The sequence below is a fragment of the Lepus europaeus genome, chromosome 1 (genome assembly GCF_033115175.1).
Source record: "Lepus europaeus isolate LE1 chromosome 1, mLepTim1.pri, whole genome shotgun sequence".
NCBI classification, from domain to species: domain Eukaryota; kingdom Metazoa; phylum Chordata; class Mammalia; order Lagomorpha; family Leporidae; genus Lepus; species Lepus europaeus.
Window position 1 is genome coordinate 18,847,722 of NC_084827.1, and position 237,279 is coordinate 19,085,000.

Genomic DNA, 237,279 nt, shown 5'->3' on the forward strand with positions numbered 1-237,279 from the left:
CACCTCCCAGGAAGAGAGTGACAGGTGCTCGGCTTGCTCCTGGGGAGGCGCCCTCTTGGGAGCCCCCCCCCCATGTCCCTGGTCGCCCCGAGCCCCACGGCGCCCCCAGCCCCAGGTGCGCTGGGAAATGTACTTTTCAGCAGAGCTCGTTGCCCCCTAAGTACCAGTGGGGCTCCTCCCACCCGAGGTGTGGATCCTGTGTTTTGGGAAACTGCTGCAACAAGTTAGCTCCTTAAGAAAACAACCTGCCTGCAATGCCAGTTCGAGTCCCGGCTGCTCCAGTTCCTGTTGAACACCCTGCTAACGCGCCTGGGGAACGCCGTGGAAGATGGCCCAAGTGCTTGGGCCCCTGCTACTCGCTTGAGAGACCCAGATGGAGTTCCTGGCTCCTGATCTCAGCCTGGCACAGCCCTGGCTCTTGCAGCCTTTTGGGGAGTAGACCAGTGGATACAAGATTCTCTCCCTCTCCCTCTGCCTTTCAGATAAAGTAGACATCTTAAAGAACAAAAAACACAAAACCACATTGAGGAACTGGGGAACTATGAGAATGTTAAGAAATTGTCACTGGGGATGGGTGTTGTGGCATGGCAGGTAAAGCCGCCGCCTGCAGTGCCGGCATCCCTTATGGGCATCAGTTCAAGTTCCAGCTGCTCTGCTTCTGATCCAGCTCTCTGCTGTGGCCTGGGAAAGCAGGGGAAGATGGCCCAAGTCCTTGGGCCCCTGCACCCACGTGGGAGACCCGGAAGAGGCTCCTGGCTCCGGGTCATCACAGCTCTGGTCATTGCAGCCATCTGGGGAGTGAACCAGCAGATGGACGATCTCCCTCACTCCCTCCCTCTCTATAACACTACTGCCTTTCACATAAATAAATCTTTTAAAAAATTGTCATTTTCATAATTATTATTTTATATATTGTACTGTGCACACATGTAAACGTGTACATATATGTATATGTATTTTTTCTAGAACTACCTGTGTAGATATATATATTCTTTGTCCAGAATGACCTGTAAGAAATCTGTAATGAGTTTACTGATGGGGGATACGATGCCTGGATTTGTTTCCAAATACGGCAGCGTACGCGGCAGCTACACTAGACGAAGAGGACCAGCTCAGAGCAGATGGCAGCTGGAGCTGTGTGATGGGCGTGGGGGCGCTTCACATCATCCCAGCTCATTTTGAGGGGGTTATAAATTATCAATAGTAGACCTTTAAAGAAACGCGTGAAGACTCGAAATCTCTGTTGGAAAACGTGCAGTCCTATGACCAGGGAAGGGAGAGGGGGCGGTCTCGGGCCAGACAAAGCCGCCTCTGTCAGCTGAGCTGGGTTCCTAACAGGCAGCCAGGAGCTGAATGGCCGGGGATCTGATGTCCTCCATTCAGCCCGGGCCCTGCCGCCTGTAGACTCCTGGACTGCCTGTGTGCGCCCAGATAGGCAGCCGCAGGCGGATGAGACCCCAGCCCTGGTCCCAAGCAGGTTGCCATGTATCGGGCACCCTGAGACAGGGCTAAGCAAGTGCTGGCTGCTCCATGTATGTTCTTTCAATGAGAAAGGTGGAGGCCAATGTGTGCTGCCTGGAGGAGGCGACAGGGCTGCCCCGGGCCTGGCTTTGCCTTGGGGAGGACCCCAGGGCCACCTGCAAGAGGCGCCGGAGGTCAGGAGTCTGCCCAGCACCCCCTGCAGGGCTCAGGGGCGCGGGACGCTGCTGCCGTGTCCGGCAATGGGGCGCCTGGTCTGGGGTGGAAAGGGCAGGCGGAAGAGTCCCCTGTTAATGCTGACAACAGGGACCCAGCTAAGGGCTTAGCTTGCATTGAGGGATGAGGCTGGTGCGGCCGCCCTGCAGTGGACACCTGTTGTGCAGCCCCGCCCAGCATCTGTTCCCTCTTCCAGTGTCAGCACCACAAGGCACTGGGGGCCGGCCCAGTTCAGAGAGGAGCCTTTCCCCTCTTGGGGTGCGAAGCTGCTGGGAGGGGAGCCTGGGGCCCTGGGAACCTGCCTGGGCTGCACTGCCTTTCTGTCATACGCCATCAGGAATCGTGTAAAGCTGCCGCCTGTGATGCTGGCAGCCCATAAGGGCACCTGTCGGAGTCCCGGCTGCCCCACTTCCTATCCAGCTCCCTGCTAATGCACCTGGGAAAACAGCAGAGGGTGGCCCAACTGCTTGGGTCCCTGCGCCCACATGGGAGCCCTGGAAGAAGCCCCTGGCTCCTGGCTTCAGTCTGGACAAGCCCTGGCTGTTGTCGCCATTTGGGGAGTGAACTAGTGGATAGAAGAGTCTCTTTCTTTCTTTTTCTGTCTCTCTCTCTGTCTCTCCCCTTCTCCCACTGTAACTCTGCGTTTCAAATGAATAAATATTTTTAAAATATTTATTTATTTGAAAGGCAGAGTTATAGAGAAGCAGAAAGAAAGAGAAGTTTTCCATCCGCTGGTTCATTCCCCAGATGACCACAACAGCAGAAGCTGCACTGATCAGGAGCCAGGAGCTTCTTCCAGGTCTCCCACGTGGATGCAGGGGCCCAAGGACTTGGGTCATCTTCTACTGCTTTCCCAGTCTATAGCAGAGAGCTGGATAGGAAGTGGAGCAGCCGGGAATCAAACCAGCATCCATATAGGACGCCAGCACTACAGGTGGTGGCTTTACCCACTATGCCACGATGCTGGCCCCAGTATTTTAAAAATTAATTTATTTGGAAGGCAGAGTGATAGAGGGGGAGAGACAGATCTTCCATCCACTGGTTCACTCCCCAAAAGGCCAAAACAACCAATTCGGAGCCAGGGTAAAGCCAGGAGCTAGGAACTCTACCCATCTCTCACACAGGTGGCAGGGGCCCAAGGACTTGTGGCACCATTTGCTACTATCTCAGGTGCATTAGGAGGAAGCTCTAGGGGAAGCGGAGCAGTTGGGACTCAGAGGGCACTCCGATATGGGGTGCAGGTGCTGCACATGGTGGCCTGACCACTGTGCCACAGCGCCAGCCCCTCCTTGGATACTAATGGAGCAAGGTCTGACTACGTGCCATCCACAAGTGATACCCTTCAGACTCAAAGATGCAAATAGGTTAAAAATAAAAGAACGGACAAAGCTATTTCATGCAAACAGAAGTCATAAGAAGACTACAGTGGCTCTACCAATGCCAGACAAAACAGGCTTTAAACCAAAGTTCCTGGAGACAATGGGAGACAGCCATGAAGGGTCACTCTGTTGGGAAAATGGAACAGTAGAAACATATTTGCACCTAACAAGAGACCCAGACAGAACTTAACAGAGAAAGAGACAATTCCACATTAAGAGATGAAGACTTCCAATAATGGACAGAACTACTAGACAGAGAGTGACAAGGAAAAGGAAGACTGAACAACACTGCAAGCCAACTAGACCTCAGAGAAATCTATAGAACATCCCACCCAACCACAGAACACACAGTCTTCCCAAAGGCACATGGACCATTCTCTAGGATAAACAGTGTGCCAGGCCCTAAGACCAGCCTCGATACATATTTTAAAAACTCAAGTCGTACACATTATCACAATGTAGAATTAGAGATTAATGCCAGAAAAGAGAAAAATCACAAATCTGTAGACATTAGGCATTATACTCCTCAAAATAACCAACGGGTCAAAGAAGAAGTCACAAGAGAAATCAGGAAATGCTGAGATGAATTAATGTAACGACAACATTGCCCATCTTCTGAGATATGGCAAACACAGCATTGAGAGAGAAAACAGTGAGGGCCCACGTCTACGTTAAGAAGGAAGAAGGGGCAGGCATGTGGGCCTCGTGTTTAAGGCACCACTTAGGATACCTGTGTCCCATACACACGGCCTGGGTGCTGCACTAGAGTGAGCTCCTGGCGCCAACGACCTGTGTGGCAGTGGTGATGGGTCGAGTGACGGGGTCCCAGCCACCACATGGGAAATGCGGATTGAGTTTCCAACTCTTGGCTTTGGCCCCCAGCTTAAAACCATTGCGGGCATTTGGGGAGTAAGCCAACAGATGGAGTGTGTGTGTGTGTGTGTGCGCGCGCGCACGCGTCTTTCTGTGTTTCTCAAATAAAAACAAGAGGATCATAAATCCATTAACTAAGCTTCCACATTAAACAGAACAGAAAAACACAGCAGAGTTCCAAGCACGCAGGAGGAGGGGAATAAGGACTAGAACAGAAATGATCGGAATAGAGTAGAACGAGAGAGAAAAATCGACCACACTCGGCTCTGTGAAAAGATCAACACTCCCAACTAGCTAGACCGACTGAGCCAAAAAGAACAGACCCTCAAGTTACTGAAATTGGGATTGGAGGAGGAGACCTTTCTGCTGACTTTACAGAAACAAAAATTAAGGGTAAGACCACGAACAGCTGCAAGCCAGCAAATTAGACGACATCCATAAAAATGACACATTCCCAGAAAGACGAACCATGGACTCGAGGGAGTAAAACCATGAATACACCTATGAGAAAGACCTTGAATTTGTAATTTCTTAAAGATTTATTTATTTGGGCCGGCGCCATGGCTAAATAGGCTAATCCTCCACCTTGCGGCGCCGACACACCGGGTTCTAGTCCCGGTCGGGACGCCGGATTCTGTCCCAGTTGCCCATCTTCCAGGCCAGCTCTCTGCTGTGGCCAGGGAGTGCAGTGGAGGATGGCCCACGTGCTTGGGCCCTGCACCCCATGGGAGACCAGGAGAAGCACCTGGCTCCTGCCATCGGATCAGCGCAGTGCGCCAGCCACAGCGTGCCAACCGCGGTGGCCATTGGAGGGTGAACCAACGGCAAAGGAAGACCTTTCTCTCTGTCTCTCTCACTGTCCACTCTGCCTGTCAAATAAATAAATAAATAAATAAAAATTTATTTATTTGGAAGGCAGAGTCACACATAGAAGATCTGTCTCTCCCTCTCTCTATCTGCTGGTTCACTCCCCAAATGGCCACAACAGCTGGGACTGGGCCAGGCTGAAGCCAGGAGCCATCCGGGTCTCCCACATGGGTGGCAGGGACCAAGCACTTGGGCCATCCTCCACTGCTTTCCCAGGCACATTAGCCACAATGCTGCATCAGAGGTAGAGCAGCTGGGACTCGAACCGGCACTCAAATGGAGTGCTGGTGTCGCAGCCAACAGCTTAACCTGCTGCACCATAACGCTGGCCCCTTGAGTTTGTAATTTTAACATTATCCACAAGGGTGGGCACTTGGCTTAACTATCCACCAGGGGTTCAAGAACTCCTGGGTCAGAGCCACAGACCCTGTGGGCTCCAAGCTGAAAAAGCCCTTCACTTGGCCCAGCTTCCAAAGTAACCACCGCTGTCAAGGGGACAGACTAGGGTCAGTAGTAGCATTGCAGGCAGAACTGTCAGCTTCCTTCTAGAGATGCCACCTGCCTTCTATTCAGGCCAGCTCACCTCCCAGGCCAGCTGGGTAATGGAAGTCAACAGGGTGCCTTCCCTAAGGAGGTGCACGCCTCCCTTATGCTGCCTCTTCCGGTACCCCGAGCGGAGAGACAGGTCTGGACCTCACATACACCTGGCCAGGCTCGGCCCACCTGATTGTTATCAGGCTCCTCTGTCAGCTTCTATTGTCCTCTGATAAGGACTCTGTCCTTTGTTTTAGAACCTGTGAGTTTAATCTGCTTGCTAGATCCATTTTTATTTTGTTTTGTTTTGTTTTTAACAGGCAGAGTGGACAGTGAGAGAGAGACAGAGAGAAAGGTCTTCCTTTACCGTTGGTTCACCCTCCAATGGCCGCTGCGGCCGGCACACCACGCTGATCTGAAGGCAGGAGCCAGGTGCTCCTCCTGGTCTGCCATGCAGGTGCAGGGCCCAAGCACTTGGGCCATCCTCCACTGCACTCCCTGGCCACAGCAGAGAGCTGGCCTGGAAGAGGGGCAACCGGGATAGAATCCGGCGCTCCAACCGGGACTAGAAGCCGGTGTGCTGGCGCCGCAGGATTAGCCTAGTGAGCCGCGGTGCCAGCCTAGATTCGTTTTGTCCAGACTTGAAACAGTGAATTTCTAGACGGCCATGCGCATGAAACCTTGGGCGGAAGCCGTTTCTGCACGCTGGCACTGTGTCTCCCTCGAGAAGCCACGTCCTGCTGGAACCCTGTCCCCACTGCCGGTCCCTGCACTGCCCCTACTCAGCATGAAGCAGCCACAGTTCCCCTAACAGAAGCTGGGGTCCACTCTCCTGGGGGAGGGAATGGGAGGAGTCAGAGGGGTTAATAGGCAGTCAGGGTGGTGTGGTCCCAGTGGAAATTTAGGGTGCAAAATGCTTGCTTCCCAAAAGTTGTCTTTAGCAAAATCAACAGTGCCTGCCCTACTTCCTTAGGAATCTCCAGTCTCATCGTGAGAACAGCCAGGGAGGGTGGCTCCACCCTTCTGAACACCCAGTTTACTGTAAAACAAGTTAGGTGTCCCACCCTTCCCACCCATGGCTCCTTTGTTTTATCCTGAGCAAGACAGGATAAAAGGATTAGAAATCAGGTCCTGTGATGGGTTTTGTCCCCACCTTGTAACCGAATGTCAAGCTGGTAAGTTTTTTTCTTCCCCCAAATTGTGCTTAAAAACCCCACTACCACCAGCCCCTTTGGGTTTTCCCTCTCTTGGAGCCTCCTTCATGCGGCTCTGGCTGGAGGTCTCGGACTATAATACATCTTGCTTTTAAATCTTAGGGGAAAAAAATCATTGTGATATGCCCTATTAATTGAACAATAGGACAAAAAGTGAAATTAACAAACACCACATGATTATCTCAACAGGAGCAAAAATAATCATTTGACAAAATGCTTTACCCCCTCACCATCAAAGTTCTCTAGGAACTAGGAGCAGCACAGACGCTCAGCCTGGTCAAGGGCGTCTGTGCAAACATCACACTTCCTGGTGAGAGAAGGAACGCTTGCCCCAAGACCGGGAATGATGGCTGCTAACACCGTCCTAGAGAGTCCAGCGCGTCCAGCCAGGGAGGCTGGGCAGGACAAGAAAGGAAATCTAAGTTGGAGAGGAAAAGGTAACATTTTCTCTATTTGCTACTAAGGAATCTATTTTAAAAAATAAAAACTATTAGAGGGGCCGGTGCTGTGGCATAGCAGGTAAAGCCACCACCTGAAGCGCCAGCATCCCATATGGGCGCCAGTTCAAGATCCAGCTGCTCCACCGCTGATCCAACTCTCTGTTATGGCCTGGGACAGCAGTGGAAGATGGTCAAAGTGCTTGGCCCCTGCACCCATGTGGGAGACCCAGAAGAAGCTCCTGGCTTTGGATCAGCGCAGCTCTGACCATTGCCAGCCATCTGGGGAGTGAACTAGCGGATGGAAGACCGCTCTCCTTCCCTCTCTGCCTCTCTGTAACTCTTGTTAGCAAAATGGCACAGTCTTATCTATGGCGCCATCTATGCTCAACTCACCATCTTAGGCCCTGGCCCCCATCTCCACATTGCACAGTAGACGTTGGTCCTAAGCCCCATGGCCCAACCACCAGTGTCAGCTCTACCCCCACCCTAATGGGATTCGCTGCTCCTACCTCCCTGCCTGTCCCCCGGCAGAGGTTTAACAGGACCTGTTCCAAACACCTGCTCTCTCTCCATCTCTCTCTTACCCTCTCCCCCTCTCCCCCAGCTTCCCCCTCCCAACAATAAACCTCTCTTCTAACTCCAGTATTTGGTGCAATTTGTGGCAGCCTTACAATTCTTCCTTTCAAATAAAGAAACAAATCTTTTTTAAAAAAATCTATTAGAAGAGTTAAAAAAGTTTAGCTAAGTTGCCAGATACAAGATCAATGTGGAAAAAAAACAACAACAATCACTCTTCACAACAGAAATAAAACAAACATGAAATCAGCAGCTTCCAAGGGACACCATTCAGTGAACAAGTATCTGAAGTCTGGGAATCCTTGGAGAAGAAAGAAGTAAAGGCATAGAAAACTGATTCGGTGGAGCCAGTGTTACGGCGTAGCAGGTAAAGCCAGTGTCCATGGTGCCGGCATCCCATATAGGCACCAATTTGAGCCCCGGCTGCTCCCCTTCTGATCCAGCTCCCTGCTAATGGCCAGGGCAAAGCACAGAAGATGGCACAAATGTTTGGGCCCCTGCACCCACCTGGGCGACCTGGATAAGGCTCCTGGCTCCTGGCTCCTGCCTGGCCCAGCACTGGCCATTGCGGCCATCTGGGGAGCAAGCCAGCAGATCGAAGATCTTTCTCTCTCTTTCTCTGGGCCTTTCAAATAAAATGAAAATAAATAAAACAAAAAGATCCTCACAATGACATTTTAGAGCAAAATTCTCAAAGGGAGAACATAGAATTCTGAAAGCTGCAAGCGAACGGTGCCAAGTCACACAAGCAGGCGCCCCCTAGACGGGCAGCAGCTGCACCGACACCCTCCGAGCTCTGGAAGAGTCTGGCAGCCACCAGCACCGCGCACAGCGGAGCTCCCCTCCAGGCAGGAAGGGCTAGCAGAGACTCCAAGACAAGCAGAACTGAGGGGGCGCCGCCCTGCCAAAGGCGCTTGCGGGAGCCCCCACGCTGACGCCAAAGAGGGCTAACGGCCCTCACCAGGTGTGTGCGAGCAGGATCCCCGCTGGGAGGGCGGACACGAGGGGCAGAGAGAAAAGGCAGCAAGCCTTAGCAAGGCCACCAGACCGCCAAGAGGACCAGTGGAAGAGGAAGAAGGGCACAGAGGGCATTTCAAACAGAAAAGAATTTTAGCTAAATCAGCACCTGCTGGGTCGGGGCCTGCACAGAGGGCTAAGCCGCTGCCTGCGACATTGGCATCCTGTATGAGTGCCAGGCCACGTCCAGCTGCTCCACTTCGGACCCAGCTTCCCGCTAACAGCCTGGGAAAGCTTGGTTGGCCCCAGTACTTGGGCTCCTGCCACTCATGTGGGAGACCCACAGAGATTTCCAGGATCCTGACTTTGGCCTGGCCCAGCCCTGTCTGTTGTGGTCACCTGAGATGGCAGATGGATGATTCTCTCTCTCTCTGATATCTCTCTCTCTCTCTCTCACTCTTTCAAATAAATAAATAAATAAGTCTTTTTAAAAGGGACATAAAGGCCAGTGCCATGGCTCAACAGGCTAATCCTCTGCCTAGCGGCGCCGGCACACTGGGTTCTAGTCCCGGTCGGGGCGCCAGATTCTGTCCCGGTTGCCCCTCTTCCAGGCCAGCTCTCTGCTGTGTCCCGGGAGTGCAGTGGAGGATGGCCCAAGTGCTTGGGCCCTGCGGCCCTACACCCACGTGGGAGACCTGGAAGAATCTCCTGCCTCCTAGCTTTGGCCTGGCCCAGACCTGGCTGAAGCAGACATTTGGGGAGTAACTAGCAGATGGAAGATCTCTCTTTCTCTCAGTCTGTCTCTCCCTCCCTCCAACTCTGCCTTTTGAATAAAACAAATCTTAAAAAAAAAAAAAACAAAAACAAAAACAAAAAAAACTTGCTGAATGGATTTTTTTAGAAAACAAGACCCACTGATATTCTGCCCACAGAAAGGCCCGTCACCAGTGAAGACACAGACAAGGGGAGAGGCTGGGGAAATTCTCAATAAAATTGAATCTGAAAACACATCAAAAAGATCACTCGTCAAGATCATGTGGGATTTAAGCCAGTGATGAATACAAATCAATAAATGGAATCTATCACATATCACATCAACACAAAAAAACCACATAATCATCTCAATAGACAAAGAAATGCAGTCAATAAAATTCAACATCCAATCTTGATAGAAACCCTGCATGGATCAGGCCCAGAAGGAATAGAGCAGAGCAAGCATTTGGCCCGGTGGATCAGGTCCCACGTGGGCTGCCCCCATCCCAAATCGCAGTACCTGATTTGAGCTTTGGCTCTGCTTCCAATCCAGCTTCCTGCAAATGCACACGCTGGGAGGCAGCAGATGAGGGCGTTGGCACTTGGTCTCTCTACCTTGCAAGGAAAAGAAAATAAACTTCTTTTTACAAGAGGAGGAACACACCTCAACATAGTAAATGATGTATATGACAAACCCACAGCCAACCTCATACTGAATGAGGAAATGGGAAGCAGTTCTTCCAAGATCTGGAGCCAGATACGGGCATCCACGCTCATTGCTTTTATTCAATATAGCACTGCAGCTTCAGCCACAGCCATTAATCAAGAGAAAGAAGCAAAAGCCTGGGGCCAGCACTGTGGTATAGTAGGTTAAGCCTCTGTCTATGGTGCCAGCATCCCATATGGGCGCCAGTTCAAGTCCTCTTCTAATCCAGTTCTCTGCTTATGACTTAGGAAAACAATAGAAGATGGCCCAAGTCCTTGAGCCCCTGCACCCACATGGGAGACCTGGAAGAAGCTCCTAGCTTCTAATTGGCCCAGCTCTGGCCCTTGCGGCCATTTGGGGAGTGAACCAACAAATGGAAGACCTCTCTGTCTCTCCCTCTGTCTATCTCTCAAATAAATAAAAATTTTAAAAAGAAGCAAAAGACATACACATAGAAAAGGAAGAAGTTGAATCATTCCTATTTGCAGATGATGTGATTCTATATATAGAAAAACTTAGATTCCAACAGGAGACTATTAGAATGGATAAACAGGGATGGGTGTAATGGCACAGCGGGTTAAGCTGCTGCATGAGATGTCTTGCATCCCATGTCACAGCACTTGGGGTCAAGTCCTGCACTTGATTCCGATCCAGTTTCCCACCAGTGCACCTGGGAGGTAGTGGAAACTGTTTCAAGTACATGGGCCCCTGCCACTCACATGGGAGACCTGAAATGAGTTCCTGGCTCCTGGCTTTAGCCTGGCCCAGCCCTGGCCATTCGGGGAATGAACTAACGGATGGGAGATCCCTCCCCTCCCCTCCTCCACCTCGTCACTGCCTCTCAAATAAAAAAAATTTTATTTATTGAATTTTTTTGGATTATTGAATTTTAAGATTATTGAATTGACATTTAAATTAAAAAGAGCTGATCAACAAAGTCAATAAGTTGCAAGTTACAAAATCACACACATTGTGCCAAGCAACCAACAGAGTGGAGACTCCCGACTCTGGTGGGGAGAACTAACAGGCAGCTAGGAGCTTGTGACTACATAATGCTCCTGTACTGGGACTGTGAAAAAAACTGAGGGTAGGTAGGAGGACTCTCGGTGTGGCTGGGACTTTGGGCAGTCACTGTGGGAGAGTCCACATGCTCAGAGCGTCCCAGTTACCTGGTGAGGGACATTGCTAGGGAACTTGAACTTTCAGTGGGGACTGCACAGATCCTTTCTGTGGTCCTTGGGACAGAGTGGATGAGTATTATACACACTGGGACAATGTTCAGGCATTGGTCTCATTTGAGGAGAGGAGCTCAGCTGAGCAGAATAAATTTACCTTCTGATTGAGAGAGAGAGAGAGAGAGAGAAAGAAGATTTACCGCACCAAACCTGGGTGTGTCACCTTAGGCAGGCCCTTAACCCTGGAGAACTGAGGAGCTCTCTGGCCACACCCACTATAAGCCTCTAGATAGTCACTGAAAGCCGACATTCCTCTTATCTACAGAGTCATAGCACAAAGATAAAAGCTGGCACAGAAGAAGAGGAAGAGAAGGAAGAGGAAGAAGAAGACGAAGAAGAGGAGGAAGAAGAGGAAGAGGAAGAAGAGGAGGAAGAAGAGGAAGAGGAAGAAGAGGAGGAAGAGGAAGAAGAAGAGGAAGAAGAGGAGGAAGAAGAGGAAGAAGAAGAGAAGGAGGAAGAGGAGGAAGAGGAGGAGGAGGAGGAAGAAGAGGAAGAAAAGGAGGAGGAAGAGAAGGAGGAGGAGGAGGAGGGGGAGGAGGAGGAGGAAGAGGAGGAGGAACAAACCAGTGAGTAACTCCACAAATGCCTAACAACAAACACACCAGTTCAAGAAACAAGAATAAGGAAGACAACATGACACTCCAAAAGAACACAACACTTCAAAACTAGATTGTGAAGATGATGAGATGGAAGAAATGAAAGAAATGGAATTCAAAAAATTGATCATAAGATTACATAGAAGTAATCAAAAGCAAATGCACAACTACTGAAATCTGTACAGGACATGAAAGAAAATTACTCCCATGAAATTGAGATCTTAAAGGGAAATAAAAATGAAATGAAGAATTCAATAGAATAAGTAAAAAATGCAGTGGAGAGCCTTACCAATAGAATCAGTGAATACTGGGCTTAGAAGACAAAGCACAGGAAAGTATACAGTCAAACCAAAGACAAGAAGAGGAAATTAGAAAACTAAAAAATACTGCTTGGAATCTATAGGATAATATCAAAAGACCCCAATATATGGGCTCTAGGAATTCCTAAAGGCATGGAAAGAGAGAAAGGATTAGAAGGCCTTTTTAGTGAAATAATAACAGAAAACTTCCCAGGTTTAGAGAAAGAAAGGGACATCCCAGTACAGGAAGCACTCAGAACTCCCAATAGACATGACCAGAGAAGATCCTCACCATGACACATTGTAATCAAACTCACCACAGTAAAACATAAACAGAAGATTCTAAAATGTGCACAAGAGAAACGCCAGATTAACTTCAGAGGATCTCCAATTAGAGTCACAGCAGACTTCTCATCAGAAACCCCACAGGCTAGGAGAGAATGGAGAGATGTAGACCAAAACTTAAGAGAAAAAAACTGCCATGTCAGAATATTATACTCTGCAAAGCTGTCATTTATGAATGAAAGTGAAATAAAGACCTTCCATAACAAACAGAAATTGAAAAACTTGTCACCATCCAACCAGCCCTACAAAAAATGCTTAAGGATGTGCACACAGAAACACAGAAATGTGGTTATCACTATGAAAGAGGGTAACGGAAGGAAATCTCTCAGTAAAAGTTCAAAGGGGGGGCCAGTGCTGTGGCATAGAAGGTAAATCTGCCACCTGCAGTGCCAACATCCCATATGGGTGCTGGTTTGAGTCCCAGCTGCTCCACTTCTGATACAGCTCTCTGCTATGGCCTGGGAAAGCAGTAGAAGATGACCCAAGTACTTGGGCCCCTGCACCCACATGGGAGACCCAGAAGAAGCTCCTGGCTTCTGGTCAGTGCAGCTTCAGCCATTACAGCCAATTGGGGAGTGAACCAGTGGATGGAAGACCTCTTTCTCTCTGCCTCTCCTTCTTTCTCTGTGCAATTCTGACTTTCAAGTAAATACGTAAATCTTGAAAAAAAAATTCAAAGGAAATTCAAAGTAAAAAAATAGGAATACTTTTGGAAAAATGGCAGGGCAAAATCATTACTTATCAATAGTCACCTTGAATGTAAATGGCCTCAACTCCTCAGTTAAAAGACACAGACTGGCTGAATGGATTAAAAAACAAAATCCATCTAGCTGCTGCCTAAAAGAAACACATCTCACCAACAAAAATGCATGCAGACCGAAAGTGAAAGGATTTAAAAAGATATTCCATGCCAACAGAAACCAAAAAAGAGCTGGTGGCCGGCGCCGTGGCTCAACAGGCTAAACCTCCGCCTTGCGGCGCCGGCACACCGGGTTCTAGTCCCGGTCGGGGCACCGATCCTGTCCCGGTTGCCCCTCTTCCAGGCCAGCTCTCTGCTGTGGCCAGGGAGTGCAGTGGAGGATGGCCCAAGTGTTTGGGCTCTGCACCCCATGGGAGACCAGGAGAAGCACCTGGCTCCTGCCATTGGATCAGTGCGGTGCGCCGGCCGCAGCGCGCTACCGCAGCGGCCATTGGAGGGTGAACCAACGGCAAAGGAAGACCTTTCTCTCTGTCTCTCTCTCTCTCTCACTGTCCACTCTGCCTGTCAAAAAAAAAAAAAAAAGAGCTGGTGTGACCACCTTAATATCAGACAAAATAGACTTTAACACAAAAGCTGTTCAAAGAGACAAAGAAGGACACTATATAATGATTAAGGGATAAATTCAACAGACCCATAACCAAGCTCAAAACTGAATCAGTAATAAAGGTCCTCCCAACAAAGAAAAGCCCAGGACCATCTGGCTTCACTGCTGAATTCTACCAGACATTTAAAGAAGAGCTAACTCCAATTCTTCTCAAGTTATTCAAAACAATTGAAAGGGAGTGAATCCTCCCAAATTCTTTCTACAAAGCTAGCATCACCTCAATTCCTAAACCTGAAAAAGATGCAACAGGGAAAGAGAATTACAGACCAATTTCCCTGATGAACATAGACCCAAAAGTCCTCAACAAAATTCTAGTCAATCAAGTCGGCGCCGCGGCTCACTAGGCTAATCCTCCGCCTTGCGGCGCCGGCACACCGGGTTCTAGTCCCGGTCGGGGCACCAGATTCTGTCCCGGTTATCCCTCTTCCAGGCCAGCTCTCTGCTGTGGCCAGGGAGTGCAGTGGAGGATGGCCCAAGTGCTTGGGCCCTGCACCCGCAAGGGAGACCAGGATAAGCACCTGGCTCCTGCCATCGGATCAGCACGGTGCACTGGTCGCAGCGCGCCAACCACGGCGGCCATTGGAGGGTGAACCAACGGAAAAGGAAGACCTTTCTCTCTGTCTCTCTCTCTCACTGTCTACTCTGCCTGTCAAAAAATAAATAAATAAATAAATAAAATTAAAAAAAAAATTCTAGCCAATCAAAGCCAACAACACTTCAGAAAGATCATTCCCGGAGACCAAGTGGGATTTATCCCTGGTATGCAGGGATGGTTCAACAATATCAAATAATGTGATACATAACATTATCAAACTGCAGAACAAAAACCATATGATTATCTCAATAGATGCAGAGAAAGCATTTGATAAAATACAACACCCTTTCATGATGAAAACTCTAAGCAAATTGGGTTTAAAAGGAATATTCCTCAACACAATCAAGGCAATTTATGACAAATCCATGGCCAGCATCATATTGAATGGGGGAAAGTTGGAAGCATTTCCACTAAGATCAGGTACCAGACAGGGATGCCCACTCTCATCATTGCTATTCAATATAGTCTTGGAAGTTTTAGCCAGAGCCATTAGGCAAGAAAAAGAAATCAAAGGGATAGAAATTGGGAAGGAGGAATTCAAACTATCCCTATTTGCAGATGACATGATTCTATATATAGGGGATCCAAAAAACTCCACTAAAAGACTATTGGAAGAGCATAGAAGAGCAGGTAAAGTAGCAGGATATAAAGTCAATACCCAAAAATCAACAGCCTTTGTATACACAGTTATGTGTATACATGGCCATGGTTGAGAAAGAACTTCTAAGATCAATCCCATTCACAATAGCCACAAAATAATCAAATACCTTGGAATAAATTTAACCAGCCGGCGCCACGGCTCACTAGGCTAATCCTCCGCCTTGCAGCGCCAGCACACCGGGTTCTAGTCCCGGTCGGGGCACCGATCCTGTCCCGGTTGCCCCTCTTCCAGGCCAGCTCTCTGCTGTGGCCAGGGAGTGCAGTGGAGGATGGCCCAAGTTCTTGGGCCCTACACCCCATGGGAGACCAGGATAAGCACCTGGCTCCTGCCATTGGAACAGCGCGGTGCGCCAGCCGCAGCACGCCTACCGCGGCGGCCATTGGAGGGTGAACCAACGGCAAAAGGAAGACCTTTCTCTCTGTCTCCCTCTACTGTCCACTCTGCCTGTCAAAAATTTAAAAAAAAAAAAAAAAGGAATAAATTTAACCAAAGATGTCAAAGACCTGTATGTTGAGTTACAAAACATTAAAGAAAGACGTAGAAGAGATACCAAAAAAATGGAAAAATCTTCCATGTTCATGGATTGGAATAATATCATCAAAATGTCCATTCTTCAGAAAGCAATTTACAGATTCAATGTGATATCAATCAAAATACCAGACATTCTTTTCAGATCTAGAAAAAATGATGCTGTAATTAATTTAAACACAGGAGACCTCAAATGGCTAAAGCAATCTTATACAACAAAAACAAAGCCAGAAGCATCATGATACCAGATTTCAAGACATACTACAAGGCAATTATAATCTGGTACTGGTACAAAAACAGAAGGATAGACCAATGGAACAGAATAGAAATACCAGAAATCAATCCAAACATCTACAACCAACTTTTATTTGATCAAGGAGCTAAAACCAGCCTCTGGAGCAAGGACAGTGTTTTCAACAAATGGTGCTGAGAAAACTGGATCTCCACATGCAGAAGTATGAAGCAAGACCCCTTCCTTACACCTTACCAAAAAAACCCACTCAGAATGGATCAGACACCCAAATCTATGACATGATGTCATCAAATTTTTAGAGAACACTGGGAAAACTCTCTAAGACATTGACATAGGCAGAGTTCTTGGAAAAGACCCCAGAGGCACAGGCAATGAAAGCCAAAATTGACTAATGGGATTACATCAAATTGAGAAGTTTCTGTATGACAAAAGAAACAAGAAAGTGAAGAGGCAACCAACAGAATGGGAGAAATTATTTGCAAACTATGCAACCGATAAAGGATTAATATAATCTACAGAATCTGCAAAAAGACCAAGAAACTCCACAACAACAAAACAACCCACCCAATTAAGAGATGGGCCAAGGACTTAAACAGACAAGTTTTCAAAAGAGGAAATCCAAAGGGCCAACAGACACATGAAAAAATGGTCAGGATCACTAGCCATCAGGGAAATGCAAATCAAAACCACAATGAGGTTTCACCTCACCCCAGTTAGAATGGTTCTCATACAGAAATCAACAAACAACAAATGCTGGTGAGGATATGGGTTAAAAAGTACGCTAATCTACTGTTGGTGGGAATGTGAACTGGTAAAACCACTACAGAAGACAGTTTAGAGATACCTCAGAAATCTGAATATAGTCCTATCATAGACCCAGCCATGCCACTCCTTGGAATTTACCCAAGGGAAGTGAAATCAGGAAATAAAAGAGTTATCTGCACCTCCATGTTTATTACAGCTCAATTCACAATAGCTAAGACACATACTCAACCTAAATGCCTGTTAACAGAAGACTGGATAAAGAAATTATGGAATATGTACTCTATGGAATACTACACAGTGGTAAAAAAATGAAATCTAGCCGGCGCCGCAGCTCAATAGGCTAATCCTCTGCCTTGCAGCGCCGGCACACCGGGTTCTAGTCCTGGTCGGGGCACCGGATTCTGTCCCGGTTGCCCCTCTTTCAGGCCAGCTCTCTGCTGTGGCCAGGGAGTGCAGTGGAGGATGGCCCAAGTGCTTGGGCCCTGCACCCCATGGGAGACCAGGAGAAACACCTGGCTCCTGCCATCGGATCAGCGCGGTGCGCTGGCCGCAGCGCGCCAGCCGCGGCGACCATTGGAGGGTGAACCAACGGCAAAGGAAGACCTTTCTCTCTGTCTCTCTCACTGTCCACTCTGTCAAAAAAAAAAATGAAATCTAGTTATTTGCAACAAATTAGATGACTGGAAAACATCATACTTAGTGAAATAAGCCAGTACAATTACCATATGTTCTCCCTGATCCGTGACAACTAGCAGAGCACCTAAAAGGAAACCCATGGAAGTGAAATTGACAGTATGAGAAGTAATGACTTGAACAGCCCTTATCTTGACTGTCAAAGAAGTTTTTTCTTTATTATTTTATTTTTCTACTTTTTTTTTTTTTTTTAGTATATGTGCTGCCAAAGCGAGCACTATTTTATTTTTCTACTGAATACCATTGGTCAAACTCTTTACCTAACATAGAATTATTCATAGGTCTAAAAACCCAATTGAAAATAGATCCCTGTATAAAATAAGAGTGAGAATAAGAGAAGGAGGAGCTGTACAGTTCAGCACACATTCTCACGGACTTACCCCTAAGGGTAAAGCTAAAAACTTGCCATGGGACTCCAAATCCCATCAAGCTGGGTGGTACTAATGCCATCTTACCTGTTAAAGTGATCATATTAAGTGTGTAATGCATTATATAGATAGGATTATGTGTCAAAGGGATCACATAAATAAGACCAAGTGTCTGGTAATAACAATATATAGGATTAAAAAAGGAGAACGTTCTAACATGGGAAATAGGTCACACAGCAAACTCATAGAATGACAAATGCCCTAAACAGCACTCTGGCCTCAGAATCAGCCCTTAAGGCATTCCAATCTGGCTGTAAAGCCCATGAGAGCATTTCAGGCATGGAAAGCCAAGACACTGTGGCAAAAAATGATCTACATGAAGGATCTCTGTGAGTGAGACCCCAGTGGAAAGAAGGGACCATCAGAGAAGGAGGTACCTTTCTCTGAAGGGAGGAGAGAACTTCTACTTTGATTATGGTCCTGTGTAAATACTGACGGGGTTTATGGACTCAAAAAGCTTCCATAGCCTTGGCAGATCATGTCAAGAGCCTCAGGTGATCACCAATGTCATAAATAAGTGTGCATTGTTAAATCATCAACAGGAATCACTGTGCACTTACTCCCCATGTAGGACCTCTGTCCTTAATGAGTTGTACTATGAGAATTAATGGTAAAACTTGTTTTCAAACAGTACTTTATATTTTATGTGTCTGTGTGGGTGCAAATTATGGAAATTTTTTTTTAACAGGCAGAGTGGACAGTGAGAGAGAGAGACAGAGAGAAAGGTCTTCCTTTTGCCGTTGGTTCACCCTCCAATGGCTGCCACAAACGGCGCGCCGCGGCTGGCGCACCGTGCCGATCCAAAGGCAGGAGCCAGGTGCTTCTCCTGGTCTCCCATGGGGTGCAGGGCCCAAGCACTTGGGCCATCCTCCACTGCACTCCCTGGCCACAGCAGAGAGCTGGCCTGGAAGAGGAGCAACCGGGACAGAATCCGGCACCCTGACCGGGACTAGAACCCGGTGTGCTGGCGCTACAAGGTGGAGGATTAGCCTAGTGAGCCGCGGCACAGGCCTATTATGGAAATCTTTAATACAGAGTTGGTCCTCTGTATATAAAGTTAATAAAAAATGAATCTTAAAGAAGAATGGATGGGAGAGAGGAGGAGGTGGGACGGGAGTGGGGGTGGGAGGGTGGGTATGGTGGGGGGGAAGAACCACTATATTCCTAAAGCTGTACCTATGAGATTGGTATACATTAAATAAAAGTTTTCTTTAAAAAAGATAAACACACAAAATCAGAAGCATGTTTACACAGCAGTAATGAATTTGCTGGTAAAGAAATTCTATGAGCGGCCGGCGCCGCGGCTCACTAGGCTAATCCTCTGCCTTGCGGCGCCGGCACACCGGGTTCTAGTCCCGGTCAGGGCACCGGATTCTGTCCTTGTTGCCCCTCTTCCAGGCCAGCTCTCTGCTGTGGCCCGGGAGTGCAGTGGAGGATGGCCCAAGTGCTTGGGCCCTGCACCCGCAAGGGAGACCAGGAGAAACACCTGGCTCCTGGCTTCGGATCAGCGCGGTGCGCCGGCCGCAGCGTGCCAGCCGCGGCAGCCATTGGAGGGTGAACCAACGGCAAAAAGGAAGACCTTTTTCTCTGTCTCTCTCTCACTGTCTACTCTGCCTGTCAAAAAAAAAAAAAAAAAAAGAGTACATTTTGGGCCGGCGCCGTGGCTCAACAGGCTAATCCTCTGCCTGCGGCGCCAGCACACCGGGTTCTAGTCCCGGTCGGGGCACCGGATTCTGTCCCGGTTGCTCCTCTTCCAGGCCAGCTCTCTGCTGTGGCCTGGGAAGGCAGTGGAGGATGGCCCAAGTGCTTGGGCCCTGCACTCCATGGGAGACCAGGAGAAGCACCTGGCTCTTGCCTTCAGATCAGCGCGATGCGCCGGCCGCGGCGGCCATTGGAGGGTGAACCAACGGCAAAAAGGAAGACCTTTCTCTCTCTCTCTCTCTCTCTCACTGTCCACTCTGCCTGTCCAAAAAAAAAAAAAAGAGTACATTTTATGGAATGTGAATTATGATAGCACTTCAAAAAGTTTGTGGAAAATGAACTTCAGTGGGGGGGGGGGGGCTAGAGCTGTGGGCACGGTGGGTTAAGCTGCCGCCTGCCACGCCAGCGTCCCGTATTGAAATGCTGCTTCAAGTCCGAGCCCCAGCTGCTCCACTTCCCGGCCAGCTCCCTGCACTGGGAGGGTGCAGAAGATGGCCCAAACGCTTGGGCTCCTGCCACTCACATGGGAAACCCAGATGCAGGTGCTGGCACCTGGCATCGGCCTGGCCCAGCCCTGGCTGTTGCAGCCATCTGGTGAATGAAGTAGCAGATGGAAGATCTCTCTCTCTCTGCCTTTCAAATAAATAAGTCTTTAAAACAAGAAGTTTGGGGGCAGCGCTGTGGCACAGCAGGTTAATGCCCTGGCCTGAAGCGCCGGCATCCCATATGGGCGCCGGTTCTAGTCCTGGCTGCTCCACTTCTGATCCAGCTCTCTGCTGTGGCCTGGGAAAGCAGTGGAAGATGGCCCAAGTCCTTGGGCCTCTGCACCCGCGTGGGAGACCCAGAGGAGCTCCTGGCTTCGGATCGGCGCAGCTCCAGCCGTTGCAGCAAACTGGGGAGTGAACCAGCAGATGGAAGACCTCTCTCTCTCTCTTCCTCTTCCTCTCCTCTCTCTGTGGAACTCTGACTTTCAAATAAATAAATATTTTTTTAAAACTAAAATAAAACAAGAAGTTTGGGGCCAGCCTTTGGCCTAGTAGTAACGATGTTGATGTCCTGTATCCAAGTACCTGGCTTCAATTCCCAGCTCCACGCCTGATCCAGCTTCCTGCCAATGCAGAGTCTAGGAGGCAGGGGTTATGGCTCCAATAACTGGGTCCCTACCACCCAGGCAGGAGACGTGGATCGAGTTCCCCTGGTGGGAATCTGCGGAGTGAACCAACAGATGAAAGCTGTCCGTCCATCTGTCCCTCTCTTTGCCTTTCAAAAAAAAATCAAAGTTTATTTTGATACAAAAAGCAATTTTAATTTATTAGTTGAGAAGTAGAGACAGAGAAGTCCAGTACAGTGGTTTGTTCCCCAAATGTCCACCACAGCTAGGACTGTGCCAGGCTGGGCTGAAGACCTCACAGGCCTCTCCTATGGGTGGCAGGGACCCAACCACCCGAGCCACCACTGCCTCCCAGGGCCTACGTTAGCAGGAAGCTGGACGTGGGACTCAGGCATTCAGGGGTGGGACATGCCCGGGTACAAAAACTACTACTAAAAAAAAAAAAGTATTTATTTATTTGAGAGGCGGAGAGGAGAGGAGAGACAAAGAGAGATCTTCTGTCCACTAGTTTACTCCGCAAATGGCCACAATGAACGGGGCTGGGCCAGGCCAAATGCAGGAGTCAGGAGCTTCATCTGAGTCTCCCATGTGGGTACAGGGGCCCAAGCCCTTGGGCCATCTTCTGCTGCTCTCCCAAGCATGTTAACAGGGAGCTGGATCAGAAGTGGAGCAGCCAGGACTCGAACCATCACCCATAAGGGATACCGGCTTTACCCGCTACGACACAATGCCAGCCCCACAAATAACTACATTTGTAAAAGTCAGTAGCAAAGTCTCTCTTAATGAGATGAATGGGCTGCTTATTTTTACACTTAATTTTTCTAACCATGGTTAATGGGATGGAGTTCAGGAATAATTTTAATTGTTAGAGGTGTGAGTTTGGAGAAACTTGGTACACATAAATAAGGATATGGGGGCCAGCGCCGCAGCTCACTTGGCTAATCCTCCGCCTGCGGTGCCGGCACCCCGGGTTCTAGTCCTGGTCGGGGCGCCAGATTCTGTCCAGGTTGCTCCTCTTCCAATCCAGCTCTCTGTTGTGGCCCGGGAAGGCAGTGGAGGATGGCCCAGGTCCTTGGGCCCTGCACCCGCATGGGAGACCAGGAGAAGCACCTGGCTCCTGGTTTTGGATCGGTGCAGCGCACCGGCCTTAGCGGCCATTTGGGGGTGAACCAGCGGAAGGAAGACCTTTCTCTCTCTGTCAAAAAAAAAAAAAAAAAAGGATATGGGAATGGGAATGGGGAGCATTCTGATCAGAAATTTCATCAATTCGGGGCTGGCACTGTGGCGCAGTAGGTTAACGCCCTGGCCTGAAGCGCCAGCATCCCATATGGGCACCGGTTCAAGACCTGGATGCTCCACTTCCTATCCAGCTCTCTGCCATGGCCTGGGGAAGCAGTAGAAGATGGCCCAAGTGCTTGGACCCCTGCACCCACGTGGGAGACCCAGAAGAAGCTCCTAGCTCCTGGCTTCAGATAGGCACAGCTCCAGCCAGCCGTTGCAGCCAAGTGGGGAGTGAACCAGCGGATAGAAGACCTGTATCTATCTCTCTGTCTCCTCTCTCTGTGTAACTCTGACTTTCAAATAAATAAATATTTGCTCCAAGTATAGATCTGGAAGTTGTCTGGCCAACGATTTCTGAAACGCAGTCGCTAGGGTTAACTCCCTTCACCAATACCTGGTGTTGATTACGCCTGCACGGCTGTTTTCACTTGTAAGACTCTTCCCATATCTAACACTGTCAGGAGTTACAAACTCCTAAACACATGGCTCATCTTAATCTGCTTTTTATCAACATAATTTTTTATAAAATGCAAGAGAACATGGGAGAGAGAAAGTGCTCCCCATCCACTGGTTCAGACCCCGTGTCCCTGGGCTGACCAGGGCAGGGCCAGTCCAAAGCCAGGCCCCAGGACCCCATTTGCCGCCCACGCAGAGGGCAGAGACACGAGGACTTCAGCCACGCCCTGCATTAGCAGCAAGCTGGGTTGGAAGTGGAACCGAGACTTGAACACCAGCTCTCTGGTAGAGGGCGTGGGAGGCCCAAGGGGCATCTGTGCTGGGACCTACCCCCAGGGTGTTCACACAGCGGACCACCCAGCTCCCCCTTAACAGACACACGGTTATGACAAGCAAAGACTCAGCGCCAGAAGGCAGGTGCATGAACGAGATCAAGCTTAGGGGAGGCTTTCCCCAGGCGGATTCTCACGTGGTGCCCGTGTGTGCATCCTGGAGGTGTTCCTATCTAGAGACAAGGCACGTGGACACTCCCACAGAGGGGGCCGGGCCTTTGGCAGGGTGGGTAAGCTGCCACGCTGCCAACTGGATCCTGCCTCCAGCTCTCTGTTTAAGATTTATTTTTAAAAAGATTTTATTTGAAAGACAGAGTTACAGAGAGGCAGAGAGAGAGAGAGGTCTCCCATCTGCTGGTTCACTCCCTAGATGGCCACAGCGGCCAGAGCTGTGCTGATCCAAAGACAGAAGATTCCTCCAGGCCTCCCACATGGGTGCAAGGGCCCAAGGACTTGGGCCATCCTCCACTGCTTTCCCAGGCTGTAGCAGAGAGCTGGACGGGAAGTGGAACAGCCAGGACATAGGGGATGCTGGCATTGCAGGCCGGAGCTTTAACTCACTGCACCACAGCGCCAGCCCCCAGATTTATTTATTTGAAGGAGTTTACAGAGAGAGGGTGAAATAGACAAAGAGAAATCTTCCACCCACTGGTTCATTCCCCACAAGGCCACAATGGCCATAGCTGGGCTGGGCTGAACTTGCAGGTGGCAACTTAACCTGCTGTGCCACAGTGCTGTCCCTGCCAGCTCCCTGTTCATGTGAGCCTCGGGAGGCAGCAGGGGATGATCAAGTACTTGGGTCCCCGACACCCACACAGGAGACCTGGCTGAAGCTCTGAGCTCCTGGCTTCAACTGGCCCCACCCTGGGTGTTGGGGCCATCTGGGGAGTACACCAGCCGATGGCAGGTCTCTGTCTTTCCAGATAGCTGGACAGAGATCTGCCTTCAAATACATCTAAAAACAGATTTTTTTTTTTTTTTTTAAAGAATCCCATCACTGGGAGCATGCAGGAAACACTTAATGCACAGCTCTAGCTGTTGTATGGCAGACAGACTGGGAAGGTGAGCACATTAGCAGGAAGCTGGAATCAGAAGCGGAGCTGGGGCCGGCGCCGTGGCTTAACAGGCTAATCCTCCGCCTTGTGGCGCCAGCACACTGGGTTCTAGTCCCAGTCGGGGCGCTGGATTCTATCCTGGTTGCCCCTCTTCCAGGCCAGCTCTCTGCTATGGCCAGGGAAGGCAGTGGAGGATGGCCCAGGTCCTTGGGCCCTGCACCCGCATGGGAGACCAGGAGAAGCACCTGGCTCCTGGCTTCGGATCAGCGTGATGCACCGGCCGCAGCGGCCATTGGAGGGTAAACCAACGGCAAAAAGGAAGACCTTTCTCTCTCTCTCTCTCTCTCTCTCTCACTATCCATTCTGCCTGTCCAAAAAAAAAAAAAAAAAAAAAAGAAGCGGAGCTGGGACTTGAGTGTAGGCTCTTTGATGTGGGGTGCAGACGGCCCCAGTGGCATCCTAACCACTATGTCAAATGCCTGCTCTGTGTAGTTTAAGTTATTTTTCTCTCACTATGAGGAGGATTGGATACCAGGAGATGTTTCTAATTCCTTTTCTAGAAATTGTTGCTTTGCCCATTTTCTTATATATTGTCATCAGCTCTTAACACATGGAGGAAAGTAAACCTTTGTTATAATGACCTTTTTTTTTAATTTATTTTGTTTTTTGACAGGCAGAGTAGACAGTGAGAGAGAAAGAGAGAGAGAAAGGTCTTCCTTTTTGCCGTTGGTTCACCCTCCAATGGCCGCTGTGGCTGGTGCACCGCGCTGATCCCAAGGCAGGAGCCAGGTGCTTCTCCTGGTCTCCCATGCGGGTGCAGGGCCCAAGCACTTGGGCCATCCTCCACTGCCTTCCCGGGCCATAGCAGAGAGCTGGCCTGGAAGAGGGGCAACCGGGACAGAATCCGGCGCCCAAACTGGGACTAGAACCCAGTGTGCTGGCGCCGCAAGGTGGAGGATTAGCCTGTTAAGCCACGGTGCCAGCCATAATGACCTTTAATTATTTGTCCTATTCATTTGAGGTTTTGGTTTTCTTAAAGATTTATTTATGTGAGAGGCAGAGTTACAGAAAGAGAGGGAAAGACAGAGAGAAAGGTTTTCTGCCCTCTGGTTCACTCCCCAAATGGCTGCAATGGCCAGAGCTGAGTAGATCCAAGGCCAGGAGCTACTTCTGGGTCTCCCACGTGGGTGCAGGGGCCCAAGGACTTGGGCCATCTTCTACTGCTTTCCCAGGCCATAGCAGAGAGCTGGATCGGAAGTGGAGTGGCAGCAACTTGAATCAGTGGCACCCATATGGGATACCAGCACTGCAGGCTAAGGCTCACCCCACCATGCCACAGCACCAGCACCCTTGATTTACATTTTTATATACTTAATTATTTTTCCTGCTACGAGACCGGGGTTTTGTTCCCTACTTATCAAAGCTTTTGCTCTCTGAAATTGTTAAAAGGCAAAACATCAAGCTTCCTCTACACCTTCTCCTATTAAGACTGTGGGTCCAGTTTTCACGTTTAAGTTGCCGAGGTGGGTGCTGGGGTCGGAATGCCCACGCCACGCTGCAATCCCGTCCCTCAAAAGCTCATCGCCTAGGTGATGGTAACAGGAGACCCGGCCTCTGCAAGGCGAGGAGGTCACGAGAGCGCCACCTTGTGCCTGGGATGGAGAGTGCGCCCCCGCCAGGTGAGCAGCCAGCAACAGGTACCACCTCGGAAGCAGACGCCAGGACTGTCCTGCCTTGGTCTTGGCACTTCTCAGCCTCCAAAACAGTAAGAGATAAAACTTCCATCATTTGTGAATTTGTTACGGCAGCAGGAGCGAGTTAGGACAGTGGAATGGGGCCGGCGTTGTGGCATAGTGAGCAAAGCCGCTGCCTGGGATGCCGACACCCCGTCGTGCCCCTGGCTGCTCCTCTTCTGATCCAGCTCCCTGCCTATGCGCCTGGGAAAGCAACAGAGGATGGCCCAAGTGCTCGGGCCCCTGCACCCATGTGGGAGACCAGGATAAAGCTCCTGGCTTCAGATCACCCCAGCCCCCACCGTTGTAGCCATTTGAGGAGTGAATCAGTGGATGGAAGTTCTTTCTCTAACTCTGCCTTTCAAATAAATAAAATAAACCTTCTAACAAATAAATAAGCAAAATATCTTAAGAAAAGAAGTAGGGATGCTAGGAAGAAACACCGAAGGCTCCCTCTCCAGGAAGGGCGAGTGGGGGTGACACCACGTGGGTGACCCCAAAAGGCTGAGAGCTCAAGTGGATGAAGGCCCCTGCAGGAGGTGCTCCCAGGATCCGGGAGAAGCAAGTCCGGCTCATCTCAGAGCCAAACAAGTCCGCTTATTCCAGGTGTGGGCCGTCAGTCGAGAAGCCTGGGTTCAAGTTCAGCTCCATGCTCAAGCCTAACTTGTCGCGATGTACAGGCTTGGGGTAGAGGTGATGCTTCGGTATTTGGGTCCCTGCCACCGTGTGGGAGACCCAGATGGAGCTCTAGGTTCCTGGGCGTTTGGGGAGTAGGGCAACAAATGGGAATTCTGTCTCTATTTCCGTGTCTGCATCTCAAATAAATTAAAACAAAAAACAACTTTATTTTGGTCCTCAGAGAACTTCTATACTAACATTCAAGTACCGTGACCAGAACAAATCCAAAGATAACCATGGACCTGAGAAGACAGGGAGACGGAAGTGAGACTCGCAGAAACAAGTAAGTAAACAGCAGTGTAAAACCAGTCCCAGACTTCAGATACGGGAATTATCAGATGCCATGTGTACAACAACCACACTGCATTTGTTTACAGAACTGAGAGACGAGCTAGAAAATGCCTGCACGGAACATTTTTTCCCTAAGATTTTTTTATACTTGAGAGTTACAGTTATAGACAGAAAGAGGGGAAGACAGAGAGAGGTCTCCATCCATTGGTTCACTCCCCAAATGATGGCATTGGTCAAAGCTGAGCCTATCAGGAGCAAGGAGCTTCTTCTGGGTCTCCCACGTGGGTGCAGGGCCCCAAAGAATTGGGCCATCTTCTACTGCTTTCCCAGGCCATAGCAGAGAGCTGGATTGGAAGAGGAGCAGCTGGGACTCGAACTGGCGCCCATATGGGATGCCAACGCCGTAGGTGGAAGCTTAGCCCACTATGCTACAGCACCAGTCCCCAGACATTATATTTCTTTAAAGTACGTAGTAGCTACGAGAAAGAACTGAAAACACAATAACCAAATTAAGAACTCAAAGGGTGGGTGTACTGGCAGATTAGACACAGCTAAAGAGAATTAGTGGACCAGTGGACCAGGGGGCAGCAGAGAGAGACAAAGAGAAAGCACGGAGAATGAGGCTAGAAAGGCAAGGAAAAATGGAGCCCAAGTCACGGCAGAAGCAATGCTGGCTGAAGGAGCTTCTGGGGGCTGGCACTGTGGCAAGCAGGTTAAGCCACCACCTGTGATGCCAGCATCACCGATTAAAGTCCTGGCTGCACCACTTCTGATCCACTCCCTGCTAATGCACCAGAGAAAGCAGCAGAAAGTGACCCAAGTGCTCGGATCCCCGCCACCCACGTGGGAGACCCAGATGGAGCTCCAGGCTCCTGGCTTTTGGTCCAGTCCCACCCTGGCTGTTGCGGACATTTGGGGAATGAAGCAGCAGATGGGTGATCTTTGTCTCTTTGTGTGCCTTTCTATGTCTCTCCCTCTAATTCTGCCTTTCAAATTAAAAAAAAAAACTTTAAAAAATGCTAAAATAATTTTCCAGGGGCTGGTGCTATGGCGCAGCGGGTTAACGCCTTGGCCTGAAGCACCAGCATCTCATATGGGCGCCGCTTCGAGACCCAGCTGCTCCACTTCCGATCCAGCTCTCTGCTATGGCCTGGGAAAGCAGTGGAAGATGGCCCAAGTCCTTGGACCCCTGCACCCACGTGGGAGACCCAGAGGAAGCTCCTGGCTTCAGATCGGCGCAGCTCCAGCTGTTGCGGCCACCTGGGGAATGAATTAGTGGATGGAAGACCTTTCTCTCTCTGTCTCTCTCTCTCTCTCTCTGTCTCTCTCTCTCTCTGCCTCTTCTCTCTCTGTGTAACTCTGACTTAGAAATAAATAAATAAATTTCCAGTGTGATGAAAGACACCAATATACAGACATAAGAAACAACAAATCCCACGCAGGGTAAACAAACAAATTCAGACTCAAATACTTCAGAGTGAAATTAGAGAAAACCAAAGGCAAAACCAAAGCATAGAAAGCAGCCAGAAAAAAAGATTCCCTCTGAGGGAGGGCGGGCTTGCTGACAACCGTGAAACCAGGAGAGACTGGAACCGCGTCTTCAAGGCTGAGGAATCCACTGCCACCCCGGCATCCTAAACCCAGCGAAAACGCCCTTCCGGATGAAGGCGCTCCCAAGACAAGGCAGAGTGCAAGAGATCGGAGCTCACTGTAGGAAATTCTAAAGGCAAGGCTCTGGGCTGAAAGGTAAATCCCAGATGGAGAAGGTCCGAGACTCGGAACAAACAGAAGACAACATAAGTCAAACACCAGGGCAAATCTTTAGGTGGACACGGGCATAGAAAACAACAACGCTTGGGGTGCGTTCTATAAATGCAGAATGAAAACGCATGGCTGCACCCTGAATTCACAGATTTAAGACAGTTGAAAGGGCAAATTGTTATATATGCTTTGTCACAATGAAAAATAAAACACAACAACAATGGTGTCTAAAGTCTGGATTGTCCAAGAGGGAAAAGGAAGAGCTCTCGATGGATGTCGTGGGTATCTCCTGTGAGGCCAGAGAAACCTCTATGTTTACAGAGAATAACTTCCAAGTGTGCAAAGGGGGAAAAAAATCAATCCACAAGGTGGCAGAAGCGAAAAACAAAGAGCAGATGAGGCTGGGGAGAAGCCCGGGACAGGGAAGCCACCAGCGCCTCCCCTGCCAGCTCCCGGCCACGTGCCCCTGGTGCCACCACAACACCTCAGCTCTGAGCCTGGTGCTGTGCTAGGCACAGGTGAATCAGATCGGATCTACACATGGCCACCAAGCACGTGGAAACCTGGCCAGCATCATAATCATTGGCAAAACGTGAATGGAAACCACAATGGGATACCACTCTATCCCCACTGGGATAAAGGAAAAGGATCGGGCACTCTTATCCCATGTCGGAGTGCCTGGGCCCAAGGCCCAGCCCTGCTCTGACCCAGCCTCCCACTAATGTGCACCTAGGAAGCAGCATCAGGTTGTTGGGTCTTTGCCGCCACATGCAGGAGACTCCAGATTGAATTCCCAGCCCCTGGCTTTGGCCTGACCCAGCCCCAGCTGTTGTGAGCACTGGGGATCCAATAAGTAGGTGGGATGGGACACTGGTTTGGCTCGTGTCTCAGCTGCTCCTCTTCTGATCCAGCTCCCTGCTAATGGACTGAGAAAGCAGTAGAAAATGGCCCAAGGGCTTGTGCCCCGTACCTACGTGAGAGACCTGGAAGAAGCTCCTGGCTTCAGATCATCCCAGCTCCAGGCATTTCAGCCATTGGGGAGCAAACCGGTGGATGGAAGACCTCTCTCTGCCTCTCCCTCTTTAACTCTACCTCTCAAATAATTTTTAAAAAATGGATGGAAAGGGGCTGGTGCTGTGGCACAGTGGGTTAACACCCTGGCCTGAAGCACCGGCATCCCTTATGGGCGCCAGTTCGAGATTAGGCTGCTCCACTTCTGATCCAGCTCTCTGCTATGGCCTGGGAAAGCAGTAGAAGATGGCCCAAGTCCTTGGGCCCCTGCACCTGCGTGGGAGACCCGGAGGAAGCTCCTGGTTCCTGGCTTTGGACTGGCGCAGCTCCGGCCATTGCGGCCAATTGGGGAGTGAACCAGCGGATGGAGGACCTCTCTCTCTGCCTCTGCCTCTCCTCTCTCTGTGTAACTCTGACTTTCAAATAAAATCTTTAAAAAAGAGAGTGGATGAGAGACGTCTCTGCCTTTCTTTGAAAAACAAAAAAAGATTTGAAAGGGGGGTGTGGAGGAGAGAATAACTTCCATCTGCTGTTTCAGTCCCCAGATGGCTGCAGCAGCCAGGGGTGGGCCAGGAGATCCACCCTCATCTCCCATGCAAGTGACAGGGGTCCAAGTGCCATCTTCTGCTGCCTCCAAGGCACATTAACAGGGAACTAGATCAGAAGCAGAGGAGCTGGGACTCCAATCGGCACTCCAGTTTGCGATGCCAGTGTTGCACATGGTGGCTTAACCGCCCTGTGGCACAGCACTAGCCCCTGTCTTTGCCTTTCCAACAGATTTTTAAAATTTCAAAAAAGGAAAATATGCATTGGTTTGAACACGAGCACACCAGAGCCCTCGGGCTTTGCAGGGCGAATGTGAATGGTGTAGCCACGGTGGGCACGTCTGGCAGTTCTTCACAACGCTGCACACAGAGTCTGCTATGACCCAGTGAGCCCACGCCAAGTGAACAGAGGGACTCAAATCAGTATCTGGATGTCAACGTCCATCCCAGCCTCACTACTCACGAAACCAGGAGATGGAAAAACCCAAGCACCCATCGAGAGCTGAATCAACAGAGAGATTTGATCATGCAATGTGACGTATAGTCTTACACACACAGTCACTGCTTAGCCTGAAAAAGAGAGGAGATGCTGGGGATCGGTGTGTGGCACAGCAGTTATGTCACCCACGTCCCGCATCAGAGTACCCAGGTTCAAGTCCCGCTACACTTCTGATTCCTGCTAACGTGTTCCCGAGAGGCAGCAGGTGGTGGCCCACGTACTTGGGGTCTCTGTCCTCCGTGTGGGAGACCCAGATTGGGTTCCAAGCTCCCAGCTTTGGCCTGGCCCAAACCTGGCTGTTGCAGCCATTTGGGGACTGAACCAGCAGATGGAAGATTTCTGTGTCTTCATCTCTCTGCCTTTCAAATAAATGAAAATTTAAAATTTTTAAAAAGCGATGAAATTCTGATACATGGATGAACCTTGAAATTATTATGTTACGTGAAAAAAGCCATGCACAGAAGGACAAATAAGATTCCACTATATGAGGTACCTAAAATAGGCAAGTTTATAGGGACAGGAAGTAGAATGAAGATTGTCAGTGATGGGGGTAGGGAGGAGGGCTTACTGCGCACAGAGCTTCTCTTTGGGGTAGAAAAAAATCCCAGCTGCTGCCTGCAGTGCTGACCCCCAAGTGGGTGCTGGTTCAAGTCCCAGCTACTCCACTTCTTTTTTTTTTTTTTTTTTTGACAGGCAGAGTGGACAGTGAGAGAGAATGGTCTTCCTTTACCATTGGTTCATACCACGCTGATCTGAAGCCAGGAGCCAGGTGCTTTTCCTGGTCTCCCATGCGGGTGCAGGGCCCAAGGACCTGGGCCATCTCCACTGTACTCCCAGGCCACAGCAGAGAGCTGGACTGGAAGAGGGGCAACCAGGACAGAATCCGGCACCCCGACTGGGACTAGAACCTGGTGTGCCGGCGCCGCAGGCGGAGGATTAGCCTAGTGAGCCGCGGCGCCAGCCTAGCTGCTCCACTTCTGATCCAGCTCCCTGCTAATGTGCCTGGGAAAGCAGCAGAAGATGGCCCCAGTCCTCGGGTCCCTGTACCCATGCGGGAGACTGGGAGGAAGCTCTTGGCTCCTGGCTTCAGATTGGCCCAGCTCCGGCTGTTGTGGCCATTTAGGAAGTGAACCAACAGATGGAAGACCTCTCTCTGCCTCTGCCTCATTGTAACTATGCCTTTCAAATAAATAATTTTTTTAAAAAAAAGAAGATAATGGTGATAGAAAAACATTGTTGGTGCACTGACTGCTACTAAATTTTACACTTAAACATAGTTAAAATGATACATTTAATGTTTATGCATTTTACCTCCAAAAAAAGTAAAAAAATTGATAAACCCATAATGAAAGAATAAATTGGAAAGTTAAAAAAAAATAGAAATTGGAAAGGCGCATATACTGGTTGGTAAGACAGACTCAGCACGGCTGCTTATGGAGAGAGGGAGGGGCTGGGGGGCACCAGGGTCTGGAGGTCCCTTGGACACCCCAGGCTGAGCACAAGACCTCAATGGAAGCAGAGCCCGGAACAGCACGGGCAGAGGGAACCGCACGCGATGGTTGTGGCTCCTGCAGCCCGAGGCTGTGAAAAGCGGGTGGTGGGAGGGACAGGCAGAGCAAGGACGGGAAACTGGGACTCAGTCCTGAGGTGAGGGAGCCACCCAGGGGCCTGCGGCAGGGAGTGAGGTGGCCGGCCGGGTCTTAAGTGCCCGTGTGCAGAGCACATGGGGGGCTCTTCTGCAGGCCGAGGGCTGTGGCACCATACGGGATGGAGTGCTGTTGGCTTGCACCAGGCAAGAAGCCAAACAGATGGAGCGGCCCCGTGGCTCAAAGGGCTTGCAGGTGGAGTGGGAAAGGCTTGGTGATGGGAGAAGGCAGAGAGGCACAGCTGCAGGGAGTTTGGGGCCGGGTGGAGCAGGTGTGGGCCCAGGGAGGCGGAGCCAGGGAGATGCGGCCCCGGGAAGGCTGGGGATCTATTTCACCGCCCAGGTGCAGGGCTCTGGGGCCGGCACTGGCCTCCCACGAGGAGGCAAGACACCCAGCCCTGTTGAATTATTCAGCTGTGACTGCTGTAGCGTGGCCAGCAGCAATGGAGATGCAGGCCGCTCTGGCCGACAGCCCAGGGGGTCACCCACGCCTGCCACCGGGCCGGAGCTGGGGCACGTTCCCCCCAATACCCTGCCCTCCTGCCCACTTCCAGGAGGCCCTGGCTGGGCTGAGTGGGAAGCTCCCAGAGCAGGTGGCATCCTCACAGTGGCCCAGGGTCTCAGCGTTCACCACCCATCTGCTTGTCACTCTGAAACCCACTTCTGGCTCCAGGGTCCCAAGCAGGGAGGAGGTGCTGGCAGGGCCTAAGGACCAGGCAAGGTCTGCAGGTGCCACTGGCATCCGGCCTCAGTTGAGTTGGTCCCATCTCCAGGCCCTCATGAGACCTCAGCCAGGAAAAACCACTCAGGTCACCCAGCCCCAAAGGCTCTGTCCCTACCCGGAGGCGGGCAGCCATGTCTTAGCCGGTCTCTGTGGCTGTAAGTGCACCACGCAGCCTGGGTGGCCTAGAAGAGTCTGCTTTAGCTCACGGTTCTGAAGGCTGAAGATCGAGCAGCTGCATCCGGTATGGGCCTCTGTTTCATGGCAGCTCGGTGGGGAAGGGGATAAGAGGGCAGGTGGCGGCTTCGCTTTGTACCCAGGTGCTCCAGGGGGCTGGCCGGAGCCAGGGAGGAGGGCTTTACCCCTTAAAGGCCCCACGTGCAACACTGCTGCCAGCAGCCTATGGTTTAAGATTGATTGATTGACTTGAAAGGCATAGACAGAGATCATCTATCTGCTGGTTCACTCCCCCAATGGGCCAGGCTGAAGCCAGGAGCCAGGAGCTTCATCCAGGTCTCCTAGGTGGGTAGCAGGGGCCAAGCACTAGCAGCCATCTTCTGCTTCCTTCCCAGGTGCATCAACAGGGAATTGGATCGTAAGTGGAGCAGCTGGGACTGGAACTGGCATTCAGAAGTGGGATGCTGGTGATGCAAGTCACGGCTTAACCTGCTGGGCCACGGCGCCTGCCCTGCCGACCCCCTATTCAACCACAGCTGCTCCTCCTGGGTGCGAGCATGGACGCCAGCCCCCACAGGGTGGGCAGCGCTGGTCACAGCAATGTTGGGGCACACACAGGACCACGGGCAGGTGCGTAGGGGACTGCTGAGCTGTCTCCCTGGCTGACGGTCGTGGTGGCCACGTGACCACTCCCACAGCAGAGCCCAGGCCGGTCCTGCCTACCCCTTTCACCTTAGTGCCCCCCACCTTCTCAGTGCCCTCGGGGTCCCTGTTTGTTGATGTTCCCAGGCTGACAGGTGCTCCTGAGAGACCTCACACCAGAGAGAATTCCAGGGCTCTTAGGAGAAGGGCATGGGGACAGCCGAACCTCCGCCACATGCTGAGACAGGTCGTGGCCGGGACAGAGCCTCCGTCCCCCAGGGCACCTCCCAGGGCTGCTGTGGGAGTGAAGGGACACCCAGGCGGGTCCAGGGAATGGAGGCCCAGCCAGGAAGGCCTCGCACCCGAGCAGGTGCAGGCTGTTTGTGGAGGCCGCGTATCAGGAAGTCCCTGTTCCAGGCGTCAGTGGGAAGCCCTGTGCAGAGGGGCGTGACTTGCGTACATTTCTCTTTCAATGCCAAGACTGAGGGCAAGGACCCGGGATAGTCCGATGGCCCCACCATGCAGGGTGGAGTCTGGTCTGGGGGGGCAGAGGGGCTCGGGTTACTGCCCCACTCTGGAAAGAGGGCGCACGGCCAGCAGGATCAGTGGTCATTACTAATGCATGGGCTGGCTGTGGCCAAGAGACCATCTCAAGCTCCCCAGCTGGGCCTCACCCCAGCCCTGGCCCCAGCAGGGGCTCTGAGAAATGTCAAGACCAACCTGGGGCCAACAGCCAGGCAGCCCCCAGGGACTGGGCAGCAAAAAGGAGGCTCTCGGGACACATCTGCGCCTGCCCGTGCCCCGCCGCCAGCTCGTATTTGAATTTGGTTTTTGCAAGGGAAATGGCCTGCCTCCCAGCCAGGGCCTCCACCCTGGTCGTGTCCCTGTCATCCCCGGAGGTCCAGCAGCTGAGGGCCCCCGCGCTCCGGTCCACCCCTGGGCAGCAGCTCGGGCTCCCTGGGGTCAGGATGGAGCTGCTCCCGCATCTTTGGGCACAGGGCTCCTACGGGCTGAGCCGGTTTCCGCACTGATGCCTTTGGTTGTACCGGGCAGACAGCATCTCAGGCACTGTGGGTGCCCCTAAGTACCCAGTAGGTGCTGTGCAGGCTACCTGTGCACTCACGTGTGCACAGACGGCGAGCGCCTTGCTCAAGGCCGAGCAGAACACACCAAGCTCACATGCCTACCTCCTTATCACCAGCCCGGGGTTCTTTCCAAGGGACTAGTATACCTCCCCATGAATAATTTGCGCCTGGCCAGCAGGGCCCACACGCACCACACCCCTCTTCTCATCTTTCTGGAACATCAATACCCATCTCTCTGCCCTCCCCTGGCCGCCTGTGAGCCGGAGAACCACGTGCTCAAAACTCCCAGTCTGCAGCCCCCTCTCCAGGAGAGAAGACCACCGACTAAGGCCCGGAGGCTGAGCTGACTAAGGCTCAGACAGGCACCGCCCCTCAGGCTGCCTTTGGTCCTGCTGATGAGAGTCCCATTTCTCAGATCGCTCACCCAGGTCAGGCCCGGGGCAAATATGAGACACACACACTCACCTACATTCACAGGGCAACAAAACATTTTTTAAAGAAAGGATTTCGGGGCCGGCGCTGTGGCTCAATAAGCTAATCCTCCGCCTTGTGGCGCCGGCACACCGGGTTCTAGTCCCGGTTGGGGCACCGGATTCTGTCCCGGTTGCCCCTCTTCCAGGCCAGCTCTCTGCTATGGCCCGGGAGTGCAGTGGAGGATGGCCCAAGTGCTTGGGCCCTGCACCCGCATGGGAGACCAGGAGAGGCACCTGGCTCCTGCCTTGGGATCAGTGCGGTGCACCAGCTGTGGCTGCCATTGGAGGGTGAACCAACAGCAAAGGAAGACCTTTCTCTCTGTCTCTCTCTCACTTCCACTCTGCCTGTCAAAAATTAAAAAAAATAAAAAAAAGGATTTCGGCCAGCGCCGCGGCTCAACAGGCTAATCTTCCGCCTGCAGCACCGGCACCCCGGGTTCTAGTCCCGGTCGGGGCGCCGGATTCTGTCCCGGTTGCTCCTCTTTCTGTCCAGCTCTCTGCTCACTCCCCGAATGGTCCCAACACCCAGATCTGGGCCAGGCTGATACCAGGAGCAGGAGCTTCATCCTGGTCTCCCCTATGGATGGGAGGGGCCCAAGCAATTGGGCCACCTTCTGCTGCCTTCCCAGGAGCATTAGCAGGGAGCTGGATTGGAAGTCACTCTGATACGGGGTACTGGTGTCCCAACAGCAGCTTAGCTCACTGCACCCCCAAGGCCTGGCCCCAAAGCTTTTTTTTTTTTTTTTAATATTTATTTATTTGAGAGGTAGAGTTACAGAGAGAGAGAGACAGAAAGGTCTTCCATCCTCTGGTTCATTCCACAAATAGCCACAACAGCCGAAGCTGAGCCAATCCAAAGCCAGAAGCCAAGAGCTTCTTCCAGGTCTCCCACACAGGTGCAGGGGCCCAAGCGGTCAGGCCATCTTCCGCTGCTTTCCCAGGAACATTAGCAGGGAGCTGGATCAGAAGAAGAGCAGCTGGGACACAAACCAGCACCCATCAGGGATGCTGTACCCACAGACAGAGGCCTAACCTACTATGTCACAGTGCCAACCCATTTTTTTGTTTTGTTTTGTTTTGATCCGAGGGACAAAGAGAAAGATGCAGATAGAGAGATAGAGAGCTCTCATCTCCTGGTTTACTTCCCACATGCCCGCAACAGCCAAGACCAGGGAAAAGCAACCCAGGTCTCCCGCGCAGGTGGCAGGAACCCAACACCTAAGCCGTCACTGCGGCTCCCTGAGTGCAAGCCTGCACAGGGGGACTGAACCCAGCACTGCGTCCGACGTGAGATGTGGGCATCGTGACCTCTAGGCCAAACGTCTGCCCCACAAACAGCTTCTATCACAACTTGACACTTGTGATAAGAGGGGCGGGAGGAGATGTACCTCTGCCCCTGTGGGGTGGGGGATGTGGGATTCGTAAGTAGGATGAGGGAGAAGATAAGCCTCATTTCATGTCTTTCCGGACTGATCTCCAGGTTGCCTTCCAGAGTAGGGCGGGGGTGGCCAAGAGCAGGAAGCTGTGGCCTCAGCTGAACCCGGGCTCCTGAGACCTCATAGGTGCAGAGCTCAGCACCTGGGATGCAGCCAGAGCGTGCGTGGCCGTCCCCTGCGCACACTGGAGGGAGCCAGACGTCTGGGGCTGGGACTCTGAGTGGACTCTGTCGCCATTCAATACACGCGTCTTTGCTCATGGAATGGATTATTCTCAGCATAAATCTAAAAAGGAAGCTGGGGTTAGAATGTGTGCATTTGGGGGCCAGCGTTGTAGTGCAGCGGGCTAAGCCCCTGCTTCCGACACTGGCATTCCACGCCAGATCATCAGTTCGAGCCCCGGCTGCTCCACATCCAGTCCAGCTCCCTGCTGATGCACCTGGGAAGGCAGTAGAAGATGGCCAAGTGCTTGGGACCCTGCACCATGTGGGAGACCTAGAGGAAGCTTGTGGCTCCTGGCTTTAGATTGGTGCAGCTCCAGCCATCGCGGCCATCTGGGGAGTGAAGCAGAGGATGGAAGACCTTTTTCTCTGTCTCTCCCTCTCTTTGTCTTTTACTCTACCTCTCAAATAAATAAATAAAATCTTAAAAAAAAAAAGAGTGTTCATTTTGGTACAACTTATACCAGCTGCCAATCTGCCCTCCATACTAACTGCACCTGTCTACAGAAGCCAGTACCACAGGTTGTACGTCTTTTTCATGTTTGCCAATGTAAGCATACAAGATGACTCACTGTTGTAATTCACACATCTTTTTTTTTTCTTTTTTTTTCAAGTCTCTTTATTTTTTTATTTTTTTGACAGGCAGAGTGGATAGTGAGAGAGAGAGAGACAGAGAGGAAGGTCTCCCTTTTTGCCGTTGGTTCACCCTCCAATGGCCGCTGCGGCCGGCACACCGCGCTGATCCGAAGGCAGGAGCCAGGTGCTTCTCCTGGTCTCCCTTGCGGGTGCAGGGCCCAAGCACTTGGGCCATCCTCCACTGCCTTCCCGGGCCATAGCAGAGAGCTGGCCTGGAAGAGGGGCAACCGGGACAGAATCCGGTGCCCCGACTGGGACTAGAACCCGGTGTGCTGGCGCCGCAAGGCGGAGGATTAGCCTGTTAAGCCACGGCGCCGGCCTATTCACACATCTTTAAAATGTTGTCTGTTAGGGGCCAGCAGTGTGGTGTGAGGAGTAAAGCCACCGCCTGTGACGCCAGCCTCCCATAGGCACACGTTGAAGTCCCGGCTGCTCCACTTCCAATCCAGCTCCCTGCTGATGCATCTGGGAAAGCAGCAGAGGACGGCCCAGGAAGCTCCTGGATGCTGGCTTCAGCCTGACCCAGCCCTGGCGGCTGGGGCCATTTGGGGAGTGAACCAACAGATGGAAGATGGATCTCTCTCTCTCTCTCTCTCTCCCCCCTCTCTCTTTCAAATACATAAATAAATCTTTAAAAGAAGACCAGCCAATGCCGGGGCTCATTTTGTTAATCCTCCACCTGCGGCACCAGCATCCCATATGGGCACCGGGTTCTAGTCCCGGTTGCTCCTCTTCTAGTCCAGCTCTCTGCTATGGCCTGGGAAGGCAGTGGAGGATGGCCCAAGTGCTTGGGCCCTGCACCCACATGGGAGACCAGGAGGAGGCACCTGGCTCCTGGCTTTGGATCGGTGCAGTGCTGGCCGTAGTGGCCATTTGGGGGGTGAACCAAAGGAAGGAAGACCTTTCTCTCTGTCTCTCTCTCACTGTCTAACTCTGCCTGTCAAATAAAAAAATAGAAGAAGAAGAAGAAGACCATAGCCAGTCATCTTACAGCAGCCTTCATGAGGCGGCCTGGGGCAGAGATGTGGACGTCAGAGTTGAGGCTGCGTGGAGAGACAGACTCTGTCCCTACGGCCAGTGGTGGCAGTGGAAGGTGGCACATCAGTGGGGTGCATCCTCCCTGGGCTGACCGTGATTCGTGGCCTCAGGCGGTCCTCAAACCTGAGGTCCGGACTCCAGGTTCCTGCTCAGCCTCCAGGGCCTGCCCGTGCCCACAGTAGTTGTAGCCCACCTTGTGACATGGGGGGTTCAGGCAGGGAGTTAGCGAGGGGTACATGAGCTGGAATTCCTGCCAGCCCTGCTTGGTAACGCTACCCCCTCACCTGCAGTCTGATAAGCCCTCCTTCCCATGATGCACCTGTGTCACATCCGGGACCAGGATGGCCACGTGGAGGTTAAACCATGTTGGGGTGCCGTGAAAATCCTGAAAGACCTCTTGCAGGCCGAACTTGACCCAGACCCGGTGCCATCCATGTTTTCAAGGAAGGCACCACTGCCTACACCACAGATGCTGCCTACGTGGGAGGAGCCTCTTTTTTAGTTTTGGCCGTGCTCTGGGTCCTGCTCTGGCCTCCTCCCCTCTCCCCTCTTGGGCAGCTCTCCAGCCCACTCAGGACGGGTATCCCTCCACTTGGGGCAGCCCACACCTACACGTGACTATACACTCACTCTCTCTTAAATAAATCCTGGTCTCTCACTTGTGCACCGTATTTCTGCCTCAGCTTTCAATTCTTATCTCTGTGGGGCAAGAACTTGGAATAAACATTAAGATGCTGGGGCCGGCGCTGTGGCACAGCAGGTAAAGCCACTGCCTGCAGCGCCTGCATCCCATATGGGCGCTGGCTTGAGTCCCAGCTACTCTACGCCCAATCCAGCTCCCTGCTAATGCATCTGGGGAAGCAGTGGAAGATGGCTCAAATCCTTGGGCCCCTGCACCCATGTGGGAGACCCAGAAGAAGCTCCTGGCTCCTGGGTTTGCATCAGCCCAGCTCTGGGCACTGAAGCCATTTGGGAAATGAACCAGAGGATGGAAAATCTCTCTCCCCCTCCCTCTCTCTCTGTAGCTCGATCAAATAAATAAATATTTTGTTTTAAAGAAAAAGATTAAGATATCTGGGCCCATACACTTGGATCCCCCCCAACCTCTACCCCTGCCATCTCAGTGCCCCCTGCCCTGCTGTGTCCGTCTCCTGTGAGTCTCTTGTAAGGATGCTTGTCATTGGACTTGGAACCCACCCAGATAATCCAGGATGATCTCCTCCCAATCCTTAACTTGATTACATCTGCAAAGACCCTTTTTCAAGATAAGGTCACATTCGCAGCCTCTGGGGACTAGGCCAGACCTTGGCGGCCCTCATTCAACCCACTATACCAGCCATTAAAAGTGGAAAGCCATAGCCGGCGCCGCGGCTCAATAGGCTAATCCTCTGCCTGCAGCACCAGCACACCAGGTTCTAGTCCTGGTCGGGGCGCCGGGGTCCCAGTTGCTCCTCTTCCTGTCCAGCTCTCTGCTATGGCCCAGGTCCTTGGGCTCTGCACCCACATGGGAGACCAAGCACCTGGCTCCTGCCTTGGGATCAGCGCGGTGCGCCGGCCGCAGCAGCCATTGGGGGGTGAACCAACGGAAAAGGAAGACCTTTCTCTCTGTCTCTCTCTCACTGTCCACTCTGTCTGCCAAAAAAAAAAAAAAAAAAGTGGAAAGCCATCAAGGACACTGGGAACATCCCCAAGGCCACAGGACTGCAAGGGGATGCATCAGTGGGACGAGAGAGGTGGCAGGAAAAGCCACTTCCTACAAGGCTGACATCCCTTGGGGTTGCCACTTCGAGTCCCAGTTCCCATCCAGTTCCCTGCAAATGCACCTGGGAGAGCAGCATAAGATGGCCTGAATGCTTGGGCCCCATCCACCCACATGGGAGACCTGGACAAAGCTCCTGGCTCCTGGCTTTGGCCTGGCCATTTGGGGAGTGAACCAGCGGATGGAAGGTCTCTCATTCTGTAACTCTGTGTTTCAAATTAATAAAATAAGAGAGGAACAGTCATTTTTGCTTGTTTTGACGGTGACGTGGGTGAGGCAGGACGCACAGAGAGCTGAAGTCTAGACCCTGCAAGTTCAGCGATTCTAGAAAGCCTGGACCAAGGCAGAGCGCCTTCCAGAATGGTCCTCAGAGTCTCGGCTGGCTCCCTCTGCCAGAAGACGGGGTCAGCGCCTGGAGGCGGGGGCAGGTGCGGTGCAGCCTCCGGGGTGCGGTCACCATGGCAGGGAGCGTACAGGCACCGCTTGGGCCATGGGCGTGGATGGATGTGGCCAGCAGGGAAAGCTGGGACCTCCAGGTGACAGGCGCAAGGACAGGCGCCCAGGGCGATGCTCCACCCCACTGGGAAAGCAGGTGGTGTGCAGGGTCTGCTAGGGGAGCTCCCTGCTCACCCCACACAAGGTCCTACAGATCAGTGCATGATGGCTCTGCCTCCCCGGGGCCTGACTGCTTTCCCAAAGCACCTTGGGAAGAGGCCTCACACCCTGCCTGGTGCTGGGAGATGCAGGTAGAGGGTCTTTTGGAAAAACAAAACAAAAAACACACCTAAGGATTGGAGACCCCAGCCCAGGCCCTGGGGACAGCTCCGTGCCCTGCGCTTTGGGGGACAAACAGGTGGGTGGGGAGACAGGCAGCTACACCTAAAGGAGACAGGAAGCTGCCTCGGCTCTCCGTTCCCAGCCTCGGTCAACGTCAAAAACAATTTCCTTTATTGCTGGCACCTGTGGCTGGAACACAGGCTAAGCGAAGTCACGTTGGGAGCAGGTGGGCACAGTTAATGCCTGCATACGGCACTGTGTTCAGTCAGTGGTAAACAAAGATAACCAGAACTCAAACACGCGGCTCCCGGCCACCCACACGCCTTGCCCTGGGCAGACCAGGCCTTCAGGGCCACGGCAAGCCGGGGACTCCAGGCAGCCTCCTCTTGCCACCATCCCACTGCCCCCTACCCCCGCCCCGGAAGTCCCGGTCACCACCATTTCCTCGTGACTCCCGGGGCCTGCAGGTGGCTGGCAGAGGGGGCATTGGCACCGGACACTGCAGTTCTCTGGCTGCCCCACGACCCCTGGGCTGGGGCTGCTCCTGCTTCCTGTGGTGCCCAAGACTGGAAGCCGGGACCCATGCCTCCTGGGCCAGCATATGGGCTCTTGGGGGTGCTGGGCAGGGAGGAGGTGCCTGGCCCTCTCCCGGCCCCCTCCCCCGCCAACACAACCTGCAGGCCCCATGAGTGCCTGGCGTAGACCCCTAGGGCATTTTGAACGGTTGCTCCCGATGCACTGAGGGTTTCACATACCTGGGCTCATGCTACGGCACCCATGGCAGCTGTGGGAGGCAGGCACCGCTACCCTGGCTCGCCTCCACGCAGAGACGGATGGCGTGGTCCTGCGCTGTCCTCTTGCTGCCTCCCCGGGCCCCTTGCCGGTCGCTGAGGCTGGTGCTCTCGGCGTGACCCCTGCCAAGGTCAGGAAATGGCAACTTCGCAACAGTGCCGGCTGCCCAGGCTGGGGGCTTACTGCCCTCACGGAACGGCGGCTGTGGACCCGAGGTGTTGGTCTGGTTCTCAGGCTGTGGGAGCACTGAGTGCTCGCTCAGCCCTGACCTGCAGTCAGCCCAGCAGAAGGTTCTGGAAGCTGCAGGCCCCTGCCCCCAAGCACACAGCCAGCACCCTGCCGGCCCACTCCCCAGTGCCACCCCTCCTTCCCCAGCCTCGGCTCCAGACCCCCAACACACAAGGCTGCTGCCAGGCCCCAGGCCCCAGGCCGGAGGTGTCCCCATTCTCTGGCGAGGGGTGGGCATCTTCCAAGGCGGGCTCTGAGGATGGGCCCCTGTGCCCGCTGGGGAGACCTGGAGGGAGTTCTAGGCTCTTGGCTTCAGCCTGTGAAGCCAGGAGCCAGGAACTTCTTCCGGGTCTCCCCAACAGGTGCAGGGGCCCAAGCACTCGAGCCATCTTCCACTGCTTTCCCAGGCACATTAGCAGGGAGCTGGATGGGAAGTGGAGCAGCTGGGACTCAAGCTGGTCTCTATATGGTATGCCAGCACTGCAGATGGCATCTTACCCGCCACACCACAATGCTGGCCCCAGTCATTTTTCAAAAATTATTTTATCTGGGTCAGCACTGTGGTGTAGTAGGTAAAAGCCGCCTCTTGCAGTGCCATCATCCCATATGGGCACCAGTTCAAGTCTCAGCTGCTCCGCTTCTGATCCGGCTCTCTGCTGTAGCCTGGGAAAGCAGTAGAGGATGGCCCAAGTCCTTGGACCCCTGCACCTGCGTGGGAGACCCGGAAGAAGCTCTGGCAGTTGTGACCATTTGTGGAATGAACCAGTGGATGGAAGCCTCTCTCTCTACCTCTGCCTCTCTGTAACTCTGCCTTTCAAATAAATAAATAAATAAAACTTTATAAAAATAATTGTTTTATCATCCAATCAGGAAGCCTTCTCTTAAATGACATCTTTCCTGGATGACTTAAAAGCGATGGATAAAAGTGGATTACATGATATCTTTCTTGGAACTACAGAAATTGATGGGGGTGGGGGCGCCCAGGGGGGGACTGGCTGCCAACCTCCTCTCACAGGTGCCCAGGGAGGCAGAGTTGAAGCCATGGATTTAGTGATGGGCCATGACAGCCAACTCTGCAGTCCAAGCGCTCCACCACAGACCCCGGCCCCACGCCAGCCCCTCTGTGGCTGCTTCAGAAGACAGACAAAGAGCTGCTTTCCTAGAGCGGAAAGAGAGGCTGGACGACCAGGTCCCTGGGCATCAGTGTTGAAGCGTCCACATTTCTGCCGTCCCTGGGCTCCTGTGAGCAGCGGGAACCCACAGGCCAGCGGCATGGACTCCAGCTCTGCTCCCATGGGAAACCCTCCAGGCTCCCTCAGCCCTGGATCAGCCCAGTTGCCTTACTTCCTGGGAGAGCAAGAGCCTCCACATTCAGGTCCCTGTACCAGCTGGCCTGGAGCTCCACCCAGGGCCAGGGCTGAGCGCCTACTGTATGCACACACACCGCGCTTGCTGGAATGTACGACAACGTGCAGCTCGTGAAATAGGAACCAATGGTGTTTTCGATTTGCACATTCTGACCTAAAGATGCCACTCAGAGGAATGTACCCTAAAGATATTTGCATTTGGTCACAGCAGGAAATTGGAAACTGCCCACCTGTCCTCAAGGTAGGCATGAGAAGTGTAGGGATGGCCCCAGGCTGGAAGCCGGGCAGCCGGCCACCGTGGGGAGGACAAGGTCTACACGAAGCGCCCGCAGTTTTGGTTGCAACAGCGCGCACGCCGGGAAGCAGAGACTGAAGGAGCAGGCGCCGAAGGCTGCCGCTGGGTCACCTGCATCCCAAGAGCCTGGGATTCGGTCCCAACACCGCTTCTGGTCCAGCGCCCTGTAACAGGCCTCAGGGGCACTGGAAGCAGGCCCAAGTCCTTGGGTCCCCGGCACCCAGGGGAGACCCAGATGGAGCTCCTGGCTCCTGGCTTTGGCTTGGCCCAGCCCTGGCTGTTACAGCCATCTGGGGAATGAGCCAGCCAATGGAAGTTCTCTCTCTCTCTCTCTCTCTCTCTGTCACTTGCCTTTCAATCAAACAAATACAACTTTGAAAAGGCTGGAAGCACGTGCAGCTCCTCTCTGGGGCACTCCTTTTTTTTTTTTTTTTTTTTTTTTTTTTTTTTGACAGGCAGAGTGGACAGTGAGAGAGAGAGAGACAGACAGAAAGGTGTTCCTTTTTGCCGTTGGTTCACCCTCCAATGGCCACCGCGGCCGGCGCGCTGCGGCCAGTGCACCGCGCTGATCCCATGGCAGGAGCCAGGTGCTTCTCCTAGAGCAGTTCTCACCTTGGCTGCTGCTACAGAGGCAGAGACACAGGGTGCGGCCCAGGGGAGGCCCCCAGCACCAGCGGAAATCGCAGCCCCCAGCACGCTCCAATGACGAAGCTGAATTTTTGTGTATTTGTGTACAAAGAGGTCTTGTTAGCTCCTGATTCTTGCTAGATGGAGTTCTGGGAGAGAACAGGGGCACCCCCAGGGAAGCCCCCACCTCGCCTTTGCAAGGGGAGCAGGGAGCCAGCGGTGGAGCCCCCTCCCCCCACTTCCCACTGCCTCCCCCGCCCCTCGCCCCAGTGGCCCTGTCCCCCTCACCCAAGAGGGTGAGCCAGCCATCATCCCGGGCTTGCAGGGGCCCCGGGAGATGCCCTTTTTTATTCCAAAGTGGATCAGAAGTCCCAGTGTACATGATCCGAGTAATTCTACCCGACACCACACAGCTCTGTTGGAAAGCAGCCACGGGCGGGCTCTCTGCCCCTCCCGTGTGGCCCCCACGCAGCGGGCTGGGAGGCAAGAGAGCAAGGTTCCTTCTGGTGCCCCAGAACACCCAGCTGGGTAACGGCCCCAGGGCTGCTCTATGCCCAAAGAGCCATGATGGCACAGACAACAGGGCCGCGGGCCGGACGGCCAGGGTTCCTGTGGCACACGCGGAGATTCCCGGATGCCAAACCACCTGCCACAGTGACCAGCATCTCCCCCACCCCAATCACACCGTGCATCTTCAGTGGGGCCTGCATCCTAGCTGGAGAGGCTCTGCGGATCCGGCTAGGGTGTGCGGGCTCTGTTTCCGGGGGCAGCTCCAGAGCAGGTGGCCTTGTATTGTCTGGAAGCAGGCCTCAGCTCATAGGCTGCCGGAGGGAGGCCTGAGCCAGCCGCGGCTGGAACAGCGGCCGCCACGCTGTCTGGCTTCAGGGCGGGAGGGTGAGCCGCCCCTGCCTTCTTGCTTTGGAGCAGGGGGAGGTTGTTGGAGCTGAGGCCAGGCCGAGCTGCAGACACAGCTTTAGGGATTTTAGAGACAAGCTGGAAAATCAGCTTTGCCAGCAGCTAGCTGGGGCCGCAGTGTGTCCAGAGCCCAGGATCTCCGGCTGCCTCCCTGCCCCTGCTGTGGAAGCCACAGGGCCCGCGCGGGCATTCCCACACTCTCTCTCTCCATGAACCACATGCAGAGTCAGCCTGGCACTGAGACAGGCTCTGTTTGAGTTCCTCCACCCCATCCTAGCTAAGTGAGCAAATCACTGAACCTCTGAAGCCTCGATGTCTTCATCCATAAAGTGGGCACATGAACACTAAGGTCACCCCGCCGTGGTGAGAAGCACAAGGCACCCACTCATAACCGTGGTTTCTGCCTCGTGAGTTTTTACATCACTAGGAGTCCAGAACGAGAAACCATATTCTGGGGCAGGTGTGGCATGGTGGGGGGAGCCGTCCCTTGTGTTTTTTTTTTTTTTCTTTTTTTTGACAGGCAGAGTGGACAGTGAGAGAGACAGAGTGAAAGGTCTTCCTTTTGCCGTTGGTTCACCCTCCAATGGCCGCCGCGGTAGGCGTGCTGCGGCCGGGCACCGCGCTGATCCGATGGCAGGAGCCAGGTGCTTCTCCTGGTCTCCCATGGGGTGCAGGGCCCAAGCACTTGGGCCATCCTCCACTGCACTCCCTGGCCACAGCAGAGAGCTGGCCTGGAAGAGGGGCAACCGGGACAGGATCGGTGCCCCAACCGGGACTAGAACCTGGTGTGCCAGCACTGCAAGGCAGAGGATTAGCCTAGTGAGCCGCGGCGCCGGCCAGGAGCCGTCCCTTGTAACACCGGCAGCTCACGTAGAAGTACCGACTAGAATACTGGCTGCTCCGCTTCCGGTCCAGTTTCCTGCTCACGGGCCTGGGAAGGCAGCAGAGGATGGGTCAGGCACTTGGGCTCCTGCGTATACACGGGGGACTCAACATGGAGCTCCTGGTTCCTGGCTTTGGGCTGGTCCGGACCTGGCTGTTGCAGCCATTTGGGGAATGAACCAGCAGATGGAAGATCTCTCTCTCTCTCTCTCTCTCTCTCTCTGTCACTCTGCCTTTCAAATGAATAAATAAATAAATATACTTATATTTTAAAGAAACTATGATCATCAACAAATGTCATCATTCACTCATTCAACAAACATGTAGCGAGTGCCCAGGTCGGCACTGTACACACCTGGCTCTCAGACTCTCAGAGGTCAGGGCTGAGTTCACAGGGAGAAAATGTACTTTGGGCAAGGTAGTAAGACTTTTACATCTGGATTTGCTTTTTATTTTAAATATTTACTTATTTATTTGAAAGGCAGAATGAGAGAGAGAGAAAGCGATTTTCCATCTGCTGGCTCACTCCCCCAGTGGCTGCAATGGTCGAGGCTGGGCCAGGCCAGAAGCAGAGCAACCGGGATTCGAACTGGCGCTGACATGGGACGCCTGCCTGTGTTGCAGATGGCAGCTTAACCCGCCGCGCCACAGTACCGGCCCCTACGTCTGGATTTTCACAACAAAAACACAACGTCCACAAACGAGAGAAGGGTCTTTGGAGGAATACCTTGGGTTTTCTCATCTTGAGACCAAGAGCAGCCCGAGGCCAGGCTCAATGGTACCAGGCGAACAGTTCTGGAAAAGCGGCTTGGTGAGTGCCTGGCCCAGGGCCTAGGACAAACGCCCCAGGGAAGCTGCTGTCGAGGTGGAGCCCAGCGGGAGAGGTGGAGGTCAGGGGAGCAGCCCCACGGCCCAGCGGTGGCGTCAGAGCCAGGACACTTGGCTTTGGGGCTGGAGCTGTGGCATGGTGAGCTGAGCTGCCACCTGCGGTGCCAGCTCCCCACATCAGAGCCCCAGTACAGACCCCGGCTGCTCCCCTTCCCATCCGGCTCCCGGCTAATGCTCCTGGGAAAGCAGCGGAGGATGGAGCTCCAGGCTTCTGGCCGTGGCCCGGCCCAGCTCTGGCCATTGCGGCTGCTCGGGGAGTGAGCCAGCAGATGAAAGATCTCTCTGTGTGTTTATCTGTGTGCGTGTGTGCCTATCTCTTGCTTTGTCACTCTCCCCTTCAAATACATGAACACATCTTTTTACAAAATTGAAACTGGGCCTCAATTCTGCACTCGGCCACGCACTGGTGTGACCTGAAGTCATTTACCTGGCCTCGGCTGTCCTGAGGCCTGATGAGGGGCTCTAAGGTAAAGAGGGGCAGCGTGATCAGGGCCAGGGGGTAAGAAACCCAGGGGCCAGCCAGGGGCCCTCCCGACCTGCGGACAACGGGAAAGGTGTTTGTTCCGATGCAACAGGACTTGGCTGAGGTTTAAAGGCTGATGGGTTTTTTATGATTCTGGTATCTGGGAGGGGGATCTGGTGGGAGGTCTTTAGGACATGGGACAGGCCCTCAGTAGTTCTCAGGAGAGGGGTTGGTGATTTTTTTTTTTTTTTGTAAGATTTATTTTGGACTGGCACTGTGGCATAGCGCATAAAACCGGCATCCTATGTGGGCACCGGTTCAAGTCCTGGCTGCTCCACTTCCAATCCAGCTCCTTGCTAATGGCCTGGGAAAGCTGTGGAAGATGGCCCAAGTGCATAAATCTATTTTAAAATTTATTTTTTATTTGTTATTTGAAGGGCAGAGTGACAGGGAGAAGGAAACAGGGAAACAGAGAGAGAGAGAGAATATTTCCTCTGCTGGTTTGCTCCCCCAGTGGCCATGACAGTTGGGGCTGGGCCAAGCCGAAGCTAGGAGTCTGGAATTTCATCTGGGTCTCCCATGTGGGCGGCAGGGACCCAAGCACGTGGGCCATCCCCTGCTGTCTTCCCAGGCATGTTGGAGGGAGCTGGGCTGGAAGTGGAGGTGGGACTTGGCCCAGCACCCTGACATGACCTGCAGGGGTCCACCCTGAGGACTGGTTCCTTAAGCCAAGTTCAGCCCAGCTTCCCTCTCTGCTCCCTGGCCTACCATGCTTGTTCCCCACACCTGCTCTGCCACGGCCACGCCTCCATCAGTGCCAGGCTAACGGAGCCACCACGCCAGGAGCCACAGTCAACCTTCTCCTGCCCAAGGAGCCCTCCCCCCGGGGATTGTACCTAAAGGGCCGAAAAGCTGACTCACACAGGGGGCAAGGAAGAATTCTGCACACCTCGGTGCCTCGGGCCTCTGTCCAGGCCACGTGCTTCCCCGGCCCACCCTGCCCCACCCCCATCTCCACGGTGGCACTGAGTGCCGGGAGCCCTGGAGGGCGGCGCCTCATTCTTTCCTCTTCATGCTCCGGAGCCGGGGCCTCCTTCCCACCCCCTCAAACTCATTCATCCAGGCACGCAAGCACACACAAAGAAGTTCAGCACCAGCAGCCACCAGGGAAATGCAAATGAAGCAGACATGAGACCTAGGACACAGGCACTGCATGCTGACATGAGACTGGCGTACCCAGTCTCGGCCGGGGTGCAGAACCACCAGGACGCTCATGCCCTCGTGAGCCACGGGAAGTGACAGCCACGTGTCACCTGAGAGCCTCCAGTGGCCATGGTGGGGATCAGAGACCCCACACACCACAAACCTGGGCTCCCATCTCCCACCCGAGGGTCGGCTGTTAAACAGTCACCCGATGTCCATACATGGACGCTCATGGTAACTTTAGTCACATTAGCTCCAAGCTGGAAGCTACGCAAACGTTAACCTCCTGAAGACAGCCTAAACAAATAGTGGTGTGGCCACACGATGGAATACTATGCAGCAGTGAAAAGGAACGAACCACTGATGCACACAACAACTTGGATGAATTTCAAAAGCAGTATGCCGAGTGAAAGCCAGACTCAGCGTCATGATGTCACGTAGACGGTTAAGCTGCCACTCAGGCTCCCCAGCATCGAGTCCCGCCTCCACATCCCATCCAGCTTCTTGTTTATGCACATCTGAGAGGCCGCAGATGACGGCTCAGGTTCGTAGGCTCCTGCCTCCTCCATCCACTGGGGAGCGAGCCAGTGGATGGAAGCTCTCTCTCCATCACTCTGCCTTTCAAATAAACAAATAAATAAGAAACTATTTTTTAATGTTTATTTTCATGTGTTTGAAAGACAAGCAATGGAGTGAGTGCTGGTTCATACCCCAAGTGCTCCTAATAGCTAGGGCTGGGCGAGGTCAAAGCTAGGAGCCAGGAACTCCCGCTGGGTTTTTGACATGGGTGGCGGGGGGCCCAAGCACTTGAATCATCACCTGCTGCCTCCCAGGATGTGTTAGCAGGAAGCTGGATCAGCGGTGGAGCAGCTGAGACTCGAACCAGCACCTCCATATGGGATGTGGGCACCCACATCCCATATGTCCACCAGCTGCCTGCAATGCATGCCCCAGATACACTCCAATGTCCAGGCCGTGGACTGCGTGTGCACGACATTCTAGAAAAGGCCAAGAAAACCACGTGATAGAAAGCAGGCCAGCCCCTGCCGGCGGCTGGGGCGGGGGTGAGGCTGGGAGGGCAGGGGAAGGGAGAGGCTGGAGGGAACTGTCCAGTATCTTGGTTGTGGTGGTGGCCACGTGGGTGTGAATATGGTCATAGCTCATCCAAGGGATGCTTAAACCGGCTGACTTCATTGTATGGAAATTACAGCTCAACAAAGCTGTGCGACAGAGGAAAAGCAGACCCTTCCCCAACCTGCGCCCCAGTCCTCTCTGCCCCTCCCTCGGCTAATCCGCGTAGGATCCTGGTGCATTCTCGCGGTGCACACGCAGGGACAGTCCTAGACAAAACTCCGCACTCAGCAGCCATGCCCGCACCCGAGGCCAATAGGGAAGCCGCCTTGAAGTGAAGAGCACTTTCTCCTCCTCCTCCCCCTCCCCCCTCCTTCTCCCCCCCCCCCCCCCCCCGTTACACCTCTCCCAGGGGAGACCAGGACCTGTGAGGGTCTAGGATGGCAAGACTGGGTAGAGGCCACTGCCCCATTCAGGGGTCACCCTTCTGCCTTCCTCCACGCCCAAGAAACCAGTAGCCTGTGGATGCTGATGGACAGAAGCCTTGTCATTCACCTGGAGGCTGGTGGGGCTGAGAGAAGCAGGGTCACCCAGGCCTGGAGGAACCATGGGGAGAGGGGCTCTGGGTGCCGGAGAGATGGCGACCGTGCCGCAGTCACCATGTGTGCCTCAGGAGGGCTGGCAGATGGCTGATCCCGACCAGCTGTTCTCTGTTGGTTCCAGATGGATTCAGAGAGAAGTGGGCTTCGTTGGTAGCAGGAAGGACTTAGGTGGGATAGGATGATGAACTTCCAGAGAGGATTCTTGGGAAACTGGACGTGTGCGCACAGCCACATGGGCCTGCAAGGGAACAGCACACTCGGTATAATTCCTTTCTCTCTCTGGAGCACTTTAGGAATCAGAGACAAAGCCCCCTCTGCAATGAGTGCGGTCCCTCTGGGCTGGAGACAGAGAGATGGACTCGAGCCCTTTCTCAGGTACCTCGGAGGGCAATTAGCTCCGCGGGCCATCAGTAAGACCCCCAAGCAGAGTGCGTGGAGCCAGATGGGCCGGTGCTCCCACAGCCTGCCCCCTCCCGGCCCACCCCCTGCACTCTCCTCCCATTAGGGCGGCTGGGCCATCCATCACCATCCGGGCTCACGCGCAGCGGCAGGCCTCTGGCTCAGCCCCTCCAAGGCGCTAAATCATTCATGGGCCAGGACCCCGGGGGGCAGGAGATTGACTGCTAGGAGACACTTCAGGGACTTGTGGAAATCAATTCCTCCAGGAGACCCCGCCCACCAGCATCGGCCCAGGGTGGAGGCTGGCGTGGTTGACTGGAACGCAAAGAGGGGCCTGGGGAGGCAGCCCCGCTACCCCAAAGCAAAGGGCAGGGGGGACCTCAGGGCCTGGGGCCCACGGGAGGCCTAAAGGGAGTCCCCCCACCGCCTCCTTTCATTCCTGGGGGGGTTTCTGTGCCCCTAGCGCTGGGGGCTCTGCAAGTGACTAAGAGGGAGGGAGGAGGGCTGTTCCCCGAGCCTGTGGACCCTTCAGGCTCAGTCTGGGCCCCCAGGGGGGTTCCAGACCCACTGTGGTTTCTGGGAAGTGGAAGCTGCAGCATATTACCCAGCAGGCGTCACATCGCTTTGTCTCCTGAAGGCCGGCACGGCCATTGGCTCATAGTCCCAGATTCCAGGACTTGGGGTCCCCTGTGCCAGCCAAAGGCAGCCGGGCCCGCTGCGGCCCCCCCCACCATGCAGCGCTCAGAGCCAGCGCAGCCGGGCTCTGGCCGCCTCCCTCTCACGGCCACAGCTCCCGTCCTTGGGGTGTCCTGGGAAAGCAGGTTGGAGCGGGAGGCGCAGGCCAGGGAGCGCGTTTCAGACCGGCGCTGGCAAAGCAGAGGCAACGCTGGGGCTTCCTTCTCGGTCCTGGTAGCCCGGAGGAAGTCTGGCCTCCCTGGACAGGGCCGGCTGGGTCAGGGCGGCCGTCAGGGTAGCGGCAGGAGGCTGAGACGCACGGCAGTGGCACCTGCTGGGATCCGGCCGCTGCTGAACTCTCACGGTGCTGCTGGTCTCACGCCGAGGCAGGGTCACTGGGCGCCTGCCCAGGCGGTCGGGGAGAACAGCAGTGGTCCTAGCCCTGCCGCGCTGGCATTCGCTCCAGGGCTGGGCCTAATTCCCCCACGTGCGCCCGGAGGCTGCGACCCAGCGTCCACAGGCTGCTCCCCGCAGGGCAGGGCTCCGGGCTGCGGCCAAGGTTACCTCCCTTTCCAAAGCCTTGGACCCGCCCTTCCTGGGCAGCCACCGCGCCAGTTCTGGTTCCTAGGGCGACCCCTTGGTGCCCCTCCCGCGCCTCCCACCGACCCTGCTGCGGGCCCTCCCCTCCCGCTCTCCACCTCTCTGCTACCATCGTCTCCCGGGCCCGCGATAACCTTTCCAGGTATCCGGGCACGTGCAGCGCACCCACCCCTCAGGAGCGACCTCAGGAAAACACCTGCGGCTCCTCCAACAAGGGCAGAGCGCGGCCCTCCCCAGGGGGGTCCCGGGCGGTTTTTAATCTTCCTCCCCCAAGCAGCGCAGGGGGACGGCTCCCGGCAGGCATCCGCAGAACTGGGATTGGGGCACGGCCGGGCTTCTGATCACGCGTCTTGGAGAGCTCGACGCGGGCCACAGCCTAAAGAGGAACGCGGGGCCCTGCGCCTCCGCCCTCGGAGAGACGGGGATTTTTTTTGGGGGGGGGGCACAACCCGGACGGCCCCCGAGGCAGACGACGGGCGAGAGCCCACGCGGCGCGCACGGCAGGCGCTGTCGACCCCGGGCCGGAGGGCAGCCTCCGAGCGGGTAACGACGCCGCATGGGGCGTCCTCACCCACGCAGGGCAGACACGCTCACCCCAACACGTGCGCGGCGCTGCACCTTCCAGGAATCCGCGCACGGCTGTCTACCAGGAGCTCGCAAAAAGCATTTCCTCCCTTCCGCGACTCGCCGCTGCAGCCCCCCGACCTGGGCACGCACCCAATTTGTAGAGGAAGAAACTGACGCCGAGGAAGGCCCCGCCGGGCGCCCAACACCCATGAAGTGATTCACAGGGCAGGTCATTCAGATTGGAGACCTTTCAGCCCGAACCCTCGGATGCATCACAAAGAGAAAAGCCTTTGTCTGGTGTGGGGGCTCGATTATTCGGCTAAATTCTGCTTTGGACGCCGGAAGTAAAACGTGGCCCTCGGCCAAACCGTATCTGGGTCATCGACCTTTGGATAATCGGCTGAGCGCTGCGGGGCCCTTCCCCCCCTACTCCCGCAGCCGCAGGCAGTCTGGCTAAAGCCTTGGGGTTCCCGAGCCCCGCAGCCACTCCTCGGTCTCGGAGCTGGGACCCGGGGCTCCACGCGCAGTGGGGGCCGCAGCGCGGAAAGCCAGGGTGTCCAGTGCTGGAGGACCCCCCCCTTCCCGTACTGAGCGTCTACAGTGGACGGCCGGGTCCCTCTCCAGCGCCCACGAGCCCTTCCCTCCCGTCCTCCAGAAAGAGGCGCGGGGGCGGTTTGCAGCTTCACTGGTAGAAGAGGAAACCTAGGCCGGACCCGGCCCTCCATCGCGGCCAGCCGCTTCCTCCGCCGGCTCGCGTCGGGGACACTCCCGGAGCGCGCGCTCACGCCCGGGCTGCGCTGGGGATCGAACGCCGCGACGGTGGCTGCGGCCAGGGGCGGGCGGGAACCCTCCTGCCGCCGCAGCGCCCGGCCGCGCCCGCCGTCTCCCTCTCCGGCCTGCGCTCGCTGCTCGGGCTCCGGAATCGCGCCGGCCTGGAGCCCAGGGCCCTGGGCGCCCGCCCCCACCGCCCCAGCCCCCTGCTCCCTGCAGCCGGCCCTCTCCGCTCGCTCGGCTCCGCCCGGCTTAGCATCCACAAACAGGGTCTTTTTTTTTTTTTTTTTAAATTTAAATCCCTGTGGCTTCCTTTTTAATCGAAAACTCAACACTAGCACATGGTAAACAGCGCTATGGCTTCGACCACTCCAGAGCACATCCGACAAAACAAGTGTCCACTCCTCTGGGCGGAGACCTTTTGCGATTTGCACACAAACAGGAGCCGGTGCGCCTTGGGCGCTTTTTTCAGCAAGCGCCCAGGATGTTTTCCAGGTCGGATCCTATAGGTTTTCCTCATTCCTTTTTAGAGCCGGGTCGATGCGAAAGGCAGGATCGCCTTTCAGCGGCCGCCCTGTGTCTCGCTCGTTCCGCATCTCCCACCGCATCCTCTGACCCCGCAGCCCGCTCAGACCCTCCCTGGCTGCAGCCCTCGGAGGAACCCGCGCGCACACACAGCTTTTTCGAAAACCGTCGCGAGTGTGGACGCACGCACGTGTAGATGCTAGAGCCGAGCCTAGAGGGCTGAGGCCATGTCAAGACTGAAAGTCCAGCGTTCTCGCGAGGGGACGAGGTCCGCAAGCCCCGGCACGGACCTGGGGAACCTGGCGCTGGGTGGACACCGCGTGGACGTCGCGCGCCCGCGCGAGGACACGAGTCCTCAACAGCGACCATGCGGGGCCTGCCACGTGCAGGACCTCCGGGTCACCAAGTACGCGCGCGTTCCCATCACACACGCATTCCCTTCATCCCCGAGGGTGGGAGTCAATCTGCACAAATGGGGAAACTGAGGCTCGGCGAGGCGTAGGGAGGACCCAAACTCGGGCTCCCCTTACTGGGGCGCCAAGATCCTGGCAGAAGGACCCCACCGAGAACACCCTTCCCCTCCCCGGTCCCAGGAGAAGGGAGGGAAGCATGAGGGTTCGCTTGTTCGCCCCAAATCTTCAGCACAACGAAGACTGTCACGGAGATGCGCGACGGGGGTTAGGGCAGCAGGATGGGGTAGGGACCAGGAGGCGACCAGCCAGAGGGACCCGTGGAGACACCAGGAGCGGGAACCAAGGGTCGCGGCTGAGGTCCGGTGCACCGCCCCTGGGGCGGCTCGGGGCAAGCGACTCCTGCCCGAGGCCGGGAACGCGTCCTGGGCAAACAAACATCGCGGGCTGCAGGGGCAGGGTGGGGTGCGTACGGTCCCAGGGTGCGCTGCTGCACAGCCCGGCGAATTGAGGACCCGAGCCACCTCTTCAAACGTGGGCCCTGAGCCGTAAGGGATCCGGAGGATCGGGTCTCCGGGGGCCGCCCCTTCACCGTCCGGGTCCAGCTCGGGTTACCGGCCGAACTTGCTCCCTAAAATATGTATGAGGCCCCTGCGGGTGCAGTTTCGCGGCCCCTCCCGGAGTGGGGCTTGGGGGCTCGGGGTGCTCGGGCAGCTGCGGGGGGAGGAAGTGGCGCTTGGCTCCCGGGCCGGGGCCGTCTCGACTTTCAGCCGGGAGTTTAAGAAAAGGGGGAAATCGGATCCGTGTGGGCTGCGCCCCCGCCCCGCCGGCCCCGATGGCCGCAGCGCGCGGCCCCGCGGCTAGCTTTCCGTGGTGCGGTGTCTGGTTCTCGACAGCAGGTGAATGCGCCGGGGAGGGGCGCTCGGGGCGCGGGGGCGGGGCGCGCGCTATAAAGGGGAGCCGGAGGCTGCGGGGCCACTCGCAGCCCGCGCGGTCTGCGTCCTCCGCCTTGCGGTCCCTGGCACACCGCGCTCGGGACCCCCAGCATCCCATGGGCCTGGCGACCAGGTAGGGCGCGGGTCGGGACGCGGCCGGGGAGGGCCAGGGCAACCTAGACGGGCGGGGGAGAGCGAGAGGGCCGGGGAGGGGTTAACGTGGAGCCACCCACCCCCCACCCTCCGCCCTGGGCCTGTTGGGCCCGGTGCCTTGCTTTGATCTCCGCGGTCTGGGTCCCCGCGCGTCGCGCCCCATCCCTGGTGGCGAGAGGAGAGGGACATCGAGGCTCAGAGGCTCGCCCGGCCGTTCCATCCGCGGTGAGGTTTTGCCCTCTAATGTCTCCGGCTGCACCGTCCGCGGCTGGAGCAGGCCCTGCCCAGGAGTCGGGCATATTGAGGGTTCGTATGCGCACCGTCACCGCCGGCCCCTCCCTGCCCGGCTGGGCGGGGGGACTCTCCGCCCTTCTCCACCGCCTTGGCCCCCTTCTCGTTCGACCCCATCAGAGGTGCTAACGGTCTTCCGCTTCAGCACAAGGGGCCGCTAGTTTTGGGGGGGGGCGGCTGCTAAGCCCCCTCCTCCCCCACCTCTATAGGGGCTTCTGCGCGGCCAGACTCGCAGAGGTAGAGGGGGAGAACCAGAAACTAAAGGGGAGGCGGGCGGATTAACGTTTTATTTTAATCTGGTTTTGAGCTGTGGTTGCCGTCTGGGGCAGCAGGCCGGGCGGGGCCGGGGCCGGGGCCGGGTAGGACGCCCAAAGAGGCAGGGAGGGAGGGGGCGCTCGGGGGCCCAGGATGCCGGGCAAGGAGGCCGAGGCCGTCCCAACACTGACAGCTTGGGGGTGCCCCTGCTTCCCCCGACCCCAGCGCTCCTGGTGGTATCCAGGCCGCGGACCGGAGGGTAGGATCTAATCCGCGCCCGCTCCTGCCCCGCCTCCGCCCGCTAGAGCCGCTGCCGCAGTGGGGGGAGAGGAGGGAGGATGGGAACGAGTCTGGGGGCGGCTCCCCTCCCCCTCCCCCTTCCGGGACAGGCAGCCTTTGTTCCCGGCGGCGGCGGCGGCGGCAGTGGCTACACCTGTGAGGCCGCCGAGCTGGGCAAGGGTGGTGGGGAGCCCCTGGTCCCCACTCTTGCCCTGTGTCCCTGAGTCTGGGTGCGCCCGCTGAATTGTATCCGCCTTTGCGCCCCTTGCCGCGGGTGTAGACTGCAGAGATCCGTCCAGGGGCCCCGCAGTGCGTCCTCGCTCCGAACGCACCTCCCCTCCCCCAGCCCAGGGTCAGATTTCCAAGCATGCTGGACTGCACACACCTCGGCTGCTCGGGGCTCGGGGGGCGGCGGCGGCGTGGCGGGGCGTCCGGGAGGACCGCAGGCCTGCAGCACCCAGGCCCGACGGCCGGAGGCGGGGACGGGAGGCGGGCCGCGGGGACCCCCTTGGGGCCAGACCCAGCCGGGTTGGGCGAGCAGGCGGCGCTCGCGGCGTCTCCGCAGTCCGGGTCGGGCGTGCCCTGCGCCGTGCACCAACCCGAGCCACATTCAAGGTGAATCATCCCCGGCCCGCCTCCTGCCCCTCCCCCGCCCCACAGCACCTGAGCCAATGGCGCGGCCCCGGAGGCGGGCGAGGCTCAGGGGGCGGTAAAACCCTCCCCGAGTCGTTATCTCCGCACTCGGTGGAGCCCCGGCGCCTGTGCGCCGCAGCCTCCCGGCGTCGCTCCGGCCGCGCCGTCCAGGGCTGCCGGCGTTCCTTGCTCCTTGGGCCTCCGGGCCGCGCTCCCCTCCAGCCCTCTCCCGCCGGCCGCACAGAGGCGGCTCCTCCTCAGGTGGCCCGGCCCGGGCCTTCCCCTGCAGACCTGTCACCCGACACCCAGGAAGCGCGCCACCCCATCCCGGTTCCTCTTTGTTCCCCCGCTGGGCTCTGCGCTCGGGCGCCGCCTCCTCCTGCGCGAAGCGGTGGAGATCGGGTCGTCGACCTCGGCCCACCCGGGCGCTCCATCCAGCCCACTCCCCACGAGGGCCCGTTTTGCCTTGTTCCTCTCGAGTGGACTCCGCGCGGAGCTGGGAGGCGGCGGTGCGCCCAGCCCGGAGAGCCGGCGCAGGTGAGTGTCCGGGGCGGGGCCGGGCGGAGCCAGGGTCGAGCCAGGTAGAGGAGGTGGAGGCGGGCGCCCCGGGGCCACACCGCCAGAACCTGGCTTGCAGGCGGGGGCAGAGCGGCCCGGCCCGCCTTCGGGGATGACGCGGCATCGTGGATCCTCGCCCTCTCGGGCCTTCCGCCGGAGGCATCCGGGGGGTCGCCCGGGGCCTGGGCGCCCAGGGGCGTCCGCCCCGAGCCGGTGTTCACCCGGCCAGGGGGTGGGAGGCGGCCTCTTAGTTTGAGTGCGGATGGTGCTTGGCGAGTTGCGTGTATAGGCGCGGGCCCAAGCGCCTCTTTCTCGAAGAATCCGGCGGGGTCGTGCCGGCCTTCCGGCGCCCTGGTGGTCCCAGGTGGAGTCGCAGGGCTGGGGCGGTGGGCGGCGAGCCGCCCGGCACCCGGGTGCGGAGAGAGCCCTTGGCGCCTGGAGCTACTTTCTCTCAGCGACTCCTCGAAGCTTAATCGCCGCGTCTGTGGCCCCCCGGTCGGCCCCGCCCAGTCCCTGGGGGAAAGCAGCGCTCAGACCCGAACCCCGGGCACCGCGGAGTACGCGGCCGAGACACCTCCCCTCCTGCGTCGGTCCCCGTTCCAGGGATCTCTGGCGAGGGCCAGGGCCCCTGAGCCCTGCCCCGGGGTTGGCGGCGGGATGGCGCGCCTTGAGCGCTTTGCGGGTCAGCGCACCCTGGGGGTGTGGGCATCGTGGGTGCCGCCCTGGAGCCAGCGGTGGGCGGGGGTCGGCTGGTTCTCTGGAGCCCTCCAGGCTAAGCCGTTCACCTACCCCCCGCTCCGACCCGGGCGTCCCGCGCACTAGGTGTGGAACACCTGCCGGGCGGGGCCTGGGGGCGCTAGTGCGGGCTCAGCCCGAGGGAGCCTGAGCGGGCGGCGCCCCAGTCAGCCGCCCCATCCCCACTGTCCCGCCCTCGGTGAAGTGCCGGCGGCCGAGCCCGCGAGCGCTGCTGCCGGCATCACAAAGCCTCCGAGGTCTGAAAGGCCGCTCTTCCTGCCGTCGGCCCGTGCCACACGTCGGTGCTGCGTCCCTCGTCCTCCCCGGGGTCTGATCGCCGCCCGGTGCCCGTCCCCCGAGGCCGAGCCCTCCAAGAAGGCCGTCCGGGTAGCCCCACGGTAGAGCGTGCCACCCTTGCCCCCGCAAGGAGCGTGGCCTAGCGCCCAGCTCTCAGCCTGGACGGGAGGGCGCCTCCCCTGGGAGGCTCTTGGTTCCAACCTGGGCTGCGGACTTGCAGCCTCCGATGCCGCTTATCCTTTCTTTATCTCTCATGGCCGCCCACCCCCAAGCCCCGGAGGGGGCGGGGCGGGGCCTCTGGGGTCCACCTTGCGCAAAGGAGGAAAAAATTCCGGGATGCCGGTCTCACTTGCAAGAATTTCGTTTGTCCAGTTTCCAACACCAGGCGAGTTGAAGGGGCCCAGTGGCTCCCGCGCTGGTGGTCCTGCACAGCTCCAGTGCCTGGATCGCTGCTGGGTGCCACCTGGGTTGTGCCAAAAGCGCTTGCCCTGCCTCTGCACCTCCTGGGGACACGGTGGTAGACACGGGATCAGTCCGAGGCCCCTTGGGCGCGGAAGCGCTCACGGCACCAGGACTGGGCTGGTTCTGGGTGATGAGGCTGGGATATGGGGGCTTATGATGCCTTGTAGATGTCCAGCAGAGAGCGGGGGCCTAAACCAGCGCAGGAGGGTGGGGCCAAGACCCCTTCACCCCCTCCCCCACCTCCGTACCCCACATCGGTCAGGTCTCCCTCTGGGGCACATCAGCACCCCTGTGGTTTTATTGCCAAGAGCTCACGCCCAGCCAGGGTGGGAGATCCAGGCTTCCTCCCACTGCCGGGAGTAGATATCTGTGCCTTGGATCTCAAGGTCAGGGTGGTGGCCTTCAGGGAGGGCACACGCTGCCACTCAGGACTCCCCAAACTACAGCTCTGTTTTCCCTTTGGGGCTTTTGGAGCTGCCTCCCTGGAGCTGGGCTGCTGACCCACAGCAGCCGAGGCCCAGGGCGACTGGGTGGTTCCCGGGCTCACCCGGGCGTGGCACCACCAGGGCACTGCGGCAGGCTGCTCCTGCGGCATTCTGCCTGGGAGGGGTGGGGAGGGGGGAGGAGCCTTCCCAGCTGGAGGGGCAGCCAGCTCCCCACGCTGGTCCCTGCGCTCCGGGTCAGCCTGAGAGAGGACAAGGGGCCTCTGCAGTTGATCCGAAGGCAGGCACGCGGCCTTGACCGAATCGCCGCCAGCTGCTCTCCGCCCATGTGCCATTCATTCCTTTTGATGGGCAGGATGCCCCATCCCCAGGCCTGCTCCTGCCCCTCGCTCGCCGCCGGCCCCCCTTCCCAACACATGGTTCTGCCCATTGTGGACTCCCCTTCAAAAAAGAAAAAGGAACGCAGGATTCTGTTTTCCTTAAAACCTGGGGAGAGACTTCTTAGGTGCTGTTGTCCAGGCATTTGAAATTTTTTACATTTTGCTTTCCTGGTCTTGAATTTGAAAGGCAGACAAATAGAGGTCGTGCATCCACCCGTAGCCTGGAACTCCACCCAGGTCTCCCTGTGAGTGGTGGGGACCCAAGTACTTGCTTCCAGGTGTGCATTAGCCGGAAGGTAGACCCAGAATCACAAAACCTAGACACCCTTTAGCAGCCTTCGGGCTGCGCCAAAGGCCCACTGTCCCACCCTGTCCCACCCTACCGTCTGGGTTCCCATTAACTTGCAGATTTCTAGGTGGGTCCATGAATCTACATGTCAATGGCCCCTGGTTGACTGGTAGTTCAAGGCTGCAGTGGCACACCCTTTACCTACACGCCCAGCCCCTGGGCTAGGAGGTCTAGCTGAGTTCTGAGACCACCCCACCACCAGATCAGGGGAGATGAGGCCACTGGAGGGTGGTGTGGGGGAGGGTTTGGCCCGGGGGCAGCAGGGCCCCTGGCAGCTCTGAGCTCATGGGGTGCTGTTCCTGGGGTCAGCATCTTCAAGAGGCTGCCTCATTCCTGGGTGGGAGAACTCGCTCTCTGACCTTCCGGGGTGTTCTGGTTACACGCTGGCTGTGGCAGCCTGTGGGTGCTGCTCTGCACCGCGCCCAGCCCTCCTGCCCTGGGCGCCAGACCTCAGGAGACCCTCCCAGCCTCTTTCCCTCCCTCTCCTTCCCCAGGGCTTGTGGCACCCGAGGCTGGCGCCTCCACAGGGACCTCTCTCCAGGCAGCCGCTCTGGCAACCACTGATGCAACCTCCCCGCCCCCGGCCGGCTTTCCTCCGAAGTCCCCTTGAGCCAGCCAGAAGCAGCTCCCCTCGCCGGAGGGCGGCTGTGCCTGCAGCTCCCTGCGAGCCACCTCCTTGACCTAAGGGGCTCCCTGGCCTTCTGCCGTGGCCCGGGCCTGGGCTGGCCTGCTTGAGCAGTTCACAGTCCAGTCTGGTCTGGGATGGAAGGGGTAGGCGGTAAGCAGCAGGCTTGGCTTCCCGAGGGGCTGGCTGGAGGTCGGTGGAGACCAAAGGGTCTTGCAGTGGAGCCTGCAGTGGGGGTGTCTGTGCTCAAAGGCCAGGAAGGGTGTCCCGCTCACTGCCCCCAGGGGACGAGGGGGCACCTGGAATGACAGAGAGGCGGCTCTGGCAGCTGCTGTTTGGGGAAGAACAGGACAGTCCTGATGCTCCTCCATCCCCAGCCTGCAGGACCTGGATGTGGCCTCGCTCCACCCTCTGCCAGGCTCAGAGGTCAGCCCTCCTCCCGCCCCGAGCCTGTCTCCTTGAAGGTCATTTTGAGCTGGTCAAATGGGTGGCGGTGGGGGGCCGGCTGGGGTTCCTGAGTGGGTGGGTTGCCTGGAGCAGGGAGCTGGCGTGGTGGGCAGCTGGTCTCTCTGCAGGGTCTGCGGGCGGGCCGGCTGGAGAGCGTGACTCCTGTTCTGTGTATGGCACTGGTAGAATTCACTGTGAACAGTCTCGGTCAGTGAATTACCGAAGGGCCATAAACAGAGCAGAGACAGATCCGCGAGGGCCTCGGATACACAGACCCCGTCCAGCGTGTGCCCGGGGGGCTGCCACCAAGTCCCATCTGCTTGGCCGATTTTGGCACTAGCACATTTTTGCTTGTGTCTCTCCGCTCTGAGCAATCATGTGCAGTGCCAATATGGGAAAAGCAGGCCGCTACAGCCGCCACTGCCTCCCGGAGTCGGCCCCGCCCGCCTCTCCTCGCCCATCTGCTCAGCTGCTGGTGAGGGCCCGGTCGGTTGGTGGGCAGTCAGATCGCCTTACACTGCCTGAGGCCGCCGCAGAGCTGGGAGTCTGGCAATCCGAGCTGGGCCAGCAGATGGGGCCGCCCAGGGCGGGGGTGGGAGGTCACCATCTGTAGGGCTGGCCTGAGTGATGCCAGGGGTTGGAGGGGCCCAGCTCAGCTCCCAGCATACCCTCAGGGTGGGACCTGGGCTGGCAGCACAGGGTCCGGCCTTCTGCTGTGGGTTCTGAGGCAGGCAGTGGGGAGGCCCTTGGGGTCAGTCTGGGTATTTCTCGGGGTGGGGGACACTGTCCTGCAGCTGGGGCCGTGGAGTGAGCCATCTCTGCATGCCACCAAAATGGTGAGAGTGCTTGGCGTGGCTTGCAGGTGGAGTGAGCGGACGCAGCCCTGCCCCCCAGGAGGCTCCGGGTTAGGTGCCACTGTGCCCCTTCCTGGAGGCAGGCTGTGACTTAGGGAGGGAGCGTGTGCTGGTGATCGGAGGGTCAGGTGACATCACCTGACCTCAGGCATCCCCACACAGCCTGGGGGTGTGTGATTCCAACCACCAGTCCTATGGACAGGCAGGCTGGGGCGGCAGAGCTGGACCATTGCCTTGGCAGGAGTAGAGTCGGCCTCCTTGGGGGAGTTTCATGATGTGGGCACCACCCCCCCCACCAACACCCTGTCCTTGGGGCCTTGCGGGTGCCTCAGGCCCAAACCCACAGGTGTGGGCATCCAAGGCTGCCATGATGGCAGATACCGAGGCTGGGATGCCTGGGTCTGGTCCATCAAAGAGCCAGGCTGGGCCCCGTGTGCAGCCCTGGTGAGCAGCGGTCAGCGAGAGGCCAGCCGGCTGTCCTGGGATGCAGGCCAGCCGGGAGCTGCTTGCTTTCTCACCGGGGAGCCTCCTGCGCGGGCTGGTCACTCAGGCTGGGTCAGTAGGTCCCTTTAGGTTGCTCAGCTCAGGAGGACCACAGGATCCAGTCCACTTCTCAGCAGGAGTTGGGCTGCGCTGCCCTTGCCACCTGTCTGGGTGCCCTGGGGGCTGCTGGGATGGGTCCAGCTGTTTGTCTGCCTATTTGGTACTGCCAGACAGGGAGGAGCCCTCCCCCCACAACAGGTTCTCTGCTGGGTGCCATGCTGGTCTCCCTGTGCGGAAACCCCCTGGGAAAAGGGCCGTTTGTGCCAGGCTACGAAGGCGGGCCTGCCTGGGCGCTTGCCCAGGGCTCCCTGCCACAGGGCAGAGGGGCCAGAGAGAGCACCCCCCCCCCCATGAGAACCACCTCTTGGGATGGGGTGGGGTGGGGCAGGGCAGGGCAGGGAGGTGTGGGTGTGGATGGAAGACTCCTGGCAGATGTTTCTAGAACATCTCTTGGACCCTCTGAATTGCCTGGCGGCATTTCTGCTCCTTCCTGCCTGGCAGAGCTTCCTAGAACTCCAGCTGGAAGCCGGCAGCTGCCCTCCGACCCTGGGTGGTCCCCATCTGGGCTCCGGGTCTTCCTGTGGCTCTGCCTCTGCTCCTCACACCTGCCCAGGTGGGTGCCTTGGGGGAGCTGTGGGTGGCAGGTGCTGGTGGGCGCTGCCTCCTGCACGCAGCGGGGTAGGGGGGCTGCTCCAGCACTCCCAGGGGTACCTCGGCCGGAACTAATTTCTAGTTCGCATAATTCAGCTAATTGCAGGCTCATGGATACCTCCACCTGTAACACCTGCCAGGCGACTGGAGGCCACTGCGGCCGGCTGCCTGCTGCAATGGTTTCTAGCAGGCATGCAGGTGGCAGGCCGGCTGGGGGTGGGGGGTTTCACTCTCCCTCCCCCCTCCCTGGCCTGCCTCCCCTGCTGAGATTCTTGCAAGGTGAAAGTCCCTGGCAGGCTGCCGCCCCTCCCCCACCACTCAATCCCCACCATTATCCTGGTTCCTGCGGGCAGCTCTGCAGCCTCAGGCTGGTGGAAATGAGATCCGGCTCCATTGATCGCCAGCGGGCGGGGCAGCCCCAGTGGTGCGGCTGGACCAGCCCTAGGGTGCAGTCCAAGATGGCGGGGCAGGTCCACTGAGGCCAGGGGAGGGGCCCCACCCACCTATGCACCCTGAGGGAGGTGGGAGGAACTTCCTGGTCTGGGGAAGGCATGGGACCAGGACCTCTGGCCTTGCCCTTGCTGGGCGACCCTGACCTTCCCGCCGCCGATGTGCAATGCAGAGGCTGCCTGTGGCTGGTTGCCCTCGGTGAGCCGGAGACCTGGGGTTGTCAGCCTGTGGGACAGTGCGGCGGCAGCAGCCCCCCAACCTGCGCATCTGTTTTGGGAAGAGCCCACTTCGGCTTTGGTAAGTTGCCAGGCCCTTGGGGCGGGGCCTGTGGGGAGTCCTACCCACCAGTCCCCTCCCAGGACCAGCAGAACTGAATGTGGGACTTGGCTGGGGTGGGGGAGGGGATAGGCCCCGGTTATAGTTTGGTCCTTGCCCACTGGGGAGGAGCGGCACTACCCATGCTCCTGTCTGGGTAGAAGGCCTTGACCTTGCTTTGGTCTTGGATCCATGTTCTTCCAGCCACAGCCAGTGCAGGGGTGGCCTCCTTGGGGCCTGCGAGAGAACAGGGGGTCCAGACATCCTTCCTTCTCCATGGGGGTGGGAGGGCTCTCTAGCCCAGGAGGCACTGTCCTCCAGGGGGGAGTGGCCCTATCCTTGGTGTCTCCTCTCGCCCTGCCCACAAGACAGAGCAGAAGGGACTGGGGCCAGGGGGTGGGAGGGCAACTGTCTAGATCAGACCCTCCTCCCTGGCCCTGCCCACCCCTGTAACCGTCCCTTGTCTCTTCCCCAGCACAGGCCACGCCTCCTCGCTCTGCTCTGGGGACTCTGCACCGCCTGCCTCCGCCCCCCGTTTTTGGCAATGGTAGAACTCACACTGGTGAGGTATGGGATCCGGTGGTTCTAGACTTGCCAACTACGGTGCGTGGCCTCAGCAGCCACGGCAGAGTCCGCCTGCGGCTCCACTGGCAAACACCACGGCGACTGTGGCCCCCAAGCGCCAGGCAGTGGCAGAGGGCAGGTGCAGCTGGAAGTGAAGCTGGTGTTTCCCTGCATCGCCCTGCGGTCACAGGTCTCCAAGCCGGCGGGAAGCCACCGTCCAGCCTGCGCCAGGGGCTGGGAGGGCGCTCACCTGGCTCTGCAACTGGGTAATGAACCTTCTCACGCCCTGCCCAGGAGGTACCACAGGGAGGGTTCTGAGGGAGGGCTTCTGGCTCAGAGGAGGAGGAGGGCAGAGAGAGGACGTGCCATGGAGGGACAGATGGTTGTGGGGGCCGGCTGTGCTCAGGAGTGTTACAGGGACCTGGATAAAGGTGGCCTGTGCGCTGGAGCCAGCCTGTGGCCGCATGGTAAGCCGCTGATGGTGCTCACAGCAGGGACTCTGGGGCTCAGCTGGGGGGGGGGGGGGATAGAGGACGCTGCATTGGGCAGAGCTGCTGGCTGGGGCGGGGTGAGCCCTGGAGTCTCCCCTGTGCCCACAGATGCTCTGGCCCATGGCGGGCAGCCCAGGGCCTCTGCTGTGCTCCCCGCCCCCACCCCATGCTGGGGGTGGTATGATATAGGGCCGCACCCTTACTCCTGGGAGCTACAGCACAGGTTGGGAGCAGCCAGGGCGGACTTGCCTGGGGCAATGGATGAGCTGCATCTGGAGCCAGAACTGGTCGCCCCACCCTGTGCCTCTGTTTCGGAATGAGCTGACCCCAGAGCCTTGGGCGCTGACGAAGTCTGGGGCTTTGGGCTGATTTCGTGGTAACAGCTGCGCAAATGGGACCAGGACCTTGGAGTGCCTTGGCGGGGGAAGCAGAGCCGCGGAGGCTACAGTCCCTGCTCTGCACAGCCCGGGGAGCTGGGGAGGCCCTGGCCCCTGCAGGGGCTTCTGCCCTCCGCTGGGAGCCATGCTAGCAGGGTGGTGGGAAAGCAGCAATGACAAACCGCGAGGACCCCATGGGGAGGAAGGCTTAGGCACCAGCCTCCCTGCCCTGCCCCTCAGCCTGTCCTCCAGGCTAATCTTACCATGCCCCTCCCTCCCCTGGCCCCCACCCAGGATCAGCCCAAGCGCCTTACCTGGGTTTATGAGGCCGGAGTGACCTGTCCTCTGCCCTCCCCGGAGGCATGGGGCCGAGGGGGTGCTGCCCCCAGCCGAGGGCTCACAGGGCGGCCTGGGGCCGGTCCCGACCTGGAGCACGATACCCCCAGAGCCCCCAGCTTCCCCACGCTCTGACCTTGGGCCCCAGGATCCTGGGTGACCCCCAGGTCTTCCATGGGAAGAGGCCAGTGATGCGGCTCCACGTCCACGAGGAATCTGGCCCAAGGGTGGGCAGCCCCGGCGGGCAGGCATCTGGGCACAAGTGTACGGCCCTATGTGTAGGTTAGAAGGGGCAGAAGGAAGGAGTTAGTGCAGTGAAGGAGAGGGGAAAGGTCGGGCGATTGTGGTGACAGTCACCCGGACACCACGGACGTCACAGCAGGCCGTAGGTGTGCCTCGGTCAGGTTCTGGCACCTGCTTTGGGAACCCAGTCCACTCCATCCTTGGAAACGGCTCCCCGGTCTTCAGGAGAGGGTGGGACTGCGGATTTTAGCTCAGAAAGCCTGGCGGCACTGGGATGGCTGTGTCCCAGCCTCTGAAGGCTCTGAGGCCGAGAGCAGAGGCGCCAGGTGGCTGCAGAGGCCCTGTCCTGTGTCTGTCCCAGCTCCCTGCCCTGGACGTGGCCAAGCCAAGGCGCTCTGTGCTGTGGCCGGGTGTCAGTGGCAGACAAGGGGTCCGGTGCCTTGTCCTGAGGACGGTTCCAACGGTCGCCTGTGTGTCCTCCCTGCCCCTGGGAAGGTGGCATGGGGCCAGGGTGAGGGAAGAGAAAGGACAGCTTCCGGCGGAGGTTGTCAGGGGAGCAGAGCAGGACAGGGGCCCACCCCCGCCGCGTTCCCAGGGCAGTGGGGGCCTCACCCTGCCATGAAGACATCTCTGCACGAGGTGGTTCTATCTCCCGCAGTCCCCGCCCTCTGCCCCAAGGCCGGTCTGGGTCCTTCCACCTGGGGGCTCTGCTCCCACACCTGGGGTCCCTGCATTCCGAGGGAAGGCAGCCCGGGGGCTGGGGCGTGTTGGGATCCTGCAGTGGAAGCCGCCAGCTAAGGAGATGTGAAGGCAGAACGCAGAGATGTCAGCCTTGTGACGCCTCCCAGGCTGGTGGCCCGGGCAAGAGGCTGTCGCCAGCCAGGATGGCCCAGCGCCCGCCGTGCACCCCATCCTGCCCCCTCCACCCTTCCCTAGGAGAATGTTCTGAATAAACACTCAGGACCATGTTATCCTGGCCACAGTACACTGCCTTGGAAAAAAAGATTTATTCATTTAAATGGCAGTTAGAGAGAGGAGAGACAGATCTTCCATCTGCTGCTTCATGCCCCAAAGGGCTCCAACAGCCAGGGCTGGGTCAGGCCGAAGCCAGGAGCCTGGAACTCCATCCGGGTCTCCCACGTGGGTAGAGGAGCCCAAGCCTTGGGCCATCCTTCGTTGTTTTCTTATTAGCAGAGAGCTGGATCAGAAACAGAGCAGTCAGGACTCGAACTGGTAGCCAATGCGATGCTGGTGTCACAGGAGGCAGCTTTACTCACCGCGATGCTGGCCCCTGCACAAACCTTGGTTTTCTGAAAGGAATCAGTGCTTTGCCCCTTTGAGGAACGGGCTCCTTGTTCATGTCCCAGTAGCAGGAGTCCCTGTGTGAAGACCGGAGCTGTACAGGAGAGCCTTCATTGTCTCACCAGTGTTGAAAGGCAGAGCCTCAGAGGAGGCGAGCGAGGGATCTTCCACCTGCTGGCTCACTCCCCAGGTGGTCACAACAGCCACAGCGGGGACAAGCTGAAGCCAGGAGCCGGGAACTCCGCTGGGGTCTTTCCCAAGTACTCCGAACGTCTCCTGCTGCCTTCCTAGGTGCCTCAGCCTGGAGCTGGACGGGAAGTGGAGTAGCCAGGATTCCAACTGGCATGGCGCGTGCATCGCAGGGGGTGGCTTAACCCACATCCCCCAACTTCTTTTTTAGAAAGGTTAAATATTTCTATTTGAAAGGCAGAGTGACAGAGAGGTAAAGATAGGGTTCATTCACTCAAAACTCCTAACAGCAGGTGCTAGGCCAGAACTCCACTCGGGTCTCCCACGGATTTGGTAACTTCCATGCTTCATTTCTGGGAGAATGTGAGGGGAGCAACCTGAAGATGTTCTAAAATTGGATTTACACTGTGCGATTCTGTGTGTATGCTAAAGCCCTTCAAGTTGCATCTCAATGGTACGATGGTGGGCATGGGGTTCCCCTAATGACCCCTAATTCCTGCTTCAGACCCTCTCAAACCCAGGTCTCTTGGCCATGCTGCAGGGGCACTGCCCGGCCTCTTCTCAGAGCTGCCTGCCTGACCTGTGGTTTGGGCCCGGTGGCTTTGATCTGCTGGCCCTCACTGATTGGCTCACAGGCAGCCACGTGGCCTCAGCTGACCTGGTGGACGCACCCCCCTTAGGCTGAGGCTCAGGCTGCCTCCTTTGAGTCCTAGGCAGCACCAGGTACTTCCAGGAGGAAACCAAGGCCAGGGACTCAATTGAGCCCCCGCATTTTGCTGCTTAGGGGCCCAGGACTTGTTTGTTATCCTGGTAGCTGGGCTGCTATTCTGCACTGATGAGCACCCTGAGGCCCACGGTAGAGAATCCCATTATATAAGATTTCTTTCTTTGAAAGGCAGAGCAACAGAGAGAGAGAGAGGGAGGTCGTCCATCCACTGGTTCACTCCCCTAGCTGGCCACAAGGGCCAGAACTGCGCCAATGCGAAGCCAGGAGTCTAACTGGTCTCCCATGCGGGTGCTGGCCTCTGGCCCCTGATAGATTCTTGTTTTCACTTGTGAATTAAAAAATTATATCTTGAGGCCTGCGCTGTGGCGTAGCAGGTAAAGCCGCCGCCTGCACTCTGGCATCTCATATGGGCACTGGTTCGAATCCCCGTTGCTCCACTTCCGATGCAGCTCTCTGCTATGGCCTGGGAAAGCAGTAGAAGATGGCCCAAGTCCTTGGGCCCCTGCACCAGCTTGGGAGACCTGGAAGAAGCTCCTGGCTCCTGACTTTGGATCAGCCTAGCTCCAGCCATTGTAGCCATCTGGGGAGTGAATCAGCGGATGGAAGACACCCCCCCACCTCCCCATCTCTGCCTTTCAAAAAAATAAGTAAATCTTCAAAAATATTTTTTTTTCTTTAAAAAAGATGGTCTCCTTATGGCTATTTTCTGAAGTCATTTTGGGAAGTTCTGGAAGATTCCAAATTACAGATTTTTTTCTTTTGGCTTAAACATTGATCTCTACAATGGCTGTTCTGAGGGAGAATATGTAAGGTATAGATTAAAATGCTCAGGTGTGAGCACCTAGAAAGTGCTGGGGCATCCAGGCTTCCACCACTCTTCCTCCACAGGACATCACGTGGACAGTTTTCTTCAACAGAAAATCAAGGTTTTTTTTGTGTGTGTGCAACAAATTAATGTGAACACTGGCGTTTTTTCTAATTTCAGTTTCAGTATTTTATATGCAAGTGCGTTAAGTTTGGAGAGACAGTTTCTAACGTTTTCTCCCAAATATGTTGGGCTACGGTGGGATGGTCTCATCACCTCTGCTCTCACATTTTGGGCCCGAGAAAAGCTGTGAAGTGCTATCTCCCAGCACGGACTCGTGGACCAGCCTGCCCCAGTCTATCTTGGCAGTGGGACTCTGGCCAAGCTGCCTAACTTAACCTCTTTGTCTCTATTTTAACTTGAAAGATGGAGGGACGGATTTTCCATCTGCTGTTCACTGCCCCCAAACGCTGCCAACAGCCGGGTCAAAGGCAGGAACCCAGAGCTGTCTGGGTCTCCCAAAGGACCCAAGTCCTGAAGCCGTCATACCTGCTGCCTCCTGGGTGTGCGTTAGCAGGAAGCTGGAGTGGGAAGTGGAGTAGCCAGGACTCAAACCCAGCACTCCGACACAGGATGTGACCATCCCCAGTGGCCTTTCAACCACAGTGCCTCAGGCTCCTCCCTCCTTAGCCTCTTACTGTTTGTTCATCTGTCAGTGAAGATGGTATTACCTTGTACAGATTAAGTAAGTCAATATATATAGGCAGGTCTCTTGGCACGGCACAGGCATACAAGTGTGATGGTGACTGCTGCTACCACGTTAATGCTCTAGTGGCAGACAAGCCATAGTTTGCATGAATGAGCACTAGGAAAGCCTTGGCCAGGGCTCCGGACCCAAGCCTGTCTGGCCCCCCAATCCCCTCCCGCCGCGACTGTAGGTTCTCAGGCTCTGCACCCGCAGATGATGGCTGTCCCTGTCGCTTTCTCCTTTGCCACTGGCAGAAGCACATTCTAGCCCGGTGGCTTCCAGGGGTGGGGAGAACCCCAAGGCAGCATGGGAAGGGGGCGTGGCGTGGTGGTGGACAGCTGTCCAGCCCCTGCAGTGCTCTGCTGTCTCCACCATCCGGAGGGGATCTCTGAGAGCTGCCCTCCTGGGTGACCTCCAGCTCTGGTCCTGGAGCACCTGTGTGCCCCGGGGCCTTGGGCTGCTGCTGAGATGGAGGAGAGAGGGGTTGGGCTCTACCCCGTCAGCCCACATAGCCTCTGCTCTGCGTGATTAAGCCCCACTGTCCTCCCTGATGCCTTCCACTACTGACAACCAAGGGGTCCTCCGTGCTGGCGGCCAAGGCTTCTGGGCATCCACGGAGGAGGGGGTGGGGACGGGGTGTGGGGAGCCTTGCTGGTGTCTGAAGCCTGGGCTGCCCTGGCAGCCTGGTGCAAGGGGCTACTCCACTGTGGACTTACAGCCAAGAATGCTTGGGCCAGAGCTTGGGTTCTGTGAGCGCCAGACCCTCGCTGCAGCCTGGATGATCCAGGACGGAACGCGGAGAGCCCTGGCTCGGCTGCAGCTCCCCGTGCAGAGGGGCCCACTGGCACTGGGCACAGGGGTCTGTGTCTGGCCTATGGGCCAAATAAGGCCATGGAATCATCTGGCCTGGCCCTGCCAAGGCAGCCATGGGCAGGAGAGGACTTGAAAGTCAGTAACTGTTACAGGCTCATTTTTAAGTTGATGATTCTGTATGGCCTGCGAATGATGTTATCAATGTCTGTGTGCCCTTGGTGGAAAAAAGCTCCCCCCTTCTCTGTTCCCCACGGCACCTCCTGTACTTCAAAGTTCAGCAAAACATCCTCATAATCCGGGGCAGCCGTGTCACAGCGGGTTAGGCCACCGCCTGCCCTGCTGAAGTGCTGGTTCCAGTTCCGGCTGCTCCACTTCCGATCCAGCTCTCTCCTATCACGCCTGGGAAAGCAGTGAAAGGTGGTCCAAGTACTTGGGCCCCTCTCACCCATGTGGAAGACCTGGATGGAGTTCCAGGCTCCTGGCTTCGGCCTGGCTCAACCCTGGCTGTGTGGCCATTTGGGGAGAGAGCCAGTGGATGGAAGTTTTCTTTCTGTCACTCTGCCTTTCAAATAAATAAAATACATCTTAAAACAAACTGATCTTCAAGCTCGGTCTAGTCTACAGATGGGTTTTATTCTGCCTGCAGTATACGTAAGGAATTTTGTATTTGATTGTTGCAATCATGGTATTTTACACAGAAATGGCACAGTGATCCATTGTGCCATTTGGAGGAGAGGTCCTCCCCCCAGCCTCTTCCCCTCCCCCCCCATCACACCTCAAGTGCTTCTGCTTCCCTCACGGATTGACCTACCCGGTCCCTGTGGGCAGCGGAGTTAGAAGTTCCCGTTGGTGACGTAGGCAGTAGGGGAGCGAAGGCCTCCATCGGTCCCGCCAGACTTCAATGCGGTGCAGGCAGCATCCAGGTCTTGCCGGCTGCAGCATGGACTGCAGGCGGGTACCCACAGGTAGCACGCCCCGATGTTATCTCGATGGTACTCCAGAGAGTCCGCAGGTCCCACGGGTGGCTACAATCCTCTGGCAGAAGCAGGTGCCATGTGTGCAAGATGGGGAGAGGTGGCTAAGTGGCTTTCCCGAACCACTGCCAGGCATCGAGGAGAACGCTCAGTGGTTCTGTTAACCGTTCCGCCAGGAACCTGACCCACACGTTCATCCATGAAGACAAAGGGCTGGTGAGGTGAGCTCCTTCCAGGCAGAGGCAGGGCTGCACAGCAGGGAGACACGCGTGCTGCAGGGTGGGGGAAGGGCCTGAAGGTGGGAGTGTGGCTGCAGAGGTGGCGGCTGCCACATGGAAGACAAGGAACCGTGAGAAGGAAGGAACTCCTGGCTTCCGCTTCAAGAAGGAGGAGCCATGCCAATATTAAACATCCTCACGCTGGAAGAGCCTGGCAAAGCGCAGAGGTCCTCCTGCTCCCAGACCTCACCACAAACATTTTATTTACTTACTTGAGAAGCAGAAAGACAGGGGTGGGGGACCCTCTCCAGATGTCCATGGTGGCGGGGCTGGGCCGAGGGCAAAGCCGGGAGCCAGGGACGTACCCAAGGTCTCCCACTTGGGCGGCAGGAATCCAGCCAGATGAGCCATTGCCGTTGCTTCCCAGAGGTCTGTGTTAGCATGAAGCTGGAGCCGGGAGCCAGAGGCAGGCATGGAGGCAGGCAGAGTGGGATGCGGGCATCCTGACTGTGAAGCCAATGTGCACCTGTACCTGACTTTTACCGTGAATATGGAATCAAGCCCTAAAACAAGAACTCCAGATGAGAGGTCTCCCAACCATCGTTAGGATTTCCAGAGCAGATTTTTCACCCAGAACATTATTCCCTCCATAGAATATGGATTCTATACGGGATGGAGCTGACCTGCTGACTCCTCGGCCTCCTCTTCTGGAGTGCCATCCTGCCAAGGGGCACAGTTCAAAGGTCACTCACTGCGAGTAAGTCACCCCAAAAGCGAGTTCCTAAGTGGCCAAGTGCTCTCATAGAGATGAACAGCTCCACTTCCTGTTGCCACATTTTCAACTATTTATTGAATGAGGCAGTATAGACAGAATGGAAAACAACACAGAATCCATGCTCTGCTACGGGGGTGTGCTCTTGTCTTCTTCTTGGCAAGTTCTCAGACTACTAGGAGGTTATCCCACCACAAAGGAACACGGACTTTAACGCCCCTGGACAGCTTCACAATGACGATCAAAAGAATCATTAAAAAAATAACAAACTGTAGAACTAGGACTGTTTATATGTAAATTTCCCTTCCCTCCCCCCATTACGTACAGAAAAGAACATACAAAGAACATTGGATAGTTTTATATAAAACAAGCAGATACAAGAATCCGAAACTTTTCTCAAAGGCTGAGCAAGACATGAAGAATCTTTTAATGTCGCATTAAAAAAAAAAAAAAAAAACACACATTAAATACACTGTCACACGCGCGCGGGGGCCCGGGGAGGAGGAAGGGCCGTCCCCGAGCCGGGGAGCAGAGGTCTGGCCTGTGGCAGTGGCCCGAGGGCAGCCCACACCCCGGCGGCCCCACACAACACAACACCCAGGGCAGTGGTGGAAGCCAGGCTGGATCTAGGAAGGCAGGAAGCACTGATCCAGTCCTCTCCCGACACCCCCAGCACGGGGGCCGAACGTGCGGGCCCAGGGGCCCTTTCAGTCCCAGTCTCCTCTGCGTCTAGCTACAGATCCAGAGAAAATGGCTCCCGTGGGTGTGCCCGGCCTCTGAGCACTTCTCTCTCGCTCCTTCCTTTCCCTCCCCACCCTTCCCCGCCTCACACACACACACACCTGCAAGCACACTTCACGCACACGCACTCCTCAAACCCTTAATACTTCTGTTACCTTCAGTTCACATACATGACCAGTTCAGGGCTGACCTTAAAACCAAAGCAACTTTGTAATGGTCAGGAGATCCAGGAGGACTCTGGGCGAGGGGAGGAGAGAAGCTGAGGAGAATCCTCTCGCCCCTGCCTGGGAGCCCTCCGGACATTCACCTGCCTGTGGCCAGATCAGCGCTGGGCGGCCCGGGGGCCCCTGGGTCTTGCGGCCCATTTTCTGGACCTGGAACCCCCTTCCTCTGGTGAGGCCGCCAGGGAGGGCTCTGGGCGGCCACTAGGGGAGGCAGCTTTGGTGAAGGGCATGGTCACCTCCGCCTGAGTTTGTCAGTAGCTCAACGTTTGACCCTGGTATGAACAAAAACCAGGTGACTGTGTCTGGCCACGTACCCTATCACCCACAAAATGGGTGAATGATCATTTCCACAGCTCACCGTGAGTTCATACAGGTAATTCCATGCGGGTTCATACATATACATACATGTATGTACATATACACTTTATATATATATGTAGATGTGTCTGTCCATATGTACACATATACATACATCACACTCACACGGACACACACTGGACTATACACACGCTGCCGCAGAAAGAAGTCCTGCCACAATTTGGCTTCTGTGGGACAGTGAAATTGACAATGCAGTTTCTTACTCCACCGATCCCAGAAATTCAAGAGTGGTGCTTTAAAAAAATGTAATTTCAAAATCCGCTGCCTTCTTCCTTTTAAAAAAACAGGGTTAACAAAACTTTCCTTCCAAAGTCGCGAGACTCAATTCCATTCGATTGCAGCGCTGCAAACGTGTACAAAATTTTGAAGTGGACTAGAACACAACGCCACGGCGTGGCTGTGCGTCACTGTTCCAACGTCACCACCTCCACAGCTTGGCCGTCCATGGTGACTGCGCTGTCCGATATCCTGGTGCTCACAGGGGCCATGGCCACCTGCACTGGCCCGTTGCCCTGGGCGAGGCTGGTCACCACAGTCTGGTACATGCTCACAGGGATCTGGACCAGGCCTGTGGAGACAAAGGCAGAGCGTTGGAGCGGCTGGAGCTCAGGTTCGCAGACACAGGCTCGGCGTCTCACTGCCAGTCCCTGTGATCACAGACACGACGTCTAGGCACAAACCCATTCTGCGCTCCCCTTACATGTTTTAAAACAGCCTATCGGGAAGAAGTTTGGAGAACCGGTAGAAACATGGCACAGGGCACAACTCCCCGACTTGCCAAGATCAGACCTGCCTGCCGCCTGCACCTGTCGGAAGAGGTCCAGGCCACCAGTGGGATGGCCTTGTGCCCCACCAGCCCCACTGCCTTCTCCAGGAACAGTCGCGTGGCTCATCCGTGATGCTGAGCTACCCCCTTCAGCTCCCTGCGCCCCGGGCTCCGGCTGTCCCAGCTGCGAAAGGAAAACTCTTTTCCCTGTCTTGCCCTGGCTTTTGGCACCATCCCAACCACATCCCAGCCCTGCAGAGCCCAGCTTAGGTCTGTTCACAATGGCCAACATTTGAAATCAGTCCCGACATGTCCATCCTCAGAGGAATGGATAAGGAAAATGTGGCACATATACACACAGTGGAATAGTATTCAGCTATAAAAAAGAACGCAATCCTACCACGTGCACCAGAACGCATGCAACTGCAGGACACCTCGCTGAGGGAATCAGATGGACGCAGAAGGACAAACGCTGCGTGTTCTCCCTTACACGTGGGGGTCGAAATTAAAAAAAGGGGAGAAAACCCCAAAAACAAAGAAAAAAATGCCCATTTGTGTCAGGATTGCTGCCAATATAGTTTTGTAAAACTCTGTTTGATACCTTTGTCAGTGATACAAACCACTGGTTAAGAATGTTATACTACGACAGTTCCAATGACTGTGATTGCTTTAAAGTTGACTGTGTAGGGGGGAAGTGGCCATTTTCTCCATTCACTATACTCTGCGGCACTGTCTATATTCCCACCAACTAGGGTCTTTGCTTTTTACTCGTTAAACTTCACATTCAGTGAAGCATTAAGGAGAAGAGGAGGGAGGGTGGGGGGAAGGGAATACCATTATTAGAACTGCATATACCAACTACACTGAATCTGTGAAAAACTAATTAGAAATATAAAGAAAATAAAAACCTTAAAAAAAGCCAAAATGATAACTTTCAAGATTTCAAAAAACAAAAGCCCAGGTCGTTTGATTGGTTGCCTGATTTCTAGATTTCCCAGACCAGTAAAATTTAAAAACACCTTTTGGAGTCAACCAACCAACTGAACAAGAAGCCCTCAACCAGCTCTTAACACACTATCACTCAGAGTATGAAAGGAGGGTGTAACTCGGAGAGCGGAGGGCGGAGGGCGGGCAGTGCTGTGGAGGCCTCACTGTGGTGGGACAAGATGCACCCCCGCCCCGTCACCCACACAGGCCAGGACGCCGAGGCTCAGCCACAGCACCGGGAAGCGGACCTGGGGTGGTCCCAATGCCTGTGGTGGTATTTGGCTGGGAGGGAGGCCTGCACCCTCACGCTCTCCTGCACGCTGTGCCCATCGCGGCTCCCCTGCACACCAGGCATCCCGACGGGACACAGAGGCACACAGGGGCAAACAAAACACAGGTGTCCAGACTCTGACACCCAAGGAGACAGAAGAGTCTGTACCACAAAAATGGGATGCTACAAAAAGGGAATAGGGCCAGTGCTGCGGCACAGCGGGTTAAGCTGCCGTCTGCAGCACTGGCGGCCCATATATATGGGTGCTGGTTCAGGTCCTGGTTGTTCCACTTCTAATCCAGCTTCCTGCTAATGCTTCTGGGAAAGCACTGGAGAATGCACCAAGTCCTTGGGCCCCTGCACGCATATGGGAGACCCGGAAGAAGCTCCTGGCTTTGGCCTGGCCCAGCTCTGGTTGTTACGGCCTTTTGAGGAGTGAACCAGTGGATGGAAGATCTCTCTCTCTTTTTCTCTCTCTGTCTCTGTCTCTTCCTCTCTCTCTGTAACTCTGATTTTCAAACAAAATAAACCAATTAAAAAAAAAAAAAAGGAATATCAGAACAAATCTAAAATAAAAAATCTAATAGATGAGGTACATTCCAAAGAAGGTCAGAAAACAAGTTCAGGAAATCTTTTGAGATAGTGAGAAAAGATGAAATATCAAAGACTAGTAGAGGAAACAGGGACTTCAGAGGTCCAACCTCTCAGGGTTGGTGCTGTGGCAGAGCAGGTTAAGCTGGCACCTAGACACTGGCAGTCCAGGCTGCTCCACTTCCAATCCAGCTCCCTGCTAGTGCACCTGGGAAAGCAGTGGAAGATGGTCCAAGTGCTTGGGCCCCTGCACCCAACGTGAGTGACCCAGAAGAAGCTCCTGGCTCCTGGTGTCAAGACTGCTGTGCCAAAGGCCCACCCAAGCGCCAACTCCAAGTGCAGTGTTAAGACATTGCATTTTCCACTTACAGTGCAGTGCTGGCCCCTCAATAAAGGCTCTCTACATTCTAGAATAAAACCTGCCACCCTTCTAAGGACCCGATGCTAAGTGGGAGAGTCTGAAGTTGGTGAGATCTTTTTAGAACAGGAGTTCCCTGCTCAGCAAAAAAAGCAACATTAAAAAAAAAAATACACCACTATGCTCCTAAATCTATACATATGAAACACATGAAATCTGTTCAGCTTAAAAAATTTAAAAATTAAAAAAAAAAATACTCAGCCAAGTAAACCCAATCTTTTTATACCTCCTGTACCCCCTTTCAGCCAGGGAAGGAGCCAATCTGGCCTCCACAAATGAGTGATAAACTCATCTCCACACAGCGCTGGTGACAGCATCTATACAGCTGAAAAGCCTGTCGGGGTGGGCTTCTGGCCTAGTGGGGAAGACGTGGGTTAGGACAGCTGGCTCAGACTCCAGGTTTCTACTAATGCGGCCCATGGAGACAGTGGTAACAGCTCAAGTCCTTGGGTCTCTGCCCCCATGGGGGAGACCTCCACTGAGCTCCCAGCTCCTGGCTTTGGCCTTGGCCCCGCCTTAGCCATTTCAGGCATTTAGAGGAGTGAACCAGGGGAAGGGAGAACTCTGTCTTTATGCCTCTCAAGTAAATTTACCAATTAAAAACAAGCCTTTCAGAGGGAGAAATTCCATATCCAGAGGTCACTGCATTGCCTTGGAAGTCCCTGTTCTCGACATAGCTTCAGCCATCTCACTGGAGGGCACCGTGCTGACAGACTACAGTAAACCACCTCAGCGTCTCCGACCCAGCAGCCTTGATGTCCACGGCAGGGGGTGGGGCGGAGGCCTGGTTGGCCAGGATGCACTAAGCGGGCCGGCTGCCCTTGGAGGAGGGATGATTAAACGCTGAGGCCCAGTAATCAGGCTGGGACTGTCCTCACATCTGCTCAGCCTGCCTCTGATTAGCCCTAATCTAGAGGCGCACGCTAATCCAAGCTTGTGTTCTGGGTCACTGACTAAGCAACAGGAGCCCTCCATCGTCTATGTGAAGGGCCTGGAGAGACCCCACAGCAACCCTAGCAATAAAACTCCCTTGGCATTTGCATAGTTCTTTTCAAAGCCCTTTTACTGGCTGCTGGATCTAAGCTGAGCCCTGGGAAGTAGCAGAGCAGGTGCCCTTCCTTCCCCAAACCTGCAGATTTTAGTACCCCAGTATTGCAACACGATGAGAAACCTCAGTCCTTTCAACCTAGCAAATCCAATCTGCCCTGCCTTTATAATTATAATTTTTACTTATTTATTTGCGAGGGAGAGAGACAGACACACAAAGGAGAGACAGTTTTCATCTGCTGGTTTACTCCCCAAATGCCCAAAACAGCCAGAAGCGGAAGTCAGAAGCCAGGAACTCAATGCAGGTCTCCCACACGGGTGGCAGGGCCCCAGCTACTTGGAACCATCACTGTTGCCTCCCAGGGTGCACATTAGCAGGCAACTGGAATTGGAAGTGGAGCTGGGACTCAGGCATTCCGATATGGAACGAGGGTTTCCAATGACATCTAAACCTCCAGGGCCAAACATCCATCCCCTTTTCTTTCTTTCTTTTTTTAAGATTTATTTATTTGAAAGGCACAGTTACAGAGAGGCAGAGGCAGAGAGAAGTCTTCCATCCGCTCATTCACTTCCCAAATGGCCGCAATGGCTGGAGCTGGGCTTATCCGAAACCAGGAGCCAGGAGCTTCTTCTGGGTCTCCCACATGGGTGCAGGGGTCCAAGAACTTGGGCCATCTTCCACTGCTTTCCCAGGCCATAGCAGAGAGCTGGATTGGAAATGGAGCAGCTGGGATTCAAACTGGTGCCCATATGGGATGCCGGTACTGCAGACGATGGCTTTACTGGCTATGCCACAGTGGCAGCCCCCACTCTCTTTTCTTTAAACTCAAAAGCAAGCATGAAAATTTATTTGAAAAAAGAAAAAGTAGGGGCTGGCATTGTGACACAGGGGTTTAAGCCATGGCCTGCAACACCAGCATCCCATATGAGTGCTGGTTCAAGTCCTGGCTGTTCTACTTCCAATACAGCTCCCTACTAATGTGCCTGGGAAAGCAACAGAAGTTGGACCAAGTATTTGGGTCTTCGCCACTCATGTGGGAGACCAGAATGGAGTTCTGGGCTTCTGGCTTTGCCCGCGCTCCGGCCATTAAGGCCATCTGGGGAGTGAAGCAGTGGATGGAAGATTCTGTCGGCCTGCCTTTCAAACATGGGGACATGCTCAGCAAATTCAGATTCCGGGCCATTCCAACTCTGGACACAACTCCCCCCAATACTCGTTTTCCCTTCAAGTCTGATGCTGGGCCAGGGGAGAACCCCAGGGAGACTGGAACCTGGTGGAAAGGCTTCTGCTTTGTCTACTTGCTCCTTTCATTAGAGCAATAGGTGTTTATTAGTCTCTTTAGAGTTTAACTCCTAAATTCTCCTAAGAGGAAAATTTATACTTTAGAAGGCATTTAATTTCTGTCAGAGGGCAAAGGGAAAAAGCAACAGCAGGGTGTAGAGAAAGGCACATCTCCTTTCCAGAGTTAGCTACCGTGGCTGGCTTCTCGGGTGGTCCCTCATCTACCCAGGATGGCCTGTGCATTTGCAAGCATATGTACATGTATATGTGTCTGCGTATTTTCTCCACTCAAACGATGCTCACTGTTCAGACACACTATATTTTTTCAAAAAGATATTTCCTTATAAAGTACAAAGAGAGCTGTTTTACTGTATTTCATTTTTTTTAGTGGCTGCCCAGTATTCCACTATATGCAGGAACCCAAATTTAAGGAGTCAGTGCTCCTGTGACTTATACCTCAGGTTTTCAAACTTTATTATGACAAATAACTTTAACTATTATGTCAAATAATGGGAGACTCTTAACTGTTCCCCTTCCCCCAATTCAAGACTCAAAACAGTCCATGTCTAGTATTGGGATTTAAGATTTAAAGCAATGTAAGTGACAGGGCATGTCCTTTTGGACAGGGGGTTGTCTGTGAGCCTCTCAATCATATCCATGGGTGGTAGATTACGGCATCTGCTCACAAGCCTGGCCTTGTCTTCTAATACCCTGTGCTCACATTAAGGAGCTTGGCCTTGTGTTCTGCAAAACAAGGCCATGAGGTTTTACGGTGCTCTGTCTCTGACAGTGGCTCCAGGGAGCGCTGTGGTAGACCATGGGCGCCAACGTTAAAGAGAGTAACGTTAAAGGTCAGGGTCACAGACTCGCACACTGTGGACTGATTGTTCGTGAGCATCTCTGCTGCTGACCTCTCCTGGGGTCTCTGCCTGTTGTACAATGTGTGTGTGTAGCATTTTTATTTATTTATTCAGGGGATCAGTCTTTCCCACAATTACCTTCTCGAAGTATCTTGAGATCTAATCAGTAAGTCTAGATACCATAATTACCTAGATCGTGAAGTACTGGCTGGCAAAATCACGTCATCCCACCAAAAAAACTACTTTGGTGGCTTTCTACTACCAGACAAGTAAAGTCCACACAGCTAACAATTGAGGGGCTTGTGTGAGCTTTCTACAAATACCCTGCATTACCCCTTCATTACAGCCATCCCTGTCCACTCCGTGTGCCCGGAAAACGCCATACACCTGCCCCAGCAGAAGCTTCTGCCGCCCGTTATTTCCTGCTGGTCTATGTCCTGTTCTCCCAGTAATCCTCATGCCTTTCTTGAACAGCCCACGAGGTTCCCTCTCCATCTTACTTCACCACCTCCACTACTGACTCAGTACTGAGTCTATGCTAACCTGTTTCCAAGTAGCACTCACATGTGCATGCCCGCCCTCTCTCTCTCTCTCCTCTTCCTCCCTTCTTTCAGCTAATGCTTGATATAAATAATAAATTACATTATCTATTTATATATTATTATATAATAAATGCTCTCTATAAATATATAAATGATAATAATACATGCTCTATATAAATATCCTCACTTAACTCGTTGGTAGGACCACGTCTCTGGATAATGAACAACTTCTCCATAGCAGGTGCTCAATACTCGAATATGATGACAGCTTATGATTGATCGTGTTCTTGAAGATGTTCAGAAACTTGACTCCACTCCCTTTAGGCTTGACCTCCATGGCCTGAAGAGCCAGGAGGTCTTTTACTCTGCTTCAGAATGAAGTCAGACATTTTCTATAAGTTTCTTAGAGTGCTACAGCTACATGCTGTACAGTACGGCAGTTCAGGTGCACTTGATATGGGGGCGGAGATGGCTGTTCGGCTCCAGTTAAGGCTCCCCAGTTCATCACATTTAGATAGTGCCATACAGCGGAATACTGGTTCTGCCACGTAACAGCTTGGGAGCCTTGGCTTCCTCCTATGTAAAATGGTAATTACTAGTACTAATTACTAGATGTGCTGACACTGGTGCGGTCTGCTACGGCACACAGTAGGTGCGCAGTAAACACTGGCTGCTTTTCACAGATGTCTCTGAGTGAGAGGGCTGGTGCAGTCTCGCTGGGCCGCAGCTGCCAGACTCATGCTCTCGGGAAGCAGCGAGGACGGCAGAGACAGCACGGATCTCCTTTCAGCATGGATTCGCCCCTGCCAGGAAGCACGGTGTTCGCCACAGGCCTTCAAAGATGTACAGATTAGCGATAAAAGCCGTGAAATCGGAGCAGATGGACAGGCAGGCAGCTCCCTGGTGAAGCACAGCAGTGGTCGGACTGGCAGTGGAAATGCACCATGGCAAAGGCAAAACAGTCGCTACCCCGGGCATCAGTAAATCAGCACTTTAGGGTTAACCGCAGCGCACGACGCATGTTAAAAACATGACCAGGGCAGGATGGTACGAGGTCATTACTCCGACACTCTTCTAAACTCCAGAAATTCATAGAACAGGCATGAGCCAAAGAGCACAGGGGCTGCAGGTCTGGTCAGTTATGGGACCTGCAGCCTGCCCCCCCCCCCCCCCAAGCTGTGACAAGATAGAGCAGGACAGTCACCTGGGAAGAATGGGCCTTTCATTGCCCTCACAAGTCAGGAAACCTTTGGGAATTGTTTGCTGTAACTGAATCTTTCAGCCCAAATGCCTTCCAAGTTGGTCATGGAAATATCTTTAGTTGAGAGAAAAAATATTGATGGTTGTGAGAAAAAACAGAGAGCTAAACAAATAATAAACACAACAGTTGGTGGAAGAGTTAAAACCCAAAGGAAACTACGACCTCATGCCTACTACAGTATATGGACACGAGAGCTAACCACGCAGGTCAGGAAAACACTGGCTTAAATAGGAAGCCAGAAGGCAGAAGTAAGAGATGGAGCCACACATACTATTTAAGCAAGCTCTGATGCTTTTAGAGTCATTAGGGGTATCTACAGGTGTTTCTGGGGTGAAAGGCGAAGGCAAGTCCCTTAAAAATCCTCATTTACAGCAGTGGCTACCATCTAAGCAAAGCCGCTATCATATGAAGAACAAGCATGGAGTATATTGGCATAGAAAGAGATGAAGGTAAGAGCTAATGCACCTGGGAAAGCAGTGGAGGATGGCCCAAGTGCTTGGGCCCCTGCACCCATGTGGGAGACCCAGAAGAAGCTCCTGGCTCCTGGCTTCGGATGGGCCCAGCTCTGGTTGTTGGGGCCATTTGGGGATTGAACTAATGGATGGAAGACACCACCCCCCCCCCCCCGCCTCTGCCTCTCAAATAAACAAAATCTTTAAAAAAAAAAAAAAAAAAAAAAAAAAAAAACAGAGAGAGAGATAGAGAGAAGGAGACACAGAAAGAGGAAGGAAGGTCATGAAACGAATGCCAATATCAACCAAAAAGGAAAGCCAGGCACCCTTATGATAGGAAGACAAGAGGTAAAGAGAAAAATCACTTCTTTCCCAGTAGCTCACTTTCGGTTATATTAGCTGCCTTTGGAACATTTAATCTTCCTCTTCCGCATTTTCCAAATCCAAGGCTTTTGGGTACATCTGAGGGATTTATGGATTAAAATATGCCTTACATCTGGCCAGTGCTGAATACTCTCCTGAAGTCACTAGCAGCCCCACAGGTGCCTTGGTCTACTGGGCAGCACTCAGCACCCAAGGTTTTTTCTTCCCCTCTAGATAGTCTCCTGGCTTACTCAGAAAAACCGTTCTAGAATAAAGTTCATACTAATGGGTAGCAAATGGGCAATACATAAGGAATCAACAGTTTTATTTTTAATTTTTTTTTATCTTTTTAAAAAGATTCTATTTATTTATTTGAGAGGTAGAGTTACAGACAGTGAGAGAGAGAGAGAGAAAGGTCTTCCTTCCGCTGATTCACTCCCCAAGTGGCCACAACGGCCGGAGCTGAGTTGATCTGAAGCCAGGAGCCAGGTGCATCTTCCTGGTCTCCCACACAGGTGCAGGGGCCCAAGTACTTGGGCCATCTTCTGCTTTCTGAGGCCATAGCAGAGAGCTGGATTGGAAGAGGAGCAGCCGGGACTAGAACCGGCGCCCATATGGGATGCCAGCACCACAGACAGAGGATTAAACTACTGTGCCACGGCGCCAGCCACAAACGAATAGTTTTAAACAAAGTGCAGGGAAGATCATGGAAACCTCAGGAGCCGTGGGCAGGCTCTGCGAGAGTCTGGAGCAGTCAAGTACAGAAATGAGCAGCAGGTGGGCCGGCGCCATGGCTCAACAGGCTAATCCTCCACCTTGCAGCGCCGGCACACCTGGTTCTAGTCCCGGTCGGGGCGCCGGATTCTGTCCTGGTTGCCCCTCTTCCAGGCCAGCTCTCTGCTATGGCCAGGGAGTGCAGTGGAGGATGGCCCAAGTGCTTGGGCCCTGCACCTGGCTCCTGGCTTCGGATCAGCGAGATGCGCCGGCCGCAGCGGCCATTGGAGGGTGAACCAACGGCAAAGGAAGACCTTTCTCTGTCTCTCTCTCACTGTCCACTCTGCCTGTCAAAAAACAAAACAAAACAAAACAAAACAAAACAAAACAAAAAAACACGAGCAGCAGGGCCCGGGGAAGGGGCTACCCAGCGGGAGGAGCAGAGATGGATTTACTTTTCCATTGTTGTTATTATTTAAAAGATTTATTTTATTTACTTAAAAGGCAGAATGACAGAGTTGGAGAAGGGGAGAGAGGGTGAGTGAGAGATATTGATCTTCCATCTGCTGGTTCACTCCCCAAGTGGTAGCAATGACCAGGACTGGGCCAGGCCAAAGCCAAGAACTAGGAACTCCACCCAGATCTCCCACAAGGGTGCAGGGGCCCAAGCATTTGGACTGTCTTCGGCTGTTTTCCCAGGCACATTAGCAGGGGGCTGAGTCGGAAGCGGAAGAGTGGAGACTTGAACTGGCTGACATAGCTTAACCTGCTGTGCCACAACAGCAGCCTCTCTGTTATATTTTTCCAAAATTCTTATGATGGAATCAGCACAAAGGAAGGAAGAGTGGTACAATGAACTCCAGGTACCCATCCCAGCCCTGGTTTTTCACACCTGAACAGGGAGAGATTGAGACAATGATGCTTCAAAGATGTGCCCTTGGCTTTTCATTCCCTTATTTAACACAATCTATACAGTACCATTTTGGAAAAACCCCAAACCTTAAACTTTCTAACAGCAGATCAAAGGTAAAAGTTTCTTTGCTGTAGACACTGAGATGACCTGAAGATGCCAGACTGGAAAGTGGAGTAAACTGACAGGTATGGGTCTGACGGTCACACAGGAAGATACCTACCTGATAACCTTCATCTTGATAAAGCATTCTGCCGATCCTATCTGAACTGCCCCTGGCATGGCCAAACTGTCACTGTAGTCAAGTTCTTCATAAAAGAATCCCAGCTAATAAATGAAAAAGGAGTGCCAACACTACAAAGTCACGTTACCAAGGTTATTAACTAGTAGGTGCAGAGAGGAACTGCGCCTTCCATGCTGGCCAGGGCAGTGCCTGTGGCAGCCTCGAGTCACTCCACCCCAGCTGCTTCCCTCTTTCCCCCTTTGGGGTCTTCTGAATCAGAATCCACTTGCAACCTGCACAGTCTGCCGTCCATAGGCCAAGTAAGAGAACTGTGAAAGCCACCAGAAGCTCTGTGGCTCTGCAGCTTCCACCGCACATCCCAGGTGCACAGGGCAGGTGCATCTCTGACGCCCACCCAAGGAGGTTTCAGGAATCCGTCAGTAAACGTGCCAGCTCACTGCATACTCATGGCGCACAAGCTTTTAAAAACCTACCTGAGCTACAGGGAGCATCCATCATTTCCCCCAAACCTCCCTTGCTAAACTGGAATTTACGATGTGGTTTGTAGCAGACTTACCTTCCTAATTATGTCTTCCTTAAGCTAATATGAAAACTAATTTGTGTTCCCTAAGTACGCAGCAGCTGGGCATGGGCGGAGGAGATGGCTTACGCTGTCCTGGATTTAAAATGTGTCATGAGCAATCTGCCTGGCAGATAATCTGTAGGTGACAACTCTAAGAGCTGACTACATTTACCGTGATAAACCAACAGGCCACTTCTGTCTCAGGGCTGCTATGAGGATCAATAACGTTATGTGTGCACAACGTAATTTCATGTGGGTTTTCTCCCACGAGTCAAAGCAACTGTAGAGGAGCTACTGGAGGCAGACAAGTGGCAGAAGCAAGGGTGAAGATCCCGTTCTGGGTTGGAGTCACTGAGAAGGGAAGATACTAGTACTCCCGTGCCCCACCCCCAGGGGTGCTGTCCACACTCCATGTTGTCTGCAGAACAAGCAATTCATACATCCACTCTGGGCCCCAAGTGCTCACAGAGGCTCTTTGCAGGAAGAACTCTCCAACCCAGCAGCAGGGCTGTGAAGCCTCAGGCAGGCTGGGGAGAGGGTCGGTGGAAAGTGGACACTCTTACTTCACTTCCTCTAAGTCAGTAATTTTTTGAGGGGAAAGGGCAAGGAAAGGATGCCAGATTCTCGGAGGAAAAAGTTGTTAAAAAAGACACATCTTCCTTCAGCTGGTTCTCTACCCAGATGGCTGCAATGGCCAGCACTGGGCCAGGCTGAAGCCTGGGGCTTCACCTGGGTCTCCCATGTGGCTGCAGGGGCCCAAATCCTTGAGCCATCTTCCGCTGCTGTCCCAGGCCATTGAGCAGCTAGCCCACAGACTGGTGTCCATGTAGGATGCCTGCATCGTAGGTGGCCTTACCCTCCACGCCACAATGCCAGCCCCAGAACTAACTTTTTAATTTACTTTTAATTCATTTGAGATAGCCAGAATGTAGCTCTACAACCCTTCTAGAGCTTCCAGTGTTCCATTCCCACACCACAGATGTGCATTTTTTTCTCTCTCTCTCTCTCACACACACACACACTATAAGGCTAAAAGCACTGCCTTCATTCAGATGGAAACTCAGTCTGGAGCAGAATGCTTTGTACTTCCGCGGCACTTCCCTTAGTTCTATCACGGGTTCTTTCCTTCCCTGCCCACCCCATCCTCTTATTTTAGCTCCTTGCAGCCGCCGAGGGCTCCGTGGGAGAAACACTGGAGAACAATGCAGTGCAGGCACAGGTTATAGCGCTACAGGAAGCAAGAGGCTGGACCGCAAAGCCAGAACTGCGGGATGCCTGTCCAGGGAGCCTCTCCCACGGCAAGATCTTGGTAGCCTCCTTCAGAACCGTGTCTCCATTTCCATATTTAGACCCCTTCAAGGATTCTCAGATCCAACTGCTGCCTTTACAATGGCAATTTTTTTAAATCAATTTCACTTTGAAAATTCCATTTCGACTCTGAAAATCTCTAAATTGGGGCCTGTCTAATAACGAAGATTTGGTGCAATTATGTCACAGGCAATTGTGCTGACAAAGCAAAACCAGGATGTCTCTTGGTGGGGCCTTTGCCCTCAGTCTGACCAACGGGAGGAGAAAAGGGGCTTTGTTGGGAGCAGATGTGCGGTGGGCGGCCCGGGAAGCAGAGGATGAGGAAGGTGCCGCTCAGACGTTCACTTGACTGGCCCCAGCCACAAGCTGCCCTTCATCTGATACCCTGCTCCTGGCAGGAGGAGGCATCGCACAGAGAGGAAGCATGTTTATCCTGTTCAGATTACGGCCGCTGCCGGGCTCTGCACACTTGCTGTTTACTAAGCCAATGGCAGAGTTGGGCGCTGGGAAGTGAACCCTTGTATTTACCCAGGTAACCTGAGAGCCAGAGGGCCCCAAATCACCCTGGCTGCGCTGTGCAAGCTATGAGAGTTAATAACAGTGTGCTGACATTCCTTCAAAATCCCAGTGGAAGCATAAATAAAAAAAAAGGAAAGTCCCCTTTACCCACAAACCTGACATTTTTTATTCTGGAAGAATCTGTCCTGTTATAATGTGATGCCTGCGTGACCAGGATTACTGACCCTTTAACATGTTCAGTTAAAACCTGCTTTTTCATCCATGTATGGAATAGAAATGACTTCCATTAAACTTGTCCAATTATAGCTTTGGATTTGATATGCCCCCAAAATAAAAATTCCTTTTACAGAATATTGCCTGCAATGACAGGCAACAAAGCTGTCTTGGTTCTCAGGACCTGAAATCATCTAAGATCACTGTCTGCACTTCACATAATAAGACAGAAAGATCTGAGGAGCCGGCACCGTGGCTTAATAGGCTAATCCCCCGCCTTGCGGCGCCGGCACACCGGGTTCTAGTCCCGGTTGGGGTGCCGGATTCTATCCCGGTTGCCCCTCTTCCAGGCCAGCTCTCCGCTATGGCCCGGGAAGGCAGTGGAGGATGGCCCAAGTGCTTGGGCCCTGCACCCGCATGGGAGACCCGGAGAAGCACCTGGCTCCTGGCTTCGGATCAGCGAGATGCGCCGGCCGCAGCAGCCATTGGAGGGTGAACCAACGGCAAAGGAAGACCTTTCTCTCTGTCTCTCTCTCTCTCACTATCCACTCTGCCTGTCCAAAAAAAAAAGAAAGAAATAAAGATCTGAGGGGCTGGCGCTGTGGTGTAGCAAGTAAAGCTGCCGCCTATAGTGCCGGCATCCCATATGGGTGCCGGTTCTAGTCCAGGCTGCTCTACTTCCGATCCAGCTCTCTGCTATGGCCTGGGAAAGCAGTGGAAGATGGCCCAAGGCCTTGGGCCCCAGAACCTGTGTGGGAGATCTGAAGCTCCTGGCGCCTGATCAGCCTAGCTCCGACTGTTGCTGCCATTTGGGGAGTGAACCAGCAGATGGAAGATTCTCTCTCTGCCTCTGTGTCTCCATAATGCTTTCAAATAAAATATAAATGGGGGGGGGGGGGGAGGAGGAGGAGGGGCAGGGGAAGGAAGAGTGGGAGAGGAACAGGAGAAATATCTGAAACCCTAACAAGAAGGGGAATGAGATAAAGAAACAAGTGGCTCGGCCTTGGGGACACTGGGCAGTCAGTGGTGTCCATCTGCCAGATGGCAGGGACCCTCTAGGGGTATTCCCACCCAACAGCCCCGGCCCAAGTCTCTGCCCAAAACGTCCCTCAGACTGGTGTCCTGTTCACTCACCAGGCTTCCCATGGCGGGAAGACCTGACAGACCACAGCTAGGCCTGCATGGCTCGACAGTGCAGATGAACTGCCTCTGGGGCCGTGAGGAGCCAGCTCTGGAAGCATCCAGCCTTTCACACAGATGGCATCTGGATGCTCCATCTGCAGGCCATGGCCTCTAAGCACTCATCTAAGAATAGGGACCAGGGCCAGCGTTGCGGCACAGGGTTAGTTAAGCCAGCCTTGGCCCGCAACACCAGCCACCCATGTGAATGGCAGTTCGAATCCCGGCTATTCCACTTCTGATCCAGCTCCTTTCTCATAGTTTGGGAAGGCAGCAGAAGACTGCTCAAGTTCTTGGGCCCCTGACATCCACATGAGAGATCTGGATGAATTCCAAGCTCCTGGCTTTGGCCAGGCCGAACCCTGACTGTTGTGGCCATTTGGGCAGTGACCAGCAGATGAAAGATTGATCAAGCTCTCTCCCTTTCACTGTAACCTGTCAAATAAATCAATCAATCTTAAAAAAAAAAAAAAAGAGAGAGAGAGAGAGAAAGAGTGAAACAAACATCTAGTGGCTTCCCATTTCTTTTGTTCTGTAGTCTTTAAGACTTTGAGCAGCAAAGCCTGAACTAGCAGTTCCTAACATACAAGCGAGTGCTGAGGCCACATGAGTGAGTAATGGGGGAGGGCAGAGACCCTTGTGGCTTGCAGACCGCCCGTCCCGGGAGAGACAGGCTGAACCACGCTGGCAGGCAGGCGGGGCACTCTCACCAGGCAGACGGCCCTTCTGATGTGCTGATGTGTCCACAGCTCAGTGTTTGAGGGAGGCAAAGAGACCTGCCCACAGCAAGCTCCTCCAGTGGTGGGGCTCTGTCTGAACACGGACAGGAAAGGCCTGGGAATCCCAGAAAAGTGAATCTCATCTGTCTGAGAGATCCACGATCTTCCCCTCACAACAGGGGACTCTCCGTGGGGGATCGCCACCTCCTCCAGAAGGCAGGCCTAGCAGCGGGGCCCTGGAATCTGTCCCGGAAGCAGGAAGAGGGAGCCCTCTAGAGATGAACCCAGCCGCCACGCAGCAGGGGGAGCAGTCAACGGGAGCCGCGTGCTCACGGCGCCACCAGGACTGTAGGCTGAGACTGAATACGTCAGCGCCTTTAACGCGCTTCCCTGGGCGGGAGCAGCTGGGTGTCACAGGATGGTCACCACCTCCCAAGAGCTATTCTGGAAGGTGCTCCGCACTTCAGGGGCACAAAGTCCCCACCACACTCTCCCTGCCTCCCCGTCACCAAAGGGCCATGTGACACACTGTGCAGGGCAGCGTGTGTTCTACTGAGAGCCTCGCTGTCCGCTTCTGCGTCCCATGTCCCACGGCAGCCATGTTCATGGCGAAATTTGGACTTCATCCAACAGTAATGTCTTTTCAGCTCTGTGAGCCACCAGGCTTGTGGACATTTGATCTTTGTGGGGCCACTATAAATTCACTTGAGCACCTGGCTGCGGATACTTAAGCCACGAAGAGAAACTCGCATTAGTGAGGAATCGTGGTGGAAATACGCAAGTGGCCTGGGTCATGAATAGATCAGAGTGAAGCTCCGTGTCACCACTGCCTCCTGTCTCAGGTTTTCCTGCTTGGACTCTGCAGTGCATAAAAATAGGCCACTCTGCTTGCAACCCTCCTGGCCTGCTGTTCACCGGCTGCGGATTACTGCGTCACATGGGCAGCCTGTTTTTTTTTTCTTTTCTTTTTTTTTTTTTTTAAAGCAAAACCATGCTGTCTGTGAGTGGAGGTCACTGTGAGACAAGGCCTTCCCTGGCTGGGGACACAACCTGCCAGAAGATCACAATACTTTTGCTATAGCCTTAATTTTTGTTTTAAAGAAGATTTATTTATTTATTTGAAACAGTTACACAAAGAGAGAAGAGTCAGAGAGAGAGAGAGAGAGGTCTTCCATCTAACGATTCACTCCCCAATTGGCCGCAACGGCTGGAAGTGTGCCAATCCGAAGCCAGGAGCCAGGAGCTTCTTCCAGGTCTTCCACATGGGTGCAGGGGCCCAAGGACTTGGGCCATCCTCCACTGCTTTCCCAGGCCATAACAGAGAGCTGGATCAGAAGTGGAGCAACCGGGACTTGAACCGGCGCCCATATGGGATGCTGGCACTGCAGGCAGTGGCTTTACCCGCTATACCACAGTGTTGGCCCCTATAACCTTAATTTTTATTTTATTGTTCCTAAAAATATTTACTTATTTATCTGAAAGGCAGTGTTATAGAGAAAGAGAGAGATCTTCCATCTGCTGGTTCACACCCCAAATGGCTGCCACGGCCTAGGCTGGGCCAGGCCAAAGCCAGGAGCCAGGAGCTTCTTCCAGGTCTTCCACATGGACACAGGGTCCTAAGTGGTTGGGGCATTTTCCACTGCTTTCCCAGGCCATAGCAGAGAGCTGGATCGGAAGAGGAGCAGCTGGGACTTGAACTGGTGCCCATATAGGATGCTGGCACTGCAGGCACTGGCTTTATCTGCCATACAATGTTTGCTCCTTGCCCTAATTATTATGTTAAAATTATTTGAGAATTTATATTATTAAATTATTTGAGAAGCAGACACACACAAAAAGAAAGAGATGGGGACATACACACACACACACACACACAGAGGGAAGAAGGGAAGGAGGGAGGGAAAGAGCTCCTATCTGCTGGTTTATTTCCCAAATGACTGGGATGGCTAGAGCTGGGCTGGACTGAAGTCAGGAACCAGGAACTTAATCAACATCTCCACAGGGGTGGCGGTGAGCCACTCACTTGCTGCCTCCTAGGGTCTGCATTAGTAGGAAGCTGGAGTCAGGAGCTAGGGGCAGGCACTGTGTCCAGGTGCTCCGTGTGGATGTGGGCATGCTCACTGCGTCTTAACCACCAGGTCAAACGGCCAGCCCTCCAGCCTGTGGATCAGCACCACCCCAGAGCTCTCCGCACCGAGGAAATGTTCTGTATCTGCACAATTACTGCAGGTATATGTGTCTGCTTAAATTTAGATGTGGATAAATGCCAAGTAAATTAAAAACCCAGTACCTCAGAACATGTGTGGCCCTTCAACATTTAAAATAGGAAATGAATAAATCTTTTTTTTTTTTTTTGACAGGCAGAGTGGATAGTGAGAGAGAGAGACAGAGAGAAAGGTCTTCCTTTGCCGTTGGTTCACCCTCCAATGGCCGCAGCGGACGGGACATCGCACTGATCCGAAGCCAGGAGCCAGCTGCTTCTCCTGGTCTCCCATGCGGGTGCAGGGCCCAAGCACTTGGGCCATCCTCCACTGCACTCCCGGGCCATAGCAGAGAGCTGGCCTGGAAGAGGGGCAACCGGGATAGAATCCGGCACCCCAACCGGGACTAGAACCCGGTGTGCTGGCGCCACAAGGCGGAGGATTAGCCTGTTGAGCCACGGCGCCGGCCATGAATAAATCTTTTTTAAAGATTTATTTACTTTATTTAAAAGGCAGAGTTACAAAGAAGCAGAGGCAGAGAGAAACAGAGAGGTCCTCCATTTGCTGGTCCACCCCTCAGATGGCCACAGTGGCTGGAGCTGGGCTGATCTGAAGCCAGGAACTAGGAACTTCTTTTTTTTTTTTTTTTTTTATAATTTTATTTATTTATTTAGACAGGCAGAGTGGATAGTGAGAGAGAGAGACAGAGAGAAAGGTCTTCCTTTTTGCCGTTGGTTCACCCTCCAATGGCCGCTGCAGCCGGCTCATCGCGCTGATCCGAAGCCAGGAGCCAGGTGCTTCTCCTGGTCTCCCATGCGGGTGCAGGGCCCAAGCACTTGGGCCATCCTCCACTGCACTCCCGGGCCATAGCAGAGAGCTGGCCTGGAAGAGGGGCAACCGGGATAGAATCCGGCGCCCCGACCGGGACTAGAACCCAGTGTGCCAGCGCCGCTAGGCGGAGGATTAGCCTGTTAAGCCACGGCGCCGGCCAGGAGCTAGGAACTTTTTCCCGGTCTCCCATGTGAGTGCAGGGGCCCCAGGACTTGGGCCATCTTGTACTGCTTTCGCAGGCCACGGCAGAGAGCTGGATTGGAAGTGGAGCAGCCAGGACTTGAACCAGTGCCCATATGGGATGCTGGCACTGTAGGCAGCGGCTTTACCTGGTAAGCCACAGTACTGGTCCCACGGATAAATCCTAAAATAATAAATAATAAAGGGCCGGCGCTGTGGTGGAGTGGGTAATACAGCCACTGTATTACCATTCCAAGCCGCTGCCTGGAATGCCATCCCATATGGGTGCCACTTCATGTCCCGGCTGCTCTACCTCTGATCCAGTTCCCTGTTAATGGCCTGGGAAAAGCAGCAGAAGACGGCCCAAGTGTGTGGGCCTCTGCCACCCACCTGGGAGACCTGGATGAAGCTCCTCGCTCCTGGCTTTGGCTTAGCCTAGCACTGGCCGTTGTGGCCATCCAGGGAATGAACCACGAGATGGGAAATCTCTCACTCTCTGTCTCTCCTTCTCTCTAACTCAGACTTTCATATAAATAAATCAATACATCTTTGAAAAAAGTATTAAAAAGTTTAAAAATCTTTCATTCAGGCCTTTAACTGTGGCTATTTGGGGAGTGACCATGCAGAAGGAAGATCTCTCTCTTTGACCAGGAGAAGCACCTGGCTGGCTTCAGATCAGCGAGATGCGCCGGCTGCAGCGACCATTGGAGGGTGAACCAACGGCAAAAAGGAAGACCTTTCTCTCTGTCTCTCTCTCACTATCCACTCTGCCTGTCAGAAAAAAAAAAATCTCTCTCTTTTTCCCTTTCTCTCTGTAACTCTGCTTTTCAAATAAGTAAATAAATCCTAAAAGAAAGTCATAACATCATTAAAACTATAGTAGTATATAATTCTTATGAGTTTTATTTAATTTCAGTTAGCTTGTATTTAAGTTCAGTCACATGACGCTAACATCTACCATTTGGACAGTGCAGCGTTAGAGCTTAGATTCTCATATCATGTATTTATTTGCCTCTGCTAAGATTTATCTTGACCCTGACTTCCTTTTGTGTATGTGTTTTTTAACACATCATGCATGTGGTAGGTACAATTGAATCTCACAAAGTCTTAAAAGTAGGCAGATTATTTTTTTAAAAGATGTATTTATTATTTTGAAAGGCAGAGTTACAGAGAAAAAGAGAGAAAGACAGACAGATAATCTTTCACCCTCTGGTTCATTCCCCAAATAGCTGCAATGGCTTGAGCTGGGCCAAGTCAAAGCCAGGAGCCAGGAACTCCAGCCCAGTATCCCACATAAGTGCAGAGACCCAAGCATGTGGGTCGCCCTGCCTCCTAGGTATAGAGCAGAGAGCTGGATCAGAAGTGGAGCAGCAGGGAGTTTAAGATGTCATATGGAATGCTGGTGCTGCAGAGCAGTGGCTTAACTTGCTGTGCCAGACGCCAGCTCTGACTCTGACTTCTAAAGTAAAATATGGCTACCACCATTCCTCCTTAAAATAATTCTGGTGCATGTAGTTACCACATCAAGTTCCAGTTTAATCAGAGGCCATCGAAAAGACCCTGATTTGGGGCCAGCATTGTGGTGTGGTGGGTAAAGCTGCCATCTTCAACACCATCATCCCATACGGGCATCAGTTTGTGTCCTGGCTGCTCCACTTCCAATCCAGCATCCTGCTAATGGCCTGGGAAAACAGTGGTAGATGGCCCAAGTACTTAGGCCCCTGCCACCCACATGAAACTCCAGGCTCCTGCCTTTGGCCTGGCCCAGAACTAGCCATTGTGGCCATCTGGGAAGTGAATAAGCAGATGAAAGATCTCTCTCTCTCTCTCTCTCTCTCCTCTCTCTCTGTCTCTGTCTCTCTGTAACTCTGACTTTCAAAGCTCTCCACATCTTATTTATTAAAAGAGGCAAACTTTCCAGGTCACTGAGAATGCCCCTCCCCTTTATGTAAAAAATACCCAATTCCAAGGGGGAACAGCTGTATTTGGAAGCAATTTGCATTTGCTCTTCCTTATAGAATGGGTAATGCGTCCGCCTGGTTTGGCAGAGAGCCCACCAGTATCTTCCTCTCCCTTAAGTCACTCTATCAACAAGATGATCAATGGAACACAGGCCCACGTACCTTACAGGAGAGTGGCCTAATGCCCACAGCTACCACCCGTGCTGCTCCTCCTCCAAGGAGTCATTTCAGACTCACAGCTCACACAAAACCAGCTGCTCGGGCTGTCCGCTCCGGGTCCTGGAGGCACTGAACTTAATACGCTTGGATTTAAAATGCAAACAGCACCACAGCATCACAGAACACAGTGGAGTGGGGCCGGTGCTGTGGTGTAGCAGGTAAAGACGCCGCCTGCAGTGCCTGCATCCCATATGGGCGCAGGTTCGGTTCCCAGCTGCTCCACTTCCGATCCAGCTCTCTGCTGTGGCCTGGGAAAGCAGAAGATGGCACAAGGCCTTGGGCCCCTGTACCCGTGTGGGAGGCCCAGAAGTTGTTCCTGGCTTCAGAGTGGCGCAGCGCCGGCCACTGCGGCCACTTGGGGAGTGAACCACTGGATGGAAGGACCGCTCCCCCTGCCCCCTCCCCTCTCCTTTTCTCTCTGTGTAACTCTTTCAAATAAATACATCTTTAAAAAAAAAGAAAAGAAAAGAAAACACAGTGGCACTTTCAAAGTGCTGGGAGGCGAGAGGCACTCTACAATAAAACTTTTTTACTACATTTATTTAAACTTTTTATTTCAGATTATTACAGGCAGAGAGATTTGGTGCACAGCACAGCAGTGCATCAGCCATGTCTGCGGGGAGTAACACTAACAGAGTTTCTAGAGGAACTTTACACCCTAACTGATTCCTCTGCGAACAAAATATGCTCCTAAGTCCCGAGGACAGGCGCGCAGAGAGGAGAGGGAGGGAGCAATTTACCGGCCATCCAGACGATGATCAGCATTTTACCTCTTTTTTTCTAGATTGATTTATTTGAAAGGCAGGGCCACAGAGAAAGAGGGAGAAACAGAGAGAGCTTCTGTCTGTTGGTTCACTCCCCAAATGGTTGCAACAACCCAGCCGGCTGAAGCCAGGAGTCAGGAGCTTCCTCTGGGTTGCCCACGTGGGTGTAGGGGTCCAAGTGCCTGAGCCATCTTCCATTGCTTTCCCAGGCACACTAGCAGGGAGCTGAATCAGAAGTGGAACAGCTGGGTCTCGAACCAGCAGCCATGTGGGATGGTGGTGTCGAAGGCAGTGGCTTTATCTATTAAGCCACAACACCAGCCTGTTACCTCTTATTTTGAAAGAAAAGCTGAGGAAGGACTGCACATAAGTAATAAGAGATGGTAGTGGTGGCAAGTAAAAAAAAATTCTTCATGATGGAAGCTGAAATACAATACAGTGGTTGAGACTGGAAGAGAGTCTGCCATTTTAGAAATTAAAAAAAGGTTGAACTGGGGGCTGATACTGTGACATAGCAGGTAATGATGCTGCCTATAGTGCCGGCATCCCATATGGGCGCCAGTTCAAGTCCTGGCTGCTCCACTTCCAATTCAGCTCTCTGCTATGGTCTGGGAAGGCAGCAGAAGATGGCCCAACTCTTGGGCCTTTGCATCTGTATGGGAGACCTGGAAGAAGCTCCTGGCTTCGGATCACCGCAGCTTCGGCCGTTGTGGCCATCTGGGGAGAAAACCTTTCTCTCTCTCTGCCTCTGTAACTCTGCTCTCCAAATAAATACATAAATCTTAAAAAAAAAAAAAAAAAAAAGGTCAAACTAATTACTGTGAACAATGTGCTGGCAGAAAACAGCAACCCTGGGCCAGGGGCAACACAACCATCAGCAGGAGCCTCCTGATAGTGACGCCTTCCCTTGTCCTCAGTCAGGGACTCCCAGTCCCTTCCCGCGGTTACACTGTCTACCTCCGGAGCACAGCTCTGGCAATGTGTGCAGCAGGCATCAGACCCAGGATCGAGATAGGAACACAGGGTCTGCGGCAGCACTGGGCACTCTGAGCAGATCCCTGTACTGCTGCTGTGTGATGGAGAAACTGGAACATTGGTAGCTCATAAGAACTTCATGGGACGGGGCTGGCGCCGTGGCTCACTTGGTTAATCCTCCACCTGCAGAGCCGGCATCCCATATGGGCACCGGGTTCTAGTCCCAGTTGCTTCTCTCCCACTGTCTAACTCTATCTGTCAAAACAACAACAAAAGGACTTCCTGGCTACCATGTATCCCTGTACCAGGTACCATGCTAAGCTCACGGCAGGACTCATCTTGCTCACTGCTCACAGCCACCTTGCAAGTGTAGAGCCATCATCATCCTGACTCTGCAGTTAAGGCTTAGAGAGGCTCAGCTGCTTGCCCAAGACCACAGAGCTCGTTAGTGGGCAGCTCTGTGAGCAGCCAGCTCCCGCACACGCTCTCATCTCGTTCCCCTCCTAGTCTTGGCCTACACTAGACACCTGCAAGGTCAGACGGCCCTCACCACCACTTCCTATAGCAGAGGTTGAACTTATTTTTTGTGGGATGAGGAGTGTGTGGGAGGGTGCTTAAGATCCAGTCACACATCATATCATGCTGTGGACCCGACATCCTTTGTTTTGGTATGGAATTTCTCAAGGTGCAGTGTACAGCTTTAGGATACCCTAAATAGAGACTTGTATAATGTATAACATATTACATATATCACATATTAATTTATATTCATTAAATAAATTAAAATATATTATCAATGTTGATACATAATGTATAATATAGACTTGCATTAACCTCAGTAGCAAGACTATTGCCAGGCCCAGGCCCAGGCCCAAAGAGGAACCCACAGCACCAAAGATAAATGTGAAGAGCTGCTCTTTCTGTGAGCACAGTGGAACGCCTTGCCATCAGCTTTAATTTTTAAACAGCCTTCCAGTCCGTTTCCTTTCATTCAGGGCATGAAGAAAGCAGGTTGAGACCCCAGGCGGAGTGGATTCTGAGCCTCAGCAAGATGTACTCTCTACCTGCTGGACTCCAGTCAAGGGCTGTAGAAAGCCCCAGGGGCGGCCTGGTGAGGACTTGAGGAAACAAAACAGCCAGCAACTTGTCATAGGCTGATTCATACTCCCTGAGTCCCTCTGCTTTCCTTGGGAGAAGACAGGAGGCTGGCAGAAGCCCTGGGCAAACTGTAGAGCAGCAGGTGGCTGGAGAGAGGCTTCCAGATGAGGAAACGCTCTTCAGATGGGTGTACTGCCTCCTTCCCCCAAGCAGCACCTGCACCGAGGGCGTGTTCATTCACTAACACAGAAGGGGCCTTCTCACGACACACACAGACCCTGGGCTCCTGCAGGCCAGCGGAGGGGAGGGTTCACAGCCATCAGGAACAGCCGGGCAGACAGGCACTCTGAACCAGCCTGTGGCATGTGGCTTCTGGCAGGGGAGGAGAGAGGCTTGACATTGCCAAACCCACGCACTCAGTACTGCAAGACAGGGATTTGCTCTGCATTTGTGGGGGTCCAGACAGGAGCCTGGAGCTCACAGCAGAGTGGCTAGAAACAAATCACCTCAGTTCTGATTCCGTGTCTGCCACTCTCTGTGTGGACCTGGTCAACTTCCTGGTCCTTTCTGTGTGCTTTCCTACACGAGGATGCTACACGGCGACCACGGGGTTACTCTGAGACTGAAGTAAGGCAACGCACACACGGCACCGTGCAGTCTTTCTGCACAGCAAGTGTTCGATGTCTGTTAGACAAACAGAACTGAGGAGAGAAAACACAAGTTCGCTAACAAACAAAAATGTTGATGACCTATCTTAAACAGCTCCCTAAATGTGGTGTGCCTATCACCTTTAATACAAAAAAACGAAACGGAAAAAGAAAAAAACTAAAAACTCAAAGTACGAGAACCAAGGTTCCTAAACAGAATGGACAGCCACAGTTTCCTGGTCTGGAGAGACACACCAGTCCCAGGGTCAATGTCTTTTTCATGACCCGGTCACTGCCCAGTACTCAGAGCATTTCCTGCCCACCTCTGGGCACTGTAACACTGAGCACTACCCAGACTGCCAGGCCCAGGGGAGCCAGGGGGAGAGGAGAGAAATCACATCAGTGCATCTTGGAACTGGCCAGCAGTTCCAGTAAAAGGCTTGGTAGGATTAAAAAAACAAACAAAAAACGAAAGGTCACAATAGGGCTTTATTCTTCCTAATGAACTTTAACAATTAGTGTAAAGTTCACTCTTTCAAAACAGTTTCTGGGGGCCGGCACTATAGCATAATGGATAAAGTCGCCATCTGCAGTGCTGGCATCCCATGTGGGCACTGGTTCGAGTCCCAGCTGCTCCACTTCCCTTCCAGCTCTCTGCTGTGGCCCTGGGAAAGCAATGGAAGGTGGTCCAGGTCCTTGGGCCCCTGCATCTGCGTGGGAGACCTGGAGGAAGCTCCTGACTCCTGGTTTTGGATCCGTGCAGCTCCAGCCACCTGGGGGGTAAACCAGCGGATGGAAGACCTCTCCTCTGCCTTTCAAATAAACAAATAAAGTTAAAAAAAAACAAACAAACCAGTTTCTGGAAATTGGAATGATTCACCCGCCCCCAAATTTACACATGGGTCCTTTATTAACGGCTAATAACACTAACAGCACAATGAAACATTCTAGTACAAAGGACAGACAAGACAGGTCAATGGACTCAGAAGGGACCTCACGAGAACTTACATCCTGCAAATGATAATGATGATATTTCAAATCAGTACAGGAAGAATGGATTCCAACCTTTTTATTGAAATAAATGGTGCTGGAATAATTGGACTAATATGGAATACTACAGAGGTGAAAAATAATTTAGATTCTTACCTAACACCATATACCACAACAAATTCCAGATATTTTTATAAAACTGAGGCCATATTAGGATTAGAAGATAACATATTTAGATATTTATCTAATTTGGAAGGTAAGAAGACCTATTAGCATAAAAATAAAAGAGAAATTAGGAAAATAAAAAGTAACAGAGTGAAATAAAAATAAATGGGGGATTACTTCTTGGCCTTTTGGCTAAGATCAAGTGTAGTAAAATAAATGAGGAAAAACCTATTTCCAACATGCACACAACAGAAAGGCTATGTCCCTGCAGATGAAGACCTTTTCCAAATAATAAGAGCAAGATTATACATGAAATTTGTTCACCTTATATAAATAAAAATTATTTAAGAAAATAAGAGCAAGGCTGGCGCCGTGGCTCAACAGGCTAATCCTCCGCCTTGCAGCGCCAGCACACCAGGTTCTAGTCCCGGTTGGGGCACCAATCCTGTCCCGGTTGCCCCTCTTCCAGGCCAGCTCTCTGCTATGGCCTGGGAGTGCAGTGGAGGATGGCCCAAGTGCTTGGGCCCTGCACCCCATGGGAGACCAGGAGAAGCACCTGGCTCCTGCCATCGGATCAGCACGGTGCACCGGCCGCAGCGCACCAGCCGCGGCGGCCATTGGAGGGTGAACCAACGGCAAAGGAAGACCTTTCTCTCTGTCTCTCTCTCACTGTCCACTCTGCCTGTCAAAAATAAATGAATAAATTAATTAATTAAAGAAAAAAAAAAGAGAGAAGAGCAAGATTAAAAATCCAAAAGAAAAATGGGCAAAGAGCATGAGTGGTGGGTAGTGGTGTAGTAAAGCCGCCCATGATGCCGGCTGGCATCCCATATGAGTGCAAATTCCTGTCCCGGCGGCTCCTCTTCAGATCTAGCTCTCAGCTATGGCCTGGGAAAGCAGCGGAAGATGGCCCAAGTGCTTGGGCCCCTGCAACCCTGTGGAAGACCCAGATGAAGCTCCTGGCTTCAGTCTGGTCCAGCTCTGACTGTCGCGGCCATTGAGGGAATCAAACAGCAGATGGAAGATCTCTCTCTTATCCACCCCCCCCCCCCGACTGTCTCTGTAACTTTTACTTTCAAATAAATAAGTATTTAAGAAAAAAAAGAAGAGGTAGAGAAAAGTTATGTAGACTTGGCTCCTTGAGGCTGGCTAGCAGTGGGTAGCGCTGGTTAGGTGAGAGGTGAAAGGTTCTCAACGGTGGCTAGCGCTGTGGTGCAGTGGGTTAAAGCCCCAGCCTGCAGTGCTGCCATCCCATATGGGCGCTGGTTCGAGTCCCGGCTGCTCCACCTCCAATCCAGCTCTCTGCTATGGCCTGGTAAAGCAGTAGATGATGGCTCAACTCCTAGTGCCCCTGCACCCGTGTGGGAGACCCAGAAGAAGCTCCCAGATCTTGGCTTCAGATCAGCTCAGCTCTGGCCGTTGCAGTCATTTTGGGAGCGAACCAGCAGATGGAAGACCTCTCTCCCTGGCTCTACTTTTCTCTGTAACTCTGTCTTTAAAATAAATAATTCTTAATAATAACAATAAAAAAGGTACTCAACGAAGACCACTCCTGCCCAGGCCAAGTCCCAGAGCACAAGAGTCCTAGGCTGGCAGAGTGAAAGGGAATGGACAGGCTAAGCTATTACTAGGGTGTATTGGAGGGGGAAGTATGGAGGGAACAGTGTTCAAAAAAAAAAAAAAAAAGTAAAAGGAACTCATCTGGTGGCTTTTCCCAGCCTTAGGCAATTCTACCTACATCTCAATGGAAAGGCACCCATAAAAAATTTTACATTGAATCAAATCTTTTTTTTTTTTTTAAAAAGATTTATTTATTTATTTGAAAGTCGGAGTTACACAGAGAGAAGTAGAGGCAGAGAGAGATAGAGAGGTCTTCCATCCACTGGTTCACTCCCCAGATGGTCGCAAAAGTCAGAGCTGTCCTGATCCGAAGCCAGGAGCCAGGAGCTTCTTCTGAGTCTCCCACGCAGATGCAGGGGCCCAAGGACTTGGGCCATCTTCTACTGCTTTGCCAGGCCATAGCAGAGAGCTGGATCGGAAGAGGAGCAGCCGGGACTCGAACCGGCACCCATATGGGATGGCAGCACTGCAGGAAGCAGCTTTACCCGCTATGCCACAGCACCAGCCCCTGAACCAAATCTTGATACTCCATCCTGAGAGACCACTCACTCACTTACCTCTACTGAAAAAGAGAACATAAATGCAATAAAATCATGCCAATGCTTGAACAGTTCCTGGAATTGGGTAGGTGCACAGGTGCAGGGTAATGTCTTTGTCAGGTCTGCCTTGGTGGCCTGGAATTTAAACCTTTGCCAAGGTCATTAACTTGGGAAACACCATCTTGTAGGGTATTGCTTCATATCCTTGCCCACCCCAGCCACCTCCCACAGGTTACTGTCCTCCAACCCACTAACTGTTTCTACTTCAGGTCTGAACAATATCCATAGTGCTCTTAAATAACTCTGCTAGTTAGATTTTTATGTGAACCATATTCTGGGACCTGGGTGCAGTTTTCCCCCAATGTCTGTTTCCAAGTTATTTCTATGCCCACAAATAGTACCTTGTTCTGCTATTGTCTGGTTCTTCCTGATAAAATACACTTGGTCTACTGGCAGATATCATAAGCTTGTCATTACAGAAGTGACAAACACTGGCAACAGGACACAATCTGAAAAAATGATGAAAAGAAAACCCTAAAAAGTCTAGCCAGATAAACAAATTAGCTGGTTAAGTGGGAAAAAATCTGGTTCCAGTCCCAGAGAAAACCCTACAGCACTCTAGGTAAATATGTTCCAAGACAAAGAATTTCAGAATTATTTGGACCAGATCAATACTGTGTTCATCCTCGGGATTCCCAAAGGCAGGTAAATGTTGGCCCTTGTCTGAACTTACGGAGATGAGGCACAACTCCCCCATCTGATGACAGAGAAGTTGTGCTGAGAAAGGGCCAGTCCACCTCTCCAGGCCTGAGTTCAGAGGACCAGCAGTCCCAGATGGGGGATGGCCTGCTAGGGGGCAGCTACTGGCTTTGAGGATGTACAGCAAAATTTCCTCTCACCACAAATGCAGCCAACAACATGCAATGAGTATATCAACTGACTCATACAAGCCAAGGCTAGCTTAAAAGAGGCAGCTTCCAGTAATCAGCAGTAGCGGGGGTGGGCTTCAACGTAAGCGTGTGGTTGAATGGTCAGTGTACTTGGCCAGAGACGCAAAGGGTCTACCAATTCATCCATCTGAAAGCAAGGCTGGGAAGGAGCCAGCGCTATACAGCAATCTGTTCTCTCACAGACAGGTCGAAGCTAGTAGAATCTGGATAACAGTCTCCTACCAAATCCACACAGGGGAGTATTTTTAGCAGATCACAGCGAGCAACAGCAACTGAACTTCAGAAGAATGGCGCGTAGCCAGATACCCTACCTTTCTTTCAGGGTAGACCAGGACTCACATAAGGAACAGGAAAAGGTAGGAAAACAGGGGTAGGGATTCTAACTAGAGAGAGGTTTTCCTTAATTCCATCTATGGTCCATTTCTTTTTTTTTTTTTCTTTTTTGAAGATTTATTTATTTATTTGAAAGGCAAAGTTACAGAGAGGCAGAGGGAGAGAGAGATTGAGATAGAAAGTCCTCCATCCACTGGTTCACTTTCTAAATGGCCACAATGGACAAGCTGGGTCTATCCAAAGCCAGCAGCCAGGAGTTTCTTCTGGGTCTTCCACATGGGTGCATAGGCCCAAGGACTCAAGTCATCCTCTACTGCTTTCCCAGGCCATAGCAGAGAGCTGGATCGGAAGTGGAGCAGCCAGGACTCAAACCAGCGCCCTTGTGGGATGCCAGTACAGCAGGAGGTGGCTTTACCTACTACATCAAAGCACTGGCTTGTCATTACAGAAGTGTAATGGTCCATTTACATCCCAAAACATGGTCCATTTCATCCCAAACATACATGGCTATAAGATGCTCTATTATCCCTGTGGTCCATTTCATCCCAAACATACATGGCTATAAGATGCTCTATTATCCTGCAGCATTCTGGCTAAGATCAACTCTGGCTCTGCTTAGGGTAGTTCATGAAAGCCCCTAGCCCTATAGAAAAAGCAGGCTGCAGTTTTAGAACTGGATTTTTATTTGGTGTAACAAAATTCTCAGAAGCCACAATGGTTCTTTGCATATTCTAGATGTTATTCTTCTTTGGGGAGACAGAACTACTTTCTTTTCTCCTATCTTCCAAAGGGAGATGCATGCAGCATTGTGTCTTTCTTCAAAGACTTCACCTCTCCGGGCATTCAGTCCTTAGGGACCATCTTAAAAACATGCCAGGAGGGGCTGGCCCTGTGGCGCAGCATGTCATGTTAAGCTGCAGCCTACAGTGCTGGCATCCTCTATGGGCAACGGTTCATGTCCCAGACGTTCCACTTCTGATCCAGCCTCCTGTTAATGCGCCAACAGCAGATGGCCCAAGTGGGAGACCCAGAAGAGGCTCCAGGTTCCTGGCTTCGGTCTGGCCCAGCCCTGGCCAATGTGGCCATTTGGGGAGTGACCCAGCAGAAGGAAGGACTCTGTCTCTATCTCTTCTGTCTCTGTAACTCTGCTTTTCAAAAAAAAAAAAAAAAAAAAAGTGCCAGGAACTTCTTTCTCAGCCACTAATGCCACCACTAAAAATTTCTGTCCAAATAAAAAGTATGATATGTATCTATCTTCATTCCAGAATTTAATGCAACAATTCCCCCCAAACCATAGAATACTTAATTCGCCCTGCTTCATTATATATTTTCATGCAGTTTTAAGAAACAATCACAGAGGGTCTCACAAGAACAGGGCTCGCTGCCTCCTCTTTGGCCCAGCCTTCTGAGGCACCTTCTCTTGCGGCACTTGGATCCAAACAGCTGGGCTGGTGTTGTAAATTTCTGTCACATTTTTTACGAACCCTATCCCTTTTGCTTTTTCAGGGTATTCACCAATATACAGGAAGTCAAACAGCTAGGAAGGAAGGGCAGGGTGGTGGCAGGTTACTGGCTAAATCCAAAGGTCTGGGGCCAGCACTATGGTGTACTGGGTAAAGACGCCACCTGCAATGCCGGCATCCTATATGGGCACTGGTTCAAGTCCCGGCTGCTCCACTTCTGATCCAGCTCTTTGCTATGGCCTGGGAAAGCAGCAGAAGATGGCACAAGTTCTTGGGTACCTGCACCCGCATGGGAGATCCAGAGGAGGCTCCCGGCTTCAGATCGGCATAGCTCTGGCCACTGTGACCATCTGGGGAGTGAACCAGTGGATGTCTTTTAAATAAATAAAGAAATCTAAAAAAAAAAAATAATAATAATCCAGAGGTCCCTGGTGAGGCCACGCACAACAGGAAGCAGGATCCTGAGGACTGAGCAGAAGAGTGCCGCGTCAGCCTGCTGCCTGCCCTGTGAGCACGCAGGATGGCGGCAGCACCTTTCCTGAAGGCAGGACACTCCAGTTCTCACACCGCTCCCAGCCACACAGGGAAGGTCACTCCTTACCCTACCCCACAGGACAGGAAAGGACAATGTCCCTCACAGCAAAATAAATGGCTAAATCAGCAGCCACGGCCATGGCTTTTCCCTCAGGAAACCCTAAGTGTCCTCAACGCGGAAGGAATCAGAGGCTCCTAGAACTTTCCTAGTCATATAATGCCTCCCAGCGAGGAAAGATGCAAACCAAAGCTCAATCTCTTCCTGAAGGGTTTGTTGCCAGCCATGTCAGGGAGGTTTAAGTGGGCACAGGGAAGAAATTCAATAAAATATTTATGCCTTCTTACCATTAGCATCTTGGACTCCAGTAAGTGCTCCGACGGCTGCTGCGGTTTCCCCAGACAGGACGATCTGTCCCCCGCCTTGTAAGGTAGCTTCAGCCAGGGTGGCGACAGCATGGGCGGCAGCTTCGCTGAGGGCACAGGAACAGGAGGGAGATGTGTAAGACGAATAAAGGCACAGCACGGCAGCAAGACAAAGCAGCCGTCCTTGGACCTGCTTACTCACTCCGGGGTCGCAAACCTACCGGCAACTACGGGACACACCTGTGCCACTGGCAGGAGCCAGGAATAAGTTTAAAATTTTCCTAAGTAACCAGGGAAATCTCAAGCCAGACATCTTTACAAAGCTAACGTGAGATTTTTTAAACCTGGCAATGACTGTTTGAGACTAGCAGATGTTCACTATCAGTCTCTTCTTATCAATATCGCTTGAGTGTTTGCAAGCCACAGTGGAGTCCTGACCTATGGCATTCACAATGCAAAAGCCATTTGGATGTCAATCAAAAGGTTTTCTCTTTTTTCCCCTCCCTTTCTGCGGTAACACAGGCAGACCATCTGAGACCATCTTTTTAAGCCAAGGATGGATGATAATATAAGGAGTCAGCAACCTGGACTTGCTATTCAATTATTATTAAATAGTAACAATTTGGTTAAATCCATGCTTTTCATAAATGAAACAGTGGTAGATTAATATCCTGAAAAGCACAGTTCTTCCCTTTGCCTCACTGTGTATGTAGGCAGAGCACAAATGAAGATTTCAAATTTAAAATGATCACTATATGCACCCAAACTTTGCTTTTATAAGTGCAATGAAATAATAAACCTCCTTCCCCACAAAGCAAATACTCTGAGGACTGGAAAAACTTTCACAGTAACCACTCTGCTAGTAACTCGTGTCCCCCTCTCTCTTTTGCTTGCCCTATGCTTTTACTCTGTGCATAAATCCCCTTTTTCTTGATTCTACAGTAGTACAAACTGCAGGATATTTCATTATTTTATGTGCCAGTAGGAAGAAAAGAAAATTTTCTGAAAATTTTAAATGTAAAATTTATCATCTAAATTTCAGAGACATGCAAGTGGGAACAAGCCGATAAATTCAGTATCCTCCTAGGAAGGCAGCAGGTGTCAGTTCGCAGTATCTGAGAAAACACCGCAAGTGGGCATGAAGGAGGTGGTTCCATTGGGTTTAGCAGAGGTGGGCAGAGTCTGGGGTTTAACACCCCCCAAAACCCCAGGGGACTGAGCTTGGCTCTGGAGCTGCAGGCTTTGCTGTCACTATGGCAGTCATCTTGCAGTCACAAGGGGATGTGAGGGCGGAGAAGGGCTGGGGTACACAGGTCAGGACTGTGGGCAAGAAATATGCATCCAGCTCAATGGTGTCTCTTTCGCCTAAAAAAAGCCAGCAGACGGGTAAAACAACAGGCAGAATCATTCCCCTGGGGGAGAGTTCCTGGTCACTACAAGGTCTCTAGGAAGCAGTACAAGAAACCCAATGAACATTTCATTAAATCAAAAATTTTCCCCCTTACTAACTTGCCTTGTTTTTGAAATATTCATAGCTCTGTGTTTAAAAAGTTATTTTTTTCTGACAATAAAGAAATACAATGTAGAAAATAAGGAAAATTTATTAAGTATAAAAGTATTTTGAATCTCACAGTGATAATTATTTCTTTCTAATCTTAAATACAACTTTAAACAGATAATCAGGGTCCTATTGTATGTAAGGTTTTTCTTAATAATCTTTGTATTGTGCGAGAATACACAGGATTTACCATCAGTGGCATCCAGTACATCCACGCTGGAGTGCAACCGTCACCAGCGTCACCTCCATGGCCCTTTCTAGGCTGTGAAACTGAGTCTGCGCCCACTCAGCAGCTCTCCACTCCCGTGCTCGAGCCTGGCAGTCTCCACTCTGCCTTTTCGTCCGTGTGGCACATAAGTAAACTGCACAATTTTTGTCTTCTTGTGACTGGTTTCACCTAGCAGAATGCCTTCGTGGTTCCTCCACGCTGCAACACGTGTCAACCTTCCTTTCCTTTTCAAGGCTGAGTATCTCCCTGTAGGGATGTACCACGTTTCCCATATGCACTCCTCTGTCTGTCAATCATCACTTGGGCGCTTCCACCTGTTAGCTATTGTGAATAAATCTCTCTTTTGGCTGTTGTGGATAAATCTCTCTTTAAGACCCTGCTTGCAGTTCTCTTGGGTACATATCCAGAAGCGGAACTGCTGCACCATGTGGTAGTTCCATTTTTCATTACTTTGAATCTCTTCAGATATACACCCTGCAAATATTTTCTCCCACTTGAGGGAGATATTTCCTTTTTTACTCTGCTGAGTCTTTTGATCTACACATTTAAAAAATTTTCATGAGGTCCAATTTGTCTTTTTTCTTTTGTTACCATGCGCTTGGTGCTGTACCTGAGAAACCTGGCAAGCCCAATGCCACGCAGTTTGTGCCCTGTGTTTTCTTCTAAGAGCTGTACACTGCTAGGTCTCACCTTCAGGGGCAGGCCTTTGGCCGAGCAGTTAAGATGCTCGTTGAGTCTTCACACTGCACTGAAGTACCTGGTTTCAATTCCTGGCTCTAGCTCCCAATTCCAGCTTCCTTCCCATCAATGCAGAGCATGGGAAGCAGCAGGTGATGGCTCAGCAACAGTCCCTGTTATACATGTGACATACTTGGATTGAGTTCCTGGTTCCCAGATCTGGCCTAGCCTCACCACTGGCCTTTGTGGGATCTAGGGAGTGAACCAGCAGATGGGAGCTGTCTGTCTTCCTGTCTCTCAAATAAGTAACATCCTTGTCAAAAAACATTTGACCATATACAAGTATGGCAAGGTTTCTCTCCGCACTTCCTGTTCTATCCCTCTGGTCATTGTGTCTGTTTTGATTAGCTGTCCAGTGCATTCTGAAATGAGAAGTGTCAGCCCTCCAGCTCTGTCCTTCACTTGCAAGACCGTTTTGGCTACTCAGGGCTCCTTGAGATTCCATATGGAATCTAGGGATAGCTTTTCTATTTCTATAAAATATAACATTGGGATTCTGATAGGAATTATATTGAATTAGTAGACTGCTTTGGGTGGTAGACATGTTAACAATCTTTACTGAGATTAAAAAATTTTTTTAAAAAGGCAGAATAACAGAGAAAGGGAGATACCAGAAGACAAAGATCTTCTATCTGCTGCTTCACTCCCCAAATGGCCATAACACCCAGGGTTGGGCCAGGCCAAAGCCAGGAGCCAGGAAGTTCATCCTGGTTTCTCACATGAGTGGCAAGGGTCCAAGTACTTCTGCCATCATTTGCTGCCTTCCCAGGTCCATAAGCAGGGAGCTGGATTGGAAGAGGAGAAGCCAGGAATTGAACCAGTACTCATATAGGCCAAAAGCCAAGCAGAATCATAGTTTACATGCAGCCTGGATAAAAGCTATGCCCAGCGCTGCTGACACATTCCTTGGTGATCTGATACCACAGATCTTACTCTACATTTGTATTGTAAACTTGAAGCCAAAGGGGATCCTGCATCTGGAAGCACTAGAAGGCTTTTTCTTACTTTTTTTTATGATAAAGTGTATTTTTAAAGTACTTCTTGCTGGCGCCGCGGCTCACTTGGCTAATCCTCTGCCTGCGGTGCCAGATTCTGTCCCAGTTGCTCCTCTTCCAGTCCAGCTCTCTGCTGTGGCCCGGGAAGGCAGTGGAGGATGGCCCAAGTGCTTGGGCCCTGCACCCACATGGGAGACCAGGAGGAGGCACCTGGCTCCTGGCTTCAGATCGGTGCAGCACACCGGCCGTGGCAGCCATTTGGGGGGTCAATCAATGGAAAAAGAAGACCTTTGTCTCTCTCTAACTCTGCCTGTCAAAAAAAAAAAAGTACTTCTTAAGTATTCACTAGAGATAGTGCAATAGATTTTTTAAAGGAATTTGTATCAACAAATAATATCATCAGCCAATTTTATAGCATCCAGCCATCACTGATTAATGATAAAAAAAACTTCCACTCTCACCTGAGACTTCACGGAAAGCAGAAAAACATGTTCTCTGAGAAACACTGCAGCTGCGTGACATCCATATGAGAATGTTCATATGGAAACAGGACCTTTGTTTATGGGTTACCTCAGGGACTACTCATTCCCTAGCATTTGATCTCAGTTTACAATGAGCTCATCTCTGTGGCCATTAAAAACGATGTCCTGCCATTCTCGAACAGCCTGGACACGTACTTGCAGTGAGAATTTCATCCCTGAAATAAAAGTACCTGCCCCTGCTCACACCCATTTTAATCAGAAGCTCTAAATGATCATATCTGATGTCGTGTTTTGTAATCAGCATTTAAGAAACACGGTATGCTAGAAGAAAAGCTGGGAACCAGCAACAACCTCACACAAGGTGGAATGCTGGGACTGAGGGTCCAACAGGGTGACAGGCCGCCAGGTCAGCACGGGGCCAGCAGAAGCAACAATGGGCAGGTACTTTGGGGAATAAAGATAATAAAGCCTTCTTGCAGCCATTAGGACTATTATTTCCAAAGCAATTCTAACCATTTATGCCGGATTTCATGGGAAGTGACCAAACTGTCAAAAAAAAAATTCCCTTTAGTTAAAAAGTTGAAGGGGGGTTAAAGTGTTTTGACTTACCAAGTCATTTCTAAACCAGAGCTACAGATGAGAGGTTTCTTTCAACTTATGGGAAAAAGCAGCTGTGCGGCCCCTGCCCTCTGCTTCCAGAGAGGATCTCGGGTCTCAGTTGTCCACCTCATTTTATTGAACAGTCCATTTAATATTGTGATATTAAAAAAAGTGAGTGAATTTTTCTTTAAAATTATGGTCCACTTTTTATTTAAACGTTTAAAAAAAAAAGATTTATGTATTTATTTGAAAGGCATAACTAGAGAGAGAGAGATCTTCCATCTATTGGTTCACTCCCCAAATGTCCCCAACAGCCAGAGCTGAGCCAGGCTAAAGTCAGGAGGCTGGAACTCCATCTGGTCTCCCACAATTATAGCAAGGGCCCAAGCACTAGGGCCATCTTCTGCTGCTTCCCTGGCACATTAGCAAGGAGCTGGATTGGAAGTGGAGCAATCAGGACTTGAACCAGAGCTCATATGGGATGAAGGTGTTGCAGGCAGTGGCTTAACTCACTGTGACACAATGCTGGCCCCTAGTTCACTTTTAACAATTTATGCATGTATTATGCCCATAACAGCTGGGACTGGGCCAGGAAGAAGCTGGAGCCAGGAATTCAATCTGAGTCTCCCATGTGAGTACCAAGACCCAAGTACTTGAGCCATCATTTGCTACCTCTCAGGTCTGCATTAGCAGGAAGCTGGAATTGCGAATGGAGCCAGGACTTGAACCCAGGTACTAAGATATGGGATTTAGACATCGCAAGTGGCACCGTAACCACTGAACCACATGGCTGCCCTCTCACCAACCCCCCCATTTCTTCTTTTTAAGCAGACATCTCCACAGCAATAGAATCCCAAATTCCAAACTCCTCGAGAAGAGGAACTGGTCTAAATATCTGTTTTCCTGTGGGTATGGGTCATAGCACTGTACACAGTAGAAACGTGATAAACACTTCATGTCAACAACATAGTATAAGTTAAGTTTCAACTAGGGTAAACGTAGATTCCATTTACACATGCGTATCACGTATCTGTACATGTGATGTAGGAGCTGTCTGACTCTGCAGCAAAACATGTTCGAGAGGAGCTCTAAGTCTACTGCAACAAATAACGAGGGCACTGCTTTCCTCCGTGGTTGCTCAAGCTGAACAGCTTGATTTTTTTTTTTTTTTTTTTAACATATGATGTCCTGTTCTTCACTTGTTAACTTTGACTCAGTCCCTGCCTGTTTCCTAAAAGAGCCAATTTTAGCACTAGGTTTGGCCAGTGGTTACGCTGTCAGCTGGGACACCTGCATCCCCCACTGCAGTGCTTGGGTTCAAGCCCCCGTTCCACTCCTGACTCTAACTCTGCTACTGTGCACCCTGGGAGGCAGCAGGTGGTAGCTCAAGTACGTGGGTCCCTGGCACCCGTGTGGGAGACCTGGATCAAGGTTTTGTCTCCTGACTTTTGCCCTGAGGCTACTGTTAGCCTTTGGGGAGTGCAACAGTGGATGGAAACTTCCTTTCTCTGTCTCTCTCTTCTTTGTCTCTCTCATGGATAAATAAACTTAAAGTGCTGGTTTATTCTTTACTTTGAAAATTAAAATTAACATAGTTTTTAATCACAATTTCTCCATCCCTGCTTTGGTTAGGAAGCCAGGTGGGCTAAAGACTGTGGGGCCCCAGCCCTTGTTCTGACTTGGTATACAAAACTCTTCTAACAGCATGGCTGAAAAACAGGTCTGTCCTGTACCTGTCCTGATCCCCTTCCCCTGAAAGAGATGAAGGAAGCCCTGGCCTTCTTACTCTGCCGCCTGCCACTACACGCAGCTGGTCTCTGCCTTGCCACTCTGCACCCACATCTGCTGTTTACAGGGCAGCAGAGGTGCAGGTGTGTTAGAGACCACGCTTGCTCCATCTGCACCTGAAAACCAGACAGGCTGGAAGGGGGCAGACTACGAAATCACTTTGTTACCATAGGAACAAAGACCGGCTTTCACCAAGATGACTTCCAACAACACACTCTGTGGACAGGCAGCAGTACCAGGGATGAAGGACTCCAACGTGCCTCATCCGGAGAAGAAACGCCGAAGGCTTGTGTCTCAATCCAACCCCTAAGATATCAGATGGTGCGTTACCTCTCTTGGACTGATGTTCTCCCCAGTTTGCTGTGGCCTGATCTTTGCTGCCAGGTTTGGTGTCTTCACCCTCATAGAAGATGCACCCTCCCCACCTCAACTCACTGGGGCATTGAACTATCTGATTGCAAACAGATTTCAACATCTCTTTACTGCTCCTGCATGCCACAGTGAACCACATTCCCCTTCCTTTGGAGTAAACACTGTCACCGCCTCAGCTGCATCTGAGATAGTTAACAAGCCCTCAGGGACACCATTCCCCTCTCTGCCCTCGGAAACAGGCCCTGCTCCTCACTGCAGAGGGAGGCTGTATGTGTCTCACATTTTCCACTGTGCACGGGGTTTTACACCTCACTGGAAGATCCAAAGTATGGCTGGAAGGCACAAGGAAATCAAATTTTGCTAGCCTCTGTGATGGCCAAGGAGGCCTGGAGCCACAGTGATAGTTTGCTAGGCTAAAGGTAGGAGGCTGTCATTCTGGCCATGTCCTCTCTCAAAGGAAAGACTGGGATAGAGTGGACGCGAAAGAACCAAATGACTTTCATGTTCCTGAAAAGCACCATGATTCCATGGCTGTGAAAAAACTTTGGATTCCAGGTCACTCAGGGACTCCCTAGGTAATTTCCAGTCCTAATCAAATACCAAGTTCTGGTCACACTTCTTTCAAATTCATTCACTTTGAGCCAGTTTTGTGGTACAGCAGGTTAAGCCACCCCCTGTGATGCTGGCATCCCATATGAGCACTGGTTCCAGTCCTGGCTGCTCCGCTTCTGATCCAGCTCCCTGCTAATGTGCCTGGCAAGGCAGTGGAAGACGGCCCAAGTGTTTGGGTCCCTGCATCCATGTGAGAGACCTGGATGGAGTTCCAGGATTCTGGCTTTGGCCTGGCTCAGACCTGGGGAGTGAACCAGCGGTTGGAATCTCTCTCTCTAACTCTGCCTTTCAAATACGATAAATATTTGTAAAACCATTCAGTCACTTTAGCCTTCCACTCTTACTACTTCAGTTCCCAAGACTTTAACAAGTCATGCCTAGGCAGCGTCTTCCTAACTGATCTTCTCGTCTCTTCTCACTGTCGTCAGTTCTGAAAGGATACATCTTGGAATACAATTGAAATGATCAGCACAATTCCTGAATGCTAAGGGCTGAACCCCCGACGAGTGTCACACACATCATCGCATGGACTTTCATAAGTGTGTGTGATGGCGGTTATGCTCCTCACAACCACGGGGAAACCAAGGCTCAGGGTTGCGTTTCTCAAGACCTAACAGCTGGCAAGTGATGGAGCCAAGACCCAAACCTGAATCCCGGTCCTCAGCCTTAGTGCTGCAGTCTCAGCCAGACAATAGTTGCTACATCTTCACACTCCCCAGCATCCATCACAAGCAGGCGAAACTTCAGCTCATTTTTGAGTTTTGGTGGCGACAACCCCCTTCCTCTGACTTGCCACAACAGCCACGATTCAGCAGTGAGTACCCTCTAAGGACTACTGTTCGCCAAGTTTTACCTCCACCAGTCTCCTCAGTAAGAGCAGGATTTCTACCTTATCTAAGCAGAGCTGTGCCTCCTGAGAGTCCAGGGGCCTGAGACCGACAGCTGCGAGGCATCATGGTCATGGCATGCCAGGCCCTAGCTCTCATAACCCCCTACAAAGTGGGCACTGCCACCCTGTTCTGCGTCGTAGGAAAGCCTAGGTGCTGGGAGCTTTAAAGAAGCTGCCCGATGACAAACAGCTGGTAAGCGAAGGTGCCAGCCTCCACACCACTGAGGACAAAAGTGTATCGGGAAAGGAGAGTGGCACGAGGACAACCTTTCCTGTCAACAGCCAGCAGAACGAACCCAGCAGGGACCAACACAGCTTCATTCTGGAAACTCTGACTGAGCATCCCACAGTGTAAGCAGCCTTCATAAACACACAAAAAGGTCACGTCTGCTTGGTTATGCGCCAACCTACAGTATCTTAAGGGCTGAGAGTGTGAAGTGCCAATGGTGACAAACTGCGGTACAACATTTCTCTTTGAGGACAGAATGTGGTCCTCATTTATTCCCCCAGCCCTGCCTCCACCTGTTGAGTGCCATGGTGACTGTGGCTCCCTGCTGCATCTCCTGAGAAGCTGCCACTGCCGCCTCCGCCAAGGACGCCACCGCCTGGGTGGCCTCTGATGCTTGCGTTGTCTGGATGGTCATCTCACCTCCCTGTAACGTGGCCCAATTCTGTTCCACCTGAGGCAGAAAGGACAAGATGGTAATAAAAAAAAAAAAAAAAAAGCCTCAAAAAGATTGTAATTTTAAAAGGTAATTTTTCTAAAAATTACTGTTTTTAGCCAAATACATATACACTTTTACAGTTTTTATTTATTCTTATTTTTTATTTATTTGAAAGGCAGAGCAATAAGGAGGGAGGGAGGAGAAAGAATCATCTAACATCTGGCCCGTTCCCCCAGTGCCTACAAAGCGTGGGCTGGGTCCAGCTGGAGCCCAGAGCTCGGAAACCATCCAGGTGTCCCATGTGAAAGGCAGGACCCCCCACTTGTGACCTGCTACTGCCAGGTCACCTGGAGTGCCTGCAGGAACCTGGGTCAGGATTTGGCGTCAGATGTCGAATCCAGTCACTCAGATGTGGGACACAGACACGGCAGCCACCAGGCCAAATGCCCACCCCTGTTTTCTTTTTAGTGGGGCAGGTTTTATGAGAAAATAAACAAAAATCCAAAACAAAGGAACGCACTACCTGGTGACAGAATAGATGAGAATCCGATTGTGCCACACCCAGCACAGGGTCACTCAAGCTCAGCACTGTTAAGTCTTTGGGCTGGACAGTTCCTTGTGGTGGAAGCTGTCCTGTGCACTGTAGGATGCTTAGTATCTCTGGCTTCTACCTACTGGACGCCAGCCATATCCTCTCCAGTTCTGACAGCCCACTCGTCTCCAGGGGTGGCAGTCGTGGTGCAGTGGGTAATGTGCCTGGGAAGGCAGTGGATAATGGCCCAAGTGCTTGGGTCCCTGACACTCATATAGGAGACCTGATGCAGTTCTGGGCTCCTGGCTTGATCCTGGCCCAGGTCTAGCTGTTGTAGCCATTTAAGGAGTGAACCAGCAGATGGAAGATATTTTTCTCTGCCTTTTAAATAAATAAAAATTTAAAAATAATTAAAAAAAAAAAAGATGGCAAATGAGAAGCAGTATTTTCTCATGCGCCTGGGTCTCGGGATGTTCTCTGTGCTTACTGGAACCCAGGCTGTTCTGGCCTCAGCGCTGAGGCTCAGTGAATGCCGACCTGTGCCTGTCAGTTTCTGTGCCACGAGCTCTGCAGAGGGCAGACACCTACAGTGTCTCCTGCTCTGCTTCCATTCCCATCCTCAGATTGTGACGTGCTTCTCGATGTTTACCAAAAGCCCCCCAGAGCAAGGGACGTTCCTTTGAGCTCCTTTAGTATTTGCCCTGAGTTCTCCCGGACCGGGAGTGGGGACAGTAAGCCCTCAGGGCCCCTCACTAGAGTCAGAGGTATTCTAGAGCTGCAAAGTCACCCACGCTCAAAACACTCTTCCCAAGGTATGAACGCTTTGATCGCATTTTTGCAATGAGCACCGCTGCCAACAATGCCAGTTTCCATGGCGAACTACGCTGTCCATTCCCTGGAGGCCCGTGGTTCCACTCCTAACTCCTGCTGAAGCTGTGCAGCACTGTCGCCTATTGCCATTGGACAGTCTTCCCTTTTTCTGACCGGCCCTCTACTTGAGCCCGTCTTGCATCTGTTCACACCTGAGCTTGGGGCAGGGTGGCTCTCTCCAGGCCTCGCACTCCAGTAGACATATCTCTCTCTCTCACACACACACACACACATACACACACGCATTGGTAGTAAAACTACTAGGATGTTGCCATAAGCAGCATAATTTAAGGAAGTTAATTTATATGGCATGAAAGATTAATGGGAAAGGCAGTAGAGGATAGGAAGAAAATATGAAGAGACAGAGTAAGAGATTTCTAATCAGAAATATGATAGGTAACACATAAATCAGTTCAGGTGCTAACATCTCCTCCCGGGTCTCCTATTCTGCAGTCTCAATCTTTGGTTATGCTCGTGTAGTAGCCAGTGAGGGTTACCTATGTATGTCATGACACAAAGAAAGAGCCACAAGCCTTTAGAGGGGGAGATACTCAGAGGACGTCTCATTACCTTCTATGCACATTCCTCAGACTCCTTAGAATGATGATCTTCAAAACATGGCTTCCTTTATTAGAGTGAGCCACGGGAGCTTCTCCATGCTTTCACAACTCAGCGCATCAAACAGGCTGCTCTCCCTCCCATCCTTCCATCTTTGCTTTGCCAATCACTGCTCCAGTCTGACCTAAATGCTTCTCCTGTGGGAATGTTTCCTGACACAACTCCAATGTCATACAGTCCCAGGTTAGGAACTTCCCCTTCTGTGTTCTACATCACCCTGGGCTTGCTCCCAGCAGACACGCATCCCACTGCAATCTTCCTGACAGCCCCTCCGGCTCCCTGGGCGTTCCTTAAGGGCAAGGGCCGTCTCTCTTACCCTGTGTCTACAATGCCTAGGACAGTACTCCCAAAGTGGGCATTGAGTAGATGGACGGAGAACAAATACCTTTATATCTTCCAAACCAGTTATTCAGTTTACTCACATCTCACATAAATTCACATTCATAAAAAACCTAAAAAGCATTACAATTTAAAAACTGTTACTGGTATTGGTAGTTCATTTTAAAATCATGTATCCAGTGGTTTTATATTTTCTTCTTCTTCTAACAAAATCACATATAACAGGGCCAGCGTTGTAACATAGTTGGTAAAGCCACCTCCTGCAGCTCCACACCCCATATGGGAACTGGTTTGTGTCTCCGCTGCTCTACTTCCAATCTACCTCCCTGTTAATGGCCTTGGGACAGCAGCAAAGGATGCCCAAGTGCTTGGGCCCCTGTCACCCATGTGGGAGATCCAGATGAAGCTCCCGGCTCCTGGCCCAGCCCAAGCTGTTGTGATCATCTGGGGAGTGAACCCGTGGATGGAAGATCTCTGTGGCTATCTCCCTTTCTCTCTGTAACTCTGACTTTCCAATAAATAAATAAATCTTTAATAAAATAAAATAAAATCATATATACCATTATCATCAGACTTCTAATTGAACTCTGACACCTAGTGCAACAAATATTACCAATACTGGGGCTGGTGCTGTGGCATAGTACATTAAGCCTCCACCTGCGGTGCTGGCATCCCAAAAATGCACTGGGTTGAACCTGGACTGCTCTATTTCTGATCCAGCTCTCTGCTGTGGCCTGGGAAAGCAGTAGAAGATGGCCCAAGTGCTTGGGCTCCTGCACCCATGTGGCAGACCTGGAAGAGGCTCTGGTTCCTAGCCTTGGATCAGACCAGTTCCAGTCGTTGTGGCCATTTGGGAAGTGAATCAGTGGATGAAAGACCTCTCTCTATTTCTCCCTCTGTCTGTAACACTGCTTCTCAAATAAATAAATACATCTTTTTAAAAAAAAGTGTTAAATAAAAACCCCAAATGTCACCAATACTAACTGGTGGTCTTATCACACAATAAAATCAATTTTCTTTTTTAAGATTTTTTAAAAATTTATTTGAAGGGCAGAGTTACAGAGAGAGAGAGAGAGAGAGAGAGGTCTTCCATCTGCCGGTTCACTCCGCAAATGGCCAGGGCTGGGACAGGACAAAGCCCAAAGCCAGTAACTTCATCCAGGTCTCCCACATGGGTGCAGGGGCGGCCCAAGTATTTGGGTCATTTTCTGCTGCTTTTCCAGGCACATTATCAAAGAGCTGAATTGGAAGTGGAGTAGCCAGGACTTGAATTGGTACCCATATGGGACGCCATCATTGCTGGTGGCAAATTAACCCATTACACCAGAATGCCACCCCCTAAAATAAATTTTCAAGCCTACTTGCATTTTTAAGTATGACATGAAAAATTAGAATCATATATTTAAAAGTCAACATATCTTTGTTTTATCTTAATATTCCTTATCCAATGACAACTATCTATGTAACTTAATCTGTGTCCCTAATTTTTTAAAATTACTTTTTAAAAAACATTTATTTGAAAGACAGGGAGGGACATACAGAGACAGATGTCCCATCTGCTGCTTCACTCTCCAAATGCCAGTGACAGGCACCACCGGACCAGGCTGTGCCAGGAGTATGGAACTCCCTCTGGGTCTCCCACATGGGTGGAAGGGACCCAATTTTCACTTGAGCCACTACCTGCTGCCCCCCCCCCCCACCTCGAGTGCACATTATAAGGAAACTGGAATCAAGAATGGCCCTGGGACTCAAACCCAGGCACTCCAGAATGGGACGCAGGCATTCCAACCAGCCTCTTAACAGATGTGCCAAACCCTGCCCCTAGTTAATTTTAAACTACTGAAGGCTAAAGAGTTTGTACTGTGTACATTCAGCACACTAGGCCCCCAAATGGCCCTTCTGGTGAATATAACTTGATGCAACTGGATTCTGAAGGTAATGTGGTCAAACAGTAAGAGTTCTCATTAGTGAGGCTGGGATTTAAAAAAAAAAAAAGACTTTACCACTTCTAAAAGTATAGGTATCATTTATTTTTGTCAAACACTGTCTACTCCTTAGGAGAAAAGATTCCAAGGATAAGGAAGGAAGCCGTTTCTACGGAGCCACCAGAGAGTGTCTCATTGGCACTGACGTGGTCTTAGCCACTTCAAGTTAGTGAGACACTTGACTAGCTACAGTTGTTAGTTCAAAACTAAGACACTAACAACTATGCCAGTCTCCAAGAGAATAAGGCAAATGGAAACATACAATCTACAGCATGTTATCCCTTTCTGAAATAACCTGTTTCCTCTCTACATATCTTTTTTTTTTTTTGACAGGCAGAGTGGACAGTGAGAGAGAGAGAGAGAGAGAGAGAGAGAGAAAGGTCTTCCTTTTTGCCATTGGTTCACCCTCCAATGGCTGCCGTGGCTGGCACACTGTGGCCGGTGCACTGCCCTGATCCGATGGCAGGAGCCAGGTGCTTCTCCTGGTCTCCCATGGGGTGCAGGGCCCAAGCACTTGGGCCATCCTCCACTGCACTCCCTGGCCACAGCAGAGAGCTGGCCTGGAAGATGGGCAACTGGGACAGAATCTGGCGCCCTGACCGGGACTAGAACCCGGTGTGCCGGCGCCGCAAGGCGGAGGATTAGCCTAGTGAGCCGCGGCGCCGGCCTCTACATATCATTTTTTTTTTTTTTTTTTTTTGACAGGCAGAGTGGACAGTGAGAGAGAGACAGAGAGAAAGGTCTTCCTTTTGCCGTTGGTTCACCCTCCAATGGCCGCCGCGGTAGCGCGCTGCGGCCGGCGCACCACGCTGATCCGATGGCAGGAGCTATCATTTTTATTTCACTGTAAGTGTGGGAAGTTAGAATATTTTTTTCGTCTGACTGAATATGGGTATTTATCAAAATACTACATATTTATATATGTCATTTACCTACTTCCACAACAGATAACTTAACAATGCTCATGTGCTGGAAAAGCCACAGATGAGTGACACGCTTTTCATCCTTTGTGTTTTCTATGAATGTCTGAATACACTGATTACCTTTAAGATGTAAAGCTATTCAGTAAAATGTGTTTCAATGAATTAGAATTCATTTCCAGATTAAGTGCTGACCAAACACAAGCTGCTCTCTTTAAACAGTATTGCGCCAGCAAGCATTCAGCAGGCAATATGGCTGATCCCTTGGACCATACCCTAAATCAACAGATCTCACAGAAGAACCCACCACTGTCTTCCACATTTCAAGGAGTGTCCTCTAGTGTTAAGTGTTCGGGGAATGTCAGATTTTTCCCCCTGCTCATCCCTACCCCTTTATGATGTTGATACACTTAGAAAGTTAAGACTCCTGCTGACTTTCACCTTTCTACACTAAAAAGCCAAGCGTGAACTCCTGCCCCCAAACTTGCCAGGTCCGGGACTGGAAACACTCTCCTGTGAAGGCGCAGCTCCTGCGCCGCACAGCGAACGAAGAGCCTGCAGCCAGCAGGGCTCAATCCACGCCAGCTGACCGAGGAGCCTGGTTGTGCACCCTCTCCCTCTGATGAGACACGGGACCCTGTCAGTTCTCCCTGTGCAGGGTGGGGAGGTGTGGGGAGGTGTGGGGTGGTGGTGGTGGAGGTGCACAATGAAACGGATGTACTGGTGTCTGCGTAGAAACGCACCATGGTTTTGAACAGGTAAGAAAAGGCTTTCGGCTTTACGTTGTTCTCTGACATTTGTTGGCTATCTTCCAAACATGAGGAGTACACCACACTAGCATCTTTATAGGAAAGCCCATGATGACTTAAACCCCGTCCTTCACTTCTTGAATCTTAACCGAGAGCTCAGAGCTCAGAACCAGATAATGATTTTCTAAACACACTACCCAGCTTCAACACTACTCTGTCACTTGGGGCAAATCAACCGAACTCAGCCTCAATTTTCTCATCTGTCAAATGAAAAAAAGAGAACCAATACTTGAGTGCTAGCTCACCAAGCGCTCAATAAAGGTTAGCTACCTTTAGGTTCATGCTTCATATTTATCCCAGTCTTGGTAGTCAACGATTCTTAAGTGTAATCTTTTCAAAGGAATGTTTAAAATATAATAAATAGGGCCTTCACTGTGGCTCAGTGTGTTCAGCAGCCATCTGCAGTGTCGCATCCAATGTGGGTGCCTGTTCAAGTCCCGGTTGCTCCACTTTTGATACAGCTCCCTGCTAATGTGCCTGGGAAAGCAGTGGAAGGTGGTCCCAGTACTTGGGCCCCTGCACCCATATGGAAGATCCAGATGAAGTTCCTGGCTCCAGCCTGTCCCAGCGCCAGCTGTTGCAGCCATTTGGAGAGTAAACCAATGGATGGAAGACCTCTTTCACTCTCTCTCTCTCTCTATCTCTCTGGCTCTCCCTCTCTTTGTAATTCTGACTTTCAAATAAATAAATCTTTAAAAAATATAATAAATCACGTAACTAATTCATGAATATAGTTATACTTTCAAAGAATGCTTCCCTTAGTCAGTTCCCAATTTAATGAGGCAATTATTTGTCATAAAGCCCAAGGGTGAAATTCTTTAGGATTCAAAGCACAAAAATATCAAAGCAATAATCCCTTTTTAATGTATATTGTACAAAATGCTATGTTCAATGTAAAATTGAAAGTTCCTAACAGTTGGATTTGAGTCATAGTGATCCATGAATTTCAACTGTTATTAACACATAGCAGTAAGATACTTTCCAGGGGCCAGCGCTGTGGCGTAGTAGGTTAGGCCTGTGTTGGCACTGGTTCAAGTTCTGGCTGTCCCACTTCAAGTCCAGCTCCATGTTAATGTGCGGGAAAGCAGTGTAAGATGGACCAAGTGCTTGGGCCCCTGCACCCACATGGGAGACCTGGAGGAAGTCCCTGGTTCCTGGCTTTGGAATCCGTCCAGCTCTGGCCATTGTAGCCATTTGGGGAGTGAACCAGCGGATGCAAGTTCTCTCTCTCTCTGCCTCTCTGTAACTTTGCCTTTCAAATAAATAAAAAAATATATATATTTTTTTAAAAGAGGTACTTTCCATACTTGTCATGGTCTGATGTTTAAATAGAATGCTATAGATGTATAGGCATTTTTCATCTTCTGGGTCCTCGTTTCTCCCTCACCTATACATTCAAGTATTTAAGAAGATGAAGGGATTGGGGGAAAAGGTGGCTGCACCAGCTTTGTGGCACAGTAGGTTAAGCTGCCACCTGTAACACCAGCATCCCATGTTGGAGCACCAGTTCAAGTCCCAGCTGTTCTACTTCTGATCCAGTTCCCTGCTAATGTGCCTGGGAAGGCAAGAGAAGATGGCTCAAGTGCTTGGGCCCCTGCCACCCATATGGGAGACCTGGATGGAGTTCCTGGCTCTTGGTTTCAGCTGTTATCTGTATTTGGGGAGTGAACCAGCAGATTGCAGAGTGTTCTTTCTCTCTCCCTCCCTCCCTCCCTCTCAAATAAAGACAGAAGACAATGCAGACAGAATCTTCCTCCTTACCTCTCCATCAGCCACAGCAGAATAATTCACTTGGGCGACTGTGACTGTGGTTGGCAGTTCTGAAGCATCAGCCAGTGTGGCTACTGTTGCCCCTGTACCAACCTAAAGAGTAACAGGAAAAGCGGAAAGTGTCAGTGGGACGTTCCCGGGCCCCTCCTTCCTCAGAAGCCCATGTTCCTGTAATCCCTCATGTGGCCCAGGGAACAAGTGGTATGACAGCACTGGGGAGGAGTCTGTAGAATCACATCTCAGAGCTTATCGTGAGTTTCAGAATTTTACTTCAACCAAATAAAACGCATTTCACCGTCAACTTCCAGTGCCAGTCAGCCCCAATCTGAACACGAGAGGTGCCTGTCAACCAGGCATACTTTACCTCCGAAGAGAGCATCAGGAGGGACATTCTCAGGCCACTGACAGTGAAACAGGATTATGGAAGCCAAGTTAATTTTTTTTTTTTTTTTTTTTGAAATGTCTAAGAAAGCCATTCACAGCTCTGGATTAAGAAAAATGCAAACAATTTAAAATATTCTTCAGAAATTGCTTTCCAGTGAGAAGATTTAGGGGAGCTATAGGAAATTTATACAAGAGTTTGCACAAAGAGAGGCCACATTGTGGCACAGTGAGTTAACCTGCCATCTATGACACTGGCATCCTATATGAGTACCGGTTCAAGTCCCAGCTGCTCCACTTCCTATCCGACTCCCTGTTAATGCACCTGGGAAAGCAGCAGTAACTACCGTCAAGTACTTGGGTCCCTGCCACCCTTGTGCGAGACCTGGATGGAGACCCTGGCTCCTGGCTTTGGCCTGGCTCAGCCCGGACCCTTGCAGCCATTTGCGGAGTGAATCAATAGATGGGAGACTCTCTCTGTAATTTTTTTCAAATAAAATAAAACAAGATAAATCTTCTAAAAGAAAGACAGAGTCCAAAGGAAACTTCCTTGTGTGTGGTGAGGGGCCCATGATGCATCTTAGAAAATACAGTCCAACTACCATCAGAACACTCACCTGAATAAGAGAGACAGTGCCGTCAGGGTTACTGAAGGTCTGGACTACAGTCTGTGATGGTACAAGATGGGCTATGCTATGTGTGGTTGTGGCCTGTGTTTGTGTTTGCTGATCTTCAAAAGCGTACAAAAGATCCTCCCGCCCATGCTGTTTGTAACAGTTTTTAACTATGGTCCGTAGTGCCTGGGTCCAGGAAACCTGTTACCAAAAGACCGGAAACAGCATATTAAGCACAGAGAGACATGACTCTGTAGCCCCACTAGGGAACAAGCAGTTGCTGACTTATCAAACCAAACCCTGTGTAGAGTAAACTCATAGGATCATTTCCTACAGATTGATTCTGGCACAAAGAAACAGCACCAGGCACCAAGGAAGGTTTTCTACACTATTCCCACCTGAGGTCAAACCTGAAACATCTCACAAAAGATTACTTTGGCCAACAAGTGTACATTAAGATTCTTGGAAAACTTCCAAGACTGAAAAACAAACATGCAGAAGATACCTCTCTGATTCCATATGTATACTTTTATCAACACTATTTACGGCTAATGAGAAACAAGGATGTTTCCAAGTCTTCAAAGTGATTAATGTTGTTGCTTCAGGTTTCTATCACTGGGTTTTCCTAGTGATAGAGCGATGACTGGAAAAGACTGTAACTCAGCAGCAAACGTCTTGGAGGGGCAGGTCTGACTACTGCACAACTGTTTTTACTTTTCAGCACAAGAAGTAGAAACGCCAGCAATTGAGGCCTGGGATTCAGCACAGAGAAGCAACAGGCTGCTCGGGCCAGGGGAAGCCTTACCCTCTGCTTCTGCTCTTCGGTGCGGACGTCACTCCGGACATTCGCCCACGGGATGTCTTCAGGCCACCAGATGGGCTTGCAGCTCTCTTTCCCCCAGCCTGGTTTCCCACGGCCTGTGGAGTACTTGAGCATCTCTGGAATAAACGCCCGGAGCTGTGCCTAGAAGGGGAGTAGGACATCGGTGCTCACGAAAGACATCTGGGATGTTCACGTTCCTATCAGATTCTAAGAGCTTCAACAGAGTGTCCTCCTGGATGCTGACGAGTGACCATTTCCCGTAACTTCCCACAGGTCCACGGGCAATTGAAAAGCACAGAGATGTTGGTAAAGCACGCTTGCAGTTGTACTTTGTGGGTTTGCTACTAGAAGAGGGAGAGTATCTGCCCTGACATCTGATTTCTGTTCCAAAGACATGACTGGGTCTAGGCATTGTTTTCCTTCTACAGTTTCCAACAATGGAATTAGATGAGAGAAATTAGAGGAGAAGACCATTTGTAGATGGAATGGCTGTTGTCTAGAAGATTCCAGAGAATCATAGGGAAAACTACTACAATAGTAAGGTGGTTGATTACAAAAATATATTAAAATTGATAGGCTTTCAACTAAAGGGAAAACGAGGCCAGCGCTATGGCGTAGAGGGTAAGGCTGCCGCCTACAGGCTGGCATTCCATGAGCGTCAGTTCAAGTCCTGGAAAGCAGTGGAAGATGACCCAACTTCTTGGGCCCCTGCACCCATGTGCAAGACCCGGAAGAAGCTCCTGGCTCCGGATTGGGGCAGCTCTGGCTGTTGTGGCCAATTGGGAAGTGAACCAGTGGACGAAAGATCTCCCCCACCTACACACCTCTCTTCTTTCTTTGTGTAACTCTTTCAAATAAATAAATGAATCTTTAAAAAAAAAAAAAAAAAAGCTTTAAAAAAATCTTTTAGAAAAAGGGAAAACAGGCCGGCGCCATAGCTCACTAGGCTAATCCTCCGCCTTGCGGCGCCGGCACACTGGGTTCTAGTCCCGGTTGGGGCACCGATCCTGTCCCGGTTGCCCCTCTTCCAGGCCAGCTCTCTGCTGTGGCCCGGGAGTGCAGTGGAGGATGGCCCAAGTGCTTGGGCCCTGCACCCCATGGGAGACCAGGAGAAGCACCTGGCTCCTGCCATCGGATCAGCGCGGTGTGCCGGCCACAGCGCGCCTACCGCGGCAGCCTTTGGAGGGTGAACCAACGGCAAAAAGGAAGACCTTTCTCTCTGTCTCTCTCTCACTGTCCACTCTGACTGTCAAAAAAAAAAAAAAAAAAAAAAAAGGAAAACAACTTGAAAACTCTAACAGAAGGTTTGTCCATGAGTCTGACACAGGGGCACAGTGAAGCATGTGTGACTTGAATACGTCACAGCCTTCATTCAGATTTCTTCTACATACCAAATCCAGGCCAAACGGGTTTGAGACCACAAAGAAAACTGCCACTCTTCTTTATTTCCTGGCACTGAACCCCCACACAGTGTGTGCGGGCTACCCTGTATTTGTCATCACTGACAGTGACGAAGCCAAAGCCCGCAGCTCCTCCCCAGACTCCGGCCTCCCCCTGCACTCTGACGGCCTCCAGCACCCCAGAGGCAAGTGGCGTCCAAGGACACATCCATCCTGCCTCAGCTTAAAACCCGAAACAGACGGTGTTTTTAGCAACGAGTCAAGCTCAGGAATGTGGGCTTGTAGCTAGTTACAAAGCTACAAGAGAAACAGGAATGAGAACACTGAAGTATGAACAAGGAATGAACAGCATCACACTTTAATACTGACGATCCCTCACCAAATACTTATTTTTCTTATTATAATCAATATAAAATATTATTTTACCAAGAGATGATACCAAATGCTTCACAGTAGGGAACCATGAACCCAATCCTGATAGCATGGCTGACCCTAGTTGCACTGGTCCCCCTCCCGCCAGCCTCCTGCCTACAGGATATGGTGTAACACACTCCGTGTATTTGGCTCTGCAGCATGCAGCAGGCTAAGAGAATGTATCCATTTGTAAACCCACGCTATAGGCTGGCTCATGAGGTCATTCCTTCAGCTATTTTAAGAAAGTGCATCTCAAAGTCATTTTCTCCTTTATCCTGATTTCTTGGGAGTATGTCGTTTTCTAGCCTCTGATACAGAGCAGAAAAGGGATTAATCCTCACACACAATATTTTTCATTTATTCCTATCAAAAACAGCTTTCTCAGATATGCAAATAAATAGACACCACAAACTTACCAATTCCCCTTTATTCTAATCCCCAAATCCAAACAGGAGAGTGCTTTACTACGTAGGAGAGTGGAGAAAATGAAATGAGGAGGCTAAGGAACGCTCATTTAACAGAGTACTAAAGGACTCACTGTGGACATCGGGCTGACAGGATCTGCTCAGATCCTTCTAGAACCCTGCAGATTCTCTAATTCAAATGATTGCTCTACTGCTTCTACAACTTTTTATTTTTTATTTTTTGTGATCAGGATACAAGACCTTGATAATTTTTAAAATTAATTTTTAAAACATTTTATTTGTATGTGAGGGAGAGGGACAAAGGGAGAGGGAAAGAAGAAAAGGAGAGGGCAGGAGGGTGAGAGATGGGGAGGGAGAGGGAGAGGAAGAGCAAGACCACATCTGAGAGCAAGCCCTCCTACTGGCTGTTTCACTCTCCACGTGTCACCAGCAGAGGCTGGGAACCCAGTCTGCCATAAGTGTAGTAGGAACCTCATCACTGAGTTATCCCTTCCTCCTAGGACCTGCCTTAGCAGGCTGCTGGAGCTGGGGATGGAATTCAAGCTCTCCGGAGGGAGAGGGGCACAAGTGTCTTAACTGCTAAGCTCAGCGCCGGCCGCTCCTCCACTTGTGCTCCCTCACCCTATTTGCACCAACAGCTCCCATGCTCTCAGTTCTGGGTTATTTTGGCCCTTGGCTGTGGACACCTTCCATCCATCTTGCTCTGGCTATCCCTCACCAGGCTTTCCACTCAGCCCTGATACCTTGGAAAGTGGACACAGGATCAGCCTCCTCTTACCCCCTTTCCCCAGCCACTGTCCCCTCAGCATCTGAAATTCACCTTTACCCTGCCTCCTCCACCAGCCACCCAGTCTCTCACTGCCAGCCTAGTGTCGTCCTCCTGCAAGCCCGTGTCCCTTTTCCAGCCACACATCACCCTGCCGTTCTGGACAAAGGCATTGTCCAGCCTCATGTCCAGCTCCAAGTTCTCTCTTGCTCTGGAGTCAACGCTGGCTGTGAACTCCAGCCTTTTCGCATCTAAAACACTGTTTTGAGCGGCCATTAGCGGTCGTGGCCCTGCCGATGACCTCGCGCAGCAGTGGGCCTCTTCAGCAGAACTCGGGACTGGGAGATTCAGAATCAAATCTCGTCTCCCTCCCTTTCCTGGTTACAAATCACTTGAAATTTTTAAGTTAGTGGAACTTTTTGCTTGAATGAGTTCTTTCGATCTTCAGCTACATTTTTTGACTCTGTGAATAACCTATTGTCAAATGCAACAGCTAGCAATGTTACCACCAAGACAGATTTTCACTCCCTAAATCCCATGTATGCACTGGGAACCTCGACACTCTTGTGGCCAAGAAGTCTGACAGGCAGGCAATCTTCTCAAAGTCTGCCAAATTGGGGCCTGCTCTGTTGATGAGGGCTTTGCCTTTGTTCCGCATGTTGATGAGAGAAATGCCCGCGCTGCCCTGGCAGCAGAGGATGGCAGAACCATTGCTGGCCGGGTTTTAGATATCCATCAGGCTGCAGAGCCAAAAGTGAACCGAGAAAAAGCGGGTGTGAAACCATCTGCAGCGGAGATGTGTGGGTGAGCACCAGAACTCCCTTGTCTGTCCCCTGGACTCAGCATCTGCCCTGATGTAGAGGGCGACTTTCAATGGGATTGTTACCGTGACAGGACGCGCAGTTGCCCCGCACGCACTTCCCCTCCGCCTCCCGTTGCCCAGGCCGCCGTACCCTCTAAACGCCAGCGTGTATCAGGAAACACCTCAACAAGGGGAAAAGTGGACAGCGAGGATCTTCTTCCAAGTCTGGGAAGCTGAAAGGAGATGACCTTCAGGCCATTAAGAAGGAGCTGACCCAGAACGAACACAAAGTGGATTCTTTGCTGGACAGCCTGGAAACAACTGAAAGCACAGAGCAGACAAGGAGTGGAGGCGGAGAATGCTCCGTGTGAGGAGGAGCAGCACGTGTCCACCGCGAAGCTGGAGTCTGAGGGGTGCACAGGACCCCTGCAGCGGTGACGATGAGGAAGATGGGCTGATCAAGGATGCCGAAGACATGGAAGGAGGAGATGACAGACACAACGCCAACGGCGAGGAAGACTCTTAAGCACACGAGGGGTTTAGGAATCGAGGGGTTTAGGAATCATATCCATTATTTCTTTACCTAGGTGCTTGTCTAACATCAAATTTTCACCAGGCACTCTCCCCAGTATCTTCGGCACATGCTCACTGTTCGCTCATCCCTGACCTTCCCACATCCATTAATTCCTATTGCCCTGTGCCTAGACCAAGTTTTTTAAAAGATTTATATATTTGAAAGGTAGAGTTATACAGAGAGAGAAGGAGAGAGAAAGGGAGGGAGGAAGAGAGAGGGAGAGAGGAAGGAAGAGAGGGAGGGAGAAAGAGAGAGAGAAGGAGAGAGAAAGGAAGGGAGGGAGGGAGAAAGGGAGGGAGAGAGGAAGAGAGGGAGAGAGAGGGAGGGAGGGAGAGAGGAAGGGAGGGAGGAAAGGAGGGAGGGAGGAAGAGAGAGGTTCCACAGGTTCACCCCCCAAACAGACACAACGACTGAGGCTGGCTGGGCCAGGCTGCAGCCAGGAGCTTCATCCGGGTCTCCTACATGGGTAGCAGGATGTCCTTGGCCCATCTTCTGCTGCTTTCCCCGGGCGCATTAGCAGGCAGCTGTACTGTAAGTGGAGCAGCCGGAACTCAAATCGAAGCCCATATGGTTTGCTGGTTTTGCAGATGGCAGCTTTACCCAGTATGCCACAACGTCAGCCCCAGTCACATTTTCACTTCCTTTGATGATCCTAGTAGTTTTGTAATTTGCCCTGCCCTGCAATTTTTCCTTTAAATTTTGATGCTTCTTTATAACTTAACAATAAAAAGATGTAAGTTTTTTAAAAAAATAATAATAATTAAAAAAACTGTTACATGGCAAACACATAGGGTCAGTTGAGAGGATTAGAGACAGCAGGTATATACACAAAGTTGCTTTGGACAGTGGTTTTATTACTTCAGCCATTGGCCATTTTTTCTTTTTAACAGTTTATTCATTTATTTATTTGAAAGGCAGAGCAACAAGAGATGGGAGAAATACACACACACACACACACAGAATCTTTCATTCACTAATTCACTCCCCCAAATGACCGCAACAGCCATGTCTGAGCCAGACCAAAACCAGGAGCCAGAAACTCCATCCTGGTCTCCTTCACAGGTGGCAGGAGTCCAAGTACTTGGGCCATCTTCTATTGCCTTCCCAGGCGCATTGACAGGAAGCTGGATGGAATGTGAGCAGCGATGACTCAAACTTGCACTCTGGTATGAGGTGCTGGCATTGCAAGTGGTAGCTTAACACACTGTACCGTAACACTGGTCTTGGGCCATTTTTTTCTCAGTAACTTCTATATCATTCAAAACTTTGGTCATAAAATTTAGAGCTTAACTCACCTAAAGTCTTCTATGGATCATTTATCTTCCACATAGATGCATCATAGCTATTTGGCAACTGATTAATAACCCTGATTTTAGAATTTAAATAACTTCTTTCATAAGAATTCCTCAAATGCCTACAACAGCTAGGGATGGGCCAGGCTGAAGCCAGGAGCCTCCAACTCCATCTCAGTCTCCACGTGGGTGGCAGGGGCCCAAGTACTTGAGCCACCATCTGCTGCCTCCCAGGGTGTGTACTAGCAGGAACCTGAAATGGAGAGCAGATCCAGCACTCACACTCAGGCACTCCATTATGGGATGTGGGGTCTCAAGTGGGAGCTTAACCACTGTGCCAAATACACACTCCAGATTTTTTAAGAACATTTTAATTTTTATTATTTTTAAAGACTTATTTATTTACTGGAAAGTCAGAGTGAGAGAGAGAGAGAGAGCGCCTGAGCGAGCTTCCATCTGCTGGTTCACTCCCCATGGCTGGAACGGTCTGAAGTTAGGTACCGGGAGCTTCATCCAGATCTTCCACATAGGTGCAAGGGTCCAAGCACTCAGACCATGCCCCACTGCCTTTCCATGCACATTAGCAGGAACCCAGATTGGAAGTGGAGTAGCTGGGACTCAAACCAGCGCCCATGTGAGAGGCCAGTGTCACAGGTGGAGGCTTTACTCACTACGCCACAATGCCAGCCCCCAGATTTTGTTTTTAAATAAGGGAAATCAAGGAATCTATTCTCCTAATCAAAGAAATAATAAACTTTCTGAAATAGCTTTCTAATACTGAATACACAGTAGTGTACACAAAGACATCACCTTAATTTTTCAAGTTGGATAAATGAGAAAATAGTAGTAGGTTGGGTGGGAGAGGATGAATGCATGTGTAGAATCTGTATAAACAGGGATAAAAAAAATAGAGAATGCCAGAGCTAAAAAGGAATTGATCTGACCAGCTGGGCTAAGTATTTCCAAGCCACCCCAATGCCCAGGTAGTTTAGGTAATTTGTTCTGCTAGATATTTGAACAACAGAAACAACGGACGAGCAGGAGCAGGCATTTGGCCTAGTGGTTGAGATGACTGTGTTCCATATTGGAGTGCCTATGTCTGATTACCAGCTCCAGCCCCTGCTACCAGCTTCATGCCAATGCAGATCCTGGGAGGCAGCAGGTAATAGCTGAAGTAGTTCGATCCTCGCTACCCACGTGGGAGATCTGGATTGAGTTCCTAGTTCTTGGATCCAGTCCCAGTCCAGTCCCAGCCTTTGTGTGCAATTGGGGAGTGAATCAGAGAATAGGAAGTCTTTTTCTTTCTGCTCTTCAAATAAAAACCAATGTTGGGCCAGCACTGTGGCACAGGGGGTTAGTACATTGCTTGTGATTCCACTGATCTGTATCAGAATACTGGATGAGTCCCAGCTGCTCCAGTTCTGATCCTATTTCCTGCTAATTCACCTAGGAAGGCAGGGAAAGATCCCTGACATCCATGCAGGAGACCAGAATAGAATTCCTGGCTCCCAGCTTTGGCTTGTTATGGCCATCTGGAGAGTAATCCAGGATTTGGAATATCACTTTCTCTCTCCTAATCTTTCAAATAAATAAATCTTTTTTTTAAAGATTTATTTATTTATTTGAAAGTCTGAGCTACAGAGAGAGGAGAGGGAGAGAGAGAGAGAGAGAGAGAGAGAGAGAGAGAGAAAGTCTTCCATCTGATGGTTCATCCCCAATTGGCCGCAATGGCTGGAGCGGCACCGATCTGTAGCCAGGAGCTTCTTCCAGGTCTCCCACATGGTGCAGGAGCCCAAGCACTTGGGCCATCTTCTACTGCTCTCCCAGGCCATAGCAGAGAGCTGGATCAGAAGTGTAGCAGCTGGGTCTTGAACCAGTGCCCATAAGGGATGCTGGTGCTTCAGGCCAGGGCGTTAACCCACTGTGCCACAGCGCCGGAGACACAAATAAATAAATCTTAATTTTAAAAACAAACAAGAGGGGGTTGGCTCTGTGGCGTACGTAGTAGGCTAAGCCTCCGCGTGGGGTGCCAGCATTCCATATGGGCACCGGTTCATGTCCTGGCTGCTCCTCTGCCAATCTAGCTCTCTGTTATAGCCTGAGAAAGCAGTAGAAGATGGCCCAAGTGCTTGGGACCCTGTGTCCATGTGGGTGGCCCAGAAGAGGCTCCTGGCTCCGGATGGGCCCAGCTCTGCAATAGCAGCCATTTGGGGAGTGAACCAGCAGATCAAAGACCCTTCTCTCTGTCTTTCCCTCTCTGTCTGTGGCTCTGCTTCTAAAATAAGTAAAATCTTTAAAAAACAAACAAGCAAGCAAACAAGAGGCTACTGAAGGAAATGTCAGAACGTGTGACTCAAGGGTAATCATAATTAGAGGAATAACAACTAGGGAATTTCTCAAAGATGTTTTATGTGCTAGAAATCTCTGAATGAGGTCTTTTTCTTTTTTCCTTCCTTCCTTTCTCTGATTTATTTTAAAGGCAGATTTAGATTTAATTTAGATTTAGATTGGGGGGTGGGGGAGGGAGGGAAGTTGAGATCTTCCATCTGATGGTTCACTCCCCAAATGGCTGCAAAGGCCAGGGCTAAGCCAGGCTGAAGACAGGAGCCTGGACTCCACCCAGGTCTCCCCCATGTGTGCACTTGGGCCATCTTCCACTGCTTTCCCAGGCTCATCAGCAGGGAGCCGGATCAGAAGTGGAACAGCCAGGACTTGAACCAGTGCCCACAGGGATGCCAGCATTGCAGACGGCCGTTTAACCTATTGTACCACAACGCCGGCCCCGAGAAATGTTTCATATCTTTAGGAAGATCATAAAGGCTACCAGGAGATCCAGGGGAGACAGAAGTGGCTCAAAGGACAGTCGCTTCCACAGGCAGAACCCATCAGGTTAAAAGACAGGAATTAGCTGACACGTCCAAGTTCTAATTCAGAGGCAGATCTTAAAGAGCTAATTATCAAGTACACAAAATTTGTCTTTTATTAAAAGAGACAAAAGTATCTCCTGTAAAAGTTTAGTTTTCCAGTCCACATTTGGGAAGGGAGGATTTTTTTTTTTTTTTTACTTTTTATTCTGTCCCAAATAAATTGAGATGAGACTATTATTAATAGAAAATTAGCCCATCTAGTATAGAAAGAGTTAAATTAAATGACTCCTTTCCAGAATTCAGCACTGTGCTCTCATTACCAGTTGGATTAATTACTGGTCCTGGAGAGTTCTGGAAACCAAAGCTTCTCAATGTGCTTGTTAAGGGAGGTTTGCCTTTAATCCACAGGGAGACAATCAACAGGATCAGCAATGGGAAAGCCAAGCCTTAATTGGGCTGGAAAAAGCTTTTCTGGCCTCTCATTCTGATTTAGGACTCTGCCACAACCAGCAAAGCAGAGAAGATACAGCTCCTTCCAAGGTTCATTCATCAAAGAAAAAGACCCAATTCTTGCCAGCAGTAGTCATCAGTAAAGATTATATAGAAATCATAGTTGGCTTTATTTATTTATTTATTTTTAAAGATTTATTTGAGAGACTGGCATTGTGGCAAAGCAGGTTCAGCCTCCACCTGTGATGCCGGCATCCCATATCGGGGCCGGCTCGAGTGCTGGCTGCTTCATTTCTGATCCAGCTCTCTGCTATGGCCTGGGAAAGCAGGAGAAGATGGCCCAAGTGCTTAGGCCCCTGCACCCACGTGGGAGACCCGAAGGAAGCTCCTGGCTCCTGGCTTCAGACCGGCCCAGCCCTGGCTGTTGCAGCCATTTGGGGAGTGAACCAGTAGATGGTTCTTTTTCTTTTGCATTTCTCATTTTTGTCTGACAGAAAAACTTGCTCTTGCTGTACAAATTTCAAAAAACCAAAATGCATTTTAAAGAATTGTGAAAAACTGGGGGGTGCCTCCCAGCCCTCACTGACTCCAGCCCAGGGTATCTTGAACTACATCTCCCCCCACCCACCAACTATCACCTGCTCTCCCTCCTACCCCAAAGCCTCCGAAGCAGGTGAACCAGGAAAATCTCCCAGAGATTTAGCATTTCATGGTAACAAAGGAAAGAAAAAAGAAGGTAAGGAGGGAAAAGAGGTAACTCTGCCTCCAAGATGTTGCCAGGGCTCAAGGGGGTGGGGCAGATAAGAACCTCCATGGCTCTGTTGGGGAAAAAAGGGCTACTCCTTGTGGATCCACAGCGTGGGGTGTGGTGAAATTTCCTAAAGACAATTTAGGGAGCAATGTCACATGGGTCAGGGGCTAGGTGTCTTCCCTTCTGCACTTGTGGCTCAGGGAGCCACTGTCCCCAACGCTGGTCTCTCTGGAAACCCCATTTGCCACTACTTTACTGGTTCCATGGCAAGGGCTGGAGTGAGGGACAGTGACACTCCACAGGTGTGTAGCTGAGGGACCAAGAGTCCTCAAGGGAGTCTGTTGGCTTCTGGGTCTGTGAGACCTCTTCTGGGGCCTGGCTTAGCAGAGGAGGGAGTGGGAGGAGTGGAAAAAGGAAGAGTGAAAAGTTGTTCTAACTATGCTAAAAATGTGCTGTCTGTATATCATTAACTTCCTGCCGTCCAACAATGCACTACACATATACATTCCCAAATACTCTTCTCTTATGCTCTCTTTATGTGTGCCCTAGTTTAGGGATTTTGAGGCCATTTACACTCAAATACCAACAAAAAATCTTCAAACAAATGTCTAACAACTCTACTTCTCCCAAAGAGGCCAGAGAATATGTAATCAATTTAAGGAGAAGGCAGCTGCAACCAAAACATATTGAAAGATTCTGTTTTCTATGTCCTGTATAAAAAAGGCAATATGGCAAGGAAGGAAAACTAGAGAAATTTCAGACTTCAGTTCAGCGTTTTCATTTAAAATTATGGACTTCCAGGTTGACAGAACCATTTATATTCAAATAGATATTTAAGCTCCCTGCTGATGGCCTGGGAAATCAGAGGAAGATGACCCAAGTGCATGGGCCCCTGTACCTACGTGGGAGACCTGGAAGAAGCTCCTGGCTCCTGGCTTCAGATTGGCCCAGCTTCGGCCATTTCAGCCATTTGGGGACTAAATCAGCAGATGGAAAACCTTTCTTTCTGTCTTGCCCTCTCTCTGTAACTCTGCTTCTCAAATAGATAAATATTTTTTTTTAAAAAAAGTATAAAATGCCCATACAGTCTCACCTTTCCTTTGAGGGAATCCCAAATTGGTCAGTGTTATTGACCCATGCTATTTATACTCTTTCTCCAAACACAGGGGAAGCCTTTTTTGCCACCCGCTCTCTCCCAATCCAGCCTGATGAATGCCCTTCCTTACAGGCAAATTCTATGCATTTACATCATAAATACATGCTGGAAAAGCAGTTTTATGCAAAACACAGATGGTTCATATTGTCCACATACAACTACTATTTTTTAATACTTGCCTAACATCATGGCACAGATTCTCCATTTTGTGCACCTGGGGGCCAGTGCTGTGACACAGCAGGTTATGGCCCCAGTCTATGGCACCAGCATGCTATATGGGCTCCAGTTTGAGTCCTGGCTGCTCCACTTCAGGTCCAGCTTTTTGCCATGGCCTGGGAAAGCAGTGGAGGATGGCCCAAGTCCTTGGACCCCTGCACCAGTGTGGGAGACCCGGAAGAAGCTCCTGGCTCCTGGCTTCGGATCAGCCTAGCTCTGGCCACTGTGACCATTGTGGCCATTTGGGGAGTGAACCAGTGGGTGGAAGGTCTCTTTCTCTCTCTCTAACTCTGCCTTTCAAATAAATGAATAATCTTTAAAAAAAAAATAGTATGTGCACTTAACATTTTAATAGATGTTGCATGACTGTCCTCCAGAAACCTTCACCAATTCAAGGCCCACAAAGAATGCAGGACAATAATCATTTTTTTTTTCTAAATGCCCACCTTTGGGGCCAGTGCTATGGTGTAGCAAGTAAAGCCGCTGCCTGTGATGTAGGCATCCCAAATGGGCGCTGGTTTGCATCTCAGCTGCTCCACTTCTGATCCAGCTCCCTGCTGATGTGCCTGCAAAAGCAGCGGAAGATGGCCCAAGTGTTTGGACTTCTGTCACCCAGGTGAGAAACCAGGTTGAGGGTTCTGGCTCCTGGCTTCAGCCTGGCCCAGCACTGGACATTGTGGCCATCTGGGGAGTGAACCTGCGGATGAAAGCTTCCTCTTTCTCTCCCTCCCTCTCTGTAACTCTGACTTTCAAAATGAACAAATAAAATACTCAGCCTCATTTTTTTTTTTAATCACCAAGCTTATTCTAGCTCCTTTGATGTGGGGGAAATTGCTCAGTTCACTCCCTAAATTCCTTTAACAGGCAGGCCAAGGCCAGGCAGAGGCCAGATGGAGACCATGAGGCCTGAAATCAATTTGGGTCTCCTACACGAATGCAACCCAGGAACTTGAGCCATTCCCTGCCACCTTCCTAGGGTGGGAACTACCAGGAAGATGACTTGGAAGCAGAGTTTGTACTCAAGCCAGGCACTCTGATATGGGATGAGTGTCCCAAGTGGTGTCTTAACTGTTGTGACAAATACCTCTTCCTATTTATTTTTCTAATGATCATTTTCTTATTAATTTGAAAGAAATATTAACCTGTTCTGGATACTAATTCCTTGTCTTATAAACAGCAAATATTTCCGTAGTCTAGTTGTACCTTGAACATACAATTTATATGACTATTCCTTTCTCTTAGTATTCCTGAGTATACCATGATTCTTTACTCAAGATATCCAAAGTTCTGTTACTTATATATTCTTCTCCCTACCTAATGTTTTAGAAAATGTGGCATGGCATCCTACGTATAAACATTTCATGTCCTCCAGTAAGAAAAGCCTTTTTTAAATTTATTTATTTGAAAGGCAGAAATATAGAGATTGAAGGAGAGAGAGACGTCTTCCATCAGCTGGTTCACTCCCCAAATAGCCACAAAAGCCAGGGCTGGGCCAAGCTAAAGTCAGAAACCACAAGCTTCTTCCAAGTCTCCCATGTGGGTGCAGGGGCACAAGGACTTGGGCCATCTTCTGCTGCCTTCCCAGGTGCACTGGCAGGGAGTTGGATCAGAAGTGAAGCAATCAGGACTCAAACCAGTGCCCATATAGGATGCCGGCATTATAGGCCTCACCTTCTGTGCCCCAGTGCGAGCCCCAGGGAAAAGCCTGCTTTGCTTACAGATGCTGATCACAGTATAAAGAAGCAAGTTGAACCACTACCCACTAGTGGCTCTCAGAGTGGGTTGCACACTGCAATCACCAGAGGAGTTTAAATACTACAGATGCCTCAATCTCTTCCCCAAAGATTCCAACTTAAGCACTCTGAAGTGTGGCCTGGGCTCCAGGATTCTAAGTTCCCCAGAGGAATCTACTACGCAGCCAACTCTGAAAACCACTAAGCTAAAGTACTTCTTATCCAGCCCTTCTTTTAAAAAGTTTTTTTTTTTTTAATTGTGGCAAAATATACATAATGTTTATTCTTCCCAACAGAAAGTCTGTACCCTACAAAACATTAACTCCCCATGTCTGGGTTATTTCACTTTAGCCTGATATTTTCTACTCTTTGAATAGAAGAGGCTAGACCTAACCTTTTTCAAAACAAAACCCTTGGATTAAGCTGATGCTCGCGACAGCAGCATCCATTTCTGAATGCCAGGTCCAATCTCAGCTGTTCTGCTTCCCATCCAGCTCCCTGCTAATGTGCCTGGGAAAGCAGCGGAAAATGGCCCAAGGACTTAGGCCTCTGCAACCATGGGGGAGACCAGGATGGAGTTCCTGGATTGTGGCTTTGGCCTGGCCCAGCCCCAGCAGTTGTCATCACTTGGGGAGTGATGCAGCTGACAGAAGTCCTCTCTCTGTTACTCTACCTTTTAAAAAAGGACTTCAAAAACCCTCAATTGTAACAACAGAATGCTGCCTAAGTAAACCAGGTCAAGTCATGTGAGAGAATAAATTCTTCCTAATGAGGCAGTCACTGTGCTGGGTGCTTCTGAGGGTTCCCCAGAGTGGTGAACTATTGCTATCCTGTTGCATCATCACTCCCAGGGACTATTAAAGCCACAAAGCTGCCCCAGTGAGAGTGAGAGGAGGACAGTAAGTTCAAGGGGGAAGAGGAGTGGATTTTAACCAATAGCACTGAATGGGTTTTTCTAGAAATGTTTGTTCTACTACAGTCTTTGCCTGGATCTTGTCTAATACAGATTCCAAAAAGATTTACAACCTCTCCAAAATAAGAGAATCCTGTAGGACTCCAGTGTGGTAAAGAACCAAATCATCATCGCCGAAAGACTCTTCAGGAAACAATGCATTTCCTTAACTTCAACTGAGCCAGCAGCAGTGGCATCACCTGGGAGCTGGCCAGTCAGAGGGTTCACACGAGACCTGCGACTCAACTGTGGGCTGGACACAGCTCTCAGGTGATGCCCATGCACACTGAAGTTGGAGAAGCACTCATTAACCCACTCTCGGTGCCTGGATTGCAGTGTCCTAGAAAAATGGGTTAGGGAGCCGGCGCTATGGCTCAGTGGGTTAACGCCCTGGCCTGAAGCACCGTCATCCCATATGGGTACCGTTTCGAGACCCCGCTGCTCCACTTCCCATCCAGCTCTCTGCTGTGGCCTGGAAAAGCAATAGAAAATGGCCCAAGTCCTTGGGCCCCCGCATCCACGTGGGAAACCTGGAAGACCTCCTGGCTCCTGGCTTTGGATAGGCGCAGCTCAGGCCATGGTGGCTAATTGGGGAGTGAACCATCGGATGGAAGATCTCTCTCTGCCTCTCCTCTCTCTCTGTGTAACTCTGACGTTCAAATAAATAAATAAATAAATAGGCCAGTGCCGTGGCTTAACAGGCTAATCCTCCGCCTTGCGGCGCTGGCACACTGGGTTCTAGTCCCGGTCGCCCCTCTTCCAGGCCAGCTCTCTGCTATGGCCTGGGAAGGCAGTGGAGGATGGCCCAAGTCCTTGGGCCCTGCACCCGCATGGGAGACCAGGAGAAGCACCTGGCTCCTGGCTTCGGATCAGCGAGATGTGCCGGCCGCAGCGGCCATTGGAGGGTGAACCAATGGCAAAAAGGAAGACCTTTCTCTCTGTCTCTCTCTCTCACACACTATCCACTCTGCCTGTCAAAAAATAAAATAAAATAAAAAAAAATAATAATAAATAAATCTTAAAAAAAAAAATGAGTTAGCCTGGTTTCAGAATCTCTGAAAAACACAACTTCATTATTTCATAGTAAATTAATTCTGGGGTTGACGAACACCCTCAAACTAGTGATTTTTTCCTGCAAAGCTGCATCTTAACCTCCAGTTCCTACAAAAGGTGGGCAGACAGATAAGTTTTCACACTACAGAGCTATATGGTTTCTATTTTCTAAGCACAAGAAAAAAAAAAACTAATTATCAGGATCATTATTAATAGTAGTAACAGAATCTTTTAAGGTAAAATATAGTATTTACAAATAAAGAATTTCCTTTCACCAAAAAACAACCACCACAACACACACACACACACACACACGAAACGAACACCCCAGAGCTACTTCTTAAAAGAACGGAGTGCACTTCATTCATACAGAAATCCAGATATTCTATGACATAATTTCTACCTGTAAAGGAGACAATTTTGAGAGTCTTTTAAGCAAGCCAAGAAATTCTTTAAAACACTAAATGTTCAGTGTGGACTAGCTGAAAGACTCAACCTGTGTGATGATCACAGTTTTATAAAAAAAAAAGTATGTGTGTGTGGAGGCAGCACTCGCAATATGGACTCAGGCTTAAGTTCTATTCCCGCTTATCACTAGGTTGCTTCATCAATTGCTTTTTCCATTTACACCTCTATTTTTCAACTGATAAAATATATGGTCATTTTTATTGTCTTACTTTAGCGCTGAGAAAAATAGAAATTCATGGTTCATTAACTTTCTCTCAGGTATGGCTGAGAGACTGTGTGTTCAAATCATTTGAAAGTTAACACACACACACACACACACAAAGTTCATACAAGTACATGTATAATTAGTATTAATAATTAGTAATACTACTTCTGTGTGATGCCTTCGTTATCAAAGCACTTTCCAATACAGTATCTAATTCTTTCCTTCCTCTGGCTCTGGAGGGTAGGAGGCAGGTTTATTTTCACTTTCAGAAGAATATTAGCAAAGTTTGGGCTGGTGACTACATCTTCTGACTCTAAGCTTCCTGTCCAAGAAGCCATATTAGCTTTCTGAAAGCAAAGAATTAATGAGGGGCCGGTGCTGTGAAGTAGTAGGCTGAGCCTGTGCCTGAGACACCAGCATCCCATATGGGAACTGGTTTGTATCCCGGCTGCTCCTCTTCCGATTCAGCTCCCTGCTATGGCCTGAGAAAGCAGTAGAAGATGGCCCAGGCTCTTGGGGTACACACGTGGGAGACCTGGAGGAAGCTCCTGGCTCCTGGCTTTGGATTGGCTCAGCTCCGGCCATTGCAGCCATTTGAAGAGTGAACCAGCAGATGGAAGACCTTTCTCTCTGTCTGCCTGTAACTCTACCTCTCAAGTAAATAAATAAAATCTTAAAAAAAAGATCCTCATAATAAACATCAGTCATCTCCCAAGTATGGAGATGAGATAACGAATAGCATCGTGGGCGTAACCCAAGTCTATTACAACCCAGACAGATAATTTTTTAAAATTTTATTGCTTCAAGGAAGTCAGGAATTACATACATATGGTCCAAATTCTAGAATTGCTATCCAGTTAAACTTATTTTGCTTACAGATCATAGGAGAGCATGCTTCCCTGAATAGAAAATAGAAAATGCTCTTTCTCTCTCTATGAAAGTGTATTAAATTAGATACTCCTCTAAAGAACTCAGTGGTACGCCTTCTAACACATGGTAGCTATGAAAGATGAAAACAAGGGAGTTTTTAAAAAAATTACTGAAATCTTTACCTTATCATAAAGAAAAGCAGTCTTTGGACAAAACAAAGCAGAAACATTAGCAAATTTGTATTTTAAAAAATTCAAGCTTAGGGGATGGCACTGAGCACAGTGGGCTAAACTGCCACCTGAAGGCCAGCATCCCTTTCTGGAGCTCTGGTTCCAGTCCTGCTTGTTCTGCTTCTGGGACAGCTCCCGGCTAAGGGCCTGGGGGGATTAGTGGAAGATGGCCCAAGTCCTTGGGCCCCTGATATCTATGTGAGAGACCCGGCTGGAGTTCCTGGCTCCACACTTCGGCTTGGCCCAGCCCCTAGCCTTAATGGCCACTTAGAGGGTGAATCAGTGGGTGGAAGTCAAAGAACAAAAGTTTCAAATGCTTTACCTCCAAAATGGTAGCTAAAACATCTGCTCTGATTTGTATGGTCACCAGTCAATTTCCATTTAAAAAAAAAATAAAAACACAGCATCCATGATGGCTTAGTATAATCAAGACCCCTGGGTGTTCAGTGTAATCCACCAAATGTGACAGAGAGGAAAAGTGCCCAGCACAGAAGACGAGTCTGCCCAGCACAGCAGCTACACCAGAGACTCAGGCAGCTCCAGACACAGTTTGTATCTGAGGACAGAGCAGGTTCTTTACATTAGTGTTACACTGTGTTTGCCCAGTCAGAAGGGCACGGGTTTACTGAATGCAAACTGTTCCTTGGATGACAAGGGCAACTGTACTGAACAGTAGAAAAGAAAAGAAACTAAATCGCTGCTCTCAATTCTAATTAAAGAGACAGCACAAGCAAGGACTAACTAAACATGATCATTTCAGGTAGCGACAGGTACCACAGAGACACTAACACTGGGAGTGTATTAGTCAGTGACCAGGAGGGTGGGAAGCCTTCATTAGATGGCTTCCCATCTAATTAAGAAAGGCTTGGCCGGCGCCATGGCTCACTAGGCTAATCCTCTGCCTGTGGCGCAGGTACACCAGGTTCTAGTCCCAGTTGCTCCTCTTCCAGTCCAGCTCTCTGCTGTGGCCTGGGAGGGCAGTGGAGGCTGGCCCAAGTGCTTGGGCCCTGTACCCGCATGGGAGACCAGGAGGAAGCGCCTGGCTCCTGGCTTCAGATCAGCGCGGCGCACCAGCCAAAGGAAATAGTGAAAGTGAAGGAAGCCTAGGGGCTGTGGCACGTCTTGGGATCCTGGATGAAAAGAGGGACAGTGGCTGCAGCACAGTGACTTCGGGGAGAAAGAGAAATGAGTTGCGAGAGGTCAAAGCACAAAGGACCTCCGTGGCCGTGCAGAGCTTGAATGTGTTCTAGGAATGGTGGAAGCTAGGGAAGGATCGCAACAGGTAAGTGACCTGACCTGACTCAAGGTTTCAAAAAATCTACGATGACTATCTGGAGAATGCACTAAACGAAGCAAAAGCAGCAGGAAGACCAGCGGCACTGGAGCAGTCGTCTGAGGGATGCTAAAGGCGCAGGCGAGGGTGGTGATGGAACTGGGCAGAAAGTCAGGAGAGGGTAGAGCTCAGAGGTGAGCTGACACGACCTGCTGATGAATCCGACAGTGTGGGTGTCAGGGGGAAGTGTAGCAAAAACAGAGAAGTAAGTATTACTCCCATGCCGCCACTTGTTCAACCACTGCCTGCCATGGGGAACACCAGAGTGGGAGTGCAGAATGGGGACAACCAAGTTCTGTTCTGAGTGTGTACATCTGTTCTAGGTACTGGCCCCCTGACGGTGGTTACAAGCTGGGTGTACACAGCATGTAGCTAGGAGATCACTTGAACAGAAACTAAAGACGGAGCAACAGCAGAGGGCTAAGTCCTAGCACCTGCTGACACGGACCAGGTACGAAGAGGAAGAGGAGCCAGAAGGGCCCAGAGGGTGCACACGGCGAGGCAGGGGGACATTCTGGAGAACGGGAGTGACAGAGACCAACAGAAGAAAGGAGTAAGCAACTAAGCAACTTTGTTAATTGCTGGTGGAAGGGTAAGGAGAGCAAGCTGCCAGCTGAGTTTAACAAGACAGAAGCACATTAATAAAGAATAAAGAATAAGGTGGGGAAATATTATCAAAATGTCTGATGAAGTTTTGTTTTTTTTTTAATTTGGAAGATAGAGTTACAGAGAGGGAGAGACAAAAAGAGAGATCTCCCATCTTCTGGTTCACTCCCCAGTGGCCGTAACGGGCAGGGCCAGGCTGCAGACAAGCAGAGAACTCCAGCCTGGTCTCCCACACAGGTGCAGGGGCCCAAGGACTTGAGCCATCTTCTACTGCTTCCCAGGCTCGTGAGCAGAAGCTGGATTGGAAGCGAAGTAGCTGGGACTGGAACTGGCACTCTGATACAATACTGTAAGATACGGGATCCCAGCACTGCAGGTGGTGGCTTAACCCACTGTGCGACAGAGCCAGCCCCATCAAGCTATAATTTTTAAGTTTAAAAAAAGAATGAAGAAAGATAATCTCAGCAACATTACTGAGGGGTGCTATTTATGGAGCTAAGTACATCTGACTCCCTTCTCAAAGGAAGGGCGAGGGAGTCAAGGCTCAGGAGGGTGCCCTTCCGAGTTTACCTTTTCAGTACCTGGGGAGGGAAGGTTTATGTGGCCATTATGTGGCAGTACTCAGCCCAAAGAGACTCAAGGTTCACTTGACAGATTCATCACACTCCCAACAAGCTCCTGCTCAAACCAGCCGCCAGGTGAAGTGTCCTGATCTAACGCAAAGGCTAAGTGAGACAGGCGGGCAGCAGAGGGAGGAACCATCCAGGCCTGTGGTTCAGTGCTCTCCCCTGGCACCACAGTGCCTTCTCCACAGCTCCTCCTGCTTCTCTCAGACCCCAGCTGCACCTCACCCTCCGCTAGTATCACTGAGGACAAAATTGGGACAACCGATGAGTCCGCCCACACGTGCGCCTCTCGTCTGTGTGTCTCCTCCTCACCTCCCGCCCCTCACCTGGGTCATTTTGTCCACAGAGACTGGAATTCCGTCGATGGTGAGAGGCGGCAGTTCTGAATTAACCTCCTGTGGCGCGGGGGCGTGTTCTGCCAGAGCAGACTCCAGGTCTTCCAGTATCATGCTCTTGTACTTACGCACCTGCAGGGAATTAAGGACAGAAGTAAACAAGATGCCCAACAACCAGAGAGGATTGGTGCCAAGCAACACGAGAGTGGGTGGGGCTAACCTCCCTGGCCACTGCAGAGCCCCAGGAACAAACACTTCTCCAACTAGCAGATGAAAATACCCACTGGCCCTGAAGACATCACACCGAACAGAATTAAAAGAAAAGATGATGAAATCAAGGTAAAAGCACTAAAAAGGAACATGTGGAGAAGGTTTTATGGAGTGCAGTCCCCCATCACCTGTGCCCGCTCTAACAGGAACGACATGCATTATCCTGTATTTCCCAGGCCCTCCAATAAACACCTAGCTATGATAATTACCAAAGTAATTTCCAAGATACTTTAGGACTTACAAATATGTCTCTAAAACTTTAGGTACTCTATTTGAAATTGTTGTTAGCGTGCTGCAAAGCCAGAATACCGAACAGATGGGAGATTCAAATGCATGAGAGCCTGGACCGGAAAGAACCAGAGGAAAATCAGAGGTGTACGTTGTAGTTCAGTGTCAATGGTGCCACTACCAATAAGCCCTGAGGTGAAAGGGAGCCCCTGGGGTCAAGTCCTCTTCCCTCTGGTACTCCCTGGGGACAGAGGTACACCTCAAAGCCGTGACACCTTGTAGGCTCAAGCATTAGCTCCATTCTTCGGCATTGTACATGCATCATGCATGCCCACTTGTAAGCGGAAAGGGTCAGGCAGTGGGTCCTACAACCTCCAGTCATGGGTTCGCTGACTCAGAAGACACAGGGGAAGAGGACAGCTCTGGATAAGCAGCGGCTCTGGATGTGTGGAAGGTGGGGTGGGAAACTACCTTGCTTTGGGGGCTCAAGGTTTCATCTTAGGAAAAATAAAGGGTGGGGAGAGAACATGAGGCTGGAGTTCTGGCAATGTCGGAGTCCTGGATTTTCTGCTAAGTGGACTGGACTCTCATTCACGGCACACTTCCTCATACATGTCTCATTATGAAGATCAAATACAACGAGTCCCACACTCCACCCAAACCATCTGGAAAAGTAAATTTTATTGGTTATGCAGTACAACTTCTGCAGTTAAAGAATCCTCCAAACAGGTCAATAACTAAAGGAATCAAAGAAAAATAGCACAAACTTGTAGACTCATAATCACTCTAGAGGAAACAGCTTTATCCTGGTTTCTGATAAAAAAGAAAAATTTCAAAAATAAAAATTATTGCTATTTCTCATAACAAAAGCAGCTGGTAATGCCATAGCACCTCTATAGGATTATATTTTCTTCTTTCCTTTTTTTACTCCTTTTCTTTCTTTTTTAAAAGACTTATCAATTCATTTGAAAGGCAGAGTTACAAACAGAGAAGGAGAAAGAGAGAAAGAGATATTCCATAAGCTGGTGAACTTCCCAGATGGCCACAACAGCTGGGGCTGGGCCAGGCCAAAGCCAGGAGCCAGGAGCTTCTGAGGCTCCCATAAGGGTAGCAGTGGCCTAAGCATTTAGGCCATTTTCTGTTGCTTTTCCCAGGCAATTAGCAGGGAGCTGGATCAGAAGTAGAGTATCTAGGACTCAAATTGGTGCCACTATGGGATGCCAGCATCGCAGGTGGCAGTTTAACACACTGTACCACAGTTCTAGCCCCAATATATTTTCCACTTTATTTCTTTAAAGAATTTTTATTTATTTGAAAGTCAGAGTTACACAGAGAGAGAAGGAGAGGCAGAGAGAGAGATCCTCCATCCTCTGGTTCACTCCCCAAATGGCCACAGCAGCTGGAGCTAGGCTGATCTGAAGCCAGGAGCCAAGAGCTTCTTCCGGTCTCCCACATGGGTGTAGGGGCCCAAGCACTTGGGCCATCTTCCACTGCCTTCACAGGCCATAGCAGAGAGCTGGATGGGAAATGGAGCAGCTGGGACTTGAACCGGCATCCGTATGGGATGCCAGCACTGCAGGTGGCAGCTTTACCTGCTACGCCACAGCACCAGACCCTATTTTCTGCTTTCTATATTTCCATTTTCTATGTAATGCTTTTATGCTATCAACCCACTGAGAGGGGGAAGGAGAGAAATGACAACTGAATTTTTAAGCCCAGGCTCTCTGTCCCTTGAACTTTCAAAAAAAGTATTCATCTATTTATTTGACAGGCAGAATGACAGAGACAGACAGACAGACAGGGAGAGGTTCTTCATCTGCTGGTTCAGTCCCCAAACGTCTACAATGGCTGGGGTTGGCTCAAGCCAAAGCCGAGAGCCTGGAAACCCATCCACGTCTCCCATGTGGGTGTGGCAGAGAATTGGATGAGAAGCGGAGCAGTCAGGATGCAAGCCAGTGCTCCGATAAGGGATGGCAGCGCTGCAGGCTGACGCCTAGCCTGATACGTCAGCACTGGCTCCTGGTCTTTGAGCTTTCATGCATCAGGTATTCCATATCAGGGGTAGGCCCCTAGTAAGAATGGTAATATTATAAAAACAAATTTCATTTTGCTAGAAACACCTGGCATTCTAAGATAGGAGATCACTAGGTTATTACTATTAAATTAGCTAGTTTCAGACATTTTTATGTGTCAATAAACAGCTAGGAATTCAAACTGTTCAGTCCTTACTACCCACACGGGAGACCTGAACTGAATTGAATTCCAGGCTCCTGGCTTTGACCTGGATCAGTCTCAACTGTTGTGGGTATTTGGAAAGTGAATCAACAGATGGAAGATTTCTGTCTCTTTGCCTTTCAAATAAAGAAATTTTAAAAGAAACGCTGGTAAAGCATCCCTCACAGTAATTTGCAAAAGACAATTTAATGTGAGACTACATTCCTATATAAGCTTTCTTGGTGAAGGTCAGAAATTTTCCAGGGGCCAGCACTGTAGTGCAACAAATTAAGCTGCTCCACTTCGTATCCAGCTCGTACTTAAGCATGTGAGAAGGCAGAGAGCCACCCCTATGGGAGACCAGCATGGGATTTCTGGTTCCTAGCTTCTGCATGGCCCAGATCTGGATGTTGAGTCATTTGAGGGATGAACTAGTGAATGGACAATCATTCTCCCTCCCCCTCTCCTGTCACTCTGCCTTTCAAATAAACAAATCTTAAAAGGCCGGCGCCGCGGCTTACTTGGCTAATCTTCTGCCTGCGGTGCCGGCACACCAGGTTCTAGTCCCGGTTGGGGCGCCAGATTCTGTCCCGGTTGCCCCTCTTCCAGTCCAGCTCTCTGCTGTGGCCCGGGAGTGCAGTGGAGAATGGTCCAGGTCCTTGGGCCCTGCATCCGCATGGGAGACCAGGAGAAGCACCTGGCTCCTGGCTTCGGATCGGCACAGTGCACCAGCCGTAGCAGCCATTTGGGGGGTGAACCAACAGAAAAGGAAGACCTTTCTGTCTCTCTCACTGTCTAACTGTCACCTGTCAAAATAAATAAATAAATCTATCTATCTATCTAAAAAAATCTTTTTCTCCCCAGAAAAATAAAGCCAAAGTTTCAATTCTATCTGATCTATCAATTCGGAGCTGCATTTCCCCTCACATTTGTCAGTCCTCTGAAGTTGGGATACATCTTCACACTGCTGTGGACCAAGCAACAAACGCATAGTCATGACCGCATGACATATGTGCACACGGCTACTATCCCTGACGACATGACTGCAACACTTCGCCTTGTCAGTCAACTAGTCACTCAGCGCCATTTGAGAAATCAATTTGAGTTTTGGCTGTTGTCTGCAAAGCATCAGTTTACTAACAGAAGTGTTCCAAGATGGCGGAGTAGGGAGGGCACTTACTGCTCTAGCCCAGGAGAAGAGAGTTTAAAAAAAGTGGAGAGTGTAGTCTCAGGGAAGAGTTAGGGAGAAAATGGCAGAGGAAACTCTACTGAAATTAGAAGGACACAGCGGACCTACATGGAGGGCGTGAGCGCCCACGGCTCCCATGGCTCGGGACTCCAGCAGCCAAGAGGCTAAGCGCCAGCGTTGGAAAGTTTGCTCCCTGATAATGGCTTGGGAAAAACAGCAGAAGATGGCCCAAGTGTTTGGGCCCCTGCCACCCACATGGGAGACCTAGAAGAAGCTCCTGGCTCCTGGTTTCAGACTGGCACAGACCTGGCTGCTGTGGCCATCTTGGGAGAGAACTAGCAGTAAGATCTCTGTCACTCTGTCTCCCTCTCTCCCTCTGTAACTCTGACTTTCAAATAAATAAATCTTTTTTAAAAGTCAAGGGAAAAAGAAAAGAAAAAGAAGGATTTGCATCAACCTCATTGTGGTTTGGGGAAAAAATGAGACAATATCAAAGTATCTTTTAAAGAAATGCACAGAGCCCGGCGCCGCGGCTCAATAGGCTAATCCTCCGCCTTGCGGTGCTGGCACACCGGGTTCTAGTCCCGGTCGGGGAGCCGGATTCTGTCCCGGTTGCCCCTCTTCCAGGCCAGCTCTCTGCTGTGGCCAGGGAGTGCAGTGGAGGATGGCCCAAGTGCTTGGGCCCTGTACCCCATGGGAGACCAGGAGAAGCACCTGGCTCCTGCCATCGGATCAGCGCGGTGCGCTGGCCGCAGCGCGCCAACCGCGGCGGCCATTGGAGGGTGAACCAACGGAAAAGGAAGACCTTTCTCTCTGTCTGTCTCTCTCTCTCTCTCACTGTCCATTCTGCCTGTCAAAAATTAAAAAATAAATAAATTAATTAAAAAAAGAAATGCACAGAGCAACAATATTACAGGACAAAACACAGACAACAATGACTGAAACAAGACCCTAAAAAGGAAGATGTTTTAGGAATATTTTAATCCTTTCACTTACATTTTCTTTTTTATGTATGCACAAAAATGAGTATGATTAAAAGCTAAATCTAAGTAAGCCTGAAAGAGTGCTTTCAATAAGTATAAAATAAAAATTCTTAGTGATTTAAGTATGTATCAGTTTATCAATGCTTTTTCTTTTCTTCTTCTTCTTTTTTTTTGGTAGTATATAAATAGTGGCACATCTGGGGCAAACACTTAGCCTAGATGTTAAGATGCTGGTTAGGGGCTGGTGTTGTGGCATAGCGGATAAAACTGCTGCCTGGTACACTGGCATCCGATATCAGTGCCAAATAGACCCAGCTGCTCCAATTCCGAAACAGCTCTCTGCTCATGCACCTGGGAAAGCAGCAAAGGATGGCACAAGTGCTTAGGCCCCTGCTCCTAGATGGGAGACCCAGAAGAAACTCCTGGCTCTTAGCTTCACTCTGGAACAGCCCTGGCCATTACAGCCATTTGGGGAGTGAACCAGCAGACAGATTTCTCTCTCTAACTCTGCCTTTCAAATAAATCTCAAAAAAACCCAAAAGATGCTGGTTAAGAGATCCACATACCATATTGGAGTGCCTGAGTTTGATGCCCAGTTCTGGCTCCTAACTCTACATTCCTGCTATTGCAGACCCTGAGAGGCAACGGTAACGGCCCAAGTAATTGGGTTCCTGCCACCTATGTGGGAGTCCTGGATTGAGTTCATAACTCCTGGTTTTGGCTCTTCTTGTTGTGGACATTTAAGAAGTGAACCATGGACAGAAGCTTTCTCCTTCTCTGCCTCTCAAATATACAAAGTAACTAATTAAATACTAATGGCACACCTTATTATTGATGGTGTCAGGGACACAGGCATGATGAAATACAGATTTGTTCATGTTCCAACTCTTTCCTTCTACTTCAAAAACCACAGCTCAAGCCTTTGTTACTTCATGCTAAATATCTAAGCTGGCTTCACAATTTACATCAAAACCACTTAAAAGTCAAAATCAGCTACCAATCTCTTTTCTCCCTTTTTATCCTGTATACTTAATGTCATTCATTAGAGTTCTCCGCTTGTCAAAAATTTAGGAACTGACTGGTACAACCATGAGGTCATTGAGCCTTAGGAAAACAGTCCCAGACAAGATGCCACAATTCTTTTCTATTCCTGAAACTTTTCTAGAAGCTTGCCCCTACTCTCACCCTGTAAAAGAAGGCTTCAGGAAGGTCTCATAGAAGAGATTTTAGGGGCCAGTGTTATGGTCACAGCAGGTTAAACAGCCACCTGCTAAGCAGCATCCCATGTTGGAGCCTCAGATCAAGTCCTGACGGTGCTGCTTCCCCATCCAGCTACTTGTTAATATGCCTGGGAAGACAGCAGAAGATGGTCCAAGTGCTTGGACCCTGCCACCCCCGTGGTTAACCAGCCCAGCAGCTGCAGATATCTGGGGAGTGAACCTGCAGAAGATTGATTCTCTCTCAATAAACCCTTATAAACTAAAAAAAATAATTTTAAATGTTCTAAAACATTTATCTGCAAACTCCTCTGAGACTAAAAAGATATTGTCATCTGAGGGTATAACAAAGACCAGGAACTCTGAAGCACACCTGGCCCTGAGCCTGGGCGAGGGCTGTGATCCCTGACACTGGCTCCACCCCCAGCCCATGTCAGCCCCCTTCCCTCCTCGCCTCCTTCCATTTCTCTAGTTTCCCAGAGCCCCCTGGATCCCTAGTTTTGAACACTGAAGCCTCAAGGGCCTTGGATGTAATCCTGATCTCACACTTCGTATTAGCAGTGTCACAGAGTTACTTGTTAAATGAGTAAATAAATGAGCAAAATGCCTTTTTTTTACTGCTTTTTAAATATAACAGTGGCCTGGCACTGTGGGTAGCACATAAAACCTCTGACGCTGGCATCCCATATGGGCACCGGTTTGAGTCCTGGCTGTCCACTTCCAATCCAGTCCTCTGCTATGGCCTAGGGAAGCAGGAGAAGGCCAAGTGTTCAGGCGCCAGCACCCACGTGGGAAATCCAGAAGAAGTTCTTAGCTTCAGGTCTGGCCCAGCTCTGGCTGTTGTGGCCATTTGGGGACTGAACCAGCGGATGGATGATCTCAAATAAATAAATAAATCCTTTTTAAAATAAAATAAATACAACAACACTTCAAAAAGTTTGTAGAAACAGAATTTAAGTTCTTGCCAACTACATGTGAAATCTGTAATTCCTGATTCCTGTGTTTGGCCTGGACCAGCCCCAGGTGTTGCAGGCTTTTTGGGGGGTGAACCAGCAGAGAGAAGACCTCTGCATGTATGTGTCCCTTATCTCCATCACTCTGCCTTCCAAATAAATAAGTGTTTTATTGTTTTATTTATTTATTTATTTTTATTTTTTTGACAGAGTGTACAGTGAGAGAGAGAGACAGAGAGAAAGGTCTTCCTTTTCCGTTGGTTCACCCTCTAATGGCCGCCACGGCCGGCGCACTGTGGCCGGCACACTGCGCTGATCCAAAGGCAGGAGCCAGGTGCTTCTCCTGGTCTCCCATGGGGTGCAGGGCCCAAGCACTTGGGCCATCCTCCACTGCACTCCCGGGCCACAGCAGAGAGCTGGCCTGGAAGAGGGGCAACCGGGACAGAATCCAGCGCCCTGACCGGGACTAGAACCCGGTGTGCCGGTGCCGCAGGCAGAGGATTAGCCTATTGAGCCGCGGCGCCGGCCGTGTTTTATTTATTTGAAAGGAAGAGTTACAGAGAGTCAGAGGCAGAAAGAGAAAGAGAGATCGTCCATCAGCTAGCTGGTTTACTCCCCAAATGGCTGCAATGGCTAGAGCTGGGCTGATCCAAAGCCAGGAGCTTCTTCTGGGTCTCCCATGTGGGTGCAGGGGCCCAAGGACTTGGACCATCTTCTGCTACCTTCCCAGGCACATTAGCAGGGAGCTGGATCGGAAGTGGAGCAGCCAGGACTTGAATTGGAACCCATATGGGATGCTGGCACTGCAGGTGGCAGCTTTACTTGCTCTACCACAGTGCCGGTCCCAATAAATAAATATATATATTTTTTTGACAGGCAGAGCGGACAGTGTGAGAGAGAGAGACAGAGAGAAAGGTCTTCCTTTTTCGTTGGTTCACCCCCCAGTGGCCACTGCGGCCAGTGGACCGTGCTGATCTGAAGCCAGGAGCCAGGTGCTTCTCCTGGTCTCCCATGCGGGTGCAGGGCCCAAGCACTTGGGCCATCCTCCACTGCACTCCCGGGCCACAGCAGAGAGCTGGACTAGAAGAGGAGCAACCAGGACAGAATCCGGCACCCCGACCAGGACTAGAACCTGGGGAGCTGGTGCCGCAGGTGGAGGATTAGCCTATTGAGCCGTGGTGCCGGCCAAAATAAATATTTTTTAAAAGTTTATTTTAATGTAAAAAAAAAGTCTTGAAATCCAAGACTAGTTTCTTCATAATACAAACTTTCTGTGAAGTTATTATTGAAGATGACTCAATGCATGGATTTCCAAATTTTTGTACTGAAATATACTTATCTTTAATTCTATTTTCCATGAATTTTTTGAAGTACTCTGAGGCACTTCTACATTTCATGTAACTTAAAACCATTTTTAAAAGCCAAATAAACAAATGAATGACTTATAAGAAATCAAGACCAGCTCCAGAGTGCATTATCTATTGAGAAGTCAGAATTGAACAAAGGGAGACAGATGATTTCTAAGAAGCTGGTGATAACTTCAGCGCTACCTCTTGCCTCTGTGAATGTGAATGACTCCTGTACTTGTAAAACTGGTTAGTCCTAGCCTATGTACCCCCATCTAAATGCTATGGATTCATGACTCCAAGAAAAGAGCTTCAGAAACTCCCACTGTTCTTGAAAAGGAAAAAAATAATAAAATAAAATAGAAAAAGGAAACTCTGTCTTTCTTAACAAAATAGTTCTAGCCTTACTCCTATAGAGTTCATCAAAGTACGATAACGGCAGTCCTCAGGGCACAGCAGCTTTAAAACCAACACCCGCCAGTGCCTTTCCTGCCAGCTCCCTCTAAACATTCTATGCAGCGAAGTTTCAGCTACAAAAGCCCACACGAGCAGGCAGGACTGCATTAGCCTGTGTAAGCACTGGTTGCTCTATGTTTTACTCTAGTTACTTGATAGCTCTGTTTCCAAGTCTTCACTAAGAATGATACTGAAAAGGACCAAACATGAATTATTCTTAAGCCTCTTACCTTGCTTTGTCTTAAAGAGCCAAGGCTTAAAAAGATAAAGGTTTTAAACCTCAGAGGACATTAGATTTACAGGTAGCAGATCCCAAAACTCTCAGGAAAAGGGTAATGGATTCCCACTCTCCATCAGAGCGTAAGGCTCCTTTTGGGAGGTGACCTCATCTTGACTTATTTTCTGACTACTCCATGTTACAAGCAAACAAGAAATACATAGCTTATGAACCTGATAGCTCCTCCATCCTATCGTTTATCCAGGAAATACTTATCAGAGTTTTCCATTATTGTGTATAGCCCAAACTGAAGGGGTGAGCAACACAAAAATGATTACAAATATAAATGCATACTTACAAACTGGGACAAATACTATAAAGGATGACTCAACTTCAAAGATTGGGGCCAGTGCTGTGGTAAAGCCACCACCCACAGTGCTGGCAGCCCATATGGGCACCCCGGCTGCTCCACTTCTGAACCAGCGGATGGAAGACCTCTTTCTGTCTCTCTCTCTCTCTGTAACTCTGCCTCTCAAACAAATAAAAACTTAAAAAAAAATTCAAATCTTTAAAACAAAAAACTTCAAAAACTTTCAAAAGAAACTTCTTAAAAAAAAAAAAAAGAAACTTAAGGTCTCAATTTAAATCTAATGTATGATTAAGATTTAAAAACCAACCAAATAAGCATTTAAAAATTTCTGAGATCTGTCAAATGTGTAAAATATTTTATTCATTTAATAAATATTACCAAAGCAAGGGGTAAGTGTTATAGCGCAGCAGGTTAAGGCTCCCATCCCGTACTGGAGTGCCTGGTTTGAGTCCTGGGTACTCCGTACTTCTGTCCCAGCTTCTTGCTAATGTGCCTGGGAGGCAGCAGCCTGGGTTCCTACCACCCACACAGGAGACTCGGAAGAAGCTCTGAGCTCCTGGCTTGGGCCTGGCCCATCCCTAGTCGTTATGGGCATTTAGGGAGTAAACCAGAAGATGAAAGACCTCTCTCACATTTTCTGTCACTCTGCCCTTCAAATAAATAAAGAATTCTTTAAAAAAACAAATATTGAGCAAGCACTCATGGCAAGCACAGACTTGGCACTAGAAGCATATGGAAAGCAAAGCAGATCTAGTCCTTGCCCTCTTGGAGCCTACAGTCTAGCTAGGGACACACGTTAATTAATAAAACACTCACAAACACAAACAAATCAAAGTCCATCAGTATTGTAAGGGCTCAAGGTGCTGTGAGTTACAGTGGAGACAGCTCTCTGAGTTCTTAAATAGGAGTACATAAGATGCTCTGACGCATCAATTGTAATGATAAAACTAGAGTAATTAGCATACTTATCATTTCAAATATTTACCATTTCTTTGTGGTAAAAATGATTCAAAAACCCTCTCAGCCATTTTGTTTCCCTCTTATGAAGATACTGTGATTACGTATTAGAGCCTCTCTGGATAATCCTCCCACCTCAAGACCCTGAACTCAACCACAGCTGCAAAACTCCCTTTGCCACGTAAGTGGCAGGGACTGTGCAGCCTACCATGTCACCCAGATTCGGCCATTTAAAGCGCACAATTAAAAATCGGCATATCCACACAGCCCCAGCCCCACCCCCACCCAGGGGGATAAAGAAGGAACCCCATATCCACTGGCTCTTCCTTCTTCTTCCCTAGCACCATGACAACCACTAATCTACTTTCTGTCTTTCGAGATTTTCCTATTCTAGGTACTGTCTATCAATGGAATCATACATTTGTGGTCTTTTGTGACTAAGTTCTTTCACTTAGCACAATGTTTTCAAGGTTCAACCATGCCATAGTATGTATGAGACCTACTTCCTTTTTTTCTAGCAGAGTAATCTTCCACTGTATGGATATACTATGTTTTATTTATACTTTCAACAGCTGATGGAAATATAAGTTGTTTCCATTTAAATTTTTTCCTTTTAATTTATTTATTTGAGAGCCAGAAAAAGGAACCGAGACGAAAAGCTGGTATCCACTAGTTCACTCTCAAATGTCTGCAATAGTCAGGGCTGTGCTGAGGCCAAAGCCAAGAGGCAGGAATGCGATCCAGGTCTCCCATGTAGGAGGCAAGAATCCAGTTCTGTGAGACATCACATCTGTCTCAGAGTCTGCAGCAGAGGGAAGCTGCAGTCAAACTCGGGCGTTCTGACGTGGAACGAGCGTCTTAACTCCTAGGCTACACAGAGGCTTCCATTACTAGGCTACAGAGCGGCTTCCATTTCTGACTACAATGGACAACGCGTCTATGAATGCAGTACGTGTGAACATGCGTTTTCAGTTCTTTCGGGTCTCACAGGAGCAAAATTACTCGTCCACACAGTCAATCAACTTTAACGTTAATGTTTTCCAATGCAGCTGTCCCACTTTACATGCACGCCAGCAACGTGAGAATTCCAGTTTCTTCAAACCCTCACCAAATTTATTGTTTGTCTTTTTGATCGCAGTCATCCTAGTGGGTATGAAATGGTATCTCACTGTGGCTTTTGAGTTGGATTTATCTAAGATTAACACTAATGATTAATAATAACCAATACTAGCAATTAATGGTAAGTGATTATCCATGAGTGTTCATGTGCTCACTGGCCATTTCTATACCTTCCCTGGAGAAATATTCATTTAGATCCTTCACCCATTTTAAAATTGGGTTATTTGTCTTTTTATTGCTAAGTTGTTAAGAGTTCTTTATGTATCCTAGATATATAAAAAAGTTTTCTTTTAACAGACAGATGATTTGCAAACTTTTTCTCTCATTCTCTGAGTTGTCTTTTCATTTGCAGCTGCTTTCCAGATTTTTGAGTAGTAAAAATTGAATAGTTTTGATCCGGGTTATTGCTGTTCCAATATGAAAGAGCTTCTTTGTCCTTAACAAGGCAGTTTAATGCATTTATATTTACATTTATAACAGAATTAATTTGGCCTCACTCGTATTTGTATACTTTTATACTTGTATACCTTGATTTTTTTTTTTTAAAGATTTATTTATTTAATTGAAAGTCAGAGTTACAGAGAAAGGGAGAGACAACTTCCATTCACTGGTTCACTCTCCTGATGGCCACAACAGCCAGGGCTGGGCCAGGCTGAAGCCAGGAGCGTCCTTAAGGTCTCTCACATGAGTAGCAGGGGCCCAAGAACTTGGGCCATCTTCCACTGCTTTCCCAGGCCATCAGCAGGGAGCTGGACTGGAAATGCAGGAGCTGGGACACCAATCGGCACCCATATGGGATGTGGCATCGCAGGCAGAGGCTTAGCCAGCTGTGCCGCAGCGCTGGCCCCACACCGTGTTCATTTTTTAAATCCTTCCCCGAGTTTACTGTCTTTAGAACACAGTCCTGGTTCTGCTTTTCCTGTTTAGTGCTCCAGAAGGCCCATCCTGCTTCTGACTGAACTGGCATTTGTACGCTATAAACTGTACTTGAGGTAAAATACACAAGGCGTCTTGTCTCAGTCTACTCTGTCCTGTCTCATAGAGTCTGTATCAACCTGTATTCTACGAAGACCTCTAGCGGTTAATTTCCAAGTGAGTAATCTGCAGAGGAGTTTTTCCGGGTTCCCTGAGTGGTGCTCTGATACCACACTGCCATGACTGCTACTACACCATTGTGCTTAGACTTTCAGCACAGAGAAGAGGAGCCCAAAATTCCTACTGGTCAGCTGTGTGACAGTGAGGCTGCTTGTCAGGCACCACTTGACCTAGGAGCCTTCCTGTAAGCAAAGTCCCTGATATGCGTTCTAATTCCAGGGTTTCACAGAGTGGTGAGAAAACGTCAAACAAAAAAGTTTATTTGGATGCAAAACAAATTTTGAAAAAAATTTTTGAAAAAAGTTTTTTCATAGTATGCATTTTCCCTGAACTTTCTGAAGATGTCTTACAAATGTCATTTTAGGCTAACAAATTTTATCCTCATAAAAGCAAAATGTAATTTAAATCTCCACAGATCATCATCATACAAATGACTCAGTTACTTTGGTCAAAGAAAGAATAGTTCACATTATACAAGTTTGCAAGGGCAAATACTGTTTTGAAAATTTATTAAAGATGGTGACAATCAAAAATTCAAACATATTTCCAAATTGAAGTAGCATGTTAAATCAATTTTTTGAAGAAATACCCCCAAAGGAATTTTAAATATCTGATCCATAAAATGCTCCCAGTTTTGCCTCAAAAATCTGACATCTACCATTTTACTTTGACATTTATCATTAATTTTCTCACAAATCCTTACATTGATTTCTTAACAAAAAAACCCCACAATTGTTTTCATGGCATCTGGTGAAGTAAAATATCTTGTTATAAGAGGTAGAAGAATAATTATTCCTTTTGGTTTGATCTGCCATTCCTCCCCTCCATGCGGTGAGGATGGAAATGCCAACCACTGTACTAGACACAGGGTCAGAAGAATGGAACAAGAATCCACAGAAAGCAGAGCCCATCTAGGAAGACAGCCAAGTGCTAACTTACCACATTCTCCAAAGGTGCTGCACCAAACACTTTAAAGACTGGGTTGGGTTTGGAGGGTGAGATACAAAGAACAATGGCTTGCTGTCCCACTCGAGTAGTATATTCATCTAACGTGGCTCGAAGTTTCCTGAATCAGAATGAAAAGACAAAGAAACAGTTAAAAGTCGATAGAGGGGCGGGAGCTATGGTGAGCAGTTAAGCTACTGCTTGAAACACCCGCGTCCCACGTTGGCATGCCGAGGTCTGAATCCTGTAGCCACTTCTGGTTCAGTTTCCTGCTAATGTGCATACTGGGAGGCAGCAGGTAATGACTCAAGTATTTTGGTACGTGTCTCCATGCGGGAGACCAGGTAGAGTTCTGGGCTCCTGCTTTTGGCCTGGCCTAGCCCTGGCTGTTGGGGTCACCAGTGTGGATGGAAGCCCTGCCCTCTCCCCCACAGCTCTACCTGCCCTTCAAATTAAAAAAAAAAAAAGATGGAAAGTACAGTGATACAGACATAAAATTTATCTTGAATTGAGATAAATTACCCTGATCAGACATAATATCTTTTACCCTAAATGTGGAAAGGAAAATGTGAGGTCTGATATCCTATTAAGCAGAAATGCATGCATACCTCTCTCTTCCGGTTCAATGACTAGTCCATTGAATCAAGGGCCTCCTGAGGGTTCCGGTTTGGGACCCGGCCACGGCAGAATTTTCCACAATGAGTATCACTCCCCTGATCTTAGCAGTGCAGCGGAGTCACCACTACTTACAATCATAAAGGCTGCTGCCAAGATGTCCTCTTGTGGCTGTGTTACATCATCTCCATGCCAAACGAAGGTGCTCAAGTGACTTGCTTCTAATTTTTTATTGATACAGTCATTGATTATATATCACAGACATGTTACCCAAAAATACTATATCAAAATTTGTGGGGGCCGGCGCTGTGGTGCAGCAGGTTAACGCCCTGGCCTGAAGTGCCAGCATCCCATATGGGCGCTGGTTTGAATTCCAGCTGCTCCACTTCCTATCCAGCTCCCTGGTATGGCCTGAGAAAGCAGTGGAGGATGGCCCAAGTCCTTGGGCCCCTGCACCTGTGTGGGAGACCTGAAGAAGCTCCTGGCTCTTGGCTTCAGATCAGCGAAGCTCCAGCTGTTGCAACCAATTGGGGAGTGAACTATCAGATGGAAGATCTCTCTCTCTCTCTCTCTCTCTCTCTCTGCCACTTCTCTCTCTGTGTAACTCTTTCAAATAAAATAAATCTTAAAAAAAATTGTATAGCTTCAGATTCATTGACATAAATAATAATTCTCAGTCCTGTAGTATATTACAAACAAAAATGAGAAGAACCTTTTCTACTAGAGCAGTTCTGCCTAAACAGGGGAGATGTTACAGGACCCCTAATAAATGCCCATGACCATGGACAGTACCAAACCCTACAGACTACGCTTTTACCTATATGTACATTCCCATAATAAAGCTTAACTTACAAACTAGGCAAAGTGAGAGTAACAATACTACTTATAAAATAATCATTAAAATATACCATGAAAGTTATTTAAAGCTTATAAATTATTGCTGGCATGTTCCATTTAATATTTTTAAACTGCGGCTGACCCTGGGTGACTGAACTAGTGGAAAGCAAACTATCCGGTAGGGAGGGGACCACCATATAGCAAACATTCCTTTTCCTCTAGTCCTGGGGACATAAAGTTCTATACTTCAGAATTCTCCTGAGCACACGGTCTACCCTTTCAAGGGACTGGTAAGCAAAGGACCATCTGAAGGAATGGTTTAGGTTCACGGTCACCAATTTCTCTCTCCCCATTCTTTCTTGAATACATCAATCTTTTCACTTTTACCACTCTTTTGAAAATGCTTGTCCAGTTCAGTCATGATCTCCACGTTGTCCAATCGACCCATCAGTTTGTCTCCTATTCATTCTATCGGCAGCATCGGACAGAGATGATCACATGCCCTCACTCTTTCTGCCCTTGGTGTCAGGGACACCATTCTCTTGATTTTTCTCCTGACGCACTGGTTGCCTCCATCTCTCCACTCTCTAAGGGTGGAGCACTTCAGGCCTCAGTCCATATTCCCTCCCTAAGTGATTTCAACAAGTCTGGGCTTTACGTATTTTTATAACAATTTATTCATTTATTTGAAAGGCATAGTGAGAGAGAGAGCGAGCGAGAGAGCGAGTGAGCGCCAGAGAAAGAGACTTTCCATCTGCTGGTTCCAAATGGCCACAGTGACCAGGTTGAAGCTGGGAGTGTGGAACTCCATCCAGGTCTCCCAGGTAGCCGGTAGGGAACCAAGCACTTGGGCCAACTTCTCCTGCTTTCCCAGGTGCATTGGCAGGGAGCTGGATCAGAAGTGAAGCAGCTGGGACTGAACAAACCACCGTTCATATGGGATGCTTGTGTTGCAGGTGGTGGCTTAACTCACTGTGCCACAACACTGGCTACCAGTCCCAGCTTTAAATACTACCTACGTGCCCATACCCCAAGACTTCTCCTTGGAATTCCACCTAATGGTTAAGAGTCATCATAGGGTTAACATGTTGAAAATCAAATTCCTGATTTTGTCTTAGGCTCACTTTCACACTGCCACTCTTCTCCAGTAAATGTCATCTCAATCCTTCCAGAAATACTCAAAATCGTGAGGTCACTTCTCTCCTCCTTAAGCCTAAACCTCACATCCCATCCAACGATGAACCATGCTAAGCTGACTTTTGAAATATATCCAGAACTTGACCGCTTCTTACCAACCCTGCTGCCGCCATACTGGTTGTAAGACACCATCCTTTCTGGCCCGGACTCTACAATAGCCTGATTGGCCTCCCTGCTTTCATTCTTATACCGCTAGAGTCTGTTCTCAACACAGTAGCTTCAGTGACTCTTGAAAAATCTAAGTCAGATTTTGTCATCTCTCTGGTCAAAAGCCTTCACTGACTTGCCACCTCACCGGGAGGAGAGCTGAAGCCCTGATGTTGAGCTACAGGGCATCTGACGTGGCTCTCTACCTGCCTGACAACATCTCCCAGTCTCTCCCTGGCTGTTTCTCAAACGAGGCCACCTTGTCCCTTCAGAGCCTGTGTCCTGAGACGTCAGGGTGGTTCCTCTTGAGTCCCTTCGGGTCTCCTTTCAGCGGCTGCCTTAGCAGAAAGGACCCCCAGACCACGCCTGTAAAGGAGAGGAACTATCCCCCGTCTCCTGGCCCGTCTCCCTTTTTTCACTCTGTTTGCCCCGTAGCACACATCATCACCTGACGTACTATATATGTATTCTTTCAAGTTGATTACCGTTGCCTAGAATAATGTCTGGTATGCAGCAGGCACACAATTTTTGTCAGTATGAATTAATGTGATATTAAAATCTATTAAATTGCATTTCTAGGTTTTCATTTATTTAATGCTATAAGAGTACTTTGAAGTCTAAATCGGCCCTCAGGGACTCCAACCTGGTCTCACCGATGACCCTAAAAGGGCTGTTCTAACTGTCACAAATGAAGCACTTGAGGAGCAGGAAGGGCAGGGGTCGGGCCCTCACCGAAGCAAGCGTGTCTGCTGTCTCTTCCGGATGGACGGGTTGGACTCGAACACGTGAGGCCGTTTCCGCTTCTTTCCTGTTGCCACGGCAGCGGCAGCAGCCATTCCCACAGGACCTGAAGGAACAAGTATACGCTGAGATTAGCCAGAAGCCTGGAACTGTACAAGACAAAGAACAATTAAAGCTACAAAAAAAAGGTAGCACTTCTTTCAGAATATGTTTTCAGTAAACAGAAAATATTTCTGATATTATCAATACATTTCATTATTGTTTAACACGCACCACATTGTGACTTACCCATTAAATTTACAAGAAATCTTTTAAAATAAGCAAATGACTTACACCTCCCTATCACACACCAGCTTGAATTCTGTATAATGCTGCTTTTGTTTTGTTTTGTTTTGCCAGCATGCCCATACTGTTACGGCAATATTCTCAGAAGTGCTAGCAAAAACGGCAGCATTGACAGGAAAAGCCTGCCAAATTGGGAAAAAAAAAATCAGACTTCAAATTTTACTTCTATCTCTATACTCCTGTGTCCATTACTCCAAGACACTGTCAAGTGAAAGAAGTTGGAACTCTACAACAATACCTATAAGAGGAATATCTGGAAGAATACCATCTTAATTGGAAACTTCATTTATATATTGTACCAAAAATGAGATGCTGACCACAGGGTCATCAGTTGATGAAGTCTCCTGGCAGAGAAGAGATGACTACTTCCCCACTCTAAGGAGAAAACATTAATGAGAGCTGGCCTGGCTTGCTGTGAAGATGATACATAATAACCTTCCTTCTTCAGAAGAGAGAGGATCTATTCTAATCCCTGATTCCTGAGATCTCACCATATTTAAAGGCATCCTAGCTTTATCATTATTTGTGAACCCTGTAAAATGCTTAATAAATTAAGTTTAGTTGCTTGTATTTACACTGTCATATATACTCTAAGTGGCTGGATTAAAATAAAACTTCCTGGGGCCAGCACTGTGGCGTAGTAGGCTAAGCCTCCACCTGCAGCACCAGCATCCCATGTGGGTGCTGGTTCATAACTCAGTTTCTCCTCTTCCAATCCAGCTCTCTGCTATGGCCTGGGAAAGCAGTAGAAGATGGCCCAGGTCCTTGGGCCCCTGCACTCACATGGGAGACCCAGAGGAAACTCCTGGTTCATGGTTTCGGATTGGCTCAACTCCGGCCATTGAGGCCATTTTGTGAGTGAACCAACAGATTGAAAACCTTCCTCTCTGTCTCTCCTTTTCTCTGTCTGTAACCTCTCAAATAAATAATAAATAAATCTTTAAAAAAAAAAAAACTTCTTGAAAAGCTTGATAAACTTTCTCTACATGTTTAATAACATCCTCACTCTGGCTGAAATAAACACCACCAAAGACCCCCAAAACAAGTTCTTAAATGAATGCTTGCTTTTTACTTTACTTTCCATCATAAATTGCTGGCAGAAAAAATAAAAACTTACTGATGTCTTTTCCCCAACACTTTGTTTTTAAAAATTGTGGTAGGACACTTAGTATGAGATCTACTCTCTTAACAAAATTTTAAGCATACAATACAGTCTTGTTAATTGCAGGCAAAATTTTGTATAGCTCTAGAACCTACTCATCCTGCATTCCCAAAACTTAACTGAACAGCAACTCCTCACTCTCCTGTCAGTCACTGTCAACAATCACTCTACTCTCTGCTTCTGTAAGTCCATTTTAGATCCCTTATATAAGTGTAATTACAAAGTATTTATCCTGTGTGATTGGCTTATTTTACTTACTTAGCACAATATCCTCAAAATTCACCTATGTTGTCACATACTGCAGTACTTCCTCCTGAAATAATATTCTACTGTATGTACGTATTCCATTTTTTCCAAACCGTTCACCATTTGATGGACATTTAGGCAGTTCTCACAAATTGGCTATTGTGAATGATGCAGCAATCAACATGGGGGTAAAATATTTTTGGGATTCCGATTTTATGTAATTCTTTTGTATAAATACTCAAAGTATTTAACCAGAAGTAAAACTGCTGCATCATGTGGTATTTAAAAAATTTTTTTAATGTATTTGAGAGACAGAGAAGGAAAGATAGAGCTCTCATCTGCTGAGTCATTCCCAGATACCTACGATGGCTGGGGGAATGGAAAAGGCAAGCTGCAAAGCTGGGAGCCAGGAACTCAAATCAGGCCTCCCATATTGGGGGAGGGACCCAATCACCTGAGTCATCCCTAATGCCTCCCAGGATCCAATTAGCAGGAAGCTGGAGTCGGGAGTTAAAGTAGGGAACCAAGGGCCCAGCACCTTGGCTCACTTGGTTAATCTTCCGACTGCGGCGCCAGTATCCCATATGGGTGCCGGGTTCTAGTCCCAGCTGCTCCTCTTCCAGTCCAGCTCTCTGCTGTGGCCTGGGAGGGCAATGGAGGATGGCCCAAGTGCTTGGGTCCCTGTACCTGCATAGGAGACCAGGAGGAAGCAACTGGTTCCTGCAGCACACCAGCCGTAACAGCCATTTGGGGAGTGAACCAACGGAAGGAAGACCTTTCTCTCTGTCTCTCTCTCACTATCTGTATCTCAAATAAATAAAAAAAACAAAACAAAAAAAACAAACCAAGTGCTTGGGCCCCTGCACCCACATGGGAGACCGGAGGAAGCACCTGGCTCCTGGCTTCAGATCGGTGCGGCGCCGGCCATAGCAGCCATTTGGGGGTGAACCAATGGAAGGAAGACCTTTCTCTCTCTCACTGTCTAACTCTGCCTGTCAAAATAAATTAAATTAAATTAAATTAAATAAATGAAGTAGGGAACCAAACCCAGGCACTCTGATGTGCACTGTGGGTTCTGGAATCAATATCTTAACCACTAGGCCAAATACCTAACCCTATTTTCAATTTTTTAAAATAAAGATTTATTTATTTATTTGAAAGGCAGAGTTACAGAATGGGAGAGAGACTGATCTTCCATCTACTGGTTCACTTCCTAGATGGCCACCAACAGCAAGGGCTGGGCCAGGCCAAAGCCAGAAGCTTCACCTGGGTTTCCCTCGTGGATACAGGGCCCCAAGTATTCGGGCCATCTTCACCACTTTCCCAGGGGCATTAGCAGGGAGCTGGATGGGCAGTGGAACAGCTGGGACTTGAATTGACGCCCACATGGGGTGCCAGCATCACAAGTGGCAGCTTAACCCACTAGACCACAATGCCAACCTATTTTTTTTTTTTTTTAATTTTTTGACAGGCAGAGTGGACAGTGAGGGAGAGAGACAGAGAGAAAGGTCTTCCTTTGCTGTTGGTTCACCCTCCAATGGCCGCTCCAGCCAGCGCATCTCGCTGATCCAAAGCCAGGAGCCAGGTGCTTCTCCTGGTCTCCCATGGGGTGCAGGGCCCAAGCACTTGGGCCATCCTCCACTGCACTCCTGGGCCACAGCAGAGAGCTGGCCTAGAAGAGGGGCAACAGGGACAGAATCTGGCGCCCTGAACGGGACTAGAACCCGGTGTGCCAGCGCCGCAAGGCGGAGGATTAGCCTATTGAGCCATGGCACCGGCCCAACCTATTTTTTTAATGATTTATTAATTTATTTATCTGAAAGGCAGAGTTACAGAGAGAGATGGAGAAATAGAGAAGGATACCTAGCATCCACTGGTTTACTCCCTACATGGTTGCAAGGGTCAGGAGCCTGAACTCCATCTGGGTCTCCTACAAGGGTGGCACAGGATGAAGCACTTGGGCCATCTGAAGTGCATTAGAAGGAAGCTGGATGGGAAATGGAGTAGCTGGGACCCAGACTGGCATTCATGTGGGATGCTGCTTCATACTGCATCCGAGCAATGAGGTTGCTCCATTTCACAGTGTCACCAGTAGTATACTAGGGTCCCAACTGCTCTGTAACCTTGCAACACTCACACTCTTCTATATTGGGATTACAGCATCCTAACAAGTGGTGGTATCTGACTGCGGCTTTGATTTGCATTTCCCTGATTTTGTTTCCCGTGATGTTGAGCTTCTCTTCACATCGTTGTTGGTTATTTGTGTATCTTCTTTAGAGAGATGGCTACTCAAGTCCTTTGCCCATTTTTTAAGCAGGTTATTTGTCCTTTCACTGTTGAGTTATAGGAATGAAAACTCTCATACATATAAGCAATACTGGAAGAATTTTAACATTTTACCATACATATCCATCTACCTTTCTATTCATTCATCAGTCCATGCTGGGTTTTTTTTTTTTTTTTTTGGGGGGGGGTTGTCTTTCAATGTAGACTGAAAATACCAAGTGTCTCAACACTTCAGGAGGCATATCATTAGACAGAATTTAATATCTGACTCTACTTTTTTCTTGAGAAGCCAAATTTACATATAATGAAATGTATAAAGCTAAGCATATAGTCAATAATTTTTAATGTGCATAGCTATGAATCCCAAACCCCTATCAAGATACAAGTTCTCTCATATCCACCTCGAGTCAGTTCCTACTTTTACCTCCCAAAGGTATCACTATTCTGATTTTTTTTATCCCCACATTATTATTGCCTATTTTAGAACTCCAAATAGACAGAAACACATAGTTTATACTCTTTTGTATAAGACTTCTCACACTTAGAATGATGTTTACAGATTCATTCATTTTGCTAACAAATGTACTGGTAGTTTCTTTTTTATTGCCGAGTAATATTCCACGATAAGAATAAACCAGTTTGGGGGCTAGCAATGAATGTGGCATAGCGGATAAAGCTGCCACCTACAGCAAGCTACTAGAGATAACTTTAAAAACTCAGAATGAGGAAGAATTCCTTAAACCAGATCTCAAAAGGATTATACTGCAAGGAAAAAGATAGATAAATTTTAGAATAATATAAATAAAAGTTTTTATGGACAAAAACAAAATAACAAATAAATGACAGGTGGACAACAAAGTGGGAGAAGCTAACTGCAATGCATGTTACTGAGAAAGGGATCATATAAAATAGATATCAATATGAACTGTTGGGGGCCAGTGCTGTGGCGTAGCGGGAAAAGCTACTGCCTGCAGTGCCGGCATCCCACATGGGCACCAATTCAAGTCCCGGCTGCTCCACTACTGATCCAGCTCCCTGCTAATGTGCCTGGGAAAACAGTGGAAGATGGTCCAAGGGTTTGGGCCCCTGCATCCGAGTACGAAACCTAGAAGAAGCTCCTGGCTCCTGGTTGCGGCCATCTGGGGAGTGAACCAGATGGAAGAACCACTCCCCCCCCACCCCCACCCCGCTTCTGCCTCTCTGTAACCCTCTTAAATAAAGAAATAAATCTTTAAAAAAAATACATTAACTCTTACCAGCCAATATGATAAAGACAAAACAACTCATTTGGAACATGGGCAAAAGACATAAAGAGGAAATACACAAAGAAAGAAAATGGAAGAGCTGATAAAGAGCTAAAATGGTAATCTGCCTGTCTTACTTCACTGGCTGGAACCCCGAGCTCACAGAAATGCAAATTAAACCAACAGTGAGACACTATCTCATACCCACCAGACCCGCAAAATGAAAAAAGACAAAGCATGAGAATGAGATGCAACAGGCCCTGGAGCGCAATGCTGGAGGGAATGTAAGTTAATATAAGAATTTGGAAAGACATCTGACCACATCTGGACAATTAAAAATGTGCGTATCTCTGACCCTCTCCTGGGCACCCCTCCCGTAGTGTTTTCCAAGCTGCTGGTTATGACCCTTTGGCAGGTCATGAGTAGTACTTTTTTTCTAATAAAACAGAGTAGACTAGAACTTATCACAGAGTATACTGTTTGTGTTATTATTCCACAAGAAACTGTTTTTGGTTCTATATACATGTAGTTAATCTGGGTCACAAAGTAAAACGTATTACTGTGAGAGATCATCACAGCGTTTGAATGCCACTGCCCAGAGTAAGTCACACAAGAAAACATGGAAAACCATTTTTATTTTCAGCAACTATAACAGCAAAAAATTATGAGCAACCCAAGTAATCTATAAGTATATGAGATATTCAGGAAATGAGCGCAATACCAAATAGGAGCTAAAACAAAGTGTACAGCCACACTATCGCTATGGATGAATCTAGGAAAAATAGTACTGAATTAAATAATTGCAATGTTACAAAATTTAGAGTCAGTGACATCACTAATGTAAAATTTAAGACATGTAAAACAACTCTAAGTATTATTTAATAATATATACTCATATAGTAAAAATATGTATAAAGTAATACAAGAGAAGGATTGGTGCCTGCTGCAGCAGGTAAGTCGCCTACCTTCCCTACCAGAGTGTCTGGTTCCAGTCCCATCTACTACACTTCTGATTCAGTTTCCTTCTGGTACACACTCTGGGAGGCAGCAGGTGATAGACAGCTCAAGTACTTGGGTCCCTGCAGCCATGTAGGAAACATGGATGGATTCCCTAGCTCCTGGCTTCAGCCTAGCTCAGCCCTGGCTGTTTGTGGGCATTTGGGGAATGAGCCAGGAAATGGAAGTTCTCTTTGTCTCCATTTCAAATCAATAAAACTTTAAAAAATACAAATGCAGGGACTGGCGCTGTGGCACAGTAGGTTAAACCTACGCTTGTGGCACCAGAATCCCAAAATGGGCGCTGGTTTGAGTCCCAGCTTCATCACTTCCGGTCCAGCTCCCTGCTAATGGCCTGGGAAAGCAGTGGAGGATGGCCTAAGTGCTTGGGCCCCTGCACCCACGTGGGAGACCTGGAAGATCCTCCTGGTTTCAAATTGGCCCCACTTTGGCCATTGTGGCCATGAACCAGCAGATGAAGATTTCTCTCTGCCTCTGTGTCACCTTCTCAGTAACTCTGCCTTTCAACTAAATTAAAAAAAAAAAAAAAAAAAAAAAAAAAACTGAAAAAGCATGCCAAAATAGACAAGGGTAGTAATGCCTGTGTTTGTTGCACTAATCTTGATATTTTTCTCTATGCAGATATTCAAGTTTTTTTTTTAAAGAGTTATTTATTGTATTTGAAAGAGTTACACAGAAAGAGAAGGAGAGGCAGAGAGAGAGGTCTTCCATCCACTGGTTCACTCCCCAATTGGCAGCAATGGCCAGAGTTGCTCCGATCAGAAGCCAGGAGCCAAGAGCTTCCTCTGGGTCTCTCCACGTGGGTACAGGGGCCCAGGAACTTGGGCCATCTTCTACTGCTTTCCCAGGCCATAGCAGAGAGCTGGAATGGAAGTGGAGCAGCCGGGACTAGAACTGGCACCCATATGGGATGCTGGCACTGCAAGCGGCGGCTTTACCCACTTCGCCACAGCACTGGCCCCTGATACTAAAGTATTTAAACTTGCTGGACAACTCAACAAAATGCCTCTGTCAGTACTAATTATGTTTGTAAACCATATGAATCTTTCTCCACTTTTTTTTTTTACCCTATCCCTTATCACTTTGAAGAAAACAAAAGAATAAATTGAGCCAGTGCCGCGGCTCAACAGGCTAATCCTCCGCCTTGCGGCGCCGGCACACCAGGTTCTAGTCCCGGTCGGGGCACTAGATTCTGTCCTGGTTGCCCCTCTTCCAGGCCAGCTCTCTGCTGTGGCCCGGGAGTGCAGTGGAGGATGGCCCAAGTGCTTGGGCCCTGCACCCCATGGGAGACCAGGAGAAGCACCTGGCTCCTGCCTTCGGATCAGCGCGATGCACCGGCCGCAGCGTGCCAGCCACGGCGGCCATTGGAGGGTGAACCAACGGCAAAAGGAAGACCTTTCTCTCTGTCTCTCTCTCTCTCACTGTCCACTCTGCCTGTCAAAAAAAAAAAAAAAAAAGAATAAATTGAATTCTGCTTAACAAGAAGTCCTCTAAAATTCCTATTGGTGACTGATATGAAAAAGGCTATCTTGTTTTTACTCCCCACTATCTTTTGTCATACTACACCCACACTTTTTGCCCTGAAAGCCCACACTAACCAGGGGCTGTCTGGGCTGCAGAGAAAGATGCATTTCTGAATGGCAACATGGTGGAGTGAAAGGTTACCTTTCAGATACAGAGAATGGGACAGACCATTCTCCTCCGAAAACTCCTCTTGCTAGTCCTAAGTAAAGTCTGGATTCAGACACAAAGCTAGCAAAGCGAGGGCAACTAGCCATGGCTGTTGCCTCTCCAAAGCCCTTACCACGCACAGCCTCCATGTTCTGTGTGGCTTCACTCACGCCTGCCTCCTGTACCATTTTCTCTGCTGGCTCACAAGTCTCCAAACACACTGATCTCCTTCCCATTTCCCATCTACAAGTCCTCACTTTCCCTGTTTCCTGTCTGATCCGCACCTTCCATGTCGCTTCCCTTGGCTGGCACCTAACTGCCTGTGAGTCAAGGCTCTCCCCAGAAGCCTTCCCAGCTCCCTCAGTCTAAACCAGCAACTGCACCCTCTCCATGATCTCCTCTCAGCATTTTCTTTAGTACATTCAGTTCAGTTCTTGCTAAAATTATTTTACTGTACTATTTGCACCCCTCCCCACAAACTGGAATGTTAAGTGCCTTCAGGACAGGTTCCTGGCTGTCTTGTTCACAGGATCTACACAATACAGACAGCATGGCCTGGCACGTCATTGCTACCAGCTGAGTGTCAGTTTCTCCTGTGCCACATGAGCAGGCAGGACACAGCTCCTTCCTGCACTCAACACCGTGACAACACAGTACAGCAATTCAGCAAAGCCTTGTCGGGAAGCATCGCTCTTCCTTCACAGGGAAGAAGCTGCCCTGGATTCATTATGTTAGGTTGCCCTCTTCTGGGAAGCCCAAGAATTTCACAAAATATACTGTCCAAATATTTCATGGTTTGCCACTGGTTCTCATTTTTTAAACCCACCATTCCATAAGTATGCAGTGGGTAATAACTGACATTAATAAGGGCATTCGTCATTGCATCTGTCTTCTCACCCTTGAATACACTGATTATTTCAAAAATGAAGGATTTTGGCAATCACTGGTCATTGATTTCATGTCCAGCTTTTCCTAAATATCTTCCAAGATCAAGAATATTCCTTATGTAACACTAGACTCGTTCAGGAAAGGTTTTCAGGCAGTCTAACACCACCATGATGATAAATACAAATGTGAAAAAGAGAGAATGATCGAAGATAGCTCTGCTGTAAGTCATTTAGTAGCCAGACCATCTCAAAACCTTCACCTGCATCAGCAGGATCCCGGTTTGCTGGTGGCCTCAGGCAGCTGGCAGAAGCAAGCAGAAACCCTCTCTAAAGGCACATTATCCTAGACCCCAAGTTATTTCTAAAAATAACTTCTCAGACAACCATCCACAATTCATTCAGATATAATCAGCGCATGACAAGAACAGCCAGCATTAACAATGTGTTAGTGCTACCGGTACACCGGAGAAGAAATGACCACACAGACTGCAAAAGCATGTTTGCTTTACCTATGCAGACTTAAAAAACTGTTTTGCTTTTCACCACAACTGGAAACTGTTACAGGGCAAATCTGGAAGTGTGGGGAAGGGGGACACTAGAATTCTAAAACAGGGGGGAAGAAACAAACTACTAATGATTACCAAAATTAGTTACTCAATGAATAGATTAACAGCACCTCAGACACAGCTGAACAGAAAAATTAAGCAACTGGAAAACAATCCAAAGACATTACACAGAACAAAGCATAAAGAGATAAGACAGCACAGGTGTGGCCCAGCAGGTTAGGCTGCCACTTGGGATGATCGTATCCAGTATCAGAGTGCCTGGGATCAAGTCCCACCTCCAATTCTGGTCCAGCTTCCTGCTAACGAGCCTGGGAGGCAGTCAATAGTGGCCCAAGTACTTGGGTTCCTACCATCTGTGTAGGAGACCTGGATGGAGCTTGTGGCTCCTTGCTTCAGCTTGGACCCTCCCCAGCTGTTGTGGTCTTTTGGGGGAGTGAACCAGCAGATGGAAGATCCCTCTCTGTGTCTCTCCCTCTCTGTCACTCTGCCTTTCAAATAAACAAATAAATAAATCTCTTCAAAAGAGCGAGACAAGAGGATGACACATACAAATTTAACTGGAGTTACCAAAGGAAAAAAGAATGGAGCAGAAACAAAGCCTGAATCAAAATCTACTGACAGATTTCCCAGAATTGATTAAAGACATCAATCCATAGAATCAAGATATCCAGAGAATCCAAAGCAGAATAAATAAGAAATCAGAGCCAGATATGTCACAAAAACTAATGATAAAGAATGTTGAAAGCAGTTGGGGGGAGGAGCCTATGTGGGAGACAAACTTCATTGGAGCATAGGCCAGAATGAAACACCTGAATTCTCAAGAGCAACAAGGAAACCTAGAAGAAAGTGGTCTGGTGCCTTCAACAAGAAAGAAAAATAATTACCAAACCAGAATTCCACACCCAGTGAGAATATCCTTCAAGACTGAAGGTTAAGGGCTGGTGCTGTGGCACAGCAGATTAACGTCCTGGCCTGAAGCGCTGGCATCCCATATGGACGCCAGTTCTAGTCCCGGATGCTCCTCTTCTGATCCAGCTCTCTGCTATGGCCTGGGAAAGCAGTGGAAGATGACCCAAGTCTTTGGGCCCCTGCACCCGTGTGGGAGACCCGGAGGAAGATCCTGGCTTCTGATCAGCGCAGCTCCGGCCGTTGTGGCCAATCGGGGGGTGAACCATGGGATGGAAGACCTCTCTCTCTCTCTCTCTTTCTCTCTGCCTCTCCTCTCTCTGTGTAACTCTGACTTTCGAATAAATAAATAAAATCTTAAAAAAAAGACTGAAGGTTAAATAAAAACATTCTCAGACAAGCGAAATCAGAATTTGCTCCTATCAGATATATGCTAAAGGACATACAAATGGAATCTTTAAAAAAAGCTTATTTATTTGAAAGGCAGAGGGAGAGAAGGGGAGAGAGAGAGAGACAGAGACAGAGAGAAATCTTCTATCTGCTGGTTCACTCTCCAAATTCCTGCTAACAGCCTAGGCTGGGCCAGGCCAAAGCCAGGAGCCTGGAACTCCAACTGGGTCTCCCATTTGGGTGGAAGGAACCCAAGTACTTGAGCCATGACCTGCTGGCTCCCAGGAGCATTAGCAGAAAATTAGATCAGAAGCAGAGTAGCCAGGACCAGAACCAGCACTCCAATACAGGATGCAGGCATCCCAAGAGGTGGCTTAACCACTGCATCACAAGGCCCATCCTAAAGCAAAAGCAATGTCTTATTTAATATATACAAAGAATGAATACACAGAACACCAATAGGTCAGGAGCAGGGGAATGAAACTCAAGTATTCTAAAAATTTACTTTTATCTCTGTGTGTGAAGAACAGAAGCACCAAGTATGTAAGACTTTGATTAGTGAATGGTGTCTTATAATCTCTAGGAGTCTCACTAATAGTAAAAGTATTGTTAGCTTCCAAACTAACAAGAAAAATATGAAAAGATATGAGTTTTTCAATCACTCTAAAAGAATATACAAAGGAAAAGTAAACAGAGTGAGGCATAGGAAGATAAAGCATATATAGTTTGTAAATTTAAATCTATCATTCATTATACTGAATGTAAATGGGAGAAATGCTTCATTTAAAAGTTAGACTTTCAGGATGGACAAAAAACAAAACCAAAGTCATAACATTAATAGAACAGAAATGATTCCAGAACTTAAAGTCTCAGCATAATACTCACTCAAGTTGGAAACGCAAGACTTAAAAAAAAAATTGTGATGAAGATTGATGTGAGAGCACCCGAGACCTTAACTCTAGCAAATATGCATGCTACCACAAATTCCAGAAAACAAGAAGAGAGTCTAATCCAACACTACCTGCTGCAGCCAGGTGGGCTGTGACCTCGTCAGCTGCTGTGGAGTTGAGTATGTCTGAATCATCGTAAGAGGTATCTTCTGGGGAAGAAGGCGAGTCTTCATCAGCACTCAGCATGCTGTGCTCAGTGTAGGTGGCCACATGGACCTGCTGCACTTGCTGGGCCACTGCATGGGCTTCTATGGTAGCCATGTGTTCAGTCTGAGTCACTCCGTGTTCCTCCATGAAGATCTGCTGACAGAAAAAGAGGAAAAGAATAAGACACAGTGCACAATGTAGCACCATGCTTAAACTAAAGAGAGATTTTCTCCAGGGGTAGAGGAACTTTAGCAAGCCTCTAATTTCACTACTTACCTCACCACCAAGCCATAGGAAATGGAAAGCACCACTCAAATATGACACAAAAATGGTGGAATATTTTCCTCATATGAAACCATTCTGATGGAAATTCACTGGGCTAAATCTGATACCTCAGGACACAAAACAACAAATATCCCTAATAAATATAACAATAAAAAGTGTAAACAGAATAGAAACATTCTTAAAATATCCCTTTAACTAGTATTTGATGTTGTAGACATAAAAACACTTAACAGGTGCAGCAGGTTAAGCCTCTGCTTGGGATGCCTGCACCCATCCAATATCGGTCCTATCTCCACTTCCAATCCAGCTTCCTGCTATTGTGCCTGGGAAGCAGCAGATGACGGTTTAACTACAGGGGTCCCTGTCATCCATGTGGGAGATTGGGATGGAGTTGCTGACTCCTGGTTTTGACTCGACCCACCCTTAGCTGTTATGGGCATTTGGGGAGTGAACCAGCAGTTGAAGATTCTCATTCTTCCCATCTCTTTTTCTCCCCCTCTCTCACTGTCATCCTGCTTTTTTCAAAAGATTTCAGAAAAATGGCTGTTAAACTAGTGGGGACATTTGGAGTAGCCAAATGGGTGCCACTTGGGACACCTGCATCCCCCGTAAGAGCATCTGGATTTGAGTCCCTGATTCCAGCTTCCTGTTGATTCACACCCTGAGAGACAGAAGGTGAGGGCTCAAGTACTTGGGTCCCTGCCTCCCACGCGGGAGATGTAGATTGAGTGGGCTGCTCCTGACTTCAGCCTGGCTCATCACACTGGCTGTTGCAGGCATCTGAGAAGTGAACCAGTAGATGGAAAAAATCTTTGTCTGTTTGTATACCTTTCAAATAAAATAAGAAGAAGTAATAAAATATTTAAAAAATTCAGCAGTGGGGCCAGCGTTGTGGCATAGTTGGTAAAGCTGTCACCTGCGATGCCAACATCACAAATAAGCACAGTTTATGTTCCAGCTGCTCTACTTCCAATCCAGCTCCCTGCTAATGGCCTAGGGAAAGCAGCAGAAGATGGCCCCGTGTGTGGGCCCCTTTCACCATTGTGGGAGACCCAGGTGAAGCTCCTGGCTCCTTGCTTCAGCCTGGTTCAATGCTGGCCAATGTGGTCATCTGGGGATTGAACCAGTGGATGGAAGATCTCTCTCTCTCTCTCGGTAACTCTGCCTCTTTCTCTGTAACTCCTTCAAATAAAAAAATCTTTTTAAAAATTAAAAATAAATTAAATTAAAAATGAAGCAGTAAAAGTTTGCTTTCCTATTGTATCTATATTCTTCTGCCCACTTCCAGAAATTCATTATTCTTTATGAAAATTTTTATTTATTTTACTTTAGAGGCAGACAAACACACACACACAGAGACCAAGAGATTTCTCATCTGCTGGTTCACCCCTCAAACGCCTGTCAAATGCTGGGGCTAGGCCAGGCTGAGGCCAGGTGCCAAAACTCCATCTGGGTCTCCCACATGTGTAGCAGGGACCCAAATACTTGAGCCATCGCCTGCTGCCGTGCAGAGTGAACACTGATCTCTGACAAAGAGGCAAGCACAATACAACAGTTAAGCAGAATCTTTTTGATGGATGGTAACTGAACAAATAGACACCAACATACAAAAAAATGAGTCTACGGAGACCTTCCATCTTTTACAAAATGAATATATATAGAACAAAATGTGAAATGCAAAACTATAAAATGATGTAGAACAAACCTACATGACCTTGGGTTTGGCAATGACTTCTGAATATAATACCAAAGGACAAACTATGAAAAAAAAAATTTCTCTCCCTCCCTCTGTATCTCACTCTGCCTTTCAAACAAAATGAAAATATATAATTTTTAAAAAAAGATTTATTTATTTGAAAGGCAGAGTTACAGAAAGGCAGAAGGTCTTCCATCCGCTGGCTCATTCCCCAAAGGGCTGCAATGGCCAGAGCTGGATCAAACTGAAGCCAGGAGCTTCTTCCGGGTCTCCCAGGAGGGTGCAGGGGCCCAAGGGCTTGGGCTATCTTCTACTGCTTTCCCAGGCCATAGCAGAGAGTGGAGCAGTCGGGACTCAAACGGCGCTCATATGGGATGCCGGCACTTCAGGCCAGAGCGTTAACCCACTGCGCCACAGTGCTGGCTCAAGTATCTACTTTAATGTACAATTACTATGTGCTAATTTTTAAAAAAGATTTACTTATTTATTTATTTGAAAGGCAGAACAGCAGAGACAGGGAGAGGTCTTCTATCCACTGGTTCACTCTCCAAATGGCTACAACAGCCAGGTTTGGGCCAAGAACAAGTCAGAAGCCAGAAATTCCATCTGAGTTCATTCTCCAGATGGCCACACAGCCAGAGCTGAGTCGACCCCAAAGCCAGGAGCTTCCTCCAGGTCCCCCACGTGAGTGCAGGGGTCCAAGCATTTGGGCCATCTTCTACTGCTTTCCCAGGGACATTAGCAGAGAGCTGGATTGGAAGAGAAATAGCCAGGCTCGACTGCACACCCACATGGGATGCCTGCGCCGCAAGCTGGGGCTTTAACCCGCTGCACCATGGCGCAGGCCCCAAAATGGTTTTTTCAAGGTAAGTATCAGATAAGCTGCCCTAAGGTTTCTTTCATAGCCTATGTTTCGGAATACTCAAGAGAACATAACTCCAAATCTGTACTTATCTAAAATTCAACTTAACATACTAAAATTAAATATGAGAGGAAGATCCCATTAAAATGCTATCTTGCCATCCATTTCACTGTTTTTCTAGTCTAAGAAACAAAATGCTTAAGACAATTTAGAATTCTGGGTACTTCAAAATCGTTTTTAAATGATTTGGGATTACATGGCATCTAACTGCTTTTCAAAGGGATTTGTATGCTACTCACTTGGCATAATGGATTTCAATTCTCTGCTCCAGAATGCGATTCACAGCATAAATCAATAGGGCTGTCTGCCGCACAGGCTTGTCACTTCTGCCCAGTTCTCACCGCTTCCCACCGCCCTCCCCAGCCCTTCCCTCAGCTTCTCTAACCACTTACAGGCAGCATTCTGTACTAAGCAAAGGCAAAGTCACTTTCAACTTTTTTGAACCAGAGGGGGATACCTGTGAAGTATGCTTTCAATGTTTTCATAAAATCATCGAGAGGTGACAGCGCTGTGGCATAGCGAGTAAAGTCACCGCCTGCGGCCTTGGCATCCCATATGGGCGCTGGTTCACGTCCCAGCTGCTCCACTTCTGACCCAGCTCCCTGCTATGGCCTGGGAAAGCAGTGGAGGATGGCCCAAGTGCTTGGACCCCTGCACCCGCATGGGAGACCCAGAGGAAGCTCCTGGCTCCTGATCGGCCCAGCTCCGGCAATTGTAGCCATTTGGGGAGAGAACCAGTGGATGGAAGACCACCCCCCCACCCCCACCCCCACATCTGCCTCTCTGTAACTCTGCATTTCAAATAAACAAATCCTTAAAAACAGAGCAAGGTATAAACGTTAAAAAAAAAAGTCGTGGAAGCAGGGTGCCTAAAGACAGAGCCTCACAGCCCTCTCCCGCTAAGGCAGTGTTGGTGCAGCAGGATGGCTTCCACCCGCGGACTCAGCCTCTGGACAGCCAAACTGACAGGAACTGCTAACAAGTGAAAACAGATCAACTGTATTTTTAAAAACCGCACAGACTATTACACAGACATCCAGAACCTCTGGGCAAGTTACTTAACCTTTAAGCCGCAATTGTAGTGAAAGAAAAATAACAACCGTGCCTATCCTGGAAAGGATGATGTGAGGATTAAGGGGCCGACCCAGACAAAATGAGGAGCGCTCCGCAGAGGCCCGGAACCGCTGTCTTTATGACTCTCCTTGCTGAGACGTCTCACAGCACTGGACCTCAGCTCCTTCATCTTCAAGTGAGACACTCATCTCAACGACCAGTTTCTCAACTAACAAACCTGTGCCTCTCGACACTACAGCCAAGTAAAAGGGCGTATCTGCCTACTCCCCAAAGCCGAAAGTACTGAGCAGATTCATCAACACTTCATTTTTAAAAAATCGTTCCCCCAAGGAGTGACATGGTAACAGTTTTACTAGAATCTCTTGCTCAGCCTGGCTATCACTGGAGGAGCATTATGCGCATTATCCCCAAGTCCTACTGTATTATGTAAGCTACAAGGGCTGGGGGTGGGGGCAGTTTGGGGCAGGGGAGTTCCAGCTTTCCCCTTTCCAGGTCAGAATGGTTGGGTCGGAGAGCCAATGGAAGGAAGCACAGAGAAAGATTGTACTGTCCCCAGAGTCCCCTACCAGCTGCGGTCCATAATACCTACAGAGCTATGAGAATTTGGAGAAAATGTCCAAGGGAGTCAAACTTAGTCAAATCCACAATGGATGAGATTAAGTGTAGAATATTTTAAAAGTCAAAGCAGGAAGAACAGGCCAGGAAATCTAATCAAAGTATGACTAAATGTAAAAGAAACCATTAGCCTAATCAATAACATTATCATATCAAAAGGAAGCGCCTAAGGGAAGATCTCAGATCAAGCTGGTGTCTTTTAGTCCAACCAGCGACAGGAACACTGAGAGGCTCCACTTACACCCTTAGATGTACCCAGAGTCTAAGCTGCGTAACCAGGTCAGAAATTCTACTCAACAGAATGAAAAAGCCTGAAGTCAATGACAGGCTACACCTACGTTATACACACATCCTCTCACACACAGTGAATCATCTCTGGATTGCTCACAATAGCAAGTACAAGGTAAATAGCTGCTATCCTGTATTGTTTAGGGAATAAAGACTAGAAGCCTGTTCAACACTGATGTCATCTTTTTCCCTGAATATTTTCAATCCACAGTTGTATTAATTGAATCCATGAATGGAGAACTGCTGGATACAGCAGAGCCACTGTACCTGTTCTGAGCTGCTCTATATCCAAGTCCTGGGCTGGATCGGCCAATCATGTTTTGCAGACTTGCCAGTCCGCTTCCGGTTAGGTTACTGTACAGGAAGAGTAGGAGAGAAGAGACTTCCCGGCTTCTTTCACTCCACAAAGCTCCAGCACGAGGACAGCTGCGCCTCCCAACGCCAGCTGTGCCCGTGCTCTTCTGGTGGCTGAGGGCAGACTCCCAGCTGGGTGGGGGCCCCAGAGCTCTTGGGTGCTGCGCTTCCATTCCCCCAGCCCCAGGGCGATAACTGTGCTTCCTGTCTGCATTACTTGGGAATCTACTTCGTGATCTTTGTCTTGCAACACCTGCGTAGCCAATCCCAGAATTAAATTGCTCCATGCGGTTCTCTAGGTGCTTATTGATACAAAGGGAGCAGAATGTGTGGCCTTGTAAGTAGCTCCTCAGGAGTCTGGGAAGCAGCAGTCTGGACTTAGACCTTCAGTGAAGAAGTCACGGTAAGGTCAATTTTACAGCCCCACCGCTAAGGTTTCTGTTTCCATACACTGGTCAGTTTAACAAATCACTAAAAAGTTAGCACAGAGGGTTAAAGTCACTGGCTGCAATGCTGGCATCCCATGAGTGCTGGTTCAAGTCCAGGCTACTCTGCTTGTGCCTGGGAAAGCAGCGGAAGACTGCTTTCCAGTGTGTACTCGAGTGCCTGCCACCCATGTGGGAGACCCAGGTGAAGCTCCAGCCACAGCTGCTGTAGCCATTCAGGGAGTGAGCCAACGAATGGAAGAACTGTCTTTTCCTCTAACTCGCCTTTCAAATAAATCTTAAAAAAAAAAAAAAAAAAAAAAAAAAAAAAAAGTGTATAAAATGCCTCACTGAGAGAAATGAGACATGCTTATAATGGGGGGGGGGGGGTGCGGCGCCGTGGTGTAGCAGGTAAAACTGCCACCTGTAGCATAGGCATCTCATATGGGTGCCAGTTCGAGTCCCAACTACTCCACTTCCGATCCTGCTCTGCTATGGCCTGGGAAAGCAGCAGAAGATGGCCTAAGTCTGTGGGCCCCTACACCCACGTGGGAGAGTCAGAAGCTCCTGGCTTCAGACAGGCACAGCTCCAGCCATTGTGGCCACCTGGGGAGGAGTCCAGCGGATGGAACATCCTCTCTTTCTCTCTCTCCCTCTCTCCCTTTCTCTCTGCCTCTGCCTCTCTGTAATTCTGCCTTTCAAATAAATAAATAAATCTTAGGGGAAAAAAAAAAAAGGAATGAGGAGTAAAGACAGAAAGTAGGAGATACAAATATTTATCTGTGAGTTATGCTATTCTTTAAGGTGCTTAATAGGTCTGAAGCTCCTGCAAACTTGAAAAATCAGTATTACCATAATATTATATGTGTCTCCTTCTAGAAAGCACAAGGACAGTCATGGAAAGATGTGTCATTTATTCAATGAACAGACTAGGTATTTGTACAAACCAAACAAAATGTGATAATGGCAGCTTTGACCTTCATCTACCACTCTAATTTCTTGGCAGACAATAACAGTTCCCTGTTATCCAAGGGAGCTATGTTCCAAGACCCTCCCACCCTTGGGAGATGCTTGAAACCACAGATAATACAGAACTCTCTATATAATGTGCTTTTCCCTATGCATAAACATTTACCTTTTCAATTCAATTAAAGTCCTTCATGGTTCCTCTTTGGCACATCCGAATTACCAGCATCAGTAGTCTCACACTTTGGGGACATCACTAAGTAAAACAGGGTTACCTGAGCACAGCACTGCACACAGTGAGAGTCCTTCTGATACCTGAGATGGCTACCAGTGACTAACAGGCAGGCAGTGCACACAGCAGGCACACACTGGATAAAGAGATGATGCACAGAGCAGTGCAGCACGCAAGCTCATCAAGACACTCGGAATGGTGTACAAGTTAAAACTTATGAACTGGCCTGCGCCGTGGCTCAATAGGCTAATCCTCCACCTTGCGGCGCCAGCACACCAGGTTCTAGTCCCGGTTGGGGCACCGGATTCTATCCCGGTTGCCCCTCTTCCAGGCCAGCTCTCTGCTATGGCCCGGGAAGGCAGTGGAGGATGGCCCAAGTCCTTGGGCCCTGCACCCACATGGGAGACCAGGAGAAGCACCTGGCTCCTGGCTTCGGATCAGCGCGATGCACCGGCCACGGCGGCCATTGGAGGGTGAACCAACCGCAAAAGGAAGACCTTTCTCTCTGTCTCTCTCTCTCTCACTGTCCACTCTGCCTGTCAAAAAAAAAAAAACTTATGAACTCTTTATGTCTAGAATTTTCCATTTAATATTTTTAGATGTTGGGTGACTAAAACTGTAGAAACAAAAACAAAAAAAGATGGTGGATACTACTGTATGTAGATCCATGACAAATCCACTGAAACACAGTACTGATTATAACTCCAGTGTGGACAGAGTGATTCTGTCACCCTTTCTTCCTATATAGCACAGGACACAATTTATAAGGGTCTGGAGAGTCTCCTCTCCCTCCCACCCCACTCCTGCTTCAACACAGATCCTCACTTCTCCATCAGGAGAGTTAAGAATACACTCTGAGCTGACGCCGTGGCTCAACAGGCTAATCCTCCGCCTTGCGGCGCCGGCACACCGGGTTCTAGTCCCGGTCGGGGCACCGGATTCTGTCCCGGTTGCCCCTCTTCCAGGCCAGCTCTCTGCTGTGGCCCGGGAGTGCAGTGGAGGATGGCCCAAGTCCTTGGGCCCTGCACCCGCATGGGAGACCAGGAGAAGCACCTGGCTCCTGCCATCGGATCAGCGTGGTGCGCCGGCCGCGGCAGCCATTGGAGGGTGAATCAATGGCAAAAGGAAGACCTTTCTCTCTGTCTCTCTCTCTCTCTCTCTCTCTCACTGTCCACTCTGCCTGTCAAAAAAAAAAAAAAAAGAATACACTCTGGGGCTGCCGCTTGGTTTGCCGGCACCCCATGTATGAGTGCCAGTTCCAGTCCTGACTCCTCCACTTCTGATCCAGCTGCCTGCTGCTGGATGACAGCCCAATTCCTTGGGTCCCGGCCACCTACAAGAGAGACCTGGATGAAGTTCTCAGTTCCTGGTTTCAGCCTGGACCAGTCTTGGCTGTGAGGCATTTGGGGGGTATTTCAGCAGATGGAAGATTCTCCCTAACCCCCGCCCATCTTTCCCTCTCTTATTCGGTCTTTCAAGTAGATGAAAGTAAATCAATAAACATTATATATATAATATATACTATATAATATAAATAATATAATACATATATAATAAAATATATAGTATAAATATTATACATAATATATAATAGCTATATAATATATAATGTATATAATATATAGGGGGGGGCCTCTGGAGCCAGAATACTGGATTCAAGTACCTGTTCTGTTGCTTTACAAGCAACCTTAGATGAGGTTTTTGTTTTGTTTTGTTTTACTTCTGTGCTTTAATGTTACCATCTGTCAGTCAGATGAGGGTAAATAACGGAATCTACTACTTCATAGACTTATTTGTGAGGGCCAAATAAGTTACTGTTTGTGAAAGGGCTTAAAATGAGCCATGATATAGAGTGAGTGTTATGTAAGTGCAACTTATTGTTTTATTCCCAAAGACAGGCAAAACAGAAATGCCAAAAGTTGGGGTGCAGTTAAGCCACTGCTTGCAATGCCAGCATCCCACATGGATGCCACTTTGAGTCCTGGCTACTGCACTTTCGATCTAATCTCTACTAACGCACCTGGGAAAGCAGTAGAAGATGGCCCATTTCTTGAGCCCTGTCACCCACATGGGAGTCCTGGATGAAGCTCCTGGCTCCTGGCTTCACCCTGGCCTGGCCCAACCCCAGCCATTGTGGCCATTTGGAGAGTGACAATCTCCCTCTCTGACTCTGCCTTTCAAATACATAAATTTTTTTTAAGAAATGCCACAAGTTACATGTTTTTACAAAGGTATTGGAAGAAATAATGCTTATTGGTTATACTAGGAGTTCTGACCACCCTAAAGACCCTTATCAGAGAGTCCTTCCTGATTTTTTTTTTTTTTTGAGGATAGGTGAGAACTACATTCTCTCTTTTAGAAAAATGCATATGCATACAGAATTTTCTGAATTATTTCAACATTTTGGGATTCAAATGGCAGACTCCCTCATGATTTTATTGCTATAACAAGGCTGAAACAGTAGAGGGTGCCACAACCAAAACAAACGTAGACAGCACAAGGAATTTCAGGTTGCTTAAAATTCTTCACTGAAACAAACATCCTTCCATAGAAGAGAGTTAAGTGAATCTATTTCATCAAATATTTTGAAATATGTCAACTCTTTCATAGGCTCTAGGTTAACACCAGCTAGAATAATGCTCTGTAATGATGGAAATATAAATTTTCACTGTTCCAAACAATATGATTTTTAATTTTATTTTTCATTAAAAAACCACATGTGGCTTGCAGCTATCATCCTGAACAGTGCAGTTCCACATTCCATTTTCAAGTTTTGAAATGACTTATTTCTAATAACAGGTCATTATCTATCATTGTTAAAGGAATTTCTAACAGAGTGTATTCACACAATAATTCAGGCCCATCTATATCCCTCATGACAATTCAACACCACTGGGATAGAAAAGATTGTGGCCGCCCCACCCTACAGGTGTTCACAATCAAAAGTAAAGTGTTGTTTTACTCACTACAGAAGAAACCTCCTACCCAATCCCCTGACTACGCTACTTCATTCAAACATTTTTTAAAAATCAGAATCACATTTATTTTCACAATACAATGCTAAACTCAAGAGAGCAGCTTCATCGACTAAATGCAAATGTTTCAAAAGTAAAAGGTAATCGTAATTTTTGTGACCCTCTGAAAAGGGTCTGCAAAACAAAAAAAAAAGTGGCCTATTTATTTGCAAGGAGACTATGTCTCAACCTATGTTTACACAGCAAGAGCAACACAAGAGAGCAAACAAACATCATCAAGAGTAATGCCCACTTCTACGAAGACATCTAGGTGAACCATGTTCTTTCTACTGATCCCTGAGGGTACTTCAAAGAAGTTCATGAAAAACATGAATTACCTTTTAATTCCTACTAAACCACTAGTGTAATGTAAGCTTATACATCATGCAACAGAATTACTAAATAAAGTACACATCTGTGAGAAATTTCCAAATCCCTGCTCCCAACATAATTTTAGTTCACCTATTAAGTACAGGTCATTTAGAAAAAGCAGGAACAGAGCATATACCCAGTCTTTGCAATTAAATTTTTATAACACGAACACTGCTCAGATATAAATTATAAGTTAAATATGTTTTTTTCTAAGTGTAATTTATATAATCTAGGCTTTCTTAAACAAAGATAGATCTTGGGCATATGATCTATACAAACTTACACTAGTGTATATCACAAATAGTTTCCTTCCTATTATGATAACATAATTTTTCTGAATGAAGATACATGTTAAGGTTTAAGGTATAAACACTTTAGAAAGCAAACAACTTACTGCTCATTTAAAAAAGTGTACCATCTCATAATAGGCCCCTGAACTTTAAAATTTACATGAGAATACATTTACACCTTGCATTTCTAGGAAAGGTACAGGCTTTGTGTAAAAAAGCAGCAAAAGAGGCCAGCCCTATGGCCCAGTGGGCCCAGGCCTGCAGTGCCGTTATCCCATATGGGCACCGGTTCAAGTCCTGGCTACTCCACTTCCGATCCAGCTCTCTACTATGACCTGGGAATGCAGTGAAAGACGACCCAAGTCCTTGGGCCCCTGTACGTGTGTGAGAGACCTGGGAGAGGCTCCTGGCTTCAGATCAACCCAACTCCGGCTGTTGCAACCACTGGGGAGTGAATCAGTGGATGGAAGATCATTCTCTCTGTCTCTCAAATAAATAAATAAATCTTTCTCCCTTTAATTGTATTCCAGCAGGATGTGGAACACCTTCTTGGCCATGGGCAGAAATATTTGATGCACTGTGAAAACTGGTATCCTTGCATAAAAACTGCGCACTTTCTCCCCAAAGAATCATGTTCAGAAAGCCACAGATCACAGATATGCTTAGGGATCCCACACTAGTCACAGAACCAAGGTAACAATGCACGTCCTGATGTTCACAAGGCAGAGGTTCCTGAACAATTCCGTGCCCAGTGGATACTTTAATACGTGTAAGAGCTTCAGCCAGGTGGCAGTGCTCACAACCACAAACAGGTGGCGACAAGAGTGATAGCAAAGTCAACCAGGCGAAGGTTGCGACCATTGCGATATGGGCTCCTGTGACCAACACACCGCAGAAGGGCAGCAATGCAGTACGAGAACAAAGACTGCAAATGTAACACAGAACTGTGCCGAGGAAGAGCAATCTCCTATGAGAACTTGACTTCATCCGGGTCTCCCATGGGGGTGCAGGAGCCCAAGTATTTGGGGAATTCCCCACTGCTTTCCCAGGTGCATTAGCAGGGAGCTAGATCAGAAGTGGAGCGACTATGACTTGAACTGGCGCCCATATGATGCTAGCTCTGCAGGCGGAAGCTTAACCTATGTTATAGCACCAGCCCCAAAGAGTGCATGCTATAAGACTGAAATAGTAAAGTTAAATAGGTAAGTTTGCCATTTAAGAAAGAACAGTCCTAGTCTAGCGACAACTGTCAAAGGTTAAGGAAACACTGTGAAGACAAGGTTCTAACAGTATTAGGCAGTATCAGGAAGAAGAGAGTCTTCAGCCAGGAGTGTGTCAGGCACCAGGATAAAGAAGGTGCTGCAGCCAAAGGCCACAGTGTGTGGAAGCACAAGGCATAGCAGGGGAGCATCAAAGACTAGCCACACATACGGCAGATCCTGGGAGAGCGCATGGACCAACGAACACAGCTCTCACCAGCCTCCTCCACACCAGCCCATCTCTACACCGCAATTCGTCTGCCAAAAATCAAGCTAATGCTGATCCACCTGTCAAAGAAAGACTTCTATTCACTCTGTGCAGCACCTTTCGGTTTACAGCCAATGTCTGGCGCAATGCCCTTTAGGGAGTAAACATCTAACGAATGTTGGTGACAATGATTAGTGCATTCTTAAGATGCTTATTAGCAGTTACAAACAAAAAAATTTTTTGAAGACTAAGAAGCAGGTGAGTTTCTAAAACTATCCCTGGGTTAGAAACATGGTAGACAGGAAGTCTGGTATGGGCAAGACTATGACTGGATCAGCATGCAGCTGGCATGGTTCTTTTTGCAGAATAATCGTTTGTCCACAGCTGCTCCCAAATTACCAAAAATCAAATAAGTAGCTGTCATGTGATAGCAGGATTAGAGGCTGCCTCAATTTCCATTAAGGAGAAATAACATAAATTGCCACAAGCCCTGCCCCTCAGTCTCAGACAAGCACAAAGGGCACTTTTATTGAGCCCCTGCACACTGTGAAACACTGCACTGTTGCAGGGCTGCTTCTGTGGCAGGCCTCAACTCTGCTGGGCCTGTCATTACACAACCCACATTCAGCTGAAGCCGCTTCCTAGCTGCAGGACAGTCCAATGTGTGGCTTTTCTTTTGAGATAACTGAACTAAAGACTTGTTTCTGGAGAAAATTACAAAAGAGCCAATACCATGGATCTAGGAATATCTATAATTCAATCACTCTTATTCATTGAACAAATATTTTCTGAATTCTTCTCGGGTACTCCTATATTGTTTTACTATGAGTATTTGAAAACACTATAGCAATTCTCATTTTCTATCTTTAGTTTAAAAATATAGTCTTATAGAAATGACACATGCTCTTTTTGGGTAATTGAGAAAATACAGGTACAAAAAAAGGGGAAGAAACACAAGCCACCTCCACCTAAGAGAAGCACACTGCCAAGTTAACAGTTTGGTATATATCCTGCTAATGTTTTTCCCCCTTTTCTTACATGGTTGGTTTTGAATTTACCACATTACTAACATTTTTTTATACACATCTTTTTTTTTCTTTTTTTTTAAAGACTTATTTACTTGAAAGGCAGAATTACAGAGAGGCAGAGGTACAGGCAGAGAGAAAGGTCTTCCATCTGCTGGTTCACTTCCCAAATGGCCGCATTCGCCAGAGCTGGGCTGATCCGAAGCCAGGAGCCAGGAGCCTCCTCCAGATCTCCACGTGGGTGCAGGGGCCCAAGGACCCAGGCCATCCTCCACTGCTGTCCCAGGCCACAGCAGAGAGCTGGATCAGAAGAGGAGCAGCCAGGACCAGAACCAGCACCAACATGGGATGCTGTTGCTTCAGGCCAGGACCCCAACCCGCTGTGCCACAGTGCTGGCCCCCCTAACATCTTTTTATTTTTTTATTTTTATTTTTTGACAGGCAGATTTAGACAGTGAGTGAAAGAGAGAGACAGAGAGAAAGGTCTTCCTTTTTCTGTTGGTTCACCTCCCAAGTGGCCGCCACGGCTGGTGGGTTGCGGCCGGCGCACTGCGCTGATCCGAAGCCAGGAGCCAAGTACTTCCTCCTGGTCTCCCATGCGGGTGCAGGGCCCAAGCACTTGGGCCATCCTCCACTACAGTCCTGGGCCACAGCAGAGAGCTGGACTGGAAGAGGAGCAACCGGGACAGAATCCAGCGCCCCAACTGGGACTAGAACCTGGAGTGCCAGCGCCGCAAGGTGGAGGATTAGCCTAGTGAGCCGCTGAGCCGGTCCCCCCCTCCCCCAACATCTTTTTAAAAACAGTTTACGGGCACTCCCTGTAAAAATGTACAGCACTTTACTAACTCCTCAAAGTAACCATTTAGATTGTTTCTAATTTTTCACTATTAAGATAGCATTACTATGATAATTATGGTATTCAGTATTCAATAAATAAGTTGATTAAATGAGTAAACAAATGGTTTACTAAGTTAAATGTTTAAGCACATATCCTCTATTTCTTTTACTTCTAAAGGACATAAATCTGAACAATCCTACAGTTACAATTCTTATTCTTAGAGAAGGCAGAGGGAGGGATGCAGTAAAACAACAACCTGAGTGGAAGACAAACGCATAATACCTAGCAATGGGTAGAGGACACAACTGAAACATGAGCCTATTCCTCTGGATAATATGAAAGTACTAGAGCTGTTGGAAGGCGAAATATGACACAGGGAATACAGGGGCACTTATAACCCTATTTCCTAGAAGCACACGTTAAGGGGCTGGCATTGTAGCGTAGCGCCGGCATTCCACATCGGCACTGGTTCAATTCATTTTCCTGCTAGTGTACCTGTCAAGGCAGCAAAAGATGGCCTAGGTGCTTGGACCCCTGCACCCACATGGGAGACCTGGATGAGGCCTCTGGCTCCTGGTTGTGGCCATTTGAGGAGTGAACCAGCAGATGGCAGATCTGTGTGTGTGTGTGTGTGTGTCTCTTTCTGTAATGTCTGCCTTTCAAATAAAATCTTAAGAAAAAAAAAAAAAAGAGAGACGATTAAAAGTTGACAGATCAACAAGACCTCCAGGGAATGTCCTGCTGCTGCCCTCTTTGAGTGGAGCAGCTCTGAGGAAGCCACAGCCCTGTCATCCCCGTACCCTAACAGTAGTTAGGGTCCACTCTTGGGGGGATGTGAGGAGGTAGAAGGGCTAATAGGCAGTTCAGCTCCTGTTGGGATGAGAAAAAGGACCTTCTAGAGTGGACAAGATGTTCAACTCTTTCCAGAAGCTGCTTCAGCAAGACAAAGTCCTGATCCCACCCTTCTGTGAGTCCCTAGTTTATCATGATAATAAGATGAAGTTACCTGGCCCACCCTTGTTTTATCTTGAGCAGGCTACACAGGATTACAATTTGGCCTTCTGATGGGTTTTGTCCCCACCCTCTGATTGTTAGCTATTATTCTGCTCTCCCCTGAATTGTGCTTGAAGTTTCTCAGGTCTTCCCCTTTTGGAGCTTGCCTTCTGATGCTGTGGTAGCAGGTTATTTCAAAATGTAAATCAAGGACACTGGCAGATGGAAAACATCACAAATCTACTAATCTATTCCTCTTCGACATAAAATTAGAATCTGACCCTCTGTTAAAGCAATGAGTTAAAGTAATCTATTATGTTCTCTTGATGTCTCTGTTAAATTCTAATTGTTTAAAAACAGCTGAATTTTTATTTAAGAGCTATGGGTTATTTAACTATATATGCTTATTTTCAAACCTTTGAATAATCACCTTGTAACAATGATTTTGGTCTACATTATGTCATGATGTTAAGGAATCTTATTTCAACCAGATACTTTAAGCCTTCTTGGCATTCTTGACAGGCATTCAAAAAATCAAAATTCAAGGTTCCAAAGAATTTGGACTCTGAAATTTCTAGTAAATGTGGACTTTGTTTTTTCCATTTGGGCCCAACTGGAAAAAAATCGAAGGACATATATATGTCTCTCATCTTGCAGACACCAACTAATCAGGCTGTTTGGATTATGTTAGGAGTACTGTCAAGATGTGACGTGGTGCTAAATTTTTAAGTTTCTATAATATAAAATGCGACTGCTACAATGTCTGAAAGTTAAAAAGTCTAATGATCTTGTGTTATTAGACATGATGATTATCTTAAAGAGAAAGCCCCAGAGGCCTAAAAGGGTTAAATGCTTTGTAAAATCCTACAGGTGCTTTCAAAAACACTGTGTGAAATAAGCAAGTGCCTCTTTTTAATTAATAAGTTTCTAATTTTAAACATGGCTATTTAGTCTTTTGTCATCCACAGTTTTGTATAGGTTCCAATGGACTTTTTCCAGCCACATCTATTGTATTCAGTACTTTGAGATGGCTCTGTAAACAGATGAAGCCAATAATGTATTACAGGTACCAACTGAGAGAAAGCATGGTTAACTGAGGTTACTAAGAGCAGAAAGTGATTCAATTGGTAAATTAAAAAACAGTTAAAGAGTTTAAAAAGCTATTATTGAAACTACTATATTGTTCTATTATGTTATGTTATATGTGTATACATATTGTATGTCTACATGGGAGAATTTATTAAGTTTGGGTTTTTTGTTTTTTTTTTTTTTTTTTTTTTGACAGGCAGAGTGGACAGTGAGAGAGACAGAGAGAAAGGTCTTCCTTTTTGCCGCTGGTTCACCCTCCAATGGCTGCTGCGGCCGGCGCATCACGCTGATCCAAAGCCAGGAGCCAGGTGCTTCTCCTGGTCTCCCATGGGGTGCAGGGCCCAAGCACTTGGGCCATCCTCCACTGCACTCCCGGGCCACAGCAGAGAGCTGGCCTGGAAGAGGGGCAACCGGGATAGAATCCGACGCCCTGACCGGGACCAGAACCCGGTGTGCCAGCGCCGCAAGGCGGAGGATTAGCCTGTTAAGCCACGGTGCCGGCCTTAAGTTTGTTTTAATTGGCTTGTGGATAAAAGATTGCCCATAAATTTAAACAACTAAAACTGTTCAAAGATACACTTTGATTCATGTGACCTGAATCTCTGTATCAGATGTTTTAAACTTTTTGGTAGAAAGAAACTAAAAACGCTGCTATATGCTTGTGCTTGAGTTTGCTGGTTAAACAAGCTACACCATGTTAGATATTTAAGAGATGTTTCCAAATACATGTATTCTTAAAATGTATAGAAGGCATTGGACCTTCTGGTGTTTTCCTAAGTTGTTATTTAATGGTTGAAGTCGCTTGCTAAGTTTTCATTTGATACTGCTATTGTCAGTGAGCGATATGGGACTTGCTCCCTATTTCTCTATTCTAAGCCCGACTTTTCCCCTCATTTCTCTATTCTCTTTAAGATGGGAAACTGACTATACTGAAGGACTCCCTAAGATGCACAATTTGATCTTTATATCTTATAAAAGGGATGGCGAACATCTTCTGTAAATAGTCAAAATGAAAGCTTAAATTATAATTTCACAGCTAGATTTACTTCGCCATGGGCACAGTAAATAGGCAAAACCTCCCTTTCAGACCAAACAAAGGGAAAAGGTTTTAAAGTGAGGATATAGCTTTCCTCATGGGCATGTCTATCTCAAAATAAACCACTACCAGAACATGCCTGTGACTGCAGACTTCTAGTTTAGGCCACAAAGATTAGAGGTGGGACTTGAGCACCCCCTTGACTTGCATCTGCTGGTCTGCTTTAACAAAAACCAGGAGGAAAAGCAAGCTAGGTATCAGAAGGAATGTAAAGACAGGTGGCAGGCCTCTCTGTACAGTGATCTGCCCTCAAGGAGACCCAACAGACCAGTCCACTGCAGTGGCTTTCAATGTGGTAAGCCTGGGCTTCAGCAGAAGTCAGCTTATGAAGAGCCCTGGCAGCTCTGCCAGCCAAGAGTTGGATCATTGGAAATGGACCTGCCCTGGAGTTGAAGGACACCCAGGTCAGAGCCACAGATCTTGCTGGCTCCAAGCTGAAAAGCCCTTCACTCGGCCCAGCTTCCAAAGTGACCACCGCTGTTGAGGGGACGGCCAAGTAGAGTCAGTAACATTGCAGGCAGAACCGTAAATTTCCTGTTAGAAATGCCACCTGCCTTTACCTGGCCAGCTCTCCTCCCAGGCCAGCTAGGTAATGGAAGTCAACAGGGTGCCTTCCCCAAGGAGGTTCACATCTCCCTTAGGACCTGATTATTATCAAGCCTCTTCTGTCAGGTTCTATTTGCCTCTCAATCAGAGAACTCAGTCATGGTTTAGACAGCACCTTTCTTAGGTCCTCTAATAATGGCTCTGTTCTTTGTATCTAACCCACTTGGGCCTCATTCCTTTGTAATCATAGCCTCTACTCTAACATCAATGACTCTACTCCCAACTTCTGTATATTGATGGTCCTCTCCTCCACTTAATGTTGTATGATTGTTCAGAATTTCTCTACAGACTCCTCTACCTGCAAAAGTTGAGTGGTCTTTCTCCCGGTCTTGGTTGGGATCAGCTTTAAACCATGTCCATCAAACAATCCTCACAAAGGTCCAGAGACACCCCCCCCCCTCCTTTCCTCTCCTCTATGAAATCCTCTCATTACCTGGTTAATGCCACTCTTAGGATCATTGGTTGCTAGTCTCACCCTGTCTTTTATACTACAGTGTCTGTTTACAGCAGGTGATAATGGAACGAACCAAGGCCTTCAGCAACCAGGCAGTCAACCAAATGCTGCTACAGGGATATACTCAGCTCCCCACCCAGGGACAGCGGCTTGAGATATCGCCCCATGCCAGCAAAGAGTGCCTCGTCGCCCATGTCAGCAGGAAGTAGCTCTAAAGACAGATCATCGTCCCTCTACCCCTCCTGGACTTTTGGGGCTAATGTAACCCCATACAACAAAGAAGTTAAAAAGCAGAAATAGTGAAATAATTTCTAAGTTTTCTCTGGACAACAGAATGGGGACAGGAAAGAAAGGGAAGAGACAGATAACAGCACTGTGAGGTCAGCTGTCACTGCAGGGCAGCACCCCACATCCGAGCACCAGTTCAACTTCTGAGCTTCAACTTCCGTCTACTCTGTTTCTGATCCAGCTTTCTACTAATGCACCTGGGAAGGCAGCAGGTGGAGTGAATACTTGAGCCTCTGCCATCAACTTGGGAGACCATTCTGTTCTGGCTCCTGGCCCAGCCCTGGCTGTTGCAGCCATTTGGGGAATGAACCAGCAAACAGAAGATCTCTCCTCTCCTCTCTCTCTCTCTGTTTTTGAAATAAACAAATAAGTCTTTAAAAAAAAAAAAAAAAAAAAAAGGAAGACTGCCAGAAAAACCTGAAACTCCTCTCATTATAATGACTGGTCACTTCTTCAACCAGAGGTGACCCCAAAACAGGAGCCCTTGCAGACCTTCCAGTCTGATTCATCTTCAGACCCGGAAAGGTCAACCAAGTGAGTTACCCAAAGTCGCCTCCAATCAGTGCCAAAACTAAAAGCAGAACTCACATCTGCCTCCCAACCAAGTGCTCCATCAGACTCACCTTCTCTCCTGGGCACAGGCTGTAACCATGATTTGCTAGGATTCTTAACTACTACCTCATGCTATCAAACATAAAACTTAAGGGTACAATGAGTTTGTATTGTAAAATGATACTCTGAGGGTCCAGCACTGTGGCTTAGAGGGTAAAGCCACCACCTACAGTGCGTGCATCCTGTATAGGTGCCGGTTTGAGTCCCGGCTGCTCCACTTCTGATCCAGCTTTCTGCTATGCCCTAGGAAACCAGCAGATGACCCAAGTGCTTGGGCCCCTGCACCCATGTGGGAGACCCAGAGGAAGCTCCTGGCTTTAGCCTGGCCCAGTTCCAGCCATTGCTGCCATTTGAAGAGTGAACCAGCGGATGGAAGACCTCTCTCTCTCTCTCTCTCTGCCTCTGCCTCTCTGTAACTCTGCTTACAAATAAATTTTAAAACTCTTTAAAAAATAATGCTTTGATTTTTCAACCTGTACTTGCAGTCATCCATCCTGGCCATATCCACTCTTGCTACCATCTTCAAACTGCCATCGTTGTCTTAGAGGATATGGGTGCCCTGAGGACTGGTTCCTACAAACAGAGAGGCCTGGCAGCATTCTCAGCCACAGAAATCAAAGCGATCCATCAATTTCCAAAGTAGCATTTTGAAGCTACAGTCTCTGTGAGCACCAGAGCCAGTAACCAATTTCATGTTCTTCTTCACCCATATCAGAGTTTAAGCAAAGTAGCCACACCCATTTTTACAAGGAAATTAAAAAAAAAGTGAGGGACAAAGGGCTTACTTTTTAAAGAAAATGGAGAATTGGGAATATATTTCTTTTTAAAGATTTATTAATTTATTTATTTGAAAGAGTGAGAGAGAAGAGAGAGGAGAGAGATCTTCTATCTGCTGGTTCACTCCCCAAATGTTCAGAACAGCCAGCTGGGCCAGGCTGAAACCAGGAGCCCAGAACTCCATCCGGGTCTCCTACATGGGTAACGGGCCCAAGTAACCTGCTGCTTTCCCAGATGCATTAGCAGGGAGCTGGATAGAAGCGGAGCAGCCGGGACTCAAATGAGCACTCTGATATGGGATGCTGGCACCACAGGCAGCAACTGTGATGTTAACTCAGCTGCACCATGCCAGCTCCCAGCAGGCAATTTTTTAATTTCACAATCATTATACCAATTTATAAAAATTATTTATAAATTGAATGTTTAAAGAAGTGAAAGTCCCCACAGATTACTAGTCATATAAACTCAGGAAAGAGTGGGAGGGAACATGTAAAAATGAGACCATGCCAATAACTGGAAATCAAGTATATATATACAACAGGCAAAATCTAACAACCCAAACACAAGTTTCCACTGTATTTGCTGCTCTAATTTAAGATTTTATCCTGAAAGCTTTTATTTCTAAAAACATTTATTTATGTATGTATTTATTTGAAAGGCAGAGTTACAGAGAGGGAGAGGCAGAGAAGTCTTCCCCCTGCTGGTTCACTCTCCAAATAGCCACAACAGTTACAGCTGAGCTAGCTGGAAGCCAGGAGCCAGGAACTTCATCCAGGCTTGGGCCCCTGCACTCATGTGGGAGACCTGGAAGAAGCTCCTGACTCCTGGCTTCAGATCAGCCCAGCTCTGGCCATTGCAGCCATCTAGGGAGTGAACTAGCAGATGGAAAACCTGTCTTTCCCTCTTCTCTCTGCCTCTCAAACAAACAAAAAAGGAGGCTGAGCAGTGAACTTCACATTGATCACTTGTTGGCTCACTTCCTGCGTTTTACCCTCTCTGACCCACTGTGAAACTAAGGGCCGAGTTTGGTGGTGGCAGTGCCAAATTGAAACTTTCTAACAGAAAAATAATATACATGAAAGCAATATATATGGGGAACATGCTACAGAAACATAAAGCATTATTCTGTTTCACTGTAGAGCAAGCAGGCAGAGAGAGGAATTATTGCTATATCCATTTATATAACCACCCATCAGCATAGAGTGCCAGAGCTCCAGGACAGGGCCGTGGGAAGCTGCTGGCCTGGTCAGCGAAGAACACATTACCCAAAGCAGAAGAGCAGCCTCCAGCTGCACAGACCCCTCATCCTTCTCTATTTGGTCTGTAGTGGTTTTCACTTGGATGTAAACTTTTTTCCACAGGACTTAGTTGGTTTTTAACTATAGATGAATGTCTAACACTTTAAAATTTAAGAATAGCATTAATATTCCAGATTTTTGACCCTCTTAAAATCAGGAAGATATGAGAGCAGCACGAAGCACTGTGGTGTTAAAAGCCTGGGCTTGAAAGTCAGACTCTTGGGATAAGAAAACAGCTCTGGGGCCAGCATTGTGGGGAAGTAGGTAAAGCAGCTGCATGCGATGCCGGCATCCCATATGGGTACCGGTTTGATTTCCAACTGCTCCACTTCCAATCCAGCTCTCCAGTTCCGTGCTAATGGCCCAGGAAAGCAGTAGAAGATGGCCCAAGTGCTTGGGCCCCCAGACCCACTTGGGAGACCCATAAGAAGCTCCTGTCTTCGATCTGGCCCAGCTCCAGCCATCGTGGCCATTTGGGGGGTGAACCAGTGGATGGAGGCGCTCGCTCGCTCTCTGTAACTCTACCTTTCAAATAAAATAAATACATCTTTAAAAACAAAACAAAGAACCAGTCCTGTTATTTCCTAGTGTGTGCTACTGAACTTCTTCTGTGCCTTGGTTTTCCCATGTAAAATGGTGATGTGGTCAGCCTTGTGGCACAGTGGATTAAACAGCTGCAATTCCACATCAAAGTGCCAATTCAAATCCCAGCTGCTCTGCTTTCAATCCAGCTTCCTGCTCATCTGCCTGGGAAGGCACCGGAGGATGGCCCAAGCGCTTAGTTAGGACCCTGCCACCCATGTGGGAGACCCAGATGGAGCTCCAGCATCCTGGCTTTGACCTGGCCTAGCCCACACTGTTTTGGCCATTTGGGGGAGTGAACCAGTGGATGGAAGATCTCTCTCTGTCTCTCCCTCTCTCTAATGTTCTGCCTTTGAAATAGATAAATACTTGTAAAATGAATAGAATATAACATATTAATACCCTCCTTACAGTGATGATGAATATTAAACAAAATAATTAAGTAAAGCACTCAGCAGAGCCCCAGGCCCCCCAGTAAATGCTAAACTTTATCATCCTTTTAGCCTGGCAACAATTCACTGGCTGGGGGTGGCAAAATGTCTGTTAGCTACAAGCTGCCTGCAGGGCACTGCTCCTGGGCTACTTCTGATGCCTTCCTACTCTGGGCACCATCAGATGCTACTATCCCTAATAGCAACAGTGCAATGCACAAATGCTAGGAAAATAATTAGGAATAGCAGGTTCAAAGGAGAGAGTAGGTGATCCAGCCTGTGAAGAAACGTTCACTGAGGACCAGTTTCAAGGCCTGGAGACACAGTGAGGGGCAAACAAGAGAGGTCCTTGACCTCAGGGAACTCATTTCTTATGAAGGGAGCCATCACAACAAAGGTGTAAAGAAATAAGAGAGGATTTCAGAAAGTGTTTCATGTTATGCAAAAGATAAAGTAAGTCAATGTGGGATAAAGAGAGGTCTTCAAAGGGCCTCAATAGCCTGGGCGGGGCCAAGCCAAAGCCAGAAGCCCGGAATTCCATCCTGGTCTCCCGTGTGGCTAGCAGGGAACCAAGTACTTGGACCATCTTTCTGCTGCTTTCCCAGGTACATTAGCAGGGAACTGGATCGGAAGCACAGCAGCCAGGGCTGGAACCAGCACTTCCATATGGGATGCTGGTGGCACAAAGTAGCAGCTTGGAGCTGGCAAGTGCCAAAGTAGGCTAAGCCTGAGCCTACAGTGCCAACATTCCATATGGGCACCGGTTTGTGTCCCGGTTGCTCGTCTTCCAATCCAGCTCTCTGCTTACAGCCTAGGAAAAGCAGTGGAAAACGGCTCAAGTGCTTGGGACTGTGCACCTGCATGGAAGACCTGGAAGAAGCTCCCCACTCCTGGCTTCAGATCAGCAGCCCAGCTCTGGCTGTTGCAGCCATTTGGGGAGTGAACCAGTGGGTGGAAGACCTTTCTTTCCGCCTGTAGCTCTACCGCTCAATAAATAAATAAATAATAAAATATTTTCAAAAAAATTGGCAGCTTAATCCTCTACATCACAATCAGCCCAAATACACAATATTTCTAAGAGGAATCACATTCCAGGAGAAAAATAATGAAACAAGATTGAGGAGATGGGGAGCTGGAAGGAAAGGGTATTGGCCAGAGGATGCCTTCCTGAAAGACGTCTGAGCTCATTCCTCCAACAAGCTAGGGAGAGGTGAAATATTTAGGGGAAGATGTCACAGGCAGACAGAATAGCAGAAGCCAAGCTGCTAAGTAGGCAGCACGCGTGGCATGATCCAGGCCATTGTAAGACGTGTGTGGCTTGGACCAGGGTAACGGCAGTGGACATTAGGAGTAGCCAGAAGAAGTCACATTCTGCATATTTTTCTTAAAGATTTATTTTATTTGAAAGACAGAGTTAGAGAGAGAGGTAGAAACAGAGAGAGAGGTCTTCCATCTGCTGGTTCACTCCCCAATTGGCTGAATGGCCGGAGCCGAGCCAATCTGAAGCCAGGAGCTTTCCCCGGGTCTCCCACACGGGTGCAGGGGCCCAAGGACTTGGGTCATCTTCTACTACTATCCCAGGCCATAGCAGAGAGTTGAATCGGAAGAGGAGCAGCTGGGACTAGAACTGGCGCCCATATGGGAGGCCGGAGCTTCAGGTCAGGGCTTTAACCTGCTGCCCCTCTGCATATGTTCTTTGTTTGTTTGTTTTTGACAGGCAGAGTGGACAGTGAGAGTGAGAGAGAGAGAGAGAGAGAGAGAGAGAAAGGTCTTCCTTTTGCCGTTGGTTCACCCTTCAATGGCCGCCGCAGCCAGCACGCTGCGGCCGGCGCACCGCGCTGATCCGAAGCCAGGAGCCAGGTGCTTCTCCTGGTCTCCCATGGGGTGCAGGGCCCAAGCACGTGGGCCATCCTCCACTGCCTTCCCGGGCCATAGCAGCGAGCTGGACAGGAAGAGGGGCAACCGGGACAGAATCCGGCGCCCCGACTGGGACTAGAACCCGGCGTGCCGGAACCGCAGGCAGAGGATTGGCCTATTGAGCCGCGGTGCTGGCCCTGCATGTGTTTTGAAGGTAGAGCTGCTAGGATTTCCTGACAGTTTGGATGCAGGGTAGAATGAATGAGAAAGATCAAGAGTGATTCCAAGGTTTTTTATTTGAGCAACTTGAAGAACATAATAGTCATTTACTGAGGTGGAAATGAATATCAGAGGAAAAGCTAGAAATGCCTATTAGATGCCAATTGTTAAGTGAAAATGTTGAGTAGAATGTGAATTAGTAGCTTTTGTTTTTCTTAACTAATTTTAAGGACCATTTACTTTTGCTCCCTTTTAAAGAACATAATTATGAATTGCATTTACATCTTTAGAAATGTTGGGGCCAACACTGTGGCGCACTGGGTTAACACAGTGGCCTGAAGCGCTGGTTTGAGACCCGGCTGCTCCACTTCCATTCCAGCTCTCTGCTATGGCCTGGGAAAGCAGTGGAAGATGGCCCAAGTCCTTGGGACCCTGCACCCATGTGGGAGACCCAGAGGAAGCTCCTGGCTCCTAGCTTCAGATCAGCACAGCTCTGGCTGTTGCGGCCAATTGCGGAGTGAACCATAGGATGGAAGACCTCTCTCTGCCTCTCCTCTCTCTGTGTAACCCTGACTTTCAAATAAATAAATAAATCTAAAAAAAAAAGGAATCATTAATTTTTTGGCAAATCAGTTATAAAAGTATCACTGTCACCTTTTTTCTAAGGTATCAACTTAACACTAGATCAATTATCTATTGTACCCACTGACAGATTTCTGTCAAACAATTTTTTTTTTTTTAAAGATTTATCTACTTATTTGAAAGGCAGAGTTATAGAGAGACAGAAGCAGAAACAGAAAGAAAGGTCTTCCATCTGCCAGTTCACTCCCAAGATGGTGGCAACGGCCAGAGTTTCACCGATCCGAAGCCAGGAACCAGGAGCTTCCTTCGGGTCTCCCACGCGGGTGCAGGGGTTCAAGGTCATCTTCTACTGCTTTCTCAAGCAATAGCAGAGAGCTGGATCATAAGTAGAGCAGTTGGGACATGAACCGGCACCCACATGATATTGGCACTGCAGGCAGCAGCTTTTACCCGAACCACACAGTGCCGGCCCCCAATTTTCTTTATGTATGCCAAGAGTCTGTGAAAACAAGGTAACTACACAAGTAAGCTAAAGTTGCTTTCCAACTCAGTGGAGAGATTCAAGGATGAGCTCTGTAAATGACTATACAAATATGGGGGGAGGGGTCTTAAAAATTTCATGGAAATGAACATCAAAAAATGATGTATATATTTCAAAATTTTTTGAACCAAAATAAGATTATCTTTGAATTCCATTTTCCCATGAAATTCTTTAAAGTGCCCTCATATTCTTTCTTCCTTTCTCATTCTTTTAAAGAGATAGGTGTAGTATAAACAGAAAAATAACAGGACTTGGAGTCAGAAGGACCTGGTTTTGATTTCTAGTTAACTTGGGAAAACTCAAAAAATCCCTATGACCTTTTGCTTTCTTATCTGCAAGACAAGATGACACCAACTGCCTCATTGAGTGGCAGTAAAACTCTCTGACTTTAATTGAGCCCTTTCTATGTGCTAGGGACTTTTCTGAGCACTTTTACATATATAATCTCATGTAATCCCATAATTCCATGAGGCATTATTATTATCCACAATAACATAACATGAGATGAGGCACAATGAGTTTAAGTAATTGTTCAAAGGTAAACAGAAACTGAGTGGCAGAACAATTTAAATCTTGGTAAATGCATATAGTTTATAACACATTTTCACACTTTATAAAGCTGGGATAGCACGGTATTAGATTGAGCAATATATGAAATTGCTTAAGTCCAAAATAGTTAAACATCAAAAATCTCATATGGTTTGTTCCATAGCACATTTCATAATAATGTATTATAAAGAACTGGAAGAGATGAGCTGGTAAGGCTCCAAACTCTAAGACAAGGAAATGGAAAGTCTAATTTACCTGGTTTAACTGTTTTATGCTATGTATGTATTGAAATACTGCTTACTAATTTGAGAAAAAAATTAACTAGTATTCTAGTCACTTTATAGCTACTTTTAAAAATGAAATGTGGTACAGGCATTTGGTACAGTGGTTAAAACTCCACTTGGGATCCTGGAACTTGAATTCAAGTCTGGGTTCCACTTCTGATCCTAGCTTCCTGCTAACATCAATGAACCTTGGGAGGCAGCAATTAGATGATGGTCCAAATTCTTGGGCCCCTGTCACCCATGTGGGAGACCAGGATTGAATTCTGGCTCCTGGCTTCAGCCCAGCCCCAGCTGTATCTGCATTTGGGCAGTGAACTAGCAGATGGACAATCTCTCTGTATGTCTCTTTGACTTCCAAATAAATAACAAAGTAAGTAAATGTTTTGTGAAATACAAAAATGACTTTTAAGTTACAAAGCATTAGCCAAGGTATTATTTTATGCAACAGTAAAAGGATCCACACTAAGAAAACTGAAGTAGCATGAAGAAAGCAAACAACAAATACAGGACTCCATTCAAATTATACATCAGTCAACAACCAATATCCAATTTAAAAAGTCCAGTATAGGGGCCAGTGCTGTGGTGTAGGGAGTAAAGCCGTCGCCTGCAGTGCTGACATCCATATGGGCACCGGTTTGTGTCCCAGCTGCTCCACTTCTGATCCAGCTCTCTGCTATGGCCTGGGAAAGCAGTAGAAGATGGCCCAACTCCTTGGGTCTCTGCACCCGCATGGGAGACCTGGAAGAAGCTCCTGGCTCCTGGCTTCGGATCGGCACAGCTCCGGCCATTGAGGCAAATTGGGGTGTGAACAAGCAGATGGAAGACCTCTCTCTCTCTCTGCCTCTCCTTCTCTCTCTGTGTAACTCTTTCAAACAAAGTAAATCTTAAAAAAAAGAAGTCCAGTATACAAGCACATGCAGCTCAGGTTTCCAACTGCAGCCTCAGTTAAACTTCTAGGCAGTGTGGAGACCATCTCAAGCTGACATCATTGTCCCCATGGTGCTCATCATTGTTTACTTTTCTTTTATTTGTTTATCTTCTTTCTCACCACTCCCCTAGAAAGTAAGCTCACAAGGGCAAAGATCTTTCCGTTCAATTCAGTGTTTTATCCCAAACACAGACTGTTCAAGGCTCACAATCACTCAAATTCACTTGCTGAATGAATATAAAATTGGAATTTCCTAAATTAATCTTACGTTATAAATACATGAAATACATCTTAAGACAAAGATAAACAGCACTTAGATATTTTGTAAATAACAAAACAAACCTTCCTAAATAACATAAGCTTAAAATGGTTCTTACCCATAAATACTCCAAAAAATATCAGACATCCAAATTTGAACCACACCCACTGGAAAATTAAAATCCCCATATTTACTTTGTGAGTAATTCACTAAAATAAACCGTATTTTGAACCACAAAATTAAACTTAGGGGAGCATATAATTAAAGTTACACGCACTGTAATAAGAAGTAAAAATCACATGAGAACCTCAGATAAGGGGCAGGCATCGCAGCAAGCAGGTTAAACTGCTACGTGGGACACTAGTTTCCAGTACGGAGTTCTGGGGCTCCAGTCCCACCTCCACTTTGGATCCAGCTTCCTGCTAATGCGCACCATGGGAGGCAACAGGGGAGGGTCCCTGGCACCCATATGGGAGGCCTGGATGGAGTTCCTGGGTCCTGGCCTTACAGCTGTTGCAGGCACTTGAGCTACAAATCAGCAGATGAAGATTTTCTATCTTCCCCTTATCCCTCTCCCTCTTTCTTCTTCTCTCTCTCTATCCCTCCCTCCCTCTCTGCATTTCAAATAAATAAACTTAAAACAAAACAAAAAAAGAATCCTAGATAATGACAGGAAGTTAGAAGAAAGTAAAAAAGCACATTTCAAGACTGAAATGAATGACATTTTCAATCTCTAAAATACATCCCCAACACTTAAGGGAAAGAAGGGAGAACTAAGTGTTATCCGAAGGTTCTAAAGAAATAAAAATTGCCAAAATAACATTTACATTGTATTCGTTTATTTTAAAAAAAAATCACCAAAATTTTTCCATCACTACAAAATGTTACATCCGTTTAGAATAAGTACAGTGTAAGCACTGTACAAGGTAGAAGACAATTGTCATATAAGAATAAAAATATTTTTCTCACAACCACTTTCTCAATGTGATCTTTGGATAAGATTTTCAAAAGCAGAGGCTATCAACTGTAATTTACCATATACATTTGTCAGCAGCACTTGGTCCTGGCCACAATGGACATCCTGCAGCTGGCTGTCAAGCTACCAAAAGCTGCTCGTCACCCACCTTCTTAGTCTCTGAGAACTAAGCTCGCTTGGGTCAAAACAAGTCAACTGCCTTTTCACCAGCAGTAATATGCTAGAATAAATGTGTCAAGTATAATTCTGGCTGCCAAAATCCTGTTCTTAAAAACAGACTTGTAACTATTAAAGGGGACATTAAATTAGAGCTATTGCCTAGAAGAAAAGGGCTGTCCTCATCTGTAACTTGATGGGGATTAAGAGGGAAGCGAAGCAACTTGAAAACTCAATACACAGCACAACTGCCCCAAAGAGTGAACTATTGAAAAATGAGAGACAGAGGGAGAGAGAATCAATAGCAATATATTAATAAAACTGGGCGATATTTAAGAACAGTTCATGTACTGTGCAGCAGGGAATATTAATTCTATCTTAGTACATTTAAAAATCGCTAGTGCAGAAGAAAACTGTAGTACTCTTAAAAGATGGAGTACAATTAGGTAGACAGATAGGAAAATCTCACAAAATGGCGTGAGAGTTGGAAAACATGTTATCAAATTAGCTAAAATGAGTGTGGAGACTTAAAAAAGAAAAAAGTATAGTTATGGTTATGGGCAAACAAAATAATCTAGAAAGTAATACTGAAACTGTTAACGCTTTTTGTCTGTGCAGAAGGAATTACAGATTATGAAGACCTCCTATTCTAGCGATTTCTTTCTCCCTTTAAAATAATAAGCATGTACTTTCACAATAGCGGGGAGAAAAGACAAATAGAATGATAAACGCTTCTGCCCCTCCACCAACTTCAAACTCGTGGAAGCAGAGATACCACACAGATGTATATAGAGGCCTCCAAAGTTGCCCTAGGCCCTCTGGGAGACAATTTCTTTTCAAAAGCAGAACTCACTTTTTTTTTTTTTTAAAGATTTATTTATTTATTTGAAAGGCAGAATTACAGAGAGAGAGAGAGAGAGAGAGAGATCTGTCATCTGCTGGTTTACCCCTCAAATGGCTGCAAGGGCCAGGGCTGGGCCAGGCTGAAGGCATGAGACAGGAACTCCACCTAGGTCTCTCTCTCCCATGAGGGAAGCAGGGCCCAAGCACTTGGGTCATCTCCCTGCTTTCACAGGGGCATTAAAAGGGAGCCAGATGGGACTCGAACCAGCACTCATGTGGGATGCTGGTGTTGCAAGCAGTGGCTTAACCTGCTGCACCACAATACTGGCCCCCAGAGCTCCTTCTTTAAAAAGAAGCCTATGGAGAACCTAAAACACAAGATAGAATGGTACTTCTTTTCAGGGGGATGGAGAATGCAGAGAGCTACAATCTTTCATTCCCCTCACCTCCTGAATACATTTGGGGGTTCCATAGAACTTTGCAGAGCACACGGGGAAATCCCTGATTAATACCAAGTATTTCACTATGTAGTTGGGAACTGAAGCCCAAGGACTGGGTTTCTCTTAAGGCCCCTGTCCTGCTAACTGGACCCAGTCATTTTATCTCCTAGGCATGACAGACACAGTATCTGGGGGCCTTTGAGTTTTTCAGCTACAGACAAAAGTTCTGAGAAAACTGAAAACACCCATGAAATTGGCTCCAAAACATCAAAAGAATATTACATAATTAAAATAAATGTACAAGTTAAAAAATTTATTTTCATAGTATTTGAAAGGCAGAGAGAGAGAAAGATTTTCCATCTGCTGGTCACTTCTGCAAATGCTCGGGCTAGGCCAGGAGGCTAGAACTCCAGCTGGTCTCTTCCACGGCAGCAGGGACCCTAGCACTGAGCCTTCATCTACTGCCTCCCAGAGCGCACATTAGCAGGAAGCCGCACCAGCAGCAGAGGAGCCAGGGCTTGAACCAAACGCTCCAGTGTGGGCTGCAGGTATCACAAGTGGTGCCCAATGCTCACCCTGAGAAACTATAATGAAATGAGAAAGAAACATAATGGTTCTTTTTTTTTTTTTTTAAAGATTTTATTTATTTGAGAGGTAGAGTTACAGACAGTGAGAGGAAGAGACAGAGAGAAAGGTCTTCCGTCCTCTGGTTTGCTCTCCAAATGGCTACAATGACCAGAGCTATGCTGACCCAAAGCCAGGAGCATCTTCCAGGTCTCCCACGTGGGTGCAGGGGCCCAAGGACTTGGGCCATTTAATACTGCTTTCCCAGGTCATACCAGAGAGCTGGATCAGAAGAGGAGCAGCCGGGACTAGAATGGTTGCCTATATGGCATTCCAGTGCTGTGGGCTGCAGATTAATCCACTGGACCACAGTGCTGACCCCGTAACAGTTCTTAAACTTCAAAATGATCTAAGCACACCTCACTTCCTGGTGGCTTTGTAAATGTATATTTTTCTATTGACCAAGGTTTATGTTTAGGCAAACGTATCTATCAAAGTAATGGCTAGGATCAGCTACTGAGAAAAACAAGTGGAACAAAGTCAGAAACAGACGACTCATTTTTGAAACTGAAAAGAAAGGAAAGGCACGTGGACAAGGGGCAGACATTTGGCCTAGCAGTTAAGACACTGCTCAGGATGCCTGCATCCCACATTGGGAGTCCCTGCTCCCGTTCCTGATACTGTCTTCCTGCTAATGCACACTCTGGGAGGTGAAAGGCGATGCTCAAGTAGTTGGGCCTCTGCAACCCAACTGGGGGACCAGGGGTTGAGTTTCCAGCTGTTGCAGGCATCTTGGGAGTAATCTAGAATCCAGAAGATATCTCTCTCTGCCTTTGAAATAAATATAGTAAGTTTTTTAAAACCATGGTGATCAAGTAGATAGATAACTATGGATGCCATAGATAGTAAAGTCTGCCCTTTGCAGCTAGTATCAAATTCCAAAAAAGATTCCAATAGACTAGATTAATGAGCTAAATCTAACAGGATATATCTGAATATGCATAAACATATCACTCCAAACTCTGGTCTTAAAAAACTCAATTCAGGGCCGGCGCCGTGGCTTAACAGGCTAATCCTCCGCCTTGTGGCGCCGGCACACCGGGTTCTAGTCCTGGTTGGGGTGCTGGATTCTATCCCGGTTGCCCCTCTTCCAGGCCAGCTCTCTGCTATGGCCCGGGAAGGCAGTGGAGGATGACCCAAGTCCTTGGACCCTGTACCCGCATGGGAGACCAGGAGAAGCACCTGGCTCCTGGCTTAGGATCAGCGCGATGCACCGCCCGCATCGGCCATTGGAGGGTGAACCAACGGCAAAAAGGAAGACCTTTCTCTCTGTCTCTCACTATCCACTCTGCCTGTCAAAAAAAAAAAATAATAATAATAATTTGAATTGATACATTGTTCTTTACTCATTTTCTAACTACCTTAATTTAAACCAGCTTTATTTCCAAGCTATAAACTCAGCCTGTGAAGAGAATTCTTTCACAAAGGGCAATGATAAACAACTCCTGGAACTCCAACATAATCATATTAACAATGGAAACCTATGGAATTCTGTTCCCTCTCAACAATAAAGCAAAAAACTTGGAATTCCATATCAGTCTTGGGGACCAGGATATAAAATGTCATTTTGCGAATGGAGACTTTAGCCTAGCAGTTAAGGCACCCACGTCCCATATCAGAGTACCTGTGTTTGATTTCTAGCTCCTAACTCCAGCTTCCTGCTAATGTAGACCCTAACAGGCAACATTGATGGCTCAAGTAATCGGGTTCCTGCCACCTAAATGGGAGACAGGGACTGAGTTCCTGGCTTCTGGCTTCAGCTTAGTCCAGCCCTGGTTCACTGTTGGCATTTGCAGAATCAAACAGATGCGGGTGCTCTATGTCGGTCTCTTCCTCTCTGATTTAGATCAGGGCTCCTGGCCTCAGGTTGGCCCAGCCTGGGTTGTCGCAGGCATTTAGGGAATGAGCCAATGAATAGATCAGTCTTCCTCTGCCTCTGCCTGCCTTTCAAATGAAACAAAAATTTTGTTTTGTTTTTTAAAGATTTTTAATTTAGAGGCCGGTGCTGTGGCATAGCAGGTAAAGCTACCGCCTGCAGTGCCGGCATCCCCTATGGGTACCCATTCTAGTCCCAGCTGCTCCTCTTCCGATTCAGCTCTCTGCTATGGCCTGGGAAAGCAGTAGAAGATGGCCCAAGTCCTTGGGCCCCTGCACCCACGTGGGAGACCCAGAAGAATCTCCTGGTTCCTGGCTTCAGATTGGTCTAGCTCCTGCCGTTGCGACCATCTAGGGAGTGAACCAGTGGATGGAAGACCTCTCTCTCTCTGTATAACTGTGTCTTTCAAATAAATAAATAAATCTTTTTTAAAAATTTTTAAAAATGTATTTGAAAGGCACAGTTAGAGAGAGAGGGAGAGGCAGAAAGAGATCTTCCATCCACTGATTGGCTCCCCAAGTGGCTGCAACAGCCAGGACAGGACAAGGCTGAAGCCAGGAGCCAGCTTATTCCCAGTTTCCTTAGTGGGTGCAGCAGCCCAAGCATTTGGGCCACTCTCCACTGCTTTCCCAAGTGCATTAGCAGGGAGCTGGATTGGAAGTGGAGTATCCGGGACTCGAATTGGCACCCATATGGGATGCCAGTATTACAGGCAAATGCTTAACCTGCTGTGTCACAGTGCTGGCCCTGAAAATAAATTTTTTAAAAAATTATTATTTATTTATTTGAAAGGCAGAGTGACAGAAGAGAGAGACAGAGATCTTCCATCCACTGGTTTACTACTGCAATGGTCGGGGCTGGGCCAGGCCAAAGTCAAGAACCTGGAACTCCATCCAGGTCTCCCACGAGGGTAGCATTGACCCAAGTACTTGGGCCATCGCCTGCTGCTTTCCCAGGCCCATAAGCAGGGAGCTGGATGGGAAGTGGAGCAGCTGCGACTTGCACCAGCTTTCATACAGGATGTCAGCATCACAGGTGGTGGCTTAACCTGCTGCACCAAACACCAGCCACAAAACAAACAAAATTTAAGGGGCATGTACATTTTTGCTTAACGTACATGTAAGTATACGTAAGAAACTGGTAGTAGTGGCAGTTTCCAGAAAAAGAAACTAATTATTCAATGTATTCCTTTTTATATTGTTTGATCTTTTAACCACATGCATGTAATACTTATTCAAAATTAATTTTTAAATGCCATGTAAAGACAATCATCCATTTCTCTAGTCTTCTATCTCAAATTCCTATCTAAAAGACACTGTAACTATAGATACAAAATAACTTGATGCACATTTGCTACTTCAGCAATGGACACATATCTCACATCAGACAAAAGCACCCAAAGCAAGTGTCCTCCAAGCTAGAAGTGATCAGCCACTGATTTCTTGAAGAAGCACTTTGACTACCTTACACCAGAAGGAGACCAGCAAGGGCAGCCATCTGATTCTAGGACACACATGATCCTCCCAGCAAAGGACAGGAGGGGCAGGGTAGTTTGTTACCCAGAAGGCACCATTTAATAAGCTGGCTACAATGTGCCAAGACCTTGACATTAATTTCCCTTACACTTTCACAAACTAGTGATAAAGGCATCATATCCCTGTGTTAATTAAGGAGATTCAAGGGGCAGGCTCTGTGGCGTAGCAGGTTAAGCCACTGCAGGTAGTGCCGGCATCCCATATGGGTACCAGTTTGACTCCTGGCTGCTCCACTTCTGATCCAGTTCCCTGCTAATGCACCTAGCTAAGCAGCAGAGGATGGTCCTAGTGCTTGGGTCCCTGCCACCCATGTGGGAGACTCAGATGAAGTCCCGGCTCCTGGCTTCTGCCTGGCCCAGTCCCAGCCTTCTGAAGCCATTTGGGGAGTAAACCAGCAGAAGGAAATTTCTCTCTCTCTTCTTCTTTCTAACTCTGCCTTTCAAATAAATAAATAAATCTTTTTTAAAAAACAAATCAAGGAGATTCAGATCAGAAACAGTAAGTAACATGTTCAAGATTTCAAAGCTAGTAGATGGCATTATCAAAATTTAAGCTAGTATCCTGCAGTGGGTTAAATGATAGCTCCCAAAAATATATGTCCATGTCCTTATCACTGGAACTTGTACATGTTAACCTTAGTTGGAAAAAGGATCCTTGCAGATGTTAACTGAATTAAGACTATTACGATGAGATCATTCTGAATTACCTGGGTGAGTCCTAAATCCAAGAACAAATGTCCTTAGTAAGAGTGAGGCAGGGGGCTGGCACTATGGTATAGTAGCTTAAGTATCCACCTGCAGTACTGGCATCCTATGAGCACTGGTTCAAGTCCCAGCTGCTCCACTTCTGCTCCAGCTCTCTGCCGTGGCCCGGGAAAGCAGCAGAAGACAGCCCAAATGCTTGGGGCCCAGCACCCAATATGGGAGACCCGGAAGAAGCTCCTGACTCCAGATCGGCCCAGCTCCGGCTGTTGCAGCCAACTGGGTAGTGAACAAACGGATGGAAGACCTCTCTCTCTTTCTCTTTGCTTCTCCTTCTCTCTCTGTGTAACTCTGACTTTCAAATAAATAAATAAATCTTTGAAAGAGAGAGAGAGAAAGAGAAAAGGAAGGGAGGGAGGGAAAGAGTGAGGCAGATGGATATTACACAAACAGAAGAACGGGAGATGTGACAATGAGGTGCAGAAACTGGAGCACTGGAGCCACAAATCAAGGAATGCCATTACAAGCTGGAAGAGGGGGCCGGCACTGTGGCGCAGTAGGCCAAGCCTCCGCCTGTGGTGCCAGTATCCTATATGGGCAATAGTTTTCGTACCAGCCCCTCCAGCTTCCAATCCAGCTCCCTTCCAATGGCCTGGGAAAGCAGCAGAAGATGGTCCAAGTGCTTTGGCCTCTGCACCCACATCATGGGAGACCCAGATGAAGCTCCTGGCTCGGACCTGGCCCAGCCCTGGCCATTGCAGCCATTTGGGGTGTGACGGAAGATCTGAAGATCTCTTTCTCTCACTCTTTCTTTCTATGTAATTCTGCCTTTCAAGTAAGTAATACATCTTTTAAAAAAAAAAAGAAAGAAGAAGAAAGAAACTGTATCTGCTTTGGGAGCCCTAGAGATCAGTAGGGAAATTTTCAGTTGAAATTAAATTTTCTAACCACGTAATATCTTCAAGACTAACGAGACTTTTGGGAAGTAGCTAAGTTTCCTGTCATTAGATGTATTCAGGGAGCCTGAGTGCTTTTACTTTGGGGAACAGAGCTGGCCTAGAGGACTTAGAATCTCTTCAAACCAATCAGTTTGCAAGATCGCTACAATCATCCTAATAGACCCTGCTTGTTACGTGTCAGGCACTGCGCCTGGTCATGAACACAAGCACAGCATCTACTCTCATGAATTTACAATTCAGTGGGAGATAAAGACATCTACCAAGTAATATGCAAACAAATGCAAAATTGTGTACATGGACACTCATGATGAGAGAAAAGTACGAACATGAAGATCAGATAAACTTCCCTGAGAAAATGAACATGAACAGACTGTGTAGACAGAGGGAGGGAAAAGCTTTTCCCAGCAGGTTTGAGGACCACTGAGAATTAACAACACTCTGCCACCTCTCAGACACAGCACTGAAGAGCCACGTGTAAGAGTTTGTGCGTGTTATTCCAGATGCTCTGGCTTCCCTCAGGCAGGCCCTTCAGGAGGTATCCAGGAAGGCACTGCCGCCACAGGAGAGGCCAGCTCCAGGCCAGCCGCTGCCCCGAGGACCCTCCAAGACGCGGACGTGCGACAGTGACTCTGCTCAGCTGACCCTGGGTAGGCCTAAGCTAATGGGTGTGTTTGTCTTACTCTGAACCAAAAATGTTTAAAAAGTCAAAAGTTAAAAACTCTACAAAAATTTAATAGAAAAAGAGTTTCTGGATAAGGCGATAAAGAATGTTTTTGTCCATCTGTACAGTGAGCCTTAAACTAAGCATTATTATAAGTCAAAAAGTTAAATAATTTTAAAGGTATGAAGAGTTACTGTAAGCTAATTTATTATGGAGGAAAGAAAGATTTTTTTTTTTTTTTTTTTTGTAACTCCATGTAGCCTTACAAAGCCTACAGTGATGTGCTAGACTCTCACATTCACTCGCCACTCCCTGGCAAGTGCACCCAGAGTGACCTTCAGTCCTGCAAGCTCCATCTGTGGTAAGCGGCCTGCTCAGTTCTCCCACTTACCTCTTATACTGCATTCTCACTGGATCTTTTCCTGGTTTAGATGACACATGCTGTTGTGCTGTAACTGCCTACAGTACTTAGCACAGTAAGGTACCATACAGGGCTGTAGTCTAGCAGCAAGTATCCTACCTTACAGCTAAGGCAGGTAGCAGTATACACTGATGTTCCCACAACAACGGAATCACCTGGTGACGCATTTCTCAGAACTCAACCAGCTATAAGCAATGCACTATATTTAGATGAAAAACGACATAACTTGAGATATAATTGCAGTAACTAAGAACTCTTAACCCTGGAAGTGTTCACCAGTTTGTATTTTAAAAAAAAAATTAGCTACTAAGCAGGGGTGGAAACCTTTTTTCTGCCAATTGCCATCTGGATATTTCAACATCATTTATGGGTTGTACAAAATTATCAACTTAAAAATCTGCCTGCTACAGATTTACTGAATTTTGAGTACTGCCTTTAGTTTGCCTTGTCAGGGCCAGACCACGGGCTAGAAGTTCCCCACTCCATACTAGAAGTACTACATGGGTGGGAAGGAATATTGGGTTATATAGTAGCTCTAGAGTGGATCCCACTGTATAAAATCTTTAAAGAATTTAAGACCCAATTATCCTTTACATAAAATTAGAATTTCACACACACATATATATGTATATATATATAAAGGAGTCAAAATTTAAATTTAAGATTTTTTTAAAGCTTCTTTTATTTATTTGAAAGCAGAGTTAGAGAGTGTAAGAGATGTAGCAAGCCCGTCCATACACTGGTTCCCTCCCCAGATGCCTGCAACTGCAGTGGCTGGGTCAGGCTGAAAACCCAGAAGCCAAATGCCAGGAGCTTCGTCCAGGTCTCCCACGTGGATGCAGGAGCTTTCCCAGGCACAACAGCAGGAAGCTGGATCAGAAGTGGAGTTGCTGGGGCATGAAGATGCCCACGTGTGATGCCAGCGTCACAGGCAGCAGCTCCAGGCAACCCCCAAATTTAAGATTTATGAAGTTAAAAAGTTACAGTAAGCTAAGGTTTATTATTGAAGAAAAATATTTTTTATAAATTTAGTGGAGCCTAGGTGTAATGTTTATGACGTCTGTGGTAACATCCTATGCCTTCAGATTCATCCCCTTCTCCCTCTGTGACTCAGAGTGACTTTCAGATCCTCTTCAGATCAGTTGTGGCTTAAATAGAAGAACCTTCCAGGTGCTACTGAGCATGACCACCTCAGTGAAATTAAGATTAAACTTCTACCTCTTAAATCTTCACAGGTGAACTCAAAAAAAGACAGGTCTATTCCTTTGCCTTGTTACATCAAGACTGCTGCACCTGAAGGCAGACACGCTATACCTGCCTCTTTGGATTCTCTCTGGGAACTGTTATTGACAATAAAACTCCTGGGGCACATTAACACCCTGGCCTGAGGCACCGGCATCCCATATGGGTGCAAGTTCGAGACCCAGCTGCTCCTCTTCTGATCCAGCTCTCTGCTACAGCCTGGGAAAGCAGTGGAAGATGGCCCAAGACCTTGGGCCCCTGCACCAGCGTGGGAGACCTGGAGAAAGTTCCTGGCTCCTGGCTTCGGATTGGCACAGCTCCAGCCATTGCGGTCAACTGGAGAGTGAACCATCGGATGGAAGACCTCTCTCTCTCTGCCTCTCCTCTGTGTAATTCTGAGTTTCAAATAAATAAATCTTAAAAAAATAAATAAATAAAATTCCTAATAGGTTCCTCTACTATAATTCTCAAAGCTCAAGCTAAATGGTTTTATAATCTACATAAGGGTAGCCAATTGCCACCATCGGGGAGTCTGTAAGAAGCGGCCTATCTTAAGGGGCACTCCATTTACAATTGGTCTTGTTCCAGTTTTGCTTATGCTAACTGACAAACTTACAGGTTTCAGAACTGAAGTTCTGAGGGAACTGACCATGCAGGGGACATAGCCATCGGCAGTGACCGAGACTGCTCCAGCTCACAAAGCAAGTTTCCCAGGACAGGCAGGCCTGCACTACGCCTGTCACAAGCAAGAAGCAGCTATAGAAGAGGTGATGATTCCACGCCCTTCAACATCCCTAAGGATTAAGGGAATGCAACCTCTGAAGGGGGTGAGTTGTAGGCAGGCATACAGAATAAAACTGATCAGGTTTGTGAGCTGGAAGACCATGCCTTCACCAAGCCCGCCCGTGTGACCGCACCTGTGTGCCCACCTGCCAATCAGATTAATTAACCACTCCTTTTTGGACGTGGATTAAAGGCCTGAAACACCTGGGCCCAGCCTTTCCATTCTTCCCCCCCCCCCCTTTTTTTGCCTCTTTCGTCATTGTGGGCCCTTGCTGCCCTGGCCTTAGGGCCACCCGTTCCATGCTTCCTGGCTTCCGCCATGTGGCTGGCTCCAGGTGCTCGGGATGAATCCAGGTTTCCTTTTCTCTCTTAGATAGAGCCCTCACTCTCCTATGCGTTTCTTTCACTGAATAAAAACATTAAACAAAACAAAACAAAAAAACAGTGACTTTCAGTCCCACAAGCTCCGTTCACGCCAGGTGTCCTGTACGGCCGTGCCACCTTCAGGTGCCTTTTCCACCTTCAGATCCACAAGTAAGTGTGTATGTCACACACTTCAGTAAGGGAAAGGATGAATTAGATTTACAACATTTTAAATGAATATATATATTTTATGCACATAAAATCTTTTGAACTCTCCAGATAATGCTACATACACACACACAATTTTAACATTACTGTACTACACTATTGTTCCTACAATCCTTAATTTGCTCTCAATGGGAGTAACAATTTAGAAGAAGGTCCCCAGATTATATACAAAAAAAAAAAAAAGGACCACCAGTAGTATTGACAGAAGAGTATTCACTGCAGCAACTATGCTGTAATGAGGTATCTTGGCTCAGGAAGTCTGATGACCGAATGGAGAAAAATCAAGTTAATATGTGAATGAAACAGATGAACCCAGGATTTAGCTTTCACACCCTTACTCCATGTTATCCTTAACTCAGCCAAAGTATACAGAACATGACACAGTAAACATTTCCTGGACACGTATATATTCAGAGAGAAAATATTAAATCCTTTTATTTCAGCAAAACAAACACATTTGTAACTGCCTCATTAAGAAAATTTCAGAGCAAAAATAATTGACAATATCAGATTTCCTTAAACATTTTAGTTCATGACAGTATGCATGCATACTATTGTATATTATATACAGTACATACTCATAAATGTACTGTGGTTGTACACGTATGCTTAGGAAAACAAAAAATTACAAATATTTATCTCTGCATAACAATTTTTAATTATTTTGCTTTTCTTCAATAAACATTACATTTTTATATTAAGAAAAAGTCACACTTAATGCTTATCAAGTTATAACAGACTTAGAATTTTAAAAGGAATTTTTATTTAGAAGAAACTATTTCCATTCTCATTTTTCAAATGGGAAAAAAAGACCCAGTGAAGATAAGTAACTCCCCTATCCAAAATCTGACCATGAAGCCATTAGAGCCATTATAGTTGCATTATCTTTGTTGTGGCCAAAAAGCAAATGTTTATTTTTTGGAGTGTAAAAACTGTTTCAGGGTAGGTGTTTGGCATAACTTGGGACAAACCACATTCTATGTAAGAGTTCCTAGGTTTGAGTACTGTGTGCTCTCAATTCCAACTTCCTGCTAATGCGTACCCTGGGAGGCAGCAGGTGACAATTCAAGTGATTGGATCTCTGCCCACCTACACAGGAGACCCAGACTGTTTTTTTTTTTTTTTTTTTTTTTTGACAGGCAGAGTGGACAGTGAGAGACAGAGAGACAGAGAGAAAGGTCTTCCTTTGCCATTGGTTCACCTTCCAATGGCCACCACGGCCGGCGCATTGTGCTGATCCGAAGCCAGGAGCCAGGTGCTTCTCCTGGTCTCCCATGCGGGTGCAGGGCCCAAAGCACTTGGGACATCCTCCACTGCACTCCTGGGCCACAGCAGAGAGCTGGCCTGGAAGAGGGGCAACCAGGACAGAATCCAGCGCCCTGACCGGGACTAGAACCCGGTGTGCCAGCGCCGCAAGGCAGAGGATTAGCCTATTGAGCCGCGGTGCCGGCCCAGACTGAGTTCTGAACTCCTGGCTTCCACCTGGCCTATCCCTCACTGTTGAGGGCATCTGGGGAGTGAACAGATGGATTGGAGATACCTTTCTGTTTCTCTGCCTTTCAAAAAATTAAAAAACAAAACCAATGCATTTATTTATTTATGTATTATGTATGTATGTATTTGAAAGGCAGAGCCCCAGAGCGAGAGAGACAGAGAGATTGTCTACCCCTGGTTTACTTCCCAAACGGCTGCAATAGCCAGGACTGGGCCAGACTGAAGCCAAGAACCAGCAACTCCATCCAGATCTTGCACATGGGTGGCAGGGGCCCAAACACTTGGGCCATCACCTATTGCTTATGCAGACCCATTAACAGGGAGCTGGGTCAGCAGCAGAGCAGCTGGGACTCAAACCGGCTCTCATGTGCAATGCTGGTGATGCAGGCAGAGGTTTAATCCACTGCACCACAACACCAGCCCCAATGCTTTTTCATCAAAGGTCATTTGAAGAATTGAAGGTGTAAGAAGGAAAAGCAAAATGACCATCAGCTATAAACTTATAAAACAACGACAACCATTGATGTGGTGGTGTGGGTGGCAGCAAGTTCTTTCTAGGATTTCTCACAAAAAAACCCTACTTTCAATGTAGAAAAACTTGTGAAATAGTCAAAAACTAAAGAAGACAAGTCCCTGTCTATATTCTCAAGGAACAGCAGTTCTCGACTTACTATTTGTTGAACTCTTTATTTAGTGGGAGGTTAAGCTTGCAATTATAAAGTAAAGTATGTCATTATAAAAATTAAAAATAAGAAAGAAGGAAGGGTGAGAGCGAGGGAGGGAAGGTCGGGTGGAAAGTAGCATTATGCTCTCAAAACCATACATATGAATACATAAAATCTAGTCCCTTAGTATAAATAAAATTTAAAAACAACACACGGCCGGTGCCGTGGCTTAACAGGCTAATCCTCCGCCTTGCGGCGCCGGCACACCGGGTTCTAGTCCCAGTTGGGGCGCTGGATTCTATCCTGGTTGCCCCTCTTCCAGGCCAGCTCTCTGCTATGGCCCTGGAAGGCAGTGGAGGATGGCCCAAGTGCTTGGGCCCTGCACCCCATGGGAGACCAGAAGCACCTGGCTCCTGGCTTCGGATCAGCGAGATGTGCCGGCTGCAGCGGCCATTGGAGGGTGAACCAACGGCAAAAAGGAAGACCTTTCTCTCTCTCTCACTATCCACTCTGCCTGTCCAAAAAAAAAAAAAATTTAAAAACAACACACTCAAGAAGACAAAATCAAAACATTCAGTCACATAACTGGTGACATATCAGGATTATTTCCTCTTTAGACTTAGCACTTTAGGCTTTCTGGGTCAAGCAACTAGTTCTAGTGTTCTTACTTAGCAAACCTCAGTTGGTTTTTTGATTTGTGAGCTGTTTTCACATGGAAAATCCATTACCAAGAATTTACTTCACATTTGTTTCATGAAAAACAATTCACCCAAAAAAACACAAACATGCCCAAAGGAAAAAACAAAACATTACAATTCTACATGGACTCACTTTGTCTATTAATTAATGTAAAGATAATCCACTTTGTGACAAAACAAATGAACCTAGCAGACATACTAAGTAAAATAAGCAAAGCATATAGTAACACATACATATACTCACACTAACTCCTATGTGGAAACTACAAAGGTTGATATTATAAATTAGTTAAAAAGAGAAAATTTTGAATGCTTCCATCACAAAGAAAACGTCTGAGGTGAAGATTATGCTAATTACCCTGATCTCATCATTACACATGTATGCATGTGTCAAAATATATTCTACAATAAATATGTTCAATCATTATGTGCCAATTAAAAAATCTAGCAACACAAGTTAATCGTTAATAACATAACACCAGTTTTCTATGCTTAAGATTATCCAATATATTTATTCATCTTATATCTACCAATACTTTTTCAGGGTGCCCTATAAAACAATGAAACTGCATTAATTATTTTGTTTGTGAGGGTGCAAGTTTGGAGAACACTACTCCAGACACTAGAATCTGGCTGACACAACTGTCTCCTAACCTAATTTCCAAGATCCAAAGATTAGAGGAAGCAAAAATTACCGATTACTCAAAGTTTTGAATGAAATAATTTGGAAACCAAGTAACTTCTAGTATGAAGCACTTATAAATAATGCATTTTAATTTCCAAGTTTTATTCATGACTTTAAAACACGAAAAATAGCTATCTGTTAGCATTAAATCATCTTGCATTTCATAACTGTCATATTTCAGAAGGACCCTACAAAATAGGTCAATCAAATTTTCATTTCATAAATAAAAAAATTAAGCCGGGGGCTGGCGCTGAGGCTAAGCTGCAGCCATGGCGGGATACCACCTCCTCAGAGTGCCGTTTTGAGTCCTGCTGTTCTGCTGCTTACCCCGCTTCCTGCTAGAACACCTGGGAAGGCAGAAGATGGCTGAGTGTTTGGGCATCTGCCACCCATGTGGGAGAACAGGATGGAGTTCTAGGTTCCCGGTTTTAGCCTGGACCAGCCCTAACCATTGCAGCCATCTGGAGAGTGAACCAGTGGATGGTAAATCTGTCTCTCCCTCTCTTTCTGTTGCTCCTCCTTTCAAATACATACATACATACATATCTTTTTTTTTTTTTTGGACAGGCAGAGTGGATAGTGAGAGAGAGAAAGTTCTTCCTTTTTGCCGTTGGTTCACCCTCCAATGGCCGCTGCGGCCGGCGCATCGCGCCGATCTGAAGGCAGGAGCCAGGTGCTTCTCCTGGTCTCCCATGGGGTGCAGGGCCCAAGGACTTGGGCCATCCTCCACTGCCTTCCCGGGCCACAGCAGAGAGCTGGCCTGGAAGAGGGGCAACCAGGATAGAATCCAGCGCCCCAACCAGGACTAGAACCTGGTGTGCCGGCGCTGCAAGGTGAAGGATTAGTCTGTTAAGCCACAGCGCCGGCCGATACATACATATCTTTTTAAAAAATTAAGCAAGGAGCAAATCAATGTCTTGTCCATATCACTGGACTAAAACATCTGTCCCTTTAGAAATTTTCCAAAGTACAAGCAATTTCTAACTTAAAAATAATTTTTTTTGTGGGCGGCGCTGTGACACAGCAGGTTAAGCTGCCATTTGCAGTGCCAGCATCCCATAGTGATGCTGGTTTGAGTCTTGGCTGTTCTGCTTCCGATCCAGCTGTCTGCTAATGGCCTGGGAAAGCAGTAGAAGATGGCCCAAGTGTTTGGGCCCTTGCATCCTCGTGCGAGACCCAAAAGAAGCTCCTGGCTCCTGGCCTCAGCCTGGCCCAGCTCCAGCCATTATGGCCATTTGTAGAGTGAACCAGTGAATGGAAGATCTCTATCTCTCTCTCTAACTCTTTCAAACAAATAAATCTTTTTTAAAAAAAATTAATTATTTTCTATTAGCTCAATCTATGGGTCAATTTGCTTTCTTTCAAAACACTTTCCCTTTAAAACAATACCAATTTAATCCCTTCCACAAAGCATACTGTACCTGTAGTACGTAAACAGTCATTTACTAGTGTGAATCCTAGAGTATAAAAAAACAAGGCACCCACAACAGGGGGCACCAGTCAGAAATGGAGTGACTTTGCTTTGGTGTTCCTATTCCCACCTCTACAAATTGTCTCGTTTCTTTCCAGAGCTCCTCACCTGAGAAACCTACTTTAAGGTTCTTTCCCTTCATTTATTCCAGCTGTCAACATAATGGATTCCAGCCAAGTGATGCAATCAACAATTGTTTCCATCATGAGCATCCCTGAAAAAGCCCTTGGCTTCTCTGTGCCCAAAGCCCCTGGAGGATCTCACAGAAGTCATGAATGCTCGCCCCAAAAACCACACAGGCGCTCACAAGTTCTCATCCATTTCCCAGAGATTCAGGGTTATATGTTCAAAATAGACCAATGAACACCAAAAATCAAACCCCCCCCCAGCGTAAAAGCCCCTGAACTTTACATATTAATATCATAAAGCCTCAAAGCTCTTCCAGAGGAATCTGAATTTTAAGAGACTTCAACTGAAGTTAATTGTCTAAATCATAGAATTTAAGACTTCTAATACAGTGTGTTTTGTTTTTGTTTTTGTTTTTTTAAATGTTGGCAGGGGCAGGCAACTGGGCTAGACAGAAGTTAAGTACAGATTAAGACAGCCACATCCCAAATCAGAGCACCTGTGTTCAGTGTCCAGCTCCAGCTCCTGACACTAGCTTCCTGCTAATGCAGGCCTAAGACCTAATGCAGCCTTGGTAATTCAAGTAATCAGGTTCCTGGCACCATGTGGGAGATCTGCATTGAGTTCCACCTCCATGCTTCAGTCCCCCGTTGGGGCCATCTGAGGAGTGAACCAGCAGATGGGAGCATGCACGCACTGGGTCACTCAGCGTTCACACTCTCTCCATCTCTTTCTGCTGCTCAAATAAATAAATAAAAATTTAACGCAAAAAATGCAGCAGTATGGAGATTTTCACAGCCCTGTCACTGGGGGTCACCTCCCAAAGCTCCGAGGCTGCCACTGACATTGAAGGGAAGAAACAAAAATTTCTAAGGCTGGGTCCTCTATTAAAAATTGGATTTTACAGGCCCTACCCTGTATTTAGTAAAGCTCTAGAAATCTACTGTCTGAGGCCGGTGCCGTGGCTCAACAGGCTAATCCTCCACCTGTGGCGCCGGCACACTGGGTTCTAGTCCCGGTTGGGGCGCCGGATTCTGTCCCAGTTGCCCCTCTTCCAGGCCAGCTCTACTGCTACGGCCCGGGAGTGCAGTGGAGGATGGCCCAAGTGCTTGGGCCCAGCACCCTATGGGAGACCAGGAGAAGCACCTGGCTCCTGCCTTTGGATCAGCGCGGTGCGCCAGCCGCAGCATGCCGACTGCGGCGGCCATTGGAGGGTGAACCATTGGCAAAGGAAGACCTTTCTCTCTGTCTCTCTCTCTGTCCACTCTGCCTGTCAAAAATAAAAATTAAAAAAAGAAAGAAAAAAAAAATCTACTGTCTGAACGATCATGACTTGTAACTACATGCATATACATTCAGGAAAATCTCTACTGCCAAACCCAATTTCTATCCCAATGAACCCTGCAGTTTCATGACGCTAACCTCCTTTTTCTCAAACCTTCCTCGGCTTCTTCAACCCCACACCATTTAGCTTAACTGCTCAGCCATTTTTTTCTTTTTGAAAAAAAGCATCATTTAGAACTTTTGATTCACTTGTAGTATGTGAGTATGTGTCCATTTCTATGGGGTACAGTGCAGTGTTAACACACACTCACAGCGTAAACCATTCAAGTCAGGCAAGCAGCCTTCCCTCCCTTCGCTGCTCTCTCCCGGCTCTCCTGCAGTGTATAATCCACCACTGTGAACCCCAGTCACCCACTGCCCTGTGGACCGCCGTAACCTGCTGCTCCGTGTGCTGGCCTCCAGGCCCCTCTTCTTGCAGTTCACTCAAACACAGACACTCCCGAAGTCACCCTTAGTGTCTTCCTCACTCCTGGTATACTGTGTTCGGCATTATGCAAACATCCAAGTATTTACTTGACATTTCTTGATTCCTCAGATACCTACACACACCTGGAATCATACACTACTGTGTTCTTCCTCAAATTCTATTCTTCCTATATATTCCCTATCTTAATTAAAGACATCATCATTCATTAACCAAACTATGAATAACCTTTTAACTTCCCAAACAATTCTGATAATCATAAAGTAAAATCTCCAGAATTCATTTTCTGTTACTTCAAATTTCAAGAGTGGATTTCCCACTCAAACCTGACAGCTCCCACACGCCTACAGAGTAAGGCCCGCTGTGCTCATGAATACGGGACTGCACTTCACTGCCCACTACTCTCCACCTCCAGGAAGCGACTGGCCACGTCTCAAACCCGGTCACTGACGCCCTTCCTCCAGCCTCCTCGCTCTCCATCAGTAATACATCAGCTCACTCTTCAAAGTCCCACTCAATCCTCCCCAGCGCGAAGTCTTCCCCAACTTTACTTGTTCTCCTGTAACCCCACTTACCCTTTCGTTGACCCATTTTGGTTTTCAACAAGTTCTACTCACATCATACTCTGATCAGGTCAGCCCGTATCTTTCTCACCTCCTAGACAAGGCCCATGGTTTATTTATTACGCTAGCACCTAGCACATGCCCAGAATATATGATGTCTTTCATCAATGTCCAGTGAATGAATGGCAAAATTCCAAAGTGAGGACACACTCCGGGAGCTTATGTCTCAAGGAAGGGTATGCCTCACTCTCCTTTGAACACAAAACAAGAATTAGGTCCCTCAGTCCCTAGCTCCTCATTTCTGGTCCACTGCTTGGTTTTAAGCAATGCTTCGTGAGCACATTTCCTCACTTCCTCTTGTTCTCGGTAGGTTTCGCTGCCAGCCTGACCACATTAGCATTCAGCAGCAGCAGTAAAACAGACTCTCAAGCTTCTAAAAAGCAAAGACTTAACCAAAGCAAAACACGAGCTCTTTTTGAAAAAATGTTCTTAGCATCTATGCATACAAAGCTCACTCTTCATGATTCTGCAAAAGGTCTGGCAGTGTATCCAACAGGCACCCCTGACAGAGTTAAGAAAACGTCCACTGACACTGTCTCAGCCCAACTTTCCATATCTGTAACCCCAGAAATCAGCATGCTTGAATTCATGTCAATACTACGCTCATCCATGCTAAAATACAATTACCATAAATAACACAGTCTAAATCACCTAAATCGATTCTTAAAAACATCCCCCACACACCTGCCACCTACAACAGTGGACTCCACCAGCATCACCCCCTTCCCCTCTTCTCCCACTGCTCTTCCCTCAGCACCACCGCGCATCCCCCGTGGCTTCCTGAAGAAACCACCTGGCGGCCCAGCAGCTGGAGTCTTACACAGACTCCTCTGGCTGGCGAAGGCGCGCTGCTCCGTCTGGGGTTTGGAGAGGATGCCTCACCATCAGATTATCTTCGAAGTAGCTGCTATTAGTGATATAATACAGTTTTGCCTGCAGGGATCAAAAGTGTCGTAGGTCTGCCTTAAGTGCAACTAGTTTGTTTTTAAATATACTAGAACATCTCTATAAAGCTGCTTCTGCATTTCTGCATTTTTTCCAGTTCACAGAAAAGTGTGCTGTCACATAAATATTCACATTTTTAAATATTTTACACATAAAGACCTTATGAAGAAGGCTTTTTTTTGTTATTTTACTTACTAAACGGCATCGAGTGGGGCTGAAAACATATTAGCCTAATTTTGAACTGCACTTTAAAAAATATATTTCCCAAGGCATATATAATAAATTTATTTTCCAAGTTTTGTCCGTATTGCATTAAAATAACTCAAACAAAGCATTCTTGTTGCTCTAGGATTAAGTTTCCAAAGCTCAATGTGGTTGTAATCTTCTAGAGACACATGAAATTGATTTGTTTCACTGCCTTTTACTATTTCTCTTCCAGCCTGTTCACCTTAGAATATTGAGGGATAAAAGTAGTAACTGAAGACCCAATAAAGTGGATAATCCACCCTCTGGCTAATAAGGTAGGAACTATATGATACATAAGACACATGTATCCAGAGATTCAAGAAGCACTGAACTTGGTCTAAATAAAATGTTTCTAAAATAAACTTAACAAGTGGGTTTCTTTTTCATTGCTGTTTTTTGAAGCATTCATGGGAAATTGTATTTGGGTAAGCTCAGGCTGAAAACACCAACTTCAGATCTCAGGGAAAACAAGAAATAGAAAATATTCTTTAAGTGTATAAATATTTTAATTTTTTAACCAAAGACTGGTACTTATTTCTAAGCCTGATTTCCTAAATAGTATCTAAACATGTAGTGGCAAGCATCACACACAAACATCTAACTTCAACCATCCCATTTCCTGTACTGTCTACAGGCCCACAAAGGGTGCAAAAGACATCTGTGAAACCCAACAGCCTAGGAAGTTCTCCCTCACCCTCCAACTGTGCACGGCAACACTAAGTGGATGAATAAGCCTGCTTCACCATGAAGCACTGGGCTGTCCACCTGACAGAGCTTAATGGGTACTTTAACTTCCTGTTCTCCAGGAGTCAAACTCAAGAGGGTGAGCCTGAAGGTTGACAGTTCAATCCCTCCGGAAACCAAAACCCAGCGCACCCTTTCTTTCCAACACTCATGAAAAAAAACTCAGTATCAAAAATTACTGTACATCATCACCTTCCCCAACATTCTCGAAATGCCTCACTACATATACTTCTAAAAGGAATAAAAATTTAACTCCAAACCACAAAGATCTTAAATGTCCCTTAAAACAGTCACTTATTTGTGGTCATTTCAGAAACTGCTTTTTGATGACAACCCGGAGGGCTGGACGAATCTACCATGGACAGGCCATGAAAATCCAGACACTTCAGTCACGGGAACCTGGTCTTCAGCCCCCTAACAAAATGAGCGATAGATGCAGAATTACGATTTGATAAAAGCCCTACAGTTGGGGCTCCACTGGAACACACATAATTGGGAGGAAATCTTTCCTTCTTTAATCCTTTCTAACACATCACTACTTCCAACTCCTACAGTTCCATTTCTTAAATTCAAGAGCTAAATTTCCTTAAAACAAGGCAAGAAAACAATCTGTATAAAAATCCCTGGGTTGAGAATAATGAAAATGCAACAAATACTAAGCAAAAAGAATCATTCCTGCCCCCACCCCCCACCCCCACAACATACGCTGAGTTTTGAGATAGTGGTGAAATCAAAAGTCTTCAAGTAAGGATGAGCCAAATAGTCACCAGCTATTCTTCCTCTGTTTGGGTCATGGGCCCTGTCGAAAGTCAGGGTCTCACCCTCTTCAGAAGAAAAATAAAAGCCCCCGGACACAAAAAGTTCTGTGCATGACTGAGGATCCACACGCTGATAAACCTATGATATTGCATGCAATCGTTTTCTGTTCGCCTCTGCACTCACCGGGAAATCACTCTGATGTGCACACAGAACTAGCCACATTGTCCCTACCTTACAGGAAGGCTTGTCAAGAACTGTCAAACACAAATCCAGGAGCCAGCCTACTACTGAATGAGCACACACACACACTCCCAACGCCTCCAGTGCGCTCCCTCCCTCCTTGCCCTTGAGTGAGGAACAACCCAAGAACTTACTGCTCAAGGCCAAAGGAAGAGAAATCTTTTGAAAGGCAGGGCCGCAGAGACAGCGTGGAAAAGGCACCACCGTCAGCACAGATGATGCCCGGGGACAGACGCCCGCCAAGCTGACAGGTCCGCTCCCAACACCTCTTCTCCGAAGGCGCTTCCCAAGACACGGCCCCCAAACGCTTAAGAAAATGTACATTTTTGCTCCGACAACAGAAAGAACTCAGCACCACCGACACCAGCTCCCAAGTCAGCAGTTAATATATTCTAATCTAATCCTTAAGAAGGCATACAGAACAGGCAACAGCTCCTCCAGCTGGATGGAGCAGATAATCGCTCGCAACCCTAAAAATATAAAAAGATTTTTTAAAACAACTTCAAGTTCTGGTGGGCACAGGCAGATGCACCGTAGAAACTTCGGGACCGGCAGCAGCGACACAACAGGTGAGCGAGGCGGAAGACATCAGTGCACACTGGAGCTCAGAGCACGAACAGGCAAACCCCCGGAGAGGCTGGGGTACGGGGTGACATGCACAAGGCCATCCCAGAGCCCCCCCCCCCCCCCCCGTCTTCCCAGTAGCAAAGGTTCGGTTCCTTTCGAGCGGCGTGCCACTGCCCCCTAACTCCCCACCCGAGAGACCACCACCCCAGGCACCGAAGAACCGAGGCCCCTCCGTGGGCTCTTCTCAGCTGGGGGAAAAAAAAAAAAATACAATGTCGCTCCTTATTTCTGCGTACAAAAGGACTTTGCGCCCTCCTCCTCGAACTGCCGCCCGGGCCGCCTCCTAACTTGCAAGAAGGTGGGCAACGCGCCATATTCCAGCGTCCCCCCCGCCCCGGTCTACCTGGGTAACAAGCCCACGCCACCCCGGCGGCAGGGACGCTCCGGAGGTGGCCCGGAGAGCCAGCCCCTTCTCCCGCCGCAGACAGCGGCTCCCGCGCCCGCCCCGGCCGCGCCGCCGGAGGACGAGAGCCCGGGGAGGCCGAGGGGGCGAGCAGGGAGCCGCGGCCCCGGTCCCGCGCAGCCCGCCCGCCTCCCGCTCCCGAGCCCGGAGCGCCCGCCTGGGCCTCCCGCTCCCGAGCCCGCGGCAAGGCCGGGCCCCGGGTTCCACGGCGGCGAGAGGGCCGCGGCCCCGAGAGCTTCCAGCGGCGGGGGAGGCCGGAACCCCGCGGGGCTCTCAGGAGGGCAGCGCCTCCCTCCCGAGCCCGCCAGGACGCCTGGGGCCTACTGCGGCCTGCGCATCCTCGGGGTGGCGGTTTGCCTGGGCCGGGCCGGGGCCCCCCGCCCGACGCGGGCCGAATCCGGCGGGGGCCCGGGCCCGGAGCCGGGGGCGGCAGGGTGCCGGCTGCGGGGCGGGCCGGCCGGCCGGCGGGCGGGCGGCGTGTTGCGGCTGCGCCGGGGCTGAAATAGCTGGAGATTGCGCGGTAGGGCACTCACCTCAGAGCGGCTGCGCTACCGTGGGCCTGCGCCGTGGAGACTGCGACCGCGCCGGCTCCTCGCAGCCTCCTGCCACCAGCGGCAATGGCGAGCGCTGCCGCCTCTGCCGCCGCCGCCGCCGCCGCCGAGGGGGAGGGAGGGGGAAGCACGCACGCGACGCACGGCCCGGCTTCCCCGCCCGCGGCCGCCATGATGGTGAGGTCGCGCGGCAGCCGCGGCGGCGGCCGGCCGGGCAGGGGGCTCGCCGGCCGGCCCCGGGCTGCTCCGCCGCCGCGTCGCTTTCGCGGGTGGCTTCGGAGCCTCGGCTGGGGCCGGAGCCGGGAAAGCGACAGGACTGGCACAGCGTGGACGCCGCGGAGAGGAGCGGCGCGGGCCGCCCAAAATGGTTGCTGGTGTGGAAAGAGCGAACGTCTCGCCCCCCGGCCCGGGGAGTGAGGACCTCCCGAAGGTGCCTGGGCCGCGGAGAGGGGCTCTGGCCGCTCTTTCTCGGCGCTGCTGTGCCGGTGCTACCCTCACCCTCTCTGGGATGAACTTGGCGTTCCTGTTTCAGACCCTGCCCGGACGATTAAAAGCAAAGTTTTTGCACAAAAGCCGAATATTAACGTATTCGCTCGTTTCGTTGGGCGAGCGTTTCTGGGGGGCCCTGTCTGTGCCAGATACTGTTCTGGGCGCGCTGAAGATGCACCTGTTAGCAAGACGAAGTCCTTGCTCTCCTGGAGCCCCTGTGGAGCGATGGGGATCCCCAGTCAGGAGCCTGAGAAGTAGGGAGGGGTCGACAGTGGGAACAGCCCCGCGCTGGCAGAGTAGTTTGTGGCTTGTGATTTAAGACTGCTTCCTTCAGAGTCTTTCAAGCTGATGGTTGAGATCCTGGCCCCAAATGGTAACTCCAGCATCTTTATCTCCTCAGCCTGGGAACATGCGTTTTTAACACCTCCACTCCCACCCCCATCGTCTTAGTTCTGCACATCGTGGTGTAAGAACCATTGCATTGGGGACTTGCTAAATATCCCAAAGGGTGTCAGAAACAGCTTAAAATCAGACAGCTTTACTCTTCAAGAAGATTCCAGAAATCTCAGAAATCCACATACCCAAAAATGAACATCTTTTTCTCCGGCGTGTTCTAAGAGAAGTGGGTTCCACCGTCGACCACCCAGGTGCTGCAGCCAGAAATCTGGGATTGATCCATCACTCCTTCCTCTGCCTCCAGCCCCCTACATCCAGTTAGAACATGAAGCCTGCTCCTCCCTGTCGGTTCTTAGCTCGGCTCGGGCACCTGTCACCACTCATGGAGATGCTCTTAAGTCTTCTGGCCTCGCTGCCACAGGATTGCTAGCTCCTGTCGGTTCTCCACAGCTCAAGTGGTGTTTCCTTGTTTAAGACGCTAAGATCTCACTGCGCTGAGGGTAAAGCCTAAAATTCTTCGAGGTGGCATCATCCATTGCTGCCATCTCTGATCTCTCTCAGGTCATGAACAGATGCTTGGGTCACACAAGCCAGGAAGTTCTACTCCCGCTGCCCAGAGCTCTCTTCACCTGTCACCCCTCCCTCTGGTTCCCTGCTGGAAACTTCTGGAAAATTCCTACCCTCCTCCAGGTCTCACCTGTCATGACCTTTCCTCCAGGAAGTGTTTCCTCATAATGCTTTGATCCTATGGTCAGCTCATCCACTGATATTAAGATCTGCAGCATGTGTCGGGCCCTGTGCAAAGCTCCTGACACATTATCTCCTTTCTCATTTATTTCTCAAATGGAATCCATGAGGTGGGTACTGCTGTAATCCCACTGTACAGATAGAAAGACAAGAGCATGTCAAGGTGACTTGCCCAAGCCATGATGGTACAGGATGGAGCCAGATCTGAAAGTGGTCAGCCTGTTCTCAAAGTTGAACCCTTAGTTCTAGTCCCGGTCGGAGCGCCGGATTCTGTCCCAGTTGCCCCTCTTCTAGGCCAGTTCTCTGCTGTGGCCCGGGAAGGCAGTGGAGGACGGCCCAAGTGCTTGGGCCCTGCACCCCATGGGAGACCAGGATAAGCACCTGGCTCCTGCCATCGGATCAGCGTGGTGTGCCGGCCATAGTGGCCATTTAGGGGGTGAACCAACGGAAGGAAGACATTTCTCTCTGTCTCTCTCACTCACTGTCTAACTCTGCCTGTCAAAAAAAAAAAAAAAAGTTGAACCCTTAGCCATTACCTTGGTTTTTCAGATTGCAGGCCAGGACCCACGGATGAAGCACAACTTCATGGCTCAGGGCCAGCATGTCACAGAAGAAGCAGAAAACAGAGAATGTCGAACTCAGGCTCTCGTTGGGTGAAATGTCAGATCCTCTACTACGGCACACTCTCTAAATCCTGCAAACACTGTAGCTACCAACTTACACGGACTATTGCCAGTGTTAACACCAAAGTATGAATAGTATCAGTTTGGTTTGATTTCCATCGTTCTCACGTGTAATTCTGAGCTGCTTTAGGGTCACATGACAGTTACCGTCCCAAGAAACCTGGGGTTGCTGCCACAGGCCAGCTGGGCTTCCCTTTGTAGAAGAATTCCTGTTTTAGAGGGTTGCAGCTGCCTTTTGGACAGAGATGTTTTGACTAAGCTCCACCACTGTGAACACACCAGTTCCTTTATGTACAGAGGCTGTGTCAACGGGGTTCTCCCAGACCTTTGAATCGAATCCAGACCTGTTGATGAGGTTGTGAGGTAGATAAAGTTCTGGTCATCTCCACCCAGGTTCCTGCCCCCTCTTAATCCCTGGATGATTGCATTTGACATTCCTGTCCTTTGCTAGCCTTGTCTGCCACAATCCTAAAGACGTTCTAATGACAGGACAGCTAGATGGGCCCTAATGGCCTCCCTGAGAGTTGGTGCTAAATTGAGTTGTCAGTAGATAACTTTTCGGCAATTTTGAGCAAGGCACGAAGATTCCAGAGGTATTTAAGGCAAAAACAGAGAGGTTAGGGTGGAGCCTAATCCAATATGTCTGATGCCCAAGTGTAAGACAAGGAAATCTGGAGAAAGAGAGAGAAGACGGTGTGTGTGCCGAGAGCTATATCTGCAAGAAACAGCATAGAAGAAGCTCACCCTGACACCTTGAGCTGATTTCCAACCTCCAGAACTGTGAGAAATTTCCACCGTGTAAACCACACAGACCACGGGGTTTTGTTATGGCAGTCCTAGCAAACTAATAGAGTATACCTGTCACGATTAAAAGCAAAAGAAACACCCAAGGATTGGCATTGTGGTTTAGCAGGTGAAGCTACCTCCTACAATACCCACATCCCTGTATCCCGGCATCTCTGTATCCCATTTGGGCACAGGTTTGTGTCCTAGCTGCTTCACTTACAATCTAGCTCTCTGCTCATGGCCTAGGAAAAAGCAGCAGAAGTTGGCCCAAGTGCCTGGGCCCCTGCCACCCTCATGGGAGACCCAGATGAAGTTTCTGGGTCCTGGCTTCAGCCTGGCCCAGCCTCTGCTGTTATGGCTACCTGGGGGATGAAGTAGCAAATGGAAGCTCTCCCCATAAGCCCCAGCTCTGACTTTCAAATAAACCTTAATAAAAAAGGAGGACACCCCCCCCCAAGAGTGACTTTTAAAAAGTCCCAAAGGAGCCAAGCCAACTGGTACCCACTAACTTTTAAAGCCCCTGAGTTGCCTCTGAGCCCCACTATGAACAGCTCAGCTCCAACCCCCCTTGCATCCTTCTCATAAATGGAGTTACCCCACCCCCTTTTCACCCCAGTCTACTTCTAACTTGAAATCACCACACATCATCAACTGAACAAGGATCTCCCTCCAGTTACCACAAAACCAATCATCTAAGGACAGAGCTGAGAAACATAAGGATCAAAGACAAACTTACTGATGGCCAGGAACTGGTAGACAAGTGGAGAAAAGCAGCACTAACTGGTATAGTCAGATAGGTGGGCTGAGGGTTATACCTACAGTGACAGCCCCTTCTTATTAGGGTGACAGGTGCCATATGCTTGCAAGGGAGCAGAAGGCAGGACAGCCAGAGGCTGTTCCTTACAATGTAGATTGCAATCAAGAAGCATACTTGTAACTACAATATTTTCTCAGTTATGGGGAGTTTTCCTATGGTCCAAGAGGATTTCCCAAATAGGTCATTTGCATCTCTGGGCAGAGCTGGGATCCCTATTTTGCACACACACACCCACACACCCACACCTTATCTTTTTTTTTTTTTTTTTTTTTTTTGACATACAGAGTGGACAGTGAGAGAGAGAGAGACAGAGAGAAAGGTCTTCCTTTGCCGTTGGTTCACCCTCCAATGGCCACCGCGGTAGGTGCGCTGCGGCTGGCGCACCGCGCTGATCCGAAGCCAGGAGCCAGGTGCTTCTCCTGGTCTCCCATGTGGGTGCAGGGCCCAAGGACTTGGGCCATCCTCCACTGCACTCCCTGGCCACAGCAGAGAGCTGGCCTGGAAGAGGGGCAACCGGGACAGGATCGGTGCCCTGACCGGGACTAGAACCCTGTGTGCCGGCGCCGCAAGGCAGAGGATTAGCCTAGTGAGCCGCGGCGCCGGCTCACCTTATCTTTTTTATTTTTTTTTTAATTTGACATATAGAGTTAGACAGTGAGGGAGAGAGACAGAAAGATCTTCCTTCTATTGGTTCACCCCCCAAATGACCACTATGGCCGGAGCTATGCTGATCTGAAGCCAGGAGCTAGGTGCTTCCTCCTGGTCTCCCATGTCGGTGCAGGAGCCCAAGCACTTGGGCCATCCTCCACTGCCTTCCCGGGCCACAGCAGAGAGCTGGACTGGAAGAGGAGCAACCGGGACTAGAACCTGGCACCCATGTGGGATGCCAGCGCTGCGGGTGAAGGATTAATCAAGTGAGCGACAGTGCCGGCCCACCCCCATTATCTTAAAGGACTATATTAAATGTCGTGGGGCCACCCTCCAGCTAGTTGGTAGCTGGCCTCCACCGCCTACAAACACACACAGCTGGTGTCTCAGCCACGGAGTGTCCAATACAACCAAACACAGCATTCCTTTTCGCAGATGAAATTCTCTTCCTGAGCTCTGTACTTTAGTATCGTCTTTTGGTTTACAATATTTTGTTTTGTTTTATTATTTAAAAGGTGGTGGGGACAGGAGACAGAGCTCCCACATGGATGGCAGGGACAGGCAGAGTTACAGAGAGGGAGAGTCAGAGGGTGAGATCTTCCATCCATTGGTTCACTCCCCAGATGGCCGCAACAACTGGAGCTGGGCTGATCTGAAGCCAGGAGCCAGGAGCTTCTTCCAGGTCTCCCAGGCAGGTGCAGGGGCCCAATGCACCTGGGCCATCTTCCATTGCTTTCCCAGGCCATAAGAAGAGCTGGATTGGAAGTGGAGCAGCTAGGAGTCCAACCAGCACCCATATGGGATGCCAGTGCCGCAGACGGAGGCTTAGCCTACTATGCTACAGCTCCATCACCTGCTGTGACCCAGGGTGCATGTAGCAGGAAGACAAAATAAAGATTGAAGCCAGGACTCACAAGATATGGGATACAGACACCCCAGTGTCTTAACAGCTTTGCCAAACACCTGCTTTTGAGGTTGTTTTTGTTCACCAAATTTAAGTAATTGTTTTCTTTGGAGGTAGCCATTGGGCAGGATTTGGCTTCCCAAGTGCATGTAAAAACCTCAAAGTCTTAGGTTAATGGTTGATGGATTAAGGGCGGAAACTTGATCCAATTATGGCGTCTGGAGGTGGGGCTTTGGAAAGTGATTGCACTGGATTTCATTGCTGGGCAGGCCCTGGATCAGATCCTGGCTTTCACAAGGAGAGACTCCAGAGAGGGTAGAGGAAACCCATGCCCCTCGTGCCTCTCTGCTTCCTGGCTCACCAGCCAATTATCCCTTCGCCCACCAGCCACCAGCCACCAGCCACCAGCCACCATCCTTAGCAGGTGCCAAACCAAAGGAGGCTGCCAGAGCTTGAATGATAGTGAACCTCCCAGATCACCAACCAAAACAGTCCTGCTTCTTCCTAAGAAGTTTCTCTCATGTAATGTAAAGTAATGAAAACTTAATACATTAGATAAATTACCCAAGTGATCAAGATTCGTGCCATTCAAATTATAAACACTGAAAAGATTCCCACTGCTGACCCCTTTCCATCCATTTTGTCTCCCAGCAGGCCACAAATGTCATTATTTTTGTGTCTTTCACATATACATATAACTATGTATAGATAAATAGATGTAGACAAATATATTTATTTACATCTTCCTGTGTTAAAATATTTTTTAATTTCCATTTTATTTGAAAGGTAGAGAGACAAATGGAGAGAGATCACCCATCTTCTCTCTGGTTCTCTCCCCAAATACTTCCAACAGCCAGGGCTGGGCCAGGCCAAAGTCAGTAGACCAGAATTCAATCTGGGTCTCCCACAGGGCTGGCAAGGACCCAAGTGCTTGAACCATCAACTGCTTCTGCCCTAGGGGTTTGTATCAGCAAGACGGTGGAACTGAGGCGGAGCCAGGACTCAAACCCAGACACTCCAATACGGGACGTCCCAAGCAGCAGTTTAACTGCTGTGCCACGTGCCTGTCCCCATTTTTCCTTTACAAAAATATAAATGAAACCATACATACACTTCTACCCCTTGCACTTTTCATGTATACATCTTGGATATGGTTCCATTGAATGCGTTCTCATCCTTTGCTATAGCTGCACAGTATTTAGCAGTATTTCTGATTTCTCTACTCACTTGTTTCTAACATCCAATCAACTGCCTTGTTGCATTCATTGTAAAATTTTCCCTACAGTGTTTTCCATCCCCAAGGCCAATCAGCTGAGACACTTACCTCTCTTACCACAATACGCTCCCGTTGGCCCTGACCCTTTAGACTCTGCTGGTCTGTCTGATTCATCTGCTTGAGCACTGCCCTGAGTATGTCCTAGCCCCGGAACCATCATCGGCTCTTCTCCTTTCCTGCACAACCTGGCTCTGCATTCTCTCCTATTGCCCCACCGTCCCCTTCCCCTTCCTATGCACCAGATCAGCTGCTGAGTCTAATGATCCTACATTCTCCCTGTAGTGCTGGCTACAATGCTACCTCACCTCCAGGTACAGCATGTGGCCCCCAAGTTCAAATCCTCCCTGGACCTAGGCTTGGCTCAGATACTGTGATACCTACCATCTATGAAGTCCTTCTGACCTCCTATAGCCAAGCAAGCTACTAGTGAGCCTAGCGAGGTGTCTAAGTGCAGCATTCTCACTCTCAGGGCTGCGCAAACACCAGGCCCTGAGAGCAGGTGGCTCCTGACAGTGTGTGTGCCCCTCCCCCTGCTCCCAGCCTTGCTGTTTGCAGAACTGGGCTTCCTCTAAACCTCCCAAAGAGCCCACTCATGAGTGTCTCTCCCTGGCCTCTGCCATGGCTGTCAGAGCTCAGAGTTCATCTTTGCTCCATGGCTCCAGGCCCCTCCAGGGTGGCACCGCACATGGCCATGCCGGGTCCCTGGTCCCTGGCGCACAGCACACGTGGGTTCATTAGGCCTGTTTAGGTTGGGAGTCTGCCACTCGTAATGCTGCTCAGTGTGCTTCTAGCCAAAAGGGCAGGTTTTTAAGAGGCTACTCAGGTAACCAAGAGGCTCGGATCCATGTGTTTCAGGATCCTGGGAAATCCTCCCACTCCTCACATCCACTCTGTGCACATCTGCCTCGCCCCTCTCACTACTGATCGACTGTGTTTCCCAGTTTATTTGGTGGGAGTCAGCCTCTGCCTACAGCTCCAAAAGTTATAGAAGTTGTAGCTCAGGTACAGAGAGAGAAAGATTTTGATCTCGATCTCAATTTCAGGTTCAAAGTCTCATGAAAAGATCTCATTGGCCCCAGCTATCAGGAGCCAGCATCTGGCCCAATCATCTATAGCCAGAAGGGCCTGTAGGCATGTGGTCTTGATGGGGACTTCGGTGTCGGGATCTTGCCTCCATGGCTCCACCACTAAGTGACTCCCTCCAGAATGCTTCCAGTCCCAAATGTTCTAAATTCGTGGGATGGAGAATGCACTTGGTCCGGCTTGGGTCAGGCGACCACCCCTGCACCACAGTAGGTAGGGGTAGGGAGGAGGCTCCAATACCCAGACTTGAGCAGTCCGAGCGTGGAGGGGCGGGACGTCTGTGAACGGCTGCAGTTTCCAGGGAAGAGAGACTCTGTTGCACTAGTGAGTCACTTCCTTAGGCGACTGCTATAAGGTATTTGCTGAATAAATACTTGTAATGACTGAATGATCTCATCTGAAAAAGAGCAGCTACCCAGGGCCGCTGGCTAAGTATTTGGGAGTTCCTGGAGATCCCACTCACTCCATCGCGCTCAGAACCCCATCCGGGGGGCCAGCGCCCTGGCTCACTTGGTTAGTCCTCCACCTGCAGCGCTGGCATCCCATAGGGGCACCAGGTTCTAGTCCTGGTTGCTCCTCTTCCAGTCCAGCTCTCTGCTGTGGCCCAGGAGTGCAGTGGAGGATGGCCCAAGTCCTTGGGCCCTGCACCTGCGTGGGAGACCAGGGAAAAGCACCTGGCTCCTGGGTTCTGATCGCGCAGCGCTGGCCGTGGCAGCCATTTGGAGGGTGAACCAACGGAAGGAAGACCTTTCTCTCTGTCTCTCTCACTGTCAAAAGTCTACCTGTAAAAAAAAAAAAAAAAAAAAAAAAATCAGGCTCTGAGCCCGGATGAAACTTTCTTCCCGGCGTCTCTCAAAGCCTTCGCTCCCAGCCACTCCACTGCCGCCCACACAGTTGGCGCTCGGGAGGACTCAATGCTGGACGAGCCCACCTCCACCTCTACCCCATGCAGCTGATGGTGCTCAGAGGAATCCTCCCCAAACATGAGACTTCCCTGGCGCCGGCCCTCACTCTGTCTGACGCCAAACACAACTTCTTTCCACCAACGTGGCTTCATTCAAATGACCATCACCAGCCCACTGTCATTTCATTCTTAAAACTTGCAACCACCTCTGACCTCCGCGTTCTCTCCCGTCACCAAGCAGCACGCCACTTTCCTGTGTGGCCTCTCTCTTTCTCTTTTTGTTTCCTTTAGCCATTGCCAGCCTGATTCTGGTATGTGAGGAAGTGGAGAGTCTCTCCAGGGCTGACAGTGAGGTGAGCTGCAGAGATGTTGGCTCGGGACCCTGGAATCGTGGAGGTGGCTGGGTAGGGGTCAGCCTCTGTGTAAGGAGGGATGAAGAAAATGAGTTTAAAAGAAAATAACTGCTGTGCAATGGGACTAGGAAACGAGATCTGGAAGTGGGACCCAGCCTGTCGTCTCTCTCCCCTGGCCCAAGGTGCCCTGTCCTCTATCAAAAGGAATTCGCTGAATTGAGGGAGGGACTCCACTGGCCCTCCTGCACTAAAGGAGCCATTGGCTTCTCCAGCTGATAAGAACCGTGATGGCCGGAACTGTCCGGAGGGCTTTGTGTAGGGGAATTCCACGTCAGAAACTCCCCCACCCAGACTTTCCCAGAAGAGGGAGGAGGGGAGAAGAAACGGGGGACCCATCCTCACGTCCATAAAATCCCCAGTGCGCTTGGCCCTCTACTGAGGCGGATGCCTGGTGTAGCAGGTGTAGGAATTTCTGTCTCTACTTTTTCCAGTAAACCACGCTAAAATCACCTTGTCCGCTCATTCCTCGGCTACATATTTCATCCTTAAGACCCCAGCGTTCAACCCAGCGGTAACAGAATGCCTGACTCCTGCCCTGGCCTGCCATCTCCGCACCCCTCGAGGTCCCCTGGGGTGCAATACTCACATGGGGGCTTGGAGGTGGGGGGGATGTCACAAGCAGGCAAAGAAGCACTTTATTATTTGCTGAGAGTTTGCTCCCAAACCACAATTCAGAAGCCAGGAAACATAGGCTGAACTCTGGTCATCTCGGTCATCAATGCCCAAATGTGAATCTTAGAACTTTACTTCCCGGTGGGACAAACTCACACTAACCAGAGAAATTGGACAAAGCAAGACAAGGCCACAGCCTCTTTTGCCTCAAGACCAAGGCTGTCCCCAGCCTCTCCCTATAGGCTGTAGCCCTACTGCTTGGCCACCCTGTGGCAGAGGGGAAGGGAACCTGCTGGCTGGGTTGCCTCTCCAGACAGCCAAGGACAGCCCCTGTCCCCACTGTCACCCTGTCACCACTCTGTTCATGAATCCGAGCACTCTGCACCCATTTATGCCGAGCCTTTTATTTTTCAAATGCTCTACCCCAGGAAACTGGAACTTACTCCATATTCTCCAGTTTCTGTGAGCTTTTCTGCCTTTGTGTGTGCAAGGTGGGTTGGGATGAAATTTCTTGCTCACCATGGTGCCTCCACCTTGGAGGAGTAAGCAGGTGGAAGACCTCTCTCTCTCTCTGCCTCTTCCTTTCAGATAAATAAATAAATCTTAAAAAAAAAAAAAGAAAAAGAAAAAGAAGCCCATGCAAACACAGGCACAGACATTTGCTTCCACACACGTTCACCTTTCCTGAACAAAGGGGAATATTTTAAAGTTAATGTTTAGGTGGAATATCATTTTCCATCCCCCTACTTTCAACAGATCTGTATTTTTATATTTAAAGTGCCTTTCTTGTAAGCAGTGCAAGGCTGGCACCAGCTTTCCACCCAGTTTGGTAATGTCTGCATTTTGGCTGATGTGTTTGCCAATTTCCACTTAATGTGGTTATCTGTATGGTTGGGGGGTACATTTATCATTCTGCAAGTTGTGTTCTTTTTGTACCTTGTGTTTCTTATTCCTTTTTCTGGCTTGCCTGTCTCCTTTTGCTTTGAGAATTTATTTTTCTGCGATTATTCCACTTTATCTCTAGTATTGGCTTATTAACTAGATCTAGGGTTTTTTAGTGGCTACTTTAATATGCACAAATATGTACTTTTAATGTATCATAGTCTACCTACATTGCTATTCTATTACTTCACATTTAATTAAAAAACAACACTTAACTACAGGGGCAGGTGTTGTGGTACAGCAGATTAAGTGACCACTTGGGATGCTTTCATTCCAGCTGAGAGTGCTGGTTCAGGCCCCAGTTCCTCTGTTTCCAACCAGTTCTCTCCTAATGCACCTGGGAGGCAAGAGATGATGGTCCAAGTACTTGGGTCCCTGCCACTAATGTGGGAGATCCTGATGGAGTTCCTGGCTCCAGGCTTCTGCCTGGCCCAGGCCAGCTGTTGGAGGCGTTTGGGGGAGTGAACCAGCAGATGGAAGATCTCTGTCTCTGTCTCTCTGCCTTTCAAATAGACAAATAAATCCTTTTTAAAAACTTAACTACAATATAAATTATTTTTTAAAAATAAATATTATTGGGACCAGTGAGGTGGCATAGTGGTCAAGCTGCCATCTGCAGTATTGGCATCCCATATGGGCTCCCATTCGAGTCTCAGCTGCTCCACTCTCGATCCAGCTCTCTGCTGATGTGCTGGGAAAACAGTGGAAAATGGCCCAAGTGCTTGGGCCCCTGCTCTTATGTGGGAGACCCAGAATAAGCTCCTGATTCCTGGCTTCAGCCTGGCCCAGTCCTGACCATTTTAGTCATTTAGGAAGTGAAACAGCAGATGGAAGATATCTCTCTTTCTCCCTCTCCCTTCCCCTCTCTTTGTCTCTGTCTCTCTCTTTCTCTCTGTAACTCTGTCTTTCAAATAAAAAATCTTTAAAAATAATAAAATAAAATATTATTTATTTGATACTAAAATGGGATGCAGGTGTCTCAAGCAGTGTTTAATCCACTGCACCACCTCACCTGCCCTACTCTAAATAAATTTTTGTCCACCTGTCCTTTCTGCTTTTTGTTTATATATACATATATATATATACATATATATATATATATATATATATATATATATATATATATATTTGTTTAAAAGGCAGAGTTACTGAGAGAGAGAGCGAATCTTCATCTGTTGGTTCAGTCCCCAAATGGCTGCAATGACCAAGGCTGGGCCGGGAACCAGGAGCTTCATCAGGCTCTCTCACGTGGGTGCAGAGGCCCAAACACTTGGGCCACCTTATGCTGCTTTTCTCAGACCCTCAGTAGAAACGGATAGGAAGTGGAGCAGCTGGGACATGAACCGGCGCCCAGATGGGATGCTGGCGTCGTAGGCAGCAGCCTTACCCACTATGCCACAGTGCTGCCTACTCTGTTTCCTTTAGCAGTGCTTATATTTAGCATGAATTAAAAAATAAGGGGAAGCACATGAAAAGATGTTCAGCATCATTTGTTGTTAGAGAATTGCAAATTAAAACAACGATGGATACAACTACCTACATATGAAAATTGGCAAACTCCATAAAACGAACAGTACCAATTCCAGGTAAGGATGAAGAGCAATGGGGGAGGGGGGCCTCACGCATGATGATGGCAATGTCAAATGGTGCAGCCACTTTCAAAGAGAGTTAAGCAGTTTCTTTCAAAGCCAAACAAAGTCTTAACATATGACCCAGCAATCATGCCCATGTGTATGTGCCCAACTCATCTGAACCCACACAAATCCCTCCATATCCTTGTTTACAGCCGTTTTATTCAGAATTCCTCCAACTGGACGCAACCAAGATGGCATTCAGGAGTAAGGGGAGGAACAAACTGTGGTCCATCCAGACAAGGGAACATCACCCAGCACTAAAGCCAAAGGAGCTGTCAAGTCACAAAGAGGCGTGGATGACGCTTAGACACCTGCTACTGTTTGAAAGAAACCAGCGTGGAGAGGCCACGCCATCCACAGCTCCAGTCACGGGACCCCCTGGAAAAGGCAGAATTACAGCAACCGCAGAGTGATCGGTGACTCAGGCTTGGGTGGAGGGTTGCCGAGGTGAGGAAAGGGGATGTTTGTGGGCAGCGAGATCACCCTGTGTGTGCTGTGGTGGTGGCCCCGCGACACTGCGGTCACCAAAACCCAGAGACGTTTTCGGCACAAGGAATGGCACGGTGCCATTTTAGCCCTGGAAACTCCAGGGCTCCTTGAAGAACTGGGGAGGAAATACACTTCTGATTCCAAATAATTTATGTAGGCCGGCGCTGCGGCTCAATAGGCTAATCCTCCGCCTGCGGCACCAGCACACCGGGTTCTAGTCCCGGTGGGGGCGCCGAATTCTATCCCGGTTGCCCCTCTTCCAGGTCAGCTCTCTGCTGTGGCCCGGGAAGGCAGTGGAGGATGGCCCAGGTGCTTGGGCCCTGCACCCCATGGGAGACCAGGAGAAGCACCTGGCTCCTGGCTTCGGATCAGCGCGGTGCGCCGGCCGCGGTGCACCAGCTACAGCGCGCCGGCTGCAGCAGCCATTGGAGGGTGAACCAACGGCAAAGGAAGACCTTTCTCTCTGTCTCTCTCTCTCACTGTCCACTCTGCCTGTCAAAAAAAAAAAAATTTATGTAGATACTTTCCCCTTAAGGAGGCGGAGCACACGGCTTCCTTCCAAATGCTCTGATGTGGAAAGGGGCGGGGGTAGTCTTGCAGACTCCTGGGTTATGGTGTGTAGACTGGTAATCTACTTTTGTAACCTTCCTCTCAAAAACCTATAAACCCAGTCCAGTCAACTTCCTCAGGAGACAGACCCCAGCTGAGGAGCAGCCTATAGAATGCTTACCCAGCGGCTGGGCGTAGTGGCGCAGTGGTTAGGCCACCCTTGAGACGCCTGCATCCCACATCAGAACGCCAAAGACCGAGTCCCACCTCCACTTCCCACTCAGCTCCCGGTCACTGCACGCCCTGGGAGGCAGCAGGCGATGGCTCAAGTCCTTGGGCCCCTGCCACCCGCGTGGGACACCTGGATGGAGGTCCTGGTCCAGCCCTGCATGTTGCAGGCATTTGGGGAAGTGAACCAGTGGATGAAGGATTCTCTCTATCACTCTGGCTTTCAAATAAATAAACTTAAAAAAAAAAAAGAAAGAAAAAGACTATCTGATTGGAATGCCTCAAAACCATTAATATCATCAAAAACAAGGGAAGTCTGAGGACCTTCCACAGTGTGGAACTGCAGGAGCCATGATGACGAAATGCTGTATGTATGGTCCTGGAACCAAGGACATTAGGTAAAAACTAAGGAACTCTGAATGCTGATAAAACAGCAAAGAGCAAGACTTCAGCTCTTCCCTCTGGCCCATGGGGAGCTCAGCAGTGACCTCTCCCATCCACAGGGCTGAAAATGAGTAACTCTTCTCCTATCCACTGGGGAACTGAGGTCACAGGGCAGACCCTCCCCCCTCCCAACACCAGATTGGAGAGGCAGACTGGCAGACAGAGCTTATCAGAGCTGGAATTTACCCACCAAACCTTACAAGGAGGAGAAACTCAGCTGTAATATACCAGTTGCCAGGGCCCCCAGGGGACAAATCTGAGAGAGAAAAACTCCAAAGGGTCCGGTCTTGGGGCCTCCCACACTCTGTGAATTTCACCCTTGCAGGCTTCCGGGAGGAGGAGGGGAAAGG

The 237,279-nt window shown here is 49.4% G+C and overlaps 1 protein-coding gene and 2 pseudogenes across 9 annotated transcripts; 1 reads left to right on the forward strand and 2 right to left on the reverse strand.

The window, feature by feature from the left end:
- Window positions 1-72,261: 72,261 nt before the first annotated feature.
- On the reverse strand, window positions 72,262-222,957 carry NRF1 (nuclear respiratory factor 1). Of its 9 annotated transcripts, XR_009866793.1 has the most exons (12): window positions 171,649-171,880; window positions 159,899-160,013; window positions 156,365-156,491; window positions 142,803-142,943; window positions 123,270-123,428; window positions 122,468-122,665; window positions 121,461-121,562; window positions 113,484-113,641; window positions 104,681-104,805; window positions 104,081-104,151; window positions 101,457-101,564; window positions 100,985-101,078 (listed from the first exon to the last, which is right to left on the reverse strand). XR_009866793.1 is itself a non-coding variant. In XM_062200615.1 (11 exons), the coding sequence occupies exons 2-11, from the start codon at window positions 171,869-171,871 to the stop codon at window positions 98,240-98,242; spliced, it is 1,662 nt and encodes a 553-aa protein (XP_062056599.1). In that variant the 5' UTR covers window positions 171,872-171,877; window positions 222,868-222,957; the 3' UTR covers window positions 98,223-98,239. The 9 variants fall into 9 exon arrangements, 7 of the variants coding, with proteins under 7 accessions (XP_062056766.1, XP_062056599.1, XP_062056680.1 ...); XM_062200615.1 differs by lacking the exons at window positions 100,985-101,078; window positions 101,457-101,564; window positions 104,081-104,151 and adding exons at window positions 98,223-98,553; window positions 222,868-222,957 and having other exon boundaries at window positions 171,649-171,877; XM_062200696.1 differs by lacking the exons at window positions 100,985-101,078; window positions 101,457-101,564; window positions 104,081-104,151 and adding exons at window positions 98,223-98,553; window positions 222,868-222,955.
- LOC133764889 (heterogeneous nuclear ribonucleoprotein C-like) lies at window positions 126,589-127,532 on the forward strand (annotated as a pseudogene).
- Window positions 182,610-183,756, reverse strand: LOC133762100 (synaptophysin-like protein 1; annotated as a pseudogene).
- Window positions 222,958-237,279: the final 14,322 nt, after the last annotated feature.

Bases quoted from the DNA above. Each gene is read 5' to 3' on its own strand.
- NRF1 (XM_062200615.1), bottom strand. From the start codon at position 171,871: ATGGAGGAACACGGAGTGACTCAGACTGAACACATGGCTACCATAGAA. The intron at 142,944-156,364 runs GTAAGTTAGCAC...AATTCCCTGCAG, and splicing joins CAGCACCTTTGGAGAATGTG to GTGCGTAAGTACAAGAGCAT. The intron at 122,666-123,269 runs GTAAGGCTTCCC...TTTTGGTAACAG, and splicing joins CCGAAGAGCAGAAGCAGAGG to GTTTCCTGGACCCAGGCACT.